The sequence below is a fragment of the Arvicanthis niloticus genome, chromosome 12 (assembly GCF_011762505.2).
Source record: "Arvicanthis niloticus isolate mArvNil1 chromosome 12, mArvNil1.pat.X, whole genome shotgun sequence".
Taxonomy (NCBI): Eukaryota; Metazoa; Chordata; class Mammalia; order Rodentia; family Muridae; genus Arvicanthis; species Arvicanthis niloticus.
The window spans coordinates 75,860,142-76,148,499 of record NC_047669.1 but is presented as its reverse complement, the minus strand read 5'-3'; the positions used below and the strand labels follow the sequence as shown (position 1 = coordinate 76,148,499).

The 288,358-nt window shown below is 44.1% G+C and overlaps 3 protein-coding genes, 2 long non-coding RNA genes and 1 pseudogene across 9 annotated transcripts in view; 2 read left to right on the top strand and 4 right to left on the bottom strand.

Moving 5' to 3' along the window:
- Kcnj6 (potassium inwardly rectifying channel subfamily J member 6) overlaps positions 1-22,681 on the top strand; it is a 228,167-nt gene extending 205,486 nt beyond the window's left edge. The window contains 2 exon segments of the mRNA XM_034514720.2: positions 8,547-8,834; positions 22,117-22,681. Coding sequence (XP_034370611.1) covers positions 8,547-8,834; positions 22,117-22,121 — 293 coding nt within the window. The 3' untranslated portion in view covers positions 22,122-22,681.
- A 53,955-nt stretch (positions 22,682-76,636) lies between these two features.
- Positions 76,637-197,360, bottom strand: Dyrk1a (dual specificity tyrosine phosphorylation regulated kinase 1A). Of its 5 annotated transcripts, none has more exons than XM_076943189.1 (13): positions 197,222-197,359; positions 165,475-165,719; positions 157,122-157,207; positions 113,692-113,888; positions 109,604-109,723; positions 107,300-107,488; positions 103,994-104,141; positions 99,485-99,771; positions 97,543-97,689; positions 94,192-94,332; positions 86,128-86,434; positions 85,010-85,134; positions 76,637-79,876 (listed from the first exon to the last, which is right to left on the bottom strand). In XM_076943189.1, the coding sequence occupies exons 3-13, from the start codon at positions 157,129-157,131 to the stop codon at positions 79,256-79,258; spliced, it is 2,292 nt and encodes a 763-aa protein (XP_076799304.1). In that variant the 5' UTR covers positions 157,132-157,207; positions 165,475-165,719; positions 197,222-197,359; the 3' UTR covers positions 76,637-79,255. The 5 variants fall into 5 exon arrangements, with proteins under 5 accessions (XP_076799304.1, XP_076799306.1, XP_076799305.1 ...); XM_076943191.1 differs by having other exon boundaries at positions 109,604-109,696; XM_076943190.1 differs by having other exon boundaries at positions 165,475-165,715; positions 197,222-197,324.
- Positions 146,023-148,775, bottom strand: LOC117717688 (splicing factor YJU2 pseudogene; annotated as a pseudogene).
- Positions 197,361-240,965: 43,605 nt separating the features above from the next.
- LOC143444106 (uncharacterized) lies at positions 240,966-241,316 on the bottom strand. Its single transcript, XR_013113670.1, has 2 exons — positions 241,172-241,316; positions 240,966-241,083 (listed from the first exon to the last, which is right to left on the bottom strand). It is a non-coding gene; the product is annotated as an uncharacterized LOC143444106 (long non-coding RNA).
- Positions 241,317-241,610: 294 nt separating this feature from the next.
- On the top strand, positions 241,611-266,414 carry Vps26c (VPS26 endosomal protein sorting factor C). The gene is made up of 8 exons (XM_034515592.2): positions 241,611-242,072; positions 251,800-251,943; positions 253,293-253,442; positions 258,769-258,849; positions 259,882-259,956; positions 262,028-262,178; positions 262,607-262,759; positions 265,103-266,414. Exons 1-8 carry the CDS (start codon positions 242,016-242,018, stop codon positions 265,183-265,185), a joined length of 894 nt encoding a protein of 297 aa, XP_034371483.1. The 5' UTR covers positions 241,611-242,015; the 3' UTR covers positions 265,186-266,414.
- A 7,682-nt stretch (positions 266,415-274,096) lies between these two features.
- Positions 274,097-276,439, bottom strand: LOC143444105 (uncharacterized). Its single transcript, XR_013113669.1, has 3 exons — positions 276,363-276,439; positions 275,817-275,942; positions 274,097-275,593 (listed from the first exon to the last, which is right to left on the bottom strand). It is a non-coding gene; the product is annotated as an uncharacterized LOC143444105 (long non-coding RNA).
- Positions 276,440-288,358: the final 11,919 nt, after the last annotated feature.

Genomic DNA, 288,358 nt, shown 5'->3' with positions numbered 1-288,358 from the left:
TGAAGCATTCCACCCCCAGGTCTAGTATAAAATGAAGTTTATTTGGGGGCATGACAAGAGGGGTTGAAAAGGGAATAGAGACAGAGAAAGAGAGGGGACAGAGAGGGGAGAGAGAGACAAAGAGAGACAGAAAGACAGAGAGAGATGGAGAGACAGAGAGAGAAGAGGGTGGCCAGCCAGGAACACGTGGAGAGGGGGGGAGGGCAGGAAGAATGAGAGAGGCCAGAGAGAGAGAAAGGATGCAGAGAGAACAGGAGAGGCCAGTCTTTAAAGCAAGCCAGGTTCCTATCTGGCTGTTGCTAGGTAACTGTTGGGAGGAGCCTAGAAGGAACACTAACGTGCTAACACTATGATCCCTGAGCCTGAGGGGTGTGATACACATGTCCCATTAGGGGCTCACCATTCTGCGGTCTCCTATTCCCTGCACCTCAGCTAGTTGTAGGTCTCTGGGTTAATAACCGTCTACTGCAAACAGAAACATCTCCGATGATGGTTGAGAGATGTGTTAATCTATAAGAATTATAAGAAGCCACTAGGAGTCAGGTTTAATACTATGTCCATTTAGCATAATAATAGTAGTAGGTCTCCCCTGGGCCTATAGCCTGTCTAGCCACAGGCTGTTGGTCAGATAATGGTGCAGTGGGGGGGGGGGGGGGGGTTAATTTTGTGGTGTGGGCCTTAACTGAATCAGAAAGTGGTGGGTCACTCCCACAGCATTTGTGTCAGTACAGCACATGTGGGCGTTCCTTGCCAGCCAGTCACAATTGTATCCTACAGAGTTCATAGCTGGGTAACATTTGTGATCACTTTTTTCCTCCAGGAGTGTGCATAGCACCTACCAGCACTGTGAAAGCTAGCCAGTAGGAAAAGCCTCCAATGAGCACTGACTGGATTTCTCCATGTTCTACAGTCAGCATTGTGGTGCCTTCGGTAATAGGGTCTTGTTGTCAAGTTCTAGAGAGTAACCAAAAACACTGTCAGTCGCCTGTAATGTTTGGAAGTCTCTGAGACCTCACTGACTAATAACTCCAAAAGAGGTAACCCGTTCTTGGCTCTGGGCTTTTTGTCAGTCTGTGGTGTCTAGAAAGGGCATTGTCACCCCATTATGAGGTAATTCCATTTTAATTATTTTATATATAACACCCTAAGATCCCATGAGAATACTCCTACATCAGATATACACATTCATCAAAGTGGCAAAATATAAAATCAAGACACAAAACATCAGGAGCCTTCCTGTATACAAACGAAAAAACACATCCAGAAAGGAGTTAAGGAAACAATACAGCCCATAATAGCATTTACCAAGCAAACCTGAAGTAGCAGATGGTAAACCATGCCAGGAAGCTTAGGTAGAGCAGGTCTGAGATCCCGGAAACTCTGGGCACTCACCTGAGACGGTAGGCCCTCCCAGCTCCCTGCCAGCTTCCTGGCCTGGAACACTGGCCACACTTCCCACATAAGGAAATGTAACCTATGGCCCAGAACAGAGTTCTCCGTGCTAATGAGATATCTAGAGGCCCTGAGAATTTAGCCAATGAGCTTCCCTTCCCAGACATTCCTCCCTGCAAAAGGTATTTAACCTCGGGTCCACCCTGAGGAGTTGGCATGCATCCATTTTCCACGATAAGCAACCAATAAACAATTTGGAACCAAAGATTCCTTTCATCTCCCTCCGCCATGGGGAGCATAGAGGAGACCTTCGGCTACAGCGCTGCTGCCCAAGCCTCCCGCAGATGGCCTCTCTGTGCTTCCAGACAACTGCTGCTACCTTCACCAGTCAGCCAGGAGTCCCCACCCCCACCCCCCAGCCTCATAAAGGCCAGGAAATCAGGGAATAGCAACTTTGGCTCCCCATATCTGAGACTGCATTTTCCCACGCCCTGAGCGGTGTCTCAGAGCTTCCTTCCCCGAAGCCCAGCACCCAACAGCAGTAGCGTTGGAGAAACACAGTCCAGCGCTCCTCGATCCTGAGTTTCGCCTCCCCAGCAGCCATGCCCAGTGCCAGGGCAGGACACGGACCCACAGTGAAGAGTTTGGATCCCCAATAAAAAGCCCAGGAGGACATGGTAGCCAGCCCAGAACCTCAGAATCAAGAAGTCAGTGAAAAGGTGTCCCAGGATACGCTGCCTAGATAGACAAATCCAGGAGCTCTAGCGTGAAGTGAGAGACCCTGCCTCACTACTAAGGTAGAGGCAATCAAAGAAGACACCTGACATAGATCTCTGGACACACACCACACACACACACTACATACACACCACACATACCAGTATACAACACACACTCCACATACACACCACACATACCACATACATAATACACACTCTACATACACACACACTTTACATACATACTACATAAACACACACATACCACATACACATCACACATACACGCCACAGACACTCCAGATACATACACATGACATACACACACATGACATACATACACATGACATACACACATTTATACATGCACACACATATACACTCCACACACATACAAACACATGTCACATACACACTCTACATATACACAAACACATACCATATACACACACACACTGTACACACACACACACACCACATACACAAGCAGCACAAAAATAAATAAATAAATAAATAAATAAATAAATATTGCTTTGGTGTTTCCAAGCAGTTTGAGCACCCCTAACCTTGGTAGAAGATGTGTGGAAGGCAATGGAAGGGTGAAAAGGCTCAGAGGAAATTTAGAGGGAAGAATCTCACAGAGCAAACAGTGGGCAGGGGTGGGTGGGCTGCGCAGTTACCACCATGACTGTTCCTGCACCATTCATACATACCCTACTTTATTTCATATAATATATATTATTTTGGCAGCTATGTTATAAACCTTGAAGCGTAGGATGCTGTAAGAGTTACATAAACCAAAATTAGCATACAGTCCCTGTCTTCAAAAGTAGAAGAATGTAATGGAAATACCACAGACTCTGGAGCCCAGCTTCCCAGATAAGAACCCAGCTTCCCCACACTGTGATGGGCAGGTGGCCAGAGAAAAGCTCCACAGCCAGGGAAACTCTGGTAGCAGGCTCTTCTCGGCTCTAGAAGCCAGGAGTCCCAGAGTTGGGCCCCAGCAGCAGCAGCCCCTGAGCCGGCTTGTGAGCAGTGGTCTTCTGGCTGTCCACACATGGCCTCTTCTCCGTATGTCTGCCAGAGGAAGAGGATTGCCCACACTCTAGTGTCTTGTCCCTTCTTTTCTTCTCCCACTTGTTTTTAAAACAGAGTCTCATCTCATGTAGCCCAGGCTGGCCTGATACTCACCATGTAGTCAAGAATGACCTTGAACTCCTGATCCTCCTACCTCCACCTCCCAAGTGCTAGGATTATAAACATGTGCCACCATGTCTGGCCTTTTCCTCTATTGAAGAAGTGACAGAGATTATAGACCAGTCCTTTGAGACTCAAATTCCATATACACTCAGGGTTTCAAGACATGAAGTTTAGAATCTGTCTTAGTTAGGGTTTTGCTGCTATGAACAGATACCATGACCAAGGCAACTCTTATAAGGACAACATTTAATTGGGGCTGGCTTACAGGTTCACAGGTTCAGTCCATTATCATCAAGGCGGGAACATGGCAGCATCCAGGCAGGCATGGTGCAGGCGGAGCTGAGAGTTCTACATCTTCATCTGAGAGCTGCTAGGAGAAGACTGACTTCCAGGAAGCTAGGATGAGGGTCTTAAAGCCCATGCCCACTGTGACACACCTACTCCAACAAGGCCACACCTTCTAATAGCGCCACTCCCTGGGCTGAGCATATACAAACCACCACAGAATCCATCATTGAGCCTATGGTGCTACACTTCTCCTCTTCCTGTTTAGTCGGCTCACTGTAGGCTAGAGATGGCTGTAACATCTACTCAGGAGGCTGTCGCAAGGATGAGATAACCCATGCCTGCAAAACATGACTCATCTCCAAGGGATTAAGCCGTAGTTCATCCTGAGTGACCACAGCCTGGGAATCTGGATTCAAGCTTCCTTGACTGGCTTGCTCCACCATGGAAGTAGACACAGGAACTTTAAAAAATGTTTAAAAACCAACTGTAAAATCAAGGCATCGACCAAGCACACTGGGGAAACAGACAGGGAGAGAATCTGCAAAGCAGGGAAACCTCTTCTCCCCAGATGCCATCTGAAAATGTTCTTAGCTTTTGAGTTGGTAGAAGCTAGTATCCTGATAAATTAATACATTGCAAAAGCTTTACCGAATAGTTACAAAGTTGTAAGTAATCAATAAAGAGGCTGTAAATAATTGGCTATTACCAAGACAGAGATAGCCAGAGATAATTTGGGCTTTTAATATGAAGTATCCCAACTCTCCGAAATCGTGCTGTCGATCATGTGGTGTCCGGGAACATCAGTGCATTGCATCCGGCTCCTGGCATACAGCAACATCCAAAAATAACACTTATTACTTGATTCAATATTTGAATTATGAACGTACCAATCACTTTAGCAAGAGCAACAATGCAGGTGTGGAACGCCTTGCCTTGGGTCCTTTTTGTTTGGTTGGTTTGGGGGTTTTGTTTTGTTTTTTGTTTTTCAAGGCAGGGCTTCTCTGAATAGCCTTGCCTGTCCCGGAATTCACTCTGTAGACCAAGATGGCCTCAAACTTATAGAGATCCACCTGCCTCTGCCTCCCAAACACTGGGCTTAAACCCACCACTCCTTGGGCCATTTTTTTAAAGAATTATTTATTTATTTTATTTATATGAGTACACTGTATCTGTCTTCAGACACACTAGAAGAGAGCATACGATACTATTCCAGATGGTTGTGAGACGCCATGTGGTCGCTGGGAAGTGAACTCAGGACCTCTGGAAAAGCATCCAGTGCTCTTAACCGCTGAGCCATCTTTCCTTGGGTCATTCTTAAGGCATACATTTCAATTTGTTTCTACATAGTTGTAAGCCAGCCACTCCCAATTTAGTATTGGGGGGAGCGTGTTGTGCGTTGAAAGAACTCTGAGCCCGAGCATAAAGCAGGGGTTGTCCTTTCATGACCAGATTCAGCGATGTCCACATCCTTGTTTATATTAGACCACACTACCCTGCTCCCATCTGACAGCGGGCTCGTTAAGTCACCAACACCATTCTGCCACAGGGCTCATAATCACGCGCTGAGACTCCAGCACAGCCATGCCTACTGTTTGAGTGCAGTTCTTCCTGGGGCCAGCAGGAGGCGCTAAGGGAAAGGCGAGCAAGCTGTCACACAGTCTGATCTCTGAAGTGAAATGGCAAAGCAGAGTCTGTGAGGAGTCGCTCTTTGTTTTGGAATGCCGGCAATGAAGATCTATTTTACAATATTCCGAAGTGAGGTGCTTTATTTTACTGCAGTCTTACTCTCTTGGCAGATCTGATCCATTATTTGTCTGCTGCTTCGCCCTCTGGCTGTGCCCAGAGGGGCTTCTCAGGATGGATGCCTTTCATCTTTCTCTAGTCTGCCTCTCCCATATTGTAACTCGTCACTGAATCTAAAAATAGGGTTTTGCTGCTAAATTTAAACCATGCAGGGTCAGCCGATGTTTTAGTACTGATTCTTTAACTACCTGTCTGTGTGTCTTCCTGGGTCCTAGATGGAGTAAGCCTTGCATGGCTCACTCCTGTGGCTTTATCTAGGAATAAGGTTAATACAAAAAGCTGGGCCGTTTCCGTGTTCTCTGAAACACTCAAGAACCCAGTGGAGAGACTCAGAAAAGTCCTCAGTGAAGAAATTGTAAGAATAAATGATTTTTACAAAAATGAACCTGGGAAGATGGCTCAGTAAAGTGCTTCCTGTGTGAGGCTGAGGACTGAATTCAGTCCCCAGAAGTCACATAAAATAAAATAAAATAAAATAATCCCAACAGAGGGAAGCAGAGACAAGAGGATCCCTGGGGACTGCTGGCCAAATTGTCTAGACAAATTGTTGAGCTTCAGATTCAGTGAGAGACCCTGTCTCAAAAACCAAGGTGCAGAATAAATATGGTGCTTACTTAATTTCAACCCTTCCCTCTTCCCCCTGCATCTCCTACCATGCCCCCACCCCTCTCAAATTCTTACGTCCTTAATTATTAATGCTTACATATGTATACACACACACATACACACACACACACACACACACAAGACTGGGTCTGCCTGTGCAGTTGTGAAAGCCCCTGCAGACACGACTGGGTCTGCCTGTGCAGGTGTGAAAGCTGCAGAACCAGAACAAAGCCTTCCCAGGACATGAGGAGGTGTGGACCATACACCCTTGAATCACTTTATTATATAAACTATGGTATACTATATTTTTAAAAAAAAATGTAATTGTTCCCATAGAATGTAGTCAATACAAAATTATACTTTAGAAGAAAAAAAAAAGTGTGGGGCTGGAGAGATGGCTCAGTGGTTAAGAGCACAGACTGCTCTTCCAAAGGTCCAACAACACATTCCCAACAACCACATGGTGGTTCACAACCATCTGTAATGGGATCTGATGACTCTTCTGGTGTGTCTGAAGACAGCTACAGTGTACTCATATACATAAAATAAATAAATAAATAATTCTTTTAAAAAAAAGAAAAAGAAAAAACTGTATTTTCCTTCATAGTTCTTTATGCCAGAGTCTATCTCTTTGTGTGGACTTAAGCTGCCACCCAGAGTCCTTTTGTTTCCCTGAAGGACCCCCTTCATGATTTGGCATAGCACAGAACTGATAGAAACAAATCAACTGATAGCAACAAATATTTTCCAATTCTATTCAATTAATGTCTTCATTTCTCCTTCATTTTGTGAAGAGTAGTTTTGCTGGGTATAGAATTCTCAGTTGACAATATTTTTTTTTTCTTTCAATATTTTGAAAACTGCCTGTTGTGGAATATCCACATACTCCACCAGTTTAGTCAGAAACAGAACTAAAGAAGCCAAAAAGCAAGGTTAGTACTCTTAGAGACTTCCCCAGAACTATGGACTTTGATGGATTAGGTTTGTTTTTGTTTTGACTGTTATTCCCGTCTATACACTGTGCTGAGTTTTACAGCCTGGGTGGAATGAGTTGTGTTAAGATCTGGGGGCCTGCTACATGTCTTTTAGCTTTCTTAATTGTTTTGTTTGTGATTTGGCAGGAAACATTTTTATTAATTCTTTGAGAATGCCACACAATGTATTTTGATCACATTCAGCAACAACCCCTTCCTTAACTCCTCCCAGATCCTCCTATGTCGTCTTCTTCTTCTTCTTCTTCTTCTTCTTCTTCTTCTTCTTCTTCTTCTTCTTCTTCTTCTTCTTCTTCTTCTTCTTTTCTTCTTCTTCTTCTCCTTCTTCTCCTTCTTTTCTTCTCCTCCTTCTCCTTCTTTTTCTTCTTTCCTTAATAATCCATCAACTCAATTTATGCTGTCCATTAGTTCTGCTTGTGGGGTTATCCACTAGAATACGATCACCCCACTAGGAGCCACCCCCTTGAAGAGAACTAACTCTTCCTCACCCCAAAGTTATCAACTATCTGTAACCCCTCAGTCAGGAATGGAAGTTCATGAGTACATACCACTCTATCCCAGTCAGGATTTGTATTCCCTCACAAAACATCATGACCAAGAAGCACGTATGGGAGGAAAGGGTTTATTCAGCTTACACTTCCACATTGCTGTTCATCACCAAAGGAAGTCAGGACAGAACTCACACAGGGCAGAAACTTGGAGGCAGGAGCTGATGCAGAGGCCATGGGGGGATGTTACTTACTGGCTTGCTTCCCCTGGCTTGCTCAGTTTGCTTTCTTATAGAACCCAAGACTACCAGCCCAGGGATGGCGCCACCCACAATGGGCCCTCCCACCCTTGATCACTAATTGAGAAAACGCCTTACAGCTGGATCTCATGGAGGAATTTCCTCAAGGGAGGCTCCTTTCTCAGTGATAAATCCAGCTTGTGTCAAGTTGACACACAAAACCTGCTAGTACACACTCCATGCTAGGATATCAACTGGCTTGATCATGTGCAAGCAGCCACAGCTACAGTGAGTTCGTGGATGTAACAGTTATATCATGTCCAGGAGATTCTGTCCCAGTCTTCCATGAACCACTGGCTCTTGCAATCTTTCTGCCACATCTTCTGTGATGGTCTCTGAGCCTTGGGAGGAGAGTGTGGTATAGATGTTCCCTTTTGCGGCTGAACACTTGTCTGCACTTTAAGAAGTTATAAGTTTCTTGATTTGTTTTATTTATTTGGGGGTGGGTGAATTGTTTGTGGAGACGATGCATTGCCACCATGTGTGCAGTCAAAAGATAATTTTATGGAGTTAATAATCTCCTATCTTTACGTGGGATTTGGGGATTGAACTCAGTTTGCCAGTTTCTGGAAGTCCTGGAATCACAGCATATGTCTACAATGTGAAAGACAGCTACAGCTCCGTAGCTGTCACCCTCCAATGCTAGTCACAGTACAGCATAAATACCTGCCCATAACAGCTCTGGTCAGGTCCCCAAGTCCCCATTGGCCTTGGGAAGCCCAAACATGCATCCTAAAACCTGTTTTCTCCTCTTCACAGGAATGACATGCCAAGCTCGAAGCTCCTACATCACCAGTGAGATCTTGTGGGGTTACCGGTTCACACCTGTCCTAACGCTGGAAGATGGGTTCTATGAAGTTGACTACAACAGCTTCCATGAGACCTATGAGACCAGCACCCCATCCCTTAGTGCCAAAGAGCTAGCTGAACTGGCTAACCGGGCAGAGCTGCCCCTGAGTTGGTCTGTGTCCAGCAAACTGAACCAACATGCAGAACTGGAGACGGAAGAGGAAGAGAAGAACCCGGAAGAATTGACAGAGAGGAACGGTGACGTGGCAAACCTAGAGAATGAGTCCAAAGTATAGGCCCAGCTGGGTCAGCCTCCCCTCTCAGACATGACCCCTCCTTGTAGGCCCAGCTGGGTCAGCCTCCCCCCTCAGACATGACCCCTCCTTGTAGGCCCAGCTGGGTCAGCCTCCCCCCTCAGACATGACCCCTCCTTGTAGGCCCAGCTGGGTCAGCCTCCCCCCTCAGACATGACCCCTCCTTGTAGGCCCAGCTGGGTCAGCTTCCCTCTCAGACATGACCAGTCCTGGTAGGCCCAGCTGGGTCAGCTTCCCTCTCAGACATGACCAGTCCTGGTAGGCCCAGCTGGATCAGCCTTCCCACTCAGATATGACCAGTCCTTGTAGGCCCAGCTGGGACAGCCTCCCCCATTCAGACATGACTCCTCTTTGTCTCCCATTTCCTTCTTTTCTGTTTCCTCTTACTTTGATCTTGATTTGTTTATATTTATTTAATTTTGGCATTTTCAGAAAACAAATCTTCAAGGTGTAAAATACCTACCTGCCCCTCTCAGATGTTCAGATGGACAAGTGGACAGGGATTTGGTTAAGGTACAAGATACCTTCATTGTGCCCAAGCCTGGTCTCCACTCACAGAAGAGACTTAGTTACTTTTAATCCACTTTATTATCCAATACAAATCTCTCAAAACAGCTGTCAGAGTTTTAGCAAGTGTCACAAAGAACATGGCCTGTTTACCATGGCCACAGGTCATGCAGAGAAGCCCCTCAGTTTTAGAGAGCCCAGTCCGTCTCACCTAGCACAGGGTGGGCACTTGACCACACAGACACTGACAGTACAGGACCCAGGTGAGCTAAGGATAGACCACTGTACATAGATCTGCTCTATGGAATTATTTTCTTTCGGCAAGTAGAAACAAACCCAGCATGCACAAAAGTACTACGGAGCAGAAATCGTAATAATTAATGTACATAGACATATCATTCATGTAGCTTTAGATTTATAACTTTAGAAATAAGAAGAGAAAAGATTCCCAATGTACAGTAGGCATTTCTGTTTTGATATCTGAGTCTTCTGATTATTTTTCATCCCCTTGACTGCTGGCCCTCTAAATGCATGGCCTTTGTTCCAGGTCCCAGGCTGACAGTTGTCAGGGCACCTCTCTGTTCCCTTGTCATCTTTATGTTGACTCTAATAAGCCATAGGGCTGGGGACAGTCTGGAGGTGTAATAGATGTCAGATCCACCATCCAAAATGCTGAGATACCATGACACATTTACAAAGCGGGTGTCATTGTTTATAGATAATGAGGGTCTCTCTGGGCACCCTTGGGAGGCTCTACCAGGCATGGGACTCTAGCACAGCCTCACATGACATTCCCCGTGAACATGGAGTATAGCAGTTTAAGAAACCTTTCTGTGAAAGCATTGATTGTTCTTCTATGTAGTCAAGAGAAACTGCAGGCTGTCCGTGGAGCTGTCTAGTCGGCAGAAGACTTGGGGGTAAGGCCATGGCATTCAGGAAGGCCCTATGGGTGAAATGACAGTATTGCACTGCCAGCTTCCTGTCCTCTCACTTCATCTGGAATGCCTGGCCCAGGGGCCTGCCCTGTCCCTGTGCCCCGCCCTGTCCTTGGGGCCTGCCCCCTTCCTGCCCTGTTCCTGCCCGCCCAACCCCAGGGCCCCGCCCTGTTTCTGGGCTCCGCCCTGTCTCTGTGCCCCACCCTGTCTCTAGGCTCCACCTTGTCCCTAGGCCCCGCCCTATCTCTGGGCCCCGCCCTTACCTTTTCTTACATTGGGATTTTTTTATCTTCTACCATCATTGTTGCTATCATTATTGTGAAACAACCAGAATTTGATACACAAAGAGTAGAGGACAGTCTTTGTGGCAACTCACAAATCTCTCTGGGGTGTGAGAACATGCCACTAATTAAAAATCTAATCCGTGTCTCTCAATCAAGAGCACAAACATCAACGACAGTCAAACAGCTCTCTCTTTAATCCTGAAGGAAGGAAGGAAGGAAGGCTGGCAGGCATATGTAATAATCTAAATTCAAGACGACAGGGAGAAAGGAAGACTAGGAAGACAGTCTTAAGTGAGACCTTGGGGGCAGGTGGAGATTTCTCACTGTAACCGATCTTTCTTGTTGCTTTTTGTATTCATAAACTGTTCCTAAACACCACTGCCCGTCATAAATACTCATCGAGTGAATCTAAATTTATCTCAGCTCCTTCAGATGTGCTCAGTTTGAGACTCGGCACCGTTGAGGTCAGAGAGATCAAACTAGCAGTTCCCCGTCCTCCTCCACCACCACCCCGCACCAGGCTGCACAGGGTTTTGCTGTAGTCTCGGGATCTTATAAGAGAGGTGCCCCAGGAATTATGGGAAGTGGCTTTTCCATACAACATCTGGGTTTTTCCTCGCCCTCTGCAGAGATCTTGCCACCCAAACAATCATTTCTTGGCGTCCTCTCCAGAAAACAAAGCTATTGGCCGTGGCTCCCCCTGCCTGCCAGCATTTCCTTTTGGCGTTGGTTACTTATTGGTGGAGCCGCATTCCCCTGTGCACTCTAAGCAGGAGATGGAGGAGGGATCCTGACACAATTCCCCAGAGGCTATGGCGGTCCCATAGCCTGACCTTGCGTTGCCCTGCTTTGGGGCACCAATCTGCAGCCCAACACAGGGCCTATTTAGCACAAAACAAGATGGAGAAAGTCTACAAACAATCTGCTGACTTAGCTCTTGGAAGACTCGTTGGGCCTTTTAAAATCTATTGATGAGGTCTGAAGGACAAAGGAGACCCGTTGATGGCAGCTTTGAGGTCGGTGACTTCTTGTACCATGGGACAATAGGCCTGGGTAACACCGGAGTCACTCTCTCAGCAGGGCACTCTGATGGTCCCTCCTTGACTCTCATCTTCTTGATGTCACTGTGGTTGGTGACGCAAGTGGAACTCAGTCCTGTTTGTAACGAGCTCAGAATCTTTAAAGGGGGCATTCCTAAAGGACCTTTTATTAGAATACCCAAACGTGTCTATTTTTCTACAGTTACTGAGAAAAAGGTTTAACAGTGTATTTTGTGTCAACTGTTAAAATTTGAAAGGTCATTATGACTGAATTTTCTAAGCAGCAAGTAGTCAGTGGGGTTTTTCATTAAGACAATTCAACAAAGGGACCCTAATGTCTCCCCTTTCCAGTCCCCAGTCACTATCCCTGCAGTGTCTCCACCAGTAGATCGAATGCTACAAAGATGTATAAATCTACTAATGCACGGAGACCATAACCATTGGAGAGCTCGCTCGTTCTCCTCCCCCTCCCTCTCCCTCCCCCATCCCTTCCCCTTTCCCTCCTTCTCCCTCTTTAAGTTGTTGGGCTGCTTGGTTGTTATCTGTGAGTCATTTTCCCCCATAAAGCACAGTGAAATCCATAGGTCAGATAAGTACCTTGAACTCAAGAGTAACAGTCACTACAGTTGACCCCAGACTACAGTCGCTCTAGCTCCTTGAGGAAAGGGAAGGTTTGTCTTAAAGGACAGGGCAGAAGACACCCTTGTTCTCCTGACCCTCTCCTCCTCCATTAGCTCTCCAATAGGAGATTGATGGTATGAGCTGATTATTTGTGGTAGTCCCCTGAGCACACAGCATGTCTGTGTTGACATGTTAGAACTGCCACATTACTGGTCATCCCTTTCAAGTCCTCCATGTTGGGTGTGGTTGCTCCATGAGGTAGAACCCTCTCTTCCTGCACTCCCTCCCTGTCTGTCCCTCTCCTTTGCTCTCTCTTTCACTCCAGACCCACGGATTTAATTTAGTATCTGAGCTCCCTAACAGAAACCTAGCTACTGTATCAAGAGGTCTTAAGCACAACTTCTCTCTTACAGGTTTAACCAAAATAGGACTCTGACTCGGCTGCTCTTTCTTTATACTTTAACTTGTAATTTAATTATGGCTACATTTTAAAGTCCAGATGTTCACGTTTCTAGCTTTCTTCCCACTCCTGTTGCTTTCCTGGCTGAATCTCTGGTGTCTTGGAGTGTCTTGAGACTGTTTGACCGAGTGTGCGGGAGGGAGTGCTCAGATGCCCCGGAAGATCCCTTGAGCACACTGCAAGTCACCAGGTCCGTAGCTGACAGAAATGGTGAAAGACTAGGCATTCGCTACCAACACAACTTAGCAAGAGTCATCTTGTCATTTCTTTCCCTGACTTCGGACATTCTCTAAACGAAGCTGAGACGGCAGCTTTGGGAGAAACGCCCTGTATGTGTGACCAGCGTTATTCCCATGTGCTTGTTTCTACCACTTCATTTCAACAGACAGCTATAAAATTGAAAGTGATGGGCAAAATTTGCATAATTGATGGATATTACAACAAGCTAAAGAACACTATCCTGAGTTAGACTCTATGTCCAAACTGTATTTTAAGAAAATATTACCTTTTACTTTAGTGTAAAGCCTCCCTCTTCCAGTCTGTGTACCCTTAGCGTCTCAGCGGGGATTTAGGATTCAAAATGTCCTGTAGACACGAAGACTGTCAGAAGGTTAGCAAGGGCTGCAGACGATATGTACGCTTTTGACTGTGCAGACCTAACGACAAAACAATATTTTACCTGACACTGTAAATGCAAAACACTCCCACAAACTATCCCATGAAACTCTCACCTACCACAGGAGGTTAGGTATTGTCAACATCTTTATAGTTGAAGATGTAGACTTTGAGCAAATTGACTAACCTTAACAAAGGTCCAGGCCAGTAAATGACAGACCCTGGTCTCAAACCCAGGTCACGAGGATGTGAGCACGGGGTGTTGTTATTATTATTATTATTATTATTATTATTATTATTATTATTATTATTACTAAAACTTTGGATCGCCAATCTGCTAAAACAGCCTTACTATTATTACACTCTTTGAAGCTGATGCTAAATTTTATGTTTATAAATGGTTGGGAGGAAAACAAACCAAGAATACTTGGGGGACATATAAAAGTCAGATCTCAGGGGCCAGGGACAGAACTTGGTTAGGAGAGTGCTTGCTTGATTTACACAAAGCCCTAAGTTTGGTTCCTATCTCTGCATAAATAAAGCATGTTAGCACAGGCCAATTATAGCATTTTGGAAGTAGAGGCAGAAAGGTGAGTCCAAGGTCATCCTCAGCCACATGGAGAGTTTGAGACTAGCCTGAGCTACATGAGACCCTCAAAAGAAAGTGACAATTCAAACTTTGATCCATAAATGGTTTCATTGGAACACAGCATACCCGATCTGTGCGTGCATTGCCTGCGGCTGCTCAGACTCTGTTCTAGATCTGAGCAGCTGCAAGAGAGGTTGTATGGTCAGCAACATCTGTACTAGTACTAACTAGTACTAACCATTGTGTGTGTGTCAGTACTGTTAAGAATTAAATTAGTCTCATAGGTGTCTGGGGATGTCAGAGAATGACCTCTTTCCCCACCCCAGATCTCCTGGAGCTCACTAATAGTTCTGTTACAGCAGAACACGGTATGGTTTTGGAGGGTAGGTCATACATTTGGGGATCTCAGAGAAAAGGCTAATGTCTCCTACACAGCCTTCTGGGATTCAGTATCCACCTAGGAAGTTGCTAGAATAAAGCTACTCATTAATGAGTAATGAAGGCATGGAAGTTCCTGGCCCACCAACTGAATATGGCTTCTCCGAGCCTGTGGGCTTCCAGTTCTACAGACTGTTCAGCCTGCTGGCGTCTGCTCAAGTGAGGTTGGCAGTGTGGAGAAGGAGAAGGACCAGGATGCTGAGGTTTCATGCACTCTTGTGGTTTCCTCTAGTCTGGAACTCGGGATTGGTCTGTAGTACAAAGGACCCAGGAACCATGGTCAATGTTTCTTTACATTGGCCCTGACTCTGTCTGGCCCCTCAGCATGCAGATGACCAACTGTCCTTCCCTGGGAACCTAAGAGGCCTCTGGAAGCCTGGGGGAAACAGAGCAAGGTTGCTATATCATTGTTGATTGCAAAACAGACCAATTCCAAAGAGAGGAGGTTTAAATGCGACAATATTAAGTGGCATTGTTTAGAGTCACAAACTTGATTTACTTCTGGTCTAAGGAAGCATTTCTCATACCAGCCAACTAAATTTGGCTCCTTATCTTATCAATTATATTTGAGAGAGCAAAGATATCAAAGTTCTCTTATGCATGCTGTCCAGGAAATTAGATGGAAAAGAAAATATGTTTGCGGCAAATTATTGTATGTTGTGCTGTTGACAGAGAAGTGATCCATGTGGTCCCACATCCCTAAGTAGGTGATTCTATCCATCACAGAAACCATACAGAACTCTGACAACTCCCAGCTATTTAGAAGAAACAGCCAGCTTACCCAGCCTCAAAGTCCAACACCAGGAAACTTAATTAAATGTAAAAGGAGCCAAACTTCTACTTGGCCTCATGCCTTAGCCAAAGCAAGCTTCATGCACCTATTCATGTGTGGGGCAGCCCAAGGGAAAAGAAGGTAATGTTTTAATATACAAGGTTAGTTCGAACATGTGCTCCTGCTGATGGAGAACAAAGGGTTGGTCGTTGTCAAAAATCAATCATGTTCTTTTAGACACTCTGCCCCTTGGCTTGGATCCTGATGTGTGTGTGGTTGGCAGACAGCAATGACCACAGAGTCAAGAGGTCTCGGTTTCAGAGGCAGACAGGTTCCTTCATCTAACTGACCATCACAAGATCAAGGCTCAGCGCCCACTGTACTAACACTCACCACTAAAACTGTGATATCAATGTAGCCAATCTATATGAAGGGCTGTTTCTCTCAGGCAATGTAAATATCTGCTACCAACAAGCACTAGTGAACCTAATGTGACAGTCATCAGGGCGTCTAAGTTTTAAACGACACTCACAGTGTGTTTATCCAAAAGAGCAAGAGGCCCACAGGAAGTCCAGGAGTCTAAGATCAGACCCGAGTTGAGGCCAGAGGCCCCTTCAGAGCATTCCAGTGCTAGATTTACAGTCATAAATACAAACAATAGGTCACCTGGTGCTAGAGTCTCAGATGCCAGCCAGCTGTGTTCCATGGGAGCCTCTGGGTCCTCACAGAAGGAAGAACACTGCCCTCAGATCCATCCTGACATCCTCTCTGTCCCTCTGCCTGTGAGAGCAACCCCCTCTCCTGCTCAGTTTGGCCAGTGCACAAGGCTCACCGTGCCACCTCTGAGGCCTCTCAGAATCCCCACACAGGGTCTGCTTCTTGCACATCCAGACAATGACACCTCAGACATGTCTTCTGAGGCCTTAGAACTTTTAGGAGTACCTAGGAGACATTTTTCTTTTGCTTGCTTGTCTGTCTGTTTGTTTGTTTGTCTGTCTGTCGTCCTAGAGATGCTTTCCACCTTTCCATCACCTCTCTCAGCCCTCCCACTCTACCTGTCTCTCCCTACACCTGATCCCAGACCACCCTCACCCTCCTTCCCCTCCCCATCCCCTCTCCCACCCAGTTCCGTCTCTCCACCCACCTCCGATGACTGTCTTGTTTCCTCTTCTGAGAAAGATTCAAACATCCACCCTTGGGTCCTCCTTGTTATTTAGCTTCTTTGGGTCTGTGGAGTGTATCATGGGTATCCTGTACATTACAGCTAATATTCACTTATCAGTGAGTACATACCATGCATGTCCTTTTGGGTCTGGGTTACCTAACTCAGGATGATATTTTCTAGTTCCATCCATTTGCCTGCAGATTTCATGATGCCCTTGGTTTTAATAGCTGAATCTGGGAGTCATTCTTAACTCCACAGAGCACCTTCTGGGCCGGGAATGAATTTAAACCTCTAAAGTCTGTTAGGTACCAGCCATATGTAAATCCAATAAAATACTAAAGCTAAATACTAAAGCTAAAATGTAAGGTAGAAGTCCTGGCTTCACCATGAGGAACATCTCTGTGGCTTTTGTGTTTCTTTTCTCATTAGATATCAAATTCTTCCTGCCTTAGAAAGTGTCACTTTGGGATCTCCAAATGGTGTGAGGACAGGAAGCCAGTTGTTTGGGGTAACACAGTCACCTTTCTGAGTAGTTGAACCTGGCCTCTCTGTCTAAGCAAGTCTCAGAGCTGATCTGTTGGACCCCACATTACAATCAATATGACTCCCACCTAGGTCCAAGCATCCGCACACTTTTCCCTAATAAAGCTGGCACGGGGGGACAGTTGTTAGGTCCATCCTTGAGCAGTGGCCACACGTGAAGCCTGTTACCCGAGAGTCCCACCTCTCATCACTAACCCTCTGCTGCCCACTTGATGAGGTCTGACCCCCAAGATCAAACGCTTAGAATACCTGGCTCCTGCCATCAGACACCTTGAGCTTACTGTAGTGTCTGGACATCTCTGACCCCAACCTGACAAATGACCGGAGCAGGGTCAAGGGAGGTCTCCTGCTGAAGGGACAGGTGGGCTTGCCAGGCTAGATCTTCCTGTCTTCCCATCCTGTGCAACCTACGATTATCCAGACAGCATTCTGAGGAAAGTCCTGCATATCTTCATTCAGCCTGAATACCTCCTCTAAGATCAGAGGCAACAGTGACCTCCCATGCACAGTGCCTATATTCTGGAGTGACCCAAACATGTGCCTATTTTGTCAAATCGGTCTTTCTTCTGCCCACAGACTGTACAAACTGTACTCTGGAGAAACACTCAGCATTCTGAGATGCCTGCACAGGAGGTGCTGTCAGCTGCTGCCATGGCAACCCTCCATCTGTGAGCATGGACCACTCTTGCACGCATGCGTGCACACACATACATACACACACACAAACACACACACACACACACACACGACTTCACACGTATTTTTAAAACTTCAGAAACTATAGTCATGGTATCCAATATAACAGATGTCCAAAGAGTTTCCATTTTCTTAATCAATAAGTAAACACTGTCTGCCAAAATTAGGACTGGCCAAAAACAAATAATGGTTCAATTACAAGCAATATAAAAAACACATTTTATTCATAATTGCTGGGTATAGTAGCACATGACTGTGATCCTAGCACTTAGGAGGTAGGCGGAGGAAGATCAGAGGAATTCAAGGTCATCCTTAACTCCATAGTGAGTTCAAGGCCACCCTGAGCTACGTGAATCCTCACCAACACACACACACACAGTTATTTGTTGAAAATCTTATTTTAGGTTAAAGATTCTAGTTTTTATTCAGCATTCAGAGCTCTCAGAATTCTATTTCTTCTTGGAGTTGCCATTTCCCATCTGGCTTTGAACCTGGGAAGCGGCTGCTGCATATTGACACAGCGAAGGAGACTTGAGCACTGAAGTGCTCAGCCTGCTCGTCAGAGAGCAGGCAGAAAGGAAGTCAGCTATGCAGCAACTCCACAGCAGCCTCAGGGCAAAGACAGAAGGCTGAGAGCCAGTGGTGCTTAAGACGAAGGAGGTGTGGAGTGAGGATGTGCTTGCACAGAGAGACGTTTATATTCAGATCTCGGACGCACGCAGGCTGCCCAGATCTCGGACGCACGCCCAGGCTGGACGAAGCTCACCTGGTGTGCTTGCTGTATCTTCAGGGACATTGGAGGAGAAATGGGAATTTTCCACAACCCAAACATGACACTGTAGGACGTGCTACCATCTGGTTTCTAGCAGGCATCAAGACTCCTGGCTTTTTCCCACACACTCCCTCTGATTTACAACTCTCCCTCCAGTCATCCCTGTTCTAAAGAAACGAAGAACCCTCTGAATGAAAGGTGGGGTGTTCCCCGACCTTTGTAACTAACACTCAAACCAGAAAATATAAACTAGCCACTCATAAACGAGTGTGTATAAAAACACAGGCCACACTCTTATACCTCCCAAACGGGCGTGACCAAATCCACAGTTTTCAGAAGATTGGGGCTGGAGGGAGCTCAGCACCTAAGAGCATTTACCAATCTTACAGAGTTTGCTTCAGGCAACCAGGTGAGTCCTCTCACAACTACCTGTAACTCCAGGGGAACACGACAGTTCTGACCTCTGCAGGAAACTGCACCTATGTTCACACCACACACACACACACACACACACACACACACACACACACACACACACTTAAAATAATAGAAGAGTAAATCTAAGAAAAGGATTCTTCTGGAAGACTAAACATAAATGAGGACCTCCCTCTCCTACCATAACAGTGGCATTAGCTTTTAAATGATCTTACAAATCGGTGACTATTCCACCCTATTCACACACACACACACACACACACACACACACACACACACACACACACAACGAGTCGTAAGAACCCTTCATCAGTGTCTTATTGGAGACGGGAGTGTGGGTCTGCCCCCCAGACAAGCTATGTGGTCTTAAGTGCATCACTGAATCTCTCTCAGAGCTTCTTCTTTCTAAAGTGATAAGTTCTATTTTATTTTAGAGACACTTTCAGTTCACAGAAAAGTTAAGCAGAAAGCACATGCCCCTTCCCCTGCCAGTCTCCCCCACCACTGACAAGACTCCACCACTGTATGTTTGTTGCTATTTATAACTTTACCCCAATACCATCACCCACGTTTGGCGACATCAGGGCTCATCCTTGACCATGGACATTGAATGTGTCTGACCAAATGTGTAAGGACCAATTCCCACCGTTTCATGTCACGTGGAGCAAGTGAGCTGCCCCTCGGCTCCCCTGCAGTCCACCGACTTTCCCTTCCTAACAGCCACTGGTTTTTTTCAGTCTGCACAGTTTTCCCTCTTACAGACTAGGATATGGTTGGGGTCACCCAGGGAAAAGCCTTCTGAATTTGTATTCTTTCTGTTGGTAGTAAGCATTTAAATTTCCTCCAATGTCTCATTCATTTTCCAGCACTAAACAATGTTCCATTTTCTGGACATATCAGAGCTTATTAACTGTTTACTTACTTAATGGCATCTTGGCCTACATTTTATGAGATAAAACTGCTAAAGGCATTTGTTGGGGGGGGGGGGATTAATATGGAAATAAGCCTTTGACTCATTGGGCAAATACCAGGAATCATGATAGCTAGATTGTCTGGTGAGATGTTTCCATTGAAAATTGATAAACGGTCTTCCAGGGTGGCTGTACTTTTTTCTTATTTTTCATTCTTCCAGGAATGAATGAGGGCTCTGTTTTCTTCCCCCTGGTGTGTGGTGGTGTCACTGTTTCAGATTTGTGCCTTTCTAAGAGGGGTGGCATGGTGTGTTACAGCTATGCACCATGCAGTTCACTGCGGGATCAAGCACTTTTTCAGATACTCCCCGTCTGTGTGTAGACTGTCATGTTGAAGAGTCTCTGCTCAGATCTTTTGTCCGCTCTGCTGTAGGTGGGTTGTTCGTTTTCCTGTTCTTGAACTGAAAAGGCTCTTTGTATATTGTGGATACCTGTTCTTCATTAGCCACATGTTTTGCAAATGCTTCCTCTTTGCTGGCTGTTCCTCTTTGCTCTGCAGAAGTTTCTTCTTTCAACAACGTCCAGCCTGGCAACCATCCCTCACTGGCCACGCCTTTGAAGCTGTATCTAAGACACCATCATTGGATTACCCCCAGACTCACCCATACTTTCTCCTGTGTTCTGGGAGCTTTGACATTTTACCTGTTCCCTGGGGTTGACGATGACGTTTTGTGAACGGTGTGAAGCTGTGTTCGGATTCATTGTTAATCTTGTTCTTGGTGTGTCTAACTAAGCGCCACTACTGTCTGCTGAAAGGCAGCCATTTCTCCTTGTCAGAAGGTAGCCTCTGTCCCGCAAAGGCCGATCACTCAGTTGTGTGGCCTGTGTCTGTGCTCTCTAGTCGGATTCTTCATCTGTCCACCTGCTCTGTTACCGATACCACGCCGTCTCCATGGACCCACGCGGTCTCCATAGAACCACGCAGTCTCCATGGATAAGACTAGCAGTGAGCCTTAGCAATGTCAGTCAGTCAGTCCTCTATTTTCTCGCTATTTCTTCAGCAGTGAATGGTCAGTTTCACCTATTCCGGGTCTTTTGTTTCTCTTACAAACTACTTAGAGAGCCGATATCCACAAAGTAATCTGCTCGACTTTGGATTGGTATTGTCTTGACTCCAAAGATCGAGTGGAGAAGAGACATCACCTCCACAATGCTGGTTCTTCTGTCCCACGAGCCCAGGATGTCATTTCTTTATTCTTTGGGTCTTTCACCTGTTATAGTTTTCCTCACGGAGATCTTTCACACACTTTATGAGATTTACACCCAAGTATTTCAGGAGCTGCTAATTTAAACGTTCATATTTTCTTTTAATTTTGGATTCTAATTTCTCATTGCTGGTATATAAGGAAACAATTGGCTTTTGCATACTAATTTGCGTCTAAAATCTTTACGTAATTTTTTTTAAATCTTGGTTTGGCCAAGTGTGGTGGCACATGCCTTTAGTCCCAGCCCTGGGGAGGCAGAGGCTGGGGTATCTATATGAGTTAAAGCTAGTATGGTTTACAAAGCAAGTTCCAGGATAGCCAGGGTTACACAGAGAAACCTTGTCCCCCTCATCCCCCCCCCAAAAAGGTTTTTGTCAATTCTTAAAGATTTTCTAGAGGCGAGCATGTCATCTGTAAGTGAGAACTTTTTCTTCCCTCCTGGTCTGTTTAACTTTTCTTGTCTTATTGCATCATCTGACTTCTAGAATTATGTTTAAAAACCAGTAGTTCCTGTTCTAGGTCTGAACAGAAAACAAGTTTCTGCCAGTTAAGAGAAATGAGCCAAAAGAAGTTTTGAGCACCACTCCCCCTGGCTCAGGGAGTGTCCCTCTACCCATAATTCCTGGAGAACCTTCTGTTGTCTGTAACAGTTATTATTAATAACTGCAAATGGATCAGAGGACAAGATGTGCCCTCCAGACAAAAGAATAAAAGGTATAAACATAATCAATGAGGCATTTCACGATTGAAAAACAATCCATAAAATCACAGAACATAAATTAGCCTTAAGTGCAAATTATTAAGTTAAAAAAAAATCTTAAAAAGATCACAAGGCTGCCTGATTTCCACTGTATGCTGCTCACTGAAGACTTCTATACTGAATGGCCCTTTGTTTTTGTTTTTGTTTTTTTCAGTTTTCTTTCCATATCTTTTGATATCATCACATATAATTTTTATTACTCTGCTCACTAATCTGGATTATAAGAATTTGATTTTGAATGTTGAGCTGCCTTTCTTCTCTGGCATCTCCACTTGGTCATGGTGTGTTTTTCTTTTTAAGCATTGTTAGATTCAGTTTGTGAGTGGCTTATTGTCGAGGCTGTCTGGATCCGTGTTCGTGGGAGCTCTGGGCTTGTTGATTTCATTTACTGAAGTATCTTCTCCTCGTTTGTTCTTAGGGTGACGCTGGGCTCCTAGTGTGGACCGAGAAATATTTCTTCTAATTTCATCCTCTGAAAGACAGTACAGAGAGTTGCTATGCTTCCCTCCTTAACTGCTTGGAAGAATTCACCCAGAATGAACCCAATCCATCTGGACCTAGTGCTTTCTGGTTGGGAAGGTCATCAATAATTTACTTAAAGTCGGGCAGGAGAGATGGCGCAGCGGTTAAGATGGCTTATTGTTCTTGCAGATGGCCTGGGTTCAGTTCCCAGTGCACGAGTGGTGGCTCACAATCACCTAGAACTCCAGTGCCGAGGGGCCTGGCACCTTCTTCCGGCTGCCATGGGCTACTGCATGTGTGGGATGCACATGAGCTCACACAGGCGTCCAGACTCATGCACATAAATAAAAGGAAACAAAACTTTGAAGTCTCTAATGTATAGACGGTTCGGGTTATCTATTTCTTCTAATGTGAGTTTTGATAGACTGTATGTTTCTAGTAACGACTGTACTTCCCCCACGAAGAAAAGTGTGGACATGCCCTTTGGGGTCCTTTCTGTGGTCACAGGGTCTGTTGTGTTCTCTGACATTTCTGCAGTTCTCTCTCTCTCTCTCTCTCTCTCTCTCTCTCTCTCTCTCTCCCCCTCCCCCCCCCCCACAAATGTAATTATTTTATCTCAAAGAACTGGTTCTTGACTCCACTGACTTTTTTAGTTGCCTTTCTGTTTTTAATTCCGTCAGTTTGTGTCCTCATCCTTTTATGTCCTTGCTTACTTCAGATTTAATTCACTCCTGCAGATTCACGTGAGTGGTCTCAGATTTCTTTCTGCTCGATGCATCCGATGCTATGGATTGTCACTCGGGCCGTTTCCTCTTCGTGTCTAACTGTGGTTTCATCCTCGCTGAGTTCAACGTCTATTTTTAAAATTTCTCCTGAGATTTCTTTTACACATGTTACTGAGAACTGTGTTGTTTAATCTTAAAGTGTTTAGAAATGCCCCAGTATCTTTCTGTGGGTGATTTCTAGCAAGGGAACACTGTAGCGTTTGTATAGTTTTAATGTGGTACGGTGTGTCTGATGCCCTGGAATGAAGCGTCCTAGTGAATGGAATGCTCTCTGTGACTTTGAGAAGAATTAGTCACCTGATGTTCAGGTTCTCATTTTTCCAGCAAGTGTTTGACCCCACAGTTCCTGTCTTTATGTTTGACGTCAGTCCCTGTTTGACCTCACTGCGCATGTCTCTGTGTTTGACCCCACCCACCCACCCCCCACCCCCCCACCCCCCCACCCCCCACCCCCGTCTCTGTGATTCTAACAAGCGCTCCTAGTTACACCTCATCAGTTCACGTCTGTGTCGCTCTTAAACTTATGGTCCCTAATTGAGTCAGCCTTTTAACTTCCAACTTCTAAGATTCTTCCTTTGTTTGTAAAAGTGAAATTTAACTTCCCAAAACACCGCTGGGTCCAGCAGTCCTTTACCAGCCACATTCCTCTCCCACTTCCTACCACATAAACCCAGGTGGCAGCCAGGCGAGCTGAGGGAGAGGCACTTCGTTAAGACACGGAGCCCTCCTCCACAGTACAAGAACACTTCACGGAAGGTTAGCAACATGGGTGTAAAATAAACACACAGCTGTGCATTAAATGTAAACGTCACCCAGGGAACGGAAGAGATGGCTCAGGTTTTTAACAACACTCACTGCTCTAGCAAAGGACCGGGGTTTGATTCCTAGCACCTGTGTCGGGAAGCTCCTACATGGCGTCCATTGCACTTGAGTACATGTGTGCATTCTACCACAGATACCCATGAATAAAAGTAATTTTGTATAAATCATCCAATGCCAGCACGGTATTGGCAAGCTGCATTCAACACAACGCCAGCTCTGCGTCCCTAGGAACACGCATGTAGGGATTCACCGGACTATGCTGGCACGAAACCAAATTCACCGAAAAGGAGAAGCCTGGGCCTTAAGAACACTCCGCGGCCCTTCTCTATTTTGGCTGTAACACACATTAACAGAGACACTTTATTTTCTGCCCTGTTTTAGTTATTTGCCCAAAGCACAAGAAGGGAATCCTTTTCACTTTTAGTTTAAAATAGTGACTGTATCTTCTTCTCCCAGTAAGGGGCCAGACTCTTGCTATGGCTGAGTAAAGACGCTTTTCCTTGAACTATTTCCTAAGACAGAAAAAAAAAAAAACATATTCTGGAAAATCCACTAATTCAAAAGTCCATTATCAGCACCAAGTCTTCATCGTCCTCTCATCACGGTCCTATGAAACACAGGGAAGACTGAGTCTGGTCTGGAGGCACTTACTTACCTGTGGTGTGCCATGAAGGACACCAAACTGTCACACAGGCCTGTTAAGGAGGAACCCTTGGAACTCGGTTTTAAAGTTGAGGTGTCATGAGGTCCCCACCAGAATCCAATCCAGAGAACACCAAGGACAGGAGCTTCAAGCTGCCCCTCAGCAGTTGGGAATGCCCGCTGCTCTACCAGAGGACTCAAGTGTGGCTCCCAGCATCCACACTGGGCAGCTCACAAGTAACCTCAGCTCCAGAGAACTAATATCCTCTTCTGACATCTTCAGACACCCAAGGTGGCATAAACTCACACAGACATGCACATATACACATAAAATTAAATTTCAATTTCAATTTTAAGATGTTTTAAACAAACATTAATCCCCCTACCAAAAACAACAAAAAAAAAAAAAAAAAAAAAAAAAACCAGAAGCACAAATAGACTTAATCTCCAACTCTGTACCCAGAAATTTTCCTAGGAACTTGGGATTTTAATAAAATGTTTATGTCCTGCAGAGAAACAATGTTTTCATGTTCAGGTTTGAGGCAGTCCTCAGGTTCAAGGCTGAGAGCAAAAATCACTTATTTTTGTTCTAAACAATCCAAACACTTGCTGAAACTAACAAGAACACAACTCCATGCAAGGCTTTCTTGGAGATTCCTGCATGGTGGTCACAGACACTCACCTGGTGGCTGCTTGCTGTCCAATGACCAAGGTCTTCAGCAAGGTCCTCTAGGGACACTAATTAGTGACATCTTCTATTGTCTTCAGCGAGCTACCCCCCTACGGTCATCAACTCTTACTGAGCGAGCATGCAAATCCCTGTGAGCAAACACTGACGCCCACATTACCCATGAAGAAAGTTGGTCTAGTTTTAGGGATATGGCTAGTTACTCCAGAAGGACAGCTAGAACCAATTATCTGGAATTTAATGACAGCAAGGCAAGCTCTGTGTGGACAGTAAGCAATAGTGTCCTGTGGCAGGAAGGAGTATATCTTGATATTACTAAGGCCTTGGTGGGCTTTGGAAGGAGGAGATTCAGGGAAAAGCCATGCCATAAAGAGGAGCCATCTTGGGACATAAAGACACGCCTGTAGAGGACCAGGGGACAGTGTCTAGGCTAGTCTACAAATGGTAGGTGGCTTCCTAGGAGATTTGGTAAAAAATAAATTGTGAAAACTGGTGCTAAATTGTAGAAGTTTCTGAGCTGAAGGTGGAGGAACACAGACTGCAGTTTATTAAAGCCATCACAATGTCAAAATAGCTCCTAACTCTTAACGTCGAACAAAAGAACAGTCTCCACCGAGCCGAGGCGAGATGTCCTTGACACAACTGTCAAGCATTCCAAAATAACTCAGTGAGTCTGAGAAAGAAAACAGAAAGGGAAAAGTGGAATTTCGGTGTCATGTAATAGTTGATTATAAGCCCAGCAGATTCATATGCTGAGAATACTGGGACATTCACCGTAGCTTTCTTTGAGCAAAATCAATGATCTTCTAGAGATGACAAGAAAACACAGGGAGAAACATCTTCTTCCCCAAAATCTCCCGCCAAGGCTTCAGATTTCTTCGCAGTAAAGTAGCTGACCCCTGCTTCTGAAGTCATTGCTGCCAACCTCCGCACCAAGCTTTTTAAAAATGAAAGCCAGGCAGAGCCCCAGACCTGGTTTGGCTCCTGACCCACCTTCCCATCCTTTTGTAACTCCCTTTACTCAATCCAAGTATGTCTGCGCACGGACAAGGCGAAAGCACGCTTGACGCGAAAGCACAAATTATGTATTGAGAAATCTCTACAATGCCAAATTTTTTTAGAATAAAAAAATATATATATATTTAAGAACTCGCTGTGTTAGGGAAACTGTTTACATATTGAGGCGTTCCTCTTTTTTTGACTGGAACAATAAAAGAATAATTTGATATGGCCTCGGTTTCTTTTTTATATATCTATAATCCTCATCCAAAGATGTCACCCTCCTCTACGGGCAGGAGAGCGAATTCTTCTCGAAGTGTTATGAGCTGCCACGGGGTCATTCAAAATGTGAGAGCTGGCACCCAGAATCCAAGGGCAGTTCCCTGATTGTGCGGTGCCCCGCTCCCCACGTTTTTCTCTGTTTTGTGACCTCCCGCCTGTGCCTCTTCAGCACTCACGTACTGGAACGCCCAGGGCCCCTGCCTGTTTCCCTCTCTTTCAATGGTTGGTGATGAAATATTCCGGAGACACTCACTCCCATCGCTGCTTTCACAAATGAGTTAAACTGCGAACACCTCACTCTGCCAGCCAGGAACTATTACTTACCTAGTGCCCCCCACCACCCCTGCCCCCGACCCCGCCCACCTTCGGCAGACAGCCATTCGTTCTACCAGTGTCTGACATTTTGACAAAACACAGCACCTCCCAGCACTGCAGCAAGCCTTGTGGGGAAGGTCTGTGTACTGAGTCCCTAGGCGCTGCTCACTCTGTGACGCAGGCATTCTTCACCATATGGGCCACAAAGGTAAGCCTTCCCACGTTCACCACCCACGTGGGGCTGCGCAAAAGGGATACACATTACACCCAGAGGGACTCCAAAGATCACAGTCGAGGGACTCAAGGAAGCACCCACTGTGGGCGATGCTGAGGTGAGCCTCCTCACTTCAGTCCTCTCCCGCCAGCACAAATCAGACTCGCTCCCTGACAAAAGGGCACAATTTAGGTTAGCGTCTGTTGTCACGTGTTTCTGTCGGTATTCCTGGGCTCTGCTGATTCTGGGCCTGTGCTGACACAGAGGATCAGGGTGCAGGGAGTGATGGCAGCTTCTCTGCTAACTGAACAGGAAGCAGAAAGAACCTGGTTGTGGGGCATTAGCCTCAAGCCAGGAGGAACCAGCAGAGTATCAGCCAACCTTTGAAGACACACCCTCAGGGATCTGCTTAAACAGCCAGGCTCCACCTCCCAAAGTTTCAGCCAACTCTCCAAACAGTACCACCAGGTGGGGACCAAGGGAGCAGTGAGGGCTTCCCTGCCACACACAACACACTGGTGACCTTCCCCCCACACTCCCTCAGCCACCCCCATCCAACCCCCGATTATGGCTCTCCCTGACAGCTGCCTCTTTCAACCACAACCCTGTATTCTATTTTCTGTCAAAATGTTGAGCTAACCGTATCCCAAGAAGAGACCCTGGAAGACCAGGCTCAAGGGAATCCCAAAGACATGAGAGACATTGCTTAGGTAAACCTAGGGCAAAGTAGGCTTGCTGGGTCCACTGGAAATGCATCTTAGGTCTGTCTTCTTTCCCACTTGGCTAGTCTGAAAAACATCATTTTTCCACTTTTAGAGATTCCTTGGGATTGGATGGCATCTCCCTTTCATGGGCTGTGGCTGTATCGTAGGACAAACACCACCACAACAAACAGACACTGCACACGTGAGTGTGTTTGTGATAGGCGTGGGGCACTCTTTCTGCATACCTGGCCTAATGCTAGCCATTCTGTAACACAAGTCTCACTTTCTCACTAAGTAATTAAGACTATTAAAGTAGCTAGTCCAGAATGGCATTGATTCCAATTAGAACCACACAATTGTAACATTGAACTGAAAGTCAGACTGCTGGTTACATATTGAACTTTTGGAGATGACCCAGTATACGTACACTTCGTATTCAAGAAGACAGCAAATCAAGCACCAACTCTCATTACCAACATGGTTGTGGGGCACTAGCCTCAAGCCAGGAGGAACCAGCAGAGTATCAGCCAAGGAGCCAAGGCCAGCAAGGACACGATATTGGCTAATGTTGGGTCTTGATGGCCTTACTAACTGCCCTGTTCCCAGCTGGCCACCAAGTAAATAGGTAGCTGGTACAGGTAGGACCCTGTATCAGTGGGTGGAGATAAAGAACAGGGGCCAGGGTTTAAGCAGATTTGGAGACGACAGTAACTTTACAAGCAGGAATCCTTGACTGTGGGCTAACTTCTGCCTCAGCACTAAGCTCCCCCAATCTACTCTTACGACCTCATGGGACTCCCCTGTTGCAGAACTCATGGGGACACAGTTACTGGACACTGACTTTTGGACTGTACTGTAGGCCAGCCCCTATCAGTAGTAGAATGCCATGGTATGACATGCAGCAGAGAGCTGGGACAGGCTGGGATTGTCCTCAAGTGCCAGGGGCTTCATTTCCAAGGATTCTTCACTTGTTACTAAACACAAAATCACATGTTTACCATTGAATGAATTATGGTTAAATACAAACATTTGAAAAGCATCCAAGAAATCATCTGCTCCTGATTGTCTCACTATGTTTATAGTTACCTGTATTTCTGGAGCTACTGAGACCTGGTGTGTTTGTGGGGTGGCATGTGCCTTCCCAGCTCCAGAGTCACTGACAGCAAGTTGGGAGTCTGGAACCAGTCTTGATGGGGAAATTTATACCATAGAAATTAGCACATTCTACAGATGAGGACTTAAGTTTCTCCAGGAAGCCTGTTGTTAAAACATTTGCCAGAACAAACGAGAGGTGACTAAAGGCAACGGAGATGGTGGGTCTCTGCAGTTGACCTGACTTCAAGGGTTTCTTTCTGCATCCACATTATCTACAGATGCCCCTAGACTGTGGTGGACAGTGGCATGAATGTGTGTAAGGTCATTGTAAGAAGATGAACTGTATGACTGCTGTGAAGACCGGGACAGGTGCCTCCCTGGTCTGAGTGTGTGAATGTTTCCATCCATGTGATTGCTTGCCAGTGTGACAAATGGTCTTGGTCACCTAAAAGCCAAGACCCTGACACTCATGACAGGTTCTCTGAGCATCTTGCACCACTGTGGATCACAGGTTTCTAGGGAGAATAATAATCAAGTTGTGGGGACCTTGAGGCACCCACCTTGTCCAGAAACAAAACTCACATTCAGTGAATGTTCACAATGTGCTGTCCGTGTGCTGTCCATGTGCTGTCCATGTGCTGTCTGTGTGCTATCCATGTGCTGTCCCTGTGCTGTCCCTGTGCTGTCCATGTGCTGTCCATGTGCTGTCCCTGTGCTGTCCATGTGCTGTCCATGTGCTGTCCCTGTGCTGTCCATGTGCTGTCCATGTGCTGTCCATGTGTTGTCCATGTGCTGTCCATGTGCTGTCCATGTGCTGTCCATGTGTTGTCCATGTGCTGTCCATGTGCTGTCCATGTGCTGTCCATGTGTTGTCCATGTGCTGTCCCTGTGCTGTCCATGTGCTGTCCATGTGCTGTCCCTGTGCTGTCCATGTGCTGTCCATGTGCTGTCCACCTCTACATCAACTCACACAAACTAGAGGCATCTGGGAAGAGGAGCCTCAACTGAGAAAATGAGCTCATCAGCTCTGTGAGCGAGCCTATGGAACTTTCTCTTAGTGATGACTGAAGTGGGCAGACCCATCACACAGTGGATGGAGCCTGTCTGGAGGGTCCTCGCACCAGGATCAGAATGAAGAACTTGGTGGGACGATGCTGATCTGGGTCCTCATCTCCACTCACCGTGTTATATCTATTTGTCCTGGCCTGCCTCTGTATGCCTGGTAGACGGGTAGTGGATAGATGATGACTTAGTCAGGGTTTCTATCCCTGCACAAACATCATGACCAAGGAGCAAGTTGGGGAGGAAAGGGTTTATTCAGCTTACATCAGCTGTTCATCACCAAAGGAAGTCAGGACAGAACTCACACAGGGCAGAAACTTGGAGGCAGGAGCTGATGCAGAGGCCATGGAGGGATGTTACTTACTGGCTCACTTCCCCTGGCTTGCTCAGTTTGCTTTCTTATAGAACCCAAGACTACCAGCCCAGAGATGGCACCACCCACAATGGGTCCTCCCCCCTTGATCACTAATTGAGAAAATGCCTCACAGCTGGGTCTCAGGGAGGCATTTCCTCAAGGGAGGCTCCTTTCTCAGTGATAACTCCAGCTTGTGTCAAGTTGACACACAAAACCAGCCAGTACAGACGATGAAGGCCTCTGGTGTGCAGAGGGACATTTAGCATCTCAGCTGGAATGCCCGGGGAACAGCCTCTTCCCCAGCACCAGCATGATGACCACAGCATTCTGACTCTGTCCCTCTTCCACCCCCAACGCAGACACTTCAAATAAGCAGTAATTTTGATCACAACTTTCTGGGTTGGAAATTTGGGAAGGGCATGCCCAAGAAGTGTGTCCCCAAGCCATCAGATACCTCGGCTTCTTTGAGTTGCTGTCTGTCTCTGTATCTCCTTAGAGACTCCACAAGACTTGCATCTTCACAGGAGGAAGACTCCGAGTAGCCATCTTACAACATGGCTGCTTTCACTTGACAAGGATCTGAAGGAGCTTGGACAAGAGCAACACCAGGAATGAGTAATCTTGTACTGAACTCTGGCCTCCACGAACTCAGTGCTGGTCTTAATTAAGGTTTCTATTGCAGTGACAAAGCACTGTGACCAGTGCAACTTGAGCAAGAAACAGCTTATTTCAGTTCATGCTTCCACCACACAGTCCATCACTGAGGGAAGTCGAGGCAGGCACTCAAGCAGGGCAGGAACCTGGAGGCAGGAGCTGATGCGGAGGCCATGGAGGGGTGCTGCTTACTGGCTTGCTCAGCCTGCTTTCTTAAAGAACCCAAGACCACAAACCTAAGGGTGGTTCTACCCACAGTGAACTGGGACCACCCACACCAGTCAACAATCAAGAAAATGCCCCCATGTTTGCCTACAGGCCAATCTGGTTGGGGCATTTTCTCAGTTGGTGACTGTACTTTGGATCGAGTTCACAGAAAACTAGGCAGCATGGCTACTTTCCTGTGGCTGTGATACATTACTCTGGCAAAAAGCAATTTGGAGAAGGGGTTTGTTTTAGCCTGCCATTCCAGAGGGACGCAGCCAGTCATGGCAGGAAGGGCCTGGAGTAGGAGCAGGAATCTGGCCGATTACCTTTTTCTTCCTCACATAGGAAAGAGAGAGAGAGAGAGAGAGAGAGAGAGAGAGAGAGAGAGAGAGAGAGAGTAGGAAGTGGGACTGGCTATGAAACCTCGCCTATCCCCAATGACAAACTTCCAGCAAGGCTCCACCCCTAAAGCTCCACGATGTTCACTAGTGGTGCCAACCAGGGCTCACATGCACAAACCTACAGAGAACATTTTTTACATTAAGACCACAAAACTGGTGTCTTTTGGTCTTTTTACTATCATTCATGCCTTGTTGGGAGGAATTTGAAGCACAGACACCACACTGGCCACAGGAGTTTGGGTGATAAGTAGTTGCTCTTCTGAGCATCTGTCACATGAGGAACATGTCCGCCATGATGCCTTCCAGATACGGCTGACCTTGCTGTGGGCGTTGAAGATATCAGCACGTGGGATTCCTCAAACCTGCCATGCTGGGTTTAATTATTCCTCCGTTATTATGAGGAAACTGATGTTCAGAAAGTCCTAGTAACTTACCCTATGGAGTAAGTGTAGGGGTTCAGCTGTGGTTCTGCACCTTCTGCTTCCATCTAGGGTGTCTAGATGATGCTATACACAGGGCTGGAAAGATGAAGCTGAGTTGGTCAGAAACAGGTGAGGTCTGCAGGATGCCTGTCCAGCTGGGAGAAGACAGAGAAGGCTTCCCCCAAGGATCTCAGTGTCCCAGTTCTTTCAGGCCAAGGTGTTCTCCAACAACCTTCAGTGAAACAGCTCTCTTAGGTGATCTTAACTTGTGCACATACCTTTATTCAGGGTGGGCTTGTACACGTACACTTCAGCAAGGCTGGACAAGGTCTGTATATGAACTTTGGAGAGTGGGAAGGGGTTTTCAGGGTAAATAAAAATCACTGGCTAGAGTTTAAAGTTCGACAAACACCTCATTCGAATGCAGAGGCATTCCAGGAATCCCAGATACTGGCAGAGTTCTTATCCACAAAGAGAAAGTTGAACTTGTAGGTCTGCCAAGGACTATTCAATCTTCCCCAGATAGAGGTGGGGGTGGGTGGGGATCCCCAGACAAGGCCAGAGGAGGGGAAGCCCTGCTGGTAAAGGGAGTCCTCCCCTTTGCACCAAGCTCTGAGGAGCTATCTAGTCATGGTAGACTGAGACCTTAAGTAGCAGGGTTTCCCCACAGCCGAGGAACCAGGAGTCCAGATGTTTGTGCACAGTAACTCAGGCTGTCCTCACCATGAATGTTCGACCCCTACAAGTAAAATTTCCACGTGTTTAGTGTCCATTAACTAGGGGAATTTTCACAAAAAAAAAAAAAAAAACCTGAGCGGCAACAATTTATCAAACATTCAGATGTGGAATGGTTTCTAAGCAATTAAGACACCTGTCAATCTTATGCATCACCACAAATTGAGAGCATCCACAGTGATTAAGACAGGGTGAGATGTGAACACCCACCTCCAATTATCCCATTAGCAGCCCCTGTGAGCTGGCCACCATCCATGAGCTGGGCACGATTCAAAGTTATCCTTTCTACGCTAGAGTTAGATTGCGTGCCCTTGACATTTAGTCAAGTATTCACAGTAGACTGAAGGATGAAAGTCTAAGGGGAAGCTCTGGTTCCTGACGAAGTCCACCCTGCGAGAAGGACCATCTATCTGCCTCAGCATAGAAGTGTCTCAGTGGACATGCCAGGGCTTGTCACTTCGTGACAGAGTTCATTTAAGATGCCCCATGTCCCAGACACGGTATGACACTGTGGAACATAGCACATGCCCTGTCTTAGTCAGGGTTTTACTGTTGTGAACAGATACCATGACCAAGGCAACTCTTACAAGGACAACATTTAATTGGGAATGGCTTACAGGTTCAGAAGTTCAGTCCATTATCATCAAGGTAGGAGCATGGCAGCATCCAGGCAGGCATGGTGCAGGAGGAGCTGAGAGTTCTGCATCTTCATCTGAAGGCTGCTAGCAGAATATTGGCTTCCAGGCAGCTAGGATGAAAGTCTTAATGCGTGACATGGCACTGAGGTCAGCCCAACAGCTACTTTAGGCCACTTGGGCCCCGGCCAAGAGACAAGCCTCTGGGAAAGTCTGTCAGCTTATTCCCTAGAAGAGTAAACTGAGGAAGAAGACTCTCCCCGCAAGTGGGGTGACCTCTGACCTGAGGCCCAGGTGTAAGGTGGTTTAAAGGGAAAGCTGTTGGTTTTCACCAACTTGTCTTTACCATTTGCTGGTGGGTGCATCTGCTCTGCTGCTGCAGCTGCTGCTGCTACCATCTCCTCTGCCACCATTGTTTGCTGATATGAGAATTCAGCTTCTTCAGACTTCTAACAAGGACTAAAGACCATTGTCTCCCCAGGCATTCTCCAGGCCTTCAGGACAGCCTTGAGCTGCCTGTTTGAACTGAATAGCTACTGGGTTTTCTCTCTCTCCAGGGTGCAGTAGCCATTGTTGGACCAAACCACAGTGTATCAGATAAGCCAATCTACTCAATCCCCTGCTGTATTTTTTTTTTTTTTTTTTTTTTTTTGTATTTTAGATTTTGTTTGAATTTTATGTCTATGGGCGCTTGCCTGAATGTATGTATGTACATCACAATACATGCAGTGCTTGGAGAGGCCAGGAGAGGCCATAAGATTCCGTGAAAGTGAAGTTAGGTGTGTTTGTGAACACCCTCCATGTCAGTGCTGAAAGGTACCCGGGTCCTCTGCAAGAACAGCAAAGATCTGACAGAGACGTGCTAACTACATGAATGCAAGGGAAAAAAAATCACTCAAAAAGTTGATAGACCTGGAGCGTGCCGGTTTAAGTGCATCTCGAAAAGATATTCTGAGCTGTTCCAGGAAAGCCAGCGAGAACGTACAGACCCTTCATGAACACAGACAAAAAAAATACATTCTTCCGGCACTGCCATGCCGTGAACATGAACTCCCATGTTCAGGGGAGGAAAGCCCAGAAGGCTGGAGCAGATGTGCGTTCCAGCCTGGGGACCTTTGCAGAGTCTGCTGAAGACTTTCTCCGCACCAGCCCCTCCTTGTAAGCTTGTTTTTCTATGTCAGTCCATAGAACCCATCTGTATGGAAGGTGTCACATGGACTTTACAGAGAGTCTTGATGTCTGGTCTGTATTTAGTTTACTCTGCTCCTCGGGGAGACTTCTGTTTGCTCTGTTCTGTGCAGGGCACTGAGTTAATAATCATAGATGACCAGATTTCCCCTGCTCACGCTGTGTTTAAATTCACCTAAAATAAACAACTGGGGATCAGATGCCTGAAGTTTGAACCGACACTGGCTCCTGAGTTGTGTCGCAATGGACTGCCTTAGTATGATCAAAGGAAATTGCATGAATTAATTGAATATTTAAAAGCAATGATGATGAACCACAAGACAAAGGACTCCAGTACTTTAAAAAAAAATCTAATCATTAAAAAGGTGAGATTATACAGAAGTAGTAAATCATTAAAAGGAAGACGTTTTTCCTTCAGTTACTTGGAAAATTCACATATATATATATTCATACCCACCCCCTTCTCTCCTCTAATTCCCTCATCTCTCCACACAAGCCCATGTCCCAATTTTATGTCCTCCTTTTTTTATGGAATACTAAGTCCATTGAGTACTGACCACGTGTGCACACACATAAACCCATCTGCTGCACTCTGGATAACCCACCAGTTGCCAAACCCCCAAAGAAGAATGATTCCCCACCCGGCCCCCAGCAGCTATCAACTTTCAATAGCTCCTCTGCTAGGGTAGTGGAACGTGAGCTCTCGTGAGCTCTCGCTCATCTAGACTGGAATTTGAGCTAGCCTGATCTTGTGCAAGGTTTGTGCCAGCAGCCAAAGCTGTCACGAGGTCACACATGGTGTTATAACCCCATGCTGTCTACCTAACTCACACAACATGTGGGATTCCACGAGTGTCCCACCCTCTGGCTCTCCCATTCTTTTGTTTGTTTGTTTGGTTGGTATTTTGGTTTTTCAAGACAGGGTTTCTCTGTATAGCCCTGGCTGTCCTGAAATTCACTCTGTAGACCAGGCTCGCCTCAAACTCAGAAATCTGCCTGCCTCTGCCTCCCAAGTGCTGGGATTAAAGGCCTGTGCCACCACTGCCCAGCTTCTCCCATTCTTCTTACCTCCTCTTTTGCATCATTCCCTGAGCCTTAGCAGAGAGGTTAGTGCTAATTTCCCATTAGAGCTGAGTACTGGGTAGTGGGGTGGGGTGTCTCTGAACCTCAGGTAACTCTTGCTCTGAAGGTAAAAGGATGAAAGGGCCTTTCACAGCCAGAGCCCCAGGGGCAATCCGGTGGGAAAGCAGCTGGCAGAGCAGTTGATTGCTCTCCCCTCCTGGGAACACATTCCTGCCATGCCCATTAGTAACCTCAGGCTGGCTTTGTAAGGCACCTTAAGGCCTTAAGGATAGCTCTGCTCCTGGCTATAACAGCTGCCCTAGGCCAGGCACTCAAGCCTGGAGAGGACTGGGCTGGAACTCTGCCAGCTTCCCTTCCTTGGCATACTCTTTTGCTACCGAGGGTTCTTCCCCATCCAAATTCCCTTATGCAAATAAAGTTACCTTGTTCTCTCTTGGCTGTCTGTCCACTGCACTCTGGGAGAGAGAGGACAGAAAGAACTGACCTGAGACAGGAGAAGGTCTCCACCTAGTGACCCCTTTGGTAGAACTCATACGCAGAGGGGAAAGAAGTCAAAAGAGATCCCGAAGAGCCCAAGTGTTCAGCTTAATAGATACAAATATATATCCGGGGCTGAACAGTCGTTCTTACAGAGGACTCAGGTTCAACTCTCAGCATGCACATGTCCCAGGGAGTCTGACGCCCTCTTCCCGGCCTCCACAGTTGCCAGGAATGCATGTGAATGTATGTATGTAGGTACACAGGCAGACACAAACAAAACACTCATACACACAAAGTAATAAAATAAACAAATCTAATATATGTCAGGTATGGTGATTTTAAATAGGAACGGCCCCCATAGGCTCATATATTTGAATGCTTGGTCATTAGGGAGTGGCAATGCTTGAGAAGGATTAGGAGGTGTGGCCAGGGAGTGGCAATGTTTGAGAAGGATTAGGAGGTGTGGCCAGGGAGTGGCAATGCTTGAGAAGGATTAGGAGGTGTGGCCAGGGAGTGGCAATGCTTGAGAAGGATTAGGAGGTGTGGCCTTGTTGGAGGCCTTGTTGAGTCACTGGAGGTGGGCTTTGAGGTTTCGAAAGCCCAAGCCAGGCCAGGTTTCTCTCTCTCTCTCTCTCTCTCTCTCTCTCTCTCTCTCTCTCTCTCTCTCTCTCTTTCCCTTTCTCCTTCCCTCCCTCCCTCCCTCTCTTCCTCTTTCCCTCACTCTCTCCCTCCCTCCCTTTTCCCTCTCCCTCTCTCCCTGTTTACAGATCAGGCTGTAACTCTCAGCAACTCCTCCAGTACCTCCTTACATGCTGCCATGCTCCCACCATGATGATACTGGACTGAACCTCTAAACGTTGCCTTGGTCATGGTGTCTGTGCACTGCAATGGAACAGTAACTAAGATATTAATAACTGAAATATGTTCAAAAATTAAAGGAAGCTACATCTAAAGAATTAAAGAAAAATTCAAGAATTATACCTCATGATGGAGTATCAGTGAAGGAATAGAAATTATCTAAATATAAGCTTGGGGCATCTAGAGAGATGGCTCAGTGGTTAGAGCACTTGCTGGTCTTGTAGAGGACTCACATTTGGTTCCCAGCACCCACATGGTGCCCCACAACCATCTGTAACTCCAGGTCCAGGAGCTCTGATGCCCTCTTCTGGCCTCTGAAGTAACCAGGCACACATGCAGTACACAGGCATGCAGGACAACTTGGTATAGAACCCAGGTAGCTCTGAGACAATCTCTCAAAACACAAAAGGTAAAGGGAGAGGGGAGAGAACAATGACGGAGAGAATACATGCCTGGTACACAAGGGCCTAGGCACAATTCTGAGAGAGAGACAGAGACAGAGACAGAGACAGAGAGACAGAGACAGAGAGAGAGAGACAGAGAGAGAGGCAGAGACAAAGACAGAGAGAGAGAGACAGAGAGAGAGACAGAGACAGAGAGAGAGACAGAGACAGAGAGAGACAGAGAGAGACAGAGACACAGACAGAGAGAGAGACAGAGAGACAGAGACAGAGACAGAGAGACAGAGACAGAGAAAGACAGAGAGAGAGACAGAGACACAACAGAGAGAGAGACAGACAGAGAGAGAGACAGAGACAGAGACAAAGACAGAGACAAAGACAGAGAGAGAGACAGAGACAGAGACAAAGACAGAGACAGAGAGAGACAGAGACAGAGAGAGACAGAGAGACAGAGACAAAGACAGAGAGACAGAGAGACAGACAGAGAGAGACAGAGACACAGAGAGAGAGACAGAGAGAGAGAGACAGAGAGAGAGAGAGACAGAGAGACAGAGACACAGACAGAGAGAGAGACAGAGACAGAGAGAGAGACAGACAGACAGAGACAGACAGACAGAGAGAGGCTGAGAGATACAAACAGACAGAGAGGCAAAGACAGAGAGACAGAGAGACAGACAGAGAGAGAGACAGAGACTGAGAGATACAAACAGACAGAGACACAAAGACAGAGACACAGAGACATAGACAGAGAGACAGACAGGCAGAAAGACAGAGACAGAGAGACAGACAGAGACAAAGACATGGAGACAGAGACACAGAGACAGACAACAGACATAGACAGACAGACAGACAATAGACAGACACAGCAAGAATAATGTAATACCTTGGAACTTTAAGGTCTAAAAACTGCAATTTCTGTTCACTAGTAGAACTCAAAGCTGTTTGGTGGTAAATCATCTAAGATTATCTAAACTAAGAAAGAAACATAGCCTTCTTGAGCTATCAAGACAAAACCATCACAAACTGGGTAATTTCAGCAACATTTTGCATAGCTAATGCTATGAACATGGCCATATTACTGAAATTGATCCCACCAAAATCCCAATTCCTTCAGGGAAATAGGGAAAAAAAAGAATCTCAAAATGCATTCCAAAAGGTGGGTGTGGTGCTGTACCCCTGTAATCCCAGAACTGGGGCAGCAAAAGCAGGTGGGCCTCTGTGAGTTCTTGGCCAGCCTGGTCTAGATATCAGGTTCTAGACCAGCCAAGGAGGGATACACAGTAAGACTCTGTCTTTAAAAAGACAGTCATGGCTGCTTCCAGTTCCTTTGCAGGCCACAGCACGATGCTTTTCAAGTATAGTTGCTGTGTGGGAATCTGGCTGTCAAAAGCTAGGGCCTTCATGAAGCCAAGATCTGCCCCAAGGACTTGAATTTCCTGCCCCTCAGAGAGCCTCTCATCTGATAGGAAAGATGACACTGGGTGAGAAACTCCGCACTGGGACCCTTTCTAATCCCATCAACAGGCCCTCGTGGAGGTTTGTTAGCGAACACACCTGTGCTTGTTCAGTTCCGTTCAGGTTATGGCTGCAAAGACGGAGCTGCTAAATGTCTCTTGATCAGTCTACCCTGAGTCCTTACAGTGCCACAGTGGGCTCAGATAGCTTTGCCTGAGGAGATTTCCTGTCTTGAAACTCTTCTCTCCTCCAGCAATCACTTCCGTTCTTGCTGAATTACTTTCCAGTCTCTCCTGACAGAAATGTGCAAACATGCCGGCAAGCCCCAGTGATCAGACGTGAATCCTTAACAATCGTGGAGGTGTTCACCAGTCGGTGCCCGCCCTTGCTGATCCTCCTGGCTGTGTGAGGAGCCCCGTAGGCGTCTGTTTGACAAGCTCTGCCAGGAGCTGCAGATCGACTTCCTGATGAGGAAGAGAATCCCAGACGCCATCCGCAATTGCAGGTGCAGGATCCTCAGCAGACTTGGCGGGATGTCACATAATCTTGGCACTCTGGGGATTTCTCTGTGTAGAAAGAAGTGCTCGTCTTCGTGTCTGCTGAACCTCAGGTGTGTCCCATAACCTTCCAGTTTATGCCAGCCACCAGTCTGCTCTGGTCCCCATATTCCACCCCCGTCACAGGGCACCACTCCATTAAGCAACTGGTGTCCCTCAAGTTTCACTGTTCAGGACCCACAGTTCCCCTTGGATCTCAGGCTAGCACTTCTCTGCAATAAACAGTGCAACCTCTCCATTCAGTGCTCTGCACAGAAGCCGAATCTTCCCTGTAGCTACTCCTAACGACATAGCTCTGTTATTCTAGATTATTCTAGTTTTCTAAGACTAGATTTCCTCCAAGCTCTAGGCAAAATAAAGCCCATCCGACAGGCCCCTCCCCCGTGGCAGCAGTGATTTGTATGTGCATACCTGCATCCTCCAAAAAAGTCTGTTCCAGATTCTCAGAAGGCAGTTTGCTGAAGCAAAGGTAGCAAAGCCCTTAGATTTTTCACAAGGAATTTCCTGAGCACCTGGCGGTACCGGGGATCTTTCAGAGGAAGGGCAACCTGTCCTGCGAATGTTCCTGAGGAGATACGAACAAATGTCTCTTCACCCAGAACAATCACGATAAACCAAAGAGAGGACTGCACCCAAGTCGAGCTGATGTGGAAACAGAACTACTAAGGTGACTGTACTGGCTGGTTTTGTGTGTCAGCTTGACACAAGCTGGAGTCATCACAGAGAAAGGAGCCTCCCTTGAGAAGATGCCTCTATGAGATGCAGCTGTAAGGCATTTTCTCAATTAGCGATCAAGCGGGGAGGGGGAGGGCCCACTGTGGGGGGTGCCATCCCTGGGCTGGTAGTCCTGGGTTCTATAAGAAAGCAAGCTGAGCAAGCCAGGGGAAGCAAGCCAGTAAGTAACATCCCTCCATGGCCTCTGCATCAGCTCCTGCTTCCTGACCTGCTTGAGTTCCAGTCCTGACTTCCTTTGGTGATGAACAGCGATGTGGAAGTGTAAGCTGAATAAACCCTTTCCTCCCCAACTTGCTCCTTGGTCATGATGTTTGTGCAGGAATAGAAACCCTGACTAAGACAGTGACTTACAGGACAGTGGGTGACGGCTGCCTCTGGGACTGTGGGCAATACCTGCTCCTCTCTCTTGGGTGTTTGCTGGCTTGTATTCTGTACACCATATAAATGCAGTACCCACAGCAGGCAGAAGGGGGAGCAAGGATCCCAAGAATGAGAGTTACAGATGGCTCTAGGTTGCCATGTTGGGTGCTGGGAATCTACTGGACAGCGAGTGTTTTATCCACTGAATGAATTGACTTTGTTTTGTGGCGGCCATCCATGGCTCTGCATTCCCAGCCCACGCTCATTGCTAATTAGCATATGTATTTAGTGCTAGACCTCGCGATAACATTTTCATATATGGTTTTCTATGTACTTTGCTCATATTAACCCTCCCCCCACCCCATAAAGGATTTTTAATTTGATCTTTTAAAAAAAAATTTAGCTGTGTGTGGTGATGCACACCTTTAATCCCAGCACTTGGGAGGCAGAAGCAGGAGGATATCAGAGTCCCAAGCCAGCCTGGTCTACATAGATCCAGTCTCAAAATTATTAGTTTTATTTAGAATGGATTTTTTTCATACACTATATTCTAATCAGAGTTTTCCTCATCTGTGTCCTCCCAGATTTCCCCCACTTCACCACCTACTCAAATACATGCTCTTTCTTTCTTCCTCTCAATCTCTCTCTCTCTCTCTCTCTCTCTCTCTCTCTCTCTCTCTCTCATTAGGAAGCAAACAGGCAAGTAACAAACAAACCAAAATAGAATAAAACAACCAACCAAAAAGAGCCAAAGAAAAGGCACAAGAAGAGCACATAAAGATGCAAAGATACACACTTGCACACACAGAAATCTCATAAAAAACACAGAACTGAAGGCTGGAGATTTGGCTCAGAGGTTAAGAGCACTGGCTGATCTTCCAGAGGTCCTGAGTTCGGTTTCCAACAATCACATGGTGGCTCACAACCATCTGCAATGGGATCCGATGCCCTTTTCTGGTCTGCAAGCATACATGCAGGCAGGACGCTGTATACGTAATAATAAATAAATAAATCTTTTTCAAACGCACACACACAAAACTGGAAACCATAATATAGAAGCAAAGGATCTGTAAGATATGTGTGTGTGTATATATATATATATATATATATATATATATATATATGCCCAGACAAATCATTATAAGACAGAAACCCTCCAGAATACCACTGGCCACTGACTTTGTGTTGTCCATCCATAGCGCTGCATCTGCCCGAGTGTGGCTGACATACCCAGCCTGTTGTCAACTGGAAACAGCTTCTGGGTTAGGAACGAGGGCTGTGACCCTTCCTCACCCAGCACTGGCACCTCATTTGGCTTAGACCTGTACAGGTTCTTAGCGTGTCACCACAGGGTTTGTGGGCTCTTATGTGCTGTTTGAAGGCCTTGTGTGCCTGCTGTCTGCCACCTCCTCTGGCTCTTACCACCTTCAGCCTTCTCCCCGAGCACTGAGGGGAGGGGTTTGATGGCGACATCCCATTTACAACTGAGCGCTCCAAGGTCTCTTGCTCTCTGCACATTGTCCTGTTGTCGGTTTGGTTTTTGTTTTGTTTTGTTTGTATTTGTTCCCATCTGCTGCAGGAGGAAGCTTCTCTGATCACGGCTCAGCGATCAGAGATCTATACAGCAGAATGTCATTAGGAGCCATTTTATTACCACAGGCATTTAGTAAAACCGTCATATTTTGTTTTCTCCTAGGTCCACGGCCTATCTAGTCTCAGGCTAGTGTTGGGCATGGGTCCCACCTCATGTGGTCTTAAATCAAGTCAGTCGTCATTGGCTGCCTGCATAGCTTCACCAGTGTATTTGTAGCAGCTCACCATTAGGTCAAAGGGTTTGTAGCTACGTTGTTGTTGACCTTTCTCCTCTGGTAGCTTTCAGAATACTGTAAGGGTCCATGATTCATGAAAAATGATACCCCAGACTCAAACAGTATGCCACAGGAAAGAGCTTCTGATGGTATGACACAGCAAAGAGCGCTTATTCCGCAGAGAACCTGTATGCAGGGGTCTACCATCCATCGGGATGGAGAACAGCAGTGTGGACTGCAGGGTCAGTTTGAACCCTGACAGGGTAGGAGGGGGTGACTTTTACCTTCCTTTCCCTCGATTGGTTGGTTCTACCTCCAGGGGTATGGATGCCTTTGTGATTGGTTAAAGCTCTGGAGGATTTGGCAGACAGTTGCTGATTAACTATACTTGGCTCAGGCAAGATGGTGGGGCAGCTTCTACAGCTCCTGACTGGTTGTCCCTGAGGGGTAGTTCTTCCTGGAATTAACTTGTTCTGGGCTTTTCCAGTTCTGGGGCATAGAAACTCAGGCCTAGTCTCCCAAACGGCCAGTTTGCAGCCTGTCATGGAGTCACCCGGCTCTGGCTAACTCGGTCCTCTCAGTACCTTCCAGTGTTGGGGTGAAGGCTCTCGGTAGGCAGCATCGCTCGAGGCGCTGTCCCTGGTCAGTCCCCACTGTTATTCTCCAAGTCTCACTAGAATCCTAGTGAGAAAGTCAGTGACTGGCAGGTTTGTTGGCACTTCCCCCACATACGGATGTGTAGATTACCAGCACCGTTTGTTGAAGAGACTGTCTTTTCCAAGTCCTCTGTCCTGGTCCATTGTCCTAGGTTTGTTTTTGTGCCAGAACCATGAAACTTCTGTTGCTATGGCTCTGCAGTATAGTTTGAGGTCATGTATTATAGTATCTCCAGATTGTTCTCTTGGTGTAGGCTGCTTTGAGGAGTCACAGGCCTTTGTACTCCTGTATGCTCTTGTTATTGTTTGTTTGTTTGTTTGTTTGTTTGTTTGTTTTGAGACAGGATCTGTCTGTGTAGCCCTGGATGTTCTAGAACTCACTATGTAGACCAGGTTGACTTAGAACTCACAGAGACCTGCCTGCCTCTGCTGCCCAAGTGCTAAGATTAAAGGCGTATGGACACCACACCCAGCTTTTTGACAGCTCTTCCATGATTGGCTGAATGTAGTTAGAGATGCAGCCAATCAGGGCCTGGCTGACCCAATTAATTAATTAGGCGTCAGTATACTTTTGTGTGTGTGTGTCTGTATGTCTATGTAAGAATGTATGTTCAGTTGCCTGAAGAGGCCAGAAAAAGGCATCAGATCCCCTTAGAGCTAAAGTTATGGCATCCGTGTGGGTTCTTGGAACCAAACTCAGTCCACAGGAGAAACAGCAGGCTCTTTTAAGTGTGGAGTCCTACTTCCAGCCCATAGTAACAGCAGGGGTACACAATCAACCTTCAAGTCCACATAGGCTAGAACACACATCAGAAGGATAGAGCCAACACTCAGGTCCTTCCGAGGCCATGAAGCAGGATTTCACTTTGGGAGTTAATCTCGTGGAACGATCTTCCAAATGAGGCTCCCTCTCCCCAGGTGACTCCAGGTTGTGCCAAGTTGACAGTAGAAGCTAACCGCCACCAAGGCTCCATTACTCATGCATGAAAATACAAAATGTCCTTTCCACTAAAATCCTACCAAGAGAGCTGATCCCACCAGGCTGGGTATCACCAGCTCTGGCTCCTGCCCTACAGGCAGGAAAAGCCCAGGAAGTCATGTGGCACCTGACAGAAACCGGCAAGTTCTGAGAATTGCTGTCCTGCTTGTGTCAGGCTCTCAGGATTTCTCACCAGGAGCCCCAGGGTTCAATAAGTGGTTGAGCTCAGGGCTGGGAAACTAATTCCCGTGACAAATGCATGGATGGGGACTGCACATGACACACACACTGATGGTGACTGCATGTGACACACGCACGGATGGTGACTCCACAGAGCATTCAGCTATGCAGAGACTCCCACACTCAAATGAAAGTGACTTTTAAAAATATTTATCCTCTTTTTATCCTTCAGGGCCAAGAGCTGGAAACAACTCAGGTTTCATCCAGGAAGTGAACTGGGTCACAAACTGCACCATGTCTACGGGATTCATGGACTCAGCCAAGCAACTAGTTCTGACAACTAGTTGTGATGCAGAGAAAACTTCACTAACACACTGAGCAGAAAAGCCAAGCACAGAAATGTACACCCTGGGCTGAGAGGCTGAGAACTCCCAGGGGGGCCACAGCTGCCTGTAATCCAGCTCCAGGGACTCCAACACCTTCTGACCTCTGTGGGCATCTGCACACATGTGCAATGCACTCATGCAGACACGTACACATACATGTTATAAAAATAACCCTTAGGGCTGGAGAGATGGCTCTGCAGTTAAGAGGACCCAGGATTGATTCCCAGCACCACACAGCAGCTTACGATCATCTGGAAACCTAGTTCCAGGGGGTCCGATACCCTCTTCTCGCCTCTGCACAAGTATACAGACATACAGGCACAAAAAACACCCATATACATAAAATATTTTTTCATGTTAAAAATAAATCTCTTTTCAAAAAGAAGAGAAATACTAACTGGTCTTATTTACCTAAACCTACAGCAGAAATTCACTCCACTGACAGAAATCAAACTCATTTCTGGACCCAGGGGCAGAGAAAGTTAAGTTGACAAAAGACACAGAATCCCTGATAGACAAGGGACAACTGATAGGATATTCTATGTGTCAGTTCAGGTAATAGATACATAGGTATATACATTTGTTAAACCCATCAAACATTTAAATTGATGCATTTTATTATATGTAAATAGAGCTAATTTAAAATATACATATTTAAATTTTTAGCATTTCAGAAGACTGTCATGTAGATGAACAGGGACTGTATATGAAAGCCAGAGACCAGATGGGCCGGGAGACAGAGCAATGGGTAGCATGCTTGTGAGGTGGGCCTGCCAGCCAAGCTCAGATCCCAAAACCTCATGTAAGAGCCTGGAGCAGATGAGGCATCTGCAGCCCAGTACCACCGCTGGAAGTAAGAGGCGGATAGGGAGTCTCTAGAACAGTGATCTTCCATCTTCCAGAAAATTATCTCATTGCTACTTCATAACTATAATCTTGCTACTGGTATGAATTGGACTGTAGTCTGATATGCAGGACATTGGACATTCAGGATATCGGATATGCGATCACCAAGGGAGTTGAGACCCACAGTTGAGGACCCATGCTCTAGATGGTGATGGCAGTGAGGGTAGAGAGACCCTGTCTTGAATTAGGTGGTGGGTGAAGACAGATCCATGAAGGTTGCATCTGGTCTCTTCTATGTGCCATAGTATGTGTGTAACACACACACAGAGCCCAGACTGCCACCTGGATTTTGACTTGGGATCTGAAATAAATAGAATAAATTATATATATATATTATAACTTTTGAGCCAGAAGTTAGCTCACCGGTGAGCAGAGAGAGGTAACTGCTGCCGGCTGCATGGGCTGGAAAGTAAATACAGAAAATGACATCCTGAAGGGAAAGATCGACGGAATTTAGCCAACACTGGCTCTGAGAGGGAGTGCCTCAGACAACCTAGGCTGGCGTCCTCTCTCTCTCTCTCTCTCTCTCTCTCTCTCTCTCTCTCTCTCTCTCTCTCTGTGTGTGTGTGTGTGTGTGGTGCTCAGGGACAAGCAGCCTGGGAGCTGCTGAGCTCAGAATACCCACAGGACAACAGGTGACGTCGACAAGCATAAAGAATGGATGTAACACCCGGAGTCAGAACGCACAGGAAGCAAGCCTTGCTCTTTCCCTTCTGCATCCACCAAGTGCGTATGGCCTACAAAGCCAGTGGATCCCTACCGCCAAGTGGTTAGCTTGGCTTCAAGCATCATCGCTCTAACTCGGGGTAAACGGTAAGGCTGGGGGAACGTCTGGATTCTGGGATCAAAAAGATCAGGATTGAAATACCAGCTGTGTGTCCTAGGTTAGTCACCTCTTCAATGTCTGTCGTCTGGGGTGAAAGAAGATAAAACAGCCCAAAGGGGCTGAGACATGGGCGTGGCAGGCAGGAGAGCGGGTGCACCGTTTGCTGGTGACCCACACTCTCCTCTGTTTCCAGGAGCCCTCGGGGCAGAGAGTCTTTTTTCCAAGCGAGCGACCTTATGGATTCCTGACGCAACAAGCAGACTGTGGGAGGAGGCTGGTAGGAATCCCTAATTCGGCGGGTGTGACGTCAAGATGCACACGTGACTTCCCAGACACGCACACGCACTCACGCAGGAACCAGGGCAGCATCAACCTGCCGCCTTCTTCCTGGAAAGAAACAGCAGCTTTCCTGGAGAAGACACTAGAGTTTTCCCGCAGGTCCATCCTAAGAGCCCTGAGGCCATTCAGGACCCATCAGCATCCTCAAGGGAACACAGCATTGGGGCCTTCTGCAGAGAGGCTTGGGCGGAGACTGTTGAGGACATCCCAGGCAGGAGACCAGCGCCCGCCCTGCACTGCGAGCACTCTGCCACCGAGACTGCCAATGGGAGCTTCAGCCAATGGGAGCTGCGGACGGCTGTCATAGGAACAGGACCAAAGGGACTCTTCGGATTTGGGTCTGCCGGTGCCCAGACCCTGGGTGTCTTATCGCCCAATTCGCAGTGTGCTTTGCAACCACGCCCCAGGAGGGTTGAGACGTGATGCTCCGAAGGATAAGAACCTTGCCCAGCCCACACCTAGACCGTGCCTCTCAGCCACGTGACATCGCCCCAGGTTCTCACCCCTCCCTGGTCCTACTAAGTGACGTTGAGGTCGAGGGGACGGGTCAGCAGTGTGCTCTTCGGCACTTGTTAGCCATAGACAGTATGCTTGGTCCCCTGTCCAGATGGCAACAATCGAAGCCCCTCCTTGTGCCTCACTGGGCCCTGTTACTGGGCCCTGCGTTAAGAGCTTGCACCCTTGCATCCACTGAGCTTGGAGGAGGGAAGATGAAGCCCAGGCAAACTTTCTATGGCCCTTCAGAGGCGCCCAGCAGGTGTCATCACGGAGCACTGAGTGCATGGTTTAAAGTCAGCCTCCTTGTGATGTTTTGAGTATTTTCTGTACAGGCATCCTCCCATCCCTGGGAGACTAGGATTTCCTGCAGCAGCAGACCAAAATTGAGATGTTTGGGTCCCTACATGAAGTGGTGCAGTGTTTTAACATATAATCTACACATCCTGCCGTGTACTTCAGACAATCTCAAGGTCGCTTACAGTGAATGCAGTAAAGCTCATAGCGGCGGCGGCAGTAGGAAGCAAACACCAGTGTACATGCTAAGTCATCTTTCTACCCCTGAGTTACACCTCCAAAACCTCAAATACTGGGGCTGCAGAGGTGGCCCAGTAGTTAAGAGCACTGGCTGCTCTTCCAGTTCTGATTCCAAGCACCCACATGGCAGCTCACAACTGTCTGTAGCTGCAGTCCCAGGGGATCCAGTGGCCTGCTCCTGCCTCATTAGGCACCAAAGACAACCTGCAGGCAAGCACACATAAAATAAAATAATCCAAAAACATAATCTCCAGATATTTTTGATGTGGGCATGGTTAAACTCAAGGCTGTGTGGCTCAGATGTGGAGAACGATTCCACTGACTGTCCTATGAAACACAGGGAATGTTATGCTTCCTCTTCACCCAAATCTGAGGTTTGACATGATTTCAATTTGAGCCGACAAGATATTAGTAATAGGATATTATTAATACCAAATTATTAATAGCATTGTTTCTCAAAGGCTGTCTTTGGAAATAAGAGCTGTGAGCCAAGAGTTGGGGTTACGTAGTTACCGTTCATGGCCACGTTCCTAACAACAGCTGTCTTACTGACAGAGTCTGCCACATCTGCCCTATGTTCTCCCAGGTGATTTAAACAACGACTGAAGGCCCCAGGAAGCCCAGCTGCTTCTGCATGAGCCCTTGAGGAGAAAAGATTGTGGCCAGACGCATATAAACAGTCAACTAAAGGGTGGAATGCTATGTTCTGGCCCATGGTCTCAGGATTCTGTCCATGGTCAGCTAGCTGCATTGCATTTAGGCGTGTGGGTAGACAGACCATCATAGTGAGGGACACAGAGGAGCAAAGCTGAGAACTCACAGCATCCAGGAAGAAGTGGGGGCCTAGGGACAAAATACACCCTTCAAGGCATGTTCTCCATGAGCCACTTCCTCCGCTGAAGCCCCGCCTCCCACAGTTTCCACTGCATCCCGAGTCCATTAAATTATAATTACTCCACTGGTTTGTCCAAGCCCTGGCTATCCCTCATCTCCCGCAAGTCCCGCCTCCAATGCAGCATCAGAGACCAAACCTTCAATCCCAGGGGGTGGGGGGAGCTTTTTCATAGAATCTTCCTATCAAAAACATTCTCTTTTTTCAAGTTTTTTTTTCTATATTTTCTAGTTATATGCAAATATATAAGATCTTATAAAATGAAAACACTGGTGGGTGGTGATGAGAGAGAAGCTCTCAAGTCCTGTGATAAAGATGACAACGTGTCTGTCCTCTGGGAGAGATGGGCTGCCTTTGGGCAAGTAGAGAGTGGAACACAAATAGCCTTTTATCCTGTGTGATGGTTTGTATATGCTCTGCCCAGGGAGTGGCACTATTAGGAGGTGTGGCCCTGTTGGAGTAGGTGTGTCACTGTGGTGTGGGCTTTAAGACCTTCATCCTAGCTGTCTGGAAGTCAGTCTTCTCCTAGCAGCTCTCAGATGAAGATGTAGAACTCTCAGTTCCTCCTGCACCATGTCTGCCTGGATGCTGCCCTGTTCCCACCTTGATGATAATGGACTGAACCTGTGAGCCAGCCCCAATTAAATATTGTCCTTATAAGAGTTGCCTTGGTCATGGAGTCTGTTCACAGCAGTAAAACCCTAACTAAAACATCCACTAATAGCTATTTCTTATAGAACCCAAGACCAGACCAGCCCAGGGGTGGCCCACCCATAATAGTCTGGGCCCTTCTGCATTGGTCACTGTGGTGGTTTGAATAGGTATGGCCCCATAGACACATATGTTTGAATGCTTGGCCCATAGGGAGTGGCACTATTAGGAGATAGGTATGGCCTTGTTGGAGAAAGTGTGTCACTGTGGGAGTGGGTTTGTGGTCTCCTGTGCTCAAGCTCTGCCCAGCGTGGCTCACAGTTTCCCATTGCTGCCTTAAGAACAAGATGTAGAACTTCCAGCTCCTCCTCCAGCACCATGCCTGTCCGGATGCTGCCATGTTTCTCACCATGATGATGACAGACTGACCTCTGGAACTGTAGCCAGCCCCAATTAAAGGTTTTCCATTATAAGAGTTGCTGTGATCATGGTGTCTGTTCACAGCAGTAAAACCCTAACTAAGACAACCACTAATTAAGAAAACGTTCTACTGTCTTGCCTACAGCCTGATCTTACAAAGGCATTTTCTTAATTGAGGATCCTTCCTCTCAGATGACTTTAGTGTGGGTCAAGTTGACAGAGGCTACCCAGCACACATAGGAAGTAATGTGCTTCCGTGTGGTGTTTCTGTATGTTTTATTTCTGTTCATGCCCATCCTGGCTTCCCCTCATTCCCTGCTCACCTCACAATGGCCTCTTCCTCCCCAGTAACCCCTTCCGGTTTCATGTCATGTGAGTTCTGGAACCCTCTGCCCACCACTGTTTAAGAACTTTTTTCTTCCTTTTGTGACCTGCATGCATATATATGCATATCTTCTCTCTCTCTCCCTCTCCCTCTCCCTCTCTCTCTCTCTCTCTCTTCCTCCATCCCTCCCTCCCTCCTTGAAAGAACCACAATAATTAAGTGGGATTGTGTGAAACTCTTCACAGCAAAGCGTAGCGAGTCAGCCTACAGAGTGGGAGAAAACCTTTACCAGCTATGCTTCCAACACGTGATTAACATAAAGAAATTTAAAAACTAAACACGCAAGCCAGTCTTCCAGCCAGCAAACGAGGTAATGAACTCAACAGAGTTTTCAAAACAAGAAATACAGCCAACAAGTATTTCCAAGTGTTCAATATCCTTAGCCATCAGGGGAACGCTAATCAAAACTGGTTTCAGGTTTTCTTCTCACTCCCGTCAAAATGGCTAAAATCACGGAAAACAATGACATCACATGCTGCTGACGCTTGGGAGAAAGAGGCCTGGTACAGAATGAGTGAAGTGTAGACTGGTGCACCTGCTATGGAATCAGTATGAAGCATCCTCAAAAAGCTAAAAATAGAACTACCACATGACCCGCCGCCACCCCTGGGCACACACCCAGAGGACACATGCCCTGTCTCAGAGACACTTGCACAACCAAGTTTATTGCTGCTCTAGTCACAAGTAAGGAAGCAGAGCCAGCCAGGGTGTCTTAGTTACAGAACCATGAAAAAGGCAACTCCAGAGGGAAAGGGTTTCCACTCCCTGCAGTTCAGCTGAAGGGGAACCCATAGGCAGGGAGACATGCACGGTGACAAGAACTTGAGGCACCTGGGTACAAGGCACCCACAGTCAGGAAACAGAAGAAAGAATGTTTGGTATTGTTCTCAATTTAATACAGTCCAAGACCCTCTGCAAAGGGAATGGTCTCACCCACAGTTAAGATGTGGGCTCTGTTCACATCAACAAGCACGATCGAGAATCCCCACAGGTGTACACAGAGGCCCACCACCCAGGTGATTCCAGAGTCCATCAGCTGACAAGCCAGGGATGATTCTTTCTCTTGATCTGTTCCTGTCTTTGTCTCTCTCTTTCTCCTCTCCTCTCCCACCCACTTCCCTGCTGACCCCAACCCTGTGCTTTGCCTTTCCCAAATGTGTGAGAACACATTTGAGCGTGGCAGGTGGTTGCCCAGCATGACCCACCCAACCTATCGACCACACCATCGCTGGTCCATCTTCCCCAGAATCCAGAATCATTGCTGGTCTCCTTTCCCATCTCATCCACTCCAGATGTTTGCAATGGTTACAGTTCAGCTGTCCACAAACACCCGTCAGCTGTGCACTAAACAGGGCTGAGCGAGCGTGCTCCAAAGATAGTCACAGCACTTGGCTTCAGCTGCTGAGAAGACGTATGGGAGTTCAGGGAGCAGGGGAGCCTTAGAGCATGTGTCCACAGATCGGTCCTGGGGCCGCGCCGCTCTATATAAGGCCGTGCAGCTGAGAACACATTCAAGCCTACACAGTCATCGGAGGGATTTGACCGTTGCTATCTTTAGAAGCAGCACGAGCCGTTTGAATCCACCTGTGGTTATCTTTTGGCAGCGCCCTGGCCTTATAAAGACACACACATGGCCACGCCACTCAGACCAAAGGAATTCAGACACATTGCCTGAGAGCTCTGAAAATAATACTCCCCATTTAGGGACTGTGGGGGCGGGTGGGGTGGGGTCAGCGCTCAGCTCCACTTGCCAAGACGCTGCACAAAATATCAAGGAGTTATGTATGACAACAAATGCAGATTCCCTACGTTCCTCCACCCAGAACTCTAAACCCGTGTGGTTCATCAGAAGAGGGGCTGGAATTCTGTACTTTACAGGCTTCTGCAGCTGTGAGTGCTGATGGAACACAGAACACACTTTAATACCCTCAAACGTTAGTGTCTGAAGACGCTGCCTCGAAGCTGAGAGAACATAGCGCCAAATGTACAAGCCAGTCGTCTGAAGGCTCCTAACGAAAGGGAGCACATGGGATGCTTGGGAGGCAAGGGGTTAAGTCATGGCGAGTCATTGTTTTAGCTTTTATTTCCAACACGCCTATCAAAAGTCCCTAGATCAGACAGCTGTCATACCAGCTGCGACTCAGGTCAGAGCGTTGTTCAACCCTCATCGGAGAAGCTTCCTCTTGGAGCAGATGGTGACTAACACACCCCTGGGCAGTGTGTGAGAGACCAGAGCACTCCACCCTAACTGGGATATCTTCACCAAACCCCTTCTCCTCAAAGCCCAGGGATCTACGCAGAAGAAGAGACAAAAAGAGTCTAAGAGTGAGAGGCTGACTCCCAAGAAGCAGCATCTTCCAGACACAGCAGAACTGATGTGCGTGTGAACTCAAGACAGCACAGTTTGCAGAAGCCCTGTACAGGGTCAAGCCAGACTGAGTCCCAGCGCTAAGAGGGAAAGTGAACCGAAAGCTCCGCCCCCGAGCCGAAAGCCCCGCCCCTGAGCCAAAAGCCCCATCCCTGAGCAAGAAGGTCTTGCAAGTGATAGGTGGTCAGAAGGCATCCTCAAAGGAGTGACACTGGCTACATCAACCACACTCCAGGGCAGGCCCCGTGCCTAGGAGTACTTGGCCAACGTGCAAAACAGACTTCCATGTTTTGTGTGTTTAGGTTCGTTGTTTTGGTATTTTTGCTCTATTTTTAATTGTTTTTACTGGGGTTTTTTTGTACGTTGTTTCACTTAAATGAAGTTATTTTTAGAGAAAGAAAAAACATGTGGTTGGTTGGGTGGGGGGTGGGGAGGGTCTGGGAGAAGCTGGGGGAGAGGAAAGAATATAATCAAAATATATTGTATAAAAATTTTAATAACTTTTTAATTCCCTAGATCAGTGGTTCTCAACCCTTCCCAATGCTACGTCCCTTTAATACAGTCCCTTGCGTTGTGGTGACCCCTAATCATAAAGTTATTTTCATTGCTACTTTATAACTGTAATTTTGCTACTGTTATGAATCAGAAAGTATCTGTTTTCCGATGGTCTTGGAGACCCCTATGAAGTGGTCATTCAACCCCAAAGGTGACCCATAGGTTGAGAACCATGACCTAGATCAAATGTCCCTTCCCCCTTCTCCTCTAGATGCAAAACAGCAGATATTTGCAGCAAAACTAAAAGTGAGGGGACTATAGATTTCTAATGCTAAAGCGACCGTCCACAGCACAGAGGGGTTCCCACCTTCACCGGCCTTGACTCCTTGACTCTTGGCCTCTCTGCCATCTGCAGAAAATGGGAAGTGAGTTTCTCAGCCCCGTATGTGTCCTTGAGTTTACAGCTTACGGCAGCAGCACCCTGTGTCCCTAACCCTCCATCTCTCTGGTCCTCCAGGCTCTGATGCGTCCGTTTAAGCACACACATGTCCAGCAGGCACCTGCATGCCTGACAGAAGGAAGCAGATCACATGCCTGTACCCAGCAGCCCTCTGGAAGATTGTCTGTACCGAGTACAGCCGAAACTCGAAAGCTACCTCCTTGGGTTTATATCCCACAAAACGTTAGGCCAAAAACTTAGGTGGGACTCCCACCTTAGGGTTCCAGAGCCCTGCATTTGACAAACACCTTCCTAATTCATCACGACTGGTTCTCAACCACAGGACAGGACCACAGCCCAGGGCACCAGGCTGGAATGACTTTTTTTTTTCATAACAAAAAGGCAGAGTCATGACATGACATGGAGTTTGTTTGCGGCGAGAATTAATGTGTCAGTGGCAACACCTACCTGTGTAATGTTAAATCCCATTAGACACTCACCAGAGCCTATTTCCTGAAAGAAAGTCAGAATCCACTAAGGGAGCCTGCCCTGGAGAATCTGGAGTGTGTGGTTGCCGTAGTAATTGATGCCGTCTAGAACAAACCCATGCTTGGCTAATTACAGCTTTCTATTTTAAACTCATCTCTGTTCCTCTCCCCCAATCCAACACTTCTCCAGGATACCAGCAATAAAATACTGTTATTGCTACCAGCACAGCCTGTGCTGGCTCATAATAACTTGTTTGCAGCCTACCCCAGCACACAAAGACTCGGCAGATGCCTTTGAAGGACCCCCAAAGCTATACAAACAATGATGCAGAGTTCTGGAACTATGTCCCACTTATGAGTTCCCAGGGCTAAGGGTAAAGCTTGCCCTGGTTGGCCTGTAGCCTCCCAGAGCCCTGGTCCAGGCTATCATGCTGCTTCATGGTAGCTGTGTGGGGACAGGTCATGAGATCTGTGTAAATCAGCTCTCTAGAGCTTGCTTGCTGCAGAGGTAGCCCACAGCCCAGGAAGAAGCTTCCAGCAGTCCCCCCAACTCTACCTAAAGGCTGTCCCTCCCTGCACAGGAGTGAGAGGGACTATTGGACACCTCTCCAACAAGAACTGCTCTCCGTGTCAGGCAAGCCCAGCATCGTCACTTCACTGGCTTCCTGACCTCGGGATTTAAGTAACAGAATTGTCCTCTTTAACAGTTCTGGGGGCTTCGAGTCTGACTTTGACATTATCAGCAGGAGTGTGCCTTCAAAGGCACCAGAACCACCTTCCAGGCTAGGTCATTGCCAAGTTTTAGCTCCTGGATTGGAGCTGCACCCCGATGTCTGCCTCCTCTCCACACAAGCTCTTCCGGGCAAGGCTAGTCCCATTTCTACAAAGCCACCAAGCATACGGGATTAGGACACGCCCTACCCCGTTACCGCCTAGCCTATTGCTATATAAGCGGTCTCACCGTGGGCCATTTGGTCTGCCTCATGTTGCATACAGTACACCGTGTGTGCCTCCGGTGTGTCTCGGGATCTATTAAGCAAGGTCCCTTGGGTCTTGAAAGGACCCAAGGGAGTCGGAGCAGGTGACCAGCAAAGCTCCCTGCCCATGAGATCACTCAACCAAGAAGTCCAAGCAGCCCCAGAGTGCAGACCCACTGAGCCCCTCACCCTGAGCACAGACCGAATGTGGCCCATTCACAGGCTTCCTTTTTTCTTTCCGCCAGATTGAGGTATGCAGAGGGAAGCAGAGAAACCCAGGTTCAGCGCCTCCTTCGAAGACGCCAGGGAGCTTCCTTCTGTTTACATGAGAGAAGACGCTCAATGTTTGATATATTGAAACTGAGAAACTGTTTAAATTAAAAAAAAAAAAAACAAACAAACAAACAAAAAAAACAGTGCCCGTGTGCATGATGTTCTTGTGAAAAATACTACATTTTTCAGAAGAAAAGCTTCAAGCTTGGCATTAGGTGGCATTCTAGAGTCATGCTCCTGTGGCCGGTCTGTGCCTCTGTCACAGTCATGGAGTCTCTGAAAAACGTTCAGGAGGGAAGAAAATTGAGTAACCTTAGGACTATTATGAATAAAGCCTCTGATACCACAGATGCCCTAAAAGAAGCTTGAGGGCCCCCAGGAGTCCCCGACACCATGGCCACAGACTCACCAGTATGTCCTTAGGCAGGGGTCAGACCAACTGCAGTGCCACACCAGGAGTGGCAGTGTTTAGAAGGACTGTGGGCTTGTCACAGGAGGTCAGAATGCACCACGAGAGGACACTAATCAAGGCCTATCCTAGTCAGAGAGAGGCTAATAACTCAGAAGTGAGGTGAAGGCCTCAAACCTGAGCAGAGAGAAGACAAATTTGTGTCAAATTAAGGGCTTTGAATCCTCAACCTCCTGACTTCAGTTTACATGGAAAGCCCCCTATGGTGACAGGTCCCCATAACCTCAGGACTAGAAGACAGGAGGTAGACAGCGGGATCACTGAAGCTCACTGTCTCTCGGTTATGGGAGAGGCTTTGTCGTAAACAGAGAGGGGGAGGTGACGGAGAGAAGAGTTCACACTGCTCTTGCACAAGGCCAGACTAGGTTCCCAGCACCCATGTCAGAGGGTTCACAACTGAAGTGTAACCTGGTTTCTCTGGAAAGTCAGTTATGTCAAATGAGGTTTTGCTGGGGCACACAGGTGAAAGGGTGCTTTGCTGAAGCAGACATGTGAAAGAAGGTTTTCCTGAAGCAGACACAGGTAAAAGGATGTTTTACTGGAGCAGACACATGAAAGGACACTTGGTGGTCATAAAACTATGATCCCACGGTGGGAGCACAAGCCTTGGTTAGCTTTGGTCCAATGACTCGCGTGTGTTGGTTCGCCTTACATCGTGTTGGTGAGCTTCACTTGTGGTGATGCCAGAGAGAGAAACTCACCAAAGAACTTCCCATAAGGTTCCTGCAGCTTCTTCTTGCTGCTTCCGCAGCCTCTGGCCAGTTGGTGAGCCTCACGGTTTCTTCTGGATTGAACTGCCCTTGCTGGTTCGTGTGTGGTGTCTGCCAAGAAGCCTAGACTGCAGCTGCTGGTTCATATTTGGTGTTTGCTACTGGACTGAACTGCTGATATCCTGACAACGAAGACTGGACTCACACCCAAAGAACTATTTATATTGTTTTGTTTTGTTTTTGTTTTTGTTTGTTTTTCAAGACAGGGTTTCTCTGTATATAGCCCTGGCTGTCCTGGAACTCACTCTGTAGACCAGGCTGGCCTCGAACTCAGAAATCTGCCTGCCTCTGCTTCCCAAGTGCTGGGATTAAAGGCGTGCACCACCACCGCCCAATCAAAGAACTATTTATAAACAGGTCTACTTCCCCCATGTCTAATAACTTTTCTTTTCCACTTCCTCTGGTGGGTGAATGGCTGGGGTGGGGTGGGGATTGAACACTTATTATTAAAGCAGGTTGGAAAAATTTTATGCCTACACGCAACTGCTTGCAACCCCAGCTCCAGGATCTCCAAACACCCCCTCATGGTCTCCAGGAACACTGCACTCACATGCACATACCCCCCCCCCCACATATACACATAATAAAAATTTACATCAAAATTAAAAACACTTAAAAAGTGAATAGAGAGAAATAACAGAAATGAGGAAACCCCTTAACATTTTTCAGTTCTGCTGTTTCTACGTCAGTCCCAAGATTCTCAGCATAAAGCAATGGTTAGCTTTTTAGCAGGCACTAAGAGGCAGTGGGCATCAGCACAACCTCCAGGCCCAGCACAACCTCCTGGGGCAACATGAAGGCTCTTGCTTCCAGCCCTCGCTCAGCCTCTGCCCCGCTGCCTTTTCCTCTGGTACCCACAGCTTGTCCCCGTCTTCTCCCACTGACCTCAGGGAACCTGGATCAGAGCAGGAAAGCACTGTCTGGGAAAGGCCAGACCTTTCTTCAGGGGGAGTGTGTTATGTCTGGGAATTTTATCAAAAAAGCAATGGACATTCTTAGAGTCTACTTTTAACTTTTAATTCTATATAAAATGTTTGTGTTGGGAGTGTTTTAATAAAGGAGGGATGATCTGAAACTGCCAGTTCTATGTATTATGTGACAGAGGGGTTCATTTCTTTACATCTATTTGTGCGTGTGCATGTGTGTGCGTGTGTGTGCGTGCGTGTGTGCGTGTGAGTGTGCGTGTGTGTGCGTGTGTGTGTGTGTGTGCGCGTGCGAGTGTGCGTGTGCGTGTGTGTGTGTGTGTGTGTGTGTGTGTGTGTGTCACAGTGCATGCATGGAGGTCAGAGGACAAGTAGAAGAAGTCCATTTTCTCCTTCTTCCAAGTGTATCCCGGGGATAGAACTCAGGTCTTCAGGTTTGCAAAAAGCACCTCTACCCATTGCATGACCTCGCCGGCCCTTGGATGGGTTCATCTTTAAGGAAGGGTTGGTAAGTCATGTTAAGTTTTCAGAAGTATTTTAAAGTATAAAGTGTAAGAGGAGCCAGGGCTGTGGCTCAAGACTAGCCCAGGCTAGACACCATGCGTAAAAGAGAGGGGAGACAAGTAGAATAAGGGAGGGAAGAGAGGAGGAGAAAAAAGAAACCCTGCCAGGGTCACTCCTTACCCAGCTGAGGGAAGATAAGGAGGCCCGAGTTACTCATAAACAGCTAGAATTTGAGATAAAATGTGTAAAACAGATTATTAGTTCCAGATGCTGGAAACACTAAAACATGATTGTCACAAATAAAAAAAAAAAAAAAAACAGACTTTCAAACCTCGGACAATCTATCCAGACTCCTCACTGAGGGTGATGGGCTCTAACTGCACAGAGCCTTAGGAAAGGACAGGACTTACACTGTCTTCTCTGTCACTCCTGCGTCTTGTCTGCTGCCCCCCTGAACTCAACTGCTTTCCTGGGGAGATTCCAGTTCCCTGGGCTGGGAGCAGAGTGAGAGCTTGCCAAGTACATACCAAGCCCGCTGGCGAGCAACCAAGCAAGCACCGGCTGAAAAGTGATGGCTTTGTGGGTTGACTTCTTACGTTTTTCCATGTAGACTCATCCAGATAGCTTGTTCTGTGGCTGTGGTGGGAGGCGACACAGGAAGAAGACACCAGGGCTTGGAGGAGCAGAGATGTCTCAATGATCCCCTGAACCTCCTGCTCCCAGAGCCCTTCAAAGATGTGAGTTAGAAGCCTCTCCTCCCGCCTGGAAACGTTAAATTATGCGAATAGCCTGGCGACGAACTTCTAACTGCTTGGCCCATTAATCAGGCCAAGCCATAAATTTCCTGCCTCATTGCCCCGTGGAGAATCCTTCTGGAAGACTGTCAGGCTGGAGTAGCTGTGAAGCTCCAGCAGGGGATAGCCATCTCCGCTGTGCCTCAGGAAAGCTCAGGACCCAGGAGAGCAGCCCAGGCCCTAGGTACTTGCTTTGTTTGCGGTGTGATCTTGGACAAACCTCTGCACTGCTCTTGGCTCGTCATTAATAAACTGGATGGTGTGGGACACTGGAGAGGTGGCTCCGTGGTTAAGAGCACAGAGTGGCGGCTCTTTCGGAGGACCTGGCCTCACAATTCCTAGCCTCACAAATGTCTGTGACTCTAGTTCCAGGGAATCCGATGCCCAATTCTGACTTCTGGCATCAAGGCACGTGGTGTAGACATACGTACAAAACACTATACACATAAAATAATACAATTAAGTTAAAAAAAAAAAACAGATGGTTTGGAAGGCTAGCAAAATTAAGTATATGGACTACGAGGTGTTAAAAGTTTGGGGTAACAAAAATGGATCAACCTGGACCATGAGCCAGTGTCACCCCAAAAACCTCCTCACTGACATTACCCTGGCTTGCTGGGAGAAGGCCCCGCCCTTCCCACCTATGTAACAGTCACTGTACCAGGGTGCGACAGCATCAGAATGTCTCAAGATCCAACGAGCCTGAAACTTACTGTGAACCAAACCTATTTCTGCTTTTTCTCTGAAAAGCAAAAAAAAAAAAAAAAAAAAAAAAAAAAAAAAAAAAAAAAAAAAAAAAAAAAAAAAAAAAAAAAAAAAAATCAAGCGGGGGCGCACGCGCAGAGGACACTGGCTGGTTGCAGAGGCTGCGTCCTGCGCCGGCCGGTCCGCAGTATGTCCACCAGGGGGCGCTGTGGCTGCCGCTGCGTTCCTCACAGGGCGCGGCTCCCTGGGCTGCTGCAGGAGACTCAGATCAGGTACGTAGGGTGTGTGTGCCTAAACTCAGGGTACCGGGCGGGTATCAAGCCCTGGGTGTAGCCGGTTTCCAGGGGAAGGTTGTCATACTTGCACAATTCGCATATGCTATGTGAAGGCTTCAGCCTGAAGCCGCATGGGCTCCTGGTCTAGCCAAAGGTTCCCACTGTGGGCTCTGCTGACATTCCTTGCATGGATCCCCAGGTTGAGGCACCTCGCAGGGATGGTTCTGCTGGGGTTCCTCCAAAGGAAAGCATCTCTAAGGCAAGTCCTCAGACAGATGGGATCGACAGAGATGACCCACGTAGCTATCCTGAACCAAAAGAGGGCATCCATCCTAACTTTAACGGGAAAAAAAAATGTGACATGAGATTTTTTTTTTTTAAATTTTGGTAATTTCACAGTGGTACCTGTATGTTGATAATTCTACAGTGATAAATGTAAGTTGCTTGATGGCTGGGGGGTGTGGCTCAGTGGCAGGGCACATGACTAGCACGTGTGAGACTCTAGGTTCAGTCCCTAATACTAGTGATGATGATGATGATGACGATGACGATGATGACGATGATGGTGATGATGACAACGATGATGACAACGATGACAATGATGATGACGATGATGATGTAAATTACAATGTGTAGATGACCGTTTAACTCGTCTTGAGAACAGTGTGCCACTTTTTACCAAGTTTATATTTGTGCATGCCTATGACTGTAAGAACTGTGGCTTCCACATTCCTTTCTGCTTGTTTTTTTGAGACAGGGTCTTACTGTGTAGCCTTGGCTCACTAGTAGACCAGGCTGGCCTTGAACTCAGATATCTGCCCACCTCCACCTCCAAGTGCTAAGATTAAAGGCATGCACTACACATTCTTAACATGGTCTGCTCTTACTTCTCTAATCCTAGCTGTTCTCCAAGGATATAGTCACAACACACACACACACACACACACAGAGAGAGAGAGAGAGAGAGAGAGAGAGAGAGAGAGAGAGAGAGAGAGAGAAAGAGCGCTAATATACAAATTAAATCAATACAGCAGGTAGGTAGTGGCATACTTGGGAAGTGGGTGCAGAAAGACCTAGAATTTAAAGCCAGCCTGGGCTCATAGGACCCTGCCTCAAGTGCTTGTTTAAGGAGGGAGAGGAGCTGGCATGTAGATTACCAGATAGCTCTGCTCGCCTAGCACAGAGAGCCCTTGGTTAAGCCCCCAGCATGGCACACAACTGGGTGTGGTAGTGCATGCCTATAAGCCCAGCACTGGGGAAGGCAGGAAAATCGAGAGTTCAAGGTCACCCTTGGCTACAAACAAATTCAAGACCAGCCTGGAAGGCCCTGGAAAAATAAATGAATAATAAACAAAATTTAAACTTTAAGCAATATCACATTGTGGTTTAAATCTGTGTACTCACAATTCCGAACACTGCGTTGCCATGAGGGATCCCTGCCAGAGAACACACAGGCTTAAAGCCAAACAGTCTTTAGTGTCATCAGCTCATGGTGGCACCAAATCACGTAGCCCCAAGCCTTCCTGTTCGTAGCTTTTTATGCACAAACCACATCCTGGAGTGTCACACGTCAGTTAACAAGGAGCAGAGCCATGGAAGCCAAGAAAGCAAGGTTGGTGCGTTTAGGAATTCCCTAGAACTGTGGCCTGTGATGGATTAATTGGGTCTTTGCTTCTGTTTCGGCAGGAGCTGGGGTGTACATACCGGGCTCTTAGGGGCCTGTAGCAGAGTTTGTTGGACACTGACATGGCACCATTTGGAACCTGTGATTGAAGTGTTCTTTCCCTGTACCTGGGCTACTTTCTTATTTCAAAGCTTTTTCTGGAAGTTGTCTCATTGTGTTCTTCTATACATGTTATACTTCTGTGCAGAGGATCCAATTCAAGCAGGCTATATCCAGGTGAAAGACAACCTTGAGGTCCCCGTCCTGTGGTCCCTTGTGTCCCTGTCCTGTGGTCCCCGTCCTGTGGTCCCCATCCTGTGGTCCCCATCCTATGGTCTCTGTCCTGTGGCCCCCATCCTGTGGCCCCAATCCTGTGGTCCCCATCCTGTGGTCCCCATCCTGTGGTCTCCTGTCCTGTGGTCCCCATCCTGTGGTCCCCGTCCTTTGGGCACCTAGTTGCTTCACTGCCGCCAGTTGCAACCACCATGTCTCCCTGCTTTCCCAACCATCTCTGCAGCACTAACCAAACCCGGGACCAGCGGGATGTATTTCCGAATCCCAATTCCATGCGATGACTGGCCCTCCATTCTCTACCCAACACACATCATCTCAGTGCTCCGTGTGTGTTCACAGAAAATCTGACTCGGCTGGTGTCACTGTGCCAAGTCTGTTCTGCTTCCAAAATAGTTTTGGATATTCTTAAAACATCTCTCAAAACTGCATTTCTATAAAAACTTTACCATCACCTTGACAAACTCGACAGAAAATCTGCCTGGAATTCTGATTGGGATCGTGATGACTCTTTAGATCAATTTGTAGAGAGAAGAAAAAAAAAAAAAAAACCCGATGACCATTTCAAGCAACGTAAATGTCCTACCACTCTACTCAGGCCAACCTTAACTTCATTTATTTTTGCTTATACTGTCCATGTGTACATACACACAAATACCACATGTGGAGGTCAGAGGACAGGTTGCTTTAATAGAGAGGAGAGAGAGAGAGAGAGAGAGAGAGAGCGCTACAGTTTTTTTTTTTAATCTATTGAAAATTCAACATCACAGGTAAAGCCAGGAATGCCAAGTGAGCAGGCCTGGCTCTGTTAGGTTTTGACATTACTAAGTTGATAAGTTTACTCCAGTAACAACATTCAAATTTCCTTATTAATATAAAGTTGTGTGTATAAAATTATAATATATATTATAGTTTATAATTACATATAATATTTTATATATAATTATTATATATATATTATCTTTACAAACGTACTATCTTTTCTAGAGTTTGTTTTTTTTTGTTGTTGTTTTGTTTTTTGCTTTTGTGTTTTCTCTGTGTAGCCCTGGCTGTCCTGGAACTCACTGTGTAGACCAGGCTGGCCTCGAACTCAGAAATCCACCTGCCTCTGCCTCCCAAGTGCTGGGATTAAAGGCGTGTGCCACCACTGCCCAGCATTCCAGAGTATTTCAGTACTGAACTGGAGAGATGACTAACAGCACACACACACACACACACACACACACACACACACACACACACACTCATGAATAAAAATGTGTTTAAGTGCAAACAATTCATAGAAGTTTGAAAATTCTATGAGTACTTACACGACCCGCAGTGGGGCAAAGGTCTATTTTAGCAAGAGAGAAAAGTCAAGTCATGACGGAAAGAATTGACATTTAACTATGTAAAGTACCTATAGATCAAAGATACTGTGGAGATCCTGGAACATGCCACTGGTTTTAGAGGTCATGTCTAGCACCCATGAAGCCAAGGTCTGGTCCCCAGCACTGCATCAACAAGGGATGGTGGCTCATGCCTATAAGTCCAGCACTGGGAAGGGAGAAGCAGGAAGGTCTGTAGTTCAGGGTCTTCCACTACACAGTGAGTTTGCAGCCAGCCTGGGACACACAGCTGGAGAGACAATGTCTGTAAACCCTCAGTGATGCACCTCCCCCACCTAGGCTGGATTAGAGGCTGGGGAGGGGTGGGCAGCTCTTCCCTTATTCCCAGGTTCTGAGAAACGGAGTTCCATAGCATCATCAGCTACCATTCACAGCGAGGGAAGGGTGACTCCGAAGGCAGAGAGCTCAGAGAACCAAGCTGTGGTGACTTCTGCTCCTGCCGTTATACAGTCCCCTGCCATACTGGTCAGGGCTGATGTGGGTACCAACAGAGCTACTGCAGCAATGACAGGGTCATGAATAAGTCGGGAGAGTGGTGGCTTCCAGCATCATAGCCTGACATTACCCCATTGGGCAACAAGGACGCGTTGTATCCCAGGTCCGGAGACTCTGGAAAGCTGTGATCAGTGCTCTCCATGGGGAACTGTCAGCGATGGAACTGGGAATATGGACTGTCTGGTTTCGTGGCAGGCTGGGAATGAGGCTCAATCAATACAGTGCTTGCCTGTGCATCAAGCCTTGAGTTTGATCCCTAGCAGGGCATAAACCAGGCAAGGCAGCATAAGCCCCTGCACTCAGGAGGTGGAAGCATGAAGATCAGAAGTTCAAGGCCATCCTTAGCTATATAGTATTCATTATAGAATTCAAAGTCAGTATGGGCTGTGCAATACTCTCAGCAAGACAAACAAGAAAGGGTTACATGCGAGGGATGGAAGTTACTGGAAACATGAGTGGCCAAGGCTTGTGGCTAGTGACCTGTGAGGAATTATCTTAGAGCAGTGGTTCTCAACCTTCCAAATACTGTGACCCTTTAATACAGCTCCTCATGTTGTGCTGACCCCCAAGCATAAAATTATTTCATTGCTACTTCATGGTTGTAACTTTGCTGCTGTTCTGAATAGCAATGTAAACACCTAACGTGCAGGATATCTTATTCCACCCCGTGAAAGGGTCATTCGATCCCGAAGGGTTTCCGCCCACACGTTGAGAACCTCTGTCTTAGAACTGATCCTGCAGTCAAGCCTTCACTGACAGGAGTGACTTCAACCTCAACTTGAGAGACTCCAGCAAGACCGCCGCCTCCCACTGGTCCCGAATTCCTAACCCCCAAAACTGAGATATCAGAAATGCTTGCTGTTCAAGATACTAACCCACAGGGTCACTTGTTCCACAGCAGGTGCCTCCAACGATCTCCCACACAATGGTTATCTCTTACAGAGTCGCCGCTTACTTCCCCTTACTTCCCCATGGGGAAGAAGTCAACCAAAGTCAAAAGCCGTGAGGTGTATCAAAAGCAGGGGTGCTCTGCCAGGTGTGGTGGCACACACTTCTAATCCCAGCACAGGGAGCCCAGGCACGTGGATCTCTGCAAGTTCGAGGCCAGCCAGAGCTGTTCGATGAGATCCTGTTTCAAAAGAATAAAATCAGGGCAAGTACTCCCCACCCCCCACCCCCGCCGCTCCATCCCCCCACCCCCCACCCCCGCCGCTCCACCCCCACCCCCCCCACCCCCGCCCGCTCCACCCCCCACCCCCCCACCCCACCCCCGCCGCTCCACACCAAGAGCAGTGTGTCACTTGTTGGTGCTCTAGTCGAAAAAGTGTGAGTGAAGTATGCACATAAGAAAGCATGGGGGAAAGAGACGAAAACGAATGGGAATTCTATAAAGTAAAAGGCCAGGGGGCTGGAGAGATGGTACAGCGGTGAAAAGCACTGACTGCTCTTCTACAAGTCCTGAGTTCAATTCCCAGCAACCTCATGGTGGCTCACAACCATCTGGTGCACTCTTCTGGTGTGTCTGAAGACAGCAACAGTGTACTCATATACATAAAATAAACAAATAAATAAAAATAAGGTTAGGATTGGGAAAGGTAACAACAGAGGACTGTCCAGATTAAAGGAGAGGAGATGGGAGAGCCCAGTGCATCATGGGAGTCCTGATGAGCAGCACCAGCGGGATCCAGAAGGCTTCGGCATGCGCACATTAGCTAGAGAGCTGTGACGCCGCTGGTCTTAGTGAATTCCGTAAGTACACTGGGACTCCACCACACGTCCACAGCACAGGAAAGCAGGCGGGAACACATGAGAACCTCTCACACTGTCTTTACCACTGTGTTTAGTTAGGATATTTTTGTAATGAAAATTAATATTCAGAAATAGAAGTAGTGTGCTCTCATCAAAAACCTAATTAATTCATAATCAGCAACTTTAAGGGAAAAAAAAAAAACTAAAAGAGGTGCTGTGAACAGAATGAAAACAGTGTTAGCGGAGAGCCTAGACAGGCAGAAAACAACCATGGAACAGGAAGAGGGCAGAGCTGGCCAGACGGCTCAGAGGGTAAAGAAGCATGCCAGCAAGCCCAAGGTCACAAGTTCAGTGCTTAGAACCCACTGCAGAAGCAGAGAACACATTCTCATTCTCATTTTCTCTCTCTCTCTCTCTCTCTCTCTCTCTCTCTCTCTCTCTCTCTCTCTCCTCTCAAAATAAATTGAAACAGGGGCAGGATGATTGAGCTACCTGAACTACACAGTAACACAGAAAAAGGTTGAGAGAAAAGGAGGAAGAGGGGAAAAGGGATGAGGGAGAGGAAGGAGAGACAGAAAGGTAGATAGATGATAGATAGGTAGGTAGACAAATACATGCATACATATATTCATATATATATATATATATATACATACATATATTCATATACATACATACATACATACATACATACATACATACATTTACGGAGAGCCAAGGGCTGGGATTATAGATATGTGCTACCACACTCCACCAAAAGTCGCAAGTCTCACCCATGACTGACTGTATAAAGAACAATAATATATGGGCTAAAACATCTGAAATTAAACCCTGCCAGCAATGGCGTGTAAGCTGAGTGGGTTTGCAGTTGGTGAGGCAGACCATGCAAGAGCCTAATGAAAAATGTCCCCTCATTGTCACCATAGTAACTGCTAAAAGAAAGCAGGATGTTGTACGGTTTCTCAATTAACGGGGAAATACAACAGTTGGAAAACACCCAACAATCCATAAAGAGTAAGCAGCACAGAGATTGAAGCGCTCGGAAGGAAGGGGTCATGTCCTTCCAGGGGGCAGGGGGCAGCACTTAGAGTAAGTCTATGTGGATAGATCCTACTTTTGAAAAGGACTTTCAAGAAACCACATATAACACAAAAAGCAAACTAATTTTCAGAATGAGGCGAGAACATGAATAGATATTCCCAAGAATGAGACATAGACTAGCAACCCACTGGTACGTGGAAAGAATACAGTACCAGCCAGGCATGTGGCAACCCACTTTAAACCCAGCACTGGGAAGCCGAGGCTGGAGGATCTGAGTTTGAGACCAGCCCAGTCTATGTACTGAGGCGCAGCTTCACACACAAAAAGAACATACTACCTCCAAATCAAAACTACAATGAGGCAGCACATAGCCCAGCGGGTGCAGCTACTGCCATTGACACGGAAGGTAAGTACCCAGGAGGCGATGAGAGGAGGGAACCCTGGAACCCAATGGTGGGGTGAACATCAGAGCAGCTGTATGGGAGTAGCACAGCATCTTCAGAGGACTGTGGAGAGAATGACACACGGTCCAGCCATTCAGGACCAGGTATGTTTTTTGAAGAAAACGAGATGAGTATGTTAAAGACATAGCTTTATTTATCACATGGTGAAAGCTTTGATACAGAATCGACCTAATGTCTACCAACAGATGAGTAGATAAGGAAAGTGTGTATGTGTGTGTTTGTGTGTGTGTGTGTGTATGTGTGTGTGTGTTTGTGTGTGTGTGTGTTTGTGTGTGTTTGTGTGTGTGTGTGTTTGTGTGTGTTTGTGTGTGTGTATGTGTGTGTGTATGCGTGTGTTTGTGTGTGTGTGTTTGTGTGTGTGTGTTTGTGTGTGTGTGTTTGTGTGTGTGTTTGTGTGTGTGTTTGTGTGTGTGTTGTGTTTGTGTGTGTGTGTGTTTGTGTGTTTGTGTGTGTGTGTTGGAATGCTACTCTGCTACTTTTTAAAAAGATCTTGTCATGTCTAGCAATGCAGAGAAAAGTAGAAGACAATCACACTAAGAATTAAGCCAATCACAGAAAGACAAGCATTACATGATCTCATCATACATGAGGTCAAAAAAGGCTGGTATCATAGAGAGATGACAGTCATCTGGGGCTTCAGTGTTTGTTAAGACTGGGCAAGGATACTCAGTCACTGTGAAGTTAGGTTGAGAGACTGTCTGAGTTCAAGGTGTAACCTCCAGTATAAAGACGGTAGGAAACCGCCAGTCCATCATGGTTTTGGAAAACAGGTAAAGTAACTGCTGTGGGTTCTTCCCACAGAGCAGTAACTGAGTTGAATGTGTTGTTCACAGAGAGGTCACATGGCTAAGCTCTGCCCTCAGCTGCTCTGCTTTGGAGAATACCTATTGATCATGAGTGGCATGGTAGTAGTTGTCCAAGGGTCTCCTAGAACACTGCCTTTATCTGCATCTCCCAAACCAATAAAACTACCTGCTCTTAGGTTGGATAGCTGGGTCAACAGATAATTGCCCTGGCCACTGAGCTTACTGACCTGAGTTCAATTCCCAGGACTCACAAGGTAGAAGAAACAGCTCTCAAAAATTATCCTCTGATCTCAGTGCACACAAACGCAGCTAATCAACAGATGTTTAAAACAACAGACAAAATGACAGCTCTCCACTTAGTCCTGTGTGGGTATCCAGTGGATAAACCCCGTGACCACAGACAACTGAATGGAAAGACCCCTTCACAGCTCACTGATGCTTTGTGTGTGTCCTGTGAAGCGCTGTGACATTTGAAGATATGTGTGCGGAACACTGAGGTCTTCAGCTTGCCTGCCTCTGGCCACCCATGCACATCTCAGATCCCCCTGCTTCTGGCTCGTCAACACCGCTGTGATGGTTCTATATGAAGCCATCTCTCCGAGGCTCGTGTGTTGAGGCTTGGTTGCCAAGGCAGTGGCATTCAGAGGCTTTAGGAAGGTGACTGGGTCCTGTCATCTGCAGTGGATTAATTCTCAAACAAGTTCACTGCACGTTGCAGATTTGCCAGCCAAGGTTGAGTGAAAAATCAGGAAGTGTTGGAGAAGAAAGTATAAAATATTCTGTTGATGTTTTATATCTTATATGCCATTTTATTTTATGGGAATAACATTGTTTACCAGGAAAAAAAAAAAAAGGCTAAGGGGACAGATGATTGAAAACAAGGGGAGGACTCAGTACGAAGCAGGATGAGAAACCAATGGCTTTCATGCACCCAAATCACAGCCAAGCCGAAGGCAGCAGGCATGAGGGGGTTACAGTACAAATGGAACCAAACCCCAGCGACAACTTACCAGGTAAATCTTTAAACAAGAACAATTCCAAACACTCCTGAGACACTGAAGTGGACTTAACAGATACAGTCAGAAGGTGTCTTAGTTTGGGTTTTACTGCTGTGAACAGATACCATGACCAAAGCAACTTTTATAAGGACAACATTTAATTGGGACTGGTTCACAGGTTCAGAGGTTCGGTCCATTATCATAATGATGGGAGCATGGCAGCATCCAGGCAGGTGTGGTGCAGGAAGAGATAAGAGTTCTACATCTTCATCTGAAGGCTGCTAGGAGAAGACTGGCTTCCAGGCAGCTAGGATGAGGGTTTTATAACCCACCCCCACAGTGACACACCTACTCCAACAAGGCCACACCCTCTCATAGTGCTACTCCCTGGGCTGAGCATATACAAACCATAACAGAAGGCCAATACCCATTATGGACTACCCTTCTGAAATGATGGAAAAGCACGTTCACTGAACCAGGGAAACTCTCAAGAGAAGTGGCTTATGGGGCACTGGGCTGTCAGGTACTAAACCCGACCTTGTCTCTACAGTTGACACAGTCACTGTAGTTTAGGAATGATCTACAGACCACCACAACCCACTAGGAAGCCCAGAAGACTTCAGTATGACAGGGCTCACTTTAGACACGCTGTCTTTCACTGCCAGGAGGAATATGGTTTTTTGTTTTTTAAATAATCAGTACTGAAACAACCTGCCAGTTACTAGGAGCAAGTCCGTGCCTCACAATTTACAGCAGAGTAAAATCCAAAAGGATCAAAGGTTTAAATGTAAAAACTAAATCCTGGTAGAGAGAGTCAGTCTTCAGTTCCTTCCAGCCGGGTTCTGGTACCCCAGCCGGAGGACACAGGCTTCTCACAGGAGTCAGGTAAACACATTCAGGATGTCTCTTCTCTCTTGACTGCCCATCTGTATGGTTCCAGTGCCAATCCCTTTGCAGACTGCTACAGTGGAAGGCTTGAAGACCTTAGGCGAGTTCCCAGTCTCCCATCCTCCATCCGAGGATGAGGCTTTCAGCTTGGCTGACAAGTCAATCAGAAGGCTATTTGGCTGTTCCCTTTCACTTAACATTTTTTAGATGTATTCATTTTATTTTGTGTGTTTTGCTTGCACGTATGTCTGTGTACCGCATATTCGGTGACCTTTGGCGGTCAGAGGGAATCAGATTCCCTGGGTTTGGTGAGCACTGCACTGGGAGCACCTCAGCAATGGCTATCTTTAACAAGACGCATAGGAAGTGTGGAAAGCTCGCTGAAGGGGTGACTCCGTCTACCCAGGCTGCCATGGTGCGACTGTTTTAAGATGACTGACACTCCTGTAAGGAACTCCCACAGTGCTCTAAGTAAAGCTAACACACTGGTTCAGTAAGCTGGACTCAGGTGGAATTTTGGTCTTTCAGGGTGCCCTACCTGGGGTGAGTAGACATTCTTCAAGTCTCTCCAGGAACAATTTTTAAATAAAAATGCTGTGTTGTAGCACCACACGTGAGCAGGTCCAGTGACGGCACACAATCTCTGCAGCAACCAATCAGCCACCACCCCGGCACCAACAGGACCACAAGACAATGAGCACACGAGGGTGGCTAAGCTCCAACGGGCATTTTGCTCAGACGGTAAGGATTAAAGTTAGTAGTTGTTTCAATGTTAATTCAGCCATTTAGAAATGTAAAACCCATTCCTACTCTGGTGGGCCATACAAAAGCAGAATGGTGTGTTGTAATTTGCCGATGCTTAAATATTTTGCCAGAGGCAGGACCCCAGTCCTTCAGAACTCTCCTGCTCTGAAAGGACCCACCCCACAAGGATATGCGAAGGAGACAAAACAGGACGGGGCCCCTGATGGTCGTTAGTGTAGTCAATCTCCCTCAGTTTCACCTCCATCTAGAACCCAGTGCCCCCTGATTCTTAGCACTCTCAATACTGGCCTCTGTGAGAACGAGCACGAGGAACACTGGTGTGCACGTAGGGAGGAGGGGCTGTGGACGCCAGTGGAAATGTAGCACTGAGAGTCATACCAATGGCCTCGGGCTGCTGCCGGACTCATACCCAACACAATGTGTCAAGTGGACCCTGGACCCGGTAGAATTATGGGCTGTGGAAGGGAGAGAATGATTCGGAAAGAAGGGGATGGACAGGATTTAAAGAAACTGTGTGGGGTCTTCTTGGAGGCTTCTGGAGGCTCTTTTCACATCACAGGGAAACGAAGACAACATGAGACAAACCTGAACAACAGCCCTACTTCCACAGTGGACTACTCCGAACCCTGTACATCATTGTTAGCCCCTGTGGGAAAGCCTGTGTCAACGGACACTGTCATTCTCATCCATGACTCTGCTGGTGGTCTCTGCAGCCGGGAGGAACACACACACATGAAGGCTTTGGTGTGTGGACTTCATGGTGAGTCTTCATGGAGATTTGGAAAGAGGCCTAGACTAGAAGGTGGAGACATTCCCTTGTCAATTGGGTCATCCTCAACATGAATTCTTAGCTCTCTACAAATCTATAGAGGTCTTGACCAGTTTCTTGAACCACTAATGTGTACGGGCCAATGAGACAGCTTGGCACATAAAGGCCCTTCTACCAAGCCTAAATGACCCAAGTTCAATTCCTGGAAGTCACCAGGGTCCTCTGACCTCACAAGCCCTGGTACATGTGCCCTTGCTCACATGCACACATAAACATTTTAAACTTTAAAGCAAAAGGAAACCTTTAACGGTGACTTCGACCTGCAACCTGCGCTGAGGAGGCTGAGGCCGCTCTCGCCCTTCGCCCGCCTCACTGTTCATTCACATCTTCTGGCCTCTGCCTTGTTTCCTGTAGATCACGAGGCTTTGCCACAGGCATGGCGGAGGGCAACTGGGTTCTCTCTCCCTAGCTTAGTCAAACAACAATTAGGTTCAGTTTTCTTCTCTTGTTTTTCAATCTCTACAGGAAAACTAAGGCAGTGGACATAAGTATTCTCTGTGCCCTTGACAGTCCTGACATGAGGGCACTTAGGGTACTGGAGGCTAGCAGTGCTTGGAGCACACAGGCTTATCAAGACTCCTGGTTTTATCCCTCTAACTTCCTGCTATCATTTGTCTTTAAGGAAAGCCAAAATCCTACTGTCTCGGGCCCAAACCAAATTCTATTCTTTTGTACTGAAATCACCCTTAGATAAAATCACCCTTAGATGCCCTTCAAGACCTTAACATTAAAGACATCTGACCCTTGTGCTGCTCTGGCTGGACAGAGGCTCCTTCTCCTCCTGACTCCAGCACTTCCCAGGGTCTGTCCATTCCCCTTCAACAGCTCAGGACTACTCGGCACCAGCTAAGCCCTGCAGTCAGTCACACTCAGACACTTTAAAGCATGGCTTATTCATGGGGGATCTTTCCCACTTGTGAGAGTGGGAATGCATCGGGTTCCTTCCTCCCAGCCTGGAGCCTTCCTCATGCAGTTGGTTGTTGTTAACCTTTCTCTGGCACAGTCCTGTGCATATCCTGGAACTCCTGTCTGTAAGATGATGGTTTCTCCCTGGGACTTCTTCACATTTTATGATTCTGTTAGCAGCCTAAGCCCTCCTGCCTTCTCCGCTTCAGTGTCTTCTGCAGTTAAGTGGAATAGATGTTTCATTCCCTTTGAATCTTGCCAGGAAAGGAGAGCTTTCTGGTCTTGCTGCTTGGATTCCATTTTAAGAGGCAAGTGGGAAACCTAACATAGCCAAGATCCAGCTGGGACTGAGGCTGGAGTTTGTAGCTGGGAGTGCTGGTGAAAGCTGCACATCCCTACACAGGCCCCTCCCGGCCCTGCCCCCTCCCCCGAGCCACCACTAGCATGACCCGTTTTGAGTTCCTCCAGTCTCTGCAAAGTGTTATGGCCACTGTTACTGCATGAGTGGCAGAAGAGGCCTGTTCTTCCAGTACCCAAGCCCGCATGAGGAGACCTGCTGAGAAACATGTACTGTAACTAGGTGAGAACTGGAGCTCAATGTAAGCCATCTCCAGCCCTGCACCCTGCTGGTGCCACTGGCACTCACTGGGCTAGGTTCACACCACAGGTCATCTCCAGGGTGCAGACGTGTGCAAACCTACCTGGGGAGCCACAGCCATTACTGGGCACAAGTCTAAGTGCCTTGGAGGTAGAAAGTTGTCCATGTGGTTCTGCCCCCTGGAGGGGGTTCACCCATCTTAACCCCGTCATCCGGACAGTGTGGTCCTAATGCACCCAGGCTGCTGTAAGCTCACCCGCTCACAGCACAGACTCTCACCCTCACAATTACTTACCAGACGAGCTATGTTGAAATAAAAAGGGGAGTGGCCCTGTGGCAAGCTGAACCGGACATGGAACAGACACATCTGCAAAGCTAACTCCTCAGAAAGAACAATGGCAGCAGCTGGCCTTGCTGCTTTTAAATCCCCAAAGCTTCCCTGATGTCACTGTCTGATCATAGCTTAAAAATCTAAGGGGCTGAGATGGCATGGGGATGGGGGGGGTGTGTGTGCTTACTGTGCAAATGTGAGGGCAAGACCCCCAACCCCAGACACCATGTGAATACCAGGTGCAGGTGCCTGTAATCCCAATGCTGGGGGATGGGGTGAGAGGGTGGGAAGGATACAGACAGCTGGATCCCTGAGCTGGCTGGCCAGCTGGTCTAACTGAAAAGTCAGCCCCACGTTCAGAGAAAGGCACTGTCTCAAAAATATGGCTATCAGCAATAGAGGGAAATATGCTGTCAACCTCTGACATGAACACCTGCACACAAACGTGTGTGCATACACACACACACACACACACACACACACACACACATACACACACATTTTTTCAATGATTAAATCAGACCTGTTTCTCTGAAGGCTGCAGTGAGGGGGCAGTAAAGGACCTCTGGATACAGAAATCCCAGGGCCTAGTAACATTGCTATTTAAAAAAAAAAAAAAAAATCAGTGTGACATGGTATAGCATGGCAACATGTACCTTCAATCTCAGTCTACTCTACTTACACAGCAAGTTCCAGGGCAGCCAGAGAAGGAAGCAGTACTGGTCCTGATTACTGTCACAGAGATGAGAAGGTCAAGGGAACTAACAAAACCCCAAAGCCAATGACCTTCCCAACTGGAAAACTGATACTGTGTAGTAGCAAAGCCAGTGAACACAGACGATGCCCAGCCAGGCTGCAGGAGCGACTGCTGGCTGCTCAGTGCTCACCTAGTCTCAGTGTACTCACGCTACAGACCCATGCTCTGAAGTCAGTCCAGCTGCTTCCTTATACACAAGGCATGTGCTAAGACTTACTGCATCTGCTCATTGACACCAAACAAAATGCCTCACATGAACACGGCAGGCGGCTCTGTTATGCGGGCATGAGGCTGACGAAGGGACCTGCCAGGAGTCACTGGAGCTAAGGAGGGCTAGCTAGGATTTGAACCTCTCCACAACCACAGCTAGAATCTCTAACTACGACACAAACCTTCTGCCCAGACCCTGGGGAGAGTGAAGTCCACTGGTTTCAATAGGCCAGAGGACTGAGATACAAGAAAGCAAATCCCAGATCGTTACTGGGAAATACACTGAACACATGCCTCCTTGTGGGACATCTGACCACACTGATACGATGCCACATCCCGGCCACTTACCTCCACAGTGGAAGATAACACTGCTTTGTGTAACACTGTGATGCAAGCATAACTCAACAGTCTGTGTATGAACAGTAGAAGCCCCTTTTAGGATGCTCCTGATTGACTGTGTGCCTCCCCTCACCCTCTAGTCATGCCTGGCTGCAGGCTCGTAGCCACGGTTTTCTAAAAAGATGACCTGACCCCATTCTAACTTCATGAATCCAACACTGGGTGGGGCTTGTGTGACTCAGCAAAGATCCCTGACCGGTTTTAAAACCAGCAGGTACACTTGTAACTTTGGTAAGATCACAAGTTGATCAAAACCACCCTTTCCCCACAAAGTAAGAATGGTACCCGAGGACGCCCGGCTGCTTTTTGTGGCAGCAATGCCCACACTGTATCCCTAGACTGCTTCCCCGAATACACTTTGCCTTTAAACGCAAAGCCATTTCACATGACTAATTCATTTCCAAAGGAGTTCATCAACCCAGCTTACCCCACCTCCACAGGGGTACTACTCTACAATGGCTAGTGACTGTGTCCTAAGAAGCCAACACTTCCAGTAGCTGGAAATGGTTCAGCGACTAAGTCCTGAGTCCAGTTCCGAGCACCCAGAGTGGCTCACAACCATCCGTAATGGGATCCTATGCCCTCTTTTATGTCTGCTTTGTAAAAAGCCAACACTTCCAACCTTGGGCAGGCTCCACTGGGTTAGTTAGGTCTCTTCTCTCTCATGGGCCAAGGCAGGGTACCCACAGACTACACCTGCTGGGTTGCCACCCAATCTCCAAGTCACCAGACTACCTGTGGTGCTCAGTCTCTTCATTCTACTGGCCTCAGACAAAGAATTAGGGGATAAAAACCCAAAGGTAACAATCTTACAAAACTTAATTGGAACAATGATCAAGTCAACTACCATTTTCCAGACAGAGTGTAGGTAGCAAGGCCTGCTTGGTGTTTTTGGAATGCCCCTGAAAGATCCCAGAGCATTTTCCTAGGACACTTGGTAAATCCGTTGCCACCCCCACCTCCAGGCCCCTCACCTCCCATGTTCAGAACCCTGCTCCTTCGTTACAGTCCCAGCATGGCAATTTCTACCACTTCATTGTGAGTTTGTGCTTATCTCTGTCCCATACTCAAGTGTGAAGGCGTTTTATTAGCTGGCATGACTCCTTTGCCCTGTTCATGGAGAACCCAACCCAGCCTAGCCAGGGTAGGTCAGAGAGCTGGGTCAAAGACCTGTGTGTAGCCCTCCCATCAGAACGGGGTGGGGACTCAGGTGAGAACTTGGCAGAGGAAGCATCTACAACAGCAGCTCTATACATGAAGAATGCAGGCCAGTGGTTCTAAACTTCCCTAAGGCTGTGACCCTTTAATAGTTTCTCATGTTGTAGTGACCTCCAACCATGACATTGTTTTTGTTGTTACTTAACTTTAACTTTGCTGCTATGGATCGTAAAGATCTGTTTTCCAGTGGTCTTACGGCCTTTAAGAAGAACCCTTAAAGGGGCCCCAGGCTGAGGGCCACTGATCTAGACAGTTACTTTGTGCTTATGTCAGTATCCAGCTGCAGAAAGCTGTGTGTCAAGATTAAAGAGGAGAACAAGTTTGAAAGTGACCAAGGGCTTGCACTCAGCCAAGGTTACTGGTGCTACAAACCCAGTCCTGACCCAGAGCAGCCTGGCTCCTTACCTTTCCTGCCAAGAGCCGCCGACACCTAGGACCTGGCAAAACAGAGTGGCAAGACGACAAGCAGGAGCGGCGGCCCGGGTCTGTGCAGCTTGTCTGCACTCTGCCAAGGCACTAGATGGTTTGCGTGCACTCGGGAGGCTGCATGAAGCGCCCCACTTGGTGTGGACATGGCTGTTTTGCAGACAGCCCAGACGGTGAGAGCTCTTCTCTTCATCCACCAGTGCCACACACAGCTTCCACAGCCTCGGGCTCGCTCCACCTCAGGCTTTCCCCAGACACCACTGAGGCCAGGGTGTGTTTGGAATGAACCATTTGATCCACTTACTGCACATGGTCTCCAGGACAAAAACAGACATAAAAGAGGAGTCCTGGGCCTGAACTCTCAAGGCCAGGATACTAAAGCAGGCCACTCGGACAAAGCTGTGGACCAGTTAAAGTGCAGTTCTTCTCACCCATCTTTATGTGTCCCTCACTTTAAGAATGTGACATTTAACAAGTGAGAACCAAGGACAGTTACAAAGTTCTGAGGCCTTAGATTACTGCAGCTTCCTTTAAAAAGAAAAAAAAAAGTTCTATTTATTAGGTAGAAATAACTCTTGGGTATTGTCCAGTATCACAAAATATGCTTGTCGCCTAACTGAAAAAGAACCCTGTAGCCTGCGACAGCTCTGCGAGCTGTGTCTAGAACCCTATTGGAGCTTCCCACCCTAAGTTCCTTACCTTCTGAAGGCCACTCAACAGACCCCATGCAGGCTACCACAGAGAAGGCTGTGGGCTAGAAACTGCCTCAGCATGGCAGTGGATCCAGGCTCTGTACAGGAAAGTGACTACTGTGTCCCCCAGAGAGAAGATTTAGGGAGGGCGATAGCATTCAGTTCTGTCCTTCACCCCCACAGGGTCCCCACATGCTCTCAATACAGAGACAGTACCACACGGGAGCAGCAACTGAACATGATAACCACTCAGGTAAAGAATCCATTTTAAAAACCAAATCATCTGTTAAACCTCCAATTTTTACTTTCAAAGACACTTGAAGCCAATGTCTGTCTCACAAGTCGTTCCCTTTACACAGGTGACTGGATTGTACCTGCTTTACCTCCAAGACCTGGACCTGCTTCACTGCACAGGAAGATTGGTTTTTTACTGTTTACATTTTTTTCTTAAGTTAATTTTTAAAAAAGCATAGTAAAGACTCTGAGGACAAATTATTCAACTGTTTATCATACATAAGACCGCATGACTATAATACAAAGGGGGTCTTTTTTCATTTAACGTTACAATATACACAGCAAGTCCGGACTAGATCTTACAATCTGAACACAGGTATTTAACCTCTCCATGCTGTTTATGTTTACGATGCACAGAAGTCCTGTAACCAAACTGTGTAGGAAAGCACACAAACTGGACTGTAACATAACACAGTATGCAGAAGCACTGGATTGTGTGGTTTTCTTTATGTAAATATCGGTTTAAAAACTGCTTTCTTTTTTTGGTGCTTGCTAAAATGTGGCAACCAGCACAGAAAGAAAAAGAGAATGACCTGAGCCACGTGGTGTGGTGCCTGAGCTCCACAGCCTCCGATGCTGATCTGCTGATCCCTCCTGACAGTGCTGTGCTCAAGGTGAGGCCTCTGTATGTAAACGCTCATGAACTACCAAGTTCAAAACAATCCACAGGCTTGACATTTAATTACAAAATAAATATGGATTTCCTGATTAACACCCACAGTGTCTGTGTTTATAGAAATGGGGCTCTCAAGTCTCCACTCACACTCACAGAGCTTAGGCCTTTCTTTCTCAAAGTTTACATATAAAAAACCTGCTTTTGCACAGAAAAAAAAAAATTGACCTAGTCAGCCACATGGAGTTAACCAATAAAAAGTAACATGGTGTTCTGCTGAGTTGCTTCCAACAGGGTTATCGGCAGAGGTAGATTACTGCTTCTTTCTAGGCTTCTTTTGATCCTGGACAGGGAAGATCCTATATCTTCATTCTCCCAATTCAACTGCTTGAGTATAACACCTAAAATTGCTCAATTTAAATGGGAACACAAGTTTAGCCACTGCCCGACTGTGTTACATGAAGGCAGCAGCATAATCTCCAGAGGAGGCACCTGTTAGTGCCAGCCTGCTCACTCCAGGTCACGCTCAGAGCTCTGCCTTCCTCCTGTTCCTACTGTGGACCTGTCGGTTCAATCAAGGTCTCAAGTTCAAGTTTACAAGGAAGTTAATCAGGAATACAAGATCAACTGCTGGCTCCATAGCTTCTGGATCCAGTGTCCCTTTCCCTTCAGAAGCCTGAACACATTTAGAATGTGACAGGTGTTGTAATCTTGAATTAGATGTCAATCTATTCTGTCCAGTACACAGATTGCTGTAAATGTATTGGCTATGGATTCAACAACAGTTCCAGTTTTGTTTAAGCAATAGTACAGCCATAATTTTCAACTGACATTTAAAAATGGTCTAGTTACACCTTGTGTCAAAGTGCAGAACTGCTACATTATTGGTTACAGACATCTATGTGCTATAAAAACAGCTTTGGTACAATAAATTATCAAAAAAGAAAATAAATTTTTGTAAAATTCACAGCATAATTGTGAGGCAAAAAAGCAGTCACATAAAATTCTGCATTTTAAAATGTTCAGGATGAACAGAAGACGTCTTTGTGCAGAAGAAATGGTGGAGACACCACGTGCCGAGAAAAAGCCAAAGAAAAGGTAAAAGCAGGAAGGACACAGTTGTAGCTATTTCCGTCAAAGCAAACTACTACCTCTGTGGCCTTCAACCAATAAGGGAGTCAGCTTTATGACACACGCAAAGTGACCTTGCAATACCTTACAATTAGTGGGTCACAAAAGTCTATTTAAAAGAAAGGCCTCTTGAATTACCCATTCTCTGTGTTTTCAGCATTAAGGACTGTCTGCAAACGCATGTCCACAAGTGATTGCATCTGAAATGGTGGGCTCTTCTAACTCCGAGTCCAAATCCATAAGGCCAAAGGTTATCCCAAGGACCACCACTCAGACCTCCCCAGGACTGGCCACAACCGACCTGCTGATTGCTTCTCAGTGCGCCTTGGTAAGGAGACCAGTCGCGTTCCATCCTATCTTCCCGTGGCCTCTCCAACAGGAGGCCCACAGGACCCCATGCCATGGCTGCTTGGCTCCTCAGCAGGTTCAGACAGGAGAGTCCTGATCCCCGCCACTTAGCATGCTTAATGTGCCTTACAAATGTCAACACAATCGTCCCTTTCACACAGCTGAAGATGATGTTTGTGTGTGCTGGAGGTCCCTCTTCCTTACAGTACTGCATTTCCGTGCCCAAGTGTGTAGAGGACAGAAAAACCCAAATTTCCCACCCCACCCCCAACCCAAAATGAAACAAAACAAAACAGGGATAAAAGGGGAAAAAAATAAAAATGAAAAAACCAAAACACCCTTATGGGGCCCTTTTATGCAAATTATGTGCAGTGCCTTTTTATTTTAAAATTAGTTGGCAAATGACCAAGACCAACAGCTGAACATTGACTTTTGTTGGATAGAAAGACAAAACCCACTCTGACTGGGAGATGGAAGTCAAATGGGGAAGGCAGAAAGAGGACACTCTGAGCTCTCCGTGAAGATGGGTGGACATGGCTCTTAAAAACTTCATTGTCCCTTTGCAATCTTTTCAAGTTAAAAAAAAGTCAGCTTTGCCCTCTTGTAGCGGTTCAGTGTGTTAATCTCCTTCTGATTCAAGCAGCTTTGCACTTTTGTTTTTGGGAAAAAAAACACCACTTCTATAAAAACACACAAGAAACAAACTCAAGTTTCAATGTAGTCACGAGCTAGCTACAGGACTCTGTTGCACACAAACTCCTGTCATGGGAGACTCTTCTCTGTCAGCCCCTTGCCTCATCGTCAGATGTCCTTCAGTCATGTAATGTGCAGGACCTGTATTAGCAGAAAATTGGTATGTTGGATGTCCAGCTATGCCAGTCTCTTGGCGGGGATTGGAGTAGACGGTCAAATTAACGTCCATAGCTCCATTCTGTCCAAAGTCCAAGGTGTTAGCAGCCACTGGGCGGTTCTGATAGGCCTGATTGCCTTGGTTACCAGTAGAGGAGGAAGATGTGGAGGAAGAAGTTGTTGAGGAAGACAGGGATGTCATGGAGTGGTGACTGTGGCCAACCTCCATAGAATCCTGGGTAGAGGAGCTATTTGTTGGAGAATTGTAGACCCTTGGCCTGGTCCGGTTACCCAAGGCTTGCTGTCCATGGTGGTGGTGGTGGTGATGGTGGTGGTGGTGGTGATGGGAACTGTTTCCATGGTGATGATGCAATGCATTCTGCTGAGGGGCTACATGAAAGGTTGTTTCTTGAACAGGATGAGTTTCAACAGTGACTTGTGTAGGAGCTTCAGTGCCTGACCAGCCCAAAGGAGCCGGAAACTGCTGACGCACCTGTGGGAGCATCGTGAAAGGGTTATCAGCACTGTTCCCAAGCTTAACCCATGCCGGAGAATGCACACCAATGCCCACTGTGTAACCAATGCCCATGTCCACCCTGCCCTTCTCCGACCCACTGAGAGGAGCAGTATATCCTTCCAGGTCAACATGCCCCCCGTCCAAACTCCTTCAGTGTATCCTAGTGCACACAGAGCAACCCTAAACCCTGACGCCATCGCCCAGTCTTTCACTGCTGTATTTCTCCAACATTTCTTAACTTATGTGAGCTCCAATCAGCCCAGGTCTTCTTCCCGCCCCTTGACCTGGACGTACACTTCCAGGCATCTGCACTCACTCTCTCTTCCTGCCAAGAATGCTTTCGCTTCTAATCTTTGCTTGGACATTCCTATGCTGTCCTAAGCGCCTGTGGCAGAGGCGCTGTCTTTCCAACTCCCCACTGCCAACTCATGTTCACTGCAGTGCGCATGAGCGTACCACAGGCTCCAGCCTCCTCTGTACTCCCCTGGCAACCAGCAGGACCACAGAGGGAATAAGCCTGTCTAGGTCTCACTACGTCTGTCTGCTGGACACCATGCCATGGGCAACTGGGCACAAATGACACACCAATAACCTCAATGCTTACTTCACGATCGCACTCACATAGAGGGAAAACTCATGCACTCTCTCGGATGCCTCACTCAGAGAGTGTATGCTTAGTTCACTTCACTCAGTGTGCCTCAATCTAGCACAGAACTTTACCAACCCATGCAAGCAATACCTACCTCAGAGGGATGGATACCCCAAGTCTTTCTTTTGTACAGAAGCATCACTTGTCATTTTTATCTGTGTTTTAGTGTATTTACTGTGTCACTGTGAGCTCTGAAAAGGCAAAGGCTGTCTCTCCCACCAGAGTCTAGCACAAACTGTTAAAGTACGTATTTAATACAAATTGGATGGAAATGGAATTCCTGAATATCCGGTAGGAAAAACAAAACTGGCAGACAATTGCATAAAAGAAAATGCAGGCTGACCAACCATTCTCAATCTACTATGAAATGCTTTAAAATTATGACACGTTACAACTTCAGATTAGAGAGACTCAACTGGTAAAAGGTGAACAACTACACCAAAATCTAAAGAACTGAAATCAAAACCCTTATGGCTCCAACATGCGTGTCTCAGATGAGAAACACTTGATACTGTGAACCACACTGCAGGATGGAAGGGCTCGCTACCGTGCAGCAGGGCCAACTCCTCCTGCACGCCTGTGACCCAGGCAGAGAAGAGATCCACATGGTAGAATACAGAGACCTAACTGCACCCGAGTGTCTCTGACAAACCTGAGTAGACTGCGTGCTGCTCTTGTGATGACAGTCACTGACAGTCACAGTGGTTGAACAGAAAGTGATCTGACAGACAGAGAGGACGCCTCCCTCCTAAGTGACTAACAGGTAGGCAGTGTGTATGCTAGAGACACAGCTGGACACAGGACAGAACAGAATGGGATGAGAGCTCACCCTGTTATTCAGAAGCACACACAATTTTACAAAGATACAATGGTTCTTTCTTTGATAGTATTTACAGGCCATAGTGGATATCAACAATGAAATCAAACACAGATAAAGGAACTCTAAAGCATACTGTTTCTTCCTTTCTTCCTTGCAGGGAAGAGCAGGGGTATGTGCACCTACATGCTGGTGGAGACTAATCTAGCCAGCGCACTGTGTGCTCCAGGCAAATGCTCTACCACTATACTCCAAGTTGGCAATGACTTCACTGCTCAACTTTTTGAGTTGTCAAGTCATGCAGAAGACAATCTAGTAATCATGACCATAACTCCTGTTACTTCACTCTGACTCAACAATTTTACTTCCAACTGTTTCCAGGAATTTAGAAGACAAAGTGTGCACATATAACTGGTGTGTGTAAAGGTTTTTACTATGACATAATAGTGAAGCTGTCTGCAGGTAAGAGAAATACTCATAAGCAAGCTAGGAGTGAAAGCTCTCACAGAACAGTTAAGCAATGGAATACTGGAAAACAGTACAAAATAAAGCTTTGCTTTGCTATAGAAAGAATACCAAATCCATGACAAATGAAAACAGACCTAGGTGTGAAACTGGGTGTGCGTCTGTGTGACAGTGCTTATAGAGAGGCTGGAGTGTGTAATATGTCTGGGGAAGGAGTCTGAATGTGTATAAATATTGTGTCCGCATATAAAATATTACCTAATTAATACACATTATCTGATATATATATATATATATATATATATATATATATATATATATATATATATATATATATATATAATTAGATTTACCTTTCCATAAAGAACATCTTTTCAAAGACATAAAAGCTACAAATACTAGTTTGTATTACACTCGCTGACATGAAGAGGGCTTCACACAAATCTCTGTTGTGTGTTTCTTTCTTACTATATGACTGTATCAATGGGCTCTGCAGGTAAAGACATTTACCAATAACCGTGACAGTCAGAGTTTAACTGTCCAGCCCCTCTCCGCCCCAGTAGACTTAGAGCTGACTCCCAGAAGTAGTCCTGACTTCCACAGGCATGCTATGGTTCACATGCACCCACAAACACACTCAATATAAATGAACAACTAAAACAATTTTAACACACACACACAAAAAGTATGCTGAGCACAATGAAACATGTCTGTAACTCCAACTACTTGGAGGCAGGAGAGTGAAGATCATGAGCCAGAAATGTCAGCTGAGGCTGTCCAACAGCCACCTAAAGTAAACAGGCAGATCAATGACTTCTGTAAGGTAGGTGGGCACATACGGGTGTGTTACTCGGGGAACGTCTATGTATGTTTGCAGTACATAGACCGCATACATACATGAAAGAGAGGAACAAAGGATGGTCAAAAACAATTTACTAAGTGCCAAGTGCACCACCAAGCCACCACAGGAAGAATGAGGAAAGCTCAGGAGACCCAGCGTGGTACATCCCTCAGGGTGAAAGCTCTCAGTTTGAGCACCCTGAGTGCAGAGGATAAAGAAAGGCCTGGGTAGAGGCAGAGCACAAAGACACTGTGTCCCAAGAGGTTCAACATGTTAGTTCCAGCTACAAGGGACACAAGGGCCAAGGAAAGCAGGGCAAACAAACGAGACTGGAGTGGCCAATTCCCGTGTCTGCAGAGGCCCCTCAGACTGATAAGCACTTAGACAGGGCACGGGAAAGAGCAGTCGGTGTCCTTCACAGGAAGACAGGACACACATGACTCCAGCAGTGAAAAGGCTAACTGTATATGCCTAAAACCAGAATTCACCCTTCACTATCCCAAAGACTAACTCCCTGGCCCTGAATTTAAGACAGTAAATAAGTGAGTTTAGGGCCATTGTTACAAAGCAACAGGTCTCAGTAAAGAGTCTTCTTACTGCTCAGACTTGCAGAAGGGAATTTACAATAAGCCCAGCACAACCCAGGGGGGTCAGAAGTGTAGTCAGAAGCAAGCAGGAAGGAATGCTTTATAAATGGAGACTGCAATGACTGGCAACAAAGGGTGAGACCAAGCAGGAAGTATGCAAGGTCATCTCAAGGCATGGTGGACAGGAACACCGCCCAAAAGAAAGACAGCTAAGGGAGGGGAACAAAGAAATGGAGATCCAGTCACAAGCTACCAAAGAAAGCAGAGGTAATTCCGTGAATTTGGACCAGGCCGTGACAAGGGGAAGCATGGGAGCCCTCTGGACCTTCAGTGAGGACTGTGGCTGACACAGAAACTGTACCTAGGGCCAGGGCTTAAGTGCACTAAGCTGCAGGGCTGCTGAAGACAGTGTGGTGAGGGAGACAAGGACCAGAGGCAGATTTGCTGTATACTAGCAAGACTGAAGTCTCAGTGCTGCTCAACAGAAGAAGCCAGAGCCCAGGAACAAAGGAGGAAGCGAGGGCCTGGCCTTCAATAAGAAGCCCAATGAGAGCAGAGACAGGCAAGCTGTGAGAGCATGGACAGGACAGTGCCTGTCTGAAGACTGCACACAGACAGCAGCAGGAGAGTCAGGAAGAGAGGTCAAGGCCTCTACCTAAGAGTACCTAAGAGTAAGTTGGAAGCATTTCACAGACAGCAGGAAGGAGAAAGGATTCTCTGAGGAATGTTGTCTGTAGCCTTTGGTGAATACAAACAGTGAAGACAGAAGGTGTGACTGTTTCTCCAGCAGAACCAAGTGACCCAGTCACAACAAAGGAATGACCACCAATCTAGCTCAGGTTTTCCTTACTCTACCAGATAACTGACTGGCCCTCTTGAACAAAGAGTCGAAATGTAGCACACAGTGCAGAGGGACCTTAATTCATTAAGGTCTTGTGTTCTTGTCTGAACAGTAAACACCTCCATCATGTGTTTGAGTACTTGGTCCCCAGCTGGCAGCCAGTGGCAGTGGTGAAGGCTGTACTGGAGGAGGCTGGCCTCTGGAGTAGGCCTTGGGGCTCTACAGTGAAAAGCAGCCCCCTTTCCTGTTTCTTAAACGCAGAGGCCTCCTGACCCTGCCGCCCTGCTTGCCCTGCTTGCCCTGCTTGCCCTGCCTGCTGCCACGTCTTCCCAGACATACTGTGAGTCTGAGTATATCCTGCCGTCCCTCCCTGCACTGCTTCTGTCTGGGCATTTACCACACCAATGAGACATAGCTAAGATGGCATCACCACATTTCTACCCTACCACATGCTCCACACTAACTTTAAAAATTACTTTAATATTACAAGTTTAAAAACCAAAGCTAATACTTTCAAGTTTAAAAACCTAATACAAACTGCTTCAGAACCAGGATGAGGAATGTTGGAGGCCACAGAAGTAACAACAGGGTCCAGACTGCACAGCTCACAGAGAACTAGTGCATCCAGAGGTCTCGGCGCCTACTGAGAGGCAGGGAGCAAACTGCTGACACTCGGAAATTGATGTAACAAATGAAAAATAAACCTGGGGCAGATGTCTTGAAGGATGGTGGTGTGTGTACCCAATGCATGCTCTCATTTCTAACAAGGAGTGGAGTTTTATTTCCTAAGCAGTGAAGACACTTCATGCCTTTAGAAAAAAGGCCACAGACATCGTTGTCCTGACAGCCCTTGGCAGCCAACACAGCTAAAGCTAGCAAGGCCATGGCAGGAGCACTGAGAACACTCACCTGGGGACTGTGTGTCTCACAGTCCATGGCCTGGACAGCAGCAGCAAAGTGTCCACCGCTGTGCCGATGCTGGTGCGTCGGATCCGACCTGGCTCTCCCACTGTTGCTCGTTCCCGAGGATCCACCTTTAAGATCGGAACACAGAAGAACTTGTAAGTTTAAGGCTAATTCTGCTCAAGTTAGTATTCTGAGACAGTCCTGTCACCACTCAAAGCATGGGCTAACAGAGGCCCCTCAGTGCTTTGCACAAGCCAGTGCTAGGACACATGTGGATCTCCAGCTTCCACAGAAACACCTGGGCTGACTGGACCCCAGGACTGGGGGGTGGGGAGTGTCAATCCTAAGACCTCACGGGCTAGGCAGCCTGGATACAACTGCAGGCCTCTGATGCAGTGGGATTCTTATTTCCAAGTAATAAGGACGACAGTGAAAAGAAGACACACAGTGTCATGCCCCACATGTGGCCTTAGGTTTGCACATATGCACCCTTAGGTGCATGTACTATATAGCACATATACAGACACACAAAACTTTCAAGCTATGGTATTGAAATATACCACAAAGTGATTGGAGTCTTAGATGTCTTCCCACATCAACTGCTAATATAGCCAGGTCCCTCAGTCAAGTAAAAACTTACGGATGTAAGTTATAATTTTGGTTATAAGCAGCTTTGTTTCTAACTGTCAGGCAGACAACCATCACATGCACATTCCACAGTTACATTTGCTACTGACCATGCAGACAGGGCAGTGTGTGGAGGGAACTGAACTCAGAGGCCACACACACTAAAAACAGATTGAAGTAAAATAATTCCTTGCTACCCATTTACCAAATTGAAAACATTAGTTTATAGTAAATACTCTAAAAGAATCCCACACTGGAGCTGGGCAGTGGGAACACATGCCTTAAATTCCAGCACTCCAAAGGCAGAGAGGCAGGAGGATCTCTGTGAGTTTAAGGCCAGATTGGTCTACAAAGGAGGAGTCCAGGATAGCCAGGATAACTACACAGAGAAATCTTGCGTCAAAAAGACAAAAAAGGAGAAAAAAAAAGCCTCCCAGCCCAGTAAGCAAACCAAAAGCACACACTGGCAGCCCCCCCGCACTGGCATGGCAGACCTGAGCTGGAGGAGGTGCTGGAGGTCGTGCCTGAAGACTGAGACTGCTCCATTGCAGGGCTGGTGGATACACTGTTACTCGTGTTGGTGCCTTCATCTGCCGTTTTCTTGAAGAAGCTGTGCTGCAGGGCATAGTAAGGCTGGATCCGAGTCTTGGGGTCATAGTCAAGCATCCTTAGAATCAGGTCTTTGAACTTCAAGTAGTCAGCCACAGTGTGACCCGACTCCCCAGCACGCCGCCCGCCAGGTCCTCCTGTTTCTACTCCAAGAATATTATGAAGTTTACGGGTTCCTGGTGGTTTGTACTCCTGTTAGAGGAGAACAAACATTGTCTCTAAGTTTGGTAGGAGGTGTAACATTTACATAATTTACTCCAAAAGTACAAGGCTTTGTGAAGAAAGACAATTATTGCAATAGCTACACCCCCCACTCTGCACATACACTTAAGCATGTGTTTAGGAAGTCCAATACAGTTTTGAGAGCAAAAAAAGGACTCTGACCATCAGTGTAGCTGAGCAGCAAGCAGCTACTGGGCCAGCCTGAAACTGGATTGGTACAGTTCCATCCACAAATACAACTCTTACTTTCAAGGTTGTGAAACAAGCAAGCAAGTAAACAAAGATAAGAGTGTGACACAGAAAATCTGCAAATATAAAACATTTACTATGCCGGCTTCTACAGAGCAGAGCACAATGGATTCTGACCTGCTTCACTCTGTAAGTACTGTCTGTTTTGAGATAGGGTCTTACTGTGTAGTCTTGGCTGACTTGCAACTCACTACACATAGAACAGGCTGGCTTCAAACTCAGAGGTCTGCCTGCCTCTGCCTCCCAAGTGCTGCAACAGGGATTAAAGGCGTCCACCACAGTGCCAAGTTTGCTGTGCCCTGGAGAACATGCTGCACCGCCTCCCTAATGGTGGCTCATTAAAGCTGTGCATGTCACTCAAAGTAAGGGGTTGGTCCCCTCAAACCTGCTCAGAAAGGGTGAAAAGCCAGTTACTCCTTTCTCTTACACAATGGTTCATTGGCTGCTTAACTGCAGGATGGGATTTACTCATTAGTAACTGGGAACAAGAGCACCTCTCCTCAAGTCTCAACAGCAGGACAAACCACAGCTGTGCATGTTTAGCCAATGTTCTTCCACTGACCACATCCCCAGCCTCCAACAGCTACTACCAGGTTAGAAGAGCCTGTGAGAGGAAAAGGGGTCATCATGCCAGACCCAAGCAAGGAGAATTCAGCCTAGTTCTGACCACACAGGAACAGCCACAGCAAGGCAGCAAGGGAACTGGAGGAAAATGCCTGGACGGCGATGTGTACAGAGCTCCAAAGCATCCTTCGGCCAGGAACAAACAATGCCTGAAGGGGCCTCCTCAGATGTTAAAAACCTGAGGCAAACACTAAACGCCCAGATTCAGACTTTTCTGGCCTGACAGTATGAGAGGCGTGTCAGCTTCTCATAGAAAATGACACAACTATTCTCAAATATAGAAAGGTTGGAATTTTTTTTTAGATTACAGAAATAACGGAGTCCATAATTTAGCAGGGGAAAATGGATTATCAATCCATACTAATAAATGGTCCAGGCAGCAGGCAGTTATTTTTAAACTAATAAATAAATGTGTAAGTTAAACAGTTTAATAAAAAGTAGGCAACATGTGTGACTAGATGGGATTTCAGAAAAGGAAAAACGGTAAAAAATAAAAAAAAACAAAAAAAAAAAGGACAAATACAAATTCTTCAAGTAAAATACTAAGTGGAAAGCCTGTTTTCCATTTGCATGTTGTCAATAAGCTCAAGTGCCATCTCTCTCCTCTCTTTAGATGTGTCTCTCACTGGCCTGGAACTCAACAAGTAGGTCACATGGTGGCCTGCAAGCCCCAGGGCATCCCCATCTCTCCTCCCCAGCACTGGGATGACAAATGTACATCATCCCATTTAGGTGAATTTTAAGGACTGGCCTATGTTTTTTGTGGTCACAAAGGAGAAGCATGTAACTGACATGTATTTCTCTAGCCTGCTAAATACTTCCAACAGCAGAATAGATTCAGAATGCTGGGGAGGCAAGGTTAAACAAAAATAACAGTGACCAAAATAGAGAGCAAAAATAGTATCCAAATTCAAAACATAAAAGCAAGGCAAGTGCCACTGCATGCCGCACTGAAGCTGAGGATGTCAGGGCAACAGTTGGCATGGCAGACCATCCACATGACTGATGAACTAGAAGAAAGAACAATCAGAATACGTATTTGATAACATCTGAGGACCTACAAAAGACATCAGTCCACAAACCCAAGAATTTCAATACCCTGAGAATAAATACAAAAGAAAAAAATAAGTGCATAATAAGCATGTATGAAGATAAACTGTCTAATTGCCCTGAAGGAAAAGGAAAACATATCGTAAGTAAACAATGCTAAGAACAGACACTGACTTTCCTCACAGTGCAACCGAGGAGCTAGACCATCTTTCTGGGGCATGCTAATCTAGAACCCTAGACCCACAGAAGACAGTTTACACAGACAACAATTGGCAGTGTCTTCCAGCAGCAGATGCTCTGATCATAAGCACAAACTGCACACTAAAAAAGGAGAAGGAATTGGGCACAGGCAGGACAGGGATGCAGGATGGCAACCACCCCCCACCCCCCCACTCAGTGTGCCCACAGCGCTTCCCTTTCCTTGAGGTAAACAGTCCATGTGTTCTGAGGATTCTAACACATGCAGAAGTGATGTTTACATACAAGAGCTAGAAGCGAGTGAGTTCCAACATACAAGTGATAGAACAGTATCTAAGGGCAACTTGACATAAAGACACATACTGTGAACCAACACTCGACGTTATACACATAACTGAGAAGTCGGCTGAGGAAACATGTCTCCAGAGTCCTCAACAGCTCTAAACACACAGCAAGAGAGAGAAGCACACAAACTTAACAATAAACCAGACAAACCTCAAACCCACTGCTCTGAATGAAATAAATATTCACTGTAAAGGAAGAGCAGATTTTAAAACATGTCCTACCTGTATGTTGCATACAAGTCACACTTAAAAAGAAGACAAAGGCTTAAAGTTGAGGTGTCTGTGTTACACACACACACCCCCATGAAAATGGTCAGGACAAAAAAACCTGCCGTGGCACAGCACTAACACATCTATAGGACATCTCATGATAATACAAGGGTCAATCCATCAGAAATCACAACAAAATTACTAACAAAGCTTTAAAAATCATGACACAACTAAAGATAACCTTGATATAACTATTGTTTCAAAGTGACTGAACCTTGCACTGGTCCATGATCGGTCCCTAGCTATTGGTTCAGCCTGGGGAGGTGAAGAACCTCTTAGGAGGCAGGCCCCAGCTCTATGCCTACTTCTGCTTCCTGCTTAGCAAGTACATGAGCAAGCAGCCTCACACTCTGGCAGGCAGTGAACTACGTCTACCTGAAGAGCTGAGGTAGGGCCCTAGACTGTGAGCTGAAGAAAAGCCTTTCTTACTAAGTTGCTTCCGACTAGGCATTAGTGACAAGAAAAGTAACCAGTCTACCACTGAAGGTCAAAATGTCCCTCAGATACTGACAGAAACAAACAGAAAAGGACAGACAGACAGACAGACAGACAGACACACACACACACACACACACACACACCCCTCTAGAACACTACAACAAAGTTCCATTGTTATCAGATACACATGAAAGAATCACTAAGATAGATTCCATTCTAGACTATAAAATCAGACTCTACACATTTTAGGTGAATGATATCACATTCAAAAAACCAGTGCTATTTAGTTAAAGAATTAAGATATCTAGAAAATTCTCAAATATTTTGAAATAATGGAACAAGATTCAAGATAATTGTTAAAGAAAAAAAATTATAAGCTACACCAGGAACACTTCAGAATACTACTCTCACCAGAGCAGCAAGTTTAACTCAATGCTATAGGAAACATCAGGACCAAGTGTGCTTTATACCATATAACAAGAGGTTGGGGTTGGGGGTCCTATAATCATCATCTCTGCAGATGCAGGAAAGGCCATGGCAAGGCATGCATCATCTCTAGCAGGACTTGATACTCAAGTAGAGGTTGTCTTTCAAATTTTACATAGAAAAGATCAAAAATGTGTGACACTAACACTTGCTGCTAGGTATAGACAGAACAACAGGAGTCCAGGCTTGCAAACATAGAAGGTGACTTAGTGTAATAAAAAAGTATGAAATCAGATCTACAGAGAAAGGCAATTATTCAACACAGTCCCCTTCACATTACTCCAAGTTCAAAAATGAATTCAAGGTGAATCACAACAAAGTTAGGAGGGAAAAATCCAAAGAACTATTACTCAGGAGAAAACATGAAAGCAAATCCTTACACACTTGGGAATTAAAGTAGGGAGAGGAGGAAATCCCCCATGTTTGACTGTCTACAATTAATGATATCTTAGTAATATTACAAGTTCTCTGGCACCCAGAGACCATGTTTTCCTGGACAGGAAAAGTACTGACAAGTAGCAGCCAGCACTAAGTAAGGCACCTCTCACAGCATTAGGAACACTGGAAAAACTGTTTTTCAATGATGATAAACACACATGGGTCCTGGCAATTCTCAGACAATGCCACCAGAAAAAATTCTTTCTAGCCTTAATCAATTAATCCCTAATTACATATAAACAAAACAGTTCACAGACAGATAATAAATTACAGTATAGTCAATGAAATACCATGAAGCAATAAAACAAATTAAGTCCTTGGATATAAAACAATATGAAATCTAAATGCTGTTTTATTAAGTAAATGTGATACTTAGTCTTCAATGTCAACTAGACAGGACTTACCCATCACCATGGACCTGCACTAGTTAGCTGAGGAGGAAAAACTGAGCGTGGGCAGCACTGTCATACAAGGCTGGGGTCCCAGAAGGAAAAACACGGAGCAGGACAGCAGCAGCCGCTCTCTGCTTCCTGACTGCAAGGACAGGGACAGCCCCTCTTTGTCCCCCTGCAGCACCTTCCGGACCACAGTGCACTGCATCTACAAACTGCAGACCATGAACCCTTCTCTTCTGTAAACTGCTGTTGTCAGGTGTTTTGTTGCAGTGAAAAGATCAACACTTGAAAGTGGTAACACCAGAGATTACAGTTTTCATAAAGTGGAGCTGGTAACACCCAGAACGGAAATCAGACCAACAGAACAGAGTCAGAAAAGAAGGCAGAGCTTGGCAGAAATACTCTGTATCTTGTGTTAGGTAGGTAGTGGGTGCCAAGCGAACACATATGCCTGAGTACTTGGTCAAGTGGTAGAAATGTTTGAGTAGAATTAGCAGAAATGGCCTTGCTGGACAAAGCACATTACTGGGACCAGGCTTCAAGGTTAAAGCCACAGACCATTCCCAGCTGTGCTCCCCTCCCCCTAACCCCACTTTCCACTCCAGCCACCATTGTCTGTCACCTGCTGCCATGCATTTTTCCAGCCATTCTTGACAACATTCCTCTGGAACTTTAAACCCAAACTAAACTTCCTTTTATAAGCTGCTTTGCTCATGGTGTTTTTATCACAATAAAAAAAAAAGAAGTAATACATACTTCATTAAAATTTTGAATATGAGGGCTGGAGAGATGGCTCAGCAGTTAAGAGCACTGACTGTTCTTTCAGAGGTGCTGAGTTCAATTCCCAGCAACCACATGGTGCCTCACAACCATCTGTAATGGAATCTGATGCCCTCTTCTAGTGTGTCTGAAGAGTGACAGTATACTCATGTACATTAACTAAATATTTTTTAAAAAGCTTTGAATATGGGCTTCCGAACTGTGAAAAGTTAAAACTTCTAAGAAAATAAACTACACAGTCAATGACAGTATCTGCATTTTTTTTCTTTTTCTTGAATCTCTGCCCATACAGTGTGGTCAGCTGACTTGCAGATTTGTTTTTGCTGCAAATTTTAGTTTTGCTAAAAGAGAAGTAAGCCAGTCACTAAGCTCAACTATGGGAAATCTCACTGAACTTACAGCTAATTAATGGGTAGTAAGTATATGTTAAGATTTGACTAAAAAAGACCCACTAAATTCTGAAATGCCTCCAATAGCCAATAAACAGTAATAATTATAGTTCGATTTGGTTTCACTCTGGACAGAAAGAGATGTGGAAAACTGAGTGAATGAATGTTCATTTAAAAGAGTGAATGAATGTTCATTTAAAAGGAGGGAGAGCTTACTCTTAAAGACAAAGTGGAAACCAACTGTTCTACAGAAGAGACTTTGTAAAGTAGCTCTCATCCCTCAATGCTAATTCAGATTGGCAGGATCTACCTGGAACACTAATGAAGAAGCCTGAGGATTTTCCACTGAGTTTTGGTTCAACAGGAAAATGGGCTGTGACTGATAAACTATGAGCATGTGTAAAAGAGAGACTCAGGGTGTCAGTAAGGTACCTTTCATCCCCTCAACAGACTACTATCTGCCTGAACTTGGAGAAGCCAGTCTGCCTCATTTCAATACTGACTTAGAAGGTGCCACAGCTTGTACATAGGACTGTGGCGTCAGAGGTATAACTAGGAACTGGAAACTGTGTGGCCTACAATTACAGGGAGTATGTAAAATGCAAGACATTACAAAGCAGGTATAAAGGAGATAATAACTATGCCTAAGTCTCTGAGCAGCGGTGTTGTAGTTCCCTTGGAGACTCTTGACTAGCACCTCAGTTACACAGCAAGTTTAAAACCAGCCTTGGTGACACAAGACTCTGTTACAAGATGAAGATCAAAGCAAAGAAAGTAGGGTTAAAGAGATGTCTTGATGGGTAAAAGGTACTTGCTGCTTTTTGAGAGAATCAGAGTTTGGTTTCCAGCATATACACTGGGTAGTTAACATATTACTCTAGCTGCCAGGGGATCTGATGCCCCTTTGTGGTCTCTTCAGGCATGCACATATACATATACAGACATTCTATTTACATGAATAAAAATAAATCTTAAAAAAAAACGAAAGAAAAGCAGGGCTAGAGAGATGGCTCAGTGATTAAGAGCACTGGCTGTTCTTTCAAAGGTCCTGAGTTCAATTCCCAGCAACCACATGGTGGCTCACAACCATCTGTGATGGGATCTGATGCCCTCTCTGGTGTGTCTGAGGACAGCTACAGTGTACTCACATAAATAAAACAAAAATAAATCTTAAAAAAAAAAAAAGCAAAACAAGAACCATTAGATATTAAGACTCTACAACTAATTAAGTGTGAATTAAAGCAAAGAAACAGCACCCCCAGTTCCCTGAAATGGCACCTAGTGGCAGCATCACTAAAATACAGGATAAAATAACTAAAGGAAAAAAATCCTTTTAAATATTGAAAATGCAGAACTATAACCGTAAGGTAACAAATGTTACTAACTCCCATTATGTTATCTGTACATTCTATTTATTTAATAAAGCCCAAACTAGATCAGAAGATGTCTGGAAAATTACAGAAACAAAAGTCAAGATGCAAATTTTGTATTATTTCCTCTAATAAATTAATCCAATTAGGCCTCTGAAAATAGTCTTGAATCTGTTCCTCCAATAGAAGATGCAAACTCCCTGTCACTGAGCAAGGAATCTGAAATCTGTCAGAAGACTCCATCATCAATTGATAGCCTTAAAAAAGTATCATGAGCTGCTTTAAACTCTACTTAAAACATTTAATAACTGACTACAATTATAACTTCTGTCCACAGCTATGGCTTCATTCCCATGTACAAGGTGAGACTTACTGACTTATTGATTCAGTACTGAAATGAAGTATACGACTTCATCAGCTTTCTCCAAACAAAGGCAGATAGTATTCTGCTTGTTTTTACTGAAACCCAAACAACCCTGACCACTAAAAAAACACTGGCCCATGTGCAGAAGCTCAACTATAGTCAACTTCTGAACAAAATGCTGTCTTGTAATTGTTAACTATCATATAGTTGTCAAGAAAATCCAGAGGAGCTATAAATGAGCAGCTCTGGTGACAGAACAGAGAGAGAAAGGGGTGGGGACGGGGAGAAAAGGGAAAGGAAGTTTCCTTCAAGAACAGGCACCCCCATTTTACCCGTTTTCCATCTTTGGTCTTCTTTAAGCTCCAAGTGCCATCGGGCAACTTCTCAAAGAACTTTCTTGCTTTCGGTGCTTGGTCAAGAATATGAGCAGGTGGGATGCCCAAGACTTCCACTATTTTATTCATCTGATCGACCTGTATTAAAAACAAAAACAAAACCTGTCATCTCAACTGTACATTCATCCACTTCTGCTTGTCAAGTCTTTCCTAGATATAGTGTGCAGATCTGTGTAAGGTTCTGTTTTGGACACTGAGGGTAGATACACTGTGGACCCTGAGGGTGGATACACTGTGAACACTGAGGGTGAATACACTGTGGACCCTGAGGGTGGATACACTGTGGACCCTGAGGGTGGATACACTGTGGACCCCGAGGGTGGATAGATACACTGTGGACCCTGAGGGTGGATACACTATAGACCCTGAGGGTGGATAGATACACTGTGGACCCTGAGGGTGGATAGATACACTGTGGACCCTGAGGGTGGATAGATACACTGTGGACCCTGAGGGTGGGTGGATACACTGTGGACCCTGAGGGTGGGTGGATACACTGTGGACCCTGAGGGTGGATAGATACACTGTGGACCCTGAGGGTGGATACACTGTAAACCCTGAGGGTGGATAGATACACTGTGGACCCTGAGGGTGGATAGATACACTGTGGACCCTGAGGGTAGATAGATACACTGTGGACCCTGAGGGTGGATAGATACACTGTGGACCCTGAGGGTGGATAGATACACTGTGGACCCTGAGGTGGATAGATATACTGTGGACCCTGAGGGTAGATAGATACACTGTGGACCCTGAGGGTAGATAGATACACTGTGAACACTGAGGGTGGATACACTGTGGACCCTGAGGGTGGATAGATACACTGTGGACCCTGAGGGTGGATAGATACACTGTGGACCCTGAGGGTGGATAGATACACTGTGGACCCTGAGGGTGGATACACTGTGAACACTGAGGGTGGATACACTGTGGACCCTGAGGGTGGATAGATACACTGTGGACCCTGAGGGTGGATAGATACACTGTGGACCCTGAGGGTGAATACACTGTGAACACTGAGGGTGGATACACTGTGGACCCTGAGGGTGGATACACTGTGAACACTGAGGGTGGATACACTGTGGACCCTGAGGGTGGATACTAAGGCCTGAGGACAGATACACTGTGGACACTGAGGATACACTAAAACCAACAGATTTAATACACTTTTGCCCTCACATTTTGCCCTCAACAGAAGGGAAGGCAGATAATCAACAAATTAAGAATACAAATCTACAGGTTACCACCAGACCCCAAATACAATGGAAAACACTGAGCTAGAATGGAAGGAAATTTTAAGTGTCAGTTTTTGAAAATTTTAAATAACCAATAAAAATGTCTTACTAACTTATAGACATTAGTTAAATTACAGTTTAAGTAAAAACTATGCATTCATGTAACAGTGCAACTACCATAAGGCTAGCAACCATGCTTACTGACAGAATACAGCAGGGTAAATAGAGGAAGAGCCTGTTTTGGAAGAGGCTAACTACAAACATAGTCAAGCCTCCTCAAAGGCCTGGTTCTGGGCCCAGCCCAGCTCCCATCCTATGGATGCACAAATCCACGGGTCCTCAAATCTCTTAAACAAAATTAATATCTGCATATGATTTGTGGACATTCTCTCACACTTTAGATCTTCTCTAGGTTTCTAATAATTACAAATACTAGAAAAAGTCATTACATTGTACTGTTTAGAAAATCCTTACACTGGGAAAGGGCCAGGAACATGTTCAGGACAGGTAAAATTCCCTGTGCTAGACTTGGCTTACACCACTAACGGTTACACTGTGATTCAATTAACTTAAAGCCTATATTTCAACAGTAATACATAACTAATCTCAAGTATAATAAAACTCAAATTTAGATATTTGTACTCTATTGTCTCACAGATAAATTCTAAAAATGAAAAGATTTGCCTGGAGTAGTTTTTGACCAATCACTTCTCTACCTATACATATGCAGCTCTGTGAACAAATATTCTCAGGTGAAGTGAAAGACGAAGAACCTGAAGAAGGCAGAGAGACCACAAAAACAGAGTCTACATGCATGGAATATGAGAATGTGCGGGGAGGCTGCACGGGTGGCACAAAGGCTCCATGGAAAGCTGACTTGAGAACAGTCTACAGTTCCATCTGGGAGCCAGCACCTGAAGACAGGAAGAACAAGTGTAAAGGATCAGGGCAGGGTTGGTGGTTGGTGTTTCAAGGAGCCACAAAAAGAGAAGACTGATAAGTCAGAGGAAAGGAAACAGAGGAGACAAGGCACTGTAGAAACCCCTGCAGAGGGAAGAGGAGAATACCAAACACATTGGCTCTGACAATGAGAAAATTGGGAACCTACTGGATTCTCAGATGGTCCCAATACTGTTTAATCCCAAGGAAGTTACCAATTGTAAGATACAATTACTTAAATTCAAATAAAAACAAATATGGAAGCTGCTTCCAACTGCTTCATGACCTGAAGGTAAAATGAACTGTAGAGAAGAGAACGACATCTGGGGACAATGCGTATCTGGTCAGTTATTTGAAAGACTGAGTTTGAGGATCACTTGAGCCCCAGAGTTGAGGGTCAGCTTGGGTAACATGACAGGATCTCAACTTAACAAAAATAAGAACACCCAGAGTTAAGTCATTTGGCTTTTCTTTTTCTCACTTATAACTAAAATTAAGATCTTCAATGATCAACTTTTCTATGAAAAGCAAACAGTTCTACAAATAAGTAATTTAAACATAAGCAAGAGCTTAGCTGCCAGCAAGGGTGATAGTTCCTTTACTCTTCCAAGTCCTCCAGCCTCTGTTCTCACCTCCAGAATCTCTAAGGAACACAAAAAGAAGCCTGCAGATGTGCAGTTTCTCTGTAACCTACAACTCCAGAATCCTAATGCATCTCAAACAACTCAGGCAGCATCTAGGTGCACTGAGGACTAAATCTCAGATCCAGGTTTCAATCAGGGTTCACACCATTGGTCAGGGTGGCCTCATTTCTTTACCACGTAGTTGCTTTCTGTTATTGTACTTAAACCTGCAAAATGTCTATGAAATGCCACTTTCTGGTTAATTTACTGTTTTCCTTTAGTAATATTATTAAGTATCTTAATTACTAGTTCAGAACTCTAAACCTCCTATTATATAACTGACAATAAAGAAAAATTAAAACAATGTAAAATAAGATCAACTGACCTCAGACAAACGATCAAGCTCTTAAGAAGACACCTTCTAATATGGACAACTTTGAGATGACACTGTCACTACAGAGCACAAGTGTGAGTCAAAACCCTTTACCTACCTCATTGGCACCACTGAACAGAGGCTCTCCAGTGTGCATTTCAACCAAGATACATCCAAGGGACCACATGTCGATAGCAAGGTCATAAGGCATTCCCAGTAGCACCTCTGGAGACCGATAAAAGCGACTCTGAATATACTGGTATATCTGAAACATATTTCAAAGTAGTATTAATTCGATATGTCTTGTTTATAGTTATATTTAATACTGGATTAAAAAAACTACTCACAGCAACAGAAAAGTTCAACATTACATCATAAACATGGTCAAACAACTAAACATTTCAAAGGAATAACAAAAGGTTGGTTGAGAATTCCGACCCTTTCATGGAGTCCAGTCAGTGATCAGGAGAAACAGTGAGCCAAGCCATTACACTGCATGCTCTGGGCCACGTCTCAGCAGTAGACAGCAGCATAGGTGGGGACTTGGGTTTGATTCCTAGCAAAGGCTGAGACTACAAACACCTCAGTCTGAAACATTTTGGACATAGAGTGTTCAAACTACACTACTGAGAATTTCTAGGTGAAGGAAGTCACCCACCTGACTACTTTTTAGTCAAGCAGGTTTTAAACCAAATCCCCGAGGGCACTTTCTCTCGATGCACACACTTCTCTTCCTGTCCCCTTCCTGACCCAGTACAGTACATGCATGGATCTCAGAAACGATCCACAGGTAACACAATACACATTAGCAGTTAAAAACATAATGGCTGAAAGGGATAAGCTACTTCAGTTTGTCTAGACAGAGAGAATAGTGTTTGATGTTAGGACTGAACATATGATTTGGTTTAAATTGATGGAAAAACTGCTAACTGAGAAATCTATTGCAAGTGCTGTCACAGTGGGCATATGTCTCTACACACAATGTGTCTACTCATGCAACTGGGAACAACTCTAGGCTTTTCAGCAGCATCTGAACTGCACATTTTGCCTTCTAATTCAATTTAAAAAATTATCTCCACAATTATGTAACGTTGCTATTGTAAGATAATTTGCAGAAACGACAAACGCTAAGTCTGCTAACTAAACTGACTACACACCTTCACTATAATCAGCCTGCTCTACTTAAAACCTAGACACAAGTTGGGCAAGATAGGAGCTTCACAAGCTTGGAAAGCAAAACATGTGATGTCAATATAAAAACAGTAACGTTACAATGTCAGATTAAGATAATCACGATACCTTTATGTAAATAGAAAAGGTATTAAGAATGAATAAAGTCCTAACAGAAGTATCCTTGACCTCATTCAAGAAGAAAACTTAGGGCTTCTGCCTGCACGTACAACACGTCACTGGTGTCGATGTCAATGCTACAAACTATGGCAGGAAGATTCTGCTTTCCTGAACCAGACAAATTAAATCCCAGTAGACATGTCTGTTTTTAAACAGTGTGAAGAAAACCAGTTCTGATGTGTCAAATCTGAATCAATTCTAACTTAGTGGGGGAAGGTAAGACTTAAACTTATTTATCAAAACAAATAGGTATACCACCTATGCTGTTTCTACACAGTACCATGATAACCAAAACACATCTGTGGGTACTCCTCAGTGTTTAAGGAACATTTATCTTGGTGATTTAAAAGAAGTAACTTATAGTCAAGATCCTAGTTTAAGTTAAAATTACTCAAATTTTATATTAAAAGCTCCATTTGGGAGCTATAAATCACCTAATATTTAATTCTTTTATCTTTTATTCTTTAAAAATTTTTTAGCATTAAACATAATGTTAAATATCCACTTAAAAAATCATCTTCCAATTCAAGTATTGATATCTGGATTTAAACAGACATCAGCAGGAGGTGAAGCATATGCTACATGTTCAAGATCAATAACCATCCTCTAATCGCCTCCAAACTGTAAAACCATTACCCACAACACTTTCCATAGCTATGCTGTTCTACCTAATTCTCCTGTTAAGTCACAAGGCCTAAGGTCACACTCACCCTCTGCCCCAGCTGACAGGAACTGCCAAAGTCAACGATCTTGATGGCACTTCGCTTGGGGTTGCACAGGAGGATGTTCTCAGGCTTCAAGTCACAGTGGATGATGCTGAGCTCCGGAGTCGCAAGGAAGAGCAATGCTGTGCACATCTGCTGTGCGAACTTCCGTGTTAGGTTCAAAGAGACCCCTCGGAAGTTGGTGTTCCTCAACAAGTCATAGAGGTTATAGGACAGCATTTCAAACACTAAACAAAGATGGTTTCGAAACATAAAGTGGCGTTTCAAATGCACTGAAAGAGAAAAGAAAATTTGCCCTAAGTTACACACACTGGTAAGACAAGAGTTAGCATACACTTGTTCTCCTTCCTCAGCCCTTCACTGTCCAGTGCAGGGTGGAGAGCGGATTCGTCTAGAGCTCAGCCTAGACAGTTGATTAAGAAGATCTAAACCACTCTTCCCAAGTTAAAGAAGTGCAGTGTCTCTCAGGAAAAAAAAAAAAAGCATAAGGTAGACCAAGTGGTGGCACACACCTTTAATCCCAGCACTTTGGAGATAGAGGCAGATGGATCTCTTCAGTTTGAGGCCAGCCTGGTCTACAGAGAGCGTTCTAGGACAGTCAGGGCTACACAGAGAAACCCTGTTCTCAGAAAACACAAACAAACAAACACCCTTTGTTACAAGGTAACAAAGTACTACCTCATAATCCCCTCGGCTAAGACTGGTCTACGACACCACTGCATCTAACAGCCCGCCCTCTCCACTAGCTTGGATGAATGTATCAGTCTATGTTTACCAGTGTTTTCACCAATAACTGGCTACTGCCTACATACAGCAGTATATTTTTGTGTTTTAGGAAAACAGCAAGTATTTGGAAATCAAGCACACTTGGTGAAGACTGTTCTTCGGAATCCATAACCTATGTATTTATTTATGTTTAGTGAATTGAGAAAAAAAATCTTCTATAAGACTAAAAGTTTTGGGAAACCTATGAAGGACAGGTGAGCCGCAGAAAAGCTGTAATTGCTGCTGCCCTCTCTGAGGTCAGTAAGAAACCAGACTGCATTCAAGCACATCAGTGAGAGCCAGATAAAGTCACTCAGAAGATGCAAGCATTCTCACACACACCAGCAAGTGCCTGTAAGTCTGCTTGATGTTAGGCCAACCATGTTACGATGACTCTTCACTATGGTCTCATAGTATCTCAAAAATAGCTTTCTCTATAAACCCTTCCAGAAAAATATGACAGTATTCAAACAGCCATTGTGTGAGGATCACACATACACTGAATCTTGGCACAGTCCCGACAGCCTGCCTTGAGCAGCCCGCACGCTGTAGCTGTTTTGATATCAGATGATGTAAGTGGTCTTGAGTTGGGATAAGTCATACCAGGAGCACAGTACATGGCTCAAGTAGAAGTCTACAGCATCCCTTCACACTGTGAAAGTAAAACCATCTTTAAACGTTGCCTAAGGGAATGTATTACCTGTTCTTAATCACTTCACAGTTCCTAGGTTTAAAACTAAAACACAGTTCCTTCAACCTCCACAGACACAGGCCCTATAGGGGTTTTAATCTCCTGGTTAAGCGTAACCACAAAAGAAACGCTGACTGAAATCAAAACACCAATGTGATTCTGAAAGTCACTCAAAAAGCTGGGCACTGAGGACATTCTCCCAACGACAGATCTGCTTCTTCATGTCATCCACTCATTTACTGAGAATCTGCAATGCACTATCAGGAAAATATTATCAAAGAAAACTCAAACACAGATCTGTTCATCTTTTTGACTAGATACTAAAAAACTGGAGAGTTGGTAGAATCTTTCCCAATAAATGAAATGAAACTTTTAACCAGATCACTGTCACTAAATATTCCAGAAAAGAAATTTATTCTTTGAAGATGAGAGTGTAAGGGAAGGAAAGGGAAGAGTCACAGATTTCAACTTAAATGAGAAGAAACTGACCTCCGACACCACCATGGCACAGTGACCATAAACACAATCACAAACACACAATGAACCCTTAACCTGGCCTGAATATCAAGGCAGGCACACACACATTAAAATACAAATAAATGGCAGTTAAAAAAAAAATGTATAGTTTGTATAACTTTTTTTTGCCACTTAAAATAAGTTATACTATATGGCAGATGTATTTTAAAACTTAAATCTCAAGATCACCAGAATAAATTTTGTCCACCAACTGCCTTAAAATTAAATTGCACCATCAAAAAGAAACCTTAACTTTAGAGTACAGGTCAAGCAACACAGCGGTGTCTAAAGTTCTTCTGTTGCTGTTGTCATCCAAAACAGAACCCTCGGTTTTGTTCTGAGTCACTATGGGTTTTTTTGTTTGGTTTTTTTTTTGTTGTTGTTGTTGGTTTTGTTTTTTGTTTTTTTTCGAGACAGGGTTTCTCTGTGTAGTCCTGGCTGTCCTGGAACTCACTCTGTAGACCAGGCTGGCCTCAAACTCAGAAATCCACCTGCCTCTGCCTCCCAAGTGCTGGGATTAAAGGCGTGCACCACCACTGCCCCGGAGTCACTATGAATTTCCCATATTCTTAAACAAGAACATGAACACACAGAATAGAAGGCACAAGCATAAGAGACAAGGAGGCATGTCCAGAGACCACTATAGACTCAGGCATCCTTTGATGCCCCTTCAACAGAACTGGGCTTGCTCTGCACCGAATCAGACCTCCTATGGGATGAGGAAAGCTTTTCAGACACACCCAGTATTGTCAGGAGAAGACACCGAGGACCCAAAGAAGAATGGCTCAAGCCTCCTTCCTGGAACAGGGACACGGGATCTCACCAATGGTAGTGTGGTTTCTCTGAAGCTACAGTCAAAATAGTTCAGGGAGCAGGAAGCCATGACACAGTCTCATGGCTTCTTTAATGATGCCCATTACTGGAAACCCAAGTTTTACCTAGGACACTGCACCTTCCATGAGAGCGTTACTTATCAGCTTCAATGTTTTCAGCCCTCTGTGCACATGCACTGCACTCAACACTAACAATGCTCAGTCATTTATGACAGCAGCTAAACATTAAAATGGCCACAAATTTGTAGTAAATTGGGCCCTTCGACATTTGCTATGGAAACAATGTATCTGTGTGTAGTGCAGAGTTTTTTTCATTTGCACTATTTGGAAGTATTTACGACAGTACAGTACTAAATTTCAGGGACAATGGAAGTTGTTAGTTTAGGCATCACTATTATAAAAAGGAGGCAATGAAATTATTTACATGATGAAATCTTCTATAACGTCAGCCTAACAGGCAGTCCACATACTTCCCAACAACACCATCATCTATAAGTAAGAAAGAATCCTTGCCATCAAAAACCTCTTGTTGCGACTGTACTCTGGGAGAACTCTCCACCTTCTATCCTGGCTGGTTGAATCTCTCCACCCTGTCTTTTCACACCTGACCACACAGCCACTACAGTTGCTCAAAATCCTTCTCCTTGACATTGTCTGAAAGCATGGTGTTACCTGTGCCTACAGTTTCATCAGCTCTGCGTCAACCAATTCTCTGCCAGAGAGCAGAAGAAACTGTCATTTTAAAATTTTTACTCTGTGTGTGTGTGTGTGTGAGAGAGAGAGAGAGGGACAGAGAGAGAGAGAGAGAGAGAGAGAGAGAGAGAGAGAGAGAGAGAGAGAAGTGTGCAGGTGAGTGTGAAGGCTAGAAGGCATCAAATCCCCCAGACTGAGTTACATGCAGTTGTGAATTGCGTCACTTAGGCACTGTAAACTTGGTTGCAGTTTTTCTTGCTAGTGAATAAAACAATGGTGTCTTACCAGCACTGACATCATAGATCTGATTTTAAAGCCCCGATAGCTATGGGATGGGGACATAGCTCAGCAGGTGACAGTGAGTGTTGTTCTCCCATAACACCCAAGGGTTTGATTCCAAGAACCTGTATCAGGCAACTTACACAACTCTGTAACTCCAGTTCAAGGGACTGGATGCCTCTGGCCTCTGCAGATACTTGTACATATTTATATAAGTACAAACACAGAAATAAAGCTTTAAAAAGTATAAAAGATATAATCAGAAGGTGTTTTCTCCATAAGTTACCAACAGTCTTAATTCTTTGGCTGAGTGTTTTGTTTCCTGCGGGAAGACAGCATGACAATGGAATAAATACTGAGAGAGGATTCTGCAGGAGCAGAAGCCGATCCCAGCTACAGTGCCCCAAGACCATTCACCATTACTACCGAAAGGAGCTGTTCTCTAATCTAAGGCTCGAGTGGCCTTGCTCTCACAGGGTGAATATGCATACTCCCTATGCCACAGTGACTCCAATACCTCACTAACAGAGTTTGGGGAGATGGCAGTTCAGACACATTTTCTTAGACACTCACAGTGTACTAGCAAGTCACTGACAGTGGCTCCCTGGGATACTGTTGTCTGTGGCTTCATACTGTAAAGCACCCACAGACTCAAACAGCTCGTGGTCTCCCACAGACCCACTGTTTGGTAAAGCAGCCCACGGGACGGGATGTTACCTATGTAGTACTTCATCTCCGTGTCATGTTTGTTCATGAGCTCAAGCAGACGCACTTCTATCTGGGCCTGGTTCAGAAATGCCTTCTTGTTCTTGATGATTTTAATGGCGACCCATTCTTGCTCCACTCTGTCATACGCTTTCACAACCTACAAAGCAAGACCAGTCATCATCAGTTTCACTATCGACACTTCCTCCACCCTGCAAATCTACTGCACTCTCATTTAATTGTGCATTCTAATGCTTCTAAGTAGCAGCTGCTCTGCCTCAACAGATCATCTACTTTATCACAAGGCAGCTAAATCCATTTTTTAAATTGAATGTCCTCTTGTATCCTCCTTGCAGTATTTTTAACTATCCACAGAATAGACAACTTTAACAAGATGGCAACTGTTTTCTTCCCTCAAAAACGAAATGACTGCTAATGAAGGCTGAGTTTAACCTTCACTCTTTCTTACTAAAAAATCAACGTGTGTGTGTGTAATAAGTGTGTGTGTGTGTGTGTGTGTGTAATAAGTGTGTGCATCTAAGTGTATCTTTTTAAATAAAACAACTTACTCAACTATTGGGTTTTTTGTTTTTAAATTGTTATTATTGAGACAGGGTATTGCTGTATGACTCTGGATGGCCTAGAACTCAGTAGGTAGGAGTCAAAAGTCATATATCTTCCTGTCTTTGTGTCTCCTGTTCTGGGTTTAAAGGCATGTACCACCACTTCCAGCTCAACTATTCTTTTAAAGTAGAAAAAATTTTATTAGTTCTAAGAATAAAAGTTTCTGATGTATCTCAGAAAGCAGATGATTTTCTAATTTTAAATTACATTCTCATACATGAAAACAATTGACATAAGAGAATTAGTTTATAAGAAAGTTACCAGTAAAGTACTAGAAGGGAATGTCATAATTAGAAGATGTTTTAAAACTCTTCTACCCAAATACAAGGGTTAGACCTGACAAATGCATTACACATCTGCAGGATGGTAGGTCGTCTGAATAGGCAATGGTCTTAAATACATCTGACCACATTTTAAAAAGTCTGGAGGTGAAACCACTTTACTGATAACCACTGTATCAGTAAAAAGGAGTCTGTTCCACAATCTCAGTCACTCAGGTCAAATATACTGGAAACGATGTCATACATGGTTGGAATAAAAGCTGACTCAATCCTTTTATGTCAGAAGCTATGCCTATAAACATGTGACCAAGCAGTTCTGATATTCTTTTACTTTGGTAACAACTATACCCAGTTTAGCAAGAGCAGCAGATAAGTATAGCCAGTGCCCAAAGGTCTACAGAACAAACATAGCTCTGGAAATTTTCTATGTGTAATCAGGACTAATAAACAAAGGCTAAAAGAAATAAGAAAAGTCATTTATTTGACAGACCAAACAGAAAATTTAGATAAATTTGGTAGCATCCATATGGTGGACGCCAGGTGAATATAAACAGTACATATCTCAGCGTAAGCAGTAAACAGAGTCCAACAGAAATGTGTCCACACTGTCAGTCTGTGCTCCTCAGCTCTGAGCAGGAGACAGACAACAAGATGAAGGTGAAGACAGAAAGAACAGGACCTGGGACTGCTGGGTTAGAGCAAGCAACACAGCCATGTAGCTCCCGTGGCAGAGGAGCAGAGGAGGGCCCTGCTTAGAGCCAACGTGCAGATGCTGGACTGCTTCTGAGAGCGGGACAGCACGCCTTCCAATGCAGGGGTGCCCAACCCTCTCTAAGAGGTGGGCCTCAACAGTACTTTGCTAAGGGCTTTTATAGAAGACTTCTCTGACAGTCAAGAAACATGGATAAAGAGGGATTCCTAAAATACTACGAAAACCTTGACTCAGAAGAAAAAAGTGACAGATTTCTTCCTAGTGCAGAAAGGAGCAGATACACATGTGCCCTACGGACCTCGTCTTGCTGCACAGTGCTGGAGGACTCAATGGCGAGGGCACAGATGCTTCTGTGTTTTCGGCCCTCTTCTAAGTTTTGGTCTATGATGGCTAGAATCAACAATGTACTTTTGTCCTTAGCATGATTAGATGTGACACATGAGTATCACCTCGCTTGTTGAAAAATATATTTTGCTTTCTCTCAAGGCTAGTAAAGTAAGTAATCACATTCAGACCCATAGGTGTGCAACTGTCCTCTGAAACACGGTCTCGAGTACTGCAGTGGCCTCAAATTCACTGTGTAATTGAGCATGAATGTAAGACTCTGATCTCGAGTTTGAGCCGCATGGCACCACACCAGTTGTACAGTTTCTTTTTGTTGGACAGCACAAGGGAGCTCCTGAAACATCTCTTTGACCTCTACTGTACTGTACTCAGTAAGAAGTACATTTAGATCACATGTAATTACCTACACAAAGGCAGTACAATAACCCAGGCCTCTATCAAAAGCTTAGTGATCGGGGAGGTGGGGCCAGGTGGCACTGGCTAAACAGGAAGCTTTACACAAGTGCAGGAAGTGGCAGCTGTCGGCCATCTAGCACTTAGGAAGCTGAAGAGGAAACAAGGCCTGTGTAGACTACTTCCCAACAAAGACAAAGGAGAGAATGAACACTTCCAGGAGAGCCCAGAGATGAGGAGAGGAAAACTTTTGGGTTCAGAGATGGGGCTGAGAATGAAGAGAAAGCCAGGTCCACTGCAGTCACCCATGCAGGGGAAGATCAATGCTGGTGCTCTGGGGATGAGAAGGAGACCTCGAAAGCCTGTCTGCTGGTACAAGCCTGGTGAAACCCAGAGCCCAGCCCCAGCCCCAGGAAGAGGCCAAGCGCCTGCAGTGCTGCTTGAGAGGCGGAGCAGGCAGAAGGCACCCATCTAAGACAATGAGCAGCTGACCAGACACAGCCCAGAGAAGAGAGGTAATGCTAGCTGTTTGCAATTCAAATAATCAGTTTCTCACTAGCTAAAAGTAAGTAGTCAGCAGCAAAAGAAACATTTAGCCGGGCAGTGGTGGCACAGGCCTTTAATCCCAGCACTTGGGAAGCAGAGGCAGGTGGATTTCTGAATTCGAGGACAGCCTGGTCTACACAGTGAGTTCCAAGACAGCCAGGGCTACACAGAGAAACCTTGTCTTAGAAAAGAAAGAGAGAGAGAGAGAGAGAGAGAGAGAGAGAGAGAGAGAGAGAGAGAGAGAGAGAGAAATAGATTGCTGGAATTTTATAGATGGAGAATTATGATCATTTAGATATTTAAATATACATTGTTTACACAAACATATTAATATCAAGTGGTGTGCTGCTAAGGATTTACTATCATGACCAAGTAGAAATTTTTATGAATGAAATTCAGCATTCTCCATTAAATTACCTGGCCAAATGACCCTTTGCCTATTAAGGAGTCGATTTCATACCGGTCCATCCACTTTTCTCCGTTTTTTACAATATAATCATAGTTATCATCATCATAACCATCATTGTAAACCTTCCGCTCCTTCTTATGACTTGAATCATCCCCCTGGCCCTGTTGGTGTCTTCGCTTCTTTTTTGCATAGTAAACCTGTAATGAATATACACAAAGTTAACTGTGATTTAAATCACTATCGAGGATATATTTTACAAGTATACACCCAACAAATCAGTATGAAATGGATGAACCATTCTTTTTAAATAAAAAACGCAAAACAAAATAAAGATCTTTGACAGTTGACATCTGAATGTAAAAATATAACCAATATGGACATGTCTGATGAATTGCAGGGCTGTACTGTAGATGCATTTATAAATAAGAGATACTAAGTGACTGGTCTAATGTACTCCATTAAGGAAGAATCAAAGTAACTCACACTTTTGATAGTGTATGGCATAACTCGAATATAGTGGGATTACACAGACCTTAGAAATACAACAAGGAACCCCCAAACAAAAGAAGCAACATTTCATTCCCTCAAACTTGAACTCAAAGTTCAAGGTCTTTCATGCCCTGTTCTCCAGGTAATGCTAATTTGATACTTAATCTTATAGCAAAAGATTTTAAAATATAAGTTTTAAATGTCAATAAATTGATGTTTTACTAAAATCATCCAATTTCTATGTCCAGAAGAACCTAATGATGAATAAAACCCACACCTATTCTGTCCTCATAACTCCCTGCCAACCCCTAAAGCTTTTGTGGCCAATTGCAAACCAAGTTTTTCTTATAGCTTAGTTATGAAAGCTAATTGGGTGACAATAACATTCTAAGATACAGTGTACCTTGATACACTGTGGCAAGACTGCTGATGAATAAGCTTCAACAAACATGCTATTAACAACAGTTTAACCCAGTATGATAACAATTCATCACATGTTAACAAACTGACATTGATAAGCTGTGAGAAACAGTATCTCAGATATTTCCAGAGAATCACAAAGTATAATAAACAAACACATCTACCTCAGGACCACTCACTGATTCTTTCTAACTTTATCCTGACACACTGCTGAAGCAGCAGCTGAATGGCACTGAACTGCTGCAGTGCTTCTACACACGAACATCTTTCTAGCAAAGTGAAAGGCTCCAAGTGGGGAGGCAGAGCATCTTCTATGCTTTTCTGGAAAAGTCTCACTTAACACTTAGTTTAAACACTAGAGTTGAGGCCAGAAGCAAATAGCCATGAAGCAGATAAGATCCAAACAGCACACCAGAAAATAATTTAGTGGCAACAACCCAAGTTATAAAAGAAAGAATTCAATGTGCTCTCTCTCTCTTTTTTTTTTTTTTGATATTTTTCAATATAATTTTTTTGCTATCTTACCATGGAAAGACATGGATTAAAAAAGACACATATAGCCAAACATGGTAGCTTATACCTGCAGTCCCAGCTTTCAGCAGGTTGAGGCAGGAGGACTGCTGTGAGCTCAAGATCAGCCCAGGCTACACAGTGAAATCCTGTCTTCAATATAAGTAAATATTTTGGTTTTTTTTTGTAAAAGACATGACAGAATTTTTGATTAGATGAAATAAAGCAGGTCCTTTTAACTTAATATGCAATGATGTCAGGACCGTAAATTTAAGCAAAAGTTTTTTTTTTTTTTTTTTGGTAATTATTAGTCCCCCATCCTTTCTTGCCCTGAGGAAACACATCAGAAATAACTGAGTGCAGTATATATGCCTTTGGAGAAGAGGAAGTTAGCCACAGCTTTCTCATCTGCAGCCCTCGTTAATACATTTTTTTACTGTTGTAATTATCTATAAATATTAACTTATTAGAATTCATAATCATAAAAATTCAAATATTCATTCAAAGTTTCTTCTAAAAGATACACTTACAACAATAAGTTATATATTCTCAAAGTTATTTCTTTTATCTGGATTCTAAGGAAACCAACTTCTGGAGCAAATAAATGAAATTAGAAGATAATATGCCTGGATATCTACGTTTGGACCATTTCCTCAAGCAGTTGAATTGTAGGTACATCCATAATCCTGGAGACATGTGATACTGACCCACATACCTTCTCTACTACAATTAACCCTATGAATAATTACTTAAATAATTATGAATCATATGAATAATATAATTCAATGATAATCATTAGAAATAAAACACATTTAGTTGTCTAAGGAGGCATCAAAAAACATGTCCCTTGATCTATTGGAAATAAAGGCACCATAGCAAGTCAATATTCTTACCTCATTAATATGCTTATATGTTTTGATCAAATCCACAGAGAGTTTTCTCAGAGGAGCAGTTGCTGGATCACGGAAGGTTTGGGGCATCCGCCTCTGTAACATGACAATGTCAGGCATCACCTTAAATAGACAGAAAGACTAGCAGTTTAACTACACTGCAGTATGTGACACCCTCTACCAAAGCCTAGTCAAGCTCCCACTGCCATAACCCAGTAGTCAAATCCATTTTGCCATAACCTAGACAAGCTCCTTCTACCAAAATCAATTAAAGTCTCTTCTAAACACACATGCACACACACATTTGTATTAAACTATACATTCTCAAAGTTATTTCTTTTATCTGGATTCTAGAGGAAACAACTTCTGGAGCAAATAAATGAAATTAGAAGATAATATGCCTGGATATCTAGGTTTGGACCATTTCCTCAAGCAGCTGAATTGTAGGTACATCCATAATCCTGAAGACATGTGATACTGACCCACATACCTTCTCTACTACAATTAGCCCTACGGCAATTTCTTTTTCTGAATTACCTCCAAAGCCTGACTGTTTTCCAGTAGGCAAATAAAAACACACCTAGCCACTGAACCAGCTTGCAACTTCTTACTTAGCCCAGCTGACTCCAAAACTCCAGTTGTGGGTGCTCAAGAAGTATGGGTCTAAGTTCTCAGGCAACCTCTCTAAGTATCTGCTCCTTCTACAGGAAAAAGAACAAGTACACAAGGGCTGGCAAGGAATAGCCTCATGTGACAGGTAGTCTACCTCCTTTCAACCAGTCCTAGCCTGGAGCTCATTAATTAGGTGTACTTAGTGGCCAGCCAAAAAGCCCCAGGGAACCCTGTGTGTCTCAGTCCACCAGCACTGGGACAAGCTCCCCCCCACCATTGCTATATGAATGCCAGAACTAAACTTGCCCTTCAAGGTGAGTGGTTAACTGACAGCCATTCTCCAGTCCCTGCATGCTCAAGATCCTAAATCTGTGCCATCAAAATGGTGATGTCAGTGAGCTGAGTGACTGATCCTCCTCCTTAATAAGGAAACCGACTGGAATTAGCCACAACCACTGTGACTACTCGTTTGAACTACCTTCATAATCAACAAGACTTAAATTAACTTTCCAAACCTTTTATTTCTTAAAATATAAACAGGAAAAAATTTAAAAAAAAAAAAAAAAAAAAAAAAACATTCCTTGGGGACTTAATTTGTAGACAATACTAGTAATAAACATGTCAATTCTTTCATGTGAACTAATGTTATAAGCATTTAAAGTAATGAAAAAGCTTTAATTAGGTTTAATTAACAGCGTTTTCCCCTTTCTTCCCTTTTAAGTTCCTGGAATAGTTTCACAAAAGTAACTTATGTTTAAGAGGCTCTATCCTGAACTGATACAATGCAGCCACAATTTGAGTTCACACACACACACACACACACACACACACACACACACACACACCACTGAAATGGTCCATTACTACTATATGTAAAAGTTGGTATTATAACAAAGCCAATTCAATAAGAAAACAGTAAACAATACTAACAGCAGGTATTCACTGAAAATAATTTTAAGCATGCACACTTCTAACAATCTTATAAGAAAATGCACTACTCCTGTTGCCATTTATACTCAAGAATACAGAGTGCTGCCCCAATCAATGCTCTAGATCAAGTGGAGCTGACCAAGGGCCAACGCCAATGCACCCGACACACAGATTGGGAAACCTCCACAAAGCACTGCAAGCAGCTAAAGAGTGCTTGGCGTGCAAGAATTGGTTATCCAATGCCAAATGCTCCACCCTGAAGACAGGCAGGCACGCAGGCACGGGCGCGCATGCACACACACACACACACACACACACACACACACACACACACACCATCATGCAGACTGGGCAGGTGTGACTAGAGATCTACTCCAACATTAGTGTCTAGTTCACTCACTTTAGATTAGTTCTTATGGATGGAAATCCATAGGAACGGAGAGCATCTTCTGCCTTTCCACAATTCTCAGAACAAGCAATGAGGTGGACGGAACAGCACTTAAATCCACATCCAGGGCACTAGTGTAGCTCAAAAAGCCAAAGGACAACATGCGGGCTGGACTAGCTTACAGCTCAAGGTCCTGTGGGAGGCACACTCATCTCTGCTCAGCTTTATTCTAATTTTCATTTTCAACTATAACCTTTTATATTTATACCCAACATGCTTATGAGAAAAATTAATGACTAGAAGTAAAAAGTTCCTTTCAGAGTAATTGTATAAGATTCCCTTTGTGGTAAAATGATAAAAACTATCCGACTCACATTATGAAGTTTACAGAAGACGATAGCTAGAAGATATCTAAAAGCCTAGCAGAAGAACCTAGCAGAAGTGAGGTAGCCGTGCGTATTTAGCTCTAGTCTCTAGCAGATCTGGAGCCCATTCTATCCCCTGGTGAGACACACCACATCATCCTAAAGAACGTACCTTCCTCAAGACTCAGAAACCTCTGGACTTTTAAGGGATACTGCACTATTTCTTAATAAGCTTCTGTGTGTTTTTGTAGTCCTGGATGTTTTAGAACTTACTATGTAGACAAAGCTGGGCTCAGACTTAAGAGATCTGCTTGCCTCTGCATCCCAAATGCTGGGACTAAAGGTATGTGCAATACCACTGCCTCCACTTAAAAATCTTTTTATATCACATAAATCTTTAAAAATATTTTATGGCTTAAATCAGAAATAATAAACAAAAATTACCTTTTAAATGATTTAAAGATGTAAGTTGAATATGAAAACAGATACTCGGCTAACTAAATTATAAAATAACATGATATATCAATAAAAATAATGTTAAAGAAATTTTTTTCTGTCTCTCAGTAAATGGCAACTGACATAAATCCGAGTGCTGCATCTAAGCAGAAAGCCCATGGGGCTGGATTCTGAACCCTGCCATCATGCACATGCATCAACAAGTCAAAAACAGACCCTGTCTCTTCAACTGCAAGTGTGTTAAAAGTACTGTCTGTGTGACACGCTGATGTGAAGCAAGTGGGAGACAGCCCTGAGCACACTCTGGCTACTCAGAGCACACTCCACATCACTCGCGTTGACCTGAGCTTTGTGCTCACCTCACTCTCTGTCTCTCTGGCACATGAGCAAGGGCGTTCTAAACTTCAGCACTGATGAACTTCTAACTGACTGCTTGAAACAAATTCCAAGCCTCATCAGGATGCTGCTGCTCACACTTAAGGCTTTGCAAGTGCACAGCGGGAGGCCTCTGGCGAAGGACATCCATACCACAGACCCCCAACCACAGGCAATGACTCATTACCACCACACACTGCTCAAGCAGAGAAAGCACATCTCCTGTAGCTCACACAGGGCAGGAGGAACTTGCCATTCCTCACTTGTTAAAGCCATGGCAGAGCAAATCGTCAGCTGTCCAGAACAGCTGTGTTCCTTACTCAGCACAGCGAGAACAAACTCTACCTCACAACGTAGGCAGTGACAAGATTGCCCCAAATAGTGATTATGGCAGGGCAGTGAATTCAAGCATTTAAGACATATCCACAGTGTGTGTATAATGTGTTCATAGAGATTTCAGCATTCTTTCTGTACCCTCAATCTATGAAAACTTGGTCCATCTATAGTCTGAATATCAGAATAAACAGCATGCTTAACAGTCACATATTCTCCTTTGAGTCTTAACGACTTTTCTCTGTAATTTTACAAATGTAGATGTTATTTTAAACATAAAATCAGTTCCTGTAAATTAGTAGTAATGGACTCTTACTTTCCTATGACTTTCCACAAATGCTTTTAAGGTTTTTTTTTATTTTAAATATTCCTCTTTAAAAATAATTTCCTCTTCTTTATTTCAGAATGAGAAGTTGTGCTGTTTCTGAGTATCTTTCAATGAAATTAAGTACATATGTACAAGGGGTGGGAAGAGTCAGCAAACTCAAATGCAAACTACTATGCACCATGTTTTGTCTACAGAGACTTCTACTTAGCATGTAAAACTGAAGTTGTTTTGAGATTTTACTGGTCTGGTATTATCAAAGCGATAAGTTGTAATTCAACATAATTTCTGATACTAATGAAGTTACCTGGTTAGTTAGAGGTTGCTGAATCTGGTCAGAATATGGTAAGGCAGACACCTGCTGGTCACTTATGTTGGGCTGGCGACGGTCACTGTACTGATGTGAATGGGGCATCTGTGCAGCCATCTGAAGGCCAGCAGCATGGAATGAGAACGACGGTGCGAGCCGGACAGATGAAGGTTTGCATGCTGAAGTCTCTCCTCCTGGGAACACAAGGCAAGTTTAGATGGTGCTCACGTCCTGACGTACCTGTCACTACATGTACCTCAGCCACTAAAATTAGTACTTTATGAGAGTCAATAATATTAAAAGCCTTAGTAGCAACCAACAGGTGTAGTCATTCAATGTTAATAGCTATGTTATATATGTAAATATAGTATAAAACACAGATTAAAATGAGTCTACATTTTTTGAGAAAATTCTCTAAAAAGCTTTTTATAACAAGCAGTAGCAAGTTCAATATTACATTTATTTACTGTTTTTCATTCTGTGGTTGTGTGTGTGCCCACAGTGCACCTGCAGAGGTCAAGTTCTCTCCTTTTACCATGTGAGTCTAGGGTTCAAACTCAGATCATCAGATTCGCATCTCATCAATCCAAAAGCAGTAACTTTAATACTTATTTTCACATATGAAACTCCCAACACTCAAGAACCTGAAGTCACACAGTATGAACTCCTGAGAAGGCGCTGCCCACGACCCAGGCCCTCACAAGCACCTGAAAGCACAGTGCTAGCAACCAGCACCACTGGCCACCCGAGAGTTGAGCAAAGAGGTCGATACTCAAAAACCTGAATTTAATTCAAGGATGCTAGACTCTCCTACACTTTCCCAATATTGTCCTAATGAAACTTAGACCTGGCAATCTGGGAAGGGAAGGAGGGAAGGAGAGAGGGAAAGAAGCAGGAACAGAACAGTCAATATTCACTGCTTAGGTAAGCTAGAAGCCATGATTGTAATATCCACAGTAGAAAAGGAAGATGAAAACTAGAGTCCACTGAACTACTGATGGCTAACTAACAAAAAGATTGTACTTCCTTAAAAAATAAAATAACCTTATCTCCAGCCAAACTTGTAATTAGAAAAAGCAGACTTAAAACCCAGGGCAATGAATCTAGCCCCCAGATCTTTGTATCTTCTCTAAACTGAACATCCAACGTTCAACAGACCAATTACCCACAAGAGGACATTTTGCCTTGTGTTAGTTTTAAAGGCACTATACAAGTGTGAATCTCAGCTCTACCACATGGCTGTAAGGTTCTTGTACGCCCAGTACTGTGATAACAGTAACTACCTGACCATCCTGGTTTACACAGCAAGTCTGCAGGTCAACCCAAGTTAAATGTTAAAATAAGCAAACAAGTAAGTGGAAAGTTGTTCTTCAACCAACACCAGTAGCAGATAATCCTAAGATAAGCAGTGTCTGACTACGCAGTATACTATAGGTTCTCAAAATACACTCACCTTCCCTGTTAGTTTTGCTTTAGTTCTTAAAGATATGGGGGTGGGGGTGGGGGTGGGATGAGTCTGTATGTGCACATGGTGTTTCCTGTCTAGAGATGCTGCCTGGTAGGTGGTAAATAAAGTGCCTGATACTCTACATTCAACCTGCCATGGGTCTGTCAATAGATGCAGACTGACAAGGAACAGCTAGCTGTCTTTCTCTTCTGGGATCGTAAATATCTCTCTCTCTCTCTCTCTCTCTCTCTCTCTCTCTCTCTCTCTCTCTCTCTCTCTCTCTCTCTCTTTCTCTCCCCCCCCCATGCTGCACACACAGGTACACTTGATGTGTTCATGATCCACTTCACACTCGATCCTGTGTATAAACGTCAGAAATCAGCATGTTCATTTCCTCCCATGATGCCAAGAAATAGTTAAGGCATCCATTCACTTTCCTTTCCTGCTGTAAAGGTTCAGGACAAACTGGTGCAGACACTTCTCCCAATCTGTGGGAACAGAGCCATTCATCATGTGTGTTCTTCCTAACATCTGTGCCATCCACTTACACTCAGTTGTCAATTTAAAAGTGGACACTGATCATCTTTTAGCAGACATATATGATAATGAAAAACTAGGTTGAACCATACAAAATTTTTGGTATTTAGCTCCCTTTGGGCTCTAAAGTAACAATTTTGTATGATTCAACCCAGTAGCTATCTCATATTACAAATGATCCTTAGCCCATTAAACTAACAAACAACTATACTATTTTAGTCTGAGAGTATACAACAATATGTACTAGCATATCAAATGATATAGTTACCTGATAAAGTTGTAATATTTAACTCTTCATTGTTATTCAAAGTTCATTTTAAATTACTAAAGAACATGTATAAGATCCTAGCTGTACCTTTGAAATCCTTCTGGACTGTTAACTGTTTTTACCACAAACGCACATTTTAACTCTCAAAAACCCATTAAGCTTTTGTTGCTAATTAACAGCTTGAAAACCAAGTGTCAAGCCAATGTATTTATGGCAGAGCTCCAGTGACTATGGAGCAGGTCCCTCATAAAGCAACACTGGCTGTGCAGAACAGTCAGTACATCAGAAGACTGTGGAGCTAGTATGTGGTCTGACTCACCAAGGCAGACCCAGGAAAAGACCCAACCACAGACCTTGCAGAAGACCTGAGTGAGTGTGAAAAGGAACAACCAGACACCTGCCTCTGACACTGACATACCTAACCACTGTCTGATGCACACCATACTTACTGACCCTGAATGTCTCTACTACTAATGTGCAGATATAAGACTACTAACTGCATTGTTCTACATTAGACTATGTATAGCTAACCTGAGAACAATACTAAAGAACAAATAAATGAACATAATTCAAATTAATCCAAATCAGAGCACACAAATATGGAAACTCTGAAGCTAAGGTGTAACACAGAATGCTTAATAAACACCAGGAACAACCAAGTTTGCATGGGATATCCTACAAAATTAATACTAACAAAACGTTAAGGAAGAAATGTCAGAGAGCAGCCAGCTGTGTTTTCAATAGCTAGAAACAAAGGTCTGGGAGTAAGTGGGTGACGACTACAAGCCCATGGGTGAGTCTGTTGATTATTTCTCCATCAAGTAGGCTGAATGGCACATGCCTTGCATTTAGTAAGCAGTTTTTCAATGACTGAGTCTACCACAAGCTGAATCTATTTAAAAAAAAAAAGCTGAGAAGGGGAGGAGAGAAGAAGGGTAAAGATTAAGGGTTACTCTACAATGCAGCTCAAGGGTCAGAGAAAGGAGCTTCCAGGAGAGAGGCTGTCAGGTAGTTGAGTTGGCTCCTGTTCCTTCCCCACAGGCCAGCAAAGCTCAGTTAGCTAGATCTGTAGCTGCTGGTATTAGGGAAATCTATATTAAGATTAAACTATACAGCGACTGTGGCTTTGCTGAATCTAATAGTAAGAATCATTTAGTAAAAAGACATATGAACTGACTTAGAGTGGCCAATATATGTTGTACATGGTCCATATCCATACACATGCTGTGCATGGAAACAACAAAGTGGTTCTGAGACTGTCACAAAGCCTGTGTTTATTAGTATGAGACATTCATGAACCAAAGACCAAGTTTTCAGTAAAAGTGGGATGTGACAAAAGCCTACACCTCAGACTCCAACTTCTGACCACTTTCAAGATCCTGGTGCCAGAGAAACTCATTCATCATGAATAATAACAGACCTGGCCAACACACACCTAACTGGTTTTCAGACGTGTTAGAGAAGTCTCTGATAGTTGAAAAAGGGGAACTGATCTTGAGTCTCACAGTCACTCTTTCCTTCTATCTGCAGGAACTTGCAGAGCAGTGTCAGACTCAAATAAGATACGGCAGCACCGATGAGCTATGTGACACAATCAAGAACTCAAGATGATGACTGTGGGTCATCAGCCTAGACTCTAATCTCAGGCAAGCGACACCACAATGCAGAGTGCTGAACAGCTAGGCAACAAAAATCTCTAAGAGCCGTGAGCTAAGACTCCACAGACTAGTGTGGCACCCGGTGTCTCGTGTAGAATAACCAAGACAACCACAGACATCCAACAGAGGGCAGAACACCATGTTTTAGGTTTAGGCTTCACCCGGTTCTATCGTAAAATAAAGGCCTGACCTTCTTAACACAGACAGGAAAACAAATCTCAAAGGATGGAGACACAAATCCTATTTAACAAGGATAGCAAACTCTAGATGCTCAACAGCCTGGCACATACACTGTCACATTAATCAAATCCACAGGCCAAAAACAGCAAACTGTGAGAGGAGTACACATCTATTAACAAGAAATAATAATATAACAAACCCAAAAAAACAGCTACTGTAAGTAAACAGTATATCTTACTAGAGACATAGAACCTATAAAAGGAACCACATGAAAATTCTAGAAATGAAAAATTCAGTCATCTGATGTCATTGTAGATCAGACACTAGAAGATCAATCAATCAATATGATAACAGAAACTCATCAAATGAAAAAGTAAAACAGAAAATTAATCAGAAAAGCAAATACAAAGCATATTCAACAAAATTGTTAAACTAAACTATGACGAAAACAAACCACTAAAGCAGCCAGAGGTTTTCCATAAACCACTGACTCATGAAAAGCCCCATCAAGAGACAGCCAAAGAAAGAAACCTGCAGCCAACACGGCTATATCACTGGATAGTGAAAATATCCTCATAACAATGCCAGCAAAATAGTTTTCCAGTAAACAAAATAATTTGTCAACATGAAATATACACTAAAAAAAATGTTTAGGGAGGTTCACAGAAGGAAAATGACAGCAGACAGAAACTAAGTTCTACATGGAAAAATTAAGTACACCAGGAAAATACTTCTAAAAACAACTGTGTGAGCAAAAATAACATACTCTGGAGTTCATTCCATCTATTAAAATAAAGTACAGCCTAGGGTCACAGCCTAGGGATGAGCCAGGAGCACAGACGCCCAGAGTGCAATGGGGCAGTGTGTGTAGTAAGCCCTAGAGCAACTGATAGACAGCTGCAAAGACAGGAGGCAGACAACAGTCTTGATATGTTGAAGCCAGCATCCAAATGTCTGCATTTAATTTACTGCATATTTCACACATACTTAATTCTGAAGCACTGTAGTATACTAAAAGCTAAACAACAGAAATTTTTATTTAGCCTCATGGCTAAAAGAATTTTACCTCCTAATTGAAAAAGGGAAACTAGGTCCTTAATGCTGAAATTGGAAGCCAAGAACTTAATTTTTTTCTTTTTCTCCCCCCCCCCCCTTTTTTTTTTTTTTTTTTTTTTTTTTTTTTTTGGTTTTTCAAGACAGGGTTTCTCTGTGTAGCCCTGGCTGTCCTGGAACTCACTCTGTAGACCAGGTTGGCCTCGAACTCAGAAATCCACCTGCCTCTGCCTCCCAAGTGCTGGGACTAAAGGCGTGCACCACCACTGCCCGGCGAGAACTTAATTTTTAATAGAGCAAAGAATATGAAAAATATTGAAATAGTTCCTGGATACAGCTGTTGGGTGTCATAAATTATTGTACTGTCAGAACTCACATGTGCAAACCTGTTGTTTTCTCTAACATGCTAAAACTATTTTTAAATAGCAAAAATATAAGGCAGGTAATACCAGCAGACATTTTATAGATGCTGATAGCATTGAATACTCCAAGTGGAGAAATGAAATTTTTTTTATAATGATGGCTACACTTCTAAAAACATTTGAGTTTTATTACTACGTAAAACTCTGCACCTACTAGGAATGAGAGAGCAGAGAGACTCAGGAATCAAAGACAGGCAGACAAAGAAACGCCACGTCTCTTGGTAAAGTCTGAGAGGAAAGTAAGCTTTGAAGGAGTTTCATCACTAGAGAGAGAGAGACAGACAGACAGACACACATATAAGGAAGGAAGGAAGGAAGGAAGGAAGGAAGGAAGGAAGGAAGGAAGGAAGGAAGGAAGGAAGATGACTGATAGGGGGAAAAGATAGAGGTAGGTAAGTAAACAGACAGACAGGTAGACAGACAGACTGATAGACAGACACAGAAAAAAGAAAGATGGTTTGCCGGGTGGTGGTGCACACGTTCAGTCCTAGCAGAGGCAGGTGGATCTTTGAGTTTGAGGCCAACCTGGTCTAAAGCCTGAGTTCCAAGATAAACAAAGCTACACACAGAAACTGTCTGGAAAAACAAAACAATAACAACAACAAAAACATCTGACCAAACAGAATTCGAAAGCTTCTCTAACTGGTCTGAACTGGAGAGGCCTGACCAACCCAGGTACAGCTCTGCTGTGCTGTTCTGCAAAGCAGCACCTGTCCAGTCTGCCTGCATGGCAGCTCAGGAGGGAGGGTAACACAGGAGCTCCGACGTGCCCACTGCCTAACAACTTCTCAGGTAGTACATAGACCACAGTGTGCTAAAATCTGCCACACCAGCAGAAAACGGAAACTCCTTTGCATGATAACAAGTAAGACTGGCTGACAGTTCTTATAGTATTATAAGACTTTTGGAAAACAATACTAGAAATAGTTCCCATTTAAAAACAAAAACAAAACCAGCCAACTGGAATCATGGCCACTTATATAATCATGTTTTAAGTTGAGGTAAATGTAAGAAAAATAGTTACATTGCATAGCAGTGGTTTTATGAGGCTTACCGTCTTAAGGAAGTAAGCCTTGGGCTCCCAAGAAATTTATGAATACTTTTTTTCAAGTTTCCCTATTTCCTATTTCCCAACTAAGCGCTCACCCATCTTTTGGTGGCAAATAGCATGCTCATTTCTGGGGAAAAGGGGGGAGGGGAACAAGGGGAACAAGGAGGGGAGGGAAGGAGAGAGAAAGGACAGGAGGGAGGGGAAGAGAAGAAAATGTCTCTCTCTCCTACCCCAAGGATAAACAGAGTCATGTACATACTCTTAACTCTTATTTAGTTCTAGCTAAATAGTTGTTAAATAAACAAGATATTTTAAGCCAGTTAAGTACTTGTGTCTCTATACTGAATTATAGCTTAACACTTAAAATTATCCAATGAGGCAATCATTTGGCTTAATGTTTCCAATTAAAACCTGTGCATTTACAGATTTCCATCACAACCCATTCAAAAGACAAGGTCATTTCTCTGAACAAAGGTATTTTAAAAGTTAATCTTAAGTGGCCTCCTCTAGTCCCAGCATTTGGGAGACAGAGAGAAGGGGGTCTCTTTTAGTTTGAGGTCAGCCTGGTCTACACAGTCTGAGGCCAGCCAGGGACAGACACATCTTGATAAATAATAAATAAAATAAACATAATAAACCAAATCAATTGCACAATAATGCTTTTAATATTTTCAGAATAAAAGCCACTTACTAAAAATCTATTTGTGTAGTAAATGTCCCCCCCTTCACGTTTGTTATAGAAAAGCAGTTAACACTGCATTTCAATTAATCTACAAATGACTGCTGGCCAAAGGCTGCATACTATCCTACATACAGATACGATTAAAGTCAGCAACTTGGTCTTCCCTCCCATCACTGGACACCACTGAAAACCACACGAGAGGGAGGGAAAGCAAGTGGATCTAAGTTATGTCTGTGACAATCAAGTGTCCTTTCCCTTTCAAGAGGTACATTTCTACACACTAAGTCCTCTTGATAACATCAGAATGGAAAACATGGTTTTCTACACTTAATCACAGCTCTGTGCGTAGCTATCAAGAATTAAACCAAAGAATAAAATGTAAAAGTATTTACTAAACTCTAACTTTTGCCAAACTGTGTCAGTGAGCCAGAGCCAAAGAAGTCCTGTGGAAGGCTCAGCTGCAGCTCCATCTCTAGGGAAGAACTAAGTACCAAGTCCCTTGGTAGCACCTCCTAGGAAGGCAGAGCAAGACTATTCAGAACCCTCTCAGTCTATACCATGCCTTAAAACCACTGCTGGGAAAGTGCTTGAGAAATCCTACAGATTCCTCAAAAGAGAAGATGGCCGGATCTGCAAAAGAATGGAGGAGAAACTAGGAGTCATGGTCAAGGGGAGGGAGAGACAGAACTGTTGACACAGAATCTGCTCTAGACATGTGGGTAGCTGTGGCCACGGGAGAGAGGAGATTTACAAAAGCATACAAGCAAGACAGCATTCACAAGTTTCAGAAAGCACATTTAAAAAACAAAGATATGTAGTTATTTAATAGTTCCAAATCTCCTGATCAGCTTAAAAAATGCCCTGTGAAGAACACAGACCTAGGAAGTGCTTCCCAACCTGCCTCAGGCTGCACCTGCACCTGCCTTTCTTTTAAGCAGCATCTTAAACACAAGACAGTTCAGGACTGGAATGGCAAGCTGGCTTGGGTATAGCTTAGTGGTGGAGCTGGACTTAGCATACACATGAGATTCTGAAGTTCAGCCTACAATACAGGGCATGCTGGGAATAGGATTAGGGGGCAAAGAGTAAGGAGCAAGGATTGTTAAAGCGGGTTAGAGAGACCACGTGTGGGAAGGTGCACAAGAACACGACACTCAAATGTCTGGAGTCAGTGTGCCAACTTTAGTAACTGGGTAACTTTGGGTAAGCCAACTAGATCCTTACCACCCTTTCCCATCTGAAGAATGAGCTAGTAAGTAATATCATTAAAACATCCCTGTTTCTAACTAAAATAACAGAAATGATGCACAAAAGGGGTTATTGAGTAAGAAAACAAAGAGAATTCGTGGTTTAATTCAACAACCTAAGCACGAGAGAGGCCATAAATGCCTGTGTAAGGTCAGTGCAGGAAAGGAGAGGTGCAGTAAAGTAGATTAAAAGTCCACTAAAAAACCTGAGTACATCTGCAGGACACACTTCTGAGGCCAGGTTACCTAGAAAACAATAGTGACTAGTAGAAGTCAGAAAACAGAACTGATCTAGGTGGTGTTTCCCAAAATATATCTTGACCTGAAATTCAAAGACCACTTCCTGATATGCATAGCTTCCACATTTTCTAGAATAGACATTTAAAACTGTTAAAAACACTAAGAAGATTTCAGTACCAAAATAAAGGGGACAAAGAGGGCTCAGAAGCTAGGGTATGCAGTGCTCTTGCAGAGACCTGAATTCAGTTGCCAGCTATATAAAAGAAAAGGGCTCTTCCCCATTAACTCTGTGGTCCTCACAATTCCCACTTGCTTAAAAGCTTCTAATATTGGTCTTGAGTTTCGTTTACAGTAACACCTGGAAATAGGAACTCCCTAATCTCAAAGATTTGTGAAGTCTTTGTATTACTTTTCTGCAAATCCATTTGATCCATTTGGAAGCTTATAATTTTCATAAGCTTCCAGAACTACTTGAAGGAGGAAGAGGAGGAAGAAGAGAAAGAGGAAGGGGAGGAAGATATTGTGGGCCAGTGTTATTCTTAAAGAAAACTTGTTAGTCAAACTGATTAATAGAAATTTACATCAAGTATATGAGGGAACACACAAGACATAATTACTAAAGTGTACAAAGACTAAGGGATAAATTTGAAGAGATAATCTCACTTTTATTCAGATACATGTTATATAATCTCAAATATAATAAATTCTAAAAATCAGATTCAGTAAATTAATCTTGAAAATATAAAATACTTCTTTCCAGCTGAATGATAACTAAAATAAAAATGCTGGCACCCACCAAAAGCACCTTTTCTACTTCCCATGTTAAAAGGTAGTTTTTCTCCTAAGTCTAAGGACAATGCTACCGCCTCTCAGGTGGAGTTCTGGGATTTGTACCCGGGGCTTTGGACCTGCTCTAACCATGAAGAATCCTGCCCCTTACTCAATTTAAAAACCTTCAATAACCCCCAACTACTTAAATACTATACATGTCTCAAATATTCTCAGGGAATAGTTATAATTGGTTGGCTGAATAGAATGGCAAGTGGATCTGAATTGGAGGCCAGTCTAGCCTATAGAGTGAGTTCAAGGACAGCCATGGTGCTTACACAGAGAAACCCTGGTATGAAAAATCAACAGCAAAACCCAATGACAACAAAAACACTGTGTTTATGGCAACAGACTGGACTGTGGATTCTCTTGTAACAATGTAACTGAACCATGTCTTCATCAGAAGGAGCACAGAGACTGCAGACCCTGTGCCTGGATACTCCTCTGCACCTTCTCCAGCAGTCAGTGCTGGCTCCTGGGAGCTCTGGGAGCATCTCACTACTACTTAAATAGAGCAAAACATTCAACTGCTTCACAGTGAAAGCCAACAACCCTGACTCACATGGAATCTTTACAGCAAATTCTTATGAACAGTTTATTCACTTAGCCTGAGCCAGACAGTCACTCAACACCGCCCAATGCATTAGCTCTCAGTCTGTATGGCTATTCAGACCAAGATAAGTTATAAATGTAAAACTTCACTAACTTCTTTTAACTTCATTAACATCTTAAATTGGATTAGACACTTAAATAATGTATTTTAGATATACTGGGTAAACTGCACTATTATTATTAAAATTAATGTTTTTTTTTAATTTTAAAAATTAAAATTAAATTTTAATTTAATTTTAAATTTTTGCTACATGGACACGTTTGTACTAGGCAAGGGTCTATCATTAATGCAGTAACTGTGAAGGCGGCTGTGAGCAAAGCCTCAGCCTCCACACAGTGTGTATGTCCCTCTGTGTGAGTGAGAGGTATCCAAATAGAAGTCATCAGATCCCAAGGGCTGGCTGTCTCAAGAAACCTGAACAGGTACAGCAGCGAGGACGAGGATGAGGTTGTTAGCACTTCCCTTCTACCATCTCCACAATCTACACTGAAGAAAAACAGGTCTTCCTCTAGTACAACTTAGTGCATTGTCGAGCTGTCTGGGGCACTTGCTGTTACAGCAAAGTTTCCAAAGCAAACTCCAGCCTGAGCTGCAGAGCATGGCATACTATATGCAAATGAGTCTTCTGGAGCTCAAAAGCAAGCGGGAAAGCCAAGTCTGACCCAGTTCTATAAATGGCATCTCCATCTATCCATCATCCATCCAAGTGAGGAATCTCTTTCAGTCTTTCCTTCCATCCAACACACATAAATACACACACCCCCAGGGTACATTCCAAGACTCTGGTCTGTAAATCAGAAGTCCAGCTTACTTCTATGATCGCTGTCAAAACCTTATCTGGTACAGTGGGGCCCAAACTGCTTTTACCCAGGCTCCATGCATGCCCCCCAGTTGTTTCTCAGGATTGCTACCAAAATTGATGTTCTCAGAAGTCTCAAAATCTCTCCACTGGGAGGCCCCAGAGCCTGCAGGCTAAGTGGTCATACCTCTCCCATCCCATTTCCCAGCATTCCTCTCTGTTCTGTCTCAACTACACTAACCTCGCTGTTCTGTAACAGTGTTTGGCAGGACACATCTAGAATGCACAGCCTGCTCCCGTTTCTGCTCCAAAAGTTTTGAACTCAAATTTTGAGACCTGTGTCAAATGTCATCCTAAGAAAACTTCTAGAATCTTACTAAATAACTTATTATCGCCCTTCCCTTAAGATGTTGTTCTTAGCCGGGCGGTGGTGGTGCGCGCCTTGAATCCCAGCACTTGGGAGGCAGAGGCAGGCAGATTTCTGAGTTCGAGGCCAGCCTGGTCTACAGAGTGAGTTCCAGGACAGCCAGGGATACACAGAGAAACCCTGTCTCGGAAAACAAACAAACAAAAAACAAAAAACATAAAAAGGACGTTGTTCTTAGCTCCCAGAGCAAGAATGCTACATACTAAAGTCATCATTATGGTCTTGAAACAGAATCAGAACCCTTGAAGGATGATCATAGTTATTTCTGCATTCTCATAACTACAAAAGAGCAAAGCCTTAAAGGTGACAATGAGCTAATGAGTCAAAGAGTAATTGTGGCTCCCTAACCAAGGCGTGCCCACTCAGGCTGAACAGGGCACTCCTTGGGGGATCCTACACCTCCCTAGGCTAAATAATATAAATACTACACACCAAATACGTTGTACAACTTCTCTGTTCATATAGATTCCTATGCAAGGTTTGTCATACCCACTCTTGGGGAACATAAATGACACTTGGGAACAGTCCATGATTGAGTAAATGTGCTGACATCACTGTGACGGGAAGGCTGTGATGTAGAGAAGCTTGCAAAACGTACAGAAAAAGGTCAATGGGAAATGCAGACTACAGCAATTCCCATCTTAGAGCCCAGCATACTTGTCCTATAGAAAGCATTCTCAAACAGATACTATTGTATGGGGCTATTTGAAATCTGGACACCCCGGACACCCTGGGAAGGAGGGAAAGCCATGCCTACAATCAAGGAATAGGACTCATCTGCTAAGCATGCCACACAGGGCACTTCTTCATTGAATGATATATGATCTGGAATTTTCTCGTACCAATTCTAAGTATTTTAATCTGTGTGTGCATGCTGGAGGAATATCTAGCCAAACCTCTAAATTCTTAGCAGAAAAAACAGTGTTTACCATGTGTTCATTACCAAAGCCACAGTCACAAGGAGTAGGGAGAAAGAGCCAGATGTGGCAGCCTAAGCTGGTTATTCCCATGGCTTGACCCAGTCTTCTCTGTTGCCTAACACTTTGAGCCTGTTCCTTTAAAAAACAGTTGAAAAAAAAAAAAATCAATTTACAAAAGAAAAGGGCTTCTTTATTGGTTGACAATGTTTAAAGGTTTCTGAACATTTTAGTCTCACTTCTTTGGACCTGTGGTGGTGCATCATGGTGGGAGCACATGGCAGAACACAGCTGTGCCTGCCACAGCTAGAAGAGAAAGAGAAAGAAAAGGAAAGAGGAGGTTGCAGAAGCTTCTGCAAGGGCATGTCCGTGGTACCCTCCCTCCTCACTATACGTCTCTCTTAGTTTCTGCATCTTCCCATTTGTTCCTCCCTGGAAACAATGCTTTATAGAAGACACTCCAGAGCCAATCCATTCAGGCACTTACAGCATCTTCACAGTCTCCAGGGTTCCAATCTACTCAGTGGCCTGATTTTAACTTGCCCTTAAACTCATTTGCAGCTAAGGCACTGAATTTCTGTTGTATCCCTGAAACAGGACTATCATATATAAATTGAGTAATTGGAAACCACTCCCCAAAGGGTAAATATGGTATTATGGAAGTTGTTTTAGAAACTACAATTAAAAAGGAGGGGAGGCACGAAATAAAAGCTAATCAGAGAAGAGCTAGGGTGTGCCATGAGCTGTACTGGCTTTGTGTCAACCTGATACAAGACAGAGTCATTCTGGAAAAGGAAAGCCTGACTGAGAAAATGGCCCTACTCTGTTGGCCTGTGGGCATTTTCTTGATTGGCAACTGAGTGGGAGGCTCAGCTCAGTGAGCAGTCAGCCTGGGCTGGTGGTCATGGGCACTGTACGCAAGCAGGCAGAGCAAGCCCATGAGCAGCACTCCTCCATGGCCTCCACTTCAGTTCCTACCCTGACTTCTCCGAATGACAAGCTACAAGTTTTAAGAGGAAATAAAGCCCAAACTGTGTTGGTCATAGAATTTTAACATAATAATAGATACCTTAATTAAGACGCTGATGACATTTGGTGATTACATCCACCAAGATACCAGGAGAGACAATAGTACTTATTTGTCTTGACTGTGGCAACAAGACTACATTCCCAGCCTCTCTTACATTTAGCATGGCCATGTGACAAAATCCAGCCAATAAAATGCCATACAAGTACAGAGATTGCAGACCAGGTCCTGTTCATAAAACCTTGCTTTGTGTTATTCTACACTCTTTCCATATTCAATGACTGACTTCCAAAACCCAATATGACCTATGAGTACCTTTTTTTGATGTAAGATGTCCACATTTTGCTCTGAGCAACTGTGAAGCAGCAGTTATTTAACAGCCAATGGAACAGTAAGTACATAGGTAACACCAGTTGGCTAACACTGAGAATACAGAGATATCAATCTCAACACACTTCCCAGAAATGTCAGTCTGTGTCTGTTTGAAGACAGCAGTTGAGGGGCACAACAAGTAAGAACCTAGACTGATCCAAAGTCTCTAAGAAACATGCTACCAGAGCTGAGATGGCAGCTTGTTTCTTGGAGAAGTACACAAGCACACAGTGGGAAAGCAGGTGAGAACAAAACGGGTGCATATCTTCAAGTCAAACTGAATAATCTCAACTTACTGTCCATAGGCCTGTTTTGTTCAATATTTGGATTCAAAGAAGCCTACTGGGGTTAATCATAGTAAGCTATGGTTTCCATCAAAAGAATATGGCATGCCTCCATTACTTGTTTTAAATATTTCCATTTTCATTACAATAGCAAGGCCAGGTTATAAAGATGCTTATTTATCCCAGAGCTCAGTAAGGGGGCATTAGAAACACACTAGACACCCACAGCTATGTAATGTTAAACACTCACATCTTCCCAAGGTCTCTTGGGAGACTATGACAAGAGTTTCTGTGAAATATTGTATAATTTAAAACACCAACAATAAACAGTAGCGGCACACGTGTAGTGACAGCACTCTGGAGGGCAAGGCAGGAGGATCATCAGTTTGATGTCATTCTTAGTTACATAGTGATTTCTAAGCCAGCCTGGTTTACAAAATAGCAAGATACTAACTCTAGGGAGATGGGTGGGTGGGTGGGTGGATGGATGGATGGATGGACGGACAAATGGATAAAAAAAGATATAAGAATGATATGCTTAAATATTGAACATTTTGCATAATTCAGAACATCAATTTTTTGGCTGACAGGAGATTCTCTTAATACTGCCTAAAATAATTTATATTAACATAACTAATAATCCTCGCTGCGTTTCTGGGAGCCCAAGAAACTGAAGGGTTAAAATGTGAAGGAATATGGCCTGAAATGAAGCACTTTTTAAAATTATTAAATAGAATTATTGTTAAGATTCCAGTCTAGAAGGTAAAACTCAGAAGAAAATCCCTGTTTCAACTTCTGTGAAGCAGGGGGCTTGAAGAGCAATTTTGTCTAACAAAAATTTAACAAATACTTGTTAACAAAAGTTAACAAATACTTGTATTAATTCATAATTTTAATACATAAAATCATGATGCACAAATTCCTATCTAGAAACACTTAGAGGCAAAGTAGATTTGTCAGTTCAGAGTCAAAGCTGGTTATGGGCTCATAGTGATGCTGCACCAAGAGACAGGAGCTGTCCACTGAAGTCTAGGTCTAAGCACATCACTTCCTGTGGCTCCTAAGAATAAGCTTAATTTTCTAGCTCCAAACCTGGACCATGCCTTTTAGTAAAATTGGTTGGCAACGCCTCAGACAAAAATCAATAATTTTTAAAAATTTAATTGTTTTCTGAGAATTTCATACATGAGTACTTTATTTACATCATTTCAACCCTTCCTCCCCTCCAATTCCACCTGTCTCCTCCCATTCCCTCCTTCTTTAATTGCTGTTAGCACATACACATATACATATATGCTGAGTCTCTGAGTTTTGCTTCTATAGTACCTCTTTAGGACTAAACACCTAGGCCTGGTCACCTGTTGGGCCGTGTGATACAGTCTCTACCTGCAATCAGCCATTCCTGCTATTGTTGCCCAAAAGTGACTGTAAAACCCAATGAGCACAGCTGTATCCCAAAAAAACTTTTTACAAACAATCAGCAGAAGCTAGATCTGAGATCTTGGAATTCTGACACAAAGTCAGTTTCACACCCTGAATTTCAGTTTTTTTGTGTCCGTGTTTGTTAATAAGTATGTGTCTGTATATATACATCTTCTATCTGCCAATATAGACTTAAAATAGCATCACTTCTGCTCTGCATCTTTATGAGTGAGAGCTCTTGAGTGACAGGGGAAGTGTGGTGAGGGGTTGGAGGTGAATGCACACTCCTGTGGAGGCCAAAGGACAGCCTCAGCTGCTGTTCCTCAGGTGCAGCCCACACTAGTAGATTTTATTGCTGTTATTATTATTTGCTTCGTATTTGTTTTTAGGCAGAGTCTCACTGACTTGGGGCTTTCCAATAGCTAAACTGGCTGGGCAGCAAGCCCCAAGGTTCCATTGATCTCCCCCTCATTCATGTTCATGAGCTCCCATCCCTAACCAAGGAGCTACCGATAGTTAGTTGATCGCCTAAGGGAGAGGGAGAGTCTGTCTTCTTTAAAGGCACAACCTCTGGTAAGTCAACCATACTTCAGTGGATATACCTACACCTGCAATTATACAGTCAGCACAAACTAAACTTGGTGAGTTATGATGAAAAGGAGGGAAGGGAGGGAGGGAGGGAGGGAGGGAGGGAGGGAGGGAAGGAATGTCAGAAGCTACACCTATAAAGTCTCACCAACATGACCACCTAAACACAAGCTGAACAATGACAACAAGAGCCATGCTAATATATGAATGTAAAAATTACCAGTGCCTATTCTTTGTAAGGAGTCCCCAGGGTCCCATGTGGAAAACTGTTGAGCTTTCCTCTACCTGGGAGAAACTGTGAAGTTGTCCAGGAAACAAGAAGAGGTTCCCAGGATCTTATGCACAACTGTGACCAACAACTCAACTCACCACTAAAATAAAACCCGTAATCAACAAGAGAAACGACAGAGACCACAAAACAAGCTTGTATTCAGCTAGTCTTGACATGGTGTATTTAAAGCTTCCAACCTCCATGACACTGCCAGAGTGCAGTCTAGGATCCCTTTGGAAACCTGCCTGACTTACTGTGTGAGCATGTTGCTCTTAGGGTTTTACTACTATGAACAGACACCATGACCAAGGCAACCCTTACAAGGACAACATCTAACTGGGGCTGGCTTACAGGTTCAGAGGTTCAGTCCAGTATCATCAAGTTGGGAGCATGGCAGCATCCAAGCAGGTATGGTGTAGAAGGAGCTGAGAGTTCTACATCTTCATCTGAAGGCTGCTAGCAGAATACTTGCTCCCAGACAGCTTGGACAAACGAGTATTAAAGCCCATACCCACAAAGCCACACATACTCCAACAAGGCCACACCTTCCAACAGTGCCTCTCCCCGGACCAAACATATACAAACCATCACACAAGAGTATATTATAAAACCTCACTGGTCTAAGGTCTATATTTAGTGATAGGCTCTCCAGTCAGTGAGTTCAACTCACCTACTAACTACAAATGCCCTCCAAATTAAATTCCCTGACTTCGTATCTAAACTCCTAGGCTTTCCTGATACTATTTCTTGCTAAAATATCTCATTCTTACAGCTTGTCTTCTCAGGTATATTCATGCACATATCAATTCACCGGGGCGACCTGTGTAACCACATAAAGGCCAAAAGAGTCCTCCCCAATTCCCATTACTGTCACAAGCAAGTGCTGGGGCTAGGTAAGTTATTTGTGAGATGATACTACTATCAACTTTTGATTGGCAAATGGCTTTTAAACAAGATAAAGAGAGGAAGAATGGGGCATTCCAAACCAAAAAAAGGAGCATGAGTGAGAAGAACCTGAGACCACCTTAGTGCAAGGGCAGGAGATGCTGTTGGGGAAGGGGCTGCAGGGTGAACTATGCCTTCTCTAAACTTACCATGCAACACGTGAGTCTGCAGTACCTCAGAATAGGGGTTTATTTGCAAATAGTCTAGCAAGAGACCCAGTCAATCAAGATGAAGTCACTGGGTAGACACTAACACAATCTGACTGGTGCCTATGCCACATAGATCTAGAGGATCCACATACAGCAATTAGACTGACATAGCAGAAGCAAAGAGATCCACAAGGCTTCTAGCAAACTACCCAAAGCCAGAAGAAATGCCTACTAGTCACACTGGGAAGCATCCAGTCCCAGAACATTTTGTAGAGGATCATTCTCTTCCCAAGAACAAAACATAAGTAACACTGGACTAACATTGAAGTGATCCTTTTGAGACTTGACAGACAAAACACAGAGAGAACCATAAGACCCTACCAAAAAAAAAAGAAGAAGAAGAAGAAGCACAAATGTTTTCAACACCTGATAAAACTACTATACAAAGCACAGAGTCACACTCAAGGAACATTATGACAAACATACAATTTTGAGACACCCTACAATTGGGACAATAAGGAGACAGTGAGGATAAGCTGCTGCCTGCTGGTACTAGACAGAGCCTCTTCAGGTCGGTCACTCCAGCCAACAAACGGATGCACAGTAAACAGCTTAGGAAGTTTCAGACACAATAACCGTGAACACAAGAGTCACTAGGACAGGCAAACTACAAAACCTTTAATTCAAGGATAAAGGAACCAGGGATAAAGAAACATGGCACCAGAGAAAAATAAAGAGAGTTACTATAATTTGATTGTTAAACAATAGTAATATTGTTTGTAACAAAATTTGATTGGAGAGTACTGTGATTTGATTGTTAAAGAATAGTAACGTATTTGAGGTTGGTAAACAATGCATAAAGAAAATCCATGAGAAAGTAGTAAACAAGCTGGTAAAAGAGAAATGCAAGTATCCTATGTTGAAGCCAATATCCTGTATTTAAAATAAAAGAAATACGTAGTATTGTTAATGAGTAGACTCTGACAAAGAACAGCAATTTTTAAGTTAACCTAACGAATTAAACCATAAAAGGTTTAATCATCTTTAACCTTTATTAAAGTTAAAGGAGGGGAGGGAGGGAGAGACAGGTGAAAGTCAGATACAAACACCAGTAATTGCATTAACAGAGGGTCCAAACGAGCAAACTGACAGAACAAAGTCAGGGCACCCAAGGCTCCATATCTGCTGCCTGTGAGAAAGGCATTTCAAATATAAAAACACTGAGAATTAAAAGGCAAAAGTTTTGGGGGAAAGAGTTATGTTCTGTTAACAGTAATAAAAAAGTAACATAGAATCAACAATTATAACAAAAGTATAAAATATCAAGAAGACATAATGGTTATGACCTATTAATATAGCACTAAGACTTGTAGAGTTAGGAATGGCAGGACCAAGGATAGACACAACTACATCAACATTTATTTCAATACTTTCAGAATCAAAATGCAGAGTACAAAAAAATCAGGAAGGACAGCATATACCAACAGCACTATCAACAAGACCCAACAGAAGAGCATTCTATTAAAATAGAGGCCAGCAGAACGTACTTGTCGTTGACAGAGCACCAAAAAGTACCACTTCACAAGGAAATGAACCTGACAAAGGAGGCTGAGTTACACAAACATGGTCTAGGACAATAAAAGTAAGCTGGAAAGCAGTAGCATAACATGTGTGTAAGGGCCACAAATAATAGCTCTGAGCAACCACATTTCAGAAGAGAGCTCAAGCGACAATGTGTTCTGAATGGAACAAAAGTGAAATCCAAGTTTTTGATATGACTAATAATTGGGGGTCGAGGCTAGGTTAGTACCACTAACCAATTTTTATTAGAAAGCATGAAAATTCTCCAACAGTGACCTGTTTCTGCTCTATAACTAGTAAAAGGGAACAAAATCCACAGCGGCAGTAGAAATCACGGGAGACCCTTAACACTCTGTGAGTCAAAAAGGCAAATTATGAAACAAAACTCTAATAAATTGAACACAACAATCAGTTCAAAAGGACAAAAACCATAGTCTAACGGCCTTTATTTCAAATCCAGTGTCAGTTTAAACTACCGAGTAGAAAGTATTTTCCTCAGGTGATAAAGAATGTTAGCAAAAGGAAGAAACCCCACCTACACCTAACATCCACACTTAAAAAACATTTCTTCTTCTAAACCAAGGAAGAAATAATGCCATTTTCCTGCATTTCTACTCAATGCTATATTCTTTCTGAAAATATGTTCTATAAATATGTTCTATAAATGTAAGTCCATGGAGACTCCAGACAGTGTAGTAAGGTAAGAAAAACAAATACAAGCAACCAAACTGGAAAACTGTGTCAACAATGGGCAATTATCTCTGAAGGGAAAAATAAAATACCATCAAAAAACTAAGTCAGGCGTGGTGGCACACATCTTTAATCCCAGCACTTGAAAGACAGAGGCAGGCAGATCTCTGTAAATCCAAAGCCACTGATCTACAGAGAAAGTTCCAGAATAGACACGGTGATATAGAAAGACCCTGTCTCAAAAAACTAGAAACACATAAGCCAACAGACCTGTTTGAGTTAATAATACAAGATGAATATAAGAAAAGTCAACATATATATAAAATCAGAATCTGAAGTATAAATGAATTTATAACATGGAAATTGTAAGATATTTTGTCATAGATAATAAATGAAAGATTTATTAAAAAAAAATCTTAAACTTGAGACATTAAGTAAAGTATGTAATATAGGCATTGAGCCTAAAGAATCAACTGTTGACAACCAGGGTTACACAGAGAAACCCTGTCTCAAAAAACAAACAAAAAAAAAAAAAAAAAAGAGAGAGAGAGAGAGAGAGAATCAATATAGTTAACAATTCCTTCAAAACTACTATAGACAACACAATCTAATTCCAATGTTCTAGAAGACTTTTTTTTTTTTTTGAAGAAATTAACAACAAACCCTTAGAAATTCAAACAGAAATGTAAAGAAGATGGTAACAACTTTAAAGAAGAAAACTATAGGAATGACAGTACATCACTAGAGTGGTAAGTGAAACAGGATGCCAGCATTAAGACACACTGATGCAACAGAAAATTCCAACTTCACAGAGAAGCATGCACCGATATTGAGAGCTGATTATGAAAATGGTAACTCTCAAAGAACAGTCCTTTCAACAAGGGTCCTACAGTACAGCCTTTAGGGTTTTGGGTCTTTGGGTTTTGTTTTCAATGACAGGGCTCAGCAGTTAGCAACACTCACTGTTCTTAAGAAGACACATGGGCACACAGGTGGTGCATGCTCACATGGGCAGGCACACACATACACACACACTCAACAAACACTGGTGACAGCTGACCTATGCTTCAAGACACTAGCAAACACTAAGTCAAAATAAAGCACTGACTTAAAAGGGAAATATGAAACTATTAATCTAGGGAAAAAAAAAATCACAGGACCACAGGAGAACCTTTTCAATCTCAGAGCAATTAGGTCAAAATTTTGCAAAAGGACAATTTTTAAAAGAATCAAGTTTATTAGTAAGACTTCATAAAAAATTTAAACATCAGCTGGGCAGTGGTGGCATACACCTTTAATCCCAGCACTTGGGAAGCAGAGGCAGGAGGATTTCTGAGTTTGAGGCCAGCCTGGTCTACAGAATGAGTTCCAGGACAGCCAGGGCTACACAGAGAAACACTGTTTCGAAAAACAAAAAACAAAAACAACAACAACAAAAAAAAGCCAAAAATAAACATCTAATCTAGAAGACAATTCATGAAAAATAAGACATGGAATAAGAGGAAATTCCTGAAAAACCATACAGATAAAAACAAAAAACTGAAATAAGTCAGAAGCTCTTGAAGCTCAAAAAGAAAACAACCAGGTGTTTTATTAAAGATTATTTAAAAAAAAAAATAAAGTAAATGCTGTGGCTTACTACACTGGAAGGACAAATAAGCATGCACAAAAGTTCCCCTTTGACAATTCCCAGGAAGCACATGAATCAGCAGGAGGCAGAGCGATTCTGCGCTGTGCTAGTGAGGATGCAGAGTGACTCGGTGTACAGCTCCTAAGTGTCAAGTGTAAATCTCATACACCTGTCATCCCAGTCTGCCAAAGAGAGTACAACACACTGACTGCCATGTAAGACCTGCTTCAGGAGACTCACACTGTCATCTGTAACGTCAAAACTGTGAAAAGATAAGAACGTACAATAAACAAATGTATAAACTGTGGTAACAACAAAATACGAATCTGCTTAAAAAAAAACCAGAAATAAACTATTGATATGTAATATAACACATATCATATCTTAATTGTAAAAACAATTCTGCAAAGAAACCAAAATGCCCACATTTTCACTAGATGATATTTGAATTAAGATCAATCATCCTTTTTTTCTGTTTGTTAAGGGATAAAGCATCTTCCATTAAGTACGGTCTGGAATTACCTCTTTATGTAGTCCAAGCTGGCTTCAAAGCTACTTCCTGCTTCAGCCTCCTGAATGCTGGGAGGCAGACATGACTCACTGTATCCAAAGTATCATGACATGAGTCACTGTATCCACTCTCCAAAGCCTTCATCAACACTATCAGTCACTTTCCTACGTTTGCTGAGCCATTGTCCACACTCTGAGACTTCACAACACTACCTGTGAGAACCCTAACCCTGCTTCCAAACCGCAGGGATGCTACTTCCAATCACAATGCTTGCCTAAGCTAGACAGAGGCAGGGGGATCTCTCTGAGTTCAAGGCCACCCTGGTCTACAAAGCAAGTTCCAGTACAACCAGGACTGTTACACAGAAAAACTTGTCTCAAAAAACTAATCCACGCTGCAAGAAAAAGCAATGGCTGTCTAGTCCCTGCCCTGCACTCCCTCTCTCCCTCGCCTCCATCACCTCATCTTGTGATGCAGCCATGTAAAGTCAAATCAAATCTCTTTCATTAAATTCTAACTTCAGTTCAAGCTACTTTAACTCTGTGACTGAATAAGACAGCCCTATAAGCTAAAATATCTCCATAATCAATGGCTAAAGAAAATATAATAATCAAGTTACAGTTTAATTTCATTTTCAGTCTTCACAACTCTGCAGAACTATATTCAATTAGCCTGTCTCCCCCACTTCACTAGTTCTTTAGTAAATAGACAGAACAGTTAAAGGGTAAGTATTTTAGAAAACTGAAGACAAACATCTAATTTCAGGTTATTTTAGGTGTTTCAAGGCTTAAGGCCAAACAAGAAAATAAAGAAGGTTTAAAAGTACCCTATGTTAACAGACCCAAAAAATGCAAAGCACTGCTAACCACAAAAAAACAAGAAAGAAAAACCAACCGGGAACACTAGCTGAATAGTAAGATGATAGCTCTGGTTGTAAGATACTGAATGACACCAGCCAGTTTGGAATCTCAGACAATAAAATGAGTAAAGCACTGGAGGCCTCGGTCAGGACGACTACCTGTGCTTGATAACCAAAATGCTGCTGCCAGTCATCAGATCCACATCTTAAATAAAATTCATTCCTATAACTCACTGTTTCATCCGGAAGTCACAGTTTAACCAAACCACAGCTGTGTCATTAACATTTCCTCAGACTATACGTTCTTTCATCCCCTTGATCAGAAGGCTGAGGAGGATGGGATGGGATGGGATGGGATGGGATGGGATGGGATGGGATGGTATAGTATGGTATGGTAGCTTGTCACTTCTCTGTTTGCTCTATTTACAGTGTGCAGCCATCGGAGGAGTTTGGTCTGCAGCATGTCCTGGGAAGAGTTCAAGACTTGGTATAAGGAACGAGAGAGGTGTGGAGCAGGCAGGTCCTCTGATGTAGCTCTGGAAAGCCCTTAGTTCTTCCAGAGTTTCAGAGGCAGCACTGAGAGTGGTCCTATATCAAATGGTTTGACATACCATTTGATATAGCTCTTCCAACATCATAGCCTCTAACAAAATTCAGCTGTCTTGAATCCCTGGCCAAATAGGGCTGTGTATCTTTGTATCAAGAAGGTTGAATCCACCTATGGTGTGGGTGTATCCAGGCAGACTGAGGGTAAAGTCCTTATGAGAGCAGGTGAGCAGGGCCAAGGGGCTCTGTGTGTGCTAAGTGTGTCTGTGGCAGACCAGGCTTCCTCACTTCCTTACCGAGGCCCAAAAACTGATGACAGTACAAGCACAGTCAGAAAGCAAAAGAAATATGAACATTGAGTTAACATTCAGTTTTAAATAAACTTCTAGAGACCTCCCCCATCAAATCATTCACATTAACCCTGTGGCACTCTGTTGTGATGGTGGCCTCTGCCATGGTGGCACTCTGCAGTGGTAGTCTCTGCTGTGGCAGCCTCTGCTGTGGCACTCTATTGTGGTCACTTTGCATTTTCATCTAATAAGGTGTATGTTTCTGTCTCGGCTCTTATACCTCATCAACAAAGATCTGACCTTTCTGTTTTCCATAGAACTAGCCACCTAGCAATACCCTTGTAGATTTGTTGTCACCCAAAGATAAGGAGCAGTAATACAGTGTCTTAAACTGTCTAAATGATTTAAATTAGGAAAATGATAGCAGTAAATGAATACAATGTGATTTTCAAACTGAATAGAAGAACATGGACGGAGGTGGGGATGGGGGGGGAGTCAAGGTTTATTCTCTTATCTGCTAGATGACATGGGAGTACAAGGTAAGTTCTATCCAAGAGCTTACAGCAATGTACTACACACAGGTATCACTGCAGGAAATCAGGATTGTGAAAAGAACCATATATACCACTGACTGCAAACCGGTACTATTTCTAGTCTCAAAAGAGAAGGATCGATTTACTAAATAGTTTTAGAAAAATCTTTACATAGTGCTGGTACCTCAGAGTGATTTCAAAAGACAAAGCAAAAGTACCTTTTATGTTATATTTAATTAATCAAGATTTACAATTTCACTTCTATAATTTAATATACTTATTTGGTACAGACATTTAACAGAGCAATTAAATCCTTATTTCCACTTCTGCTCTAAAGTCCGCCTGCCCGCAGTGAGTGGGAACTGCTGCAGATCATTAATCTTGCGTTTATCAATGTCTCTCTCCAGGCAACACAATGCAGAAAAGCATACAGAAACCATCCTGAACCCCAGCAACAGCAGCTAATTAGCATAGCCTACCACTAAACCGGGCCCATACGATTGGAACTGTTAGTCAGAATGCTAGCCAATCAAACTAGGTTATGCAAATAGACTATTTCAGTTGCCAGGGTAGAGCTACTTCCAATTGTCCAATAGGAAAACAAGCAATAAACAAGAAATGAAATTGAGCTTTGTCACATTTTCAAGTTGCTGTTAACACTTTCAGGTTTAGAATAAAATTAACAGCAACTATAAAGGATTAGATTTCAATCTACATTGTACGACAAAAACAAGCAGATGCTAACACATAGAGAATACTGTTAAAAGCAGTTATCTGTTAAATTTTTAACTTTTTACTTCATAGACATCCATTTGTCTAATATCTGCAGCCTTCAACATTTCAAGTTTTCTCCCATCTTCTCAAAGGGATCATTTAAATTCCTTTCTATACATTTAAAGAGATTCTGAAACATTACACTTTAGAAAAACTCTACATATCATTTCAATCTTTGTAAAACTACGGCTGAGGTGAATATTACAAAAACAAAACTAAGCTCAAGTAAGTATTTTTGGGTTAGGAAAAATAGCATTTTATCTTTTATTATGGTACCTTTTAATATATAATACTATTAAATGTTAATTCTGTACATAATTTCACAAAGAATAAAATGCAAGAAGTATTAATCATATATGGTTTAGTACATGCAAGTTGGAACCAAGCAAATAATTCTCATTGCTGAGAATAACATTCAACTAAAATTGTAGCCACAATATCAATATAAACAAACATTGTATGTGTATATGTGTAGAATTTTCAGTAATGAATATTTTTTGAAACGTCCAATTCTGTTAGTACATTTTCATAGCTACAATGACAGTTGGTTTTGTTTTTTTTTGTTTGTTTGTTTGTTTTAAATCAGTGTTCTGACAATCTTGTGGTTGAGGGAATTTAATTTTACATAAATACTTTAAAACATGTCAAAGAGACAGTTATCACGTGTACCTTACAAAAGACACATTTTAAAATACATGAACTTATGTTACCCTTCCTAGCAATTATCCTCACCTAAATGGAATGCAGATTTGCCCAACACCATTGAGAAGTTAAATTAAATTAATTAAAATAGAGAATCAAAGTCACTGTTCCATCATCCCAACCCCCATTTCTCACACCTGTCCCCTAATTTCTTCCCATGTTCTCTCTCTACTCAAGGATTCTTGACTTAAAAAACAAAAAAAAAATTAGGCATTCAAAGTCCACTGGTACTGAGATAGAAACTGCAGGTTTCTTACAAGGTGCAGAGGTTTCAATAACAGAACTTTCAACCTGGAAGAAAACCTAAAGGCTATTGAATACTAACTCTTCATCCTATTTGTATTTTTTGAAAGTTAAAAATTCTACAGATGAGATCTAAACCTTCCCAAACCATCTGCTAAACAGTATTGATAAATTAACAATAATTTCTCCTGTCTATACCAAAAACAAAAATACCTTTTGTATCAAAGTAATTTTGTATCACAGTAATTGATCAAATAAGGTGGGAGCCCAGAACCATCACCACACTAACATCTACTCACTAACCCTCAGAGAGCCCGTGCTCTTACATCCAACCTTCCTTACTGTCTTCTGGCCTGTTTTTTTAACTACTTGAAAGCTTTATGAGCCGCCTTTAATTCTTGATTACAAAGGCAGGAAGCAAACAGAGAAAGCTCTAACCATTCATACCTTCACCCATAACTCACTGCTTTCTTTAACTGGCTCCTGCACTCAGATCCCTACCTCAGCCCATTTTCCAATCTGCAGCAACACAAAGAACACTTTCCACACACACTAGGCTGTCTGCAGTACACCTCAGGTCCCTAAGATAGAACTTCCTCTGGCACTGAAAGGGGGGAACATCAAAGCCTTGGCCCACGGAAAGCAGTCTCTTCAAGGTCTGCAGACACAAGGAACCGCCCTCTGCCTGATGGCAGATGCTCTGGGGTAAAGCAGCCTACATTTAAATGTCTAGAGCATAACATCATTTCTTTTCAAAGCAATTAAAAAGTAGAATTTAGGAAAATGTAAGTACTAGTTTTAGAAACAGAAATTAAGCACTTAGAATGTTCAAAAGCAGTTCATTCACTAAATTAGTATCTTTACCACACAAACTAGAATTTCTAGTAAAAAAAAAAATACATTTTCTAAGTATACAATTAATCATTAACTTTTAAAAAGCCAGCATTCTCAGTTAGGTGCCTGCACTGTAGAAACAACTAGATTAGAACAAGCAGGTTAGAACCAGCAGGTAGGAACTTCTCATCTACTGTAAACATCCTCAACACACAGAGAGCAACAGCTCTTCTCTCCTGCACAAGACGCTGGACCTGGAAGCATGGCACTGCTCGTCACTACCCTAGGAGCTTCAGAGTTACATCACACTCCACTCCAACAAACAGCCAACTTTACAGTTTTGAAAGTATCTACCTCAAAAAAAAAAAAAAAAAAAAAAGTCAAAAACTGTGAGTGACTATATTGACTAGTTTTTAATACCTCCTCTTTACAGCAGCTGCTAGCTACAACAGTGTTTGCTGGGCATCTTTTACAAAAGACTAGCCTAGGAGTTAACTTGTCTTCTCCAACCTTAGGGCTATCCTGAGCCTACTCCTACTTCTTAACAGGCTAACAGATCCACTTGTTAGCTGCATCCACAATGCGGACGGCAAGCTGTAAATCCTGGACTGCCTCGCTCCCGGGCCCTGAGTCATGTTTAAAATGCTCTCTTCCAAATTCACTGTTATGCAGCAAATGCACTTTTTCTCAGTTGGGTGTTAAGGGAATTGAACAGCAGACCAGAAGTTTTTATTTAAAGTTAACAAAATTAATAATATGCTTTAAAAACAAAAGACTTAAAAACTGATTTTAAGGTTTAAAAACTACTTCTGAACTATACTTAGAGACAATTCGACAGCATTCTCATGTCTAAGTACTCTAATGCACACAAACACATTAAGTGCTTGCCTGTTAGTCACTGTTCATCTGAGAAGAAGCAAAAGACTTGAAACCTTTTGTATTGGTTGCTGATGGGGCTTGTTTGCTTATAGTGGAAATACAGTTTCATTTGCGATCTCGACCAACCTGAAATTCACTTGGTATAACACAGTGGCCTCACACTCACAGAAATTCACCTACCCAGCCCCAGATTTAACAAATTAAAGGAGTAAGTTTATTCTATTTCTCTTTTTGTAACAGTAAGAAATTTTACTTCCGAGAGCCTTGGTGGTGGGGGGAACCTAAAAGAACACATACTCTGTCATTCTCTAGGCAGTTGAAGACTCAGAAGCAACAAGACAGCCCTTGAGTCTATGTAGGGAGGAAACAAGACAGAAGACAACATGCAGAGAGATTCCAATCCAAAAGTCAGAGACAGGGCTGAAGACAGGTGGAGTTCCAACAAAGTAGATTCCCCTGGGACAACCTGAAGTGGCATTCTCCAGCTGCTTACAGCATGCAACAGGCAACGACTCCTGAGGCCAGGCAAGCGTCTATTTCTCAAAACAGCCAGAGCTTCTGTGAGGGAAGAATCAGCACAGACAACTGGATCCCTAAGAACTAGAGGGGCCAAAGGACATTTGAAAAATTAGTTCTGTAAGTTTGGGGGGAAAGACAACCCTAAGAGAAAAATCTAGAAAAATCTAAACATACTTGTTTACATTTTTAATTAAAAAAAAAACAGCAGAGTAGTAATAATCACAAGCTAGGATTAATTAAAACTGCATAGTGACAGTAAGCAAAGGATTGTTAAGAGCTTTCTACAAGACTAAGAACAATGAGATCATTCCTAGTACTTAAGAAATATATAAAACTGTCTCCATCTAAACACTAGAGCCAAAGCTAAAATCAGCAGAAGTAACAACACAGCTATGAAACAGCACATAGAAGGGACAGCAAGAAAGAGTCTGGGATCAAATCACCCCACCCCACCCATTTTGCATGTGTGCAAACATGCACAAGCATGTGCACGAGTCTCTGCATGCCCAACAGCCCCATACTACAGCCAACATGGTGTCTGGGTACAAGAGGAGAACAGGAAAGGCAGACTCCTCTTATCAAGAAAGCATCTATGGCACCAAGCAGCATACAGAGTACCAGCCCCTCAGCATAAAAAAGAGGACTCACACCAGGCCAAGCCTGAGGAAGAGCCCTGATTATAGACACTATACAGCATGTCTAAGACTGGCAGGACTGGCCTTACTGCTCCAAAGGGCCTCCTCAAGCTGACAATTTAATAAAGTATTCTTCTCCCCAAAGCTTCAATTCAACCTCACTACATTCACCCACAGACACCAAATGGACATCTGTTTTCTTCCTCTCCATTGGAAGAAGAGGCAGAGAGTAAGCTCTGGCTCCTGAATGGGCCATGAGGGTTCAAAGTGTTTATTACAAAAACACTGTGAAACAAAGGCAAAGCCACACATGACCTTAAGATAAGCACCAAGAACACTTACTCTGCATCTAAGACTAAAGACCAACAAACACCCTAGTGATGGGTGACTATGTCCCAAACAAAGGAATCTGTTAGAGACATTACTGCCTGCCACAAAACCATTTCAACCCCAGGGCTAACCCATTCTCTGGAGCCACAACAAATTCAGTGAGTGACAAGGCAAACATTCCCTTTCAATGAGCCTCATGAGTTATGTTATCTAGTAGGCTTCTGGTTTCAGTCTTCAGGTTTTTAAAGACAAACCACGAGCTAAAGCTGGAGCTTTGAGAACAGGTACACGTAAGTATGTGCCAGCCACAGCACACACAGCTGGTGGGCGGACCCTGCAAATGAGTTTGGTTGCTATTACCTTGGAGAGTAAGACTGTCTAAAAACCTGTGAATCAGAAAAGAAAGGGTTTAAGCGAATTGTATAAAATTTTAATTAACCAAAAACTTTAAAATTCGGACCAAGAGAGCATGGCAAGAAGAGACAGTGTAGAGAGTATTCTGTCCTCCTGGCAGACTGTCAGTTGCTTTCTGAATATAAAAGCACAGCAATAAACCATCACTGTACCTAAAAAATGACAAAAGTAATCAAGACAAGAACTTTAAAATTGAAGAAATTAAAGGAGTTATTCCTAAAAATGTGAACAAGCAAAAGAAAAACAAATTCCCTTTTGTTTCTATTTCCAAAAGGTACTAAACCGTAAAAGCAGGCATGAAAGCTAAGTCCTAAGCACATCAAAACAGAAATGAAAGCCTGAAGTTAGCACAGGTGCCGATGTGACCTGAGTGATGACGTCTGTAGGCTAAGAACACTGGTTCCAACCAACAAGTTACAGACATAACATCATTTAACTGCTTGTAGCTTTCCATCCAGTACCAGCACTGACTAGGTAATAAGCAAATGCTCTCTTTCCATCCAACTTCCAACCCAATCAGAAAGAGGGCAGGAAGGCCTATCAGTGTGGAAGTCACAGAGGTGCCTGGAGTGCACAGTGAAGAAAGTGACGGAGAGAGTTCGAATGCAGACAACTAGTCACTAGACAGCTAGTCACGTGTCTCAGCCTCCTGTCTTGAACTAGGTCCCACTAGTGAACGGTGTACATTCTTCTAGGCAGCCTGTCACTAACTGAGGTGTCCTGCCTCTACGGCATGAACTGTGGGGTCTCAGCAGTGATCCTAGGTCAGCCTTAATGGTGACACTCTCAGAGCACAGCTGGGAAACAGCCTTGGACACAGCTGCTGTCTGACTGTCACAGCATGGCAACACTCCACCATTTACAAGTTTACACCAATAACTATGTTTATTTTGCATATAAATCTGCACTTTGGATAGGGTATGTGTCTTAAGTTAGGTTTCCAAGGCTGTGAAAAGACAACACTTATAAGGGACAACACTTAACTGGGTTCAGAGGTTCAGTCCATTATCACCATAGCAGGAAGCATGGCAGCCTCCAGGCAGGCATGGCTCTGTAGGAGGAAGTATCTCTACACTTTCCTTGAAGACTAGGTAAAAGATAGGACAAGTCTTTGACAAAAGTAAAATCTCACATTTTTATTTTTAGGGATAATGGATATGAGACAATTTTATCAGGTTTTCTTGGTTTGGGTTTTCTGTTTTAGTTCTTAAACTAAAATTTAAAACATTTTAAACAATAGTCAAATCTATCTATAATGTGCTAAAACCATAAAGCATAGACTTCATAAAATTATTTTCAGAAACAAGCATTTTATTATTTCAAGTCAATCAAGCATTTAAATCGCTGCTAATAGTGCAAACTCTGATTTGGCTATTTAAGAAAACATGTTCCTGTTTCAAACAGTGGTTATTTCTAAGGACAAAGCCACACTGGCAAGCTACTGTCCTTATCACATCAAAAAAAGTTAGTTATAAAGTCCTTAGGGATTCCCTCTGGTCCTCCCCCCAACCCAAAATGGTCACAGTGTAGCCCGGGCTGTCTTGGAACTCACAGAGATCCACACTCCTCTGCCTCGAAAGTGCTGGGATTAAAGGCATGCTCCACCACCGCCCCGCTACTTAGAGATCTCTTGACATGGGAAAATACATTAGAGAAAATAAAAAGTCATCACCATCAACAGATTGCTAGTGGCTTTATTCTAATTGGTTCAACAGATCTGTAAACCTGTTATATGTTATGTTAAGATGTTACTACTGGACCTTATCCATATTGGGGGGGGGGGCATAAAGCTCCTGTGCAATGTGGTGCCATGGCAACAAAGGCAGACACATACACACTGAAAACTATTTCACACCAAGTAACACAGCATGAGGTCAAGAGAAGGATGTCAGTCCAACACATACACCAGTCCTATTCTTACAGGTGTGAGACCTGGTGTGTGCTAACCAACCTCTGACCTGTCAATCATGAATCATGGCCTTGTCTTAGCACAAGAGAAAATAGGGTACTACTTAAATAACAAATAATGGTTCTTGATAGACAGTAATGGCTCAATGCATATAGAACAAGAGATAACACCGACACCAAACATTAAGATCATACACTCTGCATGTGAGGGGCATGGATGAACTCTGGATTGAAATGGTTCTTAGTGGAAAACACATCCACTAGATGTGAGTGATTACAGATGCACTAGAAAGTTAAGAGTTTATGAAATCAGTAAGTGTACGGATCACAAATGTTTTGGAACTTTTATGCTCACACAATTTATTTCAGAGGTGATGAGTTTAAAAAACAAGCTTACCCTCAAGAAAATAAAGAATTTAGCAATCACAAATATGGTTCACTTTATGAGACCTGACAGAACATCAAGCATTTATTTCAAGTATATGTCAACTAAAAAGTCTCATAACTCAAAATATTTTTATTATATTCACGCCAAAATGAATGCCACAAAAGCAGTTCAAGTGTACTGGTATTCAAAAGCATATGTTACAACTTTGTTCCGGAACTCTTCACCCAGTCATATTTTTCTTTTTTGCCCTATAAACCTTCAATTAATAAATCAGGCATCCCACTCCTAAGGCACAGGTAAGGAAGGGCACAGCACAGAGCTCGTGCTGGGAGCAGAGTTCCAGCGCCTGATAGACACAGCAGTCCACACACAGACTCCATTTCTAATGTACTGGTAATGTACTGGTAAGAAATATACAGTTATAGTTTAAACAAAAACTTCCAAGTATGTATAGGACATGACTTTGAACTGGTAATACCAAGAATAAAGAAAATATGGAGCATTAATACGTAACTTGACAAGACCTATCCGCTTCTCATGCAAATAAGAAATTTAAGAAACTGCTAGCCCCAAATGTGAATAGTTAGCTTAGGGCCTATTGGGAGGGGACATAAAAGCCATTAATAAATGTGTCTCCTATGTATGTGAGGGACCTAGTATAGCCTAAGAATTCCCCACCAGAAACAACAATAAAAATCTGTCCCACCTGCATTTAAATTGAAATGACACCTTTTGACTCCTAGTCAATAACTACATAGCAGTCTCTTTGAACAAATTCCCCATCCTGTTCCTCTCTACTGCAGAGAATGTAGGCATTACACAGTAAACTTTCTCACACCCATCAAGCATAAGCTTCAGAACTCTGTATCTGGTACAGAGAAATCTCTCTTGACTGTGTAAGCTGGTTCTCTGGCACAGTTCTTACGAGACCATAAGGCAATACTGTCCACACTCCACTCGTGTTTTAACATTTTGTGTGCCATCTTTTTACTTTAACGTCATCACAAGAGCCGGGTATAAAAATTCTTAGGTTTCCCTTGAGTACACTAACTGTCACTCTACTGTTTCTGCACATAATGATGTTATCAAAAATTAGATCTTGTTAATATTCCCCCACCTCAATAAGTAGCCAGAGCCTTTGCATACATATCTTTAGAGTCCAATTATTGGGGGGAGGGGGCTATTTTGTTCTTGTTTGTAAACAAGCTCTTGTTTATATAACCCTGGCTGACCTAGAACTCTATATAGACTGGCCTCAACTTACAGGGATCCTCCTGCCTCTGTCTCAGGGTACAGGGTATACAGGTGTGTGCCAAAATGCCTGGCCTTATCTGCATTACCCTATCCAAGTACACATTATATCTTCTCCTCTTCCCCTCCCCCATGTCTTTCTATCCCTGCACAAACATCATGACCAAGAAGCAAGTTGGAGAAGAAAGGGTTTATTCAGCTTACACTTCCACATTGCTGTTCATCACCAAAGTCAGGACTGGAACTCAAGCAGGTCAGAAAGCAGGAGCTGATGCAGGGGCCATGGAGGGATGTTACTCATTGACTTCCTTCTTTTGTTTGTTTGTTTTTCAATTGATTTTCTATTCTTTCTTGTTTTTGACAGTACTACTGTGTTGCATGTGGGTGGAGCCCCAGGCCTTGTGTATGGTTATGAGATGGTGCCCAGGGTCCCTGTCCCCTGTCAGACAGTGTTCAGATCTATGGCAGGAAGGGACTGGCCAACAGGTTCCACACAACTCAAGGACTGAAGGAATGGACCAGGCTGTCTGGGAACATTGCTTCTTCTCCACACCCTGCCAGGACCTATGGCAGAAATGGTTCTGAGGCCTTTGCTGAAGGTGTTTGCTTGATCCCACCTCCTCCCCATTTCTTGTGTCTATGATGCCACGATGGGGATGGGCATCACTGATGCTCAGCTGTCACTGTCTTCACTGTCTCCATATGCACCCAGCTGGCTCAGAGAGGAGGCACCAGGTGTCTGGGGTGTAGGGTTGGTCACCTCCTACTTTTGGGGTCACCAGGGGCAGGCACCTGGACCTGCTCTGAACCCCCATTTGCTTCCTTCCATCTTTACCTTCTTTGGTACAACCGAGCCTGCTAACTGTGCTTTGCTGCACAAGGCCTCTGCCTCCCTCTTCATCTTTGGTACTTTGTCAAAGATGGCTGTGGGGTTGGATCTTACAGCCACCTGTGGTAAGGTGGAGCTTCATCCTGAGTCGGAGTCCTCCAAAGGCCTTTGATGGCGAGCCTCCTCCAGCAAGGCCGCCCACGGTCTCACACTTGTCTTCCTCCTCCTGCTGCCATTGCCACTGCTCCTGAGACAGGCGGCGGCGCAGCAGCACGGCCTCGAAGTCCACGTGCGCCTGCTGCTGGCTCAGGTCTTTCAGCTCTTGCAGGTTTTCCGGCACTTCCATCTCCAGCTTAGAGTCCTTTGCACAGTTCTCTAGGACGTTCATAAGGTTGCTCAGTTCCTCATCCTCTCGCTCCTTCTGCAAGAGCTTTTCCTCCTCCTCCAGAAGCTTCTTGACCAGGAAGTTGTGTGTGGCCCCATGCTCCCTGGTGTAGTCCATGTTTTCTGGGTCTGTCTTGAAGGTGAGTGATCTTGGCCAAGTAGCACGTGCACTTGATGTAGAATCAGAAGATTGGCAGGCCCAGGCATGCCTCGTTCTGGACTGTTTCCTCCCATGTGTTGAACTTCATCCCCTGGGGGTGTTCTCCACATACCTTACACCTCATGTTGAAGGGGCCATAAGCTGCACCACACACTGCCAGTCCTTGGGTAGCTTGAGTTTTGAGATCTTCGATGGGTCAAAGTCAGGCGGTTAGTATTTGTTTAAAACTGTCTGTTCAGACATCTTCGCTTCCTTTTCAATGAACAAGAGAAGAAGCTGTTCTCTTAGTCCTTGTGGAGTTTCTCTGATCATGGTAACTCTGCTTAGTCTATAGTCCAACCAATGGGCAGCTGTGGATGGGAAGTCCAATAGTCTAGTGGTTACTCAGTCTCTCAGCCAGTTGTTTCAGCTGGTCTTCTGTAGAAGTAGCTTCCAACAGATGTGCTGGCAAGTAAGTGCAAGCAGTGAAGAAGAGCAAACGTTCCTTCTTCCAACATCCTTATGTAGGTGTCCAGCAGAAAGTGTGGCACAGATTAAAGGTGTGCACCTAGATCTGGGACTTGCTTGGTCCCAGATGACCTTGAACTCGGAGACCTCCTTGCCTTAGGTTCCTGGGATTCATAGGCACTCTGCCTCAAGACCTCCATGCCAAGATCCAGGTCAGAAACTTGTGTCTTCCAGCCTCAAGATCAGGATCACAGGTGAGCCTTCCAAATATAGATTATACTTCATTCCAGATATAGTCAAGTTGACAACCAGGAATAGCCACTACACCCCCAATACACAGGCAAATTGTTCCACTTCAGGAAATGTTCTTGCATTATTCTTGTTGGTGTTACTCAAACTTCTCTGCCTTTCTTCAATAACTATTACTTTCTCTGGAATGTTTTAGGTATATATACTTTGGGGGTTGGTTTTTGTTTCGTTTTGTTGAGTTGTAACATATTTCTGCAATTCACTATCTACTTACCTGAAGATTTCACTCAAGTTCAAACTTCTTTTTTACACCGTGTATTTATTTGAGACAGGGACTCTTTCACCTGTTTACTTGAAACAGGGTCTCACGTATCCCAGGTTGGCTGAGGATCACAAGCTTCTGACCTTTCTGATATTCTTGCCTGCCTCCTCCCAAGTGCCTAGCACAGGTGTGCTGCAGCACAGCTCGGCTGTGGTGCTGGGCACACCACAGAGCCTCATTCATGCTGAGCAGTCACTCATTAACCGAAACCTCTAGCACCTAGGTGAGGTCTTTTTCCTCTTTTCTTTCTTTTTCCAAAATTATCAACAATTTTCTGAGTTTCCCTTATGCAATTTTACGTTCTTCCATATCTTCATCAACCCTATAGATTCTCTGGGCTTTCTCTAAGACATCAGGTCAGCAGGCATTTCTTTCGGCTGTGCTGTTTTACTATGTACGTAATGCTCTGTTCCTTCAGTTTTTCCTTTTTTAAACACTTTTAAAGATTATTTTTATTTTATATGTATGAGTGTTTTGTCTGCATGTATACCACACATATGTCTGATGCCCATGGAGGTTCTGGAATTATAGTTACAAGTGATTGTGAGCTGCCATGTGGGTGCTGTGGATCCAATGCCTCGTGTGCTCTTAACCACCTCTTCAGCCAGCACGACAGTTGGCACCTATAGAGCCAGCAGCTCAATCTCCAGGCTGAAGATCTGGAGTTCCAAGCCATCCTGGGCTGGGATGCAATCAAAACCCTACATCAAAACAACAACAAAGATGGTGGTGCCAGCACTGACCTCTGCCACATCAGAGGGGAATCTGACTGATTACTTGCCTGGTAATCTTTGTGAAGTGGATAAATCTATATAGGGTTATATAAAATGTAATACTACTGAGGGAACAGCAAGATGGCTCAGCTGGTAGAAACATCTGAGTTTGATCCCTGCATCCCACAAGGTGGCAGTAGAGAACCTACTCCGGACAGCTGCCTCTGACCTCCACACACAAGAGATAAATAATACTGGGAACTGGGATACTGTCTTCAGGAAGATGTCAAAATGTAGATTAATAAATAAGATCTCCTGTGTTTTTAATCTTCCCCAATTTTCCTTTCTTTTGTCCATGATGATTCCACAACTGCTCACATCTGCTTTGACCAGAAAGGAAGCTTTAACTGGTTTGGGGAATTTATAGGAACCATCTCTAACATGTCCAGAATGTAAACACTCCTGGGAACTCATACACACTTTGTTGGCTTCTCTGATATACTCGGACCCACCTGATAAGCTTCTGTGGGAGTCTTTGCTTGGAACTCTTGGGATTCTTCTTAACCCCATTGTGCTTCCTTCCTTCTGCACAAACCCTGATACCATACCATTGTGACAGTTATCAGTGACAGTTATCAGATTGCTCCTACCCACTTCTCTCTGTCTGTGGGAATGTTTACCACAAAGTATTATAGATGTGTCTATGGCATTCAAGGTTTCACCCATCTTGGTGTTCTGCCCACTTTTAGGGGAAAAGGGAAGTATCTATGTTGAGCTGTAACTTTATAGAACCCTGACAGTATTTTTTTTATGTGTATGTATATATTCATGTGTGTCTGGTGCCTACAAAGGCCAGAGGAGGGCACCAGATCCTCTAGAACTAGAGCTCTGGGAATCAAACTGGTGCCCTTTGAAAGACTGGCCAGTGCTCTTAACAGCTGACTCATTTTTCCAGCCCCTCAAACACTCTTTTAGATATACACTGGGCTGGTTGGTACTTGTCAACTTGATACAAACTAGACATATCTGAGAAGAAGGATGTCTACATAGAAGATGCCTCTGTAAGACTGACCTAAAAAACTAATCTGTGGAGTACTGTCTTGATTAGTGACTGAAGTGGGGGACGGGGGCAGCCCACTGTGGGTGGGGCCACCCCTAGGGAGGTCATCCTGGATGGTTTTAGAAAGCAAGCTGAACCAGTAGACAGCAAACACACTTTACCATTGCTTCTGCTGCAGTTGGTGCCTGACTTCCTTCAGTGAGAGACGACGACAGGAAACTGTAAGTTGAAATAAGCCCATTCCTCCCCAAGCTGCTTTTGGTCATCATGTTTTATCACAACAAAAGGAAGAAACCTAAGACAGACATTTACAAACTGGCCTTAAAATAAAAATAAAATGCTGTAAGGACCAGTCAAATGGGATTACCCCAAACCCACACAATAGGAGAGAACTAGCTGAGACACGTGGTCCTCTAACCTCCACGGGCACACTGTGGCAGAAGAGCATGCCCACATACAGATAATGTAGTTTTAAAACATGAATAATGAATATAAACATCTGCTTTTTTTCTAAGCATTTAGTAAAGATCTTACTCTAAGAAATTCAAATTTATAGTGAAACTGAACCATCATTATCTACATGTCTATGTATCAGATTTTTATTTTTATACTATATTTTATAGAAAATTTTATACTATATATGTGCACGACACAATCAGCATTGCTTCTGCTTAAAAAATAAAAGCCAAAATCACAAAACAAGACATGAAAAGAAATGGCAAATAATGAGGAAAAGCACCTGAAGAATTTACTGAAACAGATACTGAGAATAGCTTGTGCTTCAACATTAGTAAGATGGCAGACTATCCTATCCCTGTTTGTTCCCAAGGACCCTGCAGACACACGTAGAGCAAAGGGAATAAGCACAGACCTGGCCTGTAACGCAGGAAAGGGAGCCGCTATGGCTCTTCACCTTCTGGGTATCTGAAAACAACTGAGCAGACACTGCACCTCATGTTCCAGACAGCACTCTCCCTGACAACATCATCAACTGTACCAACACTGCCACCAGAGACCCACGGCAAACCTAATGCTTGAAAGTGAAAACTTATGTGCACCACCTCTCTGACGTTTTAGTAACAGCTTTAGATTATTCCAAATCACATGACCTGAGTTATATACTCTTGAATGCCTGTTAGTAATTTTTAAAACTGAGGAGAATATTAATTTAAAAAAAAAAAAAACAAAAAACAGCTGTAGGCTGCAGAGTTAGCTTAGTCGTTAAGAACACAGTTGCTCTTGCCCAGGGCTCAGATTTGATTCCCAGCATCCAAATGATGGTTCACAACCACCTGTAACTCCAGTCCCAGGGGATCCAATACCCTCCCTCTTCTGTCCTCTGAATTGACCAGGCATACACATGGTGCAGAGGCACTCATGCAGGCACAAGACTCATACACATAAAATAAACCTAAAGAACAACTAAGCATGGTGACACATGTCATTCCAGAACTCCAAATGCAAAGACAGGGCAGGGCAGGGGAGGGGATTTCTTTGAGTACTAGGCCAATACTGGTCTACAAATGGGTTTTCCAGATAGCTAGGGCTATATAACAAAACAACTCTGACCCAAAAAAGGTGGGGTACGGGGAGGCTATGAATAAGCAATATCTAACTTAAACTAGGAAATGCTCACATGATAAAAAGGCTCAAAGCAGCATATGCCAAACTAACCCATCCCCAAGACCACTTAAATCTATTTCCGAGTATTCTGGACCTACCCAAGTGACAAAGTTGTCGAGATTTGTTCTGTTGCTATGTATTGTAATGCTAAATTCTATACCCAAAGGTCTAGGCCTACAAGGGAGTTCTCATGTTTACAATTTTTTTGTTTTGATTTAAAACTATTGGCTAAAAAAAAAATTGGCGGACTGGAGAGATGGCTCAGTGGTTAAGAGCATTGACTGCTCTTCCAGAGGTCCTGAGTTCAATTCCCAGCAACCACATGGTGGCTCACAACCATCTGTAATGGGATCCAATGCCCTCTTCTGGTGTGCCTGAAGACAGCTACAGTGAACTCATACATTAAATAAATAAATCTTTAAAAAAAAAAAAATGGCTACAGCCAGTAACTGGGGTATTAGAGGAGGTGCGCTTGGAGTGACCTGGCTGAGGAGAGAGAGGAAGAGGAGGAAAAAGGAGAGAGGAGGAGGAGGAAGCCACCCTGAGGGGAGAGGAACCATGAGGACATGGCCAGGAGAAACAGCAAATATCTGGGGTACGCCACTGGGGAGGTATCCAGGCCATCAGTTAGAAGACTAGATTAGGGGTTACCCCCCAGTAATTGTCAAAGCCAAATAAAATAGTTAAAGTCTGAGTCTCACTTATTCATAAGCTAGTTGGGGATAAGCTTAAATTGGTTGTACTACACAAAGTGACAGTAGGTCACTCAATGATGGAACAGTAGTCAATGGTAACTTCAAATGCATTCTGCCCAAGCTCACCATCATGGTTATTCAATGTGATCTCAACTGAAACTGGCAGGTGCTTGAGGGACAGATGGACAGACGGATGAATGAGAATGTGTCATACTTCAAGAGGAGACTTGGTACATTTATATTGCCATGATAAAGAACATCATGACCACAACAACTTGAGGGGAAAGGGTCTACCTTCCAGGTCACTCCATCACTGAGAGAAGTCAGAGCAGGAATTCAAGAGAAGAACTAAAGCAGAAGCCATGGTGCTACTTCACTGGGTGCTCAGCATGCTCTCCCACAGCAGCCAGGCCCAGAATAGCAAGTGTGAAGCCAACCTCAGCTACAAGAAGCTCTGTTTTGCAGGGAGGAGGTGTAAAATGAGGCACATGCTCTGGAATTCCTTCAAATGTTCTCTTGGGTGTGGGGCTTGTGGTCACAGTGGCAAATAGTCAACATCAGGTGTCTGCTACTGGTCTCCACTTAAAAAAAAAAAAAAGTTTTTAAAAACCTTTTTTTCCCAACTGACTCAGCTGGGCTGGATAGAAAATGAGTTCCAGAAGTCTTCCTGTCTCCATCTCCTCAGAGCTGGAAAAGCAAGCACTTTGCCAAATGAAGCATTCCCCCCACCACCACTACAATTTTCTAAGTGACTAGCATGTCACTATTAATGTACTTTAAAAAAAAAAAAAAAAACTACTTTGATAAAGAAAACCATTAAAACAGAATAGGACCAACTGTCATAAGAAACGAGTTTTCCAGCACAATGGTCTACAGAGTGTAAATGAGTATGAGTCAAACATAGAGGGTCCTTTGACCACACAGACCGAAGTCTGCTGCCTCACAGGCTCCTCTGGCAGGAGGCTTTGTTCATGTGCACCAGGACTCTGAGAAGTTTGCTTCCTCCCAGACCCCATATCTAAGAAATGACCCAGTATCCAAATCAACTTAATGTGGTTACTTGTAGGCCCTCGGATTACAAGTACCCCCAAGTGGGCTGTTATATCCTATCATTACAATGTCTGAATGGGAAGAAGGGGTTATGTAGGAGAGACAACTAGGAGACAGTCACTGAGTCTAAAGCTGGCAGTTTGAGCTGACAGATGAGGACACAGAAACCAGACAGACATCTGGAGTTGAGGGACTAGATGATTCAGTAGGTAGAGCAACCTGCTGTCCTAAATTCAACCCCCAAGACCTATATGGAGGAAACAGAGAACTGACTCCCACAGTAGGCACACTGAGGCACACACAAATAAGTAAAAAATGTAGTGAAAAACATTTACATTATTTATTTTATACTCATGCCCACTGTCAGACTTGCCCTTTGAGACACTTCATTGACCCTAGACTTATCTTTGTAACATGGACACTGAGCCATCAGATGAAGCCATCACTGTGAACACAATCAGCCTGAGAACATGCTATTTTTGCCATAGGTTTGAACTCAATAGGTAAATGCTAAAATGTTACGACATACACCCACTCCATGACTTATGTCCTTACACATCCACCCCTTGCTCTCAAGGAAATAGGACCCGAGATAATTAATACCCAGAAAGCTTAGAGGCACAGCACCTATTACAGTACTTGTCACAAAGCAAGTGTTAGCCAAATAAATGTTTTACAGATATTCTTCCAAAATTCAAAGAAAACGGACTACATAATTCCAAGTCCTGGTTTCATTTAACATGACAAACGGAACCTGAGCATACCAGGTGAGGTGCAGGCAGCCAGTACACACCTGTGCTGGACACACACTGGTTTGACTGGCTTAGTGTTCAATAACTAACTGTTTTTCCTTTCTCCTCAGCCTCACTGGAGTATAAAAAACAAGTGTACAAACCTATAATATACTGCACGATACTTTATGTATATATACAATAGCAAAGTAGTTACAAAAAAGAAAAAAAAAATCAAGGAAATTAACACAGCCATCACCTCACATAGTTGCCATGAAAACCATGGAATGCAAGTTAAGTTCCCATTCAGTTTAGCCAACACTACAAGCCAGAGGCAAGCAGAATTCACTTTCAAATACATGTAAACACTGCAGAAATCTTTTCATTTAAAAACTCCTCAGAAGCTTGTATGTGTTGTTCATCTAAAGTATAAGCACATGTGTGTTATATTAAGAGGAAAGTACCATATTAATTGATCAGGAAACTGTTGGTTTTGCAATAAAAAAAACAATTAGCTTTCAAACTGTGAATGAGAAATATACCAACAATGTACACAATATGTTATAAAAAGCTTTCTGGGCTATTTCTTCTGTAAGGCAATAAATCTTGGTAAGTTCCAAAAAGCCAAAAGACTGGTTTATATCACAAATCTAAGTCCATACAATTCTCTTGTATTGCAACACAGCAAGTTAATTATGTCTCTTTTTAAAACAGCATTTACTCTCCAGCTATTTGACTCCATTGAGACCATAAAGCTTTTAAGACAAACAGCTACTTGGAAACACACTGTATGTTTGATTATTTACAAACTGAAAACCTCATGAAAGAACACCTCTGCCATCAGAAAGTCACAGATAACCAGGGAACAGTCGACAGGCACTCTTGTCTCCTGACCTCCACTGCAGTACAGACCACATGTGCTCGGCATAACCTTACCAGGGCTGCAGACTGCGGCCAAGGAGTCAGCTAGGAACCAACAGTGCTTGACAAACCCTACATGCAACAAAAGGCCAAGTTTATAAACCTAAAGGCAACGTTTCTGTAAACACTCCTGTCTGAGGCACTCAGCATTAGTATTGTGGCAAGTTAGTAGCCAACCACTAGGGGCAATGTGTCCTGTCCCCAGAACACTGTCAAGTGTGTGTGGCCAAACACATGGGAAGTCTACATGTTCATGTGACAAGTACCACAGGGAATAGTCACTGACTTAGACAGCTACCCCCAGAATCTAAGACACATGAGTGGGTCCCTCATGTAAAAACATGTTAACTTGCTTTCCCACACCATTTAATTTAAAAATGTTATATTCAACTACCTTTTGTCATATAAAATGACATACATCTAAAATTTCATTCTAAAGCAAGAGAAAATTATTGAGTCACAAAAAATAAAAATCAGCAGCAGCTATACCAATTAACACCAGATATCAGATCAAGACTTCCTTTCCAGTTAAAAATCATTCTCAAATGTTAGTTCATAATACAATCAAACAAAAATTCAAATGTACCAGTAAAAATAACTTCATTTAACAAAATGTCTCCCATCTACCTGATTTATCATAGTTAGAGTCACATTGTACCCACTGGCTACTGTCTTTTAGAGTCTGAACACAGCCACCCTTGGAATGGAGGGGTCTCTGCCTTTTCAATACCAGTAAGATGCCTCAGTTAACTATAAAGTAAGAAAACATAAACCTCGAGACAACACTGCACTATTTTATCAATAAACTCAAATGACACGAGGATGAAAGAGATGGGAAACCACATTAACAATAATATAGGAAGAAAAGGAACACGAAAATACACACTCCAGAGCACGTCTGCTAAGGAAGCAGTGTTCGTGCTTACCACTCTCTTTCTTGTCAGGCTTATGGAAATCATCTTAACATGCATTCCCACGGAAGATTTGTTATGTTCTCATAGGAATACAGGGAGACACATATTTAACCATTAGAGTAAATGCTATTAATTTTTAAAACAAGTATTTCAACTTTAAAAGCATGAGCCAGCTTTTAAAAGTTCAACTACTAGGAATTACTCCATTGTTAACATCACTATTAAAACTGAGTATGAAACTGAGTCCTGGAGTCACTTTCAATATCTTCCGTCTCTGCATTTACTGATCTATGTTATCCGAAGCCCCACCCTCAGAACACACTCTCAGTCGGCCCCCACATTGTCTTACAGCCATAGCTCTACTGTATTTCAAAACTTGAGTCACCTGTATGCATCGTCTTCTTTCAAGTCTCATATCATCCTGATGGGGTGGGGGAAGGGAGGGAAGAGTCCAGCGGCAAAACTATAACACTGTGTGAAGAAAAACAAATTATGATAAGATATGATGGTGTAAGACAATTACCCCTAATTGAGGGGTATCTAATATAACTACAGCCCCCAAAACACAGATAAATTATTTCAAATCTGTCAATTTAAGTTACTACCATTTACACTTATTTGAATAATTTCTATCCACTTAGAGCGAATGAAAATATATGTAAACATTTATTGTGGTAAAAGAAAAAAGTTTTAAAATGTGCCTATGACCAATACAGATTTCAAGGCATCAAGTAAGCATGAGCACTGTAAAGTTTTACATAATTTATTTAAGGAAATAAACTGCTTTTTATGATCTTATACAATTTGCACAAATCATAAGAATTTTAGTTCACTTTTCACAGTGTTTATCAAGGCTGAGGCAATAAAAACTACCTGCAGGAAAGACTGTGTGTAAGTTTACAGTATTATTTGTAGATTAAGTTCAGAGACATTTTTCACATCCTACCATAAGCCCTCCCTTGTTCTCCAACTGATCCACTACCTCCCTTTTCTCATAGCCCCTCCTGCTTATTCCACTCCAGGACTGGTGAGCCCATCATGATGGCTGATAAAAACTGAGGACAACCTCACAGCTAGCAACCAAGAATACAACAAGAATAATAACAAGAGAGAAGCAAAGACAAATAGGCTATAACGTAACTTCCAATGAAATTATTTTTTAGCTATATTATGAAATTCAGTGAGCATTCCAAAGAAAGCAGTTGTTTATGTTGGCCAAGCTGAATGAATGAATGAATGAATGGACATAAAGACAGACAGATGATAGGTAGTAGGCAGGCAGATAGACAGATAGGCAGGCAGGCAGAGAAAGGGTAGGTAGATAGATAGATAGATAGATAGATAGATAGATAGATAGATAGAAAGCAAAACCTGGTGGTTCCTAAGATTCCTAGTGATTTTCAATATAAATTCTTTTTTAAATGATTTATTTTTATGTTATGTACATTGTTTTGTCTGTCTGTGTGAAGAGTGTTGGATCCCTTGGAACCTGAGTTACAGACAGTGGGGAGCTGCCATATAATTAAACCTGAGTCCTCTAAAAGAGCAGCCAGTGGTCTTAACCACACAAAACAAGTTTTTGGTTTTTGGTTTTGTTTTGTTTTGTTTTGTTTTTTTGTAAGAAAGTAAACTGCAAAGAAACAAACCAACAAACACAAAGATCTTGGTAGTTATAGGTATTACAGACTGTAAGAAAGAAAAGACAAAACTATCTAAGCTTAACTATCTAGGCAAGTTGTCTTCTGTCCTACTGTCTGCATTCCAAAAACCTGTAATTCCCTACACTTTACATAATGGCATTCTCCCAATCATCTCCTTCCATAATCCTTTCTCCAACTTATTCTATACTCTCAAGTCACATCCAAAGGTCATATTATCTGAGTGTAGTCCATTTCAGATAAGCCAACAAAAAAGTCAAAAGAAAAATCTAGACTGAAACAGCTCATGTCAATGACTATAATTTCCAACAAGTGAAACTCTGTTGTTTGTTTATAGCTTATTACTAGAAATCCAAATAATGCTACAAAATAATAAAACTAAGCCTAAATTAAGATACTTTTAGGCGATATATATATATATATATATCTGAAATCTCAATTATTTGTTAATGCCAAATACTTTGTTCTTTAATTATTTCTGCTATTTTTGAATTTTGAGTTAAAAGTCCAACTCTGCCCTCCTAACAAAAGTAGCATTCACTCTACCGGTAAGCGATCTGCTCTGAACAGGGCCTGAATTTGTGAATCACTTTTAAATTGCAAACTGCCTGTTCTGAAGTCACTGCCTCTATTCCTGACCTTCTAGAGGAACCTTCTCATCAGATGAGACACCAAGTGCACAGCAAGGCCCGCAGGTCAACAAACAATAAAGTAACCATCATATAGTGTTGCTTCTAAAACAACTCAACCAGAGATATTAAGTAACGTTTACTTCATGGTATTCTTGCTTTGCTAATGTCTGTATAGACTACTAAGAACTATGGACAAAGTATCAATTCAATCTCTAGCTCTGAGCCATATAAACAGCTGTATTCATCTCTGCTTCATACTATTTGCCTGTAACATTCATACTGCTACTTACAAACTGAATAGTCAACATAAAGAGATGAAACCACCTTCCTCACAAGACTGAATCAAACAAGCTCTCAGTATTCTTTTGATTGTCTCATTTTTTAAATGTTTTCTGTGTGTTTTGCCTGCATATATATATATATATATATATATATATATATATATATATATATATATATGTGCAGCATCATGTACATGCCTGGAGGCCAGAAGAGGTTAGATCTAGCAAGTTGTGAGCTACTATATGAGTAATGGGAATTGAACCTGGGTCCTCTGTAAGAACAGCCAGCAAGTGTTCTTAACTGCTGAGTTATCTTTCCAGCCTCCAGTATTCTTTCTATTAAAATATTCAGTACTGATTTAAATAATGAAAGGTAAAATAAAAATTTTGACACCTTTTGGAAGCACCATGCATTAATCACTTCTCAAGAAAAGCAGCTCTCAGCAAAGGCTGACACATGTCTACAAGTCACACAACTTGCTCCTGGGGTTTGTACTACCTAACCATCATACACTGAGGTTAGCAGCAGAGTTAGTACTAGAAATCTAGACCCTGTGTTACTTTAAACGAATTGTCTAATAAACCCTTCCCAACTGGCATTAGGGGAGTTCACTCCTCAAAAAGAAAAAGTTTGAGAATCTGTAGCCTAAGACTTCACTGCAAATAGAGAATTCCAAACACCAATGGGCTGCTTTTGCAGGCTTGCTTTGGATATGATTTCCTTTTTGAAGAGCCTTAAAACATTAGACAGCCATATTTTTTTAATTTCTGACAAACATATATAGTCAATTTGTTCCTTTTCCCTCATAAATGAACTCATTTACAAACTGTGGAGGGTAACAGTAGACACTAATAAAAACCATGTATGACCCTACAGAAGGAACCTCTCCTGGGTCTCAAAATCTTTCCATGTACTTTTAGCTCATATTCTGCCAAAGGCTATTAATAGTCTATGAACAATTCAAGAACTAAACGTAAGTGCTTTTCTAAGGCTAAATTTGCCAACTGTTTTTTAGTTGTCTGAGAAGTAATAAAATTAACCTACAATGTATCTTCAGAACATCAACAGGCTGTGGAGCACATGGCGTGGATAGGAAGGTACTGAGCTTAGTGCCTGGGACTGGTCAACAGTGGCACCCACTTGTCAGTGTTAACAAAGGGACAAGACTATGGCTGTGAGAAGCAGTGAGTGAGTGCTCTGGTGGGGCCAATGAACTCCAAGACAGGCATCTGAAGTTTTCATAATGTCACAACAGCTTGTAATGACACCAAGCTACAAACTGTCTCTAACTCCATACTAGGCAGTGGGAAGCTGCTACAAAAGGCAGATGAGCCAGTATAATGGTGCATGACCTAAGCCCAGCATACAGAAGGAACAAGCCAGTGGATCTCTAGGAATTCCAGGCCACCTGGAGCTTTACAATAAGGCCTGGTCATAACAACAAAAGCAGATAGTTATACAAGGGGTTTCAAAGATTAATTAGGTACCATTTTATTAAACTGGGCACTAATATACAGTTTTCTATTGCTCTCTAATAGTACCTATGCTTTATGTATACTTCATAATTTTAATCTATATGAAAAAATATGATGCACCATGGAATTCAAAAGGACAATTCAAAAGGCACCAATAAGCAAAACCAGTTAAATATAAAACATCTAAAATTAGGGGCCAGAGAGATGTCTCAGCAGCTAAGCACACCTGTTCTCTCAGAGGGTCTGGGTTCAGTTCCCAACATCCAAGCTGAGAGTCACAGCCATCTGTAACTCCAATTCCAGGAGATCTGACCACCTCTGCTAACTTCCAACAGCTCCAAGCAGAACGTGGCACACACACATAGATGCAGAACACTCACATGCAAAAGTTAAAAAATATAAGGAAGGAAATATCAAAAAAAAAATATTTCATGAACTAAAGCTATAATTATCTTAAAATGATACAGCGTGATTAATAAACTCTGTTCTCAGTTACATGACAGATTAAAGAAGTAGCAAAAGAAAATAGTCTTTTCCATGTCATTTTACAAGTAAATTTTTCAAAATCACAGTAGGTAAGTGGTTAAGAAGGAAAAAGAAAGAAATGTCATTGTTCTAATACTAAACAACTAAACACAAAAGAGAAAATAATCCATTTCTCTAATTCCCAATAAGATGATCAAGTGGTATTACAGAAAAAGCAATTACACCAACAGGGGACTTCAAGTGAAATCCTGAAAAACAAGAACATTTATCAAAACCTCCAGAAAACAATCACAGCCTTTTTAAAAAAACAAAACCCAGAAGACTGTAGCATGTGCTGCCACGCCAACATTATTAATGAAACTACAAGGAAAAGCATGTTCTGACACACACTACACAGCCACCACTCAAGCTCACACACTTGCTAAATGCTGACATAGTCAATCCTGTAGCAGTCCTACAAAGAAGCACCCTCACTTCCAGTTTATAGGCATGGGAAGTAAGGGTCAGGAGACCAAAAGGTCAAAGGCCCTACCCACTACTTATGAACTCTAGTCAGATACCAAAGTTCTCTACACCTCAAGATGCTTCCCATAAGTCATAAACTGAGAAAATTACAAAGATACAAGAATGTATCTCAAACATAGAAGAACAAAAGTCCTAAGAAATAAATTAGTACCAAAAAAAGAAAGAAAGAAAGAAAGAAAGAAAGAAAGAAAGAAAGAAAGAAAGAGAAAGAAGGAAAAAGAAAAACTTGGGCAAATGGGATACTGTCCCAAACTAGTAAGAAAATTCTGATTCCAATGTATTATAGATTGCTACATATACCCTCAATCAAAAAAAAATCTATCAAATGAAACAATGGGGAGGGGTTAAGAAGACAATGACAACACTAGACACTAGACAAGTACTAGACAAGTACTGTAAGCATAGGTCTTGGAATGTTGTATCTCACTAACATCCTAGAATCGGGAATAGCCATTGGAAAGCAGCTAAAGTGTATGTTAAAGAGAGAAGTGTGGGGTCACCTCAGTAACCACATGAGAACAACAGATCCCTAACCTCAGTATATAAAACACTGCACCATAAGCACATCCACAAGTCGAGTGGCTCTCTTCTCAGATCTCTCCAGAGATCAAGGCCCACATTCCCAGTGAACTAAAATTCCATCATAATTTACTGCACAAAGCATCTTTTTAAGTCACTTAACATCTACTAATTAATTACATAAATCACATCACGCCCATTGTTACACATGAGAAAACTAAGGCCCCAAAAAAGTAAGTCATCCCAAGTCAAATATAAGAATGGAAAAGGTATTAAGTCTCATTCTCGAAACCACTGCTCTAGTCCCCATGTTAAACTGAATTTACAATTTCTTATCACTTGTCTTTCTCAAAAACAAGGACAGGGAAGAAAATCATCTCCTGTATTCTCCACCTTGGTTAACGGATGTCACCAACCATCTAGTATCTCAAGCCAAAGCTCTTATGTTCCAGGACTCTGTCCTTTCCCTTCAGGCACATTCCATGATCTCCCAGGTAGCCTTCAGCTTGAGAGCAAGGCCTTTCACATTGGAAATGAGAGCCCTGGCCATGGCTCTCACTCCTCAGACTCACTGCTCAGATCTTCTGACCTACCATAGTCCATTCTCATCCCAACTAGAGTCCTCAAAAGCCAGCCATGTTATCAAGTCTAATCCCACCAAGCATAATTACACTAAGAATTTTAAACCTCTTCCAATGGCTTGCTTACCTACAGATACCACCTACAAATTATGTGCTCACACTTTCTCTCAGATTCTAGACCTTAAAAACATGTAAGAGGTGGCAGATGGTCTGTAGTTGTCTGTATTCAAACAAGTTTCAGACTGAGAATTTCTTACAATATATTGTTATATTTCTCTCCCTAATATGAACACCTAGGGTAACCACTTGTGTATCTACGTCCTAAACAAAGCACTGCCGATCAGACAGAAAGCATTTAGAAAGGACATGTTCACTCAGTAACCTGCAAGCCTTTCTGCAATCCAATTTATAAGACAGGCATAAAGACCGGCCCCTCCCACCACCATTTCTGATTGCACTGGTTTTCCTAAATAAAATGGTCTAAAAGTACACTTCATCTATGTAATTTTATATATAAAATTTACATATAATTAATTTATACCAGTATATGTGTGTATGTGTGTGTATATATATATATATACATATATACATATATGTATACATATACATATATATGTTTAGTTAGCTATACACTTTTATACACATGTAATTATGTATAATTTTAATAAACCATTGCTTTTAATTATTTTAGGATTGATGAAATAGAGAAAAACAACAAGGTCCAGAAATAACAAAAACACAGTTGTTAGCCACTTACATCGCTACTAATAAACCATTACTGAGAGTGTAATTTACTTCCCACACAAAACTTTTACAGAGAAATGCTCCTGTAACAGGCACTTTGGAAATTCCTTCTGTTAGAAAGTACTGAGTCCCCAACCTGGCTCTACGAGGTGACTAAAGCTGAAGAGGATCATGGTATCTCTGCCTTTGTTTTACAGCTGTCTCCTTTATTCTGAGTCACTTCATCAGCTTTGCATGTGAACACGTTACAGTGTGAGTCTAAAGCTAGGAACGCCTGACCTGTCTCACTCCTTCAAGGAGGAAGGAAGAGACAAGAACAACTGAGGAAGTGAGGAATGCTTCCTATTGTGTTCTGTTCCAGACTACCCAAACAACCTAAATGTCTCCAGTCATTATCCAGTTATCCTAGATCCCAAGAAAAGCGCAGCATCCCAACCCTCCATCCCCCAGGAGAGAGAAATTACCCATGAAGCTGTATCAGAAAGTAATCCTCCCCAGAGAACCTGCTTGTCCTATCCCCAAATGTAAAAGAACTTCTAATCACCATCCATAAGCAGATGAGGCAATTATCAAGTCAGTCACCCTTCCACCAAGACCGCTTAAATATGCACACCTCCTACCTACTGCCCCAGCTCCTCCTGTATTCAAATCTAAAGAGTCAAAGACAAACTGGGACTGCTGGCCACCTCTTGGTTTCTCTTTCCAGTGGTGCCGCCTAGAGCTCATCTCCAGGTCATCACACACTTAACAGGTAGTCCAGCTTAACCTACGACTCCTGATCTAACAGCCCCACTGCGCTCCTCCCTCAAACATGATTAAAGAATGTTCCGTGCACTTTCATAATACCTACTGTGTTCCTGAGCTGCTGCTCTCCGTCTCTCCTCCACTTTCAGCCAGAACAAAGGTGGGACCTTCCCTGAACTCCCACCTCCATTTCACTACACAGCTTCCCCCTGCCATGGAGTGCTTGGGTTTTGTTTCCTGCTTAACCTCTGACTTGCTTATCAGTCCTGCAGGCTTCTGGTCGACGCCTTGTCACTTCTCCACCTCACTGTGTCCACATCACATGTGAGAAGTCTGCACCTCTATTTCCAGCACTGGCAGGCTCCAACCTCCTCACCAGCCAATGACAACTTCTTTACTTTCTCACTGTGTGAGTTTGGTTTGGGAGACAAGGTGTTGCCCAGGCTGACATCAAATATATTGTGCAACACAGGCTAGCCTAAACTTGCGGTAGTTCTCCTGTCTCAGCCTCCCAAGTGTTGTGATTACAGGCATATGCCACTAAGCCTAACTCTAACCCTACTCTTTTCCCCGGCTCATCATGCATATAGTGCTACATGTATCTCAGCAACAAATGATCTCCAATATAGATTTAACCTTCTAGAGTTGACAGACATCACATCTCACGGATAAGAATGTATTAGCTCCTCTGCTGATGTTCAAATCCCCCCCCCCCCATCCAGTTATAGGCACACTACTTTCTGGCCTGATGAAGCATTCTCTATCAGCATATTCCAGTGACTGTTGTGTACTTAGCAAAGTGATATCTACAACTGTGCAAAGTACTACTTGGTCTCCCTCAGACGTTCAGTGAATAGACTGGAACAGTGGAATAACAATGAAAATGCTGTTCTGTCAGGTTGGGGGCGGGGGTAGTGGGACTCTAATTTAGCTATACAAGAACCCGCATAATATACACATAGTTGCCTCCAAAGAGAAGATGGCATAAAATTGTCTAAGTCCTCTCAGTTTTGAAAAAACTTTTTTGAATTTTTGTTTTCTGACAAAACACAATCTTAATCATCTGAAGACTTTCCCCTCTAATTTTCCTACCAATGGGATTTGTGGGAATGAGGTGGCGCTGTCAGTCCTCACACACACTTGCTGAGTATCACCAAGTCCACGCTGCACATTCCTTCAGCTTCAACTAAAGATTCAGGGATCTTCCTTCTTCAGTTTTGCAATACAGACACTGCTCACAAGCTGACCTCCTTCACTTGTACAGTCTGCTTCCGTGTTCTCAGATGTGCTTCAGCACACGCACAGGACGACTGTCTCCAGTCTCCACATCAAACTGGCTGACAAAAAACAGATGAGGCAGGAGTAAAGAACAGAGTATGGTGGGGGAGGGGCTTTCCATGATGTCATAACCACCACTCCCTCTCTTCAGCAGACAAATATCCACAAGCACTGGGAATTTATCCATTTCAGAGAATAATTCATGACAAACTATCCTACTAACTCCCAACCTTGAGTCATAAATCACCTCCTGAATTCCTCGCTGCCAATTTAAATTCAAGCTGCTTGTATTTCTTGTTTGGTATTTTTTTAAAGCTATGCACAGTCAACCAAAACCTCATTAGAGACAGACTTTATTCTTCAGCTTCAGCTCCAACTAAACATTAATACCTCCATCATTCTTATTAAATCTCAATTCATTCTGTGCTCAAATCTCATGCTTTGTTCTAATTTATGGTCCCTAATGTGCACAGTGTACACAAGTAAGTGAAAAATAACTTCACTCAGGTGCAGCACTGACCCACATTCTGTTCTCTGTGTGCATGGTGTATGTGTGCACCACTGCACATGCAGTTGCATGCACTTGTGTCTGTAGAGACCAGAAGCCAGCATCAAATGTGCCACACTCTTTTTAAGGTTTATTTTCATTTATACATGTGTGTACTGATGTGAATGTATGCTGGGAACCGGACTTGGGTCAGCGTCATCTATCTCTTCGGCCTCCTGCTTTACTGTTGGAGAAAGGACCACCCTAACCCCCTCTGTCATTGAGCCTGGAGCTAACTAATTCAGCTACACTGCTCCTCCTGTCTCCACCTCCCAAGCACTGCAGTCACAAGTGTGCACTTGCCAGACTCAGATTTTACCCAGGTGCTGAAGGACCACCTCAGGTGTTCATGCTCACACAGTGACAAGCACTTGACCAACTGAGCCGTTTCCTAGCCCACTTGTGTTCTAACTGCAGTCTACTCTTTTTGTTCATCTGTTTGTTGTTTTTCAAGAGATGTTTTCTCTGTGTAACCTTGGCAATTCTAGAACTCATTCTGTAGACCAGGCTGACCTCAAACTCTGGCACTAAAGGTGTTCACCACCACTGCCTGGCTCAACTTACTCTTAGAAACTCGTTTCACCATAGAAAATGTGCACTTTATATGCAAAACCTCGCCATTCAAAATGAAAATTGGAATATAAGTGCTTACCACAAAGAAATTATGGCAGATTATGGTACATATAGTCTATATTAAAATACCATGAAGTAATTATGTTCTTACAGTCATATGACCGGAAGAGAAAAAATGTAGACCAAGAAGGACACACACCTAACTTCTCTGGTTTTTGTGGTTTGGTCTTGTTTTTAATGAGTCTACGCTCTTAGGTCACCACCAAGCATCTTATTGTTCATCTCAACTGCATGGTCCACAACAGTTCACAACACTGTCCTTCAAGAATCAACCGTGCGCTTTAGTTTAGTTACTTTTACCTTCTCCTTTCTCAGTCTTATCTTCTACTACCCCCTTCAAATCTACAACTAAGTCAAATGGACCAACATACATCCATCCCACAAACACCTCTTTTTGCTATTTCTTACACCTCCCTTGTCCAGTCCTTCCTGCCATGACCACTCAAGCAGAACACTAGCTGCTTCCCCTTGAAGTGTCAGCCACACTGCTGAAGAGGATAGCATAGATACGGAAATCCTTACCTCGTGGTGACCAACCTACACTTTTCCAAGTTTGCTGTATGTACAGAATCTAAGTCACTGACATCAGGAAAAGCCCTGTTCACCTCACCTTCTCGAAGTTCAGCTTCAACAACCACAGCTAACTAGGTAGAAGACCATGAAAACCATGATTATTAATCCATTCATCTCCAAAACCATCTACATGGGTTTGCTTTGCAGAAACAAGTAAGTTGGTTGTTTTTAATATACAATGAATGAGTCTGTATCTCAGTCCTGTAACTCAATCCAATACAAACAGCACCAATGCTTCTGCTACAAAGATTAATTGTTCTATAATTATCTGCTCTATATAAACAGCTAGTACTCAGATAAAGCATAGGAATAATTTCTTTTAAGTAGCAACTATCTTTTCTAAAAGGTATTTTAGGGGCTGACAAGATGGTTCATTAGATAAAAGTGCTTGCTGCCAAGGCTGACAACCTGGGTTGGATCCCATAAACTCACATGACAGAAAGAGAGAATGGACTCCTTTAAGTTGTGTACACACACACACACACACACACACACACACACACAGAGAGAGAGAGAGAGAGAGAGAGAGAGAGAGAGAGAGAAATGGAAACATATATACAGAATATGTAAGCTGTGCGACTACAATGATCCTCAAAGCACAGAAACAGGCCCACTAGGCCCCGCAGCAGCAGCTAACTAAAAGGGATGCAGCACTGCATGAAGAGCTCCCGAACATCACAACCGAACAAACCCCAGGGGAGCAGGTATCTGTCCCTCTTCTGACAAAAACTGCTTAGCAAACGATTTTCCATGGGGCATAATTTTTAAGTCACTAACAAATTTTTACCTAAAGCTTTGACTTCTGTAACTTTTTAAAAAGTATCCACTGTGTAAAAAAAAAAAAAAAAAAAAAAAAAAAAAAAAAAAAAAAAAAACTACTTCATGTCAAAGTTGAGGGGTTAAGAGTAACATTTCCAGCAGGGCGGTGGTGGCCCACGCACGCCTTTAATCCCAGAACTTGGGAGGCAGAGGCAGGCGGATTTCTGAGTTCGAGGACAGCCTGGTCTACAGAGTGTTCCAGGACAGCCAGGGTTATACAGAGAAACAGGGGGGGAGTGCCTTTTCCCTTTCAGATACGTCAGGCAACTCAAGGTCACTTCAGAACACTCTATGACTCAGTTTACCTACAGACAAAATGTCACTAGTGCTGCTGGTGGAAATCCTGTCACCACTTTTAGTACAGGATACCACAGGTCCTAACAATTCTCCCAAAACCTTTTGTTGTTTGTTTTCAGACAGTCTCACATAATAAATAGCCCAGACTAGCCTTGAACCTTAAAGAGAATGACCTGTTTTGAAACCTCTTTGGCCTCTCCTGCCCTGAGTTTACAGATTAATCATATAATCACAGAGATTACAGATGTGTGCCACACCTGGTTTACTCAGCCCTAGGATCCAACCCAGAATTTTGGGAAAGTTAGGCTAGCACACTCAAAAATAAGCTACATCTCCAGGCCCCCAACTCTCTTTTCATTCTACAAAGTCACATTTGATTCCTATCTCCATACTTTCTCAGTACAGAATAGCACCTATTTAATGCAGATTAATAATACAATAATGCTGAGTTGTCAGATTTAGAGTTAAGGGGTTTTTAATTATGGTATTCAAATCAATCCTTTACTGGACATAGAGGCACAAGCCTTTAACCCCAGTACCGGGAGGCAAAGGCAGTTGGCTCTAGTTCAATGCCAGGCTGGTCTATGAAGTAAGTTCCAAGACAGCCAAGGCTATGAAGAGGGCCCTTGTTTACTAGAAACAGATGTAGTAAGGCTGTATCCCTTAATTATGAGTATACAAACATGGAAAGAAATACAAACACTGAAGAGGTTTATGAAACCAATGGTAAAAGCAAACCATCTCATCAACATTGTGACTGAACAGCCATACTACACCAACTTACCTAAGTATGTACAACAAGAACATGAGCCCTTACCAGAAAGGTAACAGCTTAAACCTTTATTTAACAGAATTTCTCCCATCCAAGTTCAACCAGACCGACACTAAATTGCTACTTTGCTTCAGAGATCAGCTCAGTAAGACACATTCAAACTGGCACGCACAAAGATGACAGCAGTACTTCTAATCAGATCAACAGGACAGGAGAATGGCCCAGCAAAAGGGAAACGTGATGGGACCCAGCTACACACTTGTGGATACACACTTCAACAGCCCAACTACCTGTACACCTACTGACCTCAGAGGAACACCGTCACATAAGAGAACACACAACTACCTGTACACCTACTGACCTCAGAGGAACACCGTCACATAAGACAACACACAACTACCTGTACACCTACTGACCTCAGAGGAACACCGTCACATAAGAGAACACACAAAAAGCATCCTTGGAAACCAGCTGTGCCATGACACTGTAAAAGTTCAACCAGTGAGTCAAGCACAAAGAAAGAGTGACATTTACTGTCACTACAGTCCCTCATGGACTTTAGAGTAATTGGGAAACCACACAGGGGCAGCGACAGCTCTAATAAATGATGGGAAGCCATGCTGAAGATAAGGTTAAAGACTCAGAGCAGCAGCTCTGCCCTCCTAATGCTTGGCCCTCAATACAGTTCCTCATGTTGTAGTGACCCCAACCAGAACATTATTTTTGTTCATAACTACAATTTTGCTAATGTTATGAATCACAATGTAAGTATCTAATATGTGACCCCTGTGAAAGGTGACCCCCACACCCACAGACTGACAAATACAGGGGAGAAACATTTTTTAGATCTGACAGAGAAAGTCTGCCAGATGCAAACTTTGAAAAACTTAACAAGTAAGACCCAAGCTTGCAGTCTACAAAACGTCCTAAGACATAATTTTTACTTTTAGATCTACACAGAAGAATTTTTAAGAAAATTCAAACCCTGAGCAGTGAGTGGTGAGCATCTTGAAATGCTAAGCTAGTCAGTCAGCACAATAGCAACTCTGTGTCTCCAAATAGTTACACACAACATACAAAGATGCAAGGCACATGTTCCCTAGCGGTTCAGCTCTGGTAGCTGATGTGCAATGCTAGAGGGGAGCAGGCAGAACCAACCGCACAGAGATCAGCGTGGGGGCTGTTTCATGATGCTGGTCCTCGCTGCAGAGCTCCAGCCCAGAGGCACATTTTTCTGGCCAGATTCCAGCACTAGGTGAGCACTATGAGCACTATGAGCACTGTGAGCACTGTGAGCACTGTGAGCCGTGTGAGCACTGTGAGCACTGTGAGCACTGTGAGCACTGTGAGCCGTGTGAGCCGTGTGAGCCGTGTGAGCAGTGTGAAGCTGTTTACTAGACTGACCTGAACCAACCTGTCTGAGGCCTCCATCACTAAAGCTGTTTAGGGTCTGTATCCCTGCTCCTATCCCTGCTCCAAAATGCTTACAACCAGAAGTGATTTCAGACTTCCAGATTTTACAGGGACCAAAGTCTAAAGATAACATTTACACTTTTAATGTACTTTATAAACATAGCATAAAGGTGACTTTTTTTATATAATTTTATGCTTGAAACTAAAGTTTGTACATAATAAAGCATTACACTTATGGTATCTTGCCAGCTCTCAACGTCAGAAAATTTCAGATTTTGAAGCTTTTCAGTATCAATTTCCAGGTTAAGGATGCTAATGTGTCTAGTACATGACACAATCAGAACAGCTAAATTTTAAATGTCTCTTGTACTAAGCCTGCTTCCTGCCCTCGGATGTTATACTCACTCTGCAAATGGAGTCACAGTAAGAGCAAAGCTATTCTGAAAGCCTGAGACTGGGCATCTGTTCACAATGAACTCTTCTGAATCAACATGGAACAGGAAAGCCTTTACTATTATACATCTGATAGACACTGTTAGTATCTGAAATAGACAAAGAAATAAAAACCCTGAACATTAAAAAAAAATTAAAATAACCCAATTAAACATAGTGTATAGAACTGAGATCAAACACAAATGGTTAAGAAATACCTAAAGAAATGTTCAACATCCTTAGCTACAAGAAAATGCAAATTAAAACTACTTTGAGATTTCATCTTACCCTAGTCAGAATATCCAAGATTCATTTTAAAGATGACAGCAGATGCTAGTAAGAATGTGACAAAAGGGGAACACTTATTCATTGCTGGTAGAATGCAAACTGCTACAGCCACTATGGAAATAGTGTGGTGGTTCCTCGAAAAGATGACAGATCTGCCACAAAATCCAGCTCGCCTACTCATGGGCGAGCACGAAGAAGACTGCAGCCCACTACAGAGACAATACTTGTTCATCCACGTTCATCACTACTCTATCCATAACAGGCAGAAACTGAAAACCACCTAGATGTCTACTAACTGATGGACAAACAATCAATCACTGGTACATTTACACACTGGAGTATTGCTTAGCTATGAGGAAAACTGATAGACAGAGGTAACCCAGATCCACAAAGACAAGCACTACATGTTTTCTCTTATATGCAGAGGTTAGCTTTAAGCTTTACATGTATGTGTTTTGTTTAGAACCTCCACAGAGGGCAGGTAACTGGTGAGAGACCAGGGAAAAGGAGGATATCTTCCAAGGAAGGAGAAATTACAGCATAATGTCATAAAAGAGACAAAATAGAACAGGGAGACTGAATGGGGAGGAGGGTGGGTAAGCAGGATAAAGGAGGGGCTGTGGGAAGGGACAGATAACACTTAAGGCCTTTTAAAAGCTATCTAAAAACCTACTACTCTAGAAGCTTCCTAAAATATATTAAAAGAATTTAAATGGAGTTACTATTTAACAGGGAAAGGCAGAGGCCCAAGTAGACATCATACATACCTCAGTACCGGGTACGGGTGGTATCTTCTTAAATCATTGGCCAATGATTTGGCCATCACTCCAAACATTACAGGCTGCTGCCAACGCTATTGGTTACTATCCACAACATACAGCCTTATTGGGCACTCAACATGAAGAAACCATGCTGGTGCACAACTAAAAGCTTCTTCAGCCCTTCTAGCCATCATCAACAGTGCTGGAAGGTGCTATCCACACCACAAAAGAGAAAAGTAGCCATGATCTCACCCAGGTACAAGTCCTGCAACCAACCATGGCAAGCTGCCTGCAGGCTACCCAGGTAGAATAATAGCAGTTAGTGTTACAGGAGCAACAAAACAGTTTCTGGTTGGATTTAAGGCCCATTCCATGAGATGAAACCCAGACCTGACACTGTTAATGAGGACAAGAACATGAGAATAGACAGACCATGAGCCCTAAGAAAAATATAATACTATTCTACTAAATGAAGCTAGCAATAAAACAATTCCTAGTGACACTACTACACCCATTGAACTGCGCTGTTTAACCTCCTCAGAGAAACAACTTATTGCAGTAATCTTAATTAACACAGACACCAATGTGCAGACAGTCAGACACCTCGGAGCATTCAGCCCTAAAAGGGTGTCTATATAAAACTCTTCCCCTCGAGCTGTTTCCTCAAAGAGGAAACTGTGAAGATGAGAAGGCAGAACTTCTGTAAGAGCCAGAGGAGGTGGATAAAGCCAAGGACACAGCCTTTCCAAACATCGAAACTGATACCCACATGAACTCATTGAGACGGTGTTAGCATACATAAGACCTAAACAAATACCATCCAGACAAAAACCCCAGCAAGAGAGGAAGTGTGCACAAAGCTCCACCTCTAACCCAGAAGCTCAGTTTTCCCCAGTGGGGTGATGGGGTGATGCTGGCTGTGTCAGCCACACTCCAGAGCAGGCCTCGTGTTCAGCAGCCACTAACACCACAGACTCCAAGGTCTCTGTGGTCTTGTTGTTTATGGTTGCTGCTACTACTGAGTGCTTTCTGGCTTTGTAGGGTTTGTTTTGTTTTTTTTTTTTTTTTTTTTTTTGGGGGGGGGGGGTGTTCCTTAGGATTTTGTGTGGCTTTCTTGAGAGAGAAAAAGAGGATGAAGCTGGGTGGACTAGGAGGTAGAGAGGATCTGGGAGAACATGGGAGAGGGAAAAGAATATGATCAAAATAAACTGCTTGAAAAAATTTAAATGTAATATAAAAAAATATGGAGCCGAAAAAATGTCAATGGGATGGGGGTGAGGGGTCAGATGAAGACCTGTGTCAGCTGAACTACTGCAGATCTAGCAGACAAACTTCAGGACAGTTCTTTTACACACTCAAAGAAACACAAGAAGTAAGTTAAGAAACTTGGAGGAAAGCATGATGTTTATTGGTGGTAGTGGTGTTTTTTTGAGTTTGTTTTTGTTTTTGTTGTTTGAGCCAGGGTCTCACTATGTACCCTTGGCTGGGCTACAACTCGCCATATAAACCACACTGGTCCTGAACCCATAGAAATCCTTCTGCTTCTACCTCTAGAGTTCTAGGTTAAAGGCAAGTATCACAATGCCCAACTAAAACACAGGGACTTTTAATGTGTGACTGGTCAGAGTACCTCAATAGAAAAACTAAAATTGCAGAAAACAACAAAAAGACTGTAAGACTAAAGAGTATAATAACCAAAACAGCAATGTACTAGATATTCACCAACATATTGAAGGTTGTATCATACACACATACACACACACACACACACACACACACACACACAGTGTGAGACGGGGTGGGGGTGGGACAGATGGACGGACAGACAGACAGACACACACACACACTTGGGAAACCTGATGGCAGATCAGTCTTAAGAACAGAAGAAGATGAGAAGAGTCCTTAGAGACCTGAGAAGCATCAAATACAAACACACATAAAATGAAACCAAAGATAGAGGGGCAGACAAATCTCAACAGTATAGGCATACCCACACATATCACTAATGTACAGTTAAAAACTAGAGATGCAGTGTCTTGAAAGCAGCCCAGGGAAAGCAACACTAGCGAGTGAGCAGCCAAGTGCTCAGAGCCACCTGTGAGGACAGCAGCCACAGCACCACAGTGCTAGGAAAATAGCAACTTCCAACTCTTCACATTCAAACAAGGGACACACAGACACTGGTAGATAAATGTTTGACTACCAACACTATAAGAGATGTCAAAGAATGTTCCTCTGGGGTTGGAGAGATGCTCTACAGGGAGGGGTAAGAGCATGTATTACTCTTGCAGAGAACCTGAATTTGATTCTCAGCACCCAACATGGTGGCTCACAAACACCTGTAACTCCAGTTCCAGGGATCTGACACCCCATTGTGACGTTTGTGGGAATGAGGAACATACATAGCACACAAACATACACAAAGGTAAAACACTCATATGTATAGATAAATCTAAAAGAAAAAAAGCGTTCTTCAGTCTAAACAAATAAAAAAGATACATGGAAATTCAAATCTACACTAAAACAACAGAAAAAGTAGATAAATTTTCATAAATGATTTACTGTCTCATTAATTTCATTAAGAAACAACTGACTAGCCAGGCAGTGGTGGCGCACTCCTTTAATTCCAGCACTTGGGAGGCAAAGGCAGGAAGATTTCTGAGTTCGAGGCCAGCCTGGTCTATTCCAGGACAGCCAGGGCTACACAGAGAAACCCTGTTTCCTGTTTGGGGGGGTGGGGGGGGGAAAGACACAAAATGAAAAAAGAAATAACTGACAGTTTAATAACACAAGCCTAAGGCAGAACCCAGTAAGAGTATAAGCTGAAGCTTTCATTGTATAATGCAAACAGGAGTAAGAAGCAGGACCCCAGCAAACACAGGAAGGGCAGGTAACAGACTCAACACCACTCAATGGTCATTACACATGAGAAGTGCAAGGGTTATGTGAAACAGGACTTGGAACAATACTGACTCTAAATACTAAAGGCAGATGTGAACACCCTCAAAACACAGAACTTCAGAAACTTGACTATCATGCACAAGATGACACAAATTCTCCATCACAAAGTCAAGGTAGCAGACAATCCATCACATTGAAAGCTTAGGGGATGGACATGTACCTCAGCCTTAGGTCACTTGCTTAAACTAGAATTCACTGATCTGAAAACTTCCAAACATGTGTCAGGTAGGATGCTCAGATAAAAGGATGCACACGTAACTGCAAAAGCTCTCCAAGGGCACCTTCCACCTCACAGATGCCCAACTTTCTTGTTAAATGTTTTGAGAAAGGGTCTTATTGTTACGCTGGCTGCCTGGAACTAAAGGTGGCCTTGACCTTGTAAAGTCAATCCTCCTGCCTCCAGAGTGTTGAATTCCAGGATATATCCCCTCCTTCACCACACTCAGCTTTCAGTGTGGGGCTCGTCAACAGGGCAGAGTATTTATTTATACCTTATTTAAAACAAGCTAACAGCCCACACCAAAATTAACTACATGAATATAGCACAGGGCGAACACAATGGTAATCTACCTTCATCTTCAACTCAAGCACAAATCTTCAGGAGAAGTATGATCATAGACTTTTCACTATTCTCTACAATCTCCTCAGTCACTCAGACTGAGTGACTAAACAGGTTCCAGCATTTGTACTATCTCCCTAAATTTAGACTCTTTTTTACAGGTGTTAACACCTGAACAGACTCATTTTAATAAATACCTGGTATAAAAGTATCAGTCATCCTAAGCCAGCTCTAAAAGAACTAACTTCCATCACTTACAGAAAGAAGCTCAATTCAATGCTATAAATGACATCTTACAGACTGAGAACTGCCTCCCAGTTCAGATTCCAAATTTGGATCATCAAACTAACATCGAAAAGTTACAAGATATATCACCCAAAAAGTTACTGTTTCAAATGCAATCTTCTTACTCTTCCAAATCATTTACAAGACTCTGGAACCTAGAAACTGTAGCTGATTTGGGAAACCACTCTTGTAGATTCGGTTTAAGTGACAGATCTTAAGAAGCACAGGGTCCACAAGTCCACAACTGTCAGAGTCCTAAACACCATCACACTGTCCCCTAAGACAGAAGCAGCAGACATGACATGGGCAGGAAAGGAGGCAATGTGACCTCAGAAGGAGATGCCAGACTGATACAGCCAAGAAAGGCCAACTAACAGCCACCAGCTAGCCCAAAAGGTCAGGATTCTCGCCCACAGCTTCCCAAGAGAACACAGCCCTGGCCCTGTAGGCCCTGTAGCCTCCTTGAAGACAGGTTGGTGGTTGCCATTTCGGACTGCTGAGCTCCAGAGCTACCAGGACACATTTATGTTGCTTTAAGTCATAAAGTTCTTAGAGCGGCCACAAAAAACTAATAATACAAGGAGCTAAGAAAACATTTCCAATTTTCATACAATATAGTCATTCTAGAAGTGCCTCCTAAGAAACACTCCAAGTGCATGCACTAGCAGATCTGGGAGCTCTACAGTCTTAAGTAGAAACCAGCACTTCAGGTCTGGCTCGTTTGGAATGACGTCCATCAGAGGACTTTCTAGTGAGCCCTGGCAGCTAATGAAGACCTGTGTAGGCTCTACATCCCTGTGCTCAGTCAGGTTCAGCACCAGTGAGGCCATCCTGAACAGAATCAGTCAGCCCATCTTGAACAGGATCAGTCATCAAGTTCCCACGTTCCATTCTGAGCAGCCAATGTGAGTGCGACACATCAGGGTCAGCAGCAGGGAGGAACCTGCCTCCTGTGAACACGCCTCAGTACCAACTGCTGCAGGGCTTTCCACAGAGCTCTTCCCCTGCCTGTGCCTCGGCTTGATAATAAACCCATAGATCTCTATCCTTTATGTCACAATGGGTTAGCAGCAATCCTGTCTTTGTCAAAACCAAACCAAACCTAATGTACTGACAAGGCAGAGAGCCCAATGAGGCTTAGGAAGCTGTCTCACTAAGAAAAGCCATTTATTTTAAATATACAAACAATCCAGATTTGGCGCCACAATCAAAACAAACTGCTGCTTTCTGGTTCTCAAAATTCCGTATTATGTGCACTAAGATAGACATCTGTCTCTTTCTGCTCCAGGACCGCTGAGACAAAGTCTGCAAATACGAAGAACCCACTCACATAACCTGCATCCCTCTTGCCTTCCCACAGGAATAGAGATGCAGTTTCCCTTCACTTCTGCAAGCTTCCCACCGTCTCTCGTGCTGCTGGGTCCTGGTTACTGCTCCACAGCACAGCAAAGGGCTCTCCCACTTCCTGACAAACTGCTCCCTGCTGTCTCTAGCTAGACTCTTGACACAAAGACCACCTCACATGATCTCTTTCTGATTACAGAAGAAAGCAATTCTTAACACTTATGGTATCATGATTTCTAAGTCCCCTGCAGTACACTTCAACTTCCTTACAGACAAGGAACATCTTACTCAACTTGACCTTGCCAAAGTCCAAAGCTCAGACTCTTCCATGCATACTACATTCACGGTGTATTCAACTCAGGGCATTGAGCTGTCACCTACTATCCTACAAACTCTGAAAAATCAAAACTATCTACTCATGATTTGTTTTCAAGAGCAGTTAAACTAAAAGGCTAACATTTTTTGAGTCCCGCTCAAGTATGCAAAAATCTAGAAGCCTAGATTCCTACCTGTACCTACCTGTACCTCCCAGTTTATTTCTGACAGGAAACAAACTTACCTTTCTGGGCAAACCATCCTAACAGCAGGCAGACATTCAATTTTACAATGCTATCTAAAGCTTTTATGCTACTTTTCAGTTTATAAAACAACTTTGAATACAACCCGTTTTCCTCCTCCTCAGCCTATGAGGTAAAGAAGCACTTTCCTATGAGGCAAATGACACACCAACTTTCTAAGGAAGTGGCTCCCACACTACTGACAGCTCCATTGGAATCACCCTGAGGGGCTTGTTAAAAATTCAGATTCTGAGACAGAACCATCACAGTCTCCTGAGGGCATAGCCTGAGCCTTCTTGCTGAACAAGATCCTTAGGCAATCTTGACACAAGGCCAAAGTGAGAATTTATGACAAGAACCCAGAGTCCAAGAGCCCAGATGACACTCAGGAAGGTTTTCTGGGCTGGCTCCAGGAGGACCTCTACTGCAGAGAGACTAAATGTGTATCTAAGTACAAACAAGGTTGCAACGACTCTCCTGAGGCAAACATACAATTACATTTGGTTGAGTTTTATATTTCAGATTAACTTCACACATCTTTCATTACATTATCCTTAGCATTTTTACCCACTACTTGCCGAAATAATTTACTCTGTGTAAAATACATGACTGATTAAAAAAGTGGGGCTGGAGAGGTGGCTCCGCTGTCGGAACGCACTTGTTTCTTTGCAGAGGAGACAGGTTCAAGTCCCAGAATCCACATGGCAGCTCACAATCATCCATAATTCCAGTTCCAGGGGATCTAATGCCTTCTCCTGACTTCTACAGGCAACAGACACACACACAAACACACACACACACACACACACACACATGCAAAGTGCTCTGAAAAATACAGAGATACTGGTTGACTAGTTGGACTTCTGTGGCTAACACTTTACTGCTAAATTTCCCATCTTCTTTCCAAGTGTTATGACCATCTATCTTAATTCCCACAACAGAAAATGAAAAGTACCATCTAAAGCTTCAGGATAGAGTGGACCCGTCCCAGTCCCCGTACTTTCCTTTGCAGAGCACCTTCCCCCCACTAGGATGAGAGTAAAACAGAACAGAAAGTGAGTAAACTACCCCAGCAGCCCCTTGAGACTAGTGCCTGCCTTCCATATCTGTTACCTAGTGTGCCGACGGGCCCTATACACTACTGTTTAGATATCAAGTACAGCTAACTCACTTCACAAGGGCACCTCTAAGGCAGTACAATATTGAGAATAAAATTCTGGACAAAAACTAATCAGAAGATTATAAACCAGATGTTTATAATAAATGTTTATAAATGCAAGAATACCAACAGAGCAGGGAGACTTAAAAGCACAGTGAAGCAGGAACCGTTGGGCACTGCTTTGAACTGTCTGTCTGCTCCTTGCCTCTGCCCTCAATGTTATGCCATAACTAGATTCTGAAATTATAGGCATTTTGGCAGTTTTCTTATAAAAGATAGCCTGGTTTAAAAAAAAATCAGTCTTCTGCTGGACAGTTCTGATGCACACCTTCAATCTCAGCACTTGGGAGGCAGAGGCGAGTAGGTTGAAGCCAGCCTGGTCTACAAAATGAGTTCCAGGACAGCTAGGACTGCATAGAAAAACCCTGTCTTGGGGGAAAAAGTACTCTTGTACTTCTCCATGCCTGTCCTGTCCACCAGCACCTAACTCCTTAGGAACACAGTTCTATTTGTATCTAGTTCAAAACACAGAAATAAGCCAACATGCCAGATGTCAACAGCCATCCCATTCCTTCTTTCTACAGGATCAGGGCACTGGGCTCTTCCACCCTTTCCTCCACCAACCTGTATTATAAAGGAGCAGACACTGAACTGGTTTACTCCCTGGAAGAGACAGCCACGGCTGAAGGACAACCTGGAGATGAATGTGTCTCTGAGGAGAATCTTTTAGGTCTTCCGTGATGCAGTCAGTGTCTTGCTTGGTTCATTGTTTAAAAGTTGGACTTGTGCACAGTTTGAGTTTCAATTACATAGTCAGTCTTAAGACTGCCTAGCTATTCTTTTCCTTGTACAAAACACAGCCATAGGTTACTGTGGGAACATCTGAGGTGTTTTATGAATTGTAACATGATCCAAGAGGTGGTTTATTTGATAAACTACAGAGCCTGTCTTTTATCTTATAATGTGGTGCTTTGACATGTAAGATGGAACTAAGAAGCCCATTAAAAGTACTCATCACTTCTGCCCAATCCTTATGTGCTTATGAATCCTATCAAAATTAAATATCATTTCACTGATTTTGAGAATTTAAAATTACATTAATTACATACTGCTTTCAATGTACTTATAGCTAAAAGCTGATACACACAATTATATCATTATATAATGAAATTCTGAAAAGGCCAATATAAACTGTCACCTTTTGTTATGGCAGAGAAGTCAACCAACCACCAGTGCAGCATCCACACCTTGTACGGTCCCATCCCTGAGACTGACTGACCCAAGACTAGAGAAGATGAGAAGTGATGTGCTTCCAGGAAAGCTCCAACATGGCCTGGCAGCTCTAACTGTCTAACCTCTGGAAACCAGTCATTCCATAAGAAGCCCAACTACCCAATCTATGAGAAAGGCTAAGACAGGGAGGGCAAAGGCAATGTGGAAGACGATGACAGACACCAGACAAGTAAAGGCTGAGTCAACTTGGACTGCACAGTGAAAGCAGGCACCATTTGGAATAGAAATTATCCTATCTAGACCTGAACACTCAGCAGACAAGCAGTGCTGTTACTATATGCCACTGCAACTGTGTGCAGGAACTCAACATTTCCCATACTGACAAATATGGGGAAGACTCCAATGAGCTCGTTTGTAAGATGTTTAACAGTAACAATCTCCCTCTTCTCAAATGTCTTTTTGAACTGAAAAAAGGCTGTGAATCCCGCCTTCCATGCTTTCTTCGGCATGTCAACAGATACTCACTTGTACCAAACAGTTAATACTGAGAAAGAAGGGAGTCAAGACCCCAGATTAAAGACACAGAGGCGAGAGGCAGGGAGAGATACAGCATCTCATCCCTCTGTCAGAGGCCATTTTGGAAACAAGAGACTACATCATTACAGACCAATGAACCTGCTAGTACTTTATCTTGGATCTCTCAGCCCAAAGACTTGTGATTACTTCATCCAATCCACACTACCTGCACTACAACAGCATGCTCTAAGGTCTGAATACTGGTGTCGTCTCCAAAATTTGTTAGAACGTGACAGTATTAAGAGTTGGGGATTGTGCTGGAGAAAGTCTCAGTGATTGAGAGCATTGTTTCTCCTCCAGAGGACCTGAATTTGATTCCTGGCACCCACATCAGGTGATCCAGAAGATCCAGTGCCCCCTTCTAGAATCCATGGGTACTTGCACTCAGACATGCACACACATGAACAAACACACATAATTTGAATTTTTTTTTTAACATTAAAGGAAACAGATGGGGCTTGTTGGAAAGTGCCAAGATGTTTGGTTTGAATAACCTGCCTGCCCTGCCATTTGAGGCAGAGGCAGGCAAACATTCTAGAAAAGAGAGCAAGCCTTCACCATGCACTGACTGTGCTGGTGACTGGTCCACACCTCTGACTCAATGACCATTCGACCCTCAGTGTTAATACCTCACCCCGTCTGGGTAAGTCCTGTCTCAGCAGCACAAATGGACTGAGAAAGCCCCCAACACCATCAGCAGCTTTATACATACATGTAATAAGATGAGAACAGAGATAGAAGCTAGGGAAAACAGCAGGAAAAAAATGTGCTTCCCTCCTGCCAAGTCGCAAAAACTAAAGAGGACATCTATGAGTAACTAAGGCTGGCTTCCCTCACACCCACTCCATCAAGGCTGAAATACAAGCATTTAATGCTGGCTCCGAAGGAACATGATTTTCTGCTTTACTCCAACCAGAGCCAGCTAAAATTAAGCCTAACAGAGGCACACAGACATAGACTTGTTAAGTCTAACCTTCATATCAACAGCTATGCAACCTTGGGCCATTTGCTCAACAGCATTTATGAAAGATGAATAACGGCTGGCAGAACTGAGCTGCAATTAAATGAGATAATACAACATTGGGAAATGATAATGAGTAACACAAAGTTTGAGTAGCATTGTATTAGACAATGTAGCATTATTTGTTTAATGCAGGAAGCATCTGCTACGTGCCAGTTCTATGCTCCATAGACAATCTCAAAGCACTGACAACATGCTCAAGGGAAAACTAAGATTAAAGGAACAGAAAAGGCTAGCACACAAGAAAATTAAACTAGTCAGAATAGCTATGGAATAAAAGCTGTAAGGCAGGAAAACAGAAAATAACCAAGAAAGACAAGTTAGAATCAGTTACAAACAGAATCTGAATATTTTAAAAATAAAAGTGTTTTTCATTCCATGCAGTAAGAGCCATGAAACCCTACAGACTGCGGGAAACTCGAATCCACCCCACACACTCGGGGTGGGAACACAGGGGACAACAATGCAAAACAAGACAAGCACACTGAGCTGTGCCTGCTCACCAACCTGCAACAGAGAGATCACAAGTAAAATCCGCTTAAAGGACTTTTTAAAATACTACAAGAAAGAAGGCAGTGACCACAGACAAGAGGGAAAAAGGCCTGCCCTGACAGTGCTTGTTAGGTTGCTAGCATCTTACCTTCAAGTGACTGACTTCCCTAGAACCCAGAGCAGCATATGGTAGCAGTTAAGTATTCTCACAAAGAAATGAGGTGTTAACATAGCCTGACAATTAATCAGCCAATATTTAAGAAGTCAGAACTCCAAACACCAGTACAGTACATTAGGCCTTGAAAGCACACACTACAACTTGGTCTAACAAAAGATGGAACTGTAAAATTGTGACATTTTTAAGATCTGGAAAAAAAGATGGGACCAACAAACCCATCTACAACCGTCACAAGGAAACACTTGGGTGCAGAGAGGGAGGACATCACCAACAATGAGCCAGCAGAGACTCTACACCACAACATGGCCTGAAGAGGCCTCTCATTCACCTGCACCCTCTTCTTCATTCACAAGGACACAGACTTGAAGAGCTGAGCCATGCATGTATGTAGCTGGGGAAGACAGGGCCAGGGACTCAAAGCCACAGCTGAAGGCCAGAAGCACAGACATCCTTTTTGCCACCTCTCCAGAGAGACTCCACTGGTCCCCACAACCCTCGAGTGCTCACCCCGCCTGCTCTCTTCTCCTTGAATGTGAACAGGGCCAGGGCTTGATTTTATCTAAGAGAACACAGTAAAAGTGACACAGATGTCATTCCCAGGGTTTTAAGATGTGACTGTCAACACAAGTGAGGTTCCTACTCTGGCCTTGGTAAAGTAATAGCTAAGTTGGAAAGAACTACATGGTAGAATTTTAAGACAAATACTTGTCAAAATGGTAGAAAGAAACTAAAGTTGGCCAGTCTTCATATTGCCAGCAACAGCATACTTTCTTTGTAAGAGGTCTTCCCCAGTCAAATCTAGCACACCATTTTTAAGACTCTAGAACAAAAGACTCAGCTAAAATGCCTCAGGAACCTGACTCAGGAGCTGAAGTAACAACTCCCCGTTTTACCCTGACCCTGCTAACTCTGAGGGTACTGTTACACAGCAAGAGAAAACTATTATGTGTTGCATATTAAGGTTGGTTCCTTCTGCCATCCCTGTGCTACTGGGAGGTTTATTTTCAACTATACTGCAAATGAAGGAAACCAACTAACTTCAGGTTGAAGCCACAATTACTTTTAAAACAAAACAAAACAAAACAAACAAAAAAAAAAAAAACAGGATTTCACACTGTAGCCCTGGCTATCCTTAAACTCCCTACCTACCTACCATAGGATTGTCTTACTTAGCATAGGCTAGTGTAGGTTTAGTTAGGAACTAGCTCTGGCTTTTACTAGCCTGAAAGTAAGTTACTAATAGAAAATCTGTAGAGGCGAATAGTCAGGTACAAAGGTACAGTTAGGCTGACCAAATTCAAACCACAGATCCTGTTTAATGAAGATAATGAAGAAAACAAGACTCAACGACTGTCCCTTGTCCTGACACCAGTAACAACAGAGAGTAAACGCTACAACTAGAGTCTCTCACTGCTGCCTCTGGGATAGATACACTACCACTAAACACAACTCTACAATGTGCCTGACACCCAAGGCAGCCAGCATAGGATGATGGGGACCGGGTGACCCAAGCAGTGCAGGGCTCTGCTTCCCAGCTTACCACTCAGGGAAGAGCTCCTGGACTCTCCTGGGTGGTGAGAAGACCCGATGAGCTGACCACACGGCTCTAGGCCTGACCACTAAGCTTCTCTGTCCCTTAGATAAACAGGCTACAGGCTGGCCGCCCTCCCTCAAAATGCTGAACTGGGCTGTTTACCTAGTTAGCAGTGTGTGGACCTAATATGAGCAATGTGGAACAAGTTGAATTCCCTGCATCTCTACTTGTTTAACTTATAAAATACAAATATTAGCTACACTGCAGGGCTGCTGAACAGGGTACAATACCTAAAATAAATACCTGTCCAAGGGCTTGCCTAACGCAGAGTTCTGACTGAGAGTGGTCACTGCTACTACTAAATAGTGGAAACTCGGTTTACATGAGCCCTTCTTGAAAAAGAAAAAACCATGTGACAGGTCTAAGTGGTAAGAGCAGCCTGTGATCCCCACATTTGAGACTGAGGAGGAGGTCCCTCAGGTCAAGGCCAGTCCAATCTATCATGAATTCTAAGCCAGCTTGAGCTAGCTGTCTCAAACTGCCAACAAGTTGGAGGCTTTACCAACAGGTCTATCTATATCTTACCTTGGTACTATGTCCCATGCCATCCCCACCCTGATCCCCACCTTGCCAGAGATTAAGTAAGTATAAAGTGTCACTATCAAAGCTAAGCCCAAGAACAAAGACATAAACCATTTGTACAAGGTATAACCCGTATTTTTTCCAACATTTCTCTCCAGTGAGCTCTAACAACATAGTAACATTACATGAGGGCAGGGACCAGTTACATTAATCTGATCCATGACTATGTCCCAAGAAGCCAGCAAGGGGCCAGGCACAGGGAGGAGGGATATCTTCAACAAGTTACCCAAATGTTTGCTTTTCCAAGTATTGACTACGGAAGCTCGTCACTAATAAAAGTCATGAAATTGCACCGAGAATAAAAACCTGTTTAAATGTTGCCTCATAAACGTAAAAAGAACTGTTGCATCCAGGTGGCAGGGATGGTGTACAGCTTTAATCCCAGCCAGCCAGTACTTGGGAGGCAAAGGTAGGCAGATCTCTCTAAGTTTGAGGGTAGCATGGTCTACAGGGCTAGTTCCACGACAGCCCAGAGCTACACAAAGAAATCTTTTCTTAAAAAAAAAAAAGTTGTTGCACCTGTCAGGACTGGCAGCTTCACATTGTGACAAGACTCACTTTCTGAAAACCTCTTAATGAAGTAAACTTGGCCTCACTCTTGTTCTGTCACCCAAACAACCCCAAGTGGGATCCCAGCCAAAAGGCATCCCTACTCTCCTCTCTTCATCTTCTGTCACCTTCCAAAGCTGGATTTATCTCAAATGTGCGTATGAGACCTACAACAAAGCTGGATCTAGGTTCTAGCTGAATGATGTCACTAGGAGTGACATTGGCTAGGAGTAAGGAATTTTATCATCCAAGCTGATTCGTCTCAGACTTTAAGCTGCCCTAGTAGGAGAGGCAGAGTGCCCCTCTGGGGTGCGCACCTCTGGAGGCTGAGGCAAGAATGCAGTCTGACACCAGCCTGGGCTGTTTGGTAAGACCCTGTCTCAGTCAATCGATAAAACCGCTCCAAATATCCACAAGAGTTGTATGGACTCCAATTAACTACTAAAATAGGCTATTCCTTTAATACAGAAGGCCCCATCTTTCCACTTCCCACATTCCGTAGTTTGTCTCAACATAAAGTAGGTATTTATAAGCAATTATCTACAGATAAGTAATTCTCTTCCTCCTGTGCATGGCATTTTTTGTGGTTTTTTGGGTTTTGCTTGTTTTGGTTTGGTTTTTGTTTTTTTGAGACAGGGTTTTTCTGTGTAGCCCTGGCTATCCTGAAACTCACTGTGTGGACCAGACTGGCCTCGAACACACATATGCCTGCCTTTGCCTCTGTCTCTGCTGGGATTAAAAGCATGTGCCACCACTGCCCGGAGCTTCTGTTTTAAGGAGAGTCTCACCCTGTAGCCCAGAACTCACTATAAAGCTTCAGCTCACTACAGTCCTGCCTCAAAACTGGTCTAAGTGTGCCGACACATCTCAACTCCAGTTTTATCCATCTCTACCAAGCTTCGCCTCTGCCTTTTTCTATGCTTCCAAATTCCCTTCCCTACTCTTTATTCCTTGGGACTAACTAAAGAAGAAAAGTTAAGATGTACTGATTCATTCAACAAGCATTTATTTCATGCTTAAACTGTACTAGGTACCTGGAATGCCTATGATTGCAAGTTACTGAAGGTAAAAAAAAAAAAAAAAAACTCAGCTGATTTCTACAGAGGGTCAATCAAACAAACACTAAAAAAAAGTGACTAATTTTTTTAAAGTATTATGAACAAAGAGCAGACACGCAACTTTACAGACTAAAGAGTAACTTGGGGGTTTGGGGGAGAGGCTTCCCCAATAAAGGGATTTCTCAGCTAAAACTGAATGAGGAAACAAGTTACTGAACAAGTACAACCAAGACCGAGACGGCAGTGCAGAGACGGAGCTGAAGGGCGAGTCAGTCACCTGGGACAGGACACTTAGGCAAGGACACCTTTCTATGTCTCCTTTAGTCCATTACAAGTCACAACACCATTAAGGAAGGCTTTGGGTTTTGGTTTGTTTTGGGGGGGAAGGGGTTAGTTTTCCTTTTGGTCTTTTGTTTGTTCTAAGACAAAAGCCTCATTGAGTAACTCATGCAGCCTCCAGTCCTGCGTGATGCCCAGCACCTACTTGAATGCTAAAATTATAAGTATGCAAGCACTAGGTTCTGAGTTTGACCTTAACACCCATGAAAAAAAAAAAAAAAAAAGAAGAAGATATGGTGGCATATGGTGGCACACACCCATCAAGCCAGTGCTGTAGCGGCAGAGGCAGGCAGACGAATCACCAGCCGGCCACAATAACCTCCTCAAAGAACTCTGGGTAGGGAAAGGGGCTGTCTCAAAACAGAAGGTGAGTAGATCCTAAGGAAAAGCTCCAGAAGCTGACCTCAAGCTTCTATAACCTGAGTACCACAACCTCTGGCCAGCAGGGTTTTTTTGTTTTTTAATAACAAAGAAATGTTGCTTCTCAAGACAACCAAATTCCTCTCCCACTTGAACTCCCTTTCAAGCTGAAGTTGTTCTAGTCCCTAACTGGTCTCCATAGGCCTTCATCCCTTACAGGGCTCTATTGTTTACTTATTGAACAAACAGGTCTTTTCCAAACTATGAAGGACTCGTGGAAGGTCTGCCAGGAGTCCTGACCCTCCCTTCCCTTTCTTTCTTCCTCCTCTCTGGACCTAACTGGGACGCTGCTGAGCAGCTGCTGGCCAGTTCCAGTTCCCAGGGGACCTCACCTAGACTCACCAACATTTTAACTGTGCTACATGATCACTCTAAGAGAATGTACATAATTAGAGTGAACTCAGTGAGATCCTATTCATTTTCTTATCCATGCTGTTTTAAAGAACTTTCAGAATCTTTTCTATCTCAAAAGGAATTATCCATCAATAAGGAATGTGTGTGATACAAAGATAAAGCAAAAAACAAATCACCACTGTAATGACAGTTTTTAAGCAAAAATTATCAAATCACAACAAACTTCTCAGCAGACAATATTTGTCTCAGGGACTAGTGCCCTATTTATATCTAAGTATTGTTTAGCTCAAACTTAACTCTCAAAAGGACTCTAAAATATTTTTTGACCTTCAAAGGTATGAAACCGCAGATCCTATGTCCCTTTAACTAAGGATTTGTTTCTGGCTCTTGTAGACTATATCCTCGCTCTCTATCCTTATATCTAACTGTAAAGTACTTTACCCACCAGAACATTCCATGATGGCAAAGGCAACCATGGCTCTTGTTTAGAGCTGATTCCAGGCTCCAGTCACCTGTTTTGGCACTCTTTGGTGCTCAATAAACAGTTCTAATCAGCATGGTGGTGCACACTTTTAACCCCAGTACTCAAGAAGCAGAGGTAGGCAACTCTGAGTAAGTCCAAGGTCAGCCTGGTCTACATAGTGAGGTCCAAGCCAGCCATGTGTATGTGCATGTACATATGAATATGTCTACATTCATACACACACACATACATACATACACATAAATGTAGTGAGATCCTGCCTAAACAATAGCTTTATCAGCACACAGGATGAGTCTTCTAATTAAGATACATGTACAAATCAATACAGCATGAGATTTCCATGAGAACACTAAGAGCCTGGTGTGACTGCACTCACACACTCTGCCACACTAAGAGCCTGGTGTGACTGTGCTCACACACTCTGCCACACTAAGAGCCTGGCATGTGCTCACACAGTCTGCCACTCTGCATCTCCAACTATAAAGTAGGAAACAACTTTTTCCTTTCCAAAGTCAGTTTCTTTTCTTTTCTTTCTTTTTTTTTTTTTTTTTTTTTTTGGTTTTTCAAGACAGGGTTTCTCTGTGTAGCCCTGGCTGTCCTGGAACTCACTCTGTAGACCAGGCTGGCCTCGAACTCAGAAATCCACCTGCCTCTGCCTCCCAAGTGCTGGGATTAAAGGCGTGCGTGCGCCACCACTGCCCGGGATACCCAGCTTTCCTGGAACACATCTCTGGAAAGCTGTCAGAACCCCCCTCCCCTTTACAATAAACAGAGACCACCACTCACCCCTCACACAGAGGACACACTGATGTTACCTCAACTGAGAAGGAAGACCCTGTAGACTCTTAAAATTTATCAAAGCATCAATTATTCAACAGAATAAAAGTAAACCAGAAAATAATCAACTCTATCTTTAACCATGTATTTAACAAAGAATGAATATTTTGTTATTTAAAACACAGGCCTTAAACCAGGATGGGGTCCTTGTCTGTAATCCCAGCAGTCAGAAGGCTGAGACAAGGGAATTTCAGGTGGGCTAGGACCATAATGGTATTGGGGGCTGGTGGAGGAATTAAGAGTGCAATTCAAGGTGTTCAAATTCAGCCTTCAGTCATAAACAAAAGCAAATCCAAACAAAATGTCAAATACTTAAAATTTTAAAATATCTGTCCTCCTAAGAATGAAAAAACACAAAAGCTGGGTGTGGTGGCACAGAGAGGCCTTTAATCCTAGCACTCATAGGCAGAGGCAGGCAGGTCTCTGAGTTTGAAGCCTGCTTGGTCTACAGAATGAGTTCCAGGACAGCCAAGGCCAAGGGCTGTTACACAGAGAAATCCTGCCTCAGAAAAACAAAACAAAATAAATAAATAAATAAATAATAAAAATTTTTAGAAAAAGGAAACTGCGCTCTCCAGACACTGACTGTAAACACAGACACTGTATTCTATTTGAAAAGACAATGTGGCAGCAGACATTCAAATGTGCTTATAGCTGGTACACAGTTTTCCTCATAAACAGGTATCCTACAGCAGATGCTCAGAGCACAATTGCATGTACCAGTAAGTGTGCTTAGAGCAGCACTGTTTAAAAGTGAAGTATGAGAACACTTTTAATATCCCTTCATGAGAACTAAATAAACCAAAGCATATGTATAAAATGACAAGCAAAATCAAAGTTAAAAACAAACAAAAATAACAGAACAAAATCTGACAAGGGCTAGTGTAGTTCATCTGGTAGCGTACTTGCCTGTAACCCATGAATCCCCAGATTTAACCCTAGCATGGCATAAAGCGGGCATGGTAACACACACCTATAACACGCCTATAACAATGCTCCAGGGCCTGAGGCAGGAGGAGAAGGATTTCAAGGTAGCTTGGGCTACGTGAGATCCCATCAAGATACTGCTCCTCCAGAGAAACCCAGTTGGTTCCCAGCATCCATCTGGGGTGTTCATAACTGCCCATAAGCTCTAGGGATCCAACACACTCTTCTGGCACCAAAAGGCACTTACACAAATGTGTCATACACTCATACAGACACACAATATTCTTTAATATTTTAAAGAAAGTGGCACACATGTTAACCCTAACACACCAAGGCAGAATTAGGCAGATTTCTGTGAGTTCAAGGCCAGACTGGTCTGTACAGCAAGTTCCAGGCCAATGAGACATATACAGTAAGACCTTTTTATAGAAACAACAAACAAAAACAACTTAGAAAAGAAAAAGAGCACATACATGGAAGTCAGGTCCGGTAGCTCAGTCCTGTAGCCGCAGCTCCTGAGAGACCTCGGGAGGACTGCTGTGAGTCTGAGGCCAGGGTGAGCTGCATAATGAACTCCAGACCAGTGAGGACTAGAGAGCCTGTCACCAAAATAAATAAATAAAAAGCCAGGCCAGGTGATACAGGCCTATAACCCCAGCTACTCCAGAGGCTGAAGCAGGAAGATGTGAGCGCAAAGCCTTCCTGGAACACAGACTGAAGCCAAGGCTAGTAACAGACACTAGTAAGTCGCAGCCTCAGAGTAAGAGAAGGGGCTACACAGTGTAGCTCAGTGGTGCAGCAGTGGCCTACAGCAGGTGATACCCTTGGTTCAGAGTTTAGTCACACTCATCGTTCGTGCACGCGTGCGCACACGCACGCACACACACACACGGATGGGGTGACAGTCAGTTGACAAGTATGAAGTTTAAGTGAAAAGCTGTAATGTGCCGGGCAGTGGTGATGCACGCCTTTAATCCCAGCACTTGGGAGGCAGAGGCAGGCGGATTTCTGAGTTCAAGGCCAGCCTGGTCTACAGAGTGAGTTCCAGGACAGCCAGGGCTACACAGAGAAACCCTGTCTTGAAAAACAAAATAAATAAATAAATAAACAAACAAACAAAACAAAACCTGTGAGTAGTTACCATATATGGGCCCATGAGAATGGGGATGACACCATTCCATAGCAGTTCACTTTTTAAATCTGAGTGTATATCCCTTGTTGATCTTTAAAGATTAGAATTGCCTGTGTGGTCAGAACTACATTAAATGCTTGCTATGCTGCTACCATAGAAACCCTTCATGCTAGAAGACACTAAGGAGACGGATACTCTGTCTGGTACACAACCCCAGAAAGTCCTACATGGAATAACCCCCCCCAAGAGTGTTACCACATTCCAACAACTAGAAGATACCAACATTAACCCCAGAGAAGCCTCTCCTAACCCTACCCAGGACCAATCCCCAATACCTCTCCTAATCCCACCAAGTGAAGCTGTCAGACACTATGTTTCCCCAGAAAAAAGTATACGTGACACACTCTTCCTCCCATCTCAAGTCTCCTGTCAGTGTGGGTGCTGACCTCTGACTCCTATGCCGGCCAGCTGAATGATAAAATAGTGCTAGCCTGGTTATAGGGAAGGGTAGTCCTCTGAGCCTATGTCCATTTCCAATTAGAGAAGCTAATGACGTGAGTTCCAACAAGTAAAAACTAAAAGCAACCATATAAGAAGCAAAGTAATAATTCAAGGACACAAGCTTTGTGTCTATCTAATCACACCAAGGTCTCACCAATCTATCCATCACAGACCTACCCACTAGAGTTCTGCTACTAAACATACCTTCATAAAAACCTCAATTCTTGCCTTTAAATATTCCTCTGACTAACGCGCTGAATATTTTTCTGTGGGGCTAAAAGAAAATTAATCATACCAAGCATTCCCTTGGATTGAGCTCCTTGCATGAAGAGCACTGTGTCTGAGACTGACAGCTACCCTGTAAATGTTGATGCACCATAAACCCTTGTCCTCTATTTATTCCATCTACAAAGAACAAACCAGAAATCAGAAGATCCCCAGCTAGCGCAGCCAGTTCTTTTTTTTTTTTGGTTTTTCGAGACAGAGTTTCTCTGTGTAGCTCTGGCTGTCCTGGAACTCACTCTGTAGACCAGGCTGGCCTCGAACTCAGAAATCCACCTGCCTCTGCCTCCCAAGTGCTGGGATTAAAGGCGTACACCACCACCGCCCAGTGCGCAGCCAGTTCTAGTGCAGTTCAGACACCTGATTTCTCTGCACTCCTCCTCTCTAAGGCCAGATGAATCAAGTTCCTCAGAGCTTTTCTCAGATGTCTGTGCTGCAGGATGACCTGGAGTCCTTATAAACAAAGCTCATTTCAGAGGTCATCCAAAACTATACAAAAATGTCTGAGCTTGGGAATCCCAAAAACCTGACGACTTCTCCAGAAGAGAGCAGGTCAGTCTGCCCGGGTTCTACTAGATCTACTAATAGTTAAAGGTCACAACCATGACCTCAGGGAGGGGCATCAAGGAAAGACTGTGTCCTAAGTCACTGCTACCATCAGTGACTAGTGAGTGACCCTCACAGCATTAGTGACTCACAGATGCTGAGAGCCCAAACCCGTGTTGCTCTAGCAGCCAGTGTTAGTCCAGTACTCAATGTTGGTCTAGCACTACCTGCTGTAGTCACTGGCAGGACTACACATACAGTGTGGCCCAGAGCAGACTACTAAGAGGAAATCCAAAAGTTTACACTCTATTTATATGATGTAATCACAACTATAAAAAATTGTTTCTATCAGAAAACAGTGTCAATAAAATATTAGCCAGCAAATATCTTCATTACAAAAAAATGTACAGATTCATTCTTCTCACCAGACTAGATATATATATTACAGATCCAACAATGTATCTGAACAATCTGAATTTTCAAACTATAGCACAAAAGCTTAATGACCAATACTCAACAGTGACTGTTCAAGAAACTGCCTTATTTCCAGAGATTTCTTCCAAAATATTTACAAGTGAACAAGCAATGTGTAATTTTTCTTCATTCTGCCTGTCTATAGAAGCAAACTCTCAGCCAAATAAACAGCCACCCTCCCAAAGACCACAAATCCCAGCCTCCTGTGCAGCTAAGTATGATCACATGACTCAATCTGACCAATAGCGCATGGGGGAGAGGGTGAAGCCCCTGTCGTCCGATGGACAATCTAATGGAGAGGAGGAGACAGACATTAAAGGAAAAAGTGTTTATAAATCAGCATGACTCATTCTACAGCTATCAGCAATAAAGGTTGTGAAAGACAGGAGAGTCCTGCTTGGCTCTAGTCGGGGAGGCTGTGGAGAATGCTTGCCTCGTGTGTGTAAAGTCCTAGATTTAACTTTCAACACAGCTAAGGGGAGAGGGAGCAGGGAGTGGGGGCAGGAAAGGCATCCCTGAGGCAGTGATGCAGAGAAAGAAGAGTGAGTGTCTGGAAAGAAGACAGGGAAGCAGCAGAGAAATACCATTCACCCATCTGCACAGGAACACGAAAGCTGCCAACCTCCTGTCACAGGGAGACACCCATACTGAGCCTGGGTCCTGAAATCACTCCCTACAAGTACTTGAAGAAAGTACTCCTCCGAACCAGGTATCACGAAGCTCTCCAATGCCAGTGTCAGCAGCCTACCCAGACATACCCAAGACACAACCTTAGCCATAAATCCCATTAAATAGTTCTAAATAAAAATCAACTAATCGCTGAAAATTTCTTTTGTTTCTTAAACTTAAAAAAAGAAAAGCAGGAGGAACAAACAAAAGCTAGGAGTGTTCACCTATTAAGATGTTGTTTAAAGAGTTGGTGTCTTCTAAATGCTGGTTTCAAACCATGTCAAACCATCACAGCAGGCTCCCACAAAGCAAAGCATCTCAATTATGAGATTTCAATTTTGTATAGTAAAATGATTCATCATCAAGACATGACTTTTACATGACTACTGTATATTACACACATACACATACATATCCCTTAGTCAAAAAATATTTTAGCTTAGTAACATTTAAATTTAGCTTATTAACAATAATAACATACATTAAAAAAAAATCATCCTTGAGGAAAATGGCATGTATCCAGAACTAACTGCCCAGAGTCCAGCCTGGCTCCGTCAGCACAAGCTTGCCTTGGTAGAACCACAATCAGGTTACATGTCCAACATAAGGTTCTACTCTCAACCAAGAACTGTAACTCATCACAGAATTCTCAAAGGAGAATTTCAAAGCCAAAATATAACCTTAAAAGGGACAACTGTTTAATTCAATGTACCTCCAAGTCAAATTTTGTTTTTATATACAAATAAGAAACTAAAATTTAAAAAAAAAAATGCTTGCATTAGCTAATATTGTAAACCTTTACTAGTCATGTGACACCTGCAGTCAACGATCACATACCCAGCAAAAGATTTTACACGCCAGCTTAACATTATCAAGTTGATATGAAGCATAATTTCAAAAGATGCCTTCATTTAGGGACAACCTTAGATAACTTAAAATAATTAAATAATTTTTTCCAAGTAATTAAACACCAAATTTAACCCTCATATTTTATAATCCCAACCTGTGCAAGCATTGGGTTATGAATTACCACAGACTGTCTTGCCATCAAACACAGCAACCAATAGGGTAGCACAGGGTCCCAGCCTTTAGAAGACTCCATACATTACTACTTTGGTCCCACAGCTGTGACATGTAAACTGGTTACAGGTGACCCTGTCTATTATGTCCAAGATGAAAGTAGACAAACACTCAACACAAAGTAGAGTGTTAGGGCCAAGTTACTGTTTAGAAATACCACAGAATTATTAAGACTAATAGCTGCAAGTACACAGTCAAGTTCTTGACAGACCTGGAAACTCCTGGTGTTTGCTGGGTTTGAGGGCTAAGCTCCTTCTTGAGAAGGAGAAGAGTTGCTGGTTAGAGGGACACCAGCTGGCAGGTGCAAATAAGAGGAAAATGGAAAATGAACACACATCTGATCACAAGTAGCAAGAGATTCACAAATTAAGCCCTCCCTCTATGAGTCTTATTATGTATAATGTCCTGAAGGACAAAATAGTTCTTGGTCATCCAAAATTCTATACAAAATTTCTTTCTGGAACAGACATTTGCCAACCATACACTCTGTAACATCTCTGTGCTATTTAAATTTCTGTGCTATTAAAAAACTGTTTAAAGTAATACCCAAAGTAAACACACACAGTACTTTTTTTTCCTTGACAGTTACATAACACCCATGACAAAGTTCACGCCATGTCTGAAACAAGGAATCTTAGCTTCACCCTCAGTCACTGCACTGCAGACTTGAGCTCCTGGGCTCACCACTCCTCACTCTCATCTGTGAGTCACAAGCACAGAAATCCAGCATGAAGAAAATTCAGTGACAGCACACTCTCCAGGGAGATCTCTCTGGCCTAGGGTCTAGCCTAGGGTCTTCTTGACTATCCATGTTCTCTTGAATGTTATTTTTCAACCCCTAGCACATAGCAATGGCTGAGGTTAAAATTTTAACAGGTCACACACCAAAGTGTCTTCAAGAAGGTCCATTGGGTCAATTTCCTATCCTTACAAATAATTATTATCCCTTCAATTCTATTCCTTCAAATGAAAACAAGGTCTTCAACATCCACCAGGCACATGAAATGTGTGTCCGTGCCTAACAGACACGGGGGCAACACTTCTAGAATAATTTCTGAATTTATGCCTCTCTGAGGTAAATAGAAACTTTCTGTGGCCATTTTTACAGAAGAACTTGGTGTAGATGCTGACATGAGTATTTTAACTTTTTGGCAAGGTCTGAAGTCTAACTCTATTTGGACAGTACCACAGACACCACCACCATGCCAGGGCAGACGCTCCGAAGGGCAGGGTTCTTTAAGACATGTACCCTGAAAATCCATATAACCAAATAAACCTTCTGAACCATTATTCCTCTGAATCTTGACAAGTAAAATTTGAGCTCCTGCCTCCCACTTACAGTCTATTTTAAAATGTAATTCTTTAAGACAATTAAAAAGAAACTTAACAAACAAAAAGTAAGGTAACATCACTACATTGTTAACATTAACATCTCAAATCAAAGTACCTAATAGTCATTCTTAACATGCAGAGTACTAAGTGTCAAAAGAGAAATGTATTTAAAGAAAAAAATAACTTCGCACCAAACTTTATGACTTATCAATATGCAAAAAGAACTCTATACGGTATCAGTTAAATGCAAAGAACAAAATGCACCAGTGGTCTCAATTCTTCCGCTCAAAAGCAGACTAGTTTACTTTGGGGAGTGACAAGTTTCATTACAAGGGCTCTTCTAAACCGTACTTCTGCAAACCCTAAATTAACTTCACCAAAACCTGTACCCAAACAGTCTCTAGGTTACAGCCCTGAGTCATCACACAGTACTTAATAATAAGTTAGGACCCAATGATCAGAAACCCAGGCTGACAACTGACATAGGCCTCCTGGAGTCCTGGCTGTATGACCTTGGACTAGTCACTGCCCACCTTTAGGCTCAGTGTGCTCATCTGTAAAATGGGTAACATTTCCAACTGGGAGGTTATTCGAGGCAATATATAAAACTGTAGTTTAAAAGGCCTGGCACTAATCTATGAGTGTGCAAACAGTTACATGGAATATTTTCTGGGGATATGGCAGAACTCAGGAAGCAAATGATGCTGCACCTCTACGACAGGAGTCATATCATCTCGGGCTGGGCAAAGACAAGTCGTTGGAGTCACTGACTCACGAATTTTACCATTTTTAACTATTTCGGGGTAGGGAGGGGCCTCTAGCTAAGTGCTGATATTCAGCCGCTCTGGGGCCTTCGGAGCCTGAGTGGGTCTGCGCCTATAAATAGATGTTGAAGTTTTGTAGCGCTACACAGATCTCCATTCTAATTCCTGTCTCCTCCCGCTGCTATGCAGGTCACCCCGGCCCCTCCGGTGCCCTGGGTCGCCCGCGCTCGCCTCCCGACTTCCGAGCACACGGGGTCCCCCGGCCCGGGCGCGGGCCCACTGGGCCTCGCAGACCGCAGGCTGCCGACCTTCGCCGGCCGGGCCTTGCGTCCTCGTCTCCCGGCCGCCAGCCCCATTTTCTGAACCCGTGCATTGTCCTTGCCCAGAACCCGGCCGCTCCGCACGCCGGTGGGGACCGAGAGGAGGGACGAGGGAGGAGCTGGGGGCAGAGGATGAGGAGGAAGAGGAGGAGGAGGAGAAGGAGGAGGAAGACAGCCTCCTCCCCTGCGCTCGGGCGGCCAGTGGAGGTCTGGCGCCGGCCCGGCCCGAGGCAGCGGGTCCCACCCGCCGCAACTTTCCTCGGGGACGCGGCCTTCTTCCCCGGGCCCCGGGCCGCCCGCCCGCTCCTAAGATGGCAGGTCCCTCCCTCCCTCCGCTAGAGGCCTGGCGAGCCCGGCTCGCAGGCCCCGGGAAGCCGCGCGCAGGGCCGCGCCGCGCCGGGCGGGGCGGACACTCACCGGGACGATGGCGGGGCGCTCGCGCCGCTCCCTCCGGTGAGTCTCAGCCTCGAGCTCCCGCGCCGCGCTCCCGCCGCGGCCTCCGCAGCCAGCGCCGCCCCGGCCGCCTCTCTCCGCCCCCGGCGTCCCGGCTCCGCGCCGCAGCCGCGCTGGCTCAGGGTCCGTCGGGCTGGCGGGGCCGGCGGCGCCCGCGGCCGGGGAGGCGACAGCCCCTCCCCGGCAAATACCGCAGTCCCCGGGCCCCCGAGTGCCGGCGGCGGGGCCCGGCCCGGCCCGGTGCGGAGGGCGGCGGCGGCGACGAGGCCGGGCGCCGAGCGGCGGCCGCTGCCGGCCGCTTCTTCCCGACGAGGATTTTGGAAATCTCACAAAATGGCGCGCGCTCCGAAGCTGCGCAGCGAGCAGCGCCGGGGCCCGAGCGGCGGCGGCGGCGGCGGCGGCGGCTCCGCCAGGAGAGCCCGGACCGCCCGCCCCCGATCCCGCACAGACACTCGCGCACACTCACCGCGCGCACACTCGCCCTCGCACACGCTCCCTCACACTCACACCGGTCCCGCCCGCTCGCCGGCGGCGGCGGCGGCGGCGGCGGCAGCGGCACCAACAGCAGCAGCAGGAACAGCAGCACAAGCGGCGGCGGCGGCGGTGGCGCCCGCACCCCCGCTCGGGGAGTCCGCTCTCTCAGCCCGACCTGGGCCGCGATCGGCAGCAGCGACGGCAGCAGTCTCTCCGGATCCCCCCGCCGCGGTTGCCGCCGCCACCCCCGCCTCACTCCAATGGGGCTTTTTATTATTATTCGGGCGGGAAGCGAAAGGGTTTAAAAAAAAACCAACCAACAAAATGGCGACGGACCGACCCGGTCGCTATGGCAACTGTCAATCAAAACGCAAAACCCCGGCTGACGTGCTGACGTCCTCTGCCCGCCCCCCGGCCCCAAGCCGGCGGGCGGGGCCTGTTGCTCGGGTAACGGCAGATTCCGTTCCCTCCTTCCCCTCTCTCCTCCCTCCCCCAGCCAACCACCCAACCCCCCTCAGGTCACGTGAAGGATAAATTCGGAGCTCGGGCCCGCTACGAGTGTCAGAGGAGGGCGCGTGATTCGCTCGGGGGAGGGGAGAGGAGGGAAGAGAAGGGACGGGGGCGAGGCGGTGGCCTGCCGGTGCGCGAGCTAGCGCCGGCCGCCCCGCGGCCTCCTCGCCCCGCCCCCGCGCTCGCTCCCACGCCGACTGCGGCCGGGCCAGCGCGCGCCCCCGCAGCGCGCTCCCGCGCCTCGAGCCCGCAGCCCCGCCCGCGCGGCCCGGGAGGGAAGGGGAGTGGAAGGCAGACCGCCCACCCCGCAGCCCGGCGAGGCCGCCGTCGATAGCTCCTCGCCCTACCGGGCCCGCGCCGGCCAGGACGATCGCCGGCGTCCGGCTCACCTCCGGAATTCCGGCCGCGGCGGCCGGCGCGCGACCGCCACCTTGCTCGGACCGTGCCCGCGCGCGGACCGCGCAGAAACTTTCCAGGCTGGGCACGCTCCCGGGCGCCGGTTCCCCGGCTTCTCCATCGGAATGCTCAGCCAGGACCAACGCCAGGGCTTCGGGGGAAGCGGGGATTGGTTTTTGTTTTTGATTCTTGCCTGTCTTAAGTCACCTCGGTTTCCCGATTCTTAATTTGCCCACTTGGCCTTAACCGTCGAATCTTTACTGGAATTCTGCCTCTTTTTTATTTATGCTACTGTCTTCCGCCTGGCTAAATACCGCTGGGTGTGCTCTCAGGCCATTGACACAGAAGTCCCCTGTGCTGGCTACTTTGTAATTAGTAGACAGCCACTGGCTAAAATTGTATTTTGTTCCTATCCTAAAATAATAACGTTAGCTAGTAGCTTAAAAGGGTATACATAAAGATACTTTTGTATATATGTATATACACTGTTGCACACCAAAAGTAACTGGATTGATTTCTACACGATGTTTGCCATATTGGTGTTGACGTTTTGCTTAAGCTCTTTGCAACAGATGCAGTTTTATAAACAAATGTAAAAACACAAATACTGGTCTCCGTGCAGTGTGTGACCCTAGGAAACACTTGCCTTCAGTGATTTCCAACAAACCTCCTATAGATAGTACACCACTGATACACTGAAACAGCTATTCACCTTAACACAGGCAAGGCAAGAAGGGAAAAAAACAAAACTAAAGTAAATTAGGGCACGGGAAGGAAAATAAATTGCTTTAGACTATCCTGGATATCAAAAATTTGCAGCATCTGACAGACATACTTTTGGCTGCACTGTTGGTATAATTAAAGTCCACAAACAACGTAATTAATCCGAAGAAACTGAAGTGACCAAGAGTGTCCGATTCACAGAAGTTAGTACCTGGTCCTTCCCAAACACAAGCTTCCTCCAGTTCTTCCTCCTGCCTCACCTCTGGGCTTCTCACCACATTGACCCGAGTTGTTTGTTTGTTTGTGTGTTTGTTCATTTTTCCAACACAATGCTGAAAACTAAAAGCCTCATCAAATGTTTAAAACTGGTAAAGGAGGAAACTTGCTTAATCTATGGATAGCACTGGCCAACTATGACAATGTCTCAAGAAACAGGTCAAGCCAGAAGGCACTCAGTGTGAGACATAATCTCAAAGCTGTACATACTCAGGCTTAGGAAGTGTCAGTCCCCATATCTTGGAGATGCACCCTCCCCCAAACCCATACTATGGCAACCTTACCTGACACAAATCAATGAGTTGTCTGTCTGGGCTGGGAAGTATTTGATATAGATGTCACCTATAAAGTGGCCTGCACATTATGGCTGGTGACAACCAAGGGACACAGCAGCCTCTGGAAAAAGCACCAGTCTAGTGTTAACCAGATACAGAAATTAAAATTTTGGTTTTATAGGAGAATCCCATCTGAGAACATGGAAAAGCAAAGACAATCCTCCTAGTCTCAGTACCATCCAGCCCATTCTAGAGTGCCCAGTCCTCACAGAAAATGACCCATCCCATTCTACAGAGAGAAGACAGGTGACTAGTGACACCTTGGCGTGACACCACCTATGAGCAGTGAGAACAGGAATCAAATCCAAGCGTATTTGCAGCCTGGTGATCCCACCGCACCAAAGTGTTTATTTGGAGAGTAAATCTTCATAGAGGTCATCTAGTTAAAAACTAAGGTCTTTGGGCTGCACCCAGATTCCAAATGACCAATGTCTTTTTAACAAATTGGACATAGAGACAGAACAGACCACTGGCAAGGGATGAAAGTGGCAAGGAAAATTGGAGGCTACTGAACCCTGGCCAAGGACAGATGCCTCCCTGCTGTTAAGTCTGCACCTCAATCGTGATGGAGACCCTGTTGGGGTGCCAACAAGGTTTCTCCTGGCTCCTTCACATCCTGTTAGTGAACGTCTCGGTGGTGCACTATTTTAAACCCATTAGGTTGAATAGATGGAATCCTGATGGGAGTTAAACCAAATATTCCAAGGACAAGTGAACGGCTCTCTTCCCACCTCTGCCCCTCAGGCGAGGCGAGAAGGGAAACAATCCGGAATTCAGCCTGGACACTGCCAGGCCTGCAATCCAACCCCTCCCCCTCCCTCTCCCCCTCCCCCTCGAGCTCCACAGACTGGCACTGATGGAATAACTCTGGTACTTGACTGCATAGTGTTGGGATTTTAAAAGCCATCCATGTATATAAAATACTAAAACAAAGGAAGATGAAGGCCTTATAGAAACCGAGGCTGATAATAGGATGTGAACTAAGAAGCTAATAGTTCTCCGCATCTGAGGTCCAAAAACAAAAAACTGAACCACTATGGTCATTTAAACAATATAACAACGTGAAAGGGTAACGGTGTAAACACCCCTCGAAGGTGCTGGATCAAAACCTGGGCTCCTAAAACCTAACACGTTAAGGAGACAAATAGTGAGAATGTGGAGATTAATTCAATTTAGCTATACCAGGAAGAGGAACAGAAGGAGGCCCAGTGGAGAGAGGTCAAAAAGTAAGCTCAGTTAAGCTGTCCCTGCCGAGCACTGTCCCTCCCACCCATCAGAAACAAACTCTGAGCTCCTCTTGTGCAAGGTGGTCTAACAAGTTGTCAGAAGATATGAAATCTCTTCCTCTCAGCCAAGTTCCTCTACTGACTGGCACTGAGGCCTGTTCCTTCTCCCAGCCTGTGACACCTGGGGAAATTCCAATTCCTTGAGGTGCATTGTGTGATAGCCAGTGGGAAAATTGCATTTCCTCCTGCCAGGAAGCTTACAAGATTGCCCAGAAAAGTCCTTGTACTGTCTTCATAGTAACATATATTCTTCCAGGGTTTCCTAGAGAAATGTGGGTGGGTGCTCACTCTCCACATGCACTAAGTGTCCTTCTTTATTACTTGTAAAAATAATGTTTTGGGTTTTTGTTTTTGTTTTGTTTTTTTGTTTTTTTGTTTTTTTTTTTTTTTTTGGTTTTGGTTTTGGTTTTTCCAAGACAGGGTTTCTCTGTGTAGCCCTGGCTGTCCTGGAACTCAGAAATCTGCCTGCCTCTGCCTCCCAAGGCTGGGTTTTTGTTTTTGTTTTTGTTTTTTTAAACCTCCCTGAGGACCTATATGACAGGTAATGATTGCTGGGGGAAGGAGAGACATTCTCTTCAGTGGTATAACCACTGGTAAATTACCCATGCTCCTCCAGTAAATAATCTCTCACCTATGCTCCTATGAGAACATCAATGAGTGCCCCCAAGTGTGACTATTGGATATCTGTGCTCCCTGCGGATCTGGTGTACACGGAAGGCAGGAAGACGAGCATCTTTATGTTGACTTCGTTGCTGCTAAAAAGAAGAATGAAAGAAAGAAATGGCCAGGCAGTGGTGGTGCACGCCTTTAATCCCAGCACTTGGGAGGCAGAGGCAGGTAGATTTCTGAGTTTGAGGCCAGCCTGGTCTACAGAGTGAGTTCCAGGACAGCCAGAGATACACTGAGAAACCCTGTCTCAAAAAAACAAAAAAACAAAAGCAAAAAGAAAGGAAGGAAGAAAGGAAGGAAGCAAGCAAGCATGTGTTGTTAGGCCGCATTATGGATACCAACAGCTTGCGCTCAGCATGCCAGCTGCTGTGGCTGCCTACCTCCACTCCCAGCATATCCCAAAGCAAGTCCACCCCGACTTCCTCCCTGCCTCTCTCAGCCAGGGTCCTGAATGAAGTACTGAGCCAGCACCTTAAACTGCTTTACACCCAGATATGGTTCAAACAGTTCTCTTGTCTTGAAAGCAATACTTGTTTCCTTCTCAGTCTGTTAAGTATATGATATGTTTGCCAGGATTATTTCATAAATTATCATTAACAGTTTCTTTTCCTGGGACTTCAAAAGAAACATAAATAAATAGAAAACATGAAGTTTCAACAAGAAAAGAACATACCTCAACAAGGAGGAAGGTGATAACAGGTGCCTGAGAGCTGCCCTCAGACCTCTGCACAACATTGCATGCACCTGTGTGCATAGACAGGTACACACACACACACACACACACACAGGACAGACTTGGTCTCTCTCTAATATTTTTTTAAATTTTAGTATTTAAAGAAAATATGAAAAAATTTGTTAGGTTGACATACATGGTTTCTTCTGTTTGAGAACACTTTGAACCTGTGCAGTGATTTTGGCAACACTTAGGAAGAAATGCAGTCCGCACCTGTCTCCAGTTCCTGTTGCTGCAGTGAAGCACCACGACCAAGTTGGGGAGGAAAGAGTTTACTAGGCTTACACTTCCACATCATTGCTCATCACCAAAGGAAGTCAGGACAGAAACTCAAGCAGTTTCTACTGGCTTGCTCCCATGGCTTGCTCAGCCTGCTTCCTTAGAGAACCCAGGCCCTTGAGTCCAGTGGATGGCCCCGCCCACAGTGGGCTGTGCTCTCCCCCATTGACACTAATTAAGAAAATTCCTTACAAGATTGCCTACAGCCTGATCATAGAGAGGAATTTTCTTAATTGAGGTTGCTTCCTCTCTGATGACTCCAGCTTGTGTAAAGTTGACACAAAACTATCCAACACAACTGACCCCTTGTCGACTTGACACACAGACACATCACTGTGAAGCCACAAGTCTTCCCTTCTCACCCATTCCCAAGATCTCATGTTGAAAATACAAATAACTCTAAAAGTCCCACAGTCTTACAAACTCAAGCACCTTAAAGTCCGGTCTCTTTAATAGATCCAAAATCTCTTAAAAGTTCAAAGTCTTTCAGCCATGGGCTCCTATAAAAATAAAAATCAAGTTAAATACTTTCTCAGCAAGGAAAAACAAGGGCACAGTCGCACCTGAACAAAGCAAAAACTCCAATTAGTGTAAATAACTCAATGTCCAATTATCTGGGATTCACTCATGATCTTCCGGGCTCCTCCACAGGGTTTGGGTCACTTCTCCAGCTCTGCACTCTGCAGCGCTCAGCGTGTCTTCTAGACGCCGCTGGTTCCACTCCACAGCTGCTGCTGCTCTTGGTGGCCATCCCATAGTATTAGCTTCTCCAAAAACTGCTAGGGTCCCTTGCTGTGACGGGGCTACATTTTCACCAATGACCTTTCCTGGGCTCTCTTCAGGGATGGCAGCCCAGCCACACAGTGCCAAGCTCCAGCCGCCCTCCATGACCCTTTCATGCCTTCACATCCAGGACCACCTGGGTGACTCTTTCACTGCCACGTTCATCTGCCAGCACAAGGTACAACTTCAGCCATCTCTGGGACACAGCTCCTGTGTGCTGACTGAGGAAATACCAGAAGATTTCACCTCAATGATACTGGTCTCTTCTTAATCACAGTTGATTCTTCAACCCCAGCTGACCAACATCCATTGGCCAGTAACTCTGCTATCTTGTTAATCACTCTTCAGTCCCAGATGATCAGATGTTACAGATTCTTCACACAAATGGCTGAGTAGTCTTTGCTTCTTCTGAAACTTCCAAACCCAAGTCTCCATCATCTGCACTTTCAAGCTTCTCATCCTCCAAGCTCCCACAGAACATCCCCCTGAGCCCTCAACACTCAATGGCTTTTCTAGCCAATTTTCCAAAGTCCTTCCACAATCCTCCCCCAAAACATGGCCAGGTTGTCACAGCAACACCCCATAATGCTGTCACCTAGTTGCCTTAGGGTTTCTATCACTGCAATGAAACACCATAACCGAAGGAAAGTTGGGGAAGAAAGGATTCGTCTGACCTACACTTTCATATCACTGTTAATCTTCAAAGGAAGTCAGGACAGAAACCCAAGAAAGGCAGAAACACAGAGGCTATGGAAGGATGCTGCTTCCTGGTTTGCTCTCCATGGCTTGCTCAGCCTGCTTTCTTATTGATCCTAGGACCACCAGCCCAGGTATGGCACCATACCCACAGTGGGCTGGGTCCTTCCCGTCAATCACTAATTAAGAAAACGTCCTACAGGCTTGCCCACAGCCCGATCTTATGGAGGCATTTTCTTAATTGAGGCTCCCTCCTCTCAGATGACTTTGGCTTCTGTCAAGTTGACATAAAACCAGCCAGCACAACACCTAAGCAATAATTTTCCCAAATTAGCAGGTGGAAGGGGAATGCCCCCAACAAGGTGGACAAACAATTCATTTCGTGGAACTCATTGTTAGGTAGGAGGCTCAGACTGCAAACCCTTGTCAGCCTCCAAAGGCTCAGTAATACAACAGTTCTTGCCAGCGTCCTTCCTTTGTCCCGGCTGTGTCATTGAAGTGTGGAGGAGATACTGTTGTCAGCTGCACACTAACCAGCATTCTCAATGTTTTCCTTATTTTGCTTCAAGTCAATACTGTAGCAATGGCATTACCTTATAATGTTACATTTACAGCTCTATTTCTAACCTATAGATACATACTTTAAGGGCTAGAATCTCAATCTCTCTCTCTCTCTCTCTCTCTCTCTCTCTCTCTCTCTCTCTCTCTCTCTCAGAACCCAGAACCCAGAACCTCCTGTGTCCTGCATGCTAGGCAAATGATTTACCACTGAACTACATCTCCAGCCCATGGATTCTGGTTTTCACCTTTATCTCACACGGGCATATCCGGCATGTTGTAAGTACTGCTTTGTATTTGTGTGTTCCCGTGTATGTGTGCTTGGGTTGTCCTTTGCGTATGCTAGAGGCTGAACTCAACGTCTCCCGCTCTGCCACAAAGCTACACCACTAGCTCTATTTTGATTTTTACTTTCAAATATTTATTTATTTATTTATTTAGAGACAGGGTATCACTATTGTAGCCTTGGCTTGCCTGGAACTTGCTCTGCTGCCCAAGCTAGTATCAAAGTCACAAAACTCTGCCTGCCTCTGCTTCCCAAGTGCTGGCTAAAGGCATATAACTGCCAATGAAGTAAAAGTCTACTGTTTTCCTATCGTCTCTATCCTGTCTATAGAAGTCTGAAGCCATTGACTGACATGTACAGCAGCAGGAAATGGGTGTTTTCTGTGCTTAAGCTGGATAGGAATTTTATACTGCCAGAGGAAAGAGGGATTAGTTAACAAAGCCTAAAGAAGCAGGTTCCCCCTCAGACCCATGGCAGTGTAGGTGGTCACTATACATCCCTGTAGTTCTGGGACGCCTGGGTGTTTCAAACTAAAGTGTCCTCATCCACTCAGCACGTCGTCCCAACTGAAATCCAGTTTGAAAACTACAAATCTGGGTAGACAACTCAGTCAATAAAGGGCTTGCCTGAATCAGTCTCCAGCACCCACATAAAAAGGCAGGCTGGAGGGTGCCCAGCTGGGTTCCCAGCACTAGGGAGGAAGAGCCTGGCAGATCCCTGGGGTTTACAAGCCAGCCAGCCTAGCCTAATCAGTGAGCTCCAGATTGAAGAGCTCCACCAAGGTGGTTGGCTGGGCTGGAGAGATGGCTCAGCGGTTAAGAGCACTGACTGCTCTTCCAGAGGTACTGAGTTCAATTCCCAGCAACCACATGCTGGCTCACATCCATCTGACAAGGGATCCGATTGAAGAGAGTGACTGTGTGCCCACATATATAAAATGAATAAGCAGACCTTTAACCCACCACAGAAACTACAGACTCCTCTGTTCCTTAGACAGAGAGAACTAGACAAGACCTTGAAGTGGTGAGTGTTGACTTCCATATCCAACGCAAAAATAATAGTCAAACGATCTCTCTGAATACACTTTTGTCAGCTTAAAGGCAAAGTCAAATGTCAAAAAGCCGTCTTATGAGGGACAATACATACACCCATTCTTTCCCATATCTGTACTTCCTTCCAGACTTTTCTTTCTTTCATTTACTTTTTTAGCTTTTTATTGATTCTTTGTGAATTTCACATCATATGTCTCAATCTGACTTTTTTTTTTTTTTTTTTTTTTGGTTTTGGTTTTGGTTTTTGGAGACAGGGTTTCTCTGTGCAGCCTTGGCTGTCCTGGAACTCTGTAGACCAGGCTGGCCTCGAACTCAGAAATCTGCCTGCCTCTGCCTCCCAAGTGCTGGGATTAAAGGCGTGTGCCACCACTGACCGGCCTGACTCATTTTCCTACCCCTCCATGTCTACCCTCCAGCCTTCACAACCACACACACATACACACACACACACACACACACACACACACACACACACACGAAAAAGAAAATCTCACCAAGGAAGCTGCACTGTGTCCCACAGAACACCGTTTTCCCAAACAGCTTTACTTGCAAATGTTTATTTCAATGAATCATTGGCCTGGTTGGCGGCCTCTGGCTTCTCCTTACTGGGACTCCTCTCAGATATCCTGTTGTTGTCCTGTGTCATGCAGATCCTGCAGTTTTTTCTGCGGGACCGGCTTCTTCACGTGCACCAGCAGTTCATTGATAAAGTATACGTTAGTGTGGGCCAACTCAAAGCTCTGGATCTGGACCTGGGTGTTAGCCGAGTTGGTCAACATGCCAGCTCTCTCAAGCTCAAACCACAAGGGTCAGCTCTCCCACTCTGCCCAGGTGAGGGATGGGGCCAGCTCTCCTTCCTGTGGCAGCTGGCAAAGGGCTGACTCAGCTTCCTGCATCCATGGCTCCAGGGCTGGCTCTCCCGCACTGTGCCACCCCCTTCCTGGGCTCGAGCCCTTAGCCAGCTTACACATGCCCATTCCCCTGAACCAGCGCTACTGTGCTGCTCAGGCAAGGAAAGTGTGAGGGCTGCTCTCCCAAGTGTCTTTTGTTTATATTTGTATTCTATGTGTACGGGTGTTTGTTTTGCCTGCGTCTATGTTTGTGCATCACATGCATGCAATGCCCTCAGAGGCCAGAAGAGGGCGTTGGATCCCCTGGAGCTAGGGTTACAGTGTGCTGTGTAGGTGCTGGAAACTGAACCCAGGCCTTCTGGAAGAACAGCCAATGCTTTTAAATGCTGACTCATCTCTCCAGTCCCCTACAGACTCCGCTAAGCAGAAAAGTATTGATTGTGTTTCCCCTATTATTGGATAAGACAAGTAGAAGAAAGCTGGACAGAGGGAGGTGTCCCGGATAATAAACACTTAAGTTCAAAAATTTAAAAAATATTAAGCATATCATTTAAAAAACCAAACTGAACTGAGAATAAAATCAAGCACCGACGCCTCCTCCCAGGCTACCCGATGCCTATGTGCTTTCTGAAGGCCGCAGGAAGACTATAAAATTCCATGCTGTATCGTTGCTTGCCGAAAAGCTTAAAGGACACCAGGCTGGACTGGGATGAGGTTTGAGCTCAAGTGTTTTGCACTCCCATCCCTTCGTGATCTGCCCTCTGCTTTCTTTGCTGAGTCTTCTAAAATGTGTGCTTCCTAACACAGGCGGTTATTTCATGGTTGTTGTCCTTCCCCTGGGAGACCTTATTCCCTATGAAAGTAAATATCTCCTGGGTCATTATTGTGGGCTTCCTCTTTCCGTCTGCAGGAGAAAAGGAAGACCTTCTAGGGCACAGACCTTAGTTCCCAGTTTTTAGCTCAGTGCTCAGCCCAGCACCTGATCTTTACAGAGCACAAGATAAATGCTTCTGAAAGAACAAAATCATCATTTAACTGCAAAAACAGCGAAGACTGGATGCAGCAAGTCAGCCCAGAGACAAGGAAATGGTTAACAACCAAGAGAAACTGGCTTTTAGTGTGGTTTGAGAGAGGTGGCCATCTGCTTCCGGCCTTCCTCTCCCACCAGATAAAACTTCCTGAACTTCAGTGGGAAGCCTGTCAGAAGACGGCCACCCTGGCACCAGTAAGCCAGAGCTGAGTGGCAATGGGGGCCACACAACATTCTTTTTCTTTTTCTTTTGCGACAAAGAAATATAAGAAAGATCACCCCAAGAGTGGCAAGGAGCAGGCCACCTTCCAATGGCCAAAAATAACCTTGACATTTTCTTCCAGTTCATCTGACCCAAAATAGACCCATGTGGAGGAAGAATCTGTGGTAGACAACAGAAACAGAAGAAACTTCTTGGGCTTTGCAGCTGGACTCGTGAAGTGGAGGGTGGACGCCCAGAATCCTGAGACGACAGAGTCATGGAGACATGACCTGGAGGAAATTGGGGGTGTATTCTCATCAGGGCTCTCAGAGTGCCAGTCCCTGTCTGAACAACATCACAGATCATAGATAGACGTTGGGGTTGGAAGGGAAAACACCCTTACCTGTCAAAACCCCTCACCCCTAGAAGGAATTGGTGACTTTGACGATCATAGTAACTGGAGGGCGGGAACAGGGGACATGGAGACATAGCCTAGTCTCATCTGTTGCTCTTGATCTGGGAACTTGGGTCTTTGAATGATTCCTTTTTAAAATTACACTCATTGATTTGAGTGTGTGTGTGTGTGTGTGTGTGTGTGTGTGTGTGTGTGTTCGCGCACAACTGGGCATTCAGGTACACACACAATACACATGCAGGGTTCAGAAGACAACCTGAAAGAGATGATTCTCCTTTTCCGCTGTGTAGGTCCAAGGCTGTCAGAGTTGGTGGTAAGTGCCTTCACCTGCCTGCTGAGCCACCTGGCCACCCCTGTTTTCATTTATTTTTTCAAAGTCTGATCATTTATTTGTTACTACTTGTAAAGATTTGTTTTCGAGTGGACACAGACGTGGAAGCAGATGCTGTCATGGAGGACAGCCTCTGTCTGTCGGCAATCTGTTCTGGCATTTTTTCTTTAGCTAAAGGTTGAGCATGTTCTGCAGCCTCCAGAGCAATGTATCCACACCCGTAATGCAGGACACATTTGGTCAACAAGACCCTGAATCTTGGGTGCTTTGGTCCAGGGCTTCTCAGCTTTGCTTATGGGCTTTCTGACAACATACTGGGCATATCATCTTCTTTGGAGAGGTTGAAACGCTTTCAAGTTTCTGATGGCTTTTTCCAACCCCAATTGTCAAGGCACAGTCGCACTTGTCAGTCCAGGACATCCTTCTCACCTCCTTTTATAATAACCAAGTTGAGAACACTCAGCGTGGCATCCACGGAGCATCCCAAACTGACCCTGCGCATCTCCTCTCCAGTTCTCCTTGGTCTAAAACAGAAAATCTCCTCCCTGAACACCAGGTGCACTCTGCCACGGTCAAGATCCCTTCTGTGAGGGTTTGTATGTGCTCATCCCAGGGAATGTCACTATCCGAAGGCATGGCCCTGTTGGAGTAGGTGTGGCCTTGTTGGAGTAGGTGTGTCACTGTGGGTGTGGGCTTTAAGACCCTCATCCTAGCTGCCTGGAAGTCAGTCTTCCACTAGCAGCCTTCAGATGAAGATGTAGAACTCTCAGCTCCTCCTGCACCACGCCTGCCTAGATGCTGCCATGTTCCCGCCTTGATGATAATGGACTGAACCTGTGAACCTGTAAGCCAGCCCCAATTAAATATTGTCCTTGTAAGAGTTGCCTTGGTCATGGTGTCTGTTCACAGCAGTCAAACCCTACCTAAGACAGTGACCTTCATGGGATACTCTTGTTTGTCGTTCCCACACTGATTTGAACCACACAATCCTCCTCTCCTCACACAGAGCACCAACGGCTACGTCTGTGGCCGTGCACTTATTTTAGATAGTACTTTAAAAAAAAAATTTTTTTTTTTTTTTTGGTTTTTTGAGATAGGGTTTCTCTGTGTAGCCCTGGCTGTCCTGGAACTCACTCTGTAGACCAGGCTGGCCTCAAACTCAGAAATCCTCCTGCCTCTGCCTCCCAAGTGCTGGGATTAAAGGTGTGCACCACCACCGCCCGGCTAAAAAACTTTTTTAAAGATGTATTTATATGAGTACACTGTAGCTGTCTTCAGACACACCAGCATTTCAGAGATTATATTACAATGAGATGACTCATATAATCCAAGCTGGCCTTGAACTCACAGAGATCCACCTGCCTCTACCTCCCAAGTGCTGGGATTAAAAATACTAAAGTTGTGTGCCACCTTGTTTGATAAAAGCATTCGGTATATACTAGGCACACGTGCATGCTACATGTAGGCATGCATCGTATGTGTGCACATATGTGTGGAGGCTGGAGGTTAGACTCAGGTATGGTTTTCAGCAGTCATCCGCCTTGTTGTTGGACCTGAAAATCACAAATTAGTTTAGGTCAGCTGGCTAGTGAGCCTCCAGACCTCCCTGTTTCTGACACCCAACTCCAGGATCACAGGTGCGCATGGCCACGTATGATCATAGGTATGTGTGGCCATGTATGATTTTTTATATGAATCCTGAGGATCTGAACTCAAACCTCAAACCTACACACCGAGCTCTCTATGCATTAAACCATTTTCTCAGCCCAGCTTATCGGATTATAAGTAACAATAAGACTACTTTAAGGATGGGAGAATTTTTTTCTGAGATGGTTAGGTAAAACTAGTATAGACACACACAGAGAGACACACACACTCAGAGACACACACTCACATAGACACACACAAACACACTCAGACATACACACACATGTTCAATCACACACACACACACACACACATTCACACAGAACACATAAGTGAACAAATGAGTGAATTTTAAAGAGTGTGATATTAGTGCATGGCAAGACAGATATAATGGAATCGCTCACACCTAAAAATGAGACATTTAAAATTAGTGGGAAGTGAGGGTGTTGCTACAACAGATTAGCTATACAGCCCAAGGAAGGCTGGCTTTTTCAGAAAGGTTAATTAATTATTTGTAAATAATGGTAAAGTGGAAAATTCACCTTATAAATATTGGAAGAAGATATGTAAAAATTTTAAAATACAGTTTGAGTAGAGAAAACCTTTAAAAATCCGGCATAAAACCCTGAACTGTGCAGGAAAGTCAACAAAAAGTAATACATAAAGCTGGAAATGTCAGTCCTGGGGCAATGGCTCAGGAGTTAAGAACCTGGATTGCTCTTGCAGAGGGCCTGAGTTCTATACCCAACACCCACGTTAGGAGGCTTGCAACCACCTGAAACTCCAGCTCCCGGGGATCCAACAACACACTCTTGCCTCCATGGAGATACAAACAAAAATAAAACGAAGATGATAAATCTTAAAAGATTTGCTACTCATAGCAAAAGATTGAAAAAATATATAAACAAGGATCCCATTAAACTAATTTTGATTTACCTATAAACAATGCCCTATATTAACTTCAATAATCCCATGGCTCTCGACCTCCTTAACTCTGCATCCTGTTAATACAGTTCCTCATGTTGTGGTGACCCCCAACCATAAATCTCATTGCTGCTTCATCACTGTAATGTTGCCACTGTTATGAATCATAATATAAATATCTGATATGCAGGGTATCCACTTTCTGGAGGGGTCGAGATCCCACAGGTTGAGAACGGCTGCCATGGACCGCTATACTAACATGAGAAGACTCTAGACCATTCTACACAAAAAGCATGTGAAGATAAGCCTGGAGTGCATGCCTTGTCCGTGTGAAACATAAGAAGAGTGTGTAAATATTTTTATTTTCATGATGACCCTGGAAGGCTGCCTCAAAAACCAGAAGGAGCGGCTTCTGGGAAGGTGGACTAGCTGGTTAAGATTCTGGGGTAAGAGGAAGGTTTAATTTGCTTTTCACCTGTACATTTTATTACTTTTTATTTTAATTTTTTATGTGCGTTGGTGTTTTGCATCCATGTATGTCTGTGTGAGGGAGTTGGAACACCTGAAACTGTAATTACAGAGGTTGCAAACTGCCGCATGGGTGCTGGGGATTGAAACTGGATTCTCTGTAAGAGTAGCCAGTGCTCTCAGCTGCTGAGCCATCTCTTCAGCCCCTTATACAACATTTTACAAGAGGGTACACTGACAACCATAACTAAAGTGGGAGAGTAACGGAAACTGACCACTTGAGTTTGCTGGCAGGGGTGGGGATAATTAGACAGTATGAATGAGAATGAGAATGGGGCACAGATGTTTGAACACTAGGTCTCTAGTTGGCGCTGCTGTTTGGGGAGGTTTGGGGGTGTGGCCTTGTTAGAGGCAGTCACTTCCAGCAAGCTTTGGGATCCTGGTTTAGTTGGAAGCCCTCAGCTTCCTGCCCCTACCCCACACCATAACCTGTCTGCTATATCGGACTCCAGCCCTCTGGAACCATAAGCCAGAATAAAATCTTCCTTCTGCAAATTGCCTTTTTATCACAGAAACACAAAAGTAGAAAACTAATTCAGAATGACTATACAAGTGGAGAAACATGGTGACTGCCCTGCATGTCACCAGGGGTGAGGGTGAGGAAGAAGAGAGCTGAGGAGAAACTGTCCACGGTGACCCCCAGGTCAGCAGAGCGGGTTTTTCTGTCACTAGGATCGGGGAATGGGGCTGATCTGAGTACAGTTCTGGAATCTCTGAGCTCTGTCTAAATGAAGATATTGAACCGTCATGCCGGCTGGAGATAAGTTTCTAATGAGTCTTGGAGCCATGGAAATAAAGTGTAAAGAGAAAGAGGCAGAACCTAGCATGAGTTCAAGAAACCTCAGTATTCAAGAGTGCAAGGAAGCCAGGCAGGAGACGCAGGAGGTGAGTCGTGACACACTGAACAGACTGCTGTATTAAATGAACACATTATCTATAACGCCAGCACTTGGGAGGAGGAGGCAGCAGGAGGATCGGGAGTTTGAGGCCAGACATGACTATGTAGCAAGTTCAAGATGAGACCCTGTCTCAAACAAACAACTCAAGCATTCCAAGCAAGCAACCTGACTCAAATTGCTGGGACCACTGACGAGGTGAGGTTAGGTGGTGTCTCCAGGCCAGTGGTGGATGCTCACCTGTCCTACTCTGTACAGCATTCTGAACAACCCACACTACTTGAAGGTCACAGCCGACTACCTAGGTTTTCTTGCTCCCATCAGCCCCGGCAACCTGTACATCTATGGGCACCTCCTGCTCCCATCAGCCCCTGCGATCGGCACATCCTATGGGCTCCAATTGGGCTCACCGGGTTTCCAGGATGCCGCTCTCAGCTCTCACATCGGGCCATCCCTTCTCTTCCAGACCACCCCGTGTCTTCTGCTTGGCTTCTCCGTGTGTCAAGGTCTCTCTGACCTTTATATACTTAAATTTTTTAAAAGTTCTTTGCTTCTTTCTTCGGTAGAACTGGTAAAGTTCAGATGTGCTGCCCAGAGATCACGTTTTATCCCTTTGTGTTTGTATAGGCACATTGACACTTTTGAGGTGAGAAGGCCTTTAGTACACCATCACATTTGCATACGCATGTATGCAAATATTCGTGTATGTCATTCATGTATGACAACAGCTGTTTAGCTGGTTAACCAGCCCTGTTTGGCCTCTTGTAATGAGTAAGATGTGGTGCTACATCAGGCAAAGGCTAAAGAATCTTGCGCCCCTACCCTGAGTGACCTCACAGTGACGCAAGTGTGCTTAAACCAGGACATAGTGCCGGGCAGTGGTGGCACACGCCTTTAATCCCAGCACTTGGGAGGCAGAGGCAGGCGTGTTTCTGAGTTTGAGGCCAGCCTGGTCTACAGAGTGAGTTCCAGGACAGCCAGGGCTACACAGAGAAACCCTGTCTCAAAAAAGAAAAAAAAAAAAAAAAACCCAAAAACAAACAACAACAACAACAAAAACAAAATAAAGGTCACTTCCCAATTAACAGTTTGAGGGGCTCGTGTCCTAGATCAGTGCTATTGACTGGTCGGCTCTGCCATTGGGTGTCAATTTGTTGTTAGATCTCAGTGCTTGTTTTAAATGTTCTAATATCAGAGCAATGGATTTCTCAGTCAACAATTGCAAAGCACCCTGAGCCAACCCCTGGCAAACTTTCAGTCCTAAGTATGAAAAACAGGTTGTCTTGGTTCCTGCTGAACAATAAAACTACCCTGGACTAAGGGGACTAAAACCAGACATGTATTTTTCACAGTTCTCTGAACTCGAAAAGGCCACACCCACAGTTACAGCAAATCTGGGTCTCATGAAGGCTCTCCTCCTTCTCAGCAGACGGCCATTTCTTCATTGTATCTCCATGGAGGGAGCAGAGATGGACTCTTTATGTGTGTCCACTTTATGAGGGCACTAACCCTCACCACAGGCTTGCTTTCCTGAACCGATTACCTCCTAAGGGTTCTGTCTTCTTACACTGTCATGCAGGAGGTCAGGCTTCCAACACAAGACTTTCAGGGTCAACACACATACTCAGAGCATGGCACAGATTTACTTAATTTTTTAAAATTATTTTTTAATTAATGTATGGTATGTGTGGTTAGAAGCACATGAGGCCAGTTATCCACAAAGGTTAGAAGAGGGTGTTAGATCTTCTGGATCTGAAGTCACAGACAGCTGTATGGGTGAGGAGCCATTTCTCCAGCACCACACGGAATTATATTTAAATTAAAGATGGAGAGGCAGTGCAAAATCTCAGCTGAATAGCTCGACAGACTTGTACGTCTGTATGGATCCGTCTCCCAGTCCCAAATGCATACGGAATATTTTCAGGACTCAGGAGAGCTCCATCCTGGCTACTCCAACCCAGTATTAAGGTGTGGAAACCACACTGCTCCATTTTCTGCCTGAGTTGGGGTCCCCCACCTCCGCCCTGAAAATGGACTTTCCCCGTTCTTGAGCTGTATGTGTGGAATACAGCCTGTACCCCCGGACGTCAGCCTCCTCTCATTCCATCTTTGTGCATTTCAGGAGTTGACTCTACTGCCATGATACTAATTTCCTCTCCACTACAACAAATAACAAATGATACATTTATTGATTTCATAAATTTGTCGGTACTTCCTCTGTGCTTATCACGTTTACCTAAAAGCTCTATATTCAGATGGGTTTCATCTACATGCTTAAAATGTCTCATTCTTACCCCTAAGGAGCAGCAACTGGCCAAACAGGTCACAGACATCAACTGTGAAGTGCAAAAACTAATAATCTTCTAAATAATATTCTCAATGGCCTTTGCCTGAATGACCTGAAGAAAGGGTTAAGCATGTTACTAATATGGGGCTAGAAAGACAGCTAATTCAACCATACCACTTTATCCCCATAAGCTAGGGTCTCTCTCTGAGCCCAGAGCTTGCCATTTCTTGGTTAGCTTAGATGATTACCCATGATTCTCCCTCTCTACCAACTAAACTATACCCCTGGCTCCCCAACAAGTTATTTTTAAAAAGATTTATTTATTTTATGTATATGAGTACACTGTAGCTGTCTTCAGACACACCACAGAGGGCACTAGATCCCATTACAGATGGTTATGAACCACCATGTGGTTGCTGGGAATTGAACTCAGGAACTCTGAAGAGCAGTCAGTGCTCTTAACCGCTGAGACATCTCTCCAGCTCCAACAGGTATTTTTTTAAGGGGGGGGGGGAAGAGCTAAGATATGGCTCACAGGTTGCTTAGCAACCCTTGGTATTGAAGTATGTATGGAGAACCAACAATTAGATACTTGTTGGATATTTGTCTGGGCGTTGTAACTCTTAGGGAAGGACTGCACAGAGGGGTGACTCTTCAGGTAAGGAAGGTGGCTCTGCCACGCTGCTGTGGCCACATTAGCCAAATGCATATGTTCTACAGGGAGACAGTTTCTAGCATTTTTGTCCTCTAACACTGGGGAGGTACCCTGATCTAACTGGTGGGTACAAGCACATTAGTCCCTGTGTATTGCTCTGCCCCACTTCTTGGGAGGAGGCCAAGATGAAATACTGTTGGCCCTGAATGCCTACGAATGACTGCTTCTATTATGGAGATCCGGCCATCTAAGATTACCTAGTACTCAGTAAGAAAACATATCTCGGGGCGGTGGTGGCGCACGCCTTTAATCCTAGAACTTTCCAGGCAGAGGCAAGCAGATTTCTGAGTTCGAGGCCAGCCTGGTCTACAGAGTGAGTTCCAGGACAGCCAGGGCTACACAGAGAAACCCTGTCTTGAAAACAAAACAAAACAAAACAAACAAACAAACCCCCCCCCCAAAAAAAAAGAAAAAGAAAAAAGAAAACATATCAACTCTGAAATTTAGCACTCATTTCTCTTCAAACTATCCATGAACTGGGCAACAGTGGAAAGATCTGTAATGTTTAACTGTTTAAATTACCTAATATTTATACCAATAAAGACAGGAGTGGCATAAACTGAAGTAAAAACCTGCTAGCTTATCGAGGTAACCTTATTTTCTTAACTATATACAAAATATCTATTTACAAGCCTGATCCTACAACTAACCTGCTAGCTCTAAAGAAATCTCTGTGTTATTCCCACCGAGCTAGTCTCCTTTTTTCTTGAGCTCCTCCAAATCCAAGAGGGCTCCTTAGCTTTCTCCTAGAATACTATTCTGTGTCCTGCCAGCTGCGTCTCTATTGTTCCTGCAAGCCAAGAGAAAAAAACTCCTAACTCTTACCCAGAGCTCTGTCCATAAAGAAGCCAAAGAAAATTTTCAAAAGTCCAATTGCTTCTAGAAGTCTCTAACTCCTCCCCCCACACCCTTTGAAGGCTGAACCACTTCACCATCATGGTGGGGCTCCAAGCCAAGTCAGCAGGGGCTGAACCATTTCACCTTTACAGTAGGGTAGCTCGAGGCCATCCAGCTGACTTTGTCTGGGGTGATAGAGCAAAGACCACAAGACTCCCCGTCCTCCCCCACCCCTGGGGAATTTGTCTTAAAATATGCAGGAACTCCCCATTCTTCAGCATTCTTATCTCTGGAGGCTTTTAGGGGCACACCCAGACTGCATCTCTACAGGACACACCTAACTGCATTTGACATCTATTTAAGTTTTTATATTTTGCTAACACTCTGATTTTCTAAGTACAATTATCAAATATCCTATAACAGAGATCCCTCCTCACCTCACAGAGGAAGGAGAAAGTCTTTACCATAAAAGAAAATAAATGGTGCCTTCCAGAGGCCCTGTAGTTCTGTAATGTCTGGCAGACAGTAGAAATCAAGTTTCTTTCTTTTCTGAGACAAGGTCTCATGTGATCTCAAGCATACTATGTAACTGACTGGTTGTGATCTCGAGCATACTATGTAACTATGTAACTGACTGGCTGTGATCTGGAGCACACTATACTATGTAACTGACTGGCTGTGATCTCGAGCACACTATGTAACTATGTAACTGACTGGCTGTGATCTGGAGCACACTATACTATGTAACTGACTGGCTGTGATCTCGAGCACACTATGTAACTATGTAACTGACTGGCGCTGACCTTGGCTTAAACAGCTGTATCCCTGACCTGCAAAATAAATTTTCAAAGAGGCCACACTATATAAACAATCACAAATAAAAATACCTAGGGATGGGCTGGGTGTGGGGGTTCACTCCTTTAATCCCAACAATCAGAGCAAAGTCAGCCTGGTCTCTGTGAATTCCAAGCCAGCCTGGTCTACTTTGTGTGTTCCAGGACCGCCAGGGCTACACAGAGAAACTCTGTTTCAAAACAAACAAAGCCACTGCCACACTGAAAAAAAAAAACTATACTTCCAATGCTCAGAAAGCTGAGGCACAAAGATTTTTGAGTTCAAGACTATCCTAAACTACAATTTAGACCCTATCTCAAAAACAAACAAACAAACAAACAAACAAACAAAATAAAGTAGCAAGCTGAAAATGTCTACATTGAGACTTGATGGTGTCATATGGATATGATTAAGTTATATATGCACATGTTACATGTGATATCCAAGATGTATTTTATTATTATATACATTTACTATGTAAATGAATAATGTATTATTATAGTTATATAAATATAGTACTTCTGAACAAGAAGCTAGCAAGAAGGCTCAGAAAGTAGCAGTCTGAGGAGCTGGGTACAATCCTCAGGTCCCACGTGGTGGGCCTGTGATGTCACAGCACAAGGCTGCTGGCCACCGTGTCCCATGACCTAGGTATGATCCCTGGAACACAGGGTGGCAGGACAGACCCAACTCCACATTGCCTTCCAACTGCCACAGGTGCTTCACATACACACACACACACACACACACACACACACACACACACACAGAGAGAGAGAGAGAGAGAGAGAGAGAGAGAGAGAGAGAGAGAGAGAGACAGAGACAGAGACACAGAGAGAGACAGAGAGAGACAGAGACAGACACAGAGACAGAGACAGAGACAGAGACAGAGAGACAGAGAGTTTAAAATTAAACCTGAGAAAAAATAGATAAGGGGAAGTTATTGAATAAACAGTTAAATAGTTTAGAAGGTCGAGGCAGGAGGATGCCACAGTTCAGCCCAGGCAGAACTATATAATAATATTTTGTTTCCAAATAAATAAATAAAATAGATAAATAAATACGAACGAGACTGGGCTATTTAAAAAACAGTTCAATCCATCAAAAAAGCATAAAATGGAAACACCATCAAGTGGCCAGAGCAGTGAGCCATACTGTGGTGTAACCTCAGGTCACCGGATGAGGAAAGTATCCCAAGAATGTGAGAGAGGAAGTGGATCCTCTGTGCCAGTGAGAACTCAGTCAGATGATGAAGCAGAGCAGGGAAGGCGTGCGGTCTTGTGAGGTACAGGAGCCATGGGTCCCACAGGACAGGGGTGCTGAGAATCCTGGGAGAGGGACCACCAGAGAGTCACGCTACAAAGCATCCTCAGAAAAACACTGGCCAGACATCACCTGTGGGAAAATGGCGTCGAGCGTGGTTTTCCTCATAGAGCCTTATTCTTAGGTGAGGAATCGTTTTGCAATAACTGATAAAAAGCAGAGTGGCTGGAGAAATGCAGCAGTTATGGAGCCTAGGAGAAAATCACAGGGTTTCTCATAGACTAACTTGAATCATTGCTTGTTCTTTTGTTAATCAGTGCATGGTCCTTTACATTTATTTACGTTGAAAATGGGGAATCTCAACACAATTTTGTTATTTTAAAAACTAATTTGGAATTATTTCAATGGTACAGTTTGATAATTCAATATGGGCACACTGTGTGATGATAAAGTCACTGTCTTGGAGACTCTCCCTGGGAAAGCACGTATTCACTCTACTGTGTGTGTTCTCCCTACTGTGTGCATGCTCTCATCGCCTCCTCTCCCCTGGGCTCGGTTTCTCTTCTCCCCCCAGAACCTTTCTTCATTAAAAATAACAAAGCACTCAATGTTTCTTCTTTTCTAGATTTCTGCTGAACTTATAACATTGCATGTGTTTGCAGAGCACTGGGCGATTATCTCTATCCATGTACACGGCAGGGAGCCACAGTGGTCCCATCTCAGCCCCTCTCATCTCCTAGGGTTGAGAGCCTTCAGTCCCTGTCTTCTGGTTACTCATTCTCAAGTTTGACACACTATGATTGGGAAAGGTGGAGAGAAAGAAAGCAGGGCATAAAAAGAAATAACATCACTTACAATGATAAAATTATTAATAAATCTAAAATAGCACCTAATGGGTTCTAGAGATGGCTCAGTAGTTAAGAACACTCGCTGTTCTTCCAGAGGACCAGGGTTCGGTTCCCAGCACCCACATCAGGAGGGTACACAGGAACTCACAAAGGCAGAGACACACACATGAGAGGAAAATAAAGTTCGCAATCATCATACAATCAGTGTGAGAGTTGACACTTACACTAGGATGTAACCCCAACATGAGGAGAGACCCTGGCCCCTGGAAGTGAAAGCTAGGAGATGAAATTTGTTTCATAATGAGTCCTTTTGCAATGTACTGATTTTCCTAGTATTTGGCTCCTTGGACAAACTGGTGATCCCTGGGGGGGGGGGGGAATGTCAGTTTTTAAAGATGTATCTTATATTTATCTGTGAATATGTGGCATGAACATTTGTGAGGTAACTGTTGGAGCTAAAAGAGGGCATTGGACCCCTAGGGTTGGAGAGTCATAGGTAACTGTGAGCTGCCAAATATGTGTGTTGGAAATAGAACTCATGTCCTCTGGAAGAGCAGCAGGCATTTTTTTTATTACTGAGCCATCTCTCCAGCCTGTTGGCCTTGCTTCCTGATCCTGGATCTTGTGTCCTGATATTGAATCTTGGGTTCTGGTCATGGACTGGATTTTAGGTCTTGGTTGTGGGTACTGGCTCCTGAAACTTCAGTCCTGAGATCCTTGGATCCTGGGTCTTGGTCCTAGTTCTGGGTCCTGGTCATGTAATTTGAGTTCTGGTTCTTCAGGCCTGGGGCCTGGTCTTGGTCCTACGTCTGACCCGCTAGTGTTTACAGAAGGAGAGAAAGAGGGTGGAATAGTATTTAAAACCTTAAGAAATATATCAGTCACAATGAATGAATATGGATCGTTTGTCCTGATTCAAAAATATTAATTCAACTTAAAAATGTCTAGGCAGTCAAGTGAGCCAGTGGAGCACTGAGCAGAAGCAAGCAGTCCTCCCAGGGATCACACTCTTATCAAGTTCACGCTGAGTGTGTAACGCCCACATCTTTTAGGAATCCTGAATGAGAGCGTGGCCAGCATTTGCTTCCAAATCACCGGAGCTGGGTGCTGGCTGGCGCGACAACAGAGGCCAGTGAGGCAGGCCAGAGGTGGGTCGGTGTTGAAGCTGAGGGATGAGCACACACCAGTGCGAAATGTTTCACAACAATTTTTAAATGACAACCAGGAAAAAATAAATATCACAAGTAGTGAGGGAAAAAAGGGAGGAAGGAAGAGAGGAAAAGACACGAGTTGCATGTTCCGTCTCTCACTGACAACCCCTTGGGTTTGCAAGGTAAAAATAAACTCTGTTTGAGACCCAGGAGAAGGGAGAGGCCCAGTGCTCTCCTACCACAAGGAAGGCAGACGATGTCACATGGGCACACAGTAGCTGTCACGCATGCGCACAGTAGCTCAGCCCCTTATTCTCTTGATAAAAGCCTGATGTGCATACTTTTTGTTTTGTTTTTTGCATTTAAACAAATGGCTTACTCTAAACCTCTGAAAACATTTTTCTTTGTTTGTCTCTTAGTTCCTGCATCAGGATTTATTTCCTTTTTTTGTTTTGTTTTGTATGGAAATCTCTGAGCAAACCTCTATTTAAAACATTAGAAGAATTCTTTACTGTTCGTCACTGTGTGACTGGGAGAAATTTAATTTTTTTTCTTTTGGTTTCTATTTAGGAGATGAATGGAAGGGGGGAGGGGTGGAGCTTTGTTTTGTTCCCCGGGGTCCACCCACATGTCACCATTGGGTCACCATGCTTCTGGCCCGAGTGTGAAGCCATCAGGAGTGTTCTGTTCCATTTAATCTTTTTTGTTTGTTTGTTTTTGTTTTTGTTTTTGTTTTTTTTCCGAGACAGGGTTTCTCTGTGTAGTCCTGGCTGTCCTGGAACTCCCTCTGTAGCCCAGGCTGGCCTCGAACTCAGAAATCCACCTGCCTCTGCCTCCCAAGTGCTGGGGTTAAAGGCGTGCCCACCACTGCCCGGCTTCCATTTAATCTTTAACCACACTTCCTTTATTGGCGGCGTTATTCTTTATCTCTTTCCTATGAGAGCTTCTAAGGAACAAACTGATGAAGCTGTGTCTTTTGATTTAAGTTCTGTGTCATCAATATTCGTAAGTATATTGCAGGAAGATTCAAATACAATATCCTACTTTAATGATCACAAATATGAGTTTTTAAAAATTGGATTTTCCTTTTCTTCCCTCCCTCCTCTCTTTCCTCCAGCACAGCCCCAGAGTCCACTTCTTCTCTCCTCCTGCACACTCTCAGATTAGAGTCCTACTAGCTGAAAACAGCCAACTACCCAATGCCCTCAGACTAAGACACCTAAGTTGAGGGCTAAAAGGCTTGACTCAACAGTTAAGAACACTTGCTGCTCCTTCAGAGGACCCACACTTGGTTCCCAGCACCCACAGAGTGGCTCACAGTCACCTCTAATTCCAATTCCAGGGGGTTGAACTTCTTCTTCTGGCCTTCAAGGACATCAAGTACTCATGAAGTGTACACACACGTGCAGGCAAACACTCACACCCCAAAAGTAAGAATACATAATATTTTTTTTTTTAAATTTCAGGCCAACTCCTGACCTCCATTCCACAAAGCCAAGGGCAGGCAGTGTCTTATCAATAGAAGGACAGATAACACATGGTTACTGTATAAAGATAACCACTGAAGTGCTTGGAGGGCATGATGAATGATGTCATAGCAAGACTATCCACAAGGTCTCTAAGCAGGGCAAGACTGAGGAGAGGTCAGCCTCTGGGAAAGACTTCCCTGGGCTCTGACAGGGTTTACTATATGACTCTGCAAATATTAAATATAGCTACATGAATCACAATATGAAATTCCAGCCCTGAAATCTGGTGTCAGGTGTAACACTTTGTTCCCTCTCCTTAGTTCATGAATAACAAAGTATCAATGGAGCAAATTTTGGTCTGTATGAAGAATGCGCAGATGCTTCCCTCCTCCTTATAGAGTATAGGCTGTAGGCTCGGCTTAGCATATGCTTCCTGAGTGTTCTGTGCTGTGTATTTATCTTGGAACTAAGTTATCTGTCCTTGTAACTGGAAAGACGCTTGCCCCAGAACCTCTGACTCATGGTAACGTACACAACAGCTGATAAACTCTAATGACTTCACCGGGACAGATGGACTGCATGACTTTGAACACCCACGTGGCTCTCAGGACAGTGGATGAGAGCACACAGGGTCCCACTGTTTGGCCTTTTCCCATGAATGAAGGTGAAAACAGTGGTCATGTCTCCTGCTCTCCTGCTTATCAAAGCTTTCTCTGCAGTTCTGATGCCACCATTCTGCCTCCTGGTGTGACTCTTTATGTGTTTCTTTTCTTTTCTTTTCTTTTCTTTTCTTTTCTTTTCTTTTCTTTTCCTGTCTGTCTGTCTGTCTGTCTGTCTGTCTTGTTTTGTTTTGAGACAGGGTCTCTCTATTGAACCCTGGTTGTCCTAGAACTAGCACTGTAAACCTGGGTGGTCTTAAACTCACAGAGATCCACCTGCTTCTGTCTCCTGAGAACTGACATTAAAGGTATTCACCACCACAACTGACTTGAATGTATATTTCTTTATAATGAAAATATAGGGCTGGAGAGATGGCTCAGTGGTTAAGAGCACTGACTGCTCTTCTGGAGGTCATGAGTTCAAATCTCAGCAACCACAAGGTGGTTCACAACCATCCATAATGAGATCTGATGCCCTCTTATGGGGTGTCTGAAAACAGCTACAGTGTACTTACATATAATAAATAAATAAATACCTATGGGCCGGAGCGAGTGGGGCTGGAGCAAGAGGGAGAAGGGAAGAGGAAAAAAAGAAAAAAGAAAATATAGCCCATGTTTCTGGTAACAGTAATGAGAGCTAGTATGCTGGCTGCTTCAGAAATACAGGTCATTCTGCTAAAAGCTTCAAGTCCGATCATACCAAATCTTCAGAAACCCAGTGGGATCCCTGTCACTGCCTCCAGTTTGCAATCAAGAAAATAAGGACCCAAAAAGGCATCAGAATGTGTACCCCCACTTATCCTTCCTGGAAAAAACAAAACAAAACCGGAAACCTCCTTCCAGAAACCACAAGGAACCTAATAACAGAGGCTTACAGGAGCTAATGAATCTAATGGATCTTCAGTGATGGAGACAGGAAGAATCCGGTAAGTAGAGACTTCTACAGTGAGGGAAATGTTAGCACAACGGATGAACAAAACTGTCATGTATAATTTTCCAAATACCCAAAGGTAGGTAGAGAAAAGAGACAATAACTGTCTATTTAATGAAAATGAAAAAATAGGTTTATATACCAATAATTTTAAATAGGGAAATCAAAGAAATAACACAAGTCTAAAAAGTAAAAATATTGCAAGAAAATTGTTCTCCAGACACAGCAGGGCAGCTGCACACGAGCCATCGGCAGATGTGGAAGTATGCACAAAGCCTGTGCTCGCTCAAGCCAGACCAAAGCACGGCCTGGAGGCAGGAGATGGGCACCGTGCCCCACCCTAGCTTCAGAGCGGTTGGCATCTGATAGCTATTGGGAGAGGGAGGGCTAATTTTCCTTAAGGGTGTGGCCCCTGGTAAGTATCTAGTGGATAGCTGTACACCCAAGAGTTTGTGGGCTGCACAAATTGGACTTAAGGGGTTAAAAATAAATGGGGACAAAATTGGGCGAGTGGAGAAGTGAAGTGGACCTGGGAGGAGTTGGGGGAGGGGAGCGACTATGATCCAAATACAACGTGGGAAATTCTCAAGAACTGATTAGGGTGAGGAAGGAATGACATACAAATAACAGACAAGAGAAAAATGCAAGTGAGACCCGGCTGGGATGCAGCCCAGTCACTAAGCACCCGCTCCACGCATTGGGCTTCCAAGTGAGTTTGGTCCCTAGAATCCACATTTTTGAAGCTGGAGCTTGTGATTCCAGTTTTGGGAGGCAGAGACAAGCACATCCCTGGGAATCCTGGCCAGCCTGGCCTGGTTGGTGAACTCCAGGTCCTAGTGAGAGACTCACTCTCAATAAATACAAGACAGCTAGCTCCTTAGGAGCTACATCTGAGTTGGATCTCCGCGTGACTTTCATGCATATGTGTATACAATTCCTCCACACTGCATAAACAAAAAATCCCAAATAATTGTTATGACGCAAGATGTCTTAATATTATCCTCGATTTACATGATTAAAAGGTCAGTAAGAATGCCGGGCGGTGGTGGCACACGCCTTTAATCCCAGCACTTGGGAGGCAGAGGCAGGCGGATTTCTGAGTTCGAGGCCAGCCTGGTCTACAGAGTGAGTGAGGTGAGTGAGTTCCAGGACAGCCAGGGCTACACAGAGAAACCCTGTCTAGAAAAACAAACAAACAAACAAACAAACAAACAGGTCAGTAAGAGACCTTGTCTCAAACAAAGAAAAATGGTGGACATTCCCCCCCCCCCCCGAGGAATGACAGCCAAAGCTGGCTTTGGCCTCTATGTACACCCACATGCGCGCGCATACACACACACACACACACACACACACACTACTACCATATGACCCAGCTGTACCCCTCCTTGGTATATGCTCAAAACCCTGCATATTCTACTGTCTTAGTTAGGGTTTTTACTGCTGGGAACAGACACTGTAACCACAGCCACTTTTATAGAGGATGAACTGTGAGTTGGGTGAAGCTATTCAACCTCAAAGCACATCTTCAGTAAAATCTGTCTTCTAACAAGGCCACACCTCCTAAACCTTCCCAAACACCACCAACTGGGGCCTAGGTGTTCAAACACATGAGTGTGTGCGGGTGGGGCTGTTTCTCATTCAAAACACCATGTTCCATGCCCTTGCCCTTGTAAGCTCTTGAAGTGGACCGTCAAACCATGGTCGCATACAAGACCCTAAGCCTGGATGTAGACTTGTGCATCGCAGTAAAGTGAAGTGGAGCTGATGGAGTCAGGGCTAGTCGGGGTTCTCTAGAGAAACAGACTGATGGAACAAATACATGTTTAAAAGGGATCTGGTACCCTGACTTATGTTATAGAGTGTGGGTGTCCAGCACTGACTTTGTCACATGGGAGTGGCTGAGAATTTGGCAGTTGTTCAGTCCGTAAGGCTGGATGTCTCGGTTTGATGCTGAAGATCTGGAGGATTCCAAGAGAGTGGCCAGCCCTCGGTCTGCCCTGGAAGCTGGGTCAGTATCCTCGGAGTGACGAGCAACCAGAGAGCTGACCTTGCCAAGAAGTAGAGGCGAGCAAGCAAATCATCCTAGGAGATGCCGTCTACATTCAGGGTGTCCCCCATTTCAAACGGTCTGACTGGGAAAATCTACCATGGGGCTCTGTAATGGCTTTTTGGTTGGTTCCAGATCCAGATCCAGGCAAACTGACAACCGGATTAACCATTACAAGGAGAAAAGACACACCAGCAAGGAGAGGGATGGGCACTGGGAACCTACAGCTGTGGCAGGGAAGCCTGGTCCCAGAGTTAGCCTCTAGCTCTTGAGCTGTGGGAGGAGGATGGCTCCTTTGGGTCCTGATGCAAAGGGTAGACCTTGGCCACAGAAAAGTTGAATATGGGGAATCATCTGGAAATCGTGACCTCTAGAGAAAAGTTAGCATTCCCTCCCAGATCTTTGCCTCGAAAAGACACTCACTGTTAACCATATGAATACATACATACCTTACACATATTTGGATGCACTTGGGTGCTCTGTAAGTATCTGCTACCTCCTACCTCCCACTTACTCCTAAATAGGAAGGTCTGCATAGATCTGTGAGGCTTTTTATAGCTGCTGGAGAACTCTCAAGACGCTTTAGTTTCTGACTCTATTAGAAAAGTGGTCTATTTGAGGCAGCTTCTTTTATGCTAAAATCTGCCAAACAACTTTTAACTAGGGACTAGGAAATAGGGGCTAGGAACTCAAGACTAGAGACTTGGAGAGAAAAGAGACTGAAGAATACATGGGATTGATTCACACTCTGTCTGGTCTCCATTCCTCGAGTTTGTCCTCACTCTCTCTCTTGCTGAACCCCGACCTGAGGACCGGAGCAACTTGGGACAGTGCGGGCTCTAACAATTTAGCCCCCAAGGCTTTTGGCAGTGCCAGTTCCAACACTGATAGAGTGGTTCACAACATTTTGGCCCCCAAACGTGGGCCAGAACGGTCCCCAACGTTTTTGGCCCCCAAGCGTGGGGCAGCTCGGGCCGCAACACAGCAGTGTCATACAGGGGAAGGGGACACATTCTGTTTTGATTCCCATGCAGCACAAGACCAAGCCTCAACTTGACAACTACATTTGGAACTTCACTTCTCAGTCTCAAACCAAAGAATTTTACTTCAGAATGCCGGCATTTTCTGTTATTCCAGAGGAAACCCCACCCCAACCCCCCAAGTCAGTATTTTAAAACTTGTGACTATTCCAGCACTCAGGAGGCAGAGCAGGTAATTTTGAGGACCTCTCTGAGTTTGAAGACAGCCTCCTGTACAGAGTAAGTTCCAGGACAGCTGCAACTACACAGAGAAACCCTGTCTCAGAAAAACAAAACAAAGCAACAAAGAAACAAAAAACTTGTGATTATGTACAAGTGTCTTAGTTTCTTTTTCTATTGCTGTGCGACAATACTCTGACAAACGTATCTTAGGGGAGAAAGGGTTAATTCTGGCTATAGTTAGAGGGAGCAGTCCACTGTGGTGGGGAAGTGAAGGCAGCAGGAGTAAAAGCAGCTGTTCACAGAGAGCACAAGAGCCAAGCATCTACTTGGCTTTCTTTCTCCACTTTCAGATCTCTGCCAAGGAATGGCACCCCCCCCCCCCCACAGTGGGCAGGTCTTCTTGCCTTCTTAGGTGTGATCAAGATAACCCCTCCTAGGCGTGCGGGGTGGACTCCTGCTGGTTCTACAATGTATCAGGTTGACAGTTAACATTACCAGGGCACTATGAGCACACACAGCATTAGGTAGGCTGGTATAGGAACCTCCTTAGCCACAGTCAATCCTTTGCTGCTGCTCGTAGTCAACCCTGGCTTCCTACTTTCTGGTGGTGTTTAGAAACAAATCCTGGCTCGAAATCATTTCAGGTATAAATGTTTCAGCGTGTCATTACAAAAGACAAATATTGCAATATAGAGCATTTTTATAATTTGATCTTTACATTTTTGTAATAAACTTTAGACTTTCACCAAATCTAGTTGCCAATTTAAAACCAAATCTTTTTTGAGGTAAGGCTTCATTCAGTACCCTAGGAAAGACAACGTGTTCTACTGTCTCCAGAAGCAAAGCAGAGAGAAATGATACCTACCTGTGTTCCTGAGGACCCTGATTGCAGGGCAGACTTGGGGCAACAACAATAAAAGACCCTTATTTTTTATTCAGTAATACCAGACCCTGTATTCTTCATCTAGTGTTTCATGGAATTGAGTTGGGAGCCTGGCCAGGCCTCTGGAGAAGCCTAAAGAGCCTGGGGTCTCCCTCTGCTCAGCAATTCATTTAGAGTCCTACATTGCTATCAAGAAGCAAAATACAACAGCTTTTTAGTTTGTTTTCTAAGTGATTTTGGGGGGAGCTCCTCAAGTTGTATTTATGTGTATTTGTATATATATATATATATGCATACATGTAATTGTAATGATAATTTGATATTAATTTGAGACTGGTAGGACATGGGAGGGGGAAGGGCTGGAGGAGGCAAAGGCAGGGGAAATGATGCAAGTTTATTTCAATTAAAAACGTAATTTAAAACATTGTATTAGAGTTCTGGGAACACGGCTTTGGTGTACTGTTCTCACCTCTGTTCCATGCTGTTTCTTGTTCTTATTTTACCTTAAGCAAGAGTTCTTTACTTTTTAAATTTTTTTATTGTTGGAACTGCCTGATACTTTAAAGTTGTTTACTGAGTCTCTCTCTCTCTCTCTCTTTCTTTTTTCCTTCCTTCCTTCCTTCCGTCCTTCCTTCCTTCCTTCCTTCTTTCCTTCCTTTGACCATCTCAGAAATTAAAAGTAAAATTACTAGGGGTTAGCAAGGTGGTTCAGCCATAGGGAACCTCCTCCTCCTCCTCATTCTCTCTCTCTCTCTCTCTCTGTCTATCTCTCTCTCTCATCTCACAATGGATCCTGGCTAGCCTAGAACTCACTATGTAGACCAGACTGGACTTGAACTCACAGAGATCTTCTTGCCTCTGCCTCCTGAGTGCTGGTATTAACAGTGTATATCACATGCCAGCTTGTGTGTGTGTGTATGTGTATGTGTGTATGTGTGCGCGTGCGCGTGTATCCACACACAGAGGACATCTTGCAGAAGTCAGTTCTCCTTGTACCATGTGAGCCCTGAGAACTGAACTCAGGTCATCAGGCTTAGCAGAAAGCACCTTTACCTAGGGCTGAATCGCCTTGCTAACCCCTAGTTATTTTAATTTTAATTTCTGAGACAGGGTCTTCTGTAGCCCAAGCTGGCTTCAAACTCACTGTGTACCTCTCACCTTATGCTCTTTCTTTCTGCGTCTGCTTCCCAAGTGCTGGAATTACAGGTGTATACTATCACCTGCTTGATAATAATTTAAATTTAAAAAATTATGTGTATGAACATTTGCTTACATGTAGGCATTTACATCACGTGCATGTCTAGAACCCGAGAAGGTCTGGTTCCCCAGGAGATGGAGTTACAGGTGGTATATGCTGCCATGTGAGTTCCAGAACCAAAACCTGATCCTCTCAGCATCAAGTGCTCTCAGGCTCTGACTATGTCTCCAGCGCCCAGTCTAAAGGTCCTCCCTGGTGGGGTGGGGCTATAGTTCAGTGGGCACGATTCAATGTGCTGAGAGGAAGAGTTCTTGATTGGTTTGTGATTGTGTGGGTAGCACAGTATACCAGAGAGTGTGTGTTCTGGCAAGAGGAAGCTGGCTTTATAAAGGGAGTCTGCTGTAAAAGCAGAGAGAGGAGGAGGAGAAAACGACCACTTCACAGTCACACAGAAGGTGGTGCCAGGGATACATAATGATAGAAAACTAACTGGTTGACGTCACTACTCACTGTTGAAGGAGAGAGAATTTCACCGCAGCTCACACTGAAATCGGCCTGATTCAGACATTTGACTGCCATCTCTCACTGCTGATTTCTTGGAAGGCCAAGGTCTGTTTGCTGATGTGAACTTTAGCATGGCTGACCTCATTTTTATTTTTAGTCTGGAATTTTTGAGCCCAGTGGAGGAGCTTAGTCCAAAACAACAGCTGAGGCTGGAGATGTGGCTCAGTGGAAGTGCTCTCGCCTGGCGTGAGGCTGGAACACCAGGTTCCTTCTCCAACACCAGAAACTACATCAAACCAATCATGGTTTTTGAGATGGATGTTTGACCCACTCAGCTCTCCTGAGTAGTCACCTGCACCTGGTTTGGGAACCAGGTGTCCAAACATGGCGCCCCTGGGGGATATTTCTCATCCAAACACCACAGTAGAGGTCTTGGGGAAAGCTGGCCACCTTTAGGCTACAGAATCAAAAACAGAGAACAGTTGGGTGCAGGGTCTTACAGAAAGGACAACCTTCTGCTCCCCATGTGAAATCAAAACAGACAATCTTAAAAAAACCAGGTGTGGGGAGCCGACAGAAGGCGGCTATCATCCTTGCAGCCATCTTGAGCCATATACCCTGACAAGAGACTTGTTTTCAACAGCCTACAACAGCTGAGCACACTCTGATAACATCTTGTTTTATATACCCAGGCTTTTCCCTTGGGTGTGTGTGACTTAAAGGTGTGACTTAAAGACAAGACTTAAAGGCGTGACTTAAAGGCGTGACTTGAGAAGTCAGACTTATAAAAGGCGAGAGGCAGACAGAAGAAGGGGACTGGAAACTTGGAACTTGGAGGCACTAGGGACTAGGAACTTGAGACTTGGGACTTGGACTAGGAACAAGGGACTCGGAAGGAGAGAAGAAGAGAGACTTGAGAATAAATGGGACTGAATCACACTCTGTCTGGTCTCCATTCTTCGTGTCCGCCCTCACTCTCTCTCTTGCTGAACCCTGACCCTCGGACCGGAGCAGCAGTGCGGGCTCTAACAATTTTGGCCCTCAAGCTTTTGGCAGTGCGGGTTCCAACATTTGGCAGAGTGGTCCCGTACAACCAGGGTTCTGTACTGGGTTGGGTTATTGAACTCAGCTGAATCACGTCCTTCCCCCACCTCAGACGGGCTTTGAGCCAGGGAGCCCTCTAGATTCCTTTACAGCCCTGAAGTGAGAACCACCCTACAGCCAACAAGCAAAAGTTCAGCATGTATAGCACAGCCTTGTCCTGTGGAGGTCCTGCAATAGGAATACCTCAGAAACTGTCACGAGTCACCCCTGGTGGGACTCTGCCTAAAAGTAAGGTGTGGGTGGGTTAGTTGGGAGGAAGGGCCATGTGAATTGTGCAAGGAAATCAGGCTATGGAGCAAGTCCAACTTCTCCCCAAGACTGAAAAGGCAGAACCCCATAAACTACCTTCCTCTTTGTATCTGGACCCTTGGGGTAGGGGGTGTCGATTTAACCCCCTTCCTGCCTGCCAGGTCTCGATACAGTTTCAGACTCTCTCGTTTCCAGAAATTCAGTGCCACAGCTCTGTGGACCCAGCCTAGAGATCTTTCTAAAAAATCAGGAGAATCTGATGCTTATCCAAGTTTGACAATCAATTGCTCTGGGCAGAAATGTTAGTTCCAGAGTGTCCCATTCACTCTTTTGCCTCTGAAGATGAATTTTCCTCTTCTAATGTGCCTGCATTTCTGCGGCGACACTGGTGTACATTCAGCGATGCCACAGTTGTTAGGGAAGGCATTTAAGCCTACACCCTAAATACCTTTCCTCATGCCAGGAGCTGCCCTAAACAGCTGCCCTGTCAAGAAAAGCTCCCAGAGCTCTCGCTGACTCCCAGGCACTCACCCCAAATGAGGGGAGCACTCTGCTTGTTTTCCTAAATTTAACACAATATTCTTGGCCCAGCATTGGTGTTATGAGCTAACAGAAAGAGTATGTCTAGAAATTGCATATTCTAGTTTTTTTAAGATCTCCAAGTCTGGTTTGACATAATAGTGTCATCTTCCACCCTTGGAAGGTATGATGGCTTCTGTGAATGTCACAGTTGAGCAGTTACAGGTTGGCCTTGAAAGAATCTTTTAATTAAAAAAAAAAAATCCAGTTTTGCTGAGGTATAATTTTCATACCCCAAATGTCACCAATCATAGGGTACGACTTGGTGGGGTTTAGTAAACTGACACACTCAGGAGCCATTGGACTTCTCTTTTCTGACATCTAAAAGGTTCCCCTTGTTCTTTTGAAGTTACCCCTGCTTCCATCAAGCACTGATGTACCTCATGGTTTTACCTTTTCTAGGTATTCATATGAACAGAATTCTTCACTCTATTATGGGTGTAATACCCATCTTTCTGCTGCAGTGACCAAATGCCTAAAATAATTAACTTATAAATAGAAAGGTCGGTTCATAGTTGCAGAGACCCCAGACCACAGATGACTTTCTGTGTGCCATTTGCCTACAAGGAGGCAACAGCCAGGTGCTTGGCGTATCACTGGCAATGATATGAAAGAGGGGGAGGGGCTGGTTTCAGAGCCCTTGCAGGTCATACATGACCTCAGTGATCTTAATGTCGAGCCATCAAAGCAGAGAGATTAGAATTCCCCATCTCCAAAAGTTCTGTTGGCTTCCAACAGTGTTGTCCTAAATCCAAATGTCACAATGTGGGTCTCTGTAACTGACTCCTCTCACCTGAGCAAGGGTCCCCTGAGCATCTGCGCAGACCCTGCCATCTTTCCTTTCCAGGGCTGAGAAGTATTCGGACTCATGGGACCTTCCTTGACCTACCTCTGCATTCTCTGAAGTAAAGCCTAGTGCTCCCATGTTGCGCAGACAGAACAGTACCCAGGAACTCCAAGCCTGGGTGGGCTGGACGTTGTCAGATGGGCAGGCTTGACTGCACGGGGCTGGCTGGTGAGGAAGGGTATTTCTCAGGTAGCTGTTTGGTTCAGCACTCAGCTCCCATTTACTTTTTCATAATTTTATTCTGTTCTTCGATTATTATTCTAAATGCATGGTGTGTATGGTGGGGTGTGGTTATGCAACAGTGCACATGTGGAGGTCGGAGGACAATTCATACAGGTCAGCCCTTGGCTTCCACCATGTGGGTGGGGACAAACCAAACTTTAGAGGCTGTGCCATCTTGCTGACCCTTTCTCTCTTCCTCTCCTCCCTTCTCTTCTTTTTCAGTCTCCCTGCTCAGGCCAGTCTCAAACTGCCCAGCACAAGAGGTCGATGAATGATGTCTATTCTCAGTGGGAAATCATTGCATCTCTTTTTCGGAAAACAATTGTTAAATCCAGTTTTATTCTGCAACATGCTAATGCCATATACTCACCGTGAGCTTAAAGTGTATTTTAAGACTATCAGTCTCAGGTACAGTGAGCAGCTACAGATACAACTGTCAAGGGCTAAGGAAGGGCTCAGGTAGGACAAGCACCTGGCATGACCAGAGAAACAGACCAGGGTGGGGCGTGGGGGTGGGGCAGGCTGTGGGGCTCCTGTTTTACCTTCATTACTGAGCTGTAGCAGCTCCTGATCCTGGTGCACTTTTGACTGTGTGTGTGTGTGTGTGTGTGTGTGTGTGTGTGTGTGTGCAGGCTTTCAGAACGTGAGGTCTTTGGTTCCACTGTCTTCATTTGTCCAGTGCTTAGCAAGAGCTTCTTCTGCCTCAAAGGCGTCCTCCACACCCTGATGCAGTCAACACTCCAAAGTATGTGCAGAGTGGCTGCAGCCTCCATTTCTGGCCACACAGCTGACTGACCCAAAGAGGAAAGAGCATCTAGTCTCTTGAGAATTCAGTTCAGTGGAGCCTGCAGTTTGTTTCTTTTTTTAATTTTTAACAATGTGATTAACTAATATTTTGACAGCCCAGGAATTTAGGCATGTGTTTATTAAGTGCCTCTTTTGAAAAGGACACGAGGCCAAGTATAAGGCAATTTATATGATTTATATGTTCGGCTCATTAGAAAGAAACTTCAATACCACATGCCCCCAAGCACATCCAAGCACACACGTGAGAAATTCTCAGTCCAAGAAATTAACAATCAGCAAGAAGGGATGTGACCTCAACACTGTTGCTTGGGTGATTTGCATATTGCTGATAAACCTTGGGAAGCTGCAATTTTATGTGCTGGTCTGGGGAGCTGAACGTGTTTTGTGAGCCTTTGCTTCACTGGTCTTTCTTAGCAGAAGCGGAAGAAGTTGGAGCCAGCTGTTCCCTGTACAAGTCATCTGTGTGCTGATTCTTTTCTTCTCCCACGTGGGACCTCAGGATCAAACGCACATCACCAGGCCTGGCAGCACCTGTCCTTCAGTCCTTCTGTATCGTGGTTTAGGTTTCCATATTAAGTGTTGAAGACTTAGCTCCTGGCCGGTAGCACTATACAGAGGTGTGGCCTATAAGGATGATTGTTCATAGACGAGCCAATCCATTGCTGAATAGTTGAACACTTGGGGTACAACTCGGAAGGCAGAAGCTCTTCCCTGGATTCGTTCATTCTATGCTCTCTCTCTCTCTTTCTCTCTCTCTTTCTCCCTTCCCACCTTCCCCTCCCCCTCTGTCTCCATCCACTTCAACCGATTTCTCTCCCTCCCTCTTTCTTCCTCCGATCCTATGGTGTGGTAACAGAATCTAAATTAATCTTCTTCTGTGATGCTATTTACTGAGCACATAGTCATTGTTCTCTGTGACCCTGTAATCCCAGCACTTGGACAGCAGAGGCAGGAGGGTGGGGGAAGTAATGATGAGCTTCAACTTGAGTTAAAAACTGGGTCTTGTGGGGGAAAATCTTGTTCCCAACTTAAGCATATACTATAACATAAGAGAAAGCATTCTGTACACTGGTCTCCGTCTTGAACATTCCATTCTGATCTGTTAATCTTATTCTAGAATAATACAACTTTGTTTGAGACAGGATCTCTCTACATAGACCTGGCTGCCCTGGAACTTACTCTGTAGACCTGGCTGGTTTCAAACTCACAGAGATCTGCCTGCTTCTGTCTCCTGAGTGCTGGGATGAATGCATGCACCACCATATCTGGCTCTAATTATTAGAATTCTATTAATCATCTTTCTTTATCTTGAGATGGGATCTTGCTATGTAGTCAAGGCTGTCCTCAGATTCACAGTCGTCCTTCCTGACCTGGATTTCCAAGTATCAGGATTAGAAGCTTGCAGCTATGCTCAGCTTATCAATTAAAAAAAAATATCATTTAAAAAACATTTTTGTAGCATAAGTTTTAAGAATATATTGAATTTTCTCATTCAGATTGTATTGTAGTGTTCAGAGGAATTAACTAGAACTAAACTTAACATAAATGGACATTTTTAAATGCTTAGACTCGATATTCAGAAACACTGTATCTCTCCATGCGATCAGCTTAACTCGGCACTGTGACCCTTATTCATATGGCTCTAGCACATATGACATTCCAATTACTGCAAATATTTTATGTTTTTTATTGCTACTGGGAACTCACTCCTTATCTTCATTTCATTTCCTGACTGGTTATTGCTGTAACTAGGAAAGGCCTATTGATTTTTATATATGTAGCTATTGTAAAATTTATAAGCACAACACAGAAATGACCAAAAACCAAACCAAACCAAACCAACAACAACCTCCTGCCCCCCCCACCCCCGCAAAAAACCAGTTATTTCTCTTTAAATTAAGCCAGTTTGGCTTCCCAGTAGCCATTTCTGCTAAGGGAAAATCAATCTTGTAACCAGCTGCAACTCAACTGATAGGGTGTTTTTCAAGACCCTCTTCACGTCCCATCTCTTCTTCTGACACCAAGCGCCATGCTTGCTGTGTATCTGACCATTTTGAGGGCTGAGTAGTGCATGGGACTCAACAAGCTGCCAGAATGGTTTGCTCTGGTCCTAGCTTAGTCCACAGCTCCCTCTAGCTCACTCTATCAGTCTCAAGTCCTTTCCTGCCTCAGTCTTTCAGGGATCTAGTCATGATTTCTGTAGCCCTATCCCATTCCAAGTGGGTCACTAACTCCGAAGGGGATGTCAGATGTGACCCCAGGACCTCCTCTGTCTCTCTTATTTTTCCATATTCCTTCCTTTAGACCTGACATTTTTAGTATTTGGAGGGAAATCTTGTTTATTATACAGCCCGTGATCTAAGGCAAAATCTGCCGAGACTTGGGAAGAATGTACAAGGAATGATGAGAACTAAGGGTACTTTTGGTTTATCTCACCTGACTGGGTACGTCTGTCCTGCCTGCTGTGGGAGAGTTCAAGTGTACACGGAAGCCTCCCCACTCCACTCCCAACAAGATCGACACTTTTGTCTGCGTGTGTGTTGTCCAAATACCGCTGCTGGAGGGCACGTGCCGTCCACCACGGCCACTTTACTGTGAGATGGATTTCTCACCGACCTGGAGCTTACCAGGTGATCTAGGCTAGCCGGCCCATGAGCCTCTGGGATTTTCCTGTTTCTGCTTCCCAGCACTGGGGTTAAGAATGAGCACAGCTATCCCTGCTTTTCCATGCAGCTCTGGGACTGAACTCAGTTCCTCATGTTCCGTAAGCAGAGTACGCTGCCATCTAAGGCCTTCACCCAGTCACGATTATCTGTTAACAAAGCAGAATTGGGGAGAAGAAATACTTTTGATGGGCCGGGCAGTGGTGGCCTTTAATCCCAGCACTTGGGAGGCAGAGGCAGGTGGATTTCTGAGTTCAAGGCTAGCCTGGTCTACAGAGTGAGTTCCAGGACAACCAGGGCTACACAGAGAAACCCTGTCTCAAAAAAAAAAAAAAAAAAAGAAAAAAAAAGAAAAGAAATACTTTTGAGAGTTGCTCAGTCACAAATGGGGCGTCTCTATCACACCCCTTCCCCTAAGGCTAAGGATAATAGCAGGAGAGGAGAGGGGGCAGAAAGATTTTAAGATCCAGAGATCAGGAGGACCAGAGTGAAAGTCTCTTCTAGAAATGCAGGACCATGGCACCCATGAACTCACAGCAGCTGTGGTTGCTGTACAAGACTAAGCTAGCCAACATTCCAGCATGGGGCAGCAACTGAACCCCTGGCTGACAAGCTATTGACAGTTGATGGCTTCTGAGAGGAAGAGTCAGTTTCCTTTAATAGTCCATGGTAGGTCAACCATGTACAGTGGTCCACATCCATGAATGGTACATAGGCAGCACATGTTGGACTTGCTAGGAGAATATGAATATATATGTTTACACATTTATGTGTATATATATATATATACATATATATATTATATATGTATATATTATATGTTATATATATATGTGTGTGTGTGTGTGTGTGTATGTGTGTGTGTATGTATGTACAAAAAGTGGAGAGGGTGAAGGGAGATGAGGGTGGACCTGGGAAGAGTTAGGCAAAGAACTGTGGGGTGAATATGATCAAAATACATTGTATATATGAAATTCTCAAAGAATAAAATACCACATATTTAAGAAATACTTTTTAATATAGATTTCAGATTGGGCATTAAAGACAGAGGCTTAAGAAAAAGACTGTATTGTATACACTGGGATGGGCATGCATTTCTTTTTTTTGTTTTTTTCTTTCTTTCTTTTTTTTTGGGGGGGGCGGGGGTTTCAAGACAGGGTTTCTCTGTGTAGTTCTGGCTGTCCTGGAACTCACTCTGTAGACCAGACTGGCCTCAAACTCAGAAATCCGCTGCCTCTGCCTCCCAAGTGCTGGGATTAAAGGTGTGCGCCACCACTGCCCAACGGGCATGAGTTTCTGAATAGAGTTGCTCACACTTGGTAATCTGTAGTTTTGTATACATATTTGTTCCTTGCCCTAATATATTTGAGAATGTAGTCTTGATGGCTAGCTGGCTAAAATTCTTGTTAAAGTATCTGCAACATCCAGAGTTGGCTGAATTTGACTTTTTTTTTTTTTTTTTTTTTAAATGATGTACTGTGCAATGTTCTCAATCTGCTTAGGCAGGTACAGTTTCTCTCAGTTCTGAAGAGTGAGATGTCTGCGGTCTAGGTGCTGCCAGGCTTGGTGTCTGGTGAGACTTAGGCTTCATCTTCCAAGATGGTGCCTTGAACACCCCATCTGGAAAGGCATATACTGGTAAGTGCAGAGGTTATTCCTTTCAAGCCCCTTCGAAAACTGTAATGTTCTCATATCATACATTTGTAGCCCTGTCTAACATCTTGGCCCAAATTCCTAGACCTTGTGCCAGTCACTCACGTGTACCTGGCCCACATAGATTACAATACTTTAAACTACTGAATAAGTTGTTATGCCACACTTGATGGTAGCTTTGGACCTGACTAGTCCTTCACAGCTGTCCTGAATTGGAGAAAAAGGAATGGTCTGCATCTCCTAAGTTCATTAGTCCTCAGACATAGGTTGCTTTTGAAAAGCTGGCATGGCCTTAGGGAAAACTGAGTTCAGTCAAAGGCAAGTTTTGAAGAGTGATGTATCAGAGAGCTGCTGAGACTATTACCAGCAGTTCAGGAAGCCAGTCCTTCAGTCCTTAGGGGGACCAAGAGAGAGATCCCAGTTAAAAAGGCCCAGTGAGACTGTTGCTGTTGTCCCAGAATCACCTGCAAGCTAGTGACTGGATAGTACTGTAATGGTTAATATTGTAAACTTGACTGGATTCCAGAATTATCTTGGAGATGAATCTCTATGCAAGTCTGTGTGGAAGTTTTTAGCCTAACCGAGAAGATTCTCCCAAAGTGTTGGTGGCACAATACACCGTCTGGAGTTCTGGGATGCATAAAGAACAGCTGGCCAAGGACCAGCATTCATCTTCCTCAAGTTCTGGCTGCCATGACTTCCATACTGTGATGGACTGTACCCCAAACTCTGAGGCACAGTAAACCTTTCCTACCCTGAGTTGCTTTTTGTCATGTATTTCATCATAACATTGACAAAAGGGACTAAGGCCTTGAGAGATGGGTCAGCGTTTACAAGCACTATCTGCTTTTGTAGAGGACCCCAGTTTGATTCACAGCACCCCCACAGTGGCTCAGAACTGTCTGTAACTTTAGTTCCAGATTTGATGCCCTCTTATGGCCTCCATGAGCACCACACACACAGGTGGTACAGTTATACATGTGGGCAAAACATCCATGACATAAAAACTTTAGACAAGACTAATATACACATCATATTCCAAGAAAGATGCCTACTTGAGGAATTATTTCTAAGCACTTAATAAAAAGATACACATCTAGTTCTGCTTCCACCAATTTTTCTGAATTCTCCCTCTCCAAGGCCTAGCAAGGAACACAGGAGGCTGGGGCTTTGTGGTCTAGTGGTGGGAAGTGATACAGTATGGGAGGATGATCTTCCATAGGCATCAGTAGTGCCCATAGGCAGGAGAGTCTGTTTCATCACTATGCTGGTTCATTCTTGTGTTTTATGAGAGGAAAGACGATCAAATAGGGACGGCACGGTAGACTGTTCACAAGACAAGAACAGACACACACACAACGGGGGGGTTCAAATAGGGATGGCACGGTAGACTGTTCACAAGACAAGAACAGACACACACACAACCGGGGGGGGGGGTCAAATAGGGATGGCACGGTAGACTGTTCACAAGACAAGAACAGACACACACACAACACACAACCGGGGGGGGGGGGGTCAAATAGGGACGGCACGGTAGACTGTTCACAAGACAAGAACAGACACACACACAACGGGGGGGGGGGTGTCAAATAGGGATGGCACGGTAGACTGTTCACAAGACAAGAACAGACACACACACAACACACAACCGGGGGGGGGGTCAAATAGGGACGGCACGGTAGACTGTTCACAAGACAAGAACAGACACACACACAACGGGGGGGGGGGTCAAATAGGGATGGCACGGTAGACTGTTCACAAGACAAGAACAGACACACACACAACAGGGGGGGGTCAAATAGGGATGGCACGGTAGACTGTTCACAAGACAAGAACAGACACACACACACAACGGGGGGGTGTCAAATAGGGATGGCACGGTAGACTGTTCACAAGACAAGAACAGACACACACACAACGGGGGGGGGGGGCACATGTGGAGGTCAGAGAGGACAACTTGTGGGAATTGGTTCTCTTCACCAGGGATGGAACCCAGGTTGTCATCAGGTGTGGTGGCAAGGACCTTTAGTCACTGAGCTATTTCACTAGCTCAAGAGAATCCCATAGCAGATAAGTTGTCTTTAACCATCTTGTGAGAACAGCATTGTAGTAGGTGTACTTCTTGGATGCTGGCAGTAGAGTTGACAGAACAAGACAAGCTGGGAACTATCTCCCATTCAACTGTCTGGGGAGGAGGCTCTTCCAGTCTCCCCCTCTGTTATCCATGATCGTTGTCACACTGCAGTTGTGCAGAAAAGCAGGGATCAACTCCAAGGACTGCAGCTGTCATCTGTTGAAATGCTTGCATGGTTTCCTCTTCTTTATTTCCACACCAGAACCACAACTTCCATTTTATTACCCCCACAAAAGACCTAGTGTCCCACTTGAGCCACAAGACTGTCACTTTGACAGTCTGATATTCAGTAGCTGAAAGTGACAAAATCAAACTTATTTAACATGAGATTACGGGATGAGAAGACCTTAAGAGAGTAGTGTTTGGGGAAAGCGGACTTCTGATTCTTGTAGGGAAGCCTTTGTACGGGATGACTCAATAAACATTGATAACTCCTGGAAGGAGCGCTCTTCACAGTAAACTAATCTTCCTTAACCATGTGTGCAATTTTCAAAGAGGAAATCAGGCACATCTGCCCTGGAGGAACAAGAATCTTCACACACACACCTCCGCCCCCACTGAATTTGTTTGTTTTTCCACCAACTAAAAACGGTAGTTGAATCTGGGACAACAGGATATACTTGTCTTCCAAATATCTAAGCTGTGTCCCACATGACTTATTTTAGAATTGCAAGGAAGTCTTCAGGACACACGGTAAAGTCCTAAGGGTAGAGACGGGAGCTGAAAATGGAGCCCTGAACACGTTGAGAAACATTTTATTTTCACCGTCAAAAGCAATTGTAGCCGTTGTACATAGTTCTCGGTCCCCAAACACCTAGGGTCATTCACGAAACCACTTTACAGAGAAATCCGTTTTCCTAAAAGTGATACACATTGAAGAAAATAAGAATCCAGGAATTCAAACAAATACCATTTCTTCACATTTTACGTAACAAAACATTCGACCTGCTTGTTGGAAGAGTCAGTTTACATATTTAAGAGACTGTAATTCAGTAACTAGCATGCCGGCTAACCGCAATAGCCCCTAAGGCTCGGCGTCCACTGCGGCAGGCTGCTGGAGACAGGGGTACGCATGTCCGCTTCAGTTCCGAATCCGGGCTTCCTGCTCGCGCAGTCGCCGCGGTGCCCCACAAAATAGCGAGACCGCGGCCAGAGCAAGCGCCTGGGGAATACCCAGAAGCCCACGCGGCCGCAGAGCCGCGAGCAGCCGCAGAGCGAGGTCACCCCGCGCTTTCCGAAAACTTGGCCCGGCGCCGTGGGCGTGGCTTGGGGCGTAGCCGCGGCCCTCCGCCAATCAGCGCCCGGCAAGTCGCGGAAAAACGCGGGACCACGCCCCTGCGGTTGGCAGACTCTCCAACCGGGAGGACTCGGGCGATGGGGCCCCAGAGTATCAGGAAGCAGACGCTGTTACAGGGATGGAGGAAGCAGATGACAGAAGGGGACACGTTCCTGCTATCACTTCCGGAAACCCACATCCAAAGAGCAGCTCTCGCGCCGCACAGCCCGACGGGAAAGCAGCCTTCCTGTGTGAAAAAACGCTGCGAAGCGGCCTCGCCCCCGCCGCGGGGCACGCCGGGAGAACAGAGAGCTCCTTCCAGCATTCCGGAAGTGTTTCGTGCCCCTCTCTGTGCTAAGCCCCGCCCTGTGCCGGAAGAAGGTGGTGTGAGGAGTAGCGCCAACGCCGGTCACGTGCTATCACTGCGGAAGGAGCCTGAGGGGCGGGCTAGTAGGGGGCGGGGCGACCAGGTCACGAGTGGCCGGAAGTTGCGGCCTTTGCGGATAATCCGAGATGGGGACCACTCTGGACATCAAGATTAAAAGAGCGAATAAAGTGTATCACGCCGGGGTAAGTGGAGGGGTGTCGGGCTTCAAGCTCCGCGGTCTCCAGCACGGCGCGCGCGGCCCCGGCGCTGGATGGGCGTGCCCTGCGGTCCTGTCCTGTGTGGGGCTGGGGGCCGTCGGCAGGCGGGCGCGGGGCCCGAGTTGTCGCTCTCCAGGGTGACGAGGAGGTGACAGACGCCCCTTTCTGCAGAAGAGCTTTCAAAACAGACGTGTGTGCTCCAGGCGCTGGTCACTTGTAATGCAAAGTTCTCTCCTAAGCTTTTCACCACGGCAGGATCCATTACCCTAGTTTTAGAATGCTATCGCCCTAGCTCTACCCCGGAGACAACTGCGGGTGCAGCGCACAGCTGCTGTGGAGTCACAGCTAGCTTCTGCACAACACAGTTCAGTGGATAAAATGCAGTGCGGTGTTGAAAAGGAAAAACATCCCAGGTGAACATCTTAAATGGATGCTAAAAACCAGAAACCTGATATTGAGCCACCCCACTTCTATCCTCACAACACAAGAAGCTACATTCATGATATGTCTAGCAGTCACCATTCAAAGACCCCTCCCCAAAAACAGAAACCCAAACACCAAGTTGCCATCACCTCTTATAAAAGGGACTTCATGGCAAGATGCACTGAGGAAGAGGAGACTTATGCTAGATCACTGCGAAAACATTTAGTTCATAAAGGAAACGATCTATCCTGCCTCAGTTGAGGGACACTGTCAGACCACTGCCATATTAAAGATGTCAGTATCATGAAAATCAGATGAGGGCTGGGGAAGTAGCTCAGATAGTAAAATAGTTGCTAGCATGCACAAAGCCCTGGGTTCAGTCCCTGGCACTGTATAAAACTAGATGTGGTGGCGGGTGCCTGTAATCTTACCACTTAATATAGGATCAGAAGTTTATGATCATCCTTAGCTGCATATTGAGGGTTTTTTTTTGGGGGGGGGGGGCGGGGTTCGAGACAGGTTTTCTTTGTATAGCCTTGGCTGACCTGTAACTTACTCTGTAGATCAGGCTGGCCTCGAACTCAGAAATCCGCCTGCCTCTGCCTCCCAAGTGCTGGGATTAAAGGCGCGTGCCACCACCACCCGGCTGCATATTGAGTTTGATACAAGCCCAGGATCCATAAGATAAAGGCTGGAGAGATGGGTTGGCTATCAAGATCTGGTACTGCTCTTTGGAGGATCCAGCTTTTGTTCCCAGCACCCATGCCATGCCACTCAAAACTACCTGTAACTCTAGGTAGTCTCACGCCTCTGGTCTCCAATTGGACTGCACTCACAGACACAGTGTATAACATAGCTTAAAATAGTTTTAAATGGAAGTCAATAAAATTGTTTAAAGTGAAAAGACACTAAAGGCAAGGACCAGAACACAATGCACAACTTTTGTCAAACAATACTTTTGTGTCAGTGTTGAATTTCCCAAGTGTGTTTTAGTCACAAGGGAGCCCCTTCCATATGCTGAACTTTGCCATAGTAACCTCAGAAGGTTTAACCATAAAATGTGGGTGTATATAAATGTCTGCCTGTATATAGAGAACAAAAGTAAATGTAGCAAAACCTCAACAGTTCTGAGTCCAGTTGAAAGCTACATGACTATTTTTCTTAGTTAACAGCTTTGTGAGCCAAATATATATATATATTAGAGATATAATTTGGATACAGCAAAAGCCAGCCCTTTATAACATCTAATCAAGAGGCTTTAGTGTATTTATCATGCTGTGCATCCATCCCCACTAAGTTTAGAACCTTTTCACCAACTCCAAAAGAAACCCCATACTTGATAGCTGTTGCTCCTCCTTCCCTGACCACAGCCCCAGGTGAGTTTTGGGATTTTTTTTGTTTTGTTTTTTGATAGGGTCTCTCTATATAGATCTGAACCAGGCTGACTCCACACTCCCAGAGATCTACCTGCCTATGCTTCCTGAGTGCTGGGACCAGTACGAATTTTTTTTTTTTTTTTTTTTTAAAGACATAGGTTACTTAGAAATGTCTAATTTTCCCCTAATATAATAATTTCTAATTTTAATATTTTAAATTTTAGGAAAAATTTGATGAGCAGTATTAGAATACAGTATTTAAGAATGTGAGATTTTAATAGCATTAGAAATAATAGAAAAAAGACAGTGGTGGCGCACGCCTTTAATCCCAGCACTTGGGAGGAAGCAGAGGCAGGCGGATTTCTGAGTTCAAAGCCAGCCTGGTCTACAGAGTGAGTTCCAGGACAGCCAGGACTACACAGAGAAACCCTGTCTCGAAAAACCAAAAAAAAAAAAAAGACAATAAAATGGGAATGTCATAGCCAGTAGCTATAAACATACTGTATATTTTATATGACTGCAATAATTCTATTATCATAAGTCTTCTCTCTGAACCTATTCACTAAAAATATTTTTAGAAGTATTGATATGCATGTGTACATGTGGAGGCAGAGAACATTGTGCAGGGGGATCTCTCTTCTACTGTGGGGATCCCAGGAATGGAATGTAGGTCTGAATCAATAGTCCCTCTTATGTATTTATTTATAACATCTGTATCCAGTAGCTGCTTCTTCATATATGTTCAAAAACTGTTCAATGACTTTATAGGCATTAATTCAACAGGGGGAACATGTAGGTACGGTATGGAATTAATATGTATGAATAATATTCTAGATACTAGTCATTCTTAAGAGGATGGCTAAAGATGGGGGTAGAGATTTTAGGGCTCCTGTAAATAAGGTTTTCTTTGTAATTCATGAACAGAGACTATTAGAAAAACTTGTCAATTTCTCGGGGTCTTCATCCCAGGACACGTCACTACCACAGCCATGTTATCAGGCTACTTTCTCCTAAAAGTCTTCCCAAGGTTGAAAACTTCACTTCTAATACCATATTTACAGCAACATTTTTAACTTCCTTTGGGAATATGTAACTAGTAACGTTTCATATTAGCATGTGGTCGTGTCCCCCCATCTCATGCATGTCTTTATCTTTACAACTACAAGAGGTGATGCTGAGAGAAGACAGAGGTAGGGAGGTAGCGACATGGCAAGACATGACTATTTGAACTTGCTTTCTTTTCTCTCTCTTTTATATTTAGTTAGTCATATGTATGTGTCTGTGTATGTGAGACACGCACACAGAAGGACAGACAAGAAATCAGTCCATTCTTTTCCTTCTACCATGTATGTCTTGGGGATTGAATTTTGATAGTGCTTGGTGGCAGGTACTTTCCTGTGTTTCTGAGATAGGGTCTCACTCTGTCACTCAAGTTGGTCTGGAACTCACTGTAGCTGAGAGGAGCCTTGAACTTGGAGCAGTCCTCCTGTAGTAGCATCTTGAGTGTTGGGATTGTAGTCAGGAGTCACTATCCTTTTGTTCCCAAGTTCAGAACTCTGGGTCTTAATTGTCATCTATAGGGTGGAGACAATGCCTACTCAAATGCTTTAAGAATTGAGGGACAGTAGTATAAACTAAGCTTAAATTTACCCACAGTAGAGGCTCAGATAGATGCTAAGTGGTCATGTTGTTGTATTGTCCCTGCATCCCATAGTTGGTTCACTCTCAGAACTGTTCTGCCATGATGTGAATATAGCAGCATACTCCACAGATGGCATCCCAGGTGCTTGCTTAAGCACTACACCATTGTCAGATGCCTGTGCACTGTGGACAGGAAGGCCAAGGGTCAGCTTCCAAGGGAGATACAGGTTCCAACACTTTCAAACGCCAAGGCTAAGTGAGATTTTGTGTTACTCTATTTGTGTGGTGCAGTGGCATGCACATGAATAAAAGTGTGTGTACTTACTGGCTAGAAGATTCTTGAAGTAAATCTTTCTATAATGTAAATACAATGCTTTTGTTTTTATGAATTCAGGATGCTTTGTTCATAAATCTGAAGCATGTTCTCATGAAAGTGACACCATTGAATATTAGGGCTGTGAAATACAACAGATATAAACTAGCATAGCCAGGGTACTATGACAAGGGACTTTTGTGCCATGGGGTGGTTACTGTTACCTACCCACCCACCCCAAAACCCCTCAGAATTTTCTGTATATTTTGTCTTACATGTTGTGGATGTAACTTCTTCAAAAATAAGTGGAGAAACCTTATACACAATAGCTCACTATTTATGAGGGAAAGTTACAAAACTGATGCTATTTAAAAGTGAAAGCTTAGGGCTGGAGAGGTGGCTCAAAGGTCCAGAGCACTGCCTGCTCTTGCAGAGGATCCTGGTTTGATTCCCAGGATCTACTTGGTGGCTCACAACCACCTCAATCCCAGTTCCATGGACTCCCATGCCTTCTGACCTCCAAGGCACCAAGCATGCACATGGTGCACAGGCATATGTGCAGGTAAAACACCCAGACACAGGAAATAAATAAGATCGTTAAAAAGCAAGCAAGCCTAACTATTCTACATGATTGTGGTTGTTTGGATGAGAATGGCCCCCATAGGCTCATATATCTGAGTGCTTGGTACCTTGTTGGTGTGTTACAAGATATTTGAACCTGTTTTTACTTAGAGTGTGGCTCAGCCCTTAGCACACACCTTTAATCCTTCTGGCTGGAATACAGGACTTAATCTCCAACAATGAAGGTAAAGTTAGGTTGTAGAAGGAAGCACCTATGTTTGAAAGTGATGCCTAATTGAGTGGCAGACAAAGTGACAAATCGGAAAAAGATTTGACAGAATAGGATATGCTTAGTTCAGGAGATGAGAGTGGAAAGCAAAGCTACTTACGGGAGAGACAGACAGTACAGGAAGAAGAGAGTACAGTACAGGATACAGTAGAGTTGAGAGTAAAGCAGCACAGAGAGGGAGAAAGAGGTGGTTTTACCATGAGAGTTTTCCGAGACAGGTTGTAGATACAACAAGCTAGCCACAGGTGAAGACAGAATGAGCAAGAGAATCAGGGGACAGAAGACGAGTACAGATTGCTAGAGTTAGTATGAGGCCAAGCAGAGAATCCAGGAGAGGCTGAGAAAGAAGTCAGATTGAAACAGTCAGCTTGGAGAGGAGTTTTGAGCCAGAACAGCTGAGTTGACCAACCAGATAGGGTTCATAAAGAATAAGAAAGGGTGAGCTTATTCAGCAGTGGGTCTCAGAGACTGAAAACACTCTCAGCCTACATCAGATTGTACGGAAGCTAGAAACTTCCAGGACTAGGCCTAGGTTAGCAGACTGAATAAAAGTTACTTTGAGGGAACTGTTAATGACGGATTAGATGTGGTGTTATTAGATTGTGGTGTTTCACTGGGCTTTGAGGTTTCTAAAGCCCACACCAGGCACAGTCTCTCTAGGTTGTGGATCAAGTTGTGTATGTAATCTCTTAGCTAGTGCTCTAACACCATGTCTGCTGTCATGCTCTCCATGATGGTTATAGACTAACCCTCTGAAAGTATAAGCAAATTCCTAATTAAATGTTCTTTTATAAGTTGCCTTGGATATGATGTCTCTTCATAGCAATAGAACAATAAAACAGTTGTCCTGCTGGGATGATCTGCAGTGAGAGTATGAGAGATTGCAAGGTCACATGGCGGGTTCTGAACCTGGGGCTTCCAGTCCAGCTGTGTGGAGAGCCAGCCCAGGAACATTTGACAGTTGGTCCTTGTGTTACTTACTTATTGTATTGCTGACATAAATATCCTGACAGAGTTAGTGTAAGGGAGCAAGGCTTGGTTTTTGGCTCATAGTCATTTGTGGAGAAGTCGTGGTGATAGGGGCTTGAGGCAGCTGCTCAGACTGCATCTGTAGTCAGGAAGCTGAGAGAACATTGAGTGCTTAGCTCCTTTCCTCAGTGTATCCACTCCTGTGGTTAGGGTGGGCTTCTGGCCTCAGCTAGCCTAATGAGACACTCCCTCACAAGCTGCCCAGAGGCTGCTCTACTACGTGATCTGACAATGTGGTAGTCACACCCTTCATATCAGCCTTCTGTTGTGCTGTTTCCCCTCTGCTGGCTCTTCTCCACTCAGTATCCCATCAGTACCCCAGACTGAGTCAGTACCCTACTGGTCTGTCAGTCCTTGGCTTCCACTGCAGCCAAGGCACAATGCTTTGTGGGCAGTCCCAGTGGTCTGGGGACAGTCACCTGTGACACCCATCCCTCAATGTCCTACTTCTGCCCCTGATTACTAGCTGACCTCCTCAGAAGGTGGGTCACCGAAATGTTCAAGGTGAAGCTACTCTTCTATTTGCGCTCCATCATTTCTGTTTCCGTTGAGTATGCAACACTCCACACACATCCTCCTCCCCACCCAGCCCCCAACTCTCCAGAGGTGGTGATATATGCACGCTGTTGTATTTGTAATCCCTCCTTCAACCCCAGGCACTACTCTAGGCTTCAACTTGTAGTCAGGCAAGAGAATGACTGTTTTTCCATTTAACACACTTCACACACACACACACACACACACACACACACACACACACACACACAAGAACTAGTGGGTTTGTTTTTCTCCTAGTGTGGGAAGTGGGGATGGAACTTACTGTGGTAATAGGTCATCCGTTCATATGGTTCAAGCATTTTGTATTCCAAGACGGGTAACATTCACCTCCTTCCACCCCATCCTTCATTCCCTTCTCTTAGGCAATCAGCTGTGCCAGTTCTTCAACTCTGTCAGTTTTCCATGTACAAGGAAAATGTACCAATACCACTCCCCAACACCTTTTGTAAGTGGGGCGGTATACAACTTATAAAATGTTTATTACATCCCTATTCGTGACAGCCAAGGTAGTAGCAGTCAGCCTTTGTGCCTATTGACCAGAGTGGTAATTGACCAGTGTACTGTATACATAGTGACGTGCTGGTACTCTAGTGAACCTCAGCTGTCAAGGATTGACTGAAGAGCCTGAGTGATGATGTAATGTTTACACACAGGATGTTCCGGTGCACTAGTGAACCCCAGCTCTCAAGGACAGAGGCCAGGTGCCTCGGGCTACCCTCCTGTGCTTGTTTTCTCATCTTCAGATAGAGAGTCCTAATTATGGCTTTGGTATTTTATTTCAGGTAACAAGTCATTATGCAGTTTGAGTGGCTCTTCCATTATATTGACAGAGTTGGAAAATTTTTGGTCAAAGGTTTTTGCTTTTGGTCAAAAGTTTTTGCTGTGAGGACCACAAGGCTGAGGTCTGGAGTGACCTGGAGGCTTGTGCTTATGTGATGTCGGATTGAGGGTGGGCTGTGAGGTCTCTGTCTACCTCCAGGGTCTCCAGAGCAGAGACTGAACCTCTCTGCAGTAGGCCAACTGGCACTTTGGCCCTCCGTCTCAAGAAAGGGTTGAGTTTTTCTCCAGGTCAGTGACTCTGAGGTAGCTATGCTGCCTACTTTGATGAACACTGGTTTAAATTTTACATGGGAGGTATAGTGTATAGCCTAGAACATTCTGCCACCTTCTATGTTTTCTGCATACATATAACATGGAGTTGCAGTCTCCCTCATTTGTGTTTCTGGTTATCTCAGCTTTCTTGGGTTAAGGATCATCTTCAGATAACAAAAGGCTGCTCTTCTCCCTAAACACCACACACCTGCAGGGATCTCCCTAAGATTCCTAGGCTCGATGCCATTCTTGATTCTAAGAGCAGCCTGGTGAAGCCCTGATTCCCAGTTGCAGCCCCTGTCTGCTGTCTGGGGGAAGGCAGGGACCCTCTGCAGAGCTATATATCTTACTTCCTTTGAGTTGAACATCGAAATAAGAATGGAGAGAGTTCTTGGGTCCTCATTAGTTTCCAGGGTTCATGTTCATCCTGTCCTTTAATGAAGAACACTTATGTTACACTGGCCTCTGTTTCCAGCTCCGTGGGCTACACTTGGATTAATTATCTATCCCCCCCTTTTTATATGAATTGTAAGACCTGTATATATTATAAGAATGATCATCAAATGAGTATTTTGAATTTTTTATTTTTTTGTTTCTCAAGACTGGATTTTTCTTTATAGCCCTGGCTACTCTGGAACTAGCTCTGTAGAGCAGGCTAGCCTTGAATTCACAGAGATCCTCCTACTTCCCAAGTGCTAGGATTAAAGGCATGTGCCACCACCACCTGGCTTAATTTTGAGTTTTCTTTACATGTTGTTTCTTAATTAAATCGAAGAATAATTGAGTAGACTTTCTCTGCTTCCAAAGTTGTTTACTGCTTTCCCCTCATACGCACGGGGATTAAGGGAGAAAAAGGCACTGTGTATGCGGTAATTATAAAGTGGCAGTCAGTGGTCAACCCAGAGACCTTTTGACCTTTTCCCATGAGTGTAATCAGAATGTTATGATTACATGAGGACAGAACTATTCTCAAGGGTGGTGGATAGTTTAATTAATTAATGAAGTCTACAAACTTATTTTGTTCATCTCTCTTCTGGAATATGTTAATCAAATTTGAAAAAATACTAGGATGTAATTTTTCTTAACTTAAATTTCTATTTGATTTGGCTATATAATAGTGGTAGTAGTAGTGGTAGTAGTTATTTTTAGAAATAGGGTTTCTCTCTGTAGTCCTGGCTGTCCTGGAACTTGTCTGTAGACCAGGCTGGCCTTGAACTCAGAGATCTGCCTGTCTCTGCTTCCAGATCTCCGGAATTAAAGGTGTGTGCAGTCACTACTCAAAGATCAGAATTATTTTTAAATTAAGTTTAGAGGCTAAATTATTGCAGAGGCACTTTCATGTAAATCTGCCTATGGCATTTTTATGTTCTAAGAATGTAAAATTCTTCTGGTGCCTTAGTTAGGACTTTATTGCTGTGAAGAGACACCATGACCAAGACAACTCTTATAAAAGAGAACATTTAACTGGGACTGGCTTACAGTTCACAGGTTAGGTCTGTAACCATCATGGCAGAAAGCATGTAGCACACAGCAGATGTGGGGCTGGAGCAGGAGCTGAGAGTTCTGTATCTTGATCTGCAGGCAGCAAGGAGGAGACTGAGCCACACTGGGCACAGTTCAAAGCTCACCCCCTCAGTGACACACTTCATCCAACAAGGCCACACCTCCTAGTAGTGCCATTCTGTAAGGGCCAAGCATTCAAACGCATGAGTTTCTGAGGGTCAAACCCACTCAAATCACCATACCCAGGATTCTGCTGAGAATGGAGAAGATATTTATTCAAAAATATTACATGTGCGATTGGGTATGTGGAGGTCAGAGAACATCTTGTGGAAGTTGGTTCTCTCTCATGTGGTCCCAGGATTAGAACTCAGGCCATCAGGCTTGACAGCAAGTGTCTTTAACTACTGCACTATCCTGCTAGCCCTGTTTGTTTTCATTTAGATTTCAGGACTGTGAAATGGGCAGTGGAAAACAAAGACTTAGTACATTTAATAGACACAGAGTCCCACAGAGCACAAGAAATGGTAAACTGTCTCCCTTGAAACTGGGAGTAAAGTCAGTAGGTAGGTGGCAGCCCCAGTGTCGATGTGTACTGGTCTTCCATAGTCTTACCTTGGCTGTCTGTGTGTTGTCAGCAGCTTTTTGCTGCCACAGTACCATCTGCAGAGTTTGCAAATCAGACCTTAGGTAGGATCTACAAGCCAGGACTGAAGATGTATCTGGAAGGTGGCATGGGGAAGGGCCCAGTGCATCCTTTGTCCAGATCTGACACATCATTGTTGCTGGGCAGGGTTGGGGATGTGGGATTGCAACAACTACATCTTGAATCCAGTGATCATCTTCTTCAGAGTACCTGAATGTCTGAATAAACAGGATTGTTCCAGAAAGGTGTGCTGGTCTGATTGGAGGCTGTCTCTTGTCCCTCAGGAAATGCTCTCTGGTGTGGTGGTCATCTCTAGCAAGGACTCTGTCCAGCACCAGGGAGTCTCTTTGACAATGGAAGGCACTGTAAACCTCCAGCTCAGTGCCAAAAGTGTGGGTGTGTTTGAAGCCTTTTACAACTCTGTGAAGGTAAGAGCCAGCATAGCTCTCGGGGGAGCTTTGCACTCACCCTATGCCTTGTTAGCTGTCTTTACTTTCATGGTCTTCACGATTTCAGTTCTTAGAGCGTGAGCATTTGTGTTGCTTCTGTGTCCTACCAGCAGATACTTACATGTGTAATACCCCTGGCTGGTGCTGGGGATTAGAAACTTGTATTGCCTTGAGTCATCTGAGAGAGCTTCTCTTAGAAATGCTTGTGGCTTGTGGTCCCTGCCTTGCTTTGTCAGACTTTTTTGCTAACTGTGCACACTGCTCCTGTTGAACTTCACATAGAGGTAAGACACATTTGGAGCAAGGAGCTCTTTTATTATGTTTTTGTTATTTTGGATAGAGTTTGTACTTTAGAAAGTTCCCCTAATCTTTTCCCTGAAGGCCATGTGAGCTCTGTCTGAGGACACCTGTGAGGAAGAGAACATGAGCCTGTTTAGGTTTAGTAGTGTCCTATGTTTGGTATCTTTCTAATTTTAATCCATAGGAACTTTCTTGGGATAATGTTATTCCAAAGATGTCAAAGCATGAAGCAATCTGGATATGGTGGTGCATGCTGTAGTCCCAGTCTCTGGAGGCTGAGGCAGAGGGCATGAAAATCAGGACTTGGAGGCCAGTCTGGACTATGCAGGGAGACTGTATCTTAAAATAAAATAGAAAACATAAAAACTGGACTTCCTGAGTGGTAGTCTTATTTATTTCTCTATGGAGCCCACTGAGGAGTCTCTGTGGGCATCTGGAGCTAGAGGAGAGACCTACACTGCCCACAGGGCTGTGGGAACTGGGGCAGCAATGTTGAGAGATGTCAGGTAAGGAGTAGCTCTGGGCCCTATGTTAGCCAAAGTGGCTAGGCAGCTTCAGTGTTAGGTCTGCTTACTTACTATGCATGTGAGGTTGTTAGGACACCTCAGTGAGGTGTTTGAGCAGGAAATAGGCATACATGGGTTCAGTTCCTATTGTGTATCGCACCTCAGTCCCTGATATGTGACAGGACCATTATTGAACCACTGAGATGGGACCTACACAGTACAAGGAGCAAACTGACTTCCACAAGTTGTCCTCTGACTTCCACATGCACACTGGTAGCATGTGTTCATCACACACACACACAACACACACACACACTAAATATAGTAAGAAAAAATGTAAAGAAATGAATCATTATTGTGCAGACTTAAAAAACAGCAGCATCAGCTTGCTGTTTTTGTCTAGCTCCAGTACTATGCTGCCAAGACACTGGAGCAGCAGGAGCTTTTGTGTGCCTGCTGCTAGTAGGACTGCAGAGACAGACACAGTGTGCGCTGATGGCTGAAGCTGCTTTGTGTTCACAGCCGATCCAGATTATCAACAGCACCATAGATGTGCTGAAGCCAGGAAAGATTCCCAGTGGCAAGACTGAGGTTCCCTTTGAGTTTCCTCTGCTTGTGAAAGGCAGCAAGGTCCTGTACGAGACTTACCATGGTGTGTTTGTCAACATTCAGGTGAGTTCTTAACCCCACTTACTTACAGCTTTCTTTTTCTGCTGAAAACCAGCTTGATTATTTTTTCTCACTGAAATAACTGAACTCAAATCTACTAATGGATTGATTCCAAAACTGTTCATGTGTGTGCTGTTTCGTTTTCTCATTTTGTCCTATAACTGCTTTCTGTGTATGACTGTTATTGTTTTTGCAGAGTTAGAGATTAAACTCTGGGCCTCACATATGCTGTGACATAAAGTCACACTCTGAGCCCCTGTGACCCTTGTGTTGAGTTCAAACCATGGCTATAATTTCTTCCTTAGGGTTCCTTTGTGCCATTGCATTTTTCTCAGGCCACAGTGACACCATCAGGGGCATCAGCCTCCTTCTGACACCAGCACTAACTAGTCTGTTTTATTCTTCTGAGTATCTCTTTGTGGAATATCCAAAGGCTGCCCATTCAATATAGGCTGTATTCTTTATTGAGCAAACCTTGTAAATGAGGGGAAGTGGATTTATGACTTCCCGTCTACCTCTGCTGGTGAGGGATGGCTTTCACAGTTGCTATTGTCTCAGGAGCAGAGCCCAGTCATGACTCAGCCAAAGGAAGAGGCCCCTTCCTTCATTCAGTGCAGAGAAAGGTACTTTTGTATAGTTTGCCATGGGGCAGCTCCCTTGCTAACTGAGAAAACCCTTCAGTCTTAGGATGCACAGAAAGTCAGGAGATTGGAAAGTTGTTAGATTTGTTAATTAAGTCTCAGTTGATAACATTTCGCTTAGTAAATACCACTCATAAAAAAAAAAAAGTCTCAAACATTTGGGAGGGTTAATAAAGATTTAGTCTTACATGAATTTCTCGAACTGTTAGAAAATCTGTCCAGGTGAAGCACATAAGAGTATGTACTCTCTTGTAGAGGCTGCCTTTCCATGAAGAAAATGTTTTCTGTCCTTTCTCACTTACCTGCTTCAAGCAGTAACACACACACACACACACACACACACACACACACACAAGAAAAAAAATCAACAAAAGTGGTGTCAGAGAAGGCTCAGCAGTGAAGACTAGGTGTGGCTCCTGAAGAGACCCAAGTTTGGTTCCTGGCACACCCACATGGGGCTGCTTACAACTGCTTGGAACTCAAGCTCCAGGGAGCTCTGATGCCTGAGTTTTCTGTGGCCGTGTGTGTGTGTGTGTGTGTGTGTGTGTGCGTGTCTGTGTGTCTGTGTGTCTGTGTCTGTATCTCTGTCTGTCTGTCTGTGTCCGTGTAAAATATGGATGCTTCCTCTAGGCCTGAGTTCTGTCTCTCAGACTTTCATGGAGGAAGGAAGTTGTCTTCTGACTTCTGCATGTGAACTATGTATGGTACACGTTAGGTTACCCTACACACACACAAGGCAAGCTTGTTGGGATAAGATAGATTTTCTGGTCATAGTCTTTTGTTTATTGTCACTTAAGTGTAGAAACTGATGTATTTTATTGATTTCCAGTTAAGTTGGAGGTCTCCTCCTTTTCCAGATGCTGCTAGGAGTACAGATGCAGAGTATGTGCATGACTGTGTAGACTGTGTCTGTGCTGGAGCTCCTAGTCATGAGAGTGTTCTTGTGTGACTACTTCTCTAGAGGGGTTAATGATACCCTTACCTACCTTTTTCCTTGGTCATCAGATTTTAACTTTAGGATTAACCTCAGCTACAACATGGATCTGTATACAGCCCCTAATATTTCAACATTTTGTGAAGATGTAAGTTCTTCTTAGCTGAACCTCAGGTTTATACGGGCTCATCGCCATTCCATTGGTTAGTCTCTTTCTTGGCAGTGCTATAGTGGAAACCCAGCTGATGACACGTGAGACATGTGGTCTGTCGCTGGGCTGCATCCCCAGCCCTGCCATCCTTTGTTGTCTGTGTTTACTTTCTGAGTCACTTCAAAGTTAGCTGCAGAGCCTGCATGCATTTCATGTCTTACCACTTCAGTATCCATTTCCACAAACCCAGAGATCTATCATACAGAACCATAGTTAACTGGTTTTTTCAAAATTAACATAAATCCTCAAATACTTTCTAGATCATATGCAAATGTATCATTTTTCTCTTGAGCAAATATACTTAATAAAAACTAGGATTATGGCTTTTTGCTCTATTTTATCCATCCACTCCCCCTTTATTTGACAGGTTCCTGGTCTCCTTACTTGTCAGTAAGCAAGTGTCATCCAGAGAGGACAGTGATTTTCTGTGACCCATGACTCCTCAGCAGAGAGGGTCCCAAAGTGTCATTTATGACACCTATTTCTTGGTATGCCTTCTCTGAAGATCACATTAATGTCCATAGGTACCTTACTCAGAATACAAGCTTTGTTGTTAAACTCTAATATATCCTCAAATTATATAGACAAAAGGAACTTTTTCTTGCACAATTGGGGTTATATTATAATAGCATAATGTAAAAAAAATCATGAGACAAAATAAAGAGTTTAAAATGTAACCTGCATTAAATTTCTTTTTTTGTTTGTTTGTTTTGTTTTTTGAGACAGGGTTTCTCTGTATAGCCCAGGCTGTCCTGGAACTCACTCTGTAGACCAGGCTGGCCTCGAACTCAGAAATCCGCCTGCCTCTGCCTCCCAAGTGCTGGGATTAAAGGCGTGCGCCACCACAGCCTGGCCTGCATTAAATTTATGACTTAACAAAATTTGGCTTGCTTGTTATTTCTTCCTGAGTTCTGCTCTTGTGGTCATACTAGCAAGATTTTTTATTATGGCACAGATGAATAGCAGTATCACCATGTCTGCTAAAATCACATATGCAAGGTTAATTTTTAAAAATTCTATTCACACTTCCTACAGTTAAAAATACTCGTATGTGCATGTGTGTTTTGCAGAGATTGTTCAGTGGTTAAAAGCACTGACTGCTTTTGCAGAGGAGCAGAGTTCAGCTCCTAGCACTTACAGTGGGCATCTCACAGCTCCCTGTAACTCTGGCTCCACTCCTCTGGCCTCCAGGAACTTCCTTCTCAATCACATATCCACATAGACACCCACATACCAACACATAATTTTAAACCTTAGAAAAAATCTAACCTTGTACCTTCTGTCCTCCTGACACCCTCTGACCTCCTCCTGAGCTCACCCCACATGGCCCATTCCATAGCACCTGGGAAAGTTAGTTACAGAGTAAGAGCTGACAAGGGAGATAACTTCCTGAGGACAAAGCCAGTGGACAGGAAAGCCAGGCTCAAATATTCTGGGGCTCTGGTCTCTGATCTCCAATCTGGGATTTATACCACAGGCGGAGCTGGGCTTTAGTTACTGTCCAACCAGCATACTGTATGAGGATTTGGTTTAGGTTTTGTCAGTAGGCAGGGGTCAATTTATATCCACCTCTGTGCTCCCACCCCTCAGCCTGCCTTACCTTGTTGCTAGAAGATTAGTAAGAGAACGACATGAAGAGCTAGACACAGGCCTGTCACACAGAATGTTCTCTGTGATAAACATGAGTTGATGACTATCCTTATGGTAGGTAGCCTTGTACAGCCTTGGCTGGCCTGGAACTCACTATGTAGACCAGGCTGGCCTTGAATTCACAGAGCTCCACTTGCATCTACCTCCCAAGTACTGGAGTTACAGGCAAGCACCGGTAACAACTTTTTCAAAACTGTTTTTGTTTGCCTGCATGTGTGTCTGTGCACCGTGTGCATGGACTGCCTGTGGAGGCCAGAAGAGGGTGTCAGATTCCCTGGAACTGGAGTTAAATAAAGATGGTTTTAATCCACCATGTGGGTACTGGGAATCAAACCCAGGTTCCTTTCTAAGAACAGCAAGTGCTTTTTACCACTGAGCTATCTCTCCAGCTTAATTATAAGTTAGGTGAAACAGTGGATTAGAGAGAACTTGACTTCCTCTAGAACATAGCATAAGAGTTAGTCTCTTTGTTTCATCCTGCTGCCTTCCCAGCAGGTCCCATGATCCATTCATTTACAAATTATTGGCCTCACACTCTGTGTAGTGGGTGAAGTGGGTGCCTATGACTCATTTCCTTTCTTTCATAAATTGTAGAGTAAACTCAGATTGTATCATGGAACCAGAAATTCCAGGCCAGTGGTGGCCAGATTAGAGATCAGAGACCTGGGCCCCAGAATATTTGAGCCTGGCTTTCCTGTATACTGGCTTTGTCCTCAGGAAGTTATCTCCCTTGTCAGAGCAAAGCTGGCTGTCACTGGGCAAGTGCAGCTTCCATCTTCTAGGCCCAAGACTCAGTAAAAGAGAATTCTTTCTTCAGTCCCTAAAATAGTTCTGGCTTTACCCAGCACTTCTCAGTAGGTAGGTGGTAGAGGCCAGACCAGGAAAAGAATCAGACTAGGTAAGCTAGAGAGAGGATGGCTTACCTCACTGCATATGATGTCCAGGAGGTAGGCAGTGCCCCAACATGGACACACACACACACACACACACAAGTCCTCACTGAGGTTGTCTGGTGTGGGGAGAACAGATTGTAGTCTCACTAGAGAATATATATGTTGCAAATACACATACATAAATTTTAAGGTTCTTTCAGGCAAGAGATGATTCTTATAAAAATGTTTTATCTTCCTTACTATCTCAGATATAGAGAAACTTATTTCATGTGGAAAGGTTGCTCTTAAGAGTATAGTTTCTTACAAGATTCATAGCTATGCATGTAGTACTAGGTAAGAAAATTATTTCTGACACAATTCAAAAGTTTTTCCTATATGATTAGAGCAACAGGTAAGTTGCTTAATCAGGAATTATGTGAGGGTCTGGGGTATTATTTATGATGCTGAGAATGGAACCCAGAATCAGACAGATCTTAACAAGTGCCACTTGGCCATACCTCAGCTGCCCGGTATTTTTCTTTAAGGCCAGCACTGGGGTTAGTTTCTGAGCATCCACAGCTCCTGGCCAGGGATTTGAGGCCACAGTTCCTGTGCCACTCCCAAGGAAGCTTAGTGGCTACACTACAGAGCCTCTCAGAAGGGCAGCAGCTCGTCCCTCACAGCAGAAGCTCCACAGTGACAAGCTCAGAAAAACCACACACAGTCCAGAAAGTGAACAAGCCAAGTGTAAAGCTAGTGTTTCCTGTGTCCCCCTCTCTTATACCCTTCAGCTTCTGCTCTAGCCGCTCCACACCCTGGTCGTGGAGATGGCTGTGTATGTTTTGTTTAGAAATGCCTTTATGTTGCACATTAATTTTTCTTGCATATATTGACTGCATGAAACAAATCCATTGGCCAAAGGGACCTTAAAATATGTTGACTGCTTGTCACTTTTGGATGTTGTGTCTAGTTAAGAACAAAAGCTACTGAGATGACATTTATCTCCTGCTTCTCTCTCTAGTACACACTGCGTTGTGACATGCGGCGATCCCTCTTGGCCAAGGACCTGACCAAGACCTGTGAATTCATCGTTCATTCTGCTGTAAGCCTCACCTCGGGGCCCTGGGCTCTCTTGTGAGGTGTGGGATAGCTCTTGTTCCCAAGCCCATAAGTGGGATCTGGAAGGAGACATGAGGCACCAGCTGAGCCCAGCAACATGAGCATCATCATGGGCACTGTCTCTACAGTTCAGTGATGCCACCCTAAGAGGATGTCCCTCACTATACGGAATCCCCACTTTACAGCAGCAGAAAGCATACTGTTCCGTCTCTGCAAAGGAGACACCCATCTTGACCCTCAAGGTTACTGCAGCAAATACACTATAGAGAAATTTCTCTCATCCTTGGTACTCAATGTCCCGTGAGAACACATGAGATGCTCAGGCCTGTGTCTGTCCGATCTGCGCACTTTTTGCCTTTCCAGGCTAGCTTGGGTAGTTGGTCCCTTGCCACCACTGCTGCAGCCACTTGCGGGGATTCATAGCAAGTCCTCCATAGCCTACATGATCACATACAATCAACTGTGACAGCACCTTCCCCATGGTGTAATGTGGTGACAGATAAATCCCAGTGCACTCTCATGGAGGCAGCAGCACATTGCCTTTTGCCTCCTGCTAGCAGCACTCTTGGCCTGGCAGTGGCCAGTCTGTCTCCATCTTGCTGTTCCCTCCATCAGACTGCTGTGCCTAAGGAGTTCCAGGACTGAGTTAGAGTACTTGTGAGGGACCATGGAAGAACCCTCGGCTGGAGAGCTGCCTGGGATAGCACCAGAACTACCTCAGGAACTTGTTCTGAGGCCTTCAGGAAGCTGAAAATGCCTGCTCCATAACCTGCCAGGGAGCTCTGAGGAGCAGGGCAGGGGTAGAATGCCTGGGTTAGCTCATGAGCAGTTCTGACCAGCTAGTCAGTATGTTATCACCATCAGAGCTGGGCAGAGGCCACCAGACCCCAGCACTGCACTCAGCACCCAGTCCTTTCAGCTGGTTTCCCGTGCTGCCGTTCATTTCAGTGGGGAAGGAAAAGCTGTTCCACCCCTGGTCCTTGCCCTGCTCACTGTGGTTTTACCTCCATTTCAGCCTCAGAAGGGGAAGTTGACCCCAAGTCCTGTTGACTTCACAATCACCCCGGAAACCTTGCAGAACGTCAAAGAGGTACTTGTTTGTCAATCACACATGTGTTGCAGCTTTCCTGGTAACTTGACCCAGTGACCAACTACTGCCTGGTTGTTCTTCAGTCGAGAACTGTTAAGGACAGAGGTTTCCGATAGTGTCTGTATCTAAAGGCAGTTTTCAAATTGATTTCTTGTTGAGCTCACTAATTACTTAGAAAACAAAAGACAGTACTTCTCAGAACCCCTCACATGCTCATGATCTGTTTTCACGCAATGACGATGTCTTGCTGTACTGCTCGGACTGGCCTTCTCCAGCCATCAACTCCAGCTGCAGGTCTGCACCTGGCTCAAGTGCTCAACTGCACGAGTGTCCTGAGCTCCACTACCACCGTGCCTGTGCCTGCTCCTTCAGTCCCCTTAGTAGTCATGGTTGGCCCTGGGCTTGGCCTCTCACTGGCATGCCTTTCAGACCCAGAACTGCTCATGGCGGTGGACAGCAAAGACATAAGTGTCGGGCAGCACCAGCAGATTTTCCTGCATGAGATCCAAGGATGCATGGCTTTTGCTGGCAGCTTCCCTGGGCCTCTGTAATAGGTGGTTGGTTACTTTGGCCTAGCCCACCATTGTAGCAGCCTTCTTGGGTTAGCACTCTGATCCACTACCAGACAGTTTCTCCTGTTTTTGTTTTTTAGTAAATGATTCTGTGTCAGAGCAAGCAGTATTGTTTTGTCTACAGCTCTTTCCTGGATAGAACCTGGATTCTTTACTCAATTCTGCATTTTTTTTCATGCTCATAACTGGGTTGAAGGCAAGTCTGGGAGTTTTGGGGCACTGCAGTCATAGCTGATGTCATTCTTTATCATAGGGAGCCTTTTCAGAAGGTTCTAGAAGGAAGTAGCCATCATATCCTAGGGCCAGGCAGATTCTCTCCCCTGTGAAGCACTTCCTCCAGACCTGTGTCCCTCCAAGTCCTCTTCTGCTGCAGACACTACTCCCTGACCCATGCCTCACATGTCCCTCCTTACAGGGACATGGCCCATATGTGGGGCAGAGTCCTTTTCCCCTTGCTTCTATCTTCTTCAAATATTGGTTCTTGGTGTATACTTGAGGATTTTGGTGTAGATTTATTAATAAAACTGTCCTCTACCAGCCTTTGAGACAGTCTTCTGTATTCCAGATGGGCCTTCAGTTATTTAGTTGAAGGTGACTTTGAACTTCTGCTCTTCCTACCTCCACTTCTTGAGTGGTAGATGGCACATGTGTACCATGCCTGGCTAGTGTGATGCTAGAAATGGAAGCCAGAGCTCCTCTAGTGCCAGGCACCCACTCTTCCATGAGCCCTGTTACTCTTGTTTCTCATATTGACTATTTGCAGAAGTGATGACATCTTAGATATATTGTTGATAGTTTTTAATGTGGTTACCAGAAAATTTTAAATTATACACATAGGCAATTACAAATTCTAAATAATTTTAAATTTGTAGCTTATGTTGTTTCTTCTGGAGAGTGCAACATAATGGAGATGAAGACTTCTGAAATGACTGTCCAATTATTTTCCTTCAGTGCTAGGGCCAATTCCCCTTAGCCAACTTCCTGTCTACAGAGAAACAGTCCCAAAGCTTTTCATCAGGCATTGAGAAAAACTGCTCTTTCAGTATCCTTGAAATAAAAATAATTGGCTTCACAAACTTGCCTAATTGGGAACACTTTAAAACTACCTTTTTCTATTTTCTTAATTTTTTTTTTTCTTTTGTGACCTGGGATTGAGGGGGTGGTTGTCCTTAAACACCCTTCTCAACTCTGAGGCTTTTTACATTTTATGTCTTGTTGCCTGAAAACTTTTTCAGTCAGTGTAGGCAGGGCATTGATTCTGAGTGAGCTGGGCATATCTGTTTGTCCCTTATATGTGTATAGGGTGGTTGATGAGTCAGTGTGGTGTCCACTGAAAGATGAAATTGCTATGATTCCTTCTTGTTTTGGAAAACAGTTTTCATGGTTTATAGAACAATTACTCAACTTGGTTTTCAGTTCTTATTTGCACCAGTGCAACTGGAATAAGTGACAGCCACCTTTCCTACTGTTCCTGATGTCTTTGTCTCTGTTCTCCGTAGAGGGCTTCACTTCCCAAATTCTTCATTAGAGGACATCTGAACTCCACTAACTGTGCTATCACGCAGCCCCTGACAGGAGAGCTGGTGGTGGAACACTCGGATGCTGCTATCCGGAGCATAGAGCTTCAGTTGGTCCGGGTGGAGACCTGTGGTAAGGTTTCCAGAGCATCTAGGTGTCTGCACTTGCACTGTCAGCTACTGGGACATCCCTTCCTGTACTCTTAACATGGCAAAGGACATCACATCGTAACAGAGCAGTTGTGCCAGAGACCTCATTATTGTAACAGAGCTATCCTGATGGCCCTGGTGGCCTGCTCACCCCAAAATTCCCACTTGCAGATAATCACTGAAATACTAATTAGGTCCCCAGCACCTCAAGTCTTGCAAGCATTATAAAACCAGTGTAGTGATGTTTGGGGACATGCAAGGCAGAAGAGAAGGTAACTCTCAGTCCTGAAGAAGAAATTGGAGAAGTGGGTGAATGTGTTGGTCCTGGTTGGCACAGTATTGGACAGTTTGGTGACCAGTTTGCTTTGGTGTCATGGTGTTCTGACCCCATGATGTTTCCTCTTTCTCCAGGGTGTGCAGAAGGCTATGCACGCGATGCTACAGAGATTCAGAATATTCAAATCGCTGATGGGGACATTTGTAGGAATCTTTCTGTCCCCCTATACATGGTCTTCCCCAGACTGTTCACCTGTCCAACACTTGAGACCACCAACTTCAAAGTGGGTAAGCAGTCCAGGCCTGGCCTGTGGCGTCTGGGAAGAGTGTGGACGCCCCAGGGAAGCAGCACCTTGTACACAGGGCTGCAGTCGTCACAGCCCACAGCAGTCAGCTTCTTGATGACTCAAAAAAAAAAAATAAAAATAAAAAACCAGTAAGAAGCAGCGCTTGCAGGCAGTAGAGGTTCCTGCAAGGCTCCATCCAGAGTCAGCTGTGAGCCAAGCAAAAATACCATGATCTATAGGAAAAGCCTTGACAGTTGTCAGATAAGTAGTATATAACTAAATATCCAATAGGAAACAACCTAAAGGAAAGCGGGCCTATTGTGGGTCACACTCCAGGACTTTAGTTTGTTGTGGTGGAAAAGCCATGACTGTAGGAGGCTGCTCGCTCACATCTGGGTAGACCAGGTGTCAGAAATGCTGCTCTCATGTTTGCTGTCTTGAGTTTTCTTTTTCTTCCCAATGGATGGTGCCACCCACATTCAAGGCAAGCCTTCCTTCCTCAGTTAAACATCTCTAGAAATTGCCCTGAAGATATATCCAGAGGTGTGTCTCTTACAAGATTCCAAATCTAGTTAAGGTGAGAGAAGATGAACCACCAGTCCACTCTTGACAGCCTGACACCAAAACACATTGTGGTTTTACAACAGTAGCACCCATTTCAACTTAAAAAGTTCCATGATCTTAACAAGTTTAACACTGGTCTAAAGACCAGAGTTTCTCTGAGTCTCAACTGTGAGCCCTTACACAGGCATATAGCATACTTTCAGCATAGTCATAGAATAAACATTGCCATTCAGAGAGGGAGCAACAACAGGGCCAAAGCAAAGAAAAACTGATCCGACGCAGTACCAGGCCTAGCAGGTCAGATGCCTCGTCTTTTGTTGCCATGTCCGGCATCTGGGCTCCAGTAGCTTTGGGTTGTCCCCGCCGTCCAGTTCTAGTGCGTGGAGCAAATGTAAATCGCTATCTTTGACCAACTTTTTGCTGCTGCTTTTCCTTGGCAGAAGTCTTATTCCTTGCATCTCCAGCATTCTGGAGCTTTCCCATTACAACTCTGGGTAGAACTCTGCAGCTTCACACAGCACCTGCAGGGAACCTAGCCCTGCCATGCACTGCCTGACCCCAGAAGCTTTCTGAAACACTTGTACAAATGTCTGACTCACTACAACCCTAGCTCTGACCACTATATGTATGTAACACTCTACCCCTAGCTCTACCACAGATCTGGTAGCCTCTATGTGCCTTGGTGACTGAACCTGGAAAACTACTTCTCCATGTTTTGTTTTGAATTGTGTGTATAGGTCTATGTGTACCCTAAAGCCCTACTCAGAGCTGAGCTTCTGTAGTGTGGTACCAGGCACTTCTTTGCCCATACTGGAAAAAAATAAGGACAGTGCTCATATGTTTGGGGCGTTTTCCTCTTCACATACATCCCCTGTGTTTTGATGATCTTTACCCATAAAAACTAAAAACAAACAAACAAACAAAAACAAACAAACAAAAAAAACCCAGGAAATCCTGTCTATGGGAGTGTAAAACCCAGTGCCTCCTTAGCTGATTTCCAAGAGTTGACCCACTGTGTGCTGTTTTCCTTTGTTAAATAACAAACCCACCAAAGGTCTTGCTTTGTAGCCTAGACCAGACTGGAACTGACCATGTAGCTCAGGTTGGCTCTAGGCTCATACCTTCCTCCTGCCTCAGCTTCTCAGGTGCTGAAATTATAGGTCTGTGGGCTACTCTCCTGGCTTAGACCATATGCTGTTTCCAAAGAATGTGTCTTATTGGGAATTGCCGGCTGTAGCACAGTTCAGAGCTTAGTACTCTTTAACGAACTACAGGAAATACAAAAATACAGTAGAGGCTATAAGTATTTAGAAGAACTTCAGAATTCTCTGTGTCTGTGTCTGTCTGTCTGTCTCTCTCTTTTTATGAGACAGGGTTTCTCTGCGTAGCCCTGGCTGTCCTGGAAGTCTCTGTAGAGCACGCTGGCCTCTAACTCAGAGATCCGCCTGCGCCTGCGCCTGCGCCTGCCTCTGCCTCCCGAGAGCTGGAATTAAATGTGTGTGCCACCATAACCTGGTTCTAGAATTCATTAGAAGTGGAAAATATTGTCGAGTAATTGTGGGGTGCTCCTTTTGACTTAGTTCTCTAGCCAGTAAGACAGAGTTGGAGAAGTTAATAGTGCAGTCGTCAGTATGGGGACCTCACTGGTCCTACAGAAAGTGCAGGGAGACACTGCCTGGGACAGAAGTACAGAATCCCAAGCAGCACCTGGACCCCAGCTCCCTGGTAGACTCTGGTCTCCAGTCCTCAGTGTGAGTGAGCATCTCTTTCTTCCCTGCAGAGTTTGAAGTTAATGTGGTGGTCCTTCTTCATGCTGACCACCTCATCACTGAGAACTTCCCACTGAAGCTCTGTCGGACATAGTCCAGCTGTAGGAAGGGGACAGCCAGAGTGACCACGTGGACACTGACCCAGTCATCTGCTCACATGGGGACGTCACTCAGGTCACCTGCTCACAGGCATCACATCAGCAGCATCCATTTTCATGATGTCTTCTCATGGCCTCAAAGCTTGTTTCCTGCAGGTGCCTTGCCTCAGCCCTTACATCTGGAATGCAACAGGGCTTCCTCATGTGTGTTGCAAGATCACAGAAAACATTGCTGCCAGCTCCAGCTGTGCCTGTATCTTCTCAGGTTCATTAAGCAGAGTGTCTGTACTTTGCTGCCTAGTGAGACCATGAAGGCAGAAGAGAACCCCTCTCCATCTTTCCCAGACTCCTGGCAGCCAAGAGTCAACCAGCAAGCTCTTTGATTGAATCTGTAATCCCCTAGAAGGAGTGACAGTGACTTCATCTGGAAATACAGAGCTTTTCCCCTTCTTGACATCTTAATAATGTTTCACTAGAACTTCTAAATTTTTTAGGTAACTGGAAAAAAACAACAAATAGTCCTTGTTCTCACAGAGTGAGACTGGGAAATGGAGGCTGTCTCCGGAGTGTTTGCAGTGTGTAGTACTGGCACACACAGTGAATGCTGCCATACTCCCAGAGTGTATTGAGAGGCAAGGGGCTTGCATAAGGGGAAGAATGCACAGTGGCTGCTGGTTAGCAGGTAGGTTCTGAGTGACAGGACACCACGCTGAGGAAGGATGATAGTCTTGGCCTGTCCCTGACCCCCTGGGGCACATGTTCTTTGAGCCAGGGGTTTTGGCCTTATTCCTGTTTTCCTTTAGCCTCACACTGTCACTCATATTGTATGGAGAGCAGGTTGCAGTACTTTTCTTCGTTCCAGTCTCGCTGTTGTTCTGTCGGTCCACAGTTAATGAACACTCTGCACACCAGCTGGCCTGCCTTCACAGCTTCTTGGGGGCAGGCCTAGGCAAAGCAGGCCCCGACTGACAGCCTCCTGGCCACACTCCCACTGTTCTTAACAGCTGAGGGGAACTGGGGCACTGCTACTGGGACCTCACCAGGGCTGAGTCACCTGATAGTGGGTTCCCAGAGAATGTATTTTTGCTCTGTCATACTTATCCTTGATGTACTTAAACAATTCAGTACCCAAAAATGTGGGCCATACTTTCTAGTGAGTCTGTAAGGAAAAGTCTTCTTTGATTACATAATTTTTTAATGAATAAAGAAAGAAAGCTAAACAATTTTTAAATGGTTTGGACTGCATATTGTTACATAATTTCTTTAGTAAACTTTTAGAATTGTGATGAGGGTACTCCTCAGTAGCATCACCTCACATGCCACCAGCCGCCCTGCTAGTTTATGATTGCATTCAGTCACGAGCAGGCCAGCTGCAGGCCTCAAGCTGGCCATCTCCTTCTTGACCTGAGTCAGCATCATGTTATTAAGCACACCTAACATATTTGCCTGACTTGGACAGCACCGTGCTGGCTAGAGGTAAGGGTGTCCAGGGCCCAGGGTCCAGATCCTCCAGTTAGACCAAGAGTCCATTTAGGGATGAAGTGACTGTCTAAATGAATAGAAAGTCCAAGCTAAACCACACACTGGTTCTGACTTCCTTCAGGTACAATGAAAATATCAGGTATATTAGACCTTCCAGAACAACAGCACACTTTAGTCTTAGCAGCTTTCTGACAGGAGTGTTAGATTCCTGCTTCACAGCTATGCAAGAAACAATGACTTGCTCAGGCCACAGCTCGTGTTGAGCCCAATATTGCCCCAGCCATATTGAGTGATAGTACATAGTCATGTCTACAGTGAGAATGTAGCTCTGTTTGTGGGAATGTTATGAGAACATCATGAATGGCAGCTGCTGAAGCCACTTATATAATTCCCAGTTGGTTTTCAAAAAGACAGTAAATTTTCATGCAAGACAGTCTGTTTCATAGTAAAATATATCGAAGTTAACCTCTGGAATTCTGAGTTACGATGAAAATGACCAAGTAGAACAGTTTTCCATATAAAGCCTTTGAAAATAGGGCCTTTTCAGGCCAAGTGTTCTGTGGTCCCAGTTGCCTGTCAAAGCTAACCAAGGTAGAAGAAAACAGTGTGTGGGTGTGAGACGTAGAGGTTAGAATCTTCTGGGTCAGTATCCTCTCTACCCACTAGAGCAGCTGCAGTGCTCACTGAGAAACAGGGAGGCCACTGTGTGGAAGGAAGCAAAGCTGTTGATGGCAGTCACACAGATGCAGCTGGATGATAGCATTGTTCTACACAGAAGGAGAAGGAGAGCAGGACTGAGAGCCAGGGAGAGCTCCTACTGCTGTCACCTCACAGCAAGTGCCTACGTCCATCAGCAGGCTTCTGACAGTGGTGGTTTTCATCCCAAACCCAGCTAGTCCTAATCCCTTGCATTTAACATATAAAAACAAACAATCCAGTTTGGTCCAATCTGGTAAAGTACAAATACAGTTTGTACCTGCGTCTGCAGGATGTTGTATGATTCTGGTGAGCACCTCCTTGGCTACTGAGTCACTTCTGATCTACAGCAGCTGTCATTCTCCAGGATGTTATGTTTGGTCCTTTAAGCAGCATCTTGCTGAATTGCAGGCTACATGCAAAGGCCTCTGGAGAAAGCAAACATGACTTCTGATGGAAGGATCACAGCCAATGCCCATCAGATGGGAAGTGGTGACTTCATTCCTCAGGAGTCATTGCCTCTCACCTGGGTCAAAGACTAGATCCTAACCTTAGTCTTCAAGTACAAGATGGCACTTGTACAGCACTGAGACCTTGTTTGCAGAGGAGCAGCCACCAGGGGGCGACCTGGTGAGAGTGGGCCAGCAGCCATGGCTGCTGTGCACAAGGGTGACTTACACTAGCTGTGTGTGGAAAGAACAGAACTAGCAAGTCTGACATCTGAAAATACTTTGTTTAAAGCTGTTTTCAACACTAGTTAACCCAAACTCAAACGTGAAGTTAAAAATCTCACATTCCTCTATATATTATGGCAAATAAGTCCATGGCCATTTTGTGAAAGTCAAATGTTTGGAAACCCTGTTCCATTTACCTCAAAGATTTAATGGAACTGTCTAGACTGCATTCTACAGTGAAATAAAATTAGAAAATACTATCCAAACTGGAAACAAATGTAACTACTTGTAGATTTTGTAACACTTTTCACAGAGAAAGCAGGTTTTCTGTTTGGTGAAAATGAGCACTTGCAAAGCTTTGAGGTTAGGCCAGGGCTGTAATCAGAAGAAAAGTCATAGCTGGAATTCGGTCATTAGAGCAGAAAGAAGAACTAGTGAGCTGGATACTAAAATACCTAGAAAAAAACAAAAGCAAGTGAGAAAGAATTGACAGAATTTAGAAATAGAAATTTCCAGTGTTATATTTATAGTAGTTATCGAGTTAGTTCTTTAAAAAAGACTGCGTTGACTGACTGGGTAGTGATGGCATGCACGTTTAATGCCAGGACTCAGGCAGAGGCAGGTAGTTCTCTGAGTTCCAGGACAGCCAAAGCTACACAGAGAAACTGTTTCAACAAAAGCAAACAAAACCCCTAACTTTGATTAGCATATCTTTAACAAAATACAAAGTAAGGAGGCCAAATATTTAACTCTAAAAGACAGCTTGATATAAAGAAGAACCTAATAAAAATGCCAACTTGGCAAGAAAAGATGGCTCAGTAAAGTACCTGCTGCCAGGCCTGATAACCTGAGTTGGATCCCCAAGACCCACATGGTATTAAGAGACAACTCCGGCAGTCCAACCCCTGCATATTATTTTCTGACTTGCACATCTGCACACATATATACAGATATAACAAATATAATTTAAAATGTTTAAAAAATAGAGTATATGCCTTCTTTGTTAATGAGTTTCTGAGCCTCTATAGAATGCAGAGGAACGCTAGGAAAGGTAGGTAGACTGTCTGAATAAAGCAATAGCCTGTTAGGATGGCTTTCCTCAAATTGTATTAAGGTGTGTCTCTGTATTTTCAGTTGTTAATCCTATACTGGCAAATAGCTAGGTTCTGGTAGGATTTTGGTATTGTGATTTCTATGACCCATCACCAGGTTTTCTGTATGTAAATGTCCATCCTTCCTCACTTGCCTAAAGGCAACCTAAGATGTTTGTCAGGTGTTGTCTCACTGCTGATGGGTTGTAATAAAGACCTGAGGCCAGTAGCTGGGGCAGGAAATATGAGGGTGGGACTTTTGGGCAGAGAGAGTTCCACAGGGGAGGAAAGCAGACTCAGGTTTGGAAGCAGACACTGAAGGGAACAAGTGGACCAGACTGGAGCTGGAGCAGAGAGGTCTATAGCTAGCCACATAGCAGCTTGTAGGCTAGAATAGCTGGGTTAAGTTTAAAAGTTAGCTGAGAAACTGTTCCAGCAAAAGGCCTAAGCTTTAAACTAGATTACAAGTCTCCATGTCTTATTGAACCACCAGCAGGATCTTTGAGAAGTTCTACAATAATAGCCCATTGAAGAAACTGGGAAAAAGTTTCAAAAGAAATAGCGCTAAAAACATGTCAGGCACAGAGTCGTATAGTGTCTACCAAACCATCCAAGGACCAAATAGCTCTTTGCTGTTTAAACAATTACAAGTTATACAACTTAAATGAAGCAGGATCTTTTTTTTTTTTTAGTTTTTCGAGACAGGGTTTCTCTGTGTAGCCCTGGCTGTCCTGGAACTCACTCTGTAGACCAGGCTGGCCTCAAACTCAGAAATCCGCCTGCCTCTGCCTCCCAAGTGCTGGGATTAAAGGCGTGTGCCACCACCGCGTATGAAGCAGGATCTTAATGCCAAAACTGACCTGTGAGGATTAGGCTTAGCTGTGACTATTGTGACCAAATTGAGGATGGCTTATACAGGATGCACACACATTCTGAACAAAGTATCAGGTTGATTTTTCAGTGTGTTAAAATGCTAGTATGCATGAACAAAAGGGTTTCGTTTAGGTTTTCAAGTACAGTTCAACACTAAGAGGTTTGTTGATATATTCTTGGGTTAAAAGCAAAAGTATGTTTTTAAAGAACAATGGTTTGCTTGTGATAGAGGACACTATATGAAGCAGTGGGAGGCCAGAGCAAGCATCTGTAGGACAAGATGGACTTAAGCAAGGATTAAAACAGATCAGGAAGCTCACTACGTAGTAATAAAAGGAACAGCCCATCAAAAGGCAGAAGGATTATAAGCATGTACACATCTAATTTCATGAAGCTGGTGGACCTAAAGGGACAGACAGATCCAGAAGAGACAACAGTGGCAACTTGTACCCACCACCATTACGAGATGGATCAGGGGAAGAAACATAGACTACTGAATATCATTGTAGATCAGATGGGCTTAACAGACATGTCTGGAGTATTCCACACAACCACTGTAGATCACACATTTGAACTCAAAAGAAAATAATGTAACAAAATAATAACAATACAAAAGATTAAAACAGTTTCTTGTGTCTTATAACACAATGGGAAAAAACAAAACTAGAAGCCAACAGCAGAAAACTAGCACAGCAAGGCTAAATTCCTACAGTCAAACCGAAGGAAATAGAGCACAACTTATCAGAACTTGTAGGATATAACAAGTGCCTAAATAAAATCAGAAATCTCAAATACTTTCAACACGTATTTGGAGGTTTTTGTAGAACCAGGAAAAGTCAAGCCTAAGATTAGATTGAAAAAGACACCAGGACAATTCAATGATCAGGAGACAAAACTACAATCAATGAGAGAAACAGTTGGTTCTTTGAAAAGGTGAACAAGATTGACAAACTCAACAAAGCTAACCAGAGGAAAGAAGACCCAAATTAATTATTTTAACACTTGGAAAAGGGGGACATACAGCAAATACTAATAAATTCAAAGGATCATTAGGAAATACTTGGAAAACGTATTCTAACAAGCTGGGAAATCAGAAAGAAATGAAGAATGTTCTACATGCAGGTGACCTAACAAATCAATCAATGGGTTGCAAACAACTTGCATATTTATAGTGAAAAATGAGACTGAAGCAGTAATAACAGTCAACTAAGAAGAAAAACTGGGGACTAGATTTTGGCACCATTGAATTCTTACAGACCTGTAGAGAGCTTATGCCAATACACCTCAAATTATTCCATAAAATAGAAGGGAAAGAATGATAGCAAAGTAATTTACAAAAACCAGTGTTTAGACTTTTGCCACGACTTCATGAGAATGCACCAACAAAGCAAACTAAACCCATTCCCCTGATGAACCTGGGCACCAAAATCCTCCATGAAACACCTGCAAGATAAATTCAGCAACATGTTAGATCATATACCACAACCAGGCTGGCTTACTTCTAATGCTACAAAGATATCTCAATACACACAGGTCTGTAACTACAATATGAAAGAGTCTCAAGGAAAGCAGGCCTAGTAGCCCACACCTGTCATCCTAATGCTTCTGATAGAAGGGTTGGCATAAGTTTGGGACAAGTCTTGTTTACAGAGTGAGACTTTGTCTCAAACTAAAAATCCTTGTATTACGCAGGGCGGTGGTGGCGCATGCCTTTAATCCCAGCACTTGGGAGGCAGAGGCAAGCGGATTTCTGAGTTCAAGGCCAGCCTGGTCTACAGAGTGAGTTCCAGGACAGCCAGAGCTACACAGAGAAACTCTGTCTCAAAAAACCAAAAAAATAAAATAAAATAAAATAAAATAAAATAAAATAAAATCCTTGTATTAGGGTACTGGAGAGGACAGAACTGGTGGACTGAATGAACACACACTCACACGCATGTACACATGCGCACACACATACACATGAGTGCAATGTATACATATATCTGAGATTTAGAGTATTTTACAGGCTGTACTTTGGGTACAGTAGCTGTCTCCTGACAGAAAGACCAAGACTCCAGTAGTTGCTTAGTCTGTGAGACTGAATGTCTCCACAGTCCCAATCTCCAGCTGGACTGCAAGATTCTAAGATAACTGCTGGTCTTATATCTGTTGCAATCTTGAAGAATTAAGCTCTAATACCATAGAAGGAATTTCTCATCCACAGGACAGATAGACATGCAAAGAAGAGTGAGAACTAACAGGCAAAAAGCAAAAGCTTCCTTCTTCCATGTTCTTTTATGTGCGATGCCACTAGAGGGTGTGGCCCAGATTGAGGATTGGTCTTCCCATCTGGAATGATGTAATCAAGAAATTCCCTCACTGGCATTCCCAGATGCTTGGTTTTCAATTGATTCCTGATAGTGTGGAGTTAACAACCAAGGTTAGCCACATAACTATTACCTCACAGACAGAGATCACTTAGTTATCTTGATACAGAAAAAGCTTTTAATATAGTTCAATATCCATTTTTGATAAAAGTCACAAAAAAAACTAGGCATAGTAGGAGCATTTCTCAGTGCTAGAAAACTGTTTCAGAGCAAAGGCACAGTATACTAAGTAGGGCAAGATGAGAAACATTTCCTTTGAAGTCAGGAACAGAAGGCTTCCTCAGTACGGTGCTTGAGTCTTAGCTGGGGCAGCTAAGGCAGCAAGGCAGGAGGAAGAAACAGGAGGGAGGGCCTTAGATAGGAAGGAGGGGCCCATCCACTCCTGTTTCCAGTGGACATGATACCACATTGTACATACCCTGGGTTCTATCAGAATACTCTGATATCAGGTAAATGTGCAAGCAAAGAGAATACAAATTGGCACATGAGCATCCCGAGAAAGGCAGCAGAGAAATCCGACTCAGAATAGCTTGAAAAATACAGTAATAGGAAGAAACCTAACCACGGAAGTTCAAAGACCTCGGCAAGACAAGATTTAAATACTAGAGAAATAAATTCAAGAAGACATTAGAGACAGAGACATCTTGTGCTTCTGTGTTGGTGAATTAATACTGTGAAAATGGTCTCATCACTGAAAATAACACACAGAGGCAGTGCAAGCCCCTCAAAAGTCTCATGGTTTCTTTCACAGAGTTAGAAAAATAATCCTGACACTCACTTAGAAGCACAAAAGGCTCTAAATAAACAGCACAATCCTGGGTGGAAAAAAGCAACACTGGGCTATCACAGGACCTCATTTCACAACACTGGGCTATCACCAGACCTCATTTCACAACGCTAGAGCCGCAGTGACAGAAACAGCATGGCACTGTCACCAGGCATACCATACTCCCATGGAGAGCAACAGATGGTCAGGAGATAGACCAAACAGATACAATCACCTGTTCTTTTAAACAAAAGTACCTGAAAACATGTTAGATAAACGGTGGGTCTTCTGCTCCAAGTGCTGCCCATAACATGGGCGTCTAATGAGAATGAAACCAAGTTCCTCCGTCACTGTGTGCAGTAGTCAGTACAAAAGAACCAGACTTTAAGTTAATGCCAAACCTTTGAAAAACACTATGAGAAGGGCTGGAAAGATGGCCAGGGCTAGGAGCTTGTTGCTCTCTGACCTGGATTAGGTTCTCAGAGCTGATATGGCAGCTCACAACCATTCACAATTCTAGTTCCAGGGGAACTGATGCCTCCTTTGGCCTCTGTGGATACTGCATGCATGTGGTGCACTTACATATACATGCAGACAAGGCACCTGTACATAAACAAAGCCAGGTTTCTTCCTTGATTTCTGACCGTGGCCTCCAGATAGTGGACTGTAACCTGGAGTTGTTTCTTGACATAAGCCCTTTTCTCCCCAAGTTGCTTTCTGGTTGTGGTGTATTGCAGCAATAGAGACCATCACTGAGACAACATGTAACATGCGGGCAGTCTCTAGAATGTATAAAAACTTACTAAGTTAAACCACTAACAATCCTACTTAAAATTACAAATGAACAGTTCTCAAATGATGAAGAACTAATAAAGACGTGACTATGCGAATATGTTCAGCACCCCAGCCAACAAGGGAATGTGAGTCAAAGCTGTACTAGCCTCCATCCCCACCTTCCCACTGCCTAGGATGGTATAGAGAGGAACATGTACTCACTGTTGGCCATGATACAAACTTCTGCCACCACTGTGGAAACCGGCATGGAGGTCCTTAAGGAAACTACAGACAGAGCCTCATAGGATCCAACCAGACTGCTTCTGAATATTCCAGATGGAATGTAAATCAGCACACTGCAAACACCTGCACACCCATGTTTACTGCAGACTACTCACAACAGTCAAGCTATAAACCCAGTGTCAGTGTCTGAACAGATGAATAAATGAAGATTATCCAGGATCCAGTCAGTGCAGTGTGTTCACAGTGGCGCGTCACCCACCCATAAAGGATACAGTCAGAATAGTTTAAGAGATCATCATATTAAGCAAAACAGCCAGACTCGGAGACACTACGTTTCTCTCATTTGTGAAATCCACATTAATGTACTCCATAAGCAGGAAAAGGCTCCAACAAAAGAGGCTTGTCTGGTTTTGGAGGATGCCAGGAGGGAAGTGAGTAGCCAAGTGACTTCTCAGAGGCTTTCTGCAGGCTGGTCTTTGCATGGTGCCGGGTCCTCTTACCCCACAGCTCCCTTCTCCACTCTGGCTGTACCGTTGGCACTGTCTGAAGTACTGTATCTTCTGAAAGCCTGACGGTATCTGAACTATGTCAGGAAATACTCCATGGTAGAAAGACATGTCACCTGAAGCAGTTTAGTCCACAACAGCATGGGCTGCAGCACGGCAGGTAGGAAACAGGAGGTCACTGGTGCAGGGCTGGTTGGAACCAGCAGGCTTGGTTGGCACCAGCAAAGGCACACCCCCATTGGCCTGCTAGGCTCCAAGTCTAGAAGTTTTGTCTCAGTCAGGGTTTCCATTTCTGCACAAACATCATGACCAAGAAGCAAGTTGGGGAGGAAAAGGTTTACTCAGCTTACACTTCCACGATGCTGTTCATCACCAAAGGAAGTCAGGACTGGAACTCAAACAGGTCAGAAACTTGGAGGCAGGAGCTGATGCAGAGGCCATGGAGGGATGTTACTGGCTTGCTTCCCCTGGCTTGCTCAGCTTACTTTCATATAGAGCCTAGGACTACCAGCCCAGGGATGGCATCAACGACAATGGGGCCTCCCACCCTTGATCATTAATTGAGAAAATGCCTTACACCTGGGTCTCATGGAGGCAACTCCTCAAAGGAGGCTCCTTTCTCTGTGATAAATCCAGCTTGTGTCAAGTTAACACATAAAACCAGCCAGTATAAGTATTTATAAAGTCTCCAGAAACTGTCAGGGAGGGCTGGGGACGGGGGCAGCTATTCAAGCACATGGGACTCTGGACATTTTGCACTTAAACTATAGTAGACAATGAGGACAATGTGTGCTCAACAGCCCCGCAACCGCACAGGCACAGAGCTATACTTCAGGGCAACAAGGTTACCCATACCTACTGCAGGGTGGGCACATCTTCTGTATATTGCCTGGCTTTGAGGCTTTCACAGAACAGGTAGTCAGCAAATATCTGTGGGGCAAGCAGAATGAGGGGCACAGCATGAGAAAGCCCCAGCGAGATCATGGGCCTGCAGTTAGTACAGCCGAAAAGACATTGTCTGGAAAGGAGATGCGGTCACAACCTAAGTCAGCTTGATCCACACTTCATCAGAGACCACAAATAGAGCACAAGGCCTCACTCCAGGGCAAGCAGTAAGCTAAACCCTGATCCACAAGACCTGAAAAACCCTTACCTTGAAGGCTTGCTGTGTGAAGTCAAGTGTCTGCCCAAAATGCTGGGTCCTAGTGGCTGTTTCACATCTCCCCCACGAGAAGCAGCATACTCAGCAGGGCACTTTCAGCCATGGGTGGGTCCTGTGCTGGGGAAGAAGGTTTTGTTCTCCCTGGCCTCCCATCTTAGGGTGAGATACACCACGAAGACAGAAAGTAAACAAGCCTTCAGACACCCAGATTTCAGTTTGATATACTCTGAAAGTAGAACTTAATTTTGACCCATTGAGGCACGATCCTCTTTCTTCTTTATGTCCTGGAGAAATGGGAAGCACAGAGCATTTTCCTGGAGGACACTGTATGGCTTCACTGCAAGTGTGGGAAGCTCTGTGGATTGACTACTCACTGCTCAACCTGAAGGGAGTTAGAGGGAAATTCTCAATATGGGGAACTCAGAAGAAATACAGTAGACATGAGGAGACCAAGATCAGACACTAAGTACCAAGGTGTGGGACCTGAAGGAGCTGACATTTCAAAGTAGCTATTTTAGTCTGAACTAGTTATCTTACCTGGTGATAGGTGCATGCTGGGAAGACTGTCAGGTGCCTGGGCTCATCTTCTTCCTCCTCTCCGCTGTGCCTTTCATCTGAAATGTGAGAAGAGCCAAGTCTTTCTCCACTCCTGTGAGAAAGCAGCTGTGGCTGCTGCTCTGCTTGCTGAGATGTTATGGTTTGTATATGCACAGCCCTGGGAGTGGCACTATTTGAAGGTGTGGCCCTGTTGGAGTAGGTGTGGTCTTGTTGGAGTAGGTGTGTCATTGTGGGCATGGGCTAGCTGCCTGGAATTCTGTATTCTGTTAGCAGCCTTCAGATGAAGATGTAGAACTCTTAGCATCTCCTGTGCCATGCTTGCCAGGACGCTGCCATGTTCCCGCATTGATGATAATGGACTGAACCTCTGAACCTGTAAGCCAGGTCCAATTAAATGTTGTCTTTATAAGAGTTGCCCTGGTCATGGTGTCTGTTCACAGCAGTAAAACACTAACTAATACAGTAGGCAAACTCGAAGCAAGAGGCCAGAGCCCCTTTCTCGTCTCTGTGCTCACCAACAGCTTTGTGCTGCTGCCAGCAGAGTGTCCAATATTTCTTTGTATAGCTACAGGTTGGTCTGGTACTATCCCCTCAATGTTGGATGTTAGTGATCTTATTCACTCTGACGATTTGTTTTAATCATGTTTATGTGTGTGTCTGTGTGCTGGACTACGGTGGGTGCCTTGAAGAGGCCAGATGCATCAGACCCCCTGGAGCCAGAGTTACAAGCTATTGTGAGCCACAGACATGGGTGCTGGTAGGAGGAGTACACACTTTTAAGCACTGAACCATCTCTCCATCCCCCTGGTTTTCTTCACATTAAAGCCCTGTGTTTGCATGCTTCAACTTTTTGGGGTTGCCCAGAGGCACCAGATGATAGGCTTCCCAATACCCCAGCTCAGGATTTTGGCATGGCCAGTGCTGTGTGTGAAGACTCAACAACAAAGCAGTTACTATCGCTCCAGTCATTTCCTCAGGAATAGAGACTATTTTTAGAATAAGTGTGGTGACCACAGACAAGAGACAGACAAGAAACAGTCAGCATTTCATCTGTTTCATCTGAAAAAACCAACAGGCTGGTGACTCCATACAGGAGCAGAGGAATGCAGAGCAGCTGTGTGTACTGCTAAGACTTTTATTAACGACATCACTGGCTATCAGGAATGCAAATCAAACCTGCTGTTAGCTACAACTCTACATCCATTTAAATGGACAGAAAGTTAAAAGACAGTACCATGTGCTGGGAAGGATGGACAGAAACTGGGAGCCACATGTACTCCAGGTGGGAACATAAAATGGTGCAGCCACGAGGGAAAGCAGTCTGGGAGCTGCACAAAAATTAAACAGAGGAATGGTGGTGCTGCTAGGCATTGCTACAGAGAAATGGGAAGCTAGCTTCATACAAAACCTTCAACAGCAGCACGATTCACAAGAAGCAAGCAAGCAACCAAACCAGATGCAGACATAATATCCACGAACTAAACAATGGACATATAAAAAGCAGCCTGTGCACACATGGGTATTATTTGGTAAGAAAATGAAATGAATTACTAATACATGTTAAAAGCATATGAAGGATAATAGCATTATGCTAAGAAAAGATAGTCAGACCCAAAGATCCTGTCTGTCCACAATAGACAAATTTAGAGACATCAAGTAGATTGGAGGCCATCTAGCATCTGGGAGGCGGGAGCGTGGGATGACCATTACAGGAAATGATGTTTCATTTGGGATGATGAAGAGATAAAGACATAATGACTGTGATCTGTGAATTCACAGAAAACATTAAATGACCTGCTTTAAGCTATACATGGTGTTGCACATCGGTATTCCAGGACTCAGATTGCTAATGGGAGTCCAAGGCCAGCCTAGACACATGACAAGATTACATCTCAAAACCTATATTGTAAGTAAAATAGTTAATTGTGTAGTGTTTGATTATACCACAATAAAGCTGTCATAAATACAATTCACTAAGGCAAAAGTAACTACAATATATTATATGATTTGTTGCATAGATCTGAGTAAAATGTATGAAAAAAGTAACATAAAAGGGGGTAGAAGGAAAGGGAAGCACATCCCTGTGAGGGTGAGGGAGCACCCCTGTGAGGGTGCTATACTATAGAGGGAGGGAGCACCCCTGTGAGGGTGCTATACTATAGAGGGAGGGAGCACCCCTGTGAGGGTGCTATGCTGTAGAGGGAGGGAGCACCCCTGTGAGGGTGCTATGCTGTAGAGGGAGGGAGCACTCCTGTGAGGGTGCTATACTATAGAGGGAGGAAACACTGTGTTAGGATTCTGTACTATAAGCAGCTATGATATTTCTTTCTTTTTAAAAAGGGTTTATTTATTTATTTTATATATGTGAGTACACTATGGCTCTATTCAGACACACCAGAAGAGGGCATTGGATCTTGTTACAGATGGTTGTGAGCCACCATGTGGTTGCTGGGAATTGAACTCAGGACCTCTGGAAGAGCAGTCAGTGCTCTTAAGAGCTGATCAGTCTCTCCAGCCATATGACATTTCTTTAACGTAAAGTTATGTATTATTATCATAATTCACATATACATTTTAAAAACAGCTAACAAATATAAGGAGTTAGGGGGGAAGGCACAAGAAAGATGAATAAGGGGTTATAATAATGAACAGGAAATAAAGACAATAGACTGTAAAGATGAGGGATTTATACCCAATTATGGCAACAACTGTAGGAAGTTTGAGGGTTTAACAAGTCCCAGGAGGCTCAAACTGTCAGACAAAACTGTACCAGGAGTTACATGTGTTCTGTAAGAAGTTTAGCTTGACGGTAACTACACCAACAGGTTCAGTAGAGACAGGAGAAGATGGACTGTCCTAACCCTGATCAGATCTGGATGGCCATGTCAGTAACCAAGTAAGAGTCAAAGTAAAACACTATTGACGAATTAAAATATGTAAGAAAAGGTTGCTTCATAATGAAAGAGAACTAGGTCACTAAGAGAACATATTTTTACATATTTAGACACATAATCACAAAGATTAAAAATATAAAAAGGAAAATCAGAATTACAAGAGGAGAAAATCTCATACATAGGAGATCTCCTTTTTTTTTTTTCTTCTTCTTCAAGACAGGGTTTCTCTGTGTATCCCTGGCTATTCTACAACTCACTCTCACTCTGTAGACCAGGCTGGCCTCGAACTCAGAAATCCACCTGCCTCTGCCTCCCAAGTGCTGGGATTAAAGACGTGCACCACCGCCGCCCGGCTGGAGATCTTCTCAATGTCAGGAAATGGTAGGTATGCAGACTGGCCAGGACCACCAGCCAGACAACAGGCTGGCGGCCTCCATAGAGCAGTGTAAAAGACAGAAGGCATTTGCCAGCACAGACGATTGCGTCCTAAGTGATTTTAAAAGGACTTGAATTATACAAACTGAAAGACAGCCAGATCTCTGAAGTACACGAAAACTAAGCAACAGGCTTCTAACTACCACATGAGTCAAAGTGAAAATTAAAATTAAAATCAGTGAGCAGGGTGGGTGAGATGGGTCAGTGGGTAAGAGTAGATGCCACACCTAACAACTGGAGTTGAACCCCCAGGACATACATGGTGGAAGGAGGGAACTGAAGCTCACAAGTTATTTCTGACCTACACATACATATCATGGGGCATGGATGCACATGAGTGTGCACGTGCGCACACACACATACACACACACACACACACACAAATTCATGCACACACACATACATACACTCACTGAACTATTTTTAAAGTGTACTAAAAATTGACATTTGATCCTAAAATCATGTGGAAATAGAATTGTACTAAAAACAAATTTGAAAGAGGGAGGTTTATCACTGAGACTTAAAGAAACAACATTCAAGACAGTGTATTTGCATAAAATAGAGACATATGTGGAGAGAAAAATAAATTTTAAAAATTGATCTGCTCATCATTCCTTTATGGTTAAGGATACTAAGCATTTTCCCATACACACTGGCTATTTGTATGTCTGTGAGAATTGTCCAATCTGTTCTTTTGGGCTCTTAAATATTCCAGATATTAATCTTGTCAGATGAACTATGTCAAAGGCTGGTGTCTGCCTCTTCACTCTCATTGTTATCTCCTTTGCTGTGCACAAGTTTTTTTTTTTTTTTTTTTTTTTAAATTTCCTACATCCCATTGATCAGTTCTACTATCTCTTGAGCTGTTTGAAATGTGTTCAGAAACATTGGGTATTATTTTCAAATTTTCAGGTCTTACAATTTTTGAATCATTTTGAATTACTTCTGTGTGCTTGACAAGGATCTGGTTTCTCTCTTTTATGTCAAAATGTCCAGTTTGTCTGGTTTTCCCAGACCCATTTGTTGAAAAGGCATATTAAGCTGGGCAGTGGTGGTGCACACCACTAATTCTAGCACTCAAGAGAGAGGCAGGCAGATCTCTGTGAGTTCAAGGCCAGCCTGGTCTATAGAGTGAGTTCCAGGACACCCAGGGCTGCACGGAAAAAGGAAAAATCAAACCAAACCAGTATTTGTATTGGTATTTGTAACAACAAAACCTCCACATTGTGGTCTTTTGGTTTTTGATCACTTGGACTTTTTTTGATCACATGACTTTATATGAGCTTCCCCCACCCCCTCCTTTATTCTATTCCATTGGTCAGTGCAGGGGCTTGAATTAGAATGGTCCCCACAGGCTCTTAAGTTTGAATGTTTGGTCTCTAATTCTTGAACTGCTTTCTTTGAAAAGTTGCCTTGGTCATGGTGTCTCTTCACAGCAATATAAAGTAACTTAGACAGTCTATGTGTCTGTACCATCCTAGTTTTGTTACACTAATTTCACAATATAATTTGAACTCAGAAATGGGAGGAAATACTTCCAAAAATCTTTTTTACTCAGGAGTGTTTTGGATATTCAGAATTTTTGTTGTTGTTCTTCTTCCATGTAAATTTCAGGGTATTTTTCTATTTCCTCGAAGAATGTTATTAGACTTTTGATGGTACTGCTTTGAATCTATAGATTACTTTTGATAATACAGCCATTCATAATATATACTTTGCTGATCCATGAACATGGGATGTCTTTCCATCTTCAAGTATCTTAATTCTTGAGCGTTTTGAAATTTCCTTGTAAAGATCTTTCACCTCCTTAACTAGGTTTAATTCCAAAGTATTTTATTTTACTGAGGTTATTCTGAATGAAATTATTTCCCCAAATTCTTTCTCAGGGTGTCTGTTATCTGTATACAAAAAAAACCCCAAAACAATGGATATTTAAATGATTCTGTATTCTGATTTGTCAAGTGTTTATCTGTTGAGCCCCATTTCGGCCCTGGTTTGGGCCTTGTGGACAAACCTGAGCCAGGCTCGAATTTTGAGATCTGTCTTAGTCACTTCTGTCCTGGAGTGACTCAACAGGACCTGTTTAGCCCTGCCTCTGCTCAGCTATTGCTGATGTAGAGCTTTGCCATTGACCCTGTCAGTCACCCCTACGTCATCTCACCCCACCAAAACCCCTCCTCCTTATGCTCGGAGTTTATATAAACAAGAGGTCAACTTACATTAAAGTTGAGTTCCTGCTGGACAAGACTCCAGGCCAGGTGTGTTTCTTTGGGCCGCTGACAGACACTCACCATCTCACTCAGCCCTGGAGAGACCCAGCCAGGACCGGGACCTCTCTCTCCTCTCACCTGGACCTGCCAGCTGCAAGGAGCTGATACTTATCTGTTTTTCTGGTGGAGCCTGTGTTTTGCTAGTATGTAATGTATGTGCAATAAGTCCTTGCTGGTATCTGTAGACAGAGTCTGATCCCCTAGAACTGGGATTATATACAATTGTAAGTTGCTATATATGTGAGTGCTGAAAATTTTACCTGAGAGCTCTGCAAGAGCAACACATGCTTTTAACCATGGTGCCAACTCTCTAAGAGATCACACTGTGTACAAATACAGATAATTCTTGCTTTCCTATTTGTATACCCTTTATGTGTTTTTCTTGCCTTATTGCTCTGGCTCAGAATTCAAGCACTATATTGAATAAAGATGAATACCCAGTCTTGTTTTTGAGTTTTCAGTTTTCTCCACTCCATATATTTACATATATGCTGGCTACAGGTCTGTCATATCCAGCCTTTATTAGGATGAAGTGTGAGTCTTCTATTCATAAGTTCTTGGGGAGGGGTGTGATGCAATGTTGAACTTTGTTAAATTATTCTGAATTTTCTTTCAGTATTCATTGGGATGATCATGTGATTTTTGTCCTCGACTCTGTTTATTTGCTGTTTGCCACTTATTTGCATATGCTGAGCCATACTTGCAGTGGGGAATGAAATAAATGGGATGCTGATGTACAATCTAGTTAATGTGCTGTTGACCAGGGTTTGTAAATATTTTATTGAGAATTGTTGCTTCAGTGTTCACCCGGAAAAGTGCTCTCTCTACTGATCCTTATTATTTTCTTATCTTATTTGGTGTCCAGGTACCAAAGTTTGATAGAATGAGTGTGTTACTGTTCCTTCTTTTTCTTTCCCGAGCCAGAATGGATATCATCAAAAAACTAATCCAAGGGCCGGAGAGATGGCTCAGAGGTTAAGAGCACTGACTGCTCTTCCAAAGGTCCTGAGTTCAATTCCCAGCAACCACATGGTGGCTCACAACCATCTGTAATGGGATCTGATGCCCTCTTCTGGTGTGCCTGAAGACAGCTACAATGTACTCATATACATAAAGTAAATAAATCTAAAAAAAAAAAAAAGCTTAAAAAAAAAAAAAAAAGCCAGCGGTGGTGGCACACACCTTTAATCCCAGCACTTGGGAGGAAGAGGCAGGCGGATTTCTGAGTTTGAGGCCAGCCTGGTCTACAGAGTGAGTTCCAGGACAGCCAGGGCTACACAGAGAAACCCTGTCTTGAAAAACCAAATTAAAAAAAAAAAAAAAAAAAAAAAAAAAAAAAAAAAAAAAAAAAAAAAAAAAAAAAACCTAGTCCAGCAAGATGACTCAGAAGGTACCTACAACCAAGTCTGATAACCTGAGTTTGACTCTCAGGGACACACATGGTAGAAGGAGATTATAGTCTCCCACATGTTGTCCTCTGATCTCAACATATACATCAAGGCATGTATATGCACACGTGCTAAATAAATGCAAAAAGAAAATTAAAACAAGCAACAAATATTGGGAAGATATGTGGAAAAATGAACCTTTGTATACACTGTTGGTAGGGATGCAAATTAGTTCGCTTACCTGCTATGTAAATTAGTACAGAGCTTCCTAGAAAGACCAAGAATAGAATGTCTGTATGATCATATTATACCACTCTTGAGTGTGTTCTGAAAAGAATAAAAGTCAGCACACTAGATACATCTGCACACCCATGCCCACTGTGGCATATAAAGCAGACAGGTTATGGATCTGCCTATGTGATGGGTAGTCTTCACTGTCAACTTGACTGAATTTAGAATCATCATGAAAACACACCTCTTGGTATATCTAAGGGAGTATTTCCAGAAAGGTGTAACTGGAGAGGAGACCCGCGCTGGATGTGGGTAGCACCACACTAGGGTCCTAAATAAAAGTGACCATGAGCTGAGCACCAGCACCAGTGTTTCCTGCTGTAGATGGATGCTGAGGAAAGAGTGTACTCCACACTCCTGTTACCATGCCTCCTCCACCAAGAGGGACTCTGTCGTCTGAGCTGTGCACCAAAATCAGACCTTCCCTCTTAAAATTGCTTGTTAGGTATAGGACTGTAGCAATGAAATAAGTAATAAGGTCTATGTGCATAGTCCAATATTCAGCCATAAAAATTACATCTTACTGGCTTTATGTGGCTTGCCACATTTTTCAAAAATTTATTTTTTGTGTATTTCTGTGTGTTGTGTATGTTTATAAGAGGGGGTGTGCACATGCTCATGTATGCGTCAGAGGTTGACACTACATACCTTCCTCTATTGCCTGAACAGGGGACTGGATCCCTTGAAACTGATGTAATAGATGCTTGTTAGACACCATGTGGGTGCTGGAAACTGAACCTGGGTCCTCTTCCTTTTAAAAGCTGTAAGTGCCTTTAACCGTGGAACCATCTCTCTAGCTTCTACCTACTTGAAAAGAATCTAAACCATACTAGTTTGGATAGTCTGGCTGCTCTGTGAGCTGTCAGAATCCACCTGTTCCAGAGCTGAGATTACAGATGCAGTGTTACAGCTAGCTTCTTTTATGGTACTCAGTGGCTTTTATGTGGGTGCTGGGATCCACATTTCCATCCCCAGGCTTGCACAGCAAGTGCTTTACCCCTAAGCCATCTCCCCAGCTCTTGATTGGCAGATTTGTTCTAAAGGAAAATAAACAAATATATAACATAAAAGAAAAACTAATGAATCAGACCTCACCAGAATTGGTAATGAGCTGGTAGTGTAGCTCAGGCAAGAGTGTTTGCCTAGCATGCACACAGCCCTGAGTTCCATCGCCAGTACCACAAAAACAATAAAAAACACTCCCCAGGATGGTTCAGTAAGAAAATGCTTGCCATGTAAGCCCAATGACCTGAATTTGATCCCTAAAACTCAGATGAAGGGGGAAGGCAAGAACTGACACCACAAAACTGTCCTGTGATCTCTCTAGGCATGCCATGGCACACACGTGCCACAGATGTATTATACCCTCTAATAAAATAATGAAAAAAATCCTTCAAACAAGAAAGCAATTCCAAAAGCTCAAAATTCTGTTTTTTCTTAAGACTTCAAAATACGTAGAGCTGCACAGGTGGCTTAGCAGGTAAATTGTGTTTTTAAAAGCACTGGCAGACAACCCTGATGACCTAACGTAAATATCCCACAGCAATAAAGAGAACCCAGTCCTGCAAGTTGCCATTTGACTTCCACTCTGGAGCTTGAACCAAACCTTGTATATTACACACACACACACGCACACGCACACGCACACGCACACACACACATACCTGTAAGAAACACCATTAATCTTACCTGGCTGTAAACTCAAGATTGACCAGCCTGAAAGAACATGCCCACTGGTGTAAATAAAAGTTATAGGAGTGATCAACTACTTTATAATTGAATTTAAAGCCGACTCCACAAAATGAAATCCATACCTGGCATCATTATTGGGATCAAGAACCTGTGACTAGATAACACTATTAGCTAGGAGTGAATCTACCACTATTAATTTATGAAATGAATATAGTATTGAACCAACTCCTAATGACTCACTTATAATGATAGATCAGTACATTACCTAACCCTCCACACAGAAGTTTTTAGTTGCAGTAGATGATAAACACAGAGACCACAACTGGTCAGTCTGTAGAAACTGAGGGACTGTAGAATGCTCAGCCCTAAATGTGACATCTATTATCATGCCCCTCCTCCCAAGGCTTAGAGATCACTTTGGAAGAACCAGGTGCAGTGGATGACCATAAGGAAAGTGTCCTCTAGTCATAACATGGATGTCACAATGTGGATGTTGCACATGAACTCACATTGGTTGTGACAATAGCCACAAAAGCTGCACAAGCTCAAGCCAGACCAAACTCAACAGCGGAAAGCGGAGGCGGGCATGAAGTTCTATCCCTACCTGAGGAGCCATTGGTAACTGATGGGTGCTGGTAGAGGGAAGAGTCCCCCCCCCCCCTTTTTTTTTTTTAAATTAAAGGGTGTGGCTCCAGATATGTAGGCTGCATGCCAGTGGATGGCCACATACTCAAGAGTACATGGTCAATGTAAGTGGACTTGATGGCTTTTGTCATTAAGAGCACACAGAGTCTCAGGGGGTAGGGGAAGAGGTGTGCATCTGGGAGAAGATAAGGGAGGAGGAGATGATCAATACATTATATGAAATTTCCAGTGAACACAAAGAACAAAAAATGTAGAGCCAGTGAGATCCCTCAGTGGGTAAAGGCACTTGCTAACAGGCCTGGTGATGAGTTAGATTTTCAGGACCCACACAATGGAAGGGGAGAACCAACCACCTCAGGTTGTCTCTTATCTCCACATGTACACCATGGCATGTGCATGTGAGCTTGCTCCTGGGTGTATATTTGCAACACACCCCACACATAACATATATTATAAAAAATACCAAAGTACTGTGAAAACAAATGAAAACACATGTTATGGAGTTGTAGGAAAAGAGGCATAGTGTGCTTCTACCAAACAGCTGTATTTACGATGCATAAAGAATCATTATAACTCAAAATTTATAGTCCGGTTTTTAACATGAGTCAAAGATAATTCAACAAAAATGTATTGACTGTAAATGACCCCAAAAATAGATACTCAGTGTTATTACTCTTAGGGAAGTCGGAAAAAAAAGTCCCAATGACACAGTATTACATACCCAATTACATACCCAATAGAGCTCATGTGACCATGTGCTCTGATGTCACAAGGCTCCCTGGTGGGAGCTCAGCTGCATAAGTGTTGGAATATGCATTCTAGCAGCACAGGGTTATAAACCAAGGAAGAGAAGAGCATGCAGGTGATGAATGTATAGGTTCAATCTAGATCAGCAATAAAGACAACTTTGCTTTGGAGGCTGGAAGGAGCCCAGTGGGAACAAGCTAAAGGTACACATGGAAAAACAAAGTGCGAAGAAATAAAGCAAGAGGAGGAGGCAGCCAAGGATTCAGGAAAAAAAAAAAAAATACAAACCAGCCTGAGAACAGACGGCAGCATGGGTTAGGAAGCTAGAGCTTCCTAAGCAGACAGACAACCTCGTATGGGTCAGATAGCGTGGAAGTTGTGTGAGGGCCAAGCAGCAGTGGGCTGTGCTCCGTGACATTAACTGCTGTTCCGGAGGAGAGAAATTGACTTGGGCTTGGAGGGGAGCAGCAGTCAGCAGGTGAATGGCTGGAGCAGTGAGTTTGTTCAGCAGGTGCAAGCCAGGACTCAGGTATCTCAGGGAAGTTATTTAAACTTTGAGGTTTGCTTCTGCATCTTTAAAATGGGTATAAAAGGGTACTTAAATGCCATGATGTTTGTAATTAGTGGTTGTAGTATTCCCAACTCCTTTTGGTTAAAATGATGCTGGAAGACAGCGGGTAGATCCTGAGTCTGGTACAGTGAGAAGTTGAAGGAGGGCCAGGCTCCTTAGATGTGAAGGCCACCAGTTTTGTGTTACATGGCTTTTATCCTATGTAGTCTGTGTACTTTGAAGTGTCTGCTGAGTGGGCTCTGGCTGTGTTCAGAAAGACCAGTGTGAGGAGGCACATACGAACAGACAGCTGTGAGTACAGGGCAGACCCACTGTGCCAGCCCAGAAGATAAGGAACTGAAAAAGAAAGGACTAGAAGCAGGAGTTCATAGGGCTGGTAAGAATAAGAGCGTATCAGAATATTCTCTGCTTAGCTGTTAGGTCTAGTCCCTTGAGTGTAAGGTCACATGCAGTACTAACATCTATGGAGAGCTCACCAGCAAGCTGACTGTCCTCTGTGGAAATGCCTCCATCTTGCTGGCGTTAGGCTGCTGTGCTCTAGCATTTCACTCTGTTCCTAACAACAACCCCCACTTCTTCTTCTTCCTTTTTTTTTTTTTTTTTTTTTTTTGAGACAGGGTTTCTCTGTGTAGCCCTGACTGTTCTGGAACTCACTCTGTAGACCAGGCTGGCCTCGAACTCAGAAATCAGCTCCTGCTTCTAAAGAACCCACTAAATATACCAGCAGGCTTTGCTGTGCTGGCAGCTTCCCTCATGACACCAAGTCTGGCCACTCAATCACCTCCACTCCCTCCTCCAGGCTGCTATCAAGTGCTGACTCCCCTGGCCTCTTTCTAAAGCTGGAGCCCTACCTCACCCAACTGTCCCCAACCTCTCTTATCCCTTCCTGGGTCCATTCTTCTCTGGATTACCAGGGATGTATCATGTGTTTTACTGTCCTACTTGACGTCAGCCTCCGCTATTGGAATGCTCAAGTCCTTTCTTCTTGTCTAGTCTGTTATAACTGGGGCACTAGAACTGTGCTTCCTGTGGCAAATTTGAT

Bases quoted from the DNA above. Each gene is read 5' to 3' on its own strand.
- Vps26c (XM_034515592.2), top strand. From the start codon at position 242,016: ATGGGGACCACTCTGGACATCAAGATTAAAAGAGCGAATAAAGTGTAT. The intron at 251,944-253,292 runs GTAAGAGCCAGC...TTGTGTTCACAG, and splicing joins CCTTTTACAACTCTGTGAAG to CCGATCCAGATTATCAACAG. The intron at 253,443-258,768 runs GTGAGTTCTTAA...TTCTCTCTCTAG, and splicing joins GTGTGTTTGTCAACATTCAG to TACACACTGCGTTGTGACAT.
- Dyrk1a (XM_034514937.2), bottom strand. The intron at 104,142-107,299 runs GTAATTTAATGG...CTTGCTTTGTAG, and splicing joins GCAAAGGGTCATTTGGCCAG to GTTGTGAAAGCGTATGACAG. The intron at 97,690-99,484 runs GTGAGTGTGACC...AATATGTTTCAG, and splicing joins CCTGTCAGCTGGGGCAGAGG to ATATACCAGTATATTCAGAG.